At 42.6% G+C, this 273,044-nt stretch overlaps 1 protein-coding gene across 2 annotated transcripts; it reads left to right on the top strand.

Moving 5' to 3' along the window:
* Positions 1-79,346: 79,346 nt before the first annotated feature.
* On the top strand, positions 79,347-271,789 carry MEGF11 (multiple EGF like domains 11). Of its 2 annotated transcripts, XM_062501835.1 has the most exons (24): positions 79,359-79,462; positions 81,487-81,588; positions 83,114-83,214; positions 103,907-103,999; positions 177,850-178,096; positions 179,982-180,102; positions 185,203-185,339; positions 190,527-190,739; positions 197,486-197,660; positions 217,420-217,540; positions 218,992-219,155; positions 219,623-219,725; positions 233,305-233,451; positions 236,004-236,138; positions 239,847-239,975; positions 242,838-242,966; positions 243,660-243,788; positions 246,234-246,362; positions 246,516-246,749; positions 252,321-252,439; positions 260,493-260,559; positions 265,191-265,247; positions 271,180-271,386; positions 271,629-271,789. In XM_062501835.1, exons 1-24 carry the CDS (start codon positions 79,359-79,361, stop codon positions 271,787-271,789), a joined length of 3,324 nt encoding a protein of 1,107 aa, XP_062357819.1. The 2 variants fall into 2 exon arrangements, with proteins under 2 accessions (XP_062357820.1, XP_062357819.1); XM_062501836.1 differs by lacking the exons at positions 252,321-252,439; positions 260,493-260,559 and having other exon boundaries at positions 79,347-79,462.
* Positions 271,790-273,044: the final 1,255 nt, after the last annotated feature.

Below are 273,044 nucleotides of genomic sequence, written 5' to 3'. Positions count from 1 at the left end.
AAATGTACCTCAAAATTAAAGAGTTTAATTGCTTTTGGTATTTCAAAGATTACCCAAAAGTTTTCAGATGGGAGGGGATCTCCACTGTATTTTCTCATAATACCTATTTATTCTTTATTATAACCAGTGAAGTGCTGAACTCACCACAGTGGAGGGAAATTATGCAGAATTAAGTACATAGATATTGACAAGTCAGGTTATTTTAATGTATTTCTTAGAAGCTGACACAGGACAATCTTTGAGCTGCGACCACAAGAAGTGTGAATTCATCCAGCACAATTATGCACACAGTAACTCAGCCTCATCTCACACTGAAGGCTTATAATGGATGATGGCAGCAGGCACACAGGAAAGCTAATATTTATTAATAATTCCGAAGAGCATTAGAAGTGAAATGTCACTGGAAGATTTATAAGCTCTGCTCCATACGAAGCTATCCTTGCCTAACCCATACATCTAGAGCAGAATGACTCCCAGGCAGGCACAGCTCACCCTTACTAGCACCTGCTGATGCGATTTTTGCAGGCAGAGGGCATGAAATAGATTTGCTCAGCACACTGTATAGAGTCAGGAAGGAAAACAAATATTTCCCTCACATCTGGGTTACCTTCAGTAATCACATAGGGACATATTCTGACAGTCACCTGTAGCACAATTTACATTTAAGTACAAAAGAGGGGGAGTTAGGCACAGCAGGAGAGGTTAGACTTTTTTCCTGATACGTGCCTTTAATTCATCCTTGAGGAATTCATAACCAAATGCAGTATTTTAAGGAGCAGTAACTACCACTAGTCCTGATCTCCTAGGTAGCAGTAATACACTATAACAATCTAAGGAATGCACCTTCTTCCCTCGATTGCAACCTAAATCAAAAGAAGTGATAACATCTGTGTCAATCACAGCTCCAAAGGAAAAAAAAAAAGTCACAATTCTCAAGTTTTTCTTTCAGGCAAGTAATTTGCTCGATTTAAACAGACTGGATTTATATTTGTTATTTGCCAGTCAGTTTCCTGCATCAAATAAATTGTGCTATTGAACAAGAACAACAACAAACCCAACTGAAATATCAACCACAGCTCGGGTGATGATCTATGATGCACATAGCAGCACCACAGTACATAAAAACAACAACAAATGCAGACATCAGAGCCTGGCAGCCTTCCCGTGTCTGAAATGCCCTGATATAACACAGGCAATTACATTTAATTACTGAACAGAAATAGCTGCTGATGCAGAATTACAATGGCTTAAAGATAATGGCTTGGCCCCATTGTAATACTTAACAGGTAAGTATAGAATTTAACTCATGCTATAAACCACCACCCTGCAGAAATTAATGCATGTTAAAGAATCTTTTAAAACAAGGGAAGTGTAACAATCCTTTAGCCTTTTATCACTGCCAGTGAACTGATCACAGTTAAAACCTCTAGCAATCGACTCCTTGATTCCTTCCGCTCTTAACGCCTCATTGATTTCTAAAGGATCTTGCTTTAAAGGAAAACTATTGCTACAGTCCTGATTTGTTCAGCACGGTCCGGACACCCCAGGACGGGGATCATCCCTTCCCCTTCAGGGATAACCCAAGACCAGGGATCATCCTCTGTGCTCAAGGATCCCCCCCTGCCCAGGGATCACCCCCAGCTCAGGGGTCAGCTCTGCCCAGGAATCCCTCCAGCTTAGACATCACCCCTTGCTCAGGGATCCCCCCAGCCCAGGGATCCCCCTCTGTCCTCAGAGATCCCCCCAGCTCAGAGATCACCCCTTGCTCAGGGATCCCCCTCTGTCCTCAAGGATCCCCCCAGCCCTGGGAATCACGATCTGTCCTCAGGGATCCCCCCAGCCCTGGGAATCACGATCTGTCCTCAGGGATCCCCCCAGCCCTGGGAATCACGATCTGTCCTCAGGGATCCCCCCAGCACAGGGAATCACGATCTGTCCTCAGGGATCCCCCCAGCCCTGGGAATCACGATCTGTCCTCAGGGATCCCCCCAGCACAGGGAATCACGATCTGTCCTCAGGGATCCCCCCAGCACAGGGATCACTTTGCTCCCAGCTCTGCCCCCGCCACCCGCGGCCCCGGGGGACGCCGCCAGCCGCCCCAGCCCGGCCCGCGGGCGATCCCGGCTGTGCCAGTGCTCACCCCCGGCTCCCCCCAGAGCCCTCAGGGCGGAGCTCACCGCGGGCGCAGGCGGCGCGGCACTGGGCGCTGCGGCACAGGGCGCTGCGGCACGGCACGTCGGGGCGCAGGTAGTGCTCCCGCACCACCCGCACGGCGCGGCCCTGCTGCCCCCGCAGCTGCAGCACCTTCTCCGTGCGGAGCATTGGGGCGGCGAGGACCGGCGGGGAACTGCGGGGAATGGCGAGGACCGGCGGGCACCGGCGGCCCCGAGGCCGCGACTGCCGGGGCGCCTGCGCGGGGCGGGGCGCGGGGTCACAGTGCGGGGAACGGCCCCAACCGAGGGGCGGGAAGAGAGCGGGCGGGGCGGGCTGAGGGAACCGGGACGGGCTGAGGGAACCGGGACGGGCTGAGGGAACCGGGACGGGCTGAGGGAACGCCAGCTGGGGGAATCGGGGCAGGCTGAGGGGACGGGAGCTGGGGCATGGGTGGGAGCGAGCTGAGGGAATTGGAGCTGGAGCTGAGGGACAGAGGGGATGAGCTGAGGGAACTGGAGCTGAGGGACAGAGGGGATGAGCTGAGGGAACTGGAGCTGAGGGACAGAGGGGATGAGCTGAGGGAATTGGAGCTGGAGCTGAGGGACAGAGGGGATGAGCTGAGGGAGCTGGAGCTGGAGCTGAGGGACAGAGGGGATGAGCTGAGGAACAGAGGGGATGAGCTGAGGGAACTGGAGCTGGAGCTGAGGGACAGAGGGGATGAGCTGAGGGAGCTGGAGCTGAGGGACAGAGGGGATGAGCTGAGGGAACCCGGCCGGCTGAGGGAACCAGGGCGGCCCTGAGGAGCGGGCTGAGGGGAGCACGGCCACTGCAAGCCCTGAGGGAGCCCAGGCTTGTGTGGCTGGGTGAGCACAGAGGGCTCATTCCCTTAAAGTGATGGATGCAGGTGTGTGAACCTCCATGGTCTTTCACGGCATATTCCAGGAGAAATTCCAGGTCCGTTCCTCACCCCTGATTTTGTGTGATCACGTGCCAGGGCTCTCCGGGAGGTGGAGATCAGGGCAAGAGTGCGTGAAGAGAGTAGGCAAGCCCTAATGACAACTAATTTCGCAGTAATCACCAATATTGTCCTTCACATTTACAGAGGGGAAGATAAAGGCACTCACAGATGAAGTCTAGTCCAAGATGAAACAGAAAAGCAGCGGAAGGTCAGGAATCCAAAGTAGTGTCTGTCACTGCTCTGTGTCTGTAAAACTCCCAAGTATGGCATTTTGGGGATGATTGTTTTGACTCTTAGACAAGCATTCATAGTTTCTCAAATAATAATTGCCTACACTATAACTTCACTTGAACATAAATACATGGTGAGAGCTGTGTAGTGTTTGTCCTTAGGAGGGAAAAAAACACTGGGAAAGAGCCAAGGCAGTATGTCACTGTATGTTCCTGTTTATTCTACTTCTTATTTTTCACATGTTTTATAAAATGTGTATCTCCAATGACTAATACTTCTAAGTAACCAATTTGTGCCAGTAAATGGAAGCACCATCTGTAAGAAGCTGATTTGCAGAAGCCAAGTTCTCAAACATCTGAGGAGGAGGAGGTGTTATAATTTAGTGAGAGACGACCAAAGTGTAGACTTGGGTTTGGGAGTCAGGATGATTTCAGATGTCTTATGTAAGCAGGATGTGAGAGAAAAAAGGGAAATGGAGAACAAAATGATGGAGCTCTTGATCAGGAGGAATGAAGATGAAGTAACCCATGCTGATAGGGTAAGAAAAACACAGCATTTGTAAAGAAAAAAAAGACATTTAATTGAGTTTGAAATGTAGCAGATGCTGATTGCTGACACAGTGAGGAACACAGACCAGTGTGCTTACTCAGTGACATTCAATGGCTGTAATAAAATGAAGGTTAATTAAATAAAAGTAGCTGAGATCACTGCTCTCATCAGTGCACTGTTTCACAGAGGAAAGTGGAAGGCCTTTGGGCCAAGTTCATGCTCTGCTGATACTGTGGAGTAGCTGCACATGTATTTCTAACTTCCTAGTCTGAACAGTTTTATCATTCTTGAGCTTCCCCGCTTCCTTCCTCTCCTGGAAGAAACCTCAACTGATTGCAAAAGGCCAAGCTGGAATCCCTAGAGCCAAAGAGGACTCTTGACACTTTATCTGACAGCTGAGTTTGTCCCTGTGAGATCAGAGATCAACTTTCATGCTGATCTGGTAATTGTTGTTACACAAAACAGGAAGTATGCACAGGGACAGCCAAAACTAATGGGATTACTTGATGTTTGTTTTAAAATAAAAGTTGCAAAACTGTTGGCTTATTAATATTAGATCTTACCTAATGTTGAAGAATAAAGATGGAGTACAGTCTGCTTGCAGAACTACGGGATATGCATTGCTTCATAAAGTAATTTGTAAAGAAAAAAAAATCATCATAGAATACAAAGGCATCAATACAAGTATTATTTTTATGGAGTATTCCCCACTTTGTGCAATGCTTCTGTGAATAACACCAGTGAATGCTAGAGAAATTTTTATTTTACATAGGCAATAGAAGTCTTTTAAAGTTCAATCCTATGTTCATGCCTGCCTGAGATGGGAAGTTAGAGCCTCTCAGGATCTCTCCCTGCCTGGAGAAGGCTGTCAAGAGATGAAGGACAGAATTTCAGTGTGTTACCTTTTGACAGAAGTGTTTGGGCAAAGAAATTTGAGATCACTGGAGAATACCAGCAACGGGCTCAAATTTCCCAAGCCTGAAGCCTGACTCATCTGACAAATGCCACAAACAAGAGGCAGAAGATAAATCTAGGATCCACACAGTCACGGAATTAATAGAAATTGTATTTTTCCATTTGAAAAAGGCCTTTATATATATATATATATATATATATATATATATATATATATATATATATATAAATTTTTTTTTTTTATTCCAAGTACTTTGTCAATGAGGTAGAGGATGCAAGATTTGATTATCTTCTAGCATATTTTTGAACTTGGTTCTCCTATTCTTAAAGCAATTGTGGAGCAGTTGGCAATTCAGCATCTCCTTTGAACTCATCCTAAACTGGATAAATGCTCTCTTCTCTTGGAGATTCCTTTCCTGGATTGTTGGCTCAGTAGAAGCCAAGTATTGTAAAAATTGCACCCATATCTAGAAAGGTCTCAGGATTAATATGCCATTCCTTGCACTCATAAGAAAAGAAAGATATCAGATGATTTTTAATAATGTCTGTTTTATGTAATTCACTGTGTTCACTGGCATTAATTATGTCACCCTACTTTAATTATTTTTGTCAGATCTCATGTTAATTGGACTGTTATTTTGCTTAGTATTGCACTTTGATGGTTATCTCATTTATCCTTTAAAATCATTTATACAGCGTTACAAAGAGAATGCTAATGTTCTTCTTATTTTAGCGAAAAGAAAACGATTTTAGTATTCGTGCATTTTTGGGCTTCCGAATATTCTCCGTGGATTTCAGTTCGTCAGACCCACCTTAGTCCTTTGGGTTTGCAGCGCCGAACAACCCCGCTGGGGGACGCTCTGTAATCGATTTTGGGTTGAAATTGGAACTTTCCCTTCCCTGTCCGTGTCTAATGGCTAAAATTCCACCTTTCAGCTTCCGTGAACAAACTGCTTGGAGTTGTTTATGGCATAAAGAGACAATTTTCTCCACAAAATAAACTAGAAAGCGGCGCTGCTCTATAATAAAATAATAATAATAAAAAGGCTTGCAGATCTCTTCAAGCATGTCAGGAATACGAAACTACACCATGTTTACAATTATTTTGAGCATAAAAGCAATTTATTACAATACCTGATATTTACTCCAGCATGCATTTGTTCTTCTTACCCCTACCCTTTTCTTCCATGGATGCAGTTCAAGGGTTTACAGCACAGGAATGCAAAGTTGTGTGCTATTTTGTTTCACTTATTTTCTGTGCCTTTGCTTAGTTTATCCCAGGGTTTCCCACTGTATTTACTGATGAGAGATCCTAAATATTATTTTAAGGGGAAAAAAGCCTTTATACTGAGATAATTAGAATGTTACTCTATTTGATCAGGGAGCTTTAGGTTGTTTGCAGCTGATAGTAACTTGGTGTAGTCCAGAATTTCTGCTTTCATAAAATACACTTACATTTGTTGTGCTAGAAATTAAGAAAACAATTTGGATCAAAGGAAAAGGGCACCGTATCAATCTTTTTGCCATCCAAATGCATTTGATTTGGTGGGAAATGATGCTCAGGGCAGGCTCAGCCTCCAGAGCAGCTCCTGCAGGGTTCAGAGGATAATGGTGGTCAGAGGTGGAAAGACCCAACGGGTCAGATTTTCCACCCACTTCCAAATTGGGAGTGCTCCCTGTGGTGCATCTCACTCCAGTCTGGGGTCAGTGCTGCACAATATCATGCTCTAAGGTTTATTTATTTATTTATATACCCTAGTAAATAGAAAACAGAATAGCAAGGGTGACTTTTTACCCCCTGCTTTCAAAATAACAAGAAGTTTCTAGGTGAAGCTGATTAATTCCCTCTTAGGCTCCTGTCATCAGAAATTAAATGGGGTTGACTCATGGGGAACTCTGCAGTTGTGATTTGCTCTACAAATGAGATATAAGAGGTTTTCCTTGAGAACTCAATGATGTATAAAAGGTAACTAAAGGAAAATGTATCACACTGCATTTCTGGGCTGCAGCTGTGTGTCTTAGGTGCCTTAAATTCTTCTTACTAAAAGCCCTTGAGCAAAGATTTTATGTCCATAACTGCTTTATCTTCTGGCAAATCATATTGCCTGGCAGGGCTGGGTAAATAACAGGTTACTCTTAAAAAAATTCCAGAGGAAAGAATACAATATTTCAAGATCCATTCTTCTATTTTTCATAATTATTGTCAAGAGCTAAATCTCAGCCAGCAAGTAATTCAGGAATACCTAATTGTACATAATAACACTTTAACCTGTGCTGCCCAGTTCTGTGAGTAGTGATACTATTTGGGTTTCTTTGATGTCCCTGCATGATAACTGACCAACAGTGAATATTTTTAATTGAATGTAAAAGTCATAAAATGACATATGTACTGCTAGCCACTTGTTGTGCAATTGGAGGTTTTCATTTGGCAAATGTTCAAGCTTAAAATGTGTTTTTTGTGATTATTCCCCTTATTAAAGCTCATTTGCTATTCATGGAAAGTGAGCACAAAAGAGATGTGAACAGTCAAGGAAACACATTTAAAAATTCAAATGAATATCCAAGGGAAATGGATTTCAGTGTTTGCCCAACTCTACTGGGACACTCAGCTGCTGAATGTCTCTTTAATGGGTGCCTTTGTCATTGTCCTCAAGGCTTCCATCGCAAATGCTGGATGCTTCCTTAGGACTTCATATCACAGTCATTATGCAAAATTCCTTCTTGATATGGTTAAAGTGGTTCATTAGAGAGAGGCAAGGTGAGAGTGTGTTCACCATGTGCCTGCTGCTTTTACAAATGAGCTAAAAACTAATTTGTTGTGATACTGACTGCTGAGTTTAGTGTGGAGTCGAAGAAACTCAGGTCTTTGGCCCTTGCTAAGAGCTGAGACACCCTTGCCCATCCTGGTCTCAGGGACTCCAGTTATCCCTCCGTGTCCCAGTGATGGGAAGGGTCTGACCATCAACTGCGGGAACAAAAAACAGTAACTGATGTTTATTTTCTACTTAGGCCGAGCTTCTGCAAGCTAAATTACACCTTTATTCTTCACTTGCTTTCCTGGCAGCAGGATCTGCATGCAAGGCTCCTTCCTCTCCACTGCTTTTCACCCACAAGGTCTAGCTGAAGTAAGTCAGGTGGTCAAGAACTGTACTCTAGGTCCCAAATACTTGGTAGAACCACCAAAGTCCTGCTTGTTTCTACCTCACTAAATTATATAGTTCCTTATTATGTTGAAAATACAAATTGATGTGAACAACCACATAGTTTCTAGGGATAGATGACTGAAAAAAAAAAGTTTCATCATTCAGCCTGAGACTTTGGAGGTGCATTTACTCATGCAAGCTGAGATCAAAGGCTGATGCTTTTCAAAAAGGTCTTGCTTCTTAGCCAAATTTTTAACTGCTTCAATTAAAGAAGATCAGATTCTTTGCCTGGGGTCACATGGCAACTCAGTGGCTCAGCCAGGGTTTGAGCCACAGATCCATTCTCTTGGATCATGACTCTTCAATGTAAATAGGAGATTTAGTTCTGCTTTATGAAGATATTAGACAGGTTTTATATGTTTTATAACTTTCTGGAAGGGACAGAACTGCCATTATAATGAGGAAATAGTCTAATGGATAATAAAATTTAAGAAAAACAAGACACAAAAAATACTTCCAGAGGAAGAAATTAAACCTCGAACTAGTATTTTGTGGCAGCTGATAAGATGTGGAACTTTCTGGGGATGTGAAGGACATTAGAATGCCAATCAAATACCAAATCACAAATTTAACCTAGTGAGAGGCTGCCTGGTTTTTTAACACTGATGTTTATTTTAGGTATTTTTCTACTCTTTCCCCAGCTGCACGTTGCACAATGCCCTGTGTGGAGGGAGTGCACAGCACCTGGTGTCCCCCACGTTGGATGAGCTGGTGCAGCTGCAGGTAAGGGAAAGGTTTTCTGCTGGTGTCACAGGAAAGCCAAAGAGCAGCCCCAGCTGTGGGACAGAACTCTTCTGGATTTACAGTCAGGTGCCAGGAATGCTCTTACAAATATGGCAGCCCATACCTTCAGAAGCATGGAAGAAGAGGAGGAGGGGCAGTTTCAGATTATTTCTGTCTAATATTTTTGCTTAAAATTGAGTTCATCGTGTTATTTTCCAGCTTATCTCACCACTCTTCCTTTTCTTTTTTCTTTTTCTTTTTTTTTTTTCCTTCTAGAATATCCCATCCCTTCAAGTTTCATTTTTGGAATTTAATATCTCCCATTGATGATTTCTGTTCCTTATCTTCTCTTGATCCATTTCTGCTTCTCTTTTAGATTCTGTCTCCAACTAATGTCTCCCCATATGTCAGATTAAAAAAAAAAATTTCCAAGATGCTGGGCTGTGAAAGGAACTAGGGAATGTTTATGTGGTTGCAGCAGCCTGACCATTAAAGTGACTTTATTTCTACAGCATTTCAGATGCTGGGCTTGACAGTTTCATTTCCGAAACTATTTATACTCACAAAAATCCATAACAGCATTTCCATTATTTCCTTATATGATTTTTTTGCCTATATTTTATCAAGTCATCTTCTTCTATTCAGGCCTGATTTCAGACAATAGGAATACAAAGTGGAAAAATCCTTTCTAAAAGAGACTGTAGCTTTTTATCTATTAAAGCATCTTTCTGTGTCCCAACACATTTTTATCTCAGCCTACTTTTCAGCTTCTCCTGTTGATTTGATCCAATGGAATGACATGCAGGGGAGTCTTAGATGAAGGTTACACCTGAAGAGGGTATGTGCTCAGAGCTGAGGAACCTTACCAAATCTGCCCTCATCATTATCCACCAAAGTCCTCTTGCAGCTCTGGATCCTGATTCCATATTAAAGCAAAGGCTGTTGCCTCCCACTGGAAACACAGAAGGAGTAGATATTTTACTAAGCTATCACCACTGGACATCACAACAGGCTAGGATGGATAAAAATGATAGATTTTGTATTCTTGCTTCTCTAAATATAATGCTGTCTAAGCCTTTATATATGTGATGCTCTATTTTTATGTCATTGCAAGAAAAAAAACAACCAAAGCATAACCTACAGTTTTGAAAAGGAAACTACAGCTAGCATTAAATATTCTTGAACAACACCAGTGCATTAAATTCTGGCACAGTTTGCATAAAGAGACTGTGTGGCAATTTGTAAGAGCATGTGGAATAAACATGTTAAGAGCAGTTAGGTGTAACTTGTTCCTTGCCACAGTAGTAAAATCAGTGATTCCCAGGCTTTCTGCTCTGGCAAACCTTTGTCAGCCTTCAGGACTCCTGCACAGACCCCCAGACCCCCTCAGTATCACTGGCTGCTGCAAACAGAATAAAGACCACACTCATTACGATTTCACAAATAAAGTTTGGAAACCACCGGACACAATGACGGCTCTGGTTCCCTCCAGCTCTACTCTCCCGTGGCTCTGGACTGTTTCTGAGATTCCAGGGAATGGCAGGGTACGTTTGTGATGGAATATGATGATAACAATAGTCTGGGCTGCTGAGCACAGCCCCTTCTGCTTGCCTTGGAGAGACGCTGGCCCAGGAAGGTCAGCAGGTTGTTTGCTTCCTGCTGAGCTAATTGGCAGGGTGACAGCCACTGCCTGCCAAACACATGCATTTGTTTAATCTCTGCTGGCTGGGGATAAAAACCACCAATAGTCAAAAGAGGCCTTCTTTAAAAGAGCTGATTTAGAGCTGGGTGAAGATGGCTTCTCCCCTTAAATCCCAGAGTGTCAGTGCTAGCTGCTCTGGATGTGCACAGATAACACACACCCAAGCTCACCTTGGATCCCCTTTTGCCCTGACAGTGCAGAAGGAGGAGAGGGGAACTCTCGATCTTGGTGTAACATGAAGAGTTACCAGAATCAGGTAGATTTGGCATGTATAGCTGTGTATTTAAAAGCTGATGCCAATTGTAACTGCATGACTGAATGGATTGCAGGAGAGATGAGAAGCTTCCTGAACTGATTTAAGATGCACGAAGCTGCTGTGTAAAGGACAAGTGCAAGACCCAAGGGAGTCAGTGTGAAGAATCTTGTTAATGTTTATGGGCTTTTGATCAAGTCCTAAAGACAGACTCAAGAGCTGAGATACTTTGACTTTGAAACAAAGGCCCTGGTGCAATTATATAATTTCTATTATTCTCTTTAAACTGGTATATGTTATTCATCATTCTGATCAGAACACACTTTGCATCTCTGTCCTATTTCTGGTTTGATGATTGTGATAAACTTGGTAACCTTTTGCAGGCTGTGATGTTGTACACGTCCTTCAGATCCTCTGTTTGGCTTGTGAAAGTGCTTTTTAAATTTTAAAGGACAAAATTTATGTTTGTTTTTGCCAATTAGGGATTACCAGGGGCTAATAATATTCTAAAACTATCGGAATGATTGTGATAAACTTAGTGACCCTTTTCAGCCTGAAAGGTGTACACTCAATTTAGATTGTAAAAGTGCTTTTTAAGTTTTAAAAGGCAACATTTATGAGTTTTTTTTATTTCACCAGTTTGAGATTATTAGGGCCTAGTGGTATTCTAAAAATATAACTTCTAGTACAGCTTCATCTTTGCCTCTTTCAGAGATTTGCATCCTCTCTGTTTGAATGGAATGTACCTGTTGCTGCCATTTCCCTATAACAGAGGGCTATCTCTTTGGTATCCTCAGGATTTGCAGGTTTTAATTAGAATGGATTTATGTTGATTAGAGTTGATGGGATTGAAATGCCATGTAGTTATTAATTTCCTAGTTTTAATTTTGCTACTTAGTCATACGTTACCAAAAATATCTTGGAAATGTGTTTTTTTTTCCCTTGTAAAGTGGCAAACCAGAGAAATAAATGCATCACGGCAGGCTGTCATTTTGAGTACAACTCCTGCTAGATCCTGACTTAGAATTCTGAGAATGACTATGGAGCTGGATGAAAATGAAAAGAAATACATGCAGCCAAGTTTTCTTAGATTTTCTTTGGAAACAGAAGAGAACTGTTGGGAATTTCTGCTAGGATTTACTTGGGTTTTTTTACACATAAACATCAATGAACATAACTTCTCGGAATTCCAAAATTTCAAAATGTCGATTTTAATTTTCATCTCTGTAGCATATGCAAGACAAAGAGTTTCTGAGCAGAAGTCAATATTATCCAGCACATGGAATGCTGTTTCCACTTTTGCAGGGAACAAAGTGTGGCATAAAATAATGTCTGGTCCAGTCCAGGCCATTACAATAAGTGTAAGGTGCATCTTCAGATCTCACTGCAACAGGATAAGGTGTTGTGCAGGTGGGCTGGCTTTGCAGGCTGCTCATCTCTGCAGTGATGAATCAAAGCAGTAATAAAACTTCTAGAGCAGATGAAAATTCAAATGATTCTCTTTTGAAAAGTCTCATTCTGAGCCCATTGTAGCTGAAGGGGGAAGACCACAGGAGTGGGATACACAAATGGCAGAGTTTTGGACTGGGAATGAGGACTCTGGCTTTTGCAGAGAAAGGGTTCAGTGCAGAGAATGTTTATATTCAGTGCTGGCATTCCACTGGTTCCTGAAACTTCAGGGTAAAAATTCCTGCAGAAATTGATCCTAAAGATAAATTCGCAGCTTCTTTCAGCTTCTCTCTTCTTTCTGTAATCAAACCCATTCCTCACTGAGTACAAGAGCAGTGAACTCAAAATTTCTTTTGATAAGAGCATAGCTGAGCAGCATTGTTCCACAATGTGTCCAAATAATGCCAGTTGCTGTAACCCTACATTTCCTGCAGATTTACGTTCTCTCCTTAATATTCTATCTGGAGACAGCTGTTTGAAGAAAACAGCTAAGCTTGATCATAAATTTGCCCCAGCATATTTAGAAGTATTTGTAAATAAGATCTGAGTGAATGTATTCCATGGAGTTCTTTCAGAATGCCAACCATCAATGCTGGTCTGCTTCAGTCTGTATTTTAACTCTATTTCTGGCTTGCTATCACTTGGAAGTTTGGTTGGCTTTCTCCAAATGGGAATTTCCTGGGGTTTGGGTTCCTTTATGAAGGAGCAGAACTTTGGGAAATCTCACTGCATTGATGTAGGCAGATGGAGAGAATCAGGATTCTTCTGATAGCTCCTGGGTCACTTCCCCTTTTTTTTTGGTCTGTCCTTGCTCATGGCTGTTCCAGTATTTGGATTTAGGTGGAGGTGAAAGAGAAATTTAAAGAGATACAATCTCAGGAGATGGGGAATATTCAAATAATTGACTCAATTGCAAATAGAGCTGATAATGTTCAACCTGTAAATGTCTGTTTGGTGATGGAAAGTTGGGAATTGGTTGGGTTTCTCCCACAGCCTTAATTTCACCTCAGGCAGTACTGGAGAGATGTCCTGTAGACACACGGGAACATGACAGGTAAATTGTCCTTTTGCTCTCAGAACCAGAAGGTGAAGATGTTCTTGGAAGCAATTGGTTTCTTGCTTCAGTTGCAGTGTGAATTTTCTGGATAAAAGAAAAACATCTCATCTTACAGTTATCCACATAGGAATTTGCACTAAAAAGCCAACACTTGCAGCTTGACCTATATGACATTGCTGTTAATTATGCATTATAAATGCTGATTTTCCTATTTTTTTATTGTGAGGGGCCTCTTGGCTTCTCAGTTCATAAGTATCACTCTCATTAACATTAATAAGAATTTAGGTGTTGCAGAGTGATTGTCAATCCATTTTGATATCATTCCCCAATACTTAACTACAGTCATGTGCTCCAAATGAAGGCAGAATGTCATTCTGGATACCAGGGTATGCTTGGGATCCTTTTCCCTACAGAATTCCACCCTGAAGCTCCCACAGCCAACCGTGGATACCACTGAGCTCTCTTACATGCCCAGGCCATTCTGATCCATCCAGAGATCTGATGTATTCATGCAACAAAACTGCAACAGCCATCCTGCAGCACAGTTCCACTCATCCCTTTTGTGGGAGGCTGGTCTCTTATCCAGCTTCCTTTACAATAAAAGGAGCAATAGCTGTGTACAACTGAATTTCCCTGTTGTTTTTGTTAGTGGATCAAATTCCTCCCGGAAATAACCAGCCACAGTTCAGCTGAATGAAGGCTCTGACTTAATTTGCATCATTGCATAATAATTTGCTTCAGCCTTACCAAATCCTTTGTTTATTTTTAAATTTACATCGTAGTAAGCAGAAAATAATGTCATGCCCTGGAGCAGTGCAGAAACCATAATTAAGAGAAATAGCAGACACTAAGAATGATAGTCATACCCACAGGATTCACAGCAGAATTTGAGCTCTTAGGGTCAAGATTTTCACAAACTACTTGGTCACTGGCCAGTTCTTAACTCATTCCAAGTGTTCTTTTTATTATCACTGGGGAGCAGACTTAAAAGCTGTGTTAATGAAAAAAAAAAACAATTGACATGATTGAACCAGGCCCTAAATTCTTAGTGTCTCTTTGAATTAAACGAACAATTCCTGTATATTTTGCTACTGTAATGCAGAATTAATATTTTCTGATTACATTTTCATTACTTGTCTTTAAAAGCACTGGGACAATTTGAGTGAATCTTTGTATTTGTAATGGGTCCATCATGTGGGAAAAGATAAATTAATGTGATTCTTGCTATCCTTATTTGGAGAGATCAGGGATGGATTGGGAAAGTCAAACAAAACCTGTGCAGAACTCACTCTAGTTCAGACTATATTTTCTACACTGCCTACAACTAATATGTTTGTATTTGATTTGGACACTTTGTATTGGTAGAAGGGAATCAGGCTTAAATGAGGCCAACACTATTATTCAGTGTTATTAATGATGTTGTCTGCTCCTAGTTCCTCAAAAACTAGAAAACTAATAAATTTTACATATTGGAAAAAAATCACAGATAAATCAAACAAATACATAAATTCTTTAAAGTATTTAATATGTGTTAAGAGGACAGGATGATGAATTCAATATTGAAAACCAATATCAAGTTTACAATTATGTACCATTTATCATCACTGATTGCACAGACAGAGCATTATTATGGGGAACAGAAAAATGCATAAAGTAAAACCCTGATTGGTTTTCTTAAAAAAAAAACAAAAAACAAGTTAAAATTCATGTTATGTCTGAAAACTTTGTTTTTTCTTTTTCAAGCATTGTTTTCAATAGTAATTGTTCATTCAGACACAAATGATGCATATTTAATTTCTTGGGCTTTAATATTAACAGTATAATAATTTTCCAGTGTTGATAAGTTGTGCTTTTACAAACACTAGCAGGATTCAGTTTGCTGTTGTTTTCTAAGGCCCAATTTCCCCTTTAAGCAAAAAGAACATATGGAAAATGAGAAAGTAGAGAGGAACTAGTTTTGAATTGGACATGCAGAAGCAAACAAATGAAAGCAGCAAAATGCTCTTGAAAGGTGAATGGACTTTGAAGAGAAAACGTGTACAAGTAGCTGTTTTTATTCCGCAGATCCTTTCAAAGGGTGAAATTCTGCCTCCCCAAAAGTCTACAGCAAAGCTCACAGTGAAAACATCGTTTTCAAACTCCTGTTGTCTGGGTGAAGGACATACCTGCTCACCTTTATGAAAGAGCTGCTCTTCTTTAAACTCCTGTCACCCCAGCTGAGCTCTGGGAGAGGGAAATGAATTCTCCTCTGGCTCACACTTTATCAGCAGAATTATTAAGCAGTTTTCTGTGCAGAGTCACTCTTGTAATACGCTACTGCTTTTTTTTTTCTTTTTTTTTCTTTTTTTTCCCCCAATTCTTTTCTCATTTTCATGTTGGTGCTCAGGTTTCCTGGGGATAACCAGATATCATTTTACCAAACTGGAGCTGTGCACTCATAACGGAGAGTTATTTTGTCCTTCAGAATTTCAACAACTCATTCTGATTTATAGAAGAATCTGGCTAAGCTTGAAGATTCAGCTGGAGTTTACAGAGTTATAACTCTAGCCTAGACTCATTGAGTCAACAATAATAAGAAAGAAGCCAAACTGTCTTTTTATATCTCTTTTTTGTAAACTACGTATTTTAAAACCAGAAGCAGTGAACTAGAACCAGTGTGCTGCAATCTAGTTTGTGCTAGTCTGTTTGTGCTGAACGTCTTTTAGAAGGGGGTTGCATTTAAATAGACACCAAGAAGAAATGAGTATTCCAGTAGTCACCCTCAAATGGAGAAACATCCATAACCACATTCATTGGCATTTACTGACATCTACACCCCTGCAAACAGACTACCACAGTGCAGAGAATGCCAGAACTTTCCATGGGAAATTACTGAGCTGGATGGGATTTTATATGAGCAAGAAGAGTGGGGCTGAATGCTTTGCCTCAAATATCTGTCAAAAGCCAAACAGCAGAATGTAATATCTTGGGTTTCATTGGTGTCCAGAGCCCTCATAGTCTGACAGGCCACTTCTTTGGAAAGTTTTACAGAGAACACTGAAAGACAAAGAAAAAGAATTGTCGCAGCAGGCTCGCCTAATTCATTTTAAGCAGTCTGGTTTAGTCCTTGTGCATCTCTTACCATTTAAAAAGGAAAATCAGGGATGCTAAATAGTCCCCCAAATGGAAACTGGTGACAAAACTGAGTTCTAAACAATGCCATCAGTATAGAGCAACTGGTGGTTTTTAATATTCTTAGACAAACAACAAAACCTAATTATCTTTATTTATTCAAGAAATCAAATTCAAATTTGATCTATTGAATTATATTAAATATTGAAAATAATTTAATAAATAAACACGATTGCTAATTTATTATTGATATTCATCATTAGGATTTTGGTAAAAAATAATTTAAAACAGGTGGAGAAAAATAGTGAGGAATTCACCTCAGGCACCAGTACTGCTGCAGAACCTGCTTAGGTTGCCTTAGCCATGGGTAATGAAGAAAAATAGCTTGAGGAGCCAGAGAGAGAGCAGAACTGGGCCTGGAAAAGAGGTGGGGAAGGAGAAATCTCTCCAACAGCTGCTTCAGCACCCAGGGATTCTCCACTGCCCCGTGCTGCTGGCTCAGGGGCTGGTGCAAAGTCTCTGGAATGCTGCAGCATTCCAGCACAGCAAGGCAAGGCTGGGAACCTGGGGGCACGAAGGCAGTGCTGGAGTGAGTGAGTTTTTTGGGAGGCTGGGAGGTTGCAGGGAGTCCCTTACAGAGCCAGAGTACCAATCCTGGCCCAAACGATGTCTTTTTTGAAACACTGCCATCACGTGCAGTCATGCACTGGCTTGTGACCAAGAAACACACAGTGCAGGACAAAGAATTTTGGCAGCCTCATGTGGACATAAAATACTGTACAATGTGGGGATTCATCGTGTGGCTACAGTGACAAAAAATGTTCTATTAATCATTTGGGTCTGTTATCAAAAAGTGACTTGGTCTTGTGTTTCTTACATACTGAGATGTTTAAAAAGCAGGATCACAGCCAACGTTGTTATTCTAATTAGAATATAATCAGTAATAGTACATAACACAAGTAGAGCATTTCATCTTGTGCAAGCGTAAGATTGCTGGCTAAGAGCTAAGTTGGTGCAGCTGTTCAAATCACCTGTCATAAGCCTTTTGGTCTAATGATTTTAATCATTATGCATTTGTAACTTCTGGTACATCTTTCAGGAAGAAAATGACAACCGTGGGGTGCGATTCGTTCCCTGGCTGATGCCTCTCTGAGCATGCAGCGGCACTGAGCCACCCGAAGGCAGCAGCGATGCAGTCGATGTGACAGTGCAAGGGCAGATGCTCTGGACGGTAGAGGATGCTAGAGAAGAGGTAAATTTTGCACGGCGCTTTTCCCATTAGCATCCCCTGAACCTCGCGTGGTATCAGCTCGAGCCAGCGTCTCCCCGTGCAGGGGCTGCTTTAGGCACTGCGAGCTGCGTGTGCCTGCCCGTGTGTGCCCGCTCTTCCAGCTGCGTGCGTGCCTCTACTTGCAAACCCGGCACCTTGAAATGGCTCCACAAGTTTGCATGATCTCCCTCTAAGCACATCGGCGGAGTCTGAGAGGTCTGTGCTCGGGAGATCGCGGTGTTTCGGCCGCAGGAGGCAGGGAGCCGTGCTTTCCCCCCATCTCCTGCCTTTTCTGAGCCACCAAGTGTTTCTATCTCGGCTATAGTTTGCTTCCTCATTCCCACATGCTCGGGCGGCAACCTTGGGATGCCGGGGTGGTAGTCTGATTCCTCGTCCTTCTAGGCTATTGAATGTATTTTAGTTGAATCGGGCAGAGAAAAAAAAACCCAAAACACATACACAAAGCCCAAGGCATCAGGACTAGATCCCCCTTCCCCGAAACAACAAACGGTTAAATAAATAACGACATGCCAAAACAGCCATCACCAAACGAATAAGCCAAAAATCAGCGTCAGCGCCGCAGGAAACGGGAAAGTTTCTGCGCTCTGAAGCTGGTACCACACGTCAAAGCGAGAATCCAGGGGGAGGGGAGCGCAGCGCGGCCCCAGCCCAGCGCTGTGAGAGCGGGGATGCGCTGGTGCGCCCAGCCCTGCATCCCGGAGCGACTGCCCGAGAGATGCTGCTGTGACTTGGTTCTGCGCCGCGAAAAGAACGGCTCCGAGCCCCCACCCCCGTCTTCTCCCGCCCTCCTCTTCCTTCCCCCTCCCCCGGGTCCTGCGGGGAGGCGGGTTTAAGGTGGGTCGTGTGGCCGCGGTAACTTTCCGAACAGAGCCAAAGAGGCGCCCGGAGTCCCCCGCAGCAGCATCTCCCGCCCGTCCTGGGCAGCGGCACCGGCTCGGCCGAGGCTGCCCGGGCTCCGCTCGCCGCTTCCCGCCGCCGCCTCTCGCCGCAGCCCCGCGGAGCCGGCCCCGGGTCCCGCCGAGGTAAGTGCGAGTCGGGACAAGCGCTGGGCGCTGCCGGGGACGCGGCACCGGAGCCCCGTGCCCGCAGCTGCGGCTCCCCACGCCCCGTTTGTTCCTGGCGCTGCTGCGGGGCAAGGAGCATCCTCTACACCCCCGGCTGCGAGGGACGAAACCCATGCCCTGCTCCTCCTGGAACTGCCCAGGCAGCCAGGACGAGCCAGGGGGAGGCAGTCTCTCTCCAGTCCCTTTCCTCAATCTTTGCGTTCTCGTTGGTGCTTTTGGAAGTGCTGAGCTAGGAGATGTGCGCGTGGGTGAGATCTTACGGCTTTATTAGGACTCTCCCCTATCAGGGCTTCTCTCAGAAGCCGCTTCCTCCCCCCCGCGTGGTTTACTGGGGTGTTGTATCGGCACGAACTTTCTTCTGGCTGTAGGAGACGGATTTGGTCCCCTCGTGTCCCCGCATGTCCCCGTCCTCGGGCTGTGCGCGGCGCGGGAGAGTGGACTCGGGCTGGCGCCTCGCTGCTCGGTCTGTAGTGGCTTCCCTTGTCTGTACCTGCCGGGGCTCCTGGTGGGAGAAGGTGTTTGGGGTAGGGAGAAGTTGTAGGATGCAGTGTGTAAGCGACACCTGCGTTTCTGGAGCCTGGGAAGGGGGTGGAATCTCACTCTTACTGGTGCTACGCGCTGCTGCCAAACATTGCCTTCTTTTGCCTTGGCAGGACTCTGGCCACGCTGCCAGATGGTTCCTAACAAAGAGAAGTTTGGGAGTGTCAGGACATCAGCTCCCAAATCCAGCGCTCAGCTGAGGTTCGCAGGGACAGCGCACGGTGCTGGTGGCTGTGTTTATGTGGTGCCGGTTCCTCAGTGCAAGCACGGGGCTCCTGATTGATCCAGAGAGGTGGCCAGAGCATCAGTAGTTGGGAAACCAAGGCAGCCGTCGCTCCTTGTTATTTAAATCTCCATCCCCTGTGATCATTGCACGCTGGGCTTAGCCCGTGCTCCCACCCAGCAGGAAGAAAGTCTGGAGTTAACGAAAAGGAAGGTTTAAGTTCATGCCTTTATTACCCCCTGACTTAGAACAGAAATGTGCAACACATAAATTAGATAGAATGGAGCAGCCTGCTGCCTTCCAGACCTGTCAGATGGGGGAGATCCCTCCTCCTGTCATGCTCAGTCCTGTATTTTGGTAATAGAGATCTCAAATTAGGTGACTGGACGTTATGTCTCATTTTCACATAATTGGGCAGAGGAATACTGAGAAGATTTATCCTGGGAAATCCAAGTCTCAGTCAGAATCCTTTCCATGCTTAGACATCTCCTAGAGTCCATTCAGAGCTTTGCTGTCCCCTCTTGCAGTTTGGACCTTCCTGCCATGTCTACTTTGTTATTAAATCCCACAGATTTTCCTTCTCATAGTAGTGCCTGCTACATGGATCCTTTCAGGTATATTGCCTGTAGTGCTGCTAAATAAAAGTGGCCAAACCGACTGAACAGCCTCATCCCAGGGTTGGATTTTAGCCAATCTTTTACAGAGCACAGATCTCTTCTTGTTTATGAACAAGTTGATGTTCATGGGCCCTACTCTGGGCTCTCTTAAAGTTGGTGTGGGACACCTGAAATTGTCTTTGATGAAGTTAATAAGTACTAATAAGCATGTGGGAAATATGTTTGCAAAATCAGGTTCAAAGCAAGAGCACGAGTTCTTATTTATCAGTGACAAAGTCTGGAGGCTTCCATGTTTAAACTCTTGAGTTCAGTTTTCTTGTTGCTTCTTGTTCATACCTGAGTAAACTTGTTACAGAATTGCAAAGGTTTTGTGGTGAAAGTCTTTCTACATATGAAACCTTGAAAATGGTCATGTGGCCATGATGTGTTTTTCAAAACAGGGTCTCAGACTTGTCTTTGTTTCCACTCACTCCCAGTCACCTACTTAATAAAATTTTGTAATTTTTAGTTAAAAAACCCAAATTGGCTGTTTGAAATTACATTGCTCCAGCTTTTTACTTATGAGGAAGGCCTAATTTGATCTCTTGTTTTTTAAAATTAAATATAAATTAATTGCCCAAAGAATGAAATAGAAGCCAACAGTCCCTGTAAAGAGGTCCCATATTTAAAGTCCCTGTAAAGAGGTCCCATATTTAACTTTGAATGGGGCACTCAGCCATTTTCCCTTTGAACAATCCATCGTGCTTTAAACACCAGGCAGCAGAATTAATATTTAAGCAAATGCATACAGCAAAACTATAAATCACTGAAAACAGTTAATTATATTGGAACTGTGAAAATACCTTTGAGTACAGCCTGCATAAACTATTTCTCTCTAGCGTGATCACAATTCTTACAAAGCTTTTATCCTTGTATGTGAAATAATTTCTAATTCTGTGCTCCTGCAAAGCATGTGCTTGGTTATTGTTTTCAAAACCATGTGGTTTGGGTTACTATTTAAATATAATATTTATGATACTACTTTGGTTGTTCAGCTTAAAAAGGGAAGCGCTGCATACCATTGCATATTAAAAAGCTTCTATGTAATTACTACTTTTTGCAGTACTGCTGTGCAAATCTCTGGGTCGGGAATTTAAATGGAGACTTTTCAGAGTTCACAGTTACTTTATATAAAAGCCATAAGTCTTCTTCTCGAAACATGGGGGCTGCAGGCACTGGGGAGTGTGGAGTGTGGTGCCTGCACTGGTTTTTACCTTTTTCTTACTGCAGCATGTATGCTTGCAATAAGAAAATTTGCCTTTGTGCACTCCCAGGTGCATAGAGTGTGGTGGGCTCTCCCAGACCATCATCTGTTGGTCCCTTTTGGGTCTGACTTACCTATTTACTCATTTATTGTTGTATTGTCACCTTATTCAAATACATATTTTCTGGTTGCATCTTGCAGAGGAGTGCTGGGAGACACGGGAGGAGCTTTCACTGCCCCTCTCTGCCTTGCCTATCCATGCAGGGGAACCTGTGAGGCTGCAAGAGGCAGAGTCTGTTGCCATTTCAAAGCCAAAGTCCCTGGGAGTTTCTTCAGGGATGGTGCAGACTTAAGACCACGCTGTAGATGCCTGTACGATTCAGGTCTCACAATTTCCTTACATTTCCCAGGCAATCCTGCCTGGTCTCCAGTTGCTGCTCCACCAGAATTCTGCTGTCCTGGGAGACACACATTGGATCTGGTGCCCAGTGCAGATATCTTGGTTTTCTTCATGTGTCTCAAACAGCACTTGTGATCCCTGTTGAGCTATGGTGCTCTCCCCTGACTATGTCACATATTACAAAAAAGGCTAATATGTAAAAGCCTGTATCAAAGAAATAGTTACAATTACCATTGTGAATAAATTAGTTACCCCCCGAAAGGCTTGTTAGATGTTAATGGAAAAGATAGAAAAAATTCCCCCTCATTGTTCTGTGCCCTGCAGACTGACCATGCTGCCAGAGCCTTTGCACAAAACTGATTGAAACCTCAGTGGAGAAGTTCTCTATGTTAAGGGGTGAGAGATGAAAAAGCTTGTAGGAAATTAAAAAAGCCAGTCTCAGAGGAGACAAATCCCAGACAGAATCAGTTTGAGATTGCCAGAAGAATTCAGCCATATGTGGATCCTGTGAGTGATGTACAATCGATGTGTGCAGGTAGAGAGGAGGAATTTTGTTTAAGAGTTTGTAGAACATGACCCTTACTTTATGAATTACAGATAGAGTACCAAATTAATGAAGACACAACATCCCACACTGCTCTGAACATCTGACTCAGTAGCTGTGAGTGGGCTGCAGCCCAGAGAATCTGAGGCATTCAGTCAAGATGACCAAAAACAAGTGCAGAATTCTCCAGGATGAGTGTGTTTACAAACACTTGTGTCTGACCAGTAGAGCTCTGCTCTCCAGGCAGTTTCTCTAGTCTGGCTGCTGCTCTAAAGAGAAACTACTGAAATTTGTATGAAAGCTTCTTTCTGAGCTTGGCAGAGAGGAACAAGATGAAGGTCACCACTTAGCCCGCTCACAGAAATGCAGCAGGAATGATGAGCTCACCCAACTCACACCAGATTGCAAACAAGAGCAGAACTTTAGGACTCACTTTTCCATATGCAGTAAGAACTAGCACTGAGAATTTCTCCTGGTACCAGCCTGAGAACAAAGGCTAATGAATGAATCAATAGGCACGAGGCTGAAATGAGATTCACTGTTAAACATGTGCTCTGCCTGGGGGAGGAGTAAGAGAGAGTAGCTGAGTGAGAATAGTTCTGTGCACTAACTTCACATAGTTAGTTTTCTATTTTTTTTTCAACAAAATCATTTTATAAGGGTAATAGTCACTCTGAAAAATATTTTAAAGGGTCAAAAGACACCATGAAACTTGCCAGAATATGGCAGCTGAAAGGTGGCCCAAGTGAGGAATTTGTGAACAGTTTTTTTTTTTTCTTGATTTATTTTGGTTTTTGTTCTTTTGATATTTAACTGGTAGATATGAGTGGAAATAGGTCCAGGTTCTCCTAAGTTCAGATATGCAGCTGAAGTTTTATTTAGCCTTTTATGTTGTACTCCTTGTTAAGATCTAGACTTTTGCTAGCCTCCTGCTTTATCACAAGTCTTACAGAACACAATTTTTTGCAAGGTTTATGGAGTGTTGTGAACACATGAAAATCTGATTTCTCAGGAACACAGATAGTAGGAAAAAAGCTAAAAAGAAATGATCAGGTGTAGTGTTGGAATTCACAGTGGCCTCCTAAAGGGGCCAAACCAGGAAGGCAAATTAACAGCTTTAAAGCTCTTTAGTTAAAGGCTATAACCTATATCTATAGACTGTAGGGATGGATAAAGTGTTTTGGGAGCATATCCTACTTTTTAGTATGCTCGAGTCTTTAACACTCACATCTGGTCTTGAGACAGTTACTTGAATAGTAAAAACTATTGTTTGGACATTGCTGTTTTAAGAGCCTTTAAAGCTTTGTAGAGGTTTTGATACAAACATTATTTTTTACCAGTATAACACATGGAGGTGCACTGATATAAATCCAGTGTAAGCATGAGGAGAATCAAGTTCTTTATCATGCTTTTAAAATCTACGAAGTGAGGGAAGCATGGATGATTTGTAAGTAGTCAACTGGCATATGGTACCATTATGATAACATCGTGTTCACAGCACTTTCCAGATTGATATATAACCTTTCTAAAATAAGCTTTGCAGAAAAAATAAAGAAGAATGTAAAGTCATTTAGCAGCCAACACGCTGTTGGCACAGCACAGGACACTGGGAGGTGACTTCTGTGACACTCATCATGTCACATGAGCTGTGCATCACAGTCTGGTACCTACTGACAGGCAGTGACTCCAGAAAAGTACCCCTGCCCCCTGTGTGCTGGGGCTGATTCCTGCTCTCTGAATGCACCAGGAAATGCTGCTTTCCTTTTCATTCCTCAGCCCTGGCCAAGTCCTGGGGTTAGCACAAGGCAGGGAATTTGTTTCTCAGGAGGAAGTCCAGTATTAAGCCCTTTGTTAGCAGTAGAAAGAGGGAGGCTGAGGTAACCTGGGGATGGGACTGAATTATCCTTTCTTTCTGGGTGGAAATATCCAGACTGAGATTGAAACTGTCTCATTGACCTGCTGTGCCATTTATGGTTCTCGAGGAACAGGAAAATCATAAATATTCTTAGAAGCAGGAGCCTTGACAAGATAAACTGCAGCAATGTCTCACTATTCAAAGGGCTTTTATCTACTTGCCACAGCTAGCTTAATTCTATTAATGAATTAAAACAATGATACTTTATTATAGCATAAATTTTACTTTTGTTTGCCTTCATTTAAATGCACAAGCTGTAAATATAATATTAAAGAAGTGCTGCCTGATGAATTTGAACCTGTATTAACTTCTGGGCATTAAAATGGATATGGCAAATCAAAGCCATTAAAGCCATAACATCTACCATTGCTCAGAGTGAGGAAAAATGTCTGATGTAGCAATGTTCTTCACCCCTTCTCCTCTTCTAATTTCCTTTTCCCTGCATATTCCATGTAGACATTTTAGCAACCAAACAGGACCAGTCAGTTACTTTAGAGATACAATTGAAGCATCAGAAAATGTAATTCTTGGTGTTATTATGCAATGTTTTCTCCAAACACCATGTGACAAGTCATGCATGCCCTGAAACTCCAAGGAGAGAGGAGTTCTATGCCTGTGTTTATTTGCAGGGTTGGGATTTTGGAGGCTGGTTTTGGCAGGGGATGTCACCTTTAGGAGGAGTTGCCTTCTGGATATGACTCCTGCCCATTTCCTCCATGGAGCTCAAGGTAGTCCTTGGCAGTCTGCTGGTCCTGAGCAGGCCAGGCCAGGCATCCAACTTTTGTACTTTAGTTTGGTGAGATGGGTCCCATCCTTTCATAATAATACCTAGTTTTCATTTTACTTGTACAGAAAGGCTAAAAACTTTATGGTAAATGAATGAATGAACAAATTAGAAAATTATCATTTGTAACTCTGTATTCAGTTTAGACATGAAGAGTTTTGATAGCTGCAGTGTTACAGAATTATAGAGCTGAGCAAGTAGCGAGTAGGAAGGATGGTTTTTGCTGTTTTTCTGTAAGCTGTCCCTGATGATTTTTGGATATAACCCTAACTAGTCAAGGTGATCTTTCAGATGGGAATGTCTTTGCACTGAGTTATGTCGAACTTAGTGTTTTGTTTTGAGGAGCAAAGTACAGTAACTGCAGTCTCTGACCTGAACTACTGGTAATAACTGCCAGAACACTGCAAAATACTTGAAAAAATTAAATACTCCAACAAAACAGTTTTCTTTGGTGGTGGTGAGGGTAAATTACCTCAGGAAGTCCTTTTGGGTTGGACTTTTTAATGCCATTATAGCATCCTAAATTATGTATAGTACGTTGGACAGGGAAAACATTAATAGGATGTGTTAATAGTAATTGAGGATTGATTAGATGGAGTCTGTGCAGTGAGGGCTACTGGGAATGTCACTGAAACAACAAGAGTGGTGAATTATGTTTACAAAATATTCATTTATATTAAATACTGGTGGTCAAATATACAGAAAGATCTGTGAGCTGCACATGGAAGGAGACTCATTTGCCATGCCTGTGTTGCAGGAGAGGACCCATCCACTTGTTACCTAGCACTGGGTTATGAATTCTTCAGGGCAGAAATTGTGATTTATGGGAACTGGGGTCTGTGCAATGACAAAATACCATCTGCTGCTTGTGGTCAGAAGGTAGCAAATGAGTGAATGCAGTAGGTGTTCTTAACAGTTGAGGCAGATGCTACATCCATTCCAATGCACAGGAATCTGGAAAAGTTTTATTTCTCTTACTCTATTTTGATTTATGTTTTACCACTCTGGCTCATGAAGATGTAAGTGAAATTTATTTCTCAAAATATGTTCCGTGGGATTGTTTGTGGATGATCTGGGCCCAGCCTGGAAACTGAGTTTGTTCCTCTTGCTCTGATTTGTAAGATGAAAAAAAATGTGGGAACTCTGAATAAGGGGCAAACAATGTTAAACAGAAAGGCAATGGGAAATAGCTTGGCAGGCAGAGGTGTGTGGGAAGGAAGGACATAGAAAGTCACTTATATATAGAAAAAAGCAAGAAAAAGAACCACAATTAAGAAAATAAACAAGAAGGGACAACGAGAAAACTAAACAAAATTCAGCAACAGATTAAAGGCTCACATGGAAATCACAGAGTTGAGAATGTGAAGTGAGGAACCAGATCTGTGTATGCTGTGCAAAAGCCTTTTTCTTGACAGAGAGAGATAAATAATTAGCTGATGCTGCTGCACTGAGTAGTGTCCAGCATCTAACACTGATGGTTTCTAGACAATCCAAGCATCCTCCCAATTTTTTACAACTGGGTTTTTCCCCTTCTCTCCTATTGTCCTGCAGGTCTTTTGCCTTATCCTCCCCAGCCTTCTTGTAGGCTTTCTTAAGGAATAAGTTTCCCATTTTGAAGGACAGCCTGGTAGAGCATTAAACAGAGGATAATTTTAGGGTCTGTGTTCCCCTTGTAGTACCGAGCTAAGGTTGGGGTTTTCTTTTGCATGCAGGCATTGAAAAGCAGGAGATCTACTTAAAATAATGTGCACTGGAAGCTGAATATAAACTCGTAGTTCTGTTGACTTTTGTAAGAAACATGTTTGCACAGGTGTTCTAAATGAAATAGGCTTTGGTGTTCACACATAGCCCAGCAATGAGCAGACTGCTGAAGGGGAATATCCTGAGCTTGCAGAAGTGCTGCTGGGATGTAAATGTTGGTGACATAGCCTGGTGGATTTAGCCAAAGGGAGATGGAAATGTCGTGCTCTGACTGTTCTGTGCTGCTGAACCATGCTCAAAGCAACAGCAGAGAGTGGACTGTCTGACACTGATGGTGTGCCCATGCTGCTTTTCCTCCTGCTGATGGAACATGGACTCAGTTTGGCCATTGCTTGGTTTTGCCATTGCCAACAGGCAGCACCATGCCTGGATTAATGCTGGATTTACTTCAGTGAACCCATTTGGGAGCCATGGAATCGTAGAATATCCTGAAGTAGAAGGGACCCACAGGGATAATTGAAGTCTGACTCCTGCCCAAGAATCCCCCCATGTTCTTGAGAGCTTTGACTCTCTTTACAGAAAGAGTAACTTTAAAGTTACTTTAAAGTAACTTTACAGTTACTTTTTGAATTTAAAAGCAGCTTCTTCCCATATTCCATGGTGCTTGCATACGACTTATTTATTCCATTGGATGGCCAAAAAACCCCACAAAACACACACAAAAAAAAAAAAAAACAAACCAAAAAACAAAACTGTGATCTTCAGTCCTGCGTTAGAGCTCTGGAGAAGAAATGGTACAAGTCAGTGCACATAAAAATAGCCCTGTTAGGAGGGAAGGAGGAGCTTGACTTGTGTGTGAGGGTGAGCACATCTCTCCTGAATCATCCTGGTGAGCAACGTGAGGAATGCAGCTTTAAAAAGTTGTATCACTTCAGGCAAACGCTCCAGCCACAGGGAGAAAGATGTTTGGGCATGTGTGGTCCCTGTTCAGGCCATGTGAGCCACCCAGGTGAGAGCAGTGCTGGAGTTTTTGTGTTTCACACTGAACCCCCTAGCTGCCACTTGGACTTTCTTCCCAGCTAAAATCTTGGACATCTGGGTAGGAATTCAAAGGAGTCTGGTGTTGCATGTTGCCTGTCATACAAGGAAAAAATACTTTGATACAAGCACTTTCTTACATTAGCATAGTAGCTTGTCATTCATTATGTAGGAATTAATAAGGAACAAAAAATTCTTCTTGTCTAGATAAAGCTAATTATTCCAAGGCGTGAGAAATGGAGGTGTTTGGGAATAGGATAAAGTGGTCTTCATGCCATTCCCCTTCCTGCTGTAATATTTTCAACTGCACACAAGACTGCAATCTATACATTGTATGCCAACAATATACCCTGTGTTGCTCACTGGTGGGATTAACACATCTTATAAATTTGCTGTGTGAAAGACAGCACTTCTGATTGTTTAAAGCCTCTCTCAAACTGAGTTTCAAACCAAGTCCATGATGGTGGGAAGTGCTGGCAGCTGAGAGATTCAACTGCACTGAAGCCTTGTGTTCTTTGAAGATGGACTTTTCAGAGATGTAGGACAGTGAGTATTTAAGGACACACAGTTTCTTTGGATGTCTTTACATAAAATATAGAGACCTTCATTCTGCTTGAGACCCTTGAGCACTTTAGTAAATTTGATATTAAGTAATAAATGTTATGGTGAATATTGTTTATTTGATAAATCTACTGCCAGAAAAAGTGATGTATTATAGGATCAGGAAAGGAGTAGCCTGTTCTTGGCTTTGTCAAAGGCTGCCTCTAATACCAGTGCCTTCTATTTTCTGGACATACTAAGGCTCCTGATATTTTTAAAAATCTTAACGTATTTGTAGAGTGCTCCAAGATCCAGTGCAAAGTTCTTGGGAGCACTGTAGGCGTCCCTAGGCAAATTAGTCCTGCATTAGCTATAGATCAGTCTGCTCTGCTCATTTCTCTTAATTTTATGGAGGTGACTGCTGCCATTTGCTGCTAAATCCAAAGCCAAGTAGTTCTGTTCCAGTTTTTTTGCTGTATTTTGTGCAATTGGAAGATCATAGTTTCATTCCAGAAGATCTGATTGTTTTCTCAGCTATCTGCAGTCGGCTTGAAAATAGAAATGGATATGTAAACAAACTTTTCTTCTCTGATAAAATCATACTGGATTTCCCTATTAATTTCTAATCAAGCAGAAGCTTTCATAAAAATTTTGTAAGCAGGAGGAAACACTGTTTCAAGAAACTATTTAGTGTTAGGTCATCTGTGGCAGCATTGATTCTACTCAAAATGCCACAGAAGATGAACACAAACACAAAATAATTCTAATTATTTAAAATATTGCTTGCTGTGATAGAACTGTAAGATAAACACATCTCTTTTCTTCAGCTGGGACAGGATCTGGTTTTGAATCCATGTTTGATGTCAGCTGTCCAGGTGTCTGTTGCTTCAGCTTTTCTAACACTTGTAAGTCATTAACAGCCTCACACACTGAAAGTCAGCTGAAGTTAATGAGTGTATTTCAAAGGACGCAGAACTTGGACCTAAATAAAGAGTCACTATGCTGGGAAATGCTACTCAGTGTCATTAAAATATATTTAAATTAAATATGATTCTGTTGCCTAATTTAGAAACCAAAACAAAACCCAAACTATCCCTGCAAAATGAAACAACTTGCTTTAAAAAAGCAGCATATAATGAAACTCCTAAATGCATTTCTAAATATGTAAATTCTGTTCAAGTCGCATTTGTGTTCCCTTAGTCAAGCCACTTCCTCGTGGTGTGTGCTGTGCTAATCAATATCCAAATAGAAAGAAATTGAACTTGCAAATGATGAGGCACTCCTTGGGTTTCTCCACTTGCTCCCTAAAGCTTCACGTCAAACACAATAGACAAATCTTCACATCTAAATAATTCATCTGCAAATGGTAGGGACAAGAGGAGAGGAATAAAAAGACAACATTGTTCCATGCTAAAATACAATAATGCATTAAAATTAATCAATTTCCTCCTGCTGGGGAACAATCATTTAGAAAACATTTTAATTACCAAAACTGAATAATGGGATCAGTGTTTTTGAGAAGGTTGGATTCACCCTACTGAGCACTGGAGAATCCTCTTCACAGGAGCCCATAAAAATATTGCTGTTTTCAAGTTGCTGCTTTCAATCATGGTACTTCTGGGGAGAAATCAAATTTTTTTTCACAGCAGCTTTTAAGGAAGACGTGGAGTGGGCAGCAGGCCTGTGTTAACTGTTCTGTGCCCAGAGCTTGCCTTGCATATGCTCCTGTATTTTTCTTTCTTTTGGATGAGAATTTATTGTGCATTGCTTAACATATCTAAAGTCAAATGTTGAAGCCAAAGTGTTTGGCTGCAACAAGAGACAGTGTTGTAAAGTTGTAAAAATAACATTCTTGTGTCTATATTCAGCCTCACAAGGAATGGAAACGTGCAGGAATCAACCACCCTTGTCTTGGCTGACAGTGGTGTTCCAGGGGAATGGTCATGGTTATTCCATTAAGGATAATGACCTTGGATTTCAGAATCCGCCATGGAAGAACCTGCTTTTCCCTCTGATGCAGGAGGGTCTTTGTCTCCAGCTCTGATTTCCTGGGCATTTTTCAGAGGTCTGAATGTTCGTCAGAGATGTGAGTCACTAATTTTAGAACATATGGTGACTTCCAAGGAGTAGCCACTACCTGGCCATCTGGGAAAGTTGGAGGAGACTGTAACGAAGAAATTTGTGTGTAGCAGTAGTTTCTGCCCATAGCTGGGGTATTTTTGTCTAAAACAGTTTATGTCACCGAAAAGTTTTTGTCCTATCACCTGTGGAAGTTTTGCTTTGCCATAAACATGGCATGGCAGGCACAGAGTCACATTTACTAACAGGTGGCCCAAAGAAGCTGTGGCTGCCCCTGGATCCCTGCAAGTGTCCAAGGCCAGGCTGGACAGAGCTTGGAGCACCCTGGGATAGGGGAAGGTGTCCCTGCCCATGGCTGGGGATGGAATGGGATGGGCTTTAAGGTCCCTTCCCACCCAAACCATTCTAGGATTCTCTGATATGACTCTATGAAGTCCCACAGCTGAGGGGATGGGAAGGGTCTCCTAAGGAATCCATTTCACAGGAAGATGACTGGAAATTTTCATGGGGTGTTTGTGCTGTGAGTGAGGACTGGGATTAGAGTCAGTGCCAGTCATGGAGGGGAGTTGTGGGGCTTGACAGGGATGTCCTGGAGCTTTTGTTCCACAATTGAGAACATTGGTTCAGCAAAATGATTAAATAAATCATACCTGGGTACCTGCTGAAGGTTGAGTCACCTGAAAGATGAGTTTGCTGAAGCTGCCCTACATGAATTTCAGGACCATTTACACTGACTGGGGTCTTCAGTGTGTGCTCAGGGTAAGCTTCCATCTCAATACTTTGCTGAATCAGGATATTAAGTTTGCAAAGAAAATTAAAATAGATTCACTGAGAATGATGTAAATCTTTATGCTTACAGTAGGGCGCAGAAGCAAAGTGAATATCCTGGTAATAAAAGTACCTTGTAACTCGTGGAATGAACAAAGTTCCCAGAATGGTTATTACATGCAGTATTTTCTGTTTTGGATTATTGAAATAGAATTACTGAGAATTAAATTGTATAAAAGGCATTTCTTTTTTTATTTTCATAATTATTCTTTCATCCACATAAAAATTTTTTCTATCTTGAAATAGTCCTGGTTGGTACTGAAAATTGCTTTAGCATAAGTAAAACCAGTCTAATTGAGATTCATAAATCCACTTTTTAACAAGTACTATTAGGGATAGTTATTAGACACCAGCTGGAAAACATTAGGGATGAAAACTTACCGTAGGAGGTTTTTTATGTGTTTGAGAAATTGTTTGATACCAAAACCTAAATTAGATCACCAGAGAAATGAACCTGCTATTAGAAATCTAATTTGTACACAGAAAGTTAATTCTGAATATTCCTATTGATAAAAAAAAATTTTATTAGGTCTTGTTAAACTGCCTGTTTTTAATAGAAGTCTGACTTTCACAATGCTTTTCCTATAATTAAAATATGAGAAGTAGCAACTTGATTATATTGAGTGCATTTGTGTCCAGTGGCTGTGTAATAAACTTTGGTGCAAGTCAATTCTATTATCTATTATGATTTTTGAAAGTAGAGAAGTTTATTGGGCCTAATTCCAACCCAACTCAATTCAAAGGAATTGTTCAGATGGTGTGGCTGGGATGAACATTTTAGGAACTCAAGCACAGGTTTTAAGCATATTCACATACAGCCACTTCAGTATCTCACTCGCATTTTAAAATTCTGTTAAGTAAAAGAGCATTTGAGAAAATACATTTATTTCTTAAGAATTTAACAAATAATTAATGTTGGTTATGTATAATGTTCAATCGCAATCAGTAGAGAAAATTATGGAAAATCTGTTCTAAACTTTTGGTTGAGTTTTCTCTTTCCTCCTGTTGCATTCAAGTTTTATTTGGAAAGTGCTGTTGCCACAAAGAAAGAATGCTTTTAGCCTAATTGAACTGAGTGTCTTTAAACAAATTCTCATCAGTCAGCTTTAAGGCCTTTTTTCTTATTTGTGGTTAATTGTATTTCCCTCCTGGAAAATTGGACAAATCAATGTAAAAGCAAGAAGGTAATTATTAATTTTTTAGGATAAATAGGTAAGCCATGTTAGCTATAATAAGGAGTCTGTGAACAATCCAAATCAAGGACTAAATTCATTGCAGTCAAAAGTTTTACATCATTGATAAATTTGACACGTTTATTATTCATCTAATTAAATTGTGCATGCAGAGCAGGCAGGAACCAACAATGTATGCCCATGTCACGTGGATATTTAGTACACTGCTGATTAAGATCAGCTCGTTTACATCACACTGGGCTGATTTGTTATGATCAAACAAAACATGTTCAACAGAAAAGAAAATGATGAAGCCAAACTCCATTGGAAGTTCGAGACTCAGCGGTTTTCCCGGGATCATGTGGGTGAAATGAGCAGGAAAAGAGGGCAGGAGCAGCAGATGTTCTCTTGCAGCCAGATGTTCTCTTGTTTGGCTGGGAATGCTCTGGGAGCACACAGGAGGTGTGGCTGTACCTGTGGGACACCCCCCACTGGGTTGGGGACAGCTCCTGGACAGTGTGTGGGATTCCTGTGGCCACAGAGTCCCAGGATTTGGGAGGTGAGAGCTCAGGGAAGCTGGTGAGGAAGGCCAAACCCAAGGGAGCTGCTGAGGAAATCCAGACTGTCCGTGGATTGACACTTGGTGTTTAAATATCTTTGTAACAGCAAACCTATTGGGACAGACAGCAGAGCTCTCTCTGTTCCCATGTTATGTGCACAGATCCCAGTCCTCAGAGGCTCGTTGTTCATCTGCTCTTCCAACACCTGCAGCAACAATCAAATCAGTCCCTTAGCTGTAGGAACTGGGCTTTCCCTTTTTGTCAGCCCTCTCCTACACCCCATTCCATTGTGAGGTACAAAGTGAAGGGAAGGAGCATCTCTGCCTCATCCTTGAAAAGCACGAGGCTTCCAATGTTTGCTGGCAGCAGAGGGAGGCCAAGTGGGTGTTCTTTAGCTGGGTTTTGTCTCCCTGCCTGTAAAACTCAGCTCAAGCAATGGCCTGAGTGACATCCAGCTCTCAGGGAAGAAGGGTGCACCACAGCAAGGACTTTGTAATCAATATTTTTCTGCCCAACTTTATGAACTGGGTTATCACCTCAGAAGGTAATTTTATTTGTTGGGTAATCAAATTGGCTTGTATTCAGTCCAGAGCCATTTACACCGGGCAATTAATTACCCCTTTTTATTCGTTTCGAATTTACTTTTTAAAGAATCACATTGCCAGGGACTTTCTATTTCTGGCAAGACTAGAGTAGTGCCAGGACTGGGGTACACACATCCATATGTGTCAAATCCCTGCAGTAACCTACTTGTTTTATCATGGAATCCTGTGAAGGCAGTTAGCACAAGGATAAATACCAGGGAAAACCTGTGCCTGCCAAAAATGGAAAGCAGAGATGTAAAGACTTCGCTCATCATCTGGCTGGAACTCCATAAAGTGGAATTCTAAATGTGGAGATTTTCTGATTCTCAGCCCTTGAGTCTGTAATTTTTGGCACTGCCTGAATCAGAGAGGGTTTCAGACCTGGACTGGGACTGTTGAGGTTTTGTACACAATGTGGCATTTAGGAATTCCATGTGTAAATGGGCAGATCCAAGGTGCTTTCCAGAGCTCTCTTAGCTCAGCACCACTAGAGCTATTGTCCAGAAAATAGGATGGAAATGATCTAGATGACAAATCTATATTTAAGAAGAATAATCACAGGTTTCAGAACATTTGGAAATAAAAGCAGTTGTTTCTGGGCACTTTTCTGTTTCTTACTTTCAGAGCTGTCAAGGAATCTAGTAGGATTTCAGACCTTTTATTGCTTTGAGCTTTGACTTCTTGAGAGTGTAGGGGTCTGCTTGGTTCACTGGACTGTGTCTAAAACAAGAATCTTCATTTCTGGCCCTGCAGCCAGGAGGAGACAAGGAGATTGCTGATAAGAAGTTGATAATGCTTTAGTTTATACTAGTATGTTCTTTTAGAGCTAAAAAGCTGATGTAATTCAGCAGAGACACCATTAACTTCAGCAAATTTAAAGCACTTCTGTAAGAGAGCATGAAACTCATCCCATGATTTGATTTTGCTGCTGTATTTTCAATCTGGTTAGGAGATAACTCAATAACATTTTCCAGTCAGCTCCAAATTAAATGCAAAATCTTTGTTCTTCAACTGAATAACTTCTAACTTAGAAATAGCCAGAAATATCCTTCCCTGAACATCCTGTACCTGGAGGAAATGCTGTGCCTCATACAAGGACCATGGTTTTGGCCACTGGTAAAAGCAAGTCCTATGGTTTTGTCTCAGAAAATACACTCATTTTAATCTGAAACTCTGCCATTACCCCTCTTAATTCACTTCCTTACAGAACTTACAAAGTGCTTTAGGTGTCTCTAGTTTTTAGCTTGTATTTTAATCTCTTTTTAGTACCAATTCCCAGCCTATTATTGTAAGCTTATCAAAAGAAGTTGTGCATATTCCTATACTGTTGTGTTTCCTCCTTCTTTGTGTTCCACACACTCTGAGCTTTCCCAGGCTTTGCAACACTCTTTAAAATTTAGATTTTGTCCTGGTCTACTTTGGTGATTTTGTTGACTCACTGAATTCTTCAGTGGTGCAGAGGAAATGAGCATTTAGGACAAAAATGAGGAAGGAACCTTAAAAGGAGCATCTCAGTTTCTTTAGGTGTAAGATTTCAGGTGGAAACACATCATTGCTGAAGGTCTTCCTCTTCTCTGGAGTTACAATGTTGGTTTTTTTTTTTTCCTCTGACACTGCTTTCATTTTGTTACAAACTTTATCTCAATAGTCAAATCCAGCCCAATACAAGACATGAGGTTTCTTGCTGTGGCCAATTCCACATGCATAATTCCTTTTAATACAGCAGCACATCGAGAGGGAAAGACACCACTTGGTGCTCTCAAAAACTCAGCTTCAATATTAGAAACCAATTCCTGGAGCACTTGTACATGGATCTGCCTGGTGTCAGAACATGGAAAACCAAATCTTTCAGTCATTTAAATACATCAGTCAAACCTTATCTGAGTGTACCTGCTGGCTTCGTTGACCCTCATGTTTTTAAGAAACAACTGGTTATTTAGGTATAAATGTAAAACTGACTGACAAGATAAGCACTTCTGATTTACATCATTTACAGTTTCTTTTGAAAATGAGGACATACTTTGTAGGGATCACTTCAGTGAATTATCTTTGAACCGTCTGCTGGAACCTTGGAATACTTTGAGTGATGTTCTTCTGGTCACCATTAGGAAATATTTCAAATTGAAATCCTCCATTATGAGAGAGAAATCTTCAGGAAAATTACACTCTTGTAAGTTTTTAATGTAATTGGACTGTTCTCAGGTCTGTGAGCAGGGGAGTTTAGGGAGAAAATAGGAGATGGATACGCACCTACATTTATATGTTATATATATATATGTATATAAAAGATTCTCTATGTGTGTGTAGATATATAAAAAATATTATTCAATAGATTTTATTTTCTGGAGTTTTGATTCCATGGAACCCCCTATATTTGATTAGAGAAAGGCCATGTTTTCCATATTGCTGATGGAACTGTTCATGGTAGGTGTATATTTAGGCATAGATGGTACAATGCACATGACAGCAATGGGAATATCAGCAGCTTCCTGTAGATTTTGGGGTCAGTATTCAGTTGTAGGATTAATGTAAAATCATGTATTTTTTTATAATCATATAACAATAAAAAATACTAAATTACACAAGTACCTAAAACTTATAATTACTACATAAGACCTTACCATAAACAGTAGGAATTTTCTGGGTTTTGAAGGCTTCTAAACTTCTGTGTGAGAGGCTGATGACCTTTGCAGTGTGCTTTTCTCAAGCAGCAGAGAAAGGTAAATTTGTCCATGACAGCTTGAAGTCATTTCAGATCACAGGGAGAACATTTCTCAAATTTATATGACAAAGATGTGCTGAGATCTTGAAAATGTTTCTCTGGTTACCAAAAGCTCCTTGTTTGAAGCTGCTAATGGTGCTGTGCTAAAGTCTCAAATTCTCTCTCAGTGTCCCCTGCATACCCAGGTGGTTTTGTAGAGCCCTCAAACAGTTCCATGAAGAATGTGACAGCCAGGGCTGCACAGACACAGCTCAGGGGAACTCTCTGGAACTCTTCAGATTCAGCTGATGGGCTTGTGTTATTCTAAAGCTGCCTCCTCCTCCTCCTCCTCCTCTGATAATCTCTACAAGATGTTTGGTGCTTCCAAAGAAGGATGAGTTGCCCTGCATGGTTCAGTCAGTTCTTTGCTTCTCCTGCTCTTGATGGAATGTCATTCAATATCAGATCTCGATTCAGTTCATTGCACAGCAAAAATTGCACTGGGTTGTTTGGAAGCATCCTTTTTTTCCTGGGGCGAATGCACCACGTTGTGTAGGATTGGCAAAAGCTCCTGGCTTTTGTCTCTCTAGCTTGCAGGCGTGGCTCATCCCACCCTCTGCTGCTTTCCAGTCTGTCAGAGGCACCATTGTCCCATTTTTTTACCTGGAAGCCACCTCAAAATGCCGTTGATGAGAACAAAGGAAAAAGCAGAGCCATGGGGCTGTGTTAGGGCAGGCTGGATGCAATATAAACCTCTGAGATGACACTTCAGGTAGGATGTCCCATGAGGTCTTTTTATCATGAAATAAGGCCAGAAGAAATCTAGTGGATCTTCACTGGGGCAAAACTTGCACTGAGGCAGCAGGTCAGAGGAAGGAATGCCACTGAGAAAAAACAGAGGAAAATATGTTGGTGTCTTTTTCATCTTATCTTCTTCAGCAGTTGTTCTCAGTCTTATTCCCCATTTCAAAATGGGGAGTATTTTTAATTATTTATATCAATTATATTATTCCCCATTGCAGAATGGGGAATACTCAGTCACTCCCAGATTAGCCCGTACAGGTTTTGAGGAGAGTCCAGTCTGAGTGAATAAAACAGGAGTGTGAACCTGGGGCACTGGTACAAAGGGGCTCTCCCGGGGTGGATTCTTGACAATGTTTTGTAATTTGTAGGTCTAAGGAAAGCGCTTTAATATGTGTTTATTTTGAATAGATCCATATGTCAGTTAATGTCAAAGGGAAAAGTGTTGTGAGCTCCTGAACTGAACTCTGATCCACACAAAATCTGCCTTGAGAGATATCTTTGCAAACTGAGCCATCCAAAATAATAAAGAAATCCCAAGGCCACAAAAAAGATTTGCAAAAGATGTGACTTTAAAATCGCAATGTCTTAACTGAATGATGACAACTGTTTGTTTATCCTTTGTTTCACATTCTCTATCCAAAAAATGTGTGCTCGGGATCTGATCTACCCTTGGCTTGCCTGAGCACTATATAATAAAAAGCAGCTTCCTGCAAAATCTCTCCATCTCTGTATGTTGAAAGGACATTAATTTATGAGTTCACACTCCTCTTTGTGTGTCACATTCCCTGCTTTGTGCAGAGCTCCTCTCCATCCTTCACATGCCCATTCTGGAGCCTGTGCTGGGAAAGGGGCAGGTTGGGGCTGACACTGTTCTTGGACACTAAAGAAATAAATCCTGAACTTATGCACCAAGTGATCCTGCACCAAAGCCTTTCTGTTCCATGCCTTACAATGGTTTGAATGATCAGAATATAATGGAAACTCTGTGATATATTTATTAATATCTTCCCCATAATTAATTCTTTTTTAAATATTACTGCCTCCCTTTTTTCAGGCCTGCTGTTTGTGGGTGACCTTGCCTTTCTTCTTTTCAGCTGTGCCCATACACATCACTTGTAGCTTCCCACTGTAGGGCTCTAAATCCTCAGCAGCACTCACAGACAAGAACAGATGATTCAGTCCTATCTGGTGCATTAATGTACAATCAAGCAGAATTTAAACCACAAAGGAAGCCTTGTTGATTGTGTCATCCCGAGGCATGAGGCAGGAAGTGGAGAGACAATACTGGGCATTTACTTCACAGATGAACAACTTTTGATCTTGCAAATCTTCATGTGTTTGCTTTTATGTAATTCTTACATAAAATCTTGCATGGCTGCTGCACCATCACTGAGTTGCTCTGTATGCTGCACATCCTCTTTCTGTGTTCCCTGTTTAGAAAGCTAAGCACAGCCTTCATGGGAGATTTGGAAGAGCTTCAGTGACTCCTGTGCACCATGAATTTGCTACTTTTTCAGCTTGTATTTTAAGCTGAAATTCAGGAGAAAATATATTTTCTTCTTTTATGTGCTCTGTGGTGTCACCTTCAAACCATCTGTAACTGGCCTGTGGAAAAGGATCTACAAGTTTGCCAGACACAAAACTTTTCCTTACCCAATTTCTTTTTGCATTTATTGATGATTTATTATGCTGTAAAATGTCCTCATTTGCACCCTGAAACACTCTCCTCCCTTCTCATAAAAAAAAAATCTTCAAGAGCAGTTTTTAAAATTTATAAGTGGAGGAAAGCCTGAGACTTGTGGGGAACAGGATTTGCTCAAGTTTACACAGTAAATCAGTGTCAAGCAGGACCACTCTAATCCACTAGAATCAGTCCTGATCATTAGTTTATTACAAACACTAAAGAAACAAGCAGGGTATTTTTTCCTTCAGTTCTTTGCTCTGTGATAGCTTATATTTTATTGAGAACATCCAGCTCAATGAAACCATGTGCTTTTAGTGGACGTTGCTGGCATAGAAATATGTTGTCAATGCTCTATTGATCTACCTGCACAAGCCAGTCCAACAATGCAGTGTAACTTTAATTTCTTTTGATAGTTTGTTCTCTCTTGACTGGTTCTGCATCTTCAAAGACTCAGTCTCCATGCCTGATTAGTACTGTAATTCTTGTATTATGTTCTGATATGGTGAAAAGTTCAGATACCTGTTCGAGAAACTGTACAATCTTTATCTTTCCCCTCTTCCCCTCCATTCCTACGGATCTGACCAATGCAGAACCTTAATACCTTTTAAATCCTTTCTGAAAAACAGTTTTTACCTTCTCCATGGTCCTTCCAATACAAGAACTGTGGGGATTTCAAGCTGTGTTGAAGTGGTGGAGTTTATGCAAGAGCAGTGTACCCGCAAAGCAACTTTGAAGTCCATTCATTAAACTTTGTCTTTTTTTTTTTTCTTTTGTCTCATGTCCATATAACAAATAGTTGCCATTTCCTTTTCAAGAGAGCAGGTGGGTAAAATAAAAACCATTGAAGATCAATGGATAATTTTTGGTGTAACTTAACATCCTGACCTAAATGGTGGTTTTGTCTCCTGACACAGCACTTCTTTTATTTCATTTCCTCTGAATATCATGTCATAACAAATGTGATGCTTCTTGCTGCATGCTTTAATGTGGAAATCCCAGTGTTAAAAATCAATGAAGTTAATTAGTAGTGATGAATGAGAGAACATTAATTGCCAGACTGGCCATTAGGATTGCAGGCGGTCAGAACTGTCAGAGGGCTTTAACTGCTCAGCTTCAGCTCAGATTGTTTGTTGCACTGTAGGCAGTTTGGTTAGTTTTATTATAATGCTAATTAAATGCCCTGAATAGAAACTATTAATGAAGTATGTAAGTTACCTATCACCAGATCTTCAACAATATATCAGTGTATCTTTTCTCTTTGTTAAATTAACACGGCGATTGTCCCACTCTGTGTGATGATGGGTCAGTCTGGAGCAGCACAGTTGACTTCATTAGAATTATTTGAATTTACCACAGTGTGACTGAAATAAAAAACCTGTCAATTGTGATTTATTTGCTGACTTGCTTCGCCTCAGATTCTTCTTACTATTCACTGAGTAACTCTACAGAGTAAACAAGCAGGGTATGAAAGTGACTTTTCCCCTGCTCCAGTAGCACAGGCAATGAGGCAGAGCTGTGCAGTTATCTGTACGCGGGGATGGAACAGATCCTGGCTCTGCCAGCAATTATTACTAATTTTTTCATGACCATTTCCTGCCTATCCTTAGCATCGGTGATGTGCAGGGCTTTCACACAGCGTGACTGTGGCAAAGTTTTATAATGTCACAGAGCTTTAAAAGGCCCCCTTCCCTTTCATTATGTCATGAAAGAAGAAGAATGCCCAATCCCAAAGAAAACCCTTTTCTTCTTGCATGACATAACCTCTTTCGTATTTGAAAGTGTAGTGCCAGAAGTTGAATTGCTTGCTATTTAATCTTTACTAGAAGCAGCACAATTTAGCCTTTGGAGGGGAGGAATTGGAGAACAGAAACAAACAGAAATACGCGACTGTCTTTCTGATACAGATAGCTATTAATGGACTCTGAGGCAGGCCAAGCTCTTGCTCAGAGCACAGCAGTTTTTTATAAACCAACAGAGGGCTTTTGGTCTTTGTGGCATTACGCTTTCCTGCTTCTAAACAAAAGAGAAATAAAGCTTGTGTTCAGTTGATGAAATGTAAACTGACTTTCTCTAAAAGGAAAACTCTTGCCCTCACAGTGGGCTGTGCAGTTACTTTTCAAACCAAATCGAGGTTACCAATTTAAGAGTCAGACAAATTATCAAATATTCTGAGAATTCTGATTTATCCTTTTTTGTCTTATAGCTCCACTTCCCTGATATTTTCCAGCCAATATATTTGAGTAGAAGGGCATATTTATACTCTGTAAATGAGACCTTCCCATGTCAGCAGTTGGGCTGGGTGGGCTGTGACTCAGAGCCAGAATTAAGTGTTTGTTCTGAGAAGCTCAGCTCAGAGTGGTCAGGTCACAGCTGGAGCATGTAAATTCTAAATGCAGAAATTATAACTTACTCTTTTGGCCTAAATTAGTTGGCAAAGTATCTGAAAATTAAGAAACCAACATACTTCAATCACTTGCTGGGTTTGAAAATCTTTAGCTGCTGCCTGTGTCTGAACTCCCACCTCATGGAAGAGCTGTCCTTCCACAGCCTGGATGAACAGGGAAATCCCTAGCCAGGTTTTCTCATCAGGCTGAAAAAAAGGAGGTTATGAGCTGAGATTTCAAAGATCTCTCATCTTTCCCTTTCCTTGTTTAAAAAACATAAAAAAGGAGAAAGTTAAATATAAAAAATGTTCGCATTATACTAAGAGCAAAGAAAATTAGGATTGTGAAATTAAAAAGGTAAACCTATTTCTTGGGTTGGAGTTACATGATCTTTAAGGTTCCTTCCAAGCCAAGCCTTTCTGTGATCACTTCTATGATTCTGATTTTTAATTCCTGATTTGGATTTTAATTATTTTAATTTCCATTCTTTACACATGGGTGTGTATGCAACCTCCTGGGCACTGTAAGTAAATTACATTTAATCCTTGGTGCACTAGTGCTTGTCTGAAACCGTCCTGTAAGTATTATAATAAATTAATTAGAGTAGACATTTTAAACCAATCAATTTTGATGTAATTATCATGTTGGTGTTCATTAATCAGCAGACAGAACAATGAATCCTGAAGAGCTTTTGTTTTATTTATATCAAATGCCAATATCTTAAAATAGATTCTCCAAACAGCAGAAAGACTCTTCCTGTGGTTTCCTTTTGCATGGGGAATTATCTTGGGATGACCTTTGTTCAGTTCCTTTTGGGCTGGAAATGCACCAGACCCAGCAGTGGCTGTGACAGCAAAGAGGAGACCAAGGAGACCCTGCCAGGTGAGAGAAGTGCCATGAACTTCTTCCTTCTCCTCCTCCTGAAGGCAAAATCCAACTTCTTTGGTCCTTGGCACTCAGCTCTCCTGCTAATGCTGCCACAAGCTCATTTTGAGTACGATGACCTGGTACCAACACATGTACAGCATTAAAGGACCAAGGAAAAACGTTTTGGGGATGATAAAAACACCTCAGTGTGTTGTAAGAAAAAGGCATGGAAAGATACATTGCCGAGTTTAAGGCTTGGAGCAAATCTTTGTTTTGGATATGTTTGGCTTTAGGCTTGTGAGCTGCCACACGTCTCAGGGAACAAAGACAGCAAATTCCTGCCCCAGCCGTGGTCTGGCTGCAGGAGGGATTACCTGGAGCACATCTGTGCCGTGGCCAAAATGCAGATTTACTGCAGCCACTCTGCATCTTGTCCTGCAAAATCAATCCCTCAGTGGGGCCTCATTTCCTCTTCAGTTCTTTGATCTGTTCCTGTGCTTGGAAGAATGGTGAAATCTGTGGTTTAGCACAGACCACAGGAGAGAACAGCTTCCTGAGCTTTGTCTGGAATGTCTTGGGCACAAAGACAAGCAGGTGTGCTCTGTGCCCAAAGAGGATCAGCCCTGGTGTCCCCAGTGCCTTTTGCATTTTGCTTTCCTTTGTACACAGAGATTGCCTTAAATGTTGATCCCCCACCAGTATGAACCAAGGGGCAAATGTCATAGATTTCAGTCGGGGTGGACAGCACTCCTAACATCCAGTAATTTTCACCTCTAAGCTTTGGAAACATGGGGTGGTTTTGTGGAGCTCTTTTGTCTAATGGCAGCTGGCCAAACTTGCTCAGAAAAGTTACAGATTCTGAGTTTCTCAGCAGTGAATTGTGCTGACATAAGTAGGCAGTGTAAAAACATGTGAAAGACAAGGCTTTGCTTTTTTTTTTTTATTTTCTCCTAAGACTGGAGAAAAAACTACAAAAGGATTTCCTACTGCCCTGAGCTAAACTGGGTACTGTGGGTCCTGTGCTGGTTGAGTTGCTGCCCGGAGTTCTCCATCTGTGCCACTGGCAGTCTACCTGAAAGGAGTAAAAGGAGCTGTGAAGGACACAGGAAAGAAAAGCAACCAAGGAGAAATAAAAAGAAAAAAGGGAAATCTGACACTATGCTACGAAAGATTTTTTCAACTCCCACGTGAAAATCTATTAAATGATTTTTCATCTAATTAATCTACTTAAGCATTAATTATTATATTCTTTATTTAGAAGATTTCCATGTTGCTATACAGCAAGATTTTGAATAATTTAGGTTTGGAATATGATGCTGGTCAATAATGAATGGAAAGTAGGCAACATGATTGGAAGAATGCATTTCCTGAGCAAAGGTCCAGGTTTCCCATTCTCAGAATGTTTGAGCAGTGCACAATCAGAGACACAATTCCAATAATAAACTGCCAATGGAGCTCACAGTGTGTGGACATTCCAGTGTGCTGATGCCTTGGTAAACCCCTCTGATGAGAAAACAGATGCCAATTTCAGATTATGACATTTCAGTGGGAAACCTATTTTTTTTATTTTTCCCCCAGGAAAAACGTGATGTTGATCTTGCTTTGCATTTTCACCCCAGGTTTGCACTGAACAAAGCAAAGTTGGGTGGTTAAGGATGGCCAGGGCTTCATTCTCTTTTGCTGAGTTGAAGCTGAGAGCAGGTGCTGGGCGATACCCCTGCAGCTTCAGCTTTTCTCCTGTGGTACCCCTGCTGTCCTTTCCCCACAGCTGCTCAGGAGTCTCACCCCTCACAGGGTCATGTCCTCATGAACTCTCCCAAAACACAGCTCTGGAACACGGTGTTTGTTGAGGCTCAGTTTGGATAAATGCCTTTAGCACAAGGGTGTCAGTGCAGCCTCCCTCAGCTGACTGATGACTTCCACTGAGGTCAAGCCCTGGAGACACTTTGTAGATGTGGTTAATGTACCTGAGCATGTCACAGCTCTAAAACTCTGCCTCCCTCCAGCAGAACTGCGTGAATTAATGCTTTTTAGTGTTAACTTGCTATGAACTCTACAGAAAGTTGGACGGCTTTGCTGGTGTTTTAGTTAGTTTTAGTCTTGCAGTCAAGCACATAAACACACTCACCTGTTCCATTTGCCTGATTCCATCAATTAGACAGTGATTGGCAGGTGAGGAAGTCACAAAAACAACTTTTCAGCCTCCTCATTACTTCAGTGTGAAATTGTTCTTGTAGAATGTGTCATTCCTCCTGTGGGGACTCTGGGCAGGAGTCTTTCCACACCATGCTGTGTTGGGTGTTTGAATATTCTTACACACTTGGCTTCACAAGTGATGGATAATTTTAAAAATGGCTAAAAAGTATATTTTTCTTTAAAGCAGCTCCTAATCAAGAAACTTTTGTTTTGCCAAGTGATTTAATATTCAAATAGCATTATTACAAAAAACACACCACTTGCTTGAAGTGTCTGTGCCTTGTCATGTCGAGAGCCTCCTGGATGTTTGTTTTGATCATTTTCTTAGTAAAAAGTACTTCTGCTGCTTCAGATTCTGCTTTCCCCCATACAATACTTCAATGAAATATTCCATGAGGTAGAAAAGACATCTGTCCATGTAGATTTGAAAGGAGACGAGGTTGCACCTTAAACTTAGAGAAGCTAAACACCATAATTAAATTACAGCGTCTGTGCTGTGGAAAGATAGATTTATGATAACACAGCAGTAAAGTCTTTTCTTCTGGAAACTAATTCATTTAAAGAGCTCACTCATCTCATCTGGAACAATACTTATTCAAAGATTCGGACCTCAGTTCATACATCATCCTTAATGTATTCTTATCTAAATTCTGCCACATTCTGCGGGATAAGGACAGGGAGAATCTGAATACACGACGCTCCTTCAGGAGTTTGGGTTTACCTGGGAACCATCACCCACCTGAGCTCCTGATTACAGATGTGTTGTCTGAAGAACATTATAATAGCAGCAGAAGAGCAGAACTGAGGAACACATGAGATGTGCCAAAGAAGAAAGAAAAATAGAAAAAAATATTCTTAATATTTAAGAGTCTGAAGAATCAAATAATATTTGGAGCAGATTTTGCAACACAGGAGCTGTCCTAAAAAGTATTAAAAATGCATGATTGAAATCTGGAACGTCAAATAATGAGTCTGTTTACAGCAGGGAAGGAACAAAGCCTGAGAAGGAAAGTTCATGAGTCAGCACTTGCTGGTGTTGCACGAGGGGCTTTGGGAGCCGAGTTTCCGGGACTGAGGAGCGCTGATGTCAGTGCTGACACTCCGAGGTGGGTAACAAAGGCTCCAGAAAGGCTGATTCAGGTTCCTGCTCTGTTCTTTGAAGGACAATTTTTTTTTTTTTTTGCCCCCCAGAACTCTTTTAAAACTCAGATTTTGCAGACAGTGGTGAACAGGGTGATAAAATCCCACCAGCAGATCATCATTTATGGATCAGGGAATGATTTCTCTTGTTCCCTATTGACATTTTTCCACTTAAGGGAGGCCAAGCACTTCTATCCAATACTGATACTCCCAGTGTGGCTGCCAATGGTATTTTATAAGCAAGGGAAGGAGTGAAGGCTGCATTTACAACAACCTCCATGGAAGTTCCATGGCAGCTTTGCTGTCAGCAAAAATTACCTGAGCAGGAATGTACATTCTGAAAAGGAGCAAATTAATATCTGGATTTTACTCCTGTCAGGAATTACGTGTTACAGACAGATAGTGTTAAAGTATCCATTTTTACACAATGATTTTTTGAAGTGCCAAGTTTTCTCTTTGTTTCTTTGGGGGAAGTTTCTTGGAAAGTGTTGTGCATCATTTGAAGCTTCTATGTAACAGATCCTGGAGGCTTTGCTTATAAGGGAATTTTAATTTAATTAAAATTTAATTTTGTGATGCTATAGTTTTGATAATAATTTACAATGAAATTTTAATCTTATAAACCACTAATAAAATGCACCTTTTTATCCCAGAAAGTTCTATTTCTATATGATACAGCCAAATTATATGCTTATTTAGCTGTGAATGTATCTTGCTGTATCTTAGAATGGAGAAACAAATGTAATTAAATTTTAGCCAGTCTAACAAGATTAACTGGAGCATCTTCCAGCAACATGCTCTAGAATTTAGTTTTTCAAATAAACTCAGCGTGTGACTGATGTCCAGGGAGAATCAATAGCATGGAAACTGCAGTTTCCCTCCAAGTGCTGCCATGTTTTATTGCTCACCCATTTCCAAGCAGCCCCCTTTCCCTGCCAGATGGGTCCCATGGCCATGCCAAGCACATGGAATACAAGGAAACAGAGAGGAAATATCTACAAATGATGCACAGCTCACATTCCTTTTCCTTTCTGTGTTTCCCATCCCACTCTGGCAAGGTCCTGAGGTGCTTTGGCTCCCCAGGGAGCAGGAATTTCCCTAAGAGTGCCCAGTGCTGGCAAGGTCTGGACTTGCACTTTGAATTCTTCTTCAAGAGGATGTGATATCATCATCAGCCCTGCAGTCTGTGCCTGATGCTGCTTGCTGGGAGAAGGCAGGGATGGAATTCCAGCACGAGGGAAATGCTCTGGCACTGCTGGACCAGGGATGGGATTTGTTGACTTGTCTGCTGGACTCATCACATTTCTTTAAGCTGCAAGTTGTGGCCCAGAAGCTCAAGAGCTAACCTTGAAGTGCATCTGAATCGTTGTGTGTATTTCTCACCCAGTAATGATGCCAAGCTCACCCTCAGCCAGTTTTGGCACGAGGAAAGGGAGTTAAATCTGGAGAAGCAGCTGGCAGGAGGCTGCTTTGTGGCAGCACAGGCTGCAGAGGAGGGGGTGGACGGGCCCAGACAGCCACTTTGGGACTGCAGTCTCTTTTTGGTGTGATATTACTGGATTTCACATTAATGGAAGCAACTTGTGTGCATCAAACACAGATTAGATTTTACAAATTCGTTTGCTGTCTCTCCAGCTTTCCCTCCCCCAGGTCATATTCCATATGCTGGGAGAATTTTGTTTGATTTGTCCCCACAAAAACAGAGTGGAGCAATCTCTGCAAGGCTGGGACCAGTGAGGCTGTGCTCATTTGAGGCTTGGTTTCTGGTCTAAAGCAAGTGGATCACATTTCCAGTGCTGAGGCTCTCAGGGTATGCACAGGGTGTTAATGATTTCACATGAAGTTCAATGCAGTCTGAAGGGGGACTGGGCTCTAATTATTTGATCTCTGCCCAGATGCATATTGAGCATTGTACCAAACCCAGGGAAACCTTCCACTACTGTTAGCTACTCTATTTAGTCTAAATTAATTTGAAGTCATTGCCAAGATTTGAGTTCACTGGAGTTGTTCCCAAACAGAATGAAAATTCAAGACAAACATACAGAAATCCCTTTTTTCCCAAGGCCTGTATTTATCATGCATTTTTCCAGGTTCCCCATTGCTGTTGTTGAGATCCAAGTTCTTTCACCTGCCAGCTGCAGTGACTTATTGGCAGAGCAGATTCCTGAGCCTTTATCCAATCCTTACTTTCAATCTGACATTTACTTATTTATTTCTTGTGTGAAATTGATAGACTTTGGCTTCTCCTTCTAATGAATATTGGATAGGGGGTGGTATATATTTATAGACCCTTCTGTTTGTTCCAAATTGGGGCCATCTCTCCTGTGCTCTGGTGGAAAGAATCTTCCCCTTGCATTGTAAGGAATGAGTCCCGCTGGGAACCCTCCTTAGCTTGGATCCTCTAACTCTTATTGTGATTCTTTGTGGAATAGCAGCACAGAGGAAAATGGCAAATTCCTGTGGCACATTGGGGGTCAAATCTATTTGGAACTTTCCAGACACCAGGATACGTTTTTTGTGTTCTGCACTTCTCCTGCTCATTGTGAGATTTCTTCCTCAGCCTTTGAAAACCACTTCAGGATTTTGGGAAGGGAAGTTGGTGAGCTCTGTGTCTGTGCCCTAAAAGTCCCCCACCAGCACTCAGACCTGATCTGGGAAGCTGACGGGACATCCCTCCAGTGATGGGAAGTCACTTATCAAAAAGCATTTCAAGTGTTAGAAATAAGTGGGAGTAGAGGGGGAGAGGCTGCCAGCCAGCACTGTCCTCATTCTTTATGCTGACCAGTGTTTGCATTTTTGCATTCAGGAAGAAGGGAAATGTTTAATCAAGTACTGTGCACTTGCTTTCCCTCACTTTTTCTCAGTGTCTTTGAAAAAGTATGAAAAATGCATAAGTTGGACAGTGATGTTTGACAGATTATCTCTGGTATCTCTTGGGAATGAAGAGATTTTGCAGTTGGGCTTCCTGATGTGTTATTTAGCAGAGCAGACAGACCTTGAGTCATTTGGTTTCCCCCTTCCCAGGATCCTGGAGTACAACTGAAGTACGTGCTGGAGCAACATCGTTCTCCTCTACATGAGAAAAAGCATTATCAGATAATTAGACTGTGTCATGAAGATGTAATAAAAATCCTTAGGAAATTAATTAATGCACATGTACAGTAGCTACTTTACACCACAACACTTGAGCCATTTAAAATGAAGTTCTTTTTAAATAGCAAAAGCAATTAGTCTGCTTGGACTGATTGCTGGCTAATTTTTGTAATGCAAGACATTTTTTTGATTTATGGGAGTAAAAAAAATTGAGAAGGGGAAGGGTAAGATTCCATCGTGGCTGTTCTTAGCAAGAAAACTATCAAGCTCCAATGCTGTTTTTTTTTTTTTTCTGAGCTGCAGCTCTCTCTTGCTTCCTACAGTCCTGAGTTTGAAACTTTTAATGCATTATCTTCACAAGTATTAGCTCACTGGTGCAATAATGTTTACTAATATCTGCTATGTTCAGATACAGAGTTGGATGATATTTTTATGGTAAATCTCTTCCTCCTTAAGGAAAAATTATTCAGGCTGAAATATCCACATTCTTCTCGGTAGCATCTTGAAATAAAACCTCCTTTAAAGCTCCTGGTGCCACAACTTTTCCTTTAATAACAATAAGCCAGAATATCAGCAGTGAAATTAAAGCAGGAAATGCAGCGTGTCCCTGGAATAGCCAAAACCTCCAGGCTGAAACAGAATTTCAGATCTCAGGCTGGGTGCAGATCTGCTCCATGCCTGACTTAAAACAGGTCCACTGCTTCTGCTGAAGAGCCTGTACTGGGGCATGTATTTGAGCATCTGATTGAATCCCAGCTGATCGTGGCAGTCGGGAAGCATTGACAATGTTTTTTGGGGCTACAAATAACTATGAAAATTTCCTGCATCACCTGCTGCCTCTCCACAGGTTGGTGTTGTAGCGAGACCTCGAGGAGCTGAAGGGAGTTGTGGTCACATATGAGGCAGAATTTAGGCAAGTGAGGAGCAGTGAATGCGTCATAACTTTGATGGTGGTGTCAGGCAGCTTTAGCTGTGCCTCATTCCCCTGCAAATGCTCTCCCCCTCCCAGCCCATCATCTCCCCTGTCCCTCTCTCCCTGGGTTCTGCTTGCCTGGGTTCTTTCAGGAGAAGACACATTTACTTGGCTTCCCACCTGCCTGCCTACACGACCTGGAGTAAGATTAGGGCTTCACTTGCCTTTTCTTTGGTAGAAAGGGAAAAAATATTGGGTAAGTGACACAGAAGAGGAATTGCTGTGCATATTAAGCAGAGAGTGATTGCTGACAGCATGCATTATGTAAAAGGAGAACCTGCACAAAATGAAATACAAACCTTGCTGCAATTTAGCTGTTAATTTAATGTATATTATAGGATTTTCAGGTATTACATTGTCTAAGGACAACCCAGCTTAAATTCTCTTGCAGTTTCCATAATGTACTTGGTGTCTTTCTATTTCAGCAGTATCTAAGAGTGACTTTTAAAGAGTGTGTAGTGACAGGACAAGAGGGAATGGCTTCAGACTGGGTGAGATGAGATACTGGGGATGTGAGGTAGTGAGGGCCTGGCACAGGGTGCCCAGGGAAGCTGTGGCTGCCCCTGGATCTCCGAAGTGTCCAAGGCCAGGCTGGACAAGTCTTGGAGTAACCTGGGACAGTGGAAGGTGTCCCTGCCCATGGTAAGGGTGGCATTGGATGGGTTTAAGGCCCCTTCCCACCCCAGACCATTCTGGATTCTGTGCTGAACTTTTTCTTGTCTTATCAGTCTTATCCTATCCCTGGTATGGCCTGAGAGAGAGCTATTCCAGAAAAAAATACTAACATTTTTTCAAGGAAAACATGATGAACCTTGTGAATTCTGTGGATTTCTTTCAGTCTCATGATTTTCTCACTTGTGAAGAGCTCCTGAGCTGCTTTGTCATAGCATGTGACAGGCTGAACTGCTCAGTTCTCTGTAATTTATATCCTATTGGAGAACTGTGTTTGATGAAGTTTATTAATGCTTTCTGTGCCCACACTGAGCTCAGCAGTGAGCAAGTACAAGTCCTGCTTCAGTGCCTGGTTCCCAGTGCTCTCCTGGGGAAGGGAATGCAGAGTCCTTGGGCAGTGTAGGGCTGTGTACAGGAGCCTGTGCATGACAGAGGACTGAGTAAATCCTCTGTGCCAAGAAACAAAAAATGTGTCTGGTTTGCTGGGAGGTTAACGAGTCAAAGAGGCTGCGAGGCAGGGAGCTGAACACTGAGCCAGGGCTGGGGAGCTGAAAATGGGAAATAACAAGAAACAAGAAGAGAGGTGGAGGCAGAGCTGTTCTGTGAGGAGAGGGTGAGAAGGAACAGGTTCTCTGAGTGCCCTGATCTGTATTTTATCAGAGAAACTTGAGATTTGCATCACTGCAGAGTGTTATTACTGTGACCTGATAGATCTTGGTGTTCCCTATCTGTTATTGTGAAGTCTCCTGTGTGTCACTTTGGTAACAGAGGGGCTTATTCAGCAGGAACACTTGACCCAAAATCAATGGCTCTGACTTGAGATTGTAAATTAAACAGCTTTTGACCAGAGCTGAAGATTTTGTACTGCAGAAGTGAAAATTCAGATAATGGCTATTCTATGAATAAAATAAAAGTCAGATTTTAACAGACAAGCTGGGATGGTAGAAATGCAGGGATCATTTCACTATCTCTCCATTCACAGGTACTTGTTTGTGCTGCCTGTCAGGTGAGATATGCCCTGAACACTTTTAGTTGGACATTAACATTGTGTATTTGAATTGGTAACAGGGGTGGTACAACATGTTAAATAAAAAAATATTTTTTTTTTTTTTTTTTTTTAAGTCTGTGTGGTTGAGGTGAAGCTGAAAGAAGCTACTGACATATTTGCTGCTATGGATTTTGACAGAAAATTTGCAGGTTCACAGTCTTGGAAAGTGTTAACTGCTCAGATTGTCTCAGCTCCATGAATCTTCCCAGGAACTCAGTGTGTTGCAAGACAACTGTAAACAGCTTCAAGATATCTTCAGGCCATCAGCTGGGGCATTTTTGAAACCACAAGGTGTTTTTTAAGATATTTTTAGTGATGCCAAAATTTAAAAGGCTTTAATCAGTAATTTAGTTGTCATATTTCACCTGGTGTAGTTCTGTTAGGACTCATTGGGAAATATCCCTCAGAATGAAGGTGTGGGTTGCTGACATGAGCTCTCAAAGAACGTCCCTTTTGTATGCTGGGCTTTCCACACTTGTCCTTAGGGTTTGCTTTAAATCCATTAAGCTCGAGGAGTGACCACCATGGGATGCTGGAGATGTGCACAACTCTTTGGGAGCAGCAGAAGGCACTGTCTGCTTCCTAACCTGTGCTCCACCTGTGTCCCACCTTGGAGCATGGCACAGTTCTCCACAGTGCCTTCCAATCCATGCCTGAAACCACTGGGACTAAACTGCAGAGCTCTGTGAGAAGCAGAGGGTGAACAGCTCCAGTGCTCTGTCTACCAGGATATTCTTTCCCAAGTCTCTTCTTCCAAGAGAAATTCAAATTCTATCAAAAAGAGGGTGGATTGTCTGCTTGATGCAACTGTCCTACTGTTTCTACTGGGTAAAGGAAAATTCTTTCTTCCCACCCTAAATAAGAGCCTGGATCTTTGGCCTGTAAAAGCTGTCTTCCTCTTGATCTCAAATGATGGATAATGATGTATCTTCAAAGGGTGTCAGCTTCATCTTTTCCCTTATCCCTCTCAATAGGGTCTAGATATTATTTAAACCTTCAAAAATGTTTCCCTAAAGAAAAAAAAACCCACCTATTCTCTCTTCCTATAAAGAGAAGTAAGAGGCTTCATTTTGGTGAAAAAGGTCCCTTTTTTTAGGAGTTATTTGCCAGATTCTGAGCTTTCAGGGCAAACTGCCAACCCCACGGTTTCTGCAGGCATCTGGGAGGTCACTGAACTGGTTTATAAGGAGTTATCATATAGTGATTACTTAGATGGCTTGTGGTAATGCTATAATGGCAGTTCAATTAATACGATAAGATCTTAATTGGTTGTGTAGAATATTGTCGTTTAATCTATGCAAAGAGCCAAGGGTACAGCAGAGGTGCATATAAATCTGACTAAAGCCAGAGTGCTCTGCCTCTCACTTGCTTAACCCCAGCTTTTAGACCACTGCAGGCAGTGTAGGACACTCATTTGTCCCAGTGATAATATTGTTGGGGAAAATTCTGCCCACAGAGGGGATATAGAAAAGGTCTGTCTCCAAAAATAGAGGCCTCAGCTCCTACTCAGGGAAAGGAGATGCTTGATCAGCAAAAGAGTGTCTGACAGGCATATCAAAGGCCAAAAGAGTGACCTGTGGGCTGAAAAACATTTCAGGAGTTTCAGCTAAAAAGTTGGACATTTTAGATAGAAGCTTTAACAAATCTGCTTTATTGATCTCAGTTTGTGACTCCTGGACATATTCAAATTTAGGGATGGTTGTCTCTATAGCAAATAAAAGTCAAATGCCAGCAGCCTTGTTTTTCTCACTTACTTTTCACTGGCCCATTAGAAGTGTCTTCAGTCCCTGGGAATTCCCAGAGCAGTTTCAAACCTGGGAAGTGGGCACAGAGAAGAGTCATAGACACTTAGTCATAGACTGCTAATGGACCTTCCAGCTCTACTGCACACAAATTTCCCTGGTCTAACAAAAGGCACAAATCCTCATCGGTACCAAAGTGGGGTTATTGTAGGAACGTGGCATTAAATAAGACTTGGTTGCCTAATTTAGATTATAATTATTTCCATTTAAGTTTGTATCATCTGAATGCAATGGTACATGGGAATGTCTCAGTTAGCAGGGCTGTCAAATCTGAGTTTTTTTCAGTTCATATTCACAGAACCATTTAGGTTGGAAAAGCCCTCTAAGACCATCAAATTCAACCGTTCCCCCAACACTGTCAAGGGACACTGACCCATGTCCCCAAGTGCCACACCCACAGGGCTTTTAAATCCCTCCAGGGATGGGGCCTCCAACACTGCCAGGGCTTGAAAACCCTTTTGTTAAAGAAATTTCTCCCAATATGGAACTAAACTCGGAATTTTTCTGTGGTACTACAGATTAATGTAAAGGAGCTGTGGTAAAAAACTTCCTGCAGGATCTGGGAGGGATCAGTTGTGACAGTTTTACACAGGGGAAGGGTATGGAGGAAATACAGACAGGTGCCTGTGGTTAAGGTGAACAACTGGGCCACGGATGATGAGGAGTCGATGGGAACCCTCAGGGATGAAAAGAGCAGTAACTGCTTGATTCAGACCCTGAAGGCAAGAACAACCTTCCTGTGCTGAGAGGAGGGGATGGGTGTGAAGACTCAAAGGTTTGGATGTGGTTTAATAATTCAGAGTTTCTTGACTCAGAAAGTCAAACATTTCTTCAGTGAGAACCAGAACCATCCTGTCCTTAATGGAATGGATTCCACAGCTCCAGTGCAGGCTGGAGGGGATGTGATCTCTCCAGCACGTCCAGGGCTACCACAGTAGGATTTCTTGCCCTTCTGAGTAATTCTGCCCTACGAAAAGGTGATGCTGAGCTTAGGCAGATGTTTTGCAGCTCTTCCTCTGCAGTGGTCAGGTTTCTCATTCCCCACCTTGCACGTGGGCTATGAACAAACAGCAGCCTGCAGTTCTCAGAGGGCAAGGGAGCATTTACTCAATGGTTTCGAGCACATGTTCCCTCAGCTAGAGAAACATTCTGTCTTTATTCTGTTTTTCCACCTCTGCCTTTTTATTAGGAAAGAGGACTGCATCTTTAATGCGCTACTTTACAACCTTTTATGTAGAAAGATTAACAAAAAGAAACCACACTTAATTTAAGATGACAACTTAGGTTTGCCTCTGGATTCTTTTTGGCAGACATTCTCTTAGTAAATTATATTTGACAACTTGAAATAAATTCAAACCAAAATTTATGCCTGCATTTGCTCACAGGGCTGTGGTTCATCAGACTGTATGGTTAAAAAATCTATGAAAAGTAACAACTAATTAAAAAATTTATTTTTAGACAACCTACATGGGCTACCAATGCTAAAACTTCATTTAAGTAAAATCAGGTTTCTGAACATGTGGAGGTAATTTTTCAGTTGATAATTCAGTTGATAAGAGTTACTTATAGGTGTGCAAGATAAAAGAAAACAACATTACGAAACAAGAAGAAATGAGTCATGATGATACACTTTCAGTTGCAGTGTAACACAAAAAAGGTTTTAGAAACATAACCAAGGACACAGCATCATTGAAAATTTTCCCAAAGGAGAAGTCAATGTTAGACGAGATTGCCAGAATTTACTTTAGCTATTACTATGGATGAATAATTATGCTCAATTCAGCCAGTGATATGGGTTCACAGCAGGTTAATTGGTAATAATGGGTTTCATTCCAAACAGTGAGGAATGATTTTTCAACAAAAAAAGTTCTTTCACTGAGAGCTGGAGATGTCCTTGCTTTCTGTGCTCCACAGTCACAATAGCACATGTAGGACACCAGGGCTCTGGGTTCAGGGAGTTGCCCTTGGTTGCTCGTGGCTATTGACAGGGGATGGAACAGGCTGAAGCATCATCTCAGCTGGGCAACCTTGGCCTGCTTTTTAAATTATTCTCCTTCCCTTTGGCTAAAATTTGTGTCTGGACCAAGGAGAACAGAACAATCTTGTTAAAATCCCTGATGCAGACAGACCTTTTATCTCTGTTACATAGGTGTAAACACAGAGTGAGTGATTTGAAGGAAAGCAACTTGATATAAAGTGGTCTAAGAAGAATTTTCTGTGCTTGTGCCTATGGAATAGCATGGGAGTTCTCCATCCTTTCCTCACTGCACCATATAAATAATAATGAAGCAGGAATAAGTCTATTGATTGTGAGCTGGCTGAGCACAGGATCTGAGCTCTCAATTCAGAATCTTCTCTCCCTTCAGCACCTTCCCCTGAGACAGGGCTATTGTTTGTCATGTACACACATGCCCAGGAATGAGGAATATCAGTGTGTAGGACAGAAGATAAGAGCACAGTTCACCCTGGATAAGCCTCCTCACCTGGGTTACACCCCAAGTCATCTCCCTTGAAGGCTTTATCAAATTCTTCCATCCTTCACCTTCTGTGGATGATTTCCTGTCTCAGCATTCAAGTCCTTGTTTTCCCTTTGCTTCCTAAATTGTAGTTTCTGCATTTGAGGATCCCAGTGGCTTTATGAGAAGTTCTCCAGACAGCAGGGAGTAAATGTCGATTTAAAAAAGAAAAAAGAAAACCCTCAATATTTAGTCCTTTCATTAGTTCAAAAAGAAGAAAAAAACCCCCAAACCTCTGTATGCAGGTTCAGAAGCTGCTGTGTCTAGTCCTGTTGGATTTGCATGCAAGTCATTCCATACAAAGAGAAGTTGGAAATACATTAATAGGACACTTCCACGGTTGAAGTATTTGGGATGTTATTTTCTCCTCTGCCCTAACTGATGTTTCTTTGTAAAGCTCCCCAGAGAGAAAAAATGCTATTAAAGTGTTTGGATTCTTCCCCACTTTGATGAGTCAGTGCCCCACACTCTGCTTTGGGATGTGTTAGAGCTGTAGCACATAGAGAGTCCATGGAGACAAGCACTGAATGAATGTTTTCCTCTCAGCCCCCTGAATTTGGAATCACGGGGCCGGGTGAGTGAGCAGTCCTGTTCCAGGCTGGCTTGGCCACTCAGCAATGTCCCTCAGCCTTTCCTGCCAAAATAGCCCCAAAATTCTGCATGTTTCCTGTGAGCAGTGGCTGCAGCAAGGCATGGGAACAGAGGTATGAATGTCCAAATTCAGGATGTTTAGACATAACAAGAGAATCAGCAATGGAGCAGTGGATTGGAGATGGAACACACACCTGTGCTCTCCCTGGTGCTGTGGGCTCAGCTGGGCTTGTCAGAGTCCTTCCAAACCCCAGTTTTAGACAGTGGGGAAAGCAGGTTGTGGGTTTGGTCCTCATATGGGCCATTGACTAAGAGCTGGACTCAACGATCCTTCTGAGTCCATTCAACTCAGACCATTCAGTGATTCAGTGATTCAATGATTCTGTGATTATCCAGCTGGACCTTTTATGCACACTGTGGGCATTTTCTCTGCTGAACTTTCTGCTGTTCTGTCTTTTGACTGTGCTGCTTATATTATATTAGCTTTCCATATATTTTGTAGATTTTCTTGTTGAAAATCTTCTACCGCGTTTATTTTTTATTTTAATTTCTTCTTGATTTAGTCCTGTGTGATCCTTTTCCTCCCTTGCTGTTTGAGACCTTCAAGCAGAAGGAGGAGTTTGTTAACTATCCTGAGGAAGGCTGGAGCCTGTGCTAAAAGTGATCCCCATTTATGTCGACACAGGTAACCCTGAAATACTGACCAGCACTTGCCCCTTCCTCTCCCCAGAGGTTCTGATTGCTTTGCCTACCATTAATTACACCACCTGTACTCTCTCCTTGGACTTCTAAAACCTTATGTGGTGTTTTTACTCCAAGATTGTCTCAGATACAAATTGCAGGTAATTATCTACATCCATCATCCTTCCCTGTGTTTCATTAAACATGGAATGGGTTCTGCACTGCTGTCTTGACTTCTCTGTTCCATTTCCCCCTCTGCCCATCAGTGTCATTAAGGAAGTTTTGTTTCCAAGGTCTTCAAAGGGCAGGTCGGATGAAGTCTCAGGAATTGGAACACCGCATATTAGAACAGAACCACTGCATTCCCCCCCCCAAAATAATAAAACATCCAGCATCTGTCTTGGGTAGAACAACCTTTTGCTTCAGGCTCTCTCACTCCTGGGAGCTGTGTTTTACCCTGAGGAAATGTTTTACTGCTTTTGTTCCCTGAGTCTGCCACCAGAGTGATATATGTATATGTATTTAATATGCTCTCCATGCAAAATCCGAGGTGACCTATCCATCCTGCACTCAGATTCGGGAGCCTGGCTCTGATTTCACTAACCAGGAAGGAGCTCTCCTCCAGTCGGGGAGGTGATTCCAGCCTGAAGTTGGTGAAAGTAATGAATTAAACCATGAGATTGTTCTGTGACTACAGGAGTGGAGCTTTTCCAAGTGCTTTCCTTGCAGTATACATCACTTGGATTCAGATCCTGAGCTTAAATGAATCACTCATTCCACTGAAGCTTTGAAACAATCCAAGGAATCTGCTCACTTCCTTAGGCAAGTGAGAAGGACATCATGTGATGCTCTGATTTAGGAGCAGATCTAACACTTTTAAAAGTCCAATTAGAATCACAAAATTCTTTGCATTTGAATGCATTTTGAGCAACACAACTTATAGAAGAAATAAATCTATTTTTCAAATAAAGTTTCAAAATGTTGCTGCTCTAGCAGCTGAATGAGTCTTACAGATGTGACAGGAATGCTTTGAAATGTAGCAAAACACTTTTTAACCATGTTGAAGAGATAGAAATTGCTCACATTAGAATAGAAATGGGTAGTAAATTTATATAATAAATGATGAGCAGTCTGGAATGCATGGATCAGACATTCAGATTAGTTTCTCTCATAACTCCAATGAAATTCAAGTTACACGAAGATGAAAAGGGAAGATGTGAAGCAGCACTTGACCAAGCTGCAAGGTCCTGCACCTGGGTCAGGGAAGGGGAACCTCCAAGGCCAGGTTGGACAGGGCTTGGAGCACTCTGGGATAGTGGAAGGTGTCCCTGCCCATGGCAGGGGGTGGCACTAAATGGGCTTTAAGGTCCCTTCCCACCCAGACCATTCTGGGATTCTGTGAACATCTCAGAGGTGAGATTCAGTGGGATGCTGTGAACACTTCATTTGGCAGAATTCAAATGAAAAATCAGGCATTTGGGCAAATGAGAAAAAAAATTCACTGTTTGCTAGTCCAGATTCACTTGCATGTCTCTAGCATGTGAATAGTAAAGAATCTGAGCTACTTACACTGCTGTTTTGACTAAATGTAGTATTTTTAAAATTTCCTTTTGTTTCTATAATATTTTCAACTTCGCAGGTGCTCTGAACCAGCAGTGATAGTGACAATGTGGTGATTTTATCAGCTGAAGAAGTGCTCCAATTCTCCTGTGCTTGTCTATCAGGATGTGAATTCCTTCAATCATAAACCAGAATCCTAATTATTTATATATTGATTATGTATATATATAAATTATTTATGACCCACACTCTAGGAGATTTACTGATGTCAAATCCACTTGTTGATTTTTACTATGCTCTAGGTGGTGGGAATGGTTATGATTGATATCCCACAATGATATTAATAATATTGTTTATTTATCGTAATGATTGTAACTCAGCTAAATGAGGATATAGATCTGCAATGCCAACATATTAATTTGGTAGTAGTACAAACATCTATTCTTCGTTAATGCAACTTTTATGTTCCCTTTTCATTTCGTCAGCTGATCCTTGTGTTAGTGTGCAGGAAGCAGCTCCAGAGTCATCCATCACAATTTATAAAAACTTTTTAGCAATGTGTGGGTTGTCTCATGCTTGCAGAGAGGATATAATTCACTGGCTGCTTTCTGCTGCTGGGGAAACCAAACCTTCCTCTGAGAGAAGCAGGAACTGGGTTTCATTTACGTGTTCTTTTAGCTCCTGATAGAGTTTTAACTCCTCACAGAGTCCACGGAATGGTTTGGGTTGGGAGGGACCTTCAACACCACCTTGTTCCAACCCCAGTTTCCTCCAGACCAGGCTGCGCCAAGCTCTATCCAGCCTGGCCTTGATCCTCACATCCCTTCACTCTGAGAGTACAGTACAGCCTCATCTCACAAGGGAAGTTTAAATTATTTTCCCTCACCATTAAACAGAAGCCCTGGAAACATTTCTGAACAAAACAGGTCAGAATAGAAGAGGTTCAGTTACAGTCAGAGCCTTTCCATTACAATGATCATGTACCAGTGAGGTTCTTTGTCATCTTCCCAGTAAATAACTGGTCCAGTTGAACAATTCCACTGATGTCAATTAGAAGGAAGTGTTTTTTTCATGCTCATGTTTGTGTTTATACATTACATGTGTGTATAATGTTCATGTAATGCTTTACACACAAAGTCAGATGTCCCAGATCTAAAACTAAATTTCGGTGTCTGCCACTGCTACCAGGTAGAAATCACTGAAGCAGAACCTCAAGGAAAATAAAAAACAAACTCAGACATGGAGGTATTTTACTGGTACAAGTGTTGTTGATGGACATTCAGGTGTATCCTGTACAACTCTGGAAAAAAATCAATACCTAAGTTCCTTCAGTGCTGCTTGAAAAATTGTACAGTGGCTTACAGTGACTGGTTCACAAACAGCTTTGGAGGGCTGTGAGTCCATGTGTGCTGCTGATTTAGAGCTGTGGGCTCATTTTTTAGAAGTTACTGGACAGAAAGCAATCAGTGAAATAAATTGAGAAAAAGTAAAAGGTTTGCAGTTTGTTTGCTGCAAAAGTCTCCTTGGTCCTGATTTACCAACCTTCCTAAATTCTTGTGAGGGCTCTGTATTAGCTGTTCCTTTGGAGTAGACACTTAAGCCAGCAATAAGAGCAGACACTTTTGTGATAGGATGCTGTTAATCAGAAAACAACTTTGGCTTTTGGAAAAACCAAGTCCCCTGTGGTGTCAGCTGGGCAGTGGCTGCAGTGGGGTGTGAACCAAAAGGTGAAACATTTGGGAAGTGCTGCTGGACCTCTCAATCCTCAGACATAGCTCTAAGGAATTCACTTTTAAGAGAGTGATGGTTTAGGAGTTTTTAAACCCAGAGATTTTATACATACTGCAGTATAATAAATTATAGCTTACTTTGAAAAAGCTGATCAAATAATTGATCATTACTTGAGTTTGTCTTCTTGGTACTAGTTAAGTAAATGTACATGAATGACCTCACTGTTTCCATACTGAAGAAGCAGGAGCTGAGTACTTGTTGAAAAAGAAATCAAATTGGTGGTTTAAGAACCAGTGATCTGTAAAAAATGAAATTTAAATTATATTCTACTGCACTTTTCACATTCAAGATGTGAAAAACATATCTAGTACATTTCCAGCATCTGGCAGTTATTTGTGGCATTATAGAAACTTTCATCCCTGGAACACTAGGCCATATCCTTCACTGGAAAAAAATCAGTTTTAACCTAGTAATGACTTTGTTAAATACAGTGTACAATGCTCTTGCACAGGAATCCTCCTTTTATCCAAAGGTCTCAGAACTTGATAGCTCTGCCCATTAAAAAAGTAAACAAAACTTTAACCTTCCTTCAGAGATTCATCAGAAAGGTCAGTGCTCAGTTCCCTCCAATTTCCCAGGCTCAGCTGGGAGCTGATTAAAGCTGCCAGCTACAACTTGTCAGTTTTGTCAGAGACAACTTTATAAACCCTTTGTTATTCACTTTTCTCTGTGTTATAAATATATTTATCTTCCTCTGTCAGGCGTGGAATGGACAGGTGCTAAAGGAGCAGCTAAGCTCTAACATTAATCTCTCTAACAATGTCATTACTTAGTAACTCAAACCAAAAACATGGGCAGAATATTCAGGAATTTCCTCTAGTTCCTCTTACAGGTGACCGGAATGGTTAGGGGGAAAATGTTTGTTATTCTAGGAGGTTTCCAGTAAGTCTATGTGTGAAAAATCAGAATATGTGACTAGCTGTTGTTCTGTGTCTCTGGAGAAATTTTCCTGAGCTTTCCTGGGTGTATTTGGGGCCCAAATAATACCTGAAATCAGCTCTCTCTCTTCCTTTCTGTAGCTGCAGAGGCTTGGCAGGCATATCCTCCTGAACAGAGAGATCACATTCTACAGCTACAGGTTTAGGCATAACACTGTTAATCCTGGCTTTTTCCAAATCAAGTAGAACTTGTGAGCAAAACCAGGCTGTATAAAGTTAATTTAATCTAAGTAGAACTGTTCAGCCATTGAATGTCTTCAGTGAGGTGCTGCAAACCTGGCTGTTTTCCCTTTGAGTTTGGTCTGAAAGATTTTTACTTGCAGGGGTACAGATAAAGCAATAAAAGCTGGAAGGACATGACCTGCAGAATGCAAGAGCAGTTCCAGAAGGGACTGTGCAGTGCAGGTGTCTCTGGGAACACACACCCCTGACACCTCAGCTCTGAGCAGGGCTCCCAGCAGCCAGTGAGGGCTGCCTGAGCACAGGCACTGCAATTGGCACTGCTTCCTTCATCACAGGCAGCAAACATGAAGTTATCCTTCTGTCACAGCTTGTGCCCTGCCTTTGAGGAGGGACAATTCCTGCTCACAGGAGAAGGGCTGCTCATGTCCAGTTGCCAGCATTTGGATGAGAACTGACTCAGTGTCACAGGCCTGTTCCTGATTAAGGCCAGGGGGTTGAGCTTCTGCCCCTCTAAATGAGTTTAGGGGCTACAGTACAACACAAACCACTGTAGGCAGGTGTGTGGTAAAGCATTCACTGTTATTTCTCCTCTAAAAGGTCTGAATTAACTTCAAATCTTTGACGTCTTGGGAGCTTTCTCAAGGGCTTGAAACTACATATTGCCTTTCTCTAATACTGATGAAATGTGTAAAAATCAAAATGTGCCATCAATGTGAGTCTGGAAGGGACAAAACAGCAAAGGGCAGAGTGTGGCCTGGGTGAGCAGGTGTGGAGAAGTGGCAGAGGGTCATTTTTAGAATCTTCCATCCATTAATTTCCTGTTCCTGCTTTGCAGTCTAATGCATTTTGACTGTGTGTCACTTGTTTTCTTTCATTTCTCAAGGGTCATGAACAAACAGCAGCATTTTAGGATTTTCACAGCGTTTCTGACAAATTCTCTGACTTTTGGACTTGACTGGAGTATTATTTCAAACTGCAATAAATTGAAATCTGTGTTGATATGCAGCACTTCCTCAGAGGCTTTATTGTGTTCTGCTCTCAGAGTTGGAAGATATGTCTTTTGGTTATACTTAGAATCATGAGGAACGTAAATTTAGTGGTTTAACAAATTCCCTCCTGGACTTTTTGTCACCCAAACTGATGTTTGTAAGTTTGAACATGCTGTTCTCTCTAAGACAGTCTGTTCAAGAATCAGGATGAAGAAAGTCAAACAGAGGATTTCTTTCAGGTCATGTCTGAGTGAAAGTGTTAATGTGAACATGCTTGTAGTAGACTTTAGATTCTAGTTATAATCAATACTTGACATATTTTTCCCATGATTAAATTAAAGCTGGGAAAGTGAGATTTCCCTGAGGAGAAAACAAGTGGCAAAAGAGTTCATTGGTGATCTGCCCCTAATCGAAATAAGTGCTATAATTACCTCTAGTCTCATTCATTTCTTTGTCCCTGCTCCCTCCCCCTGGCCTGGTGCCCAACAACTTCCTGGCTTGTCACCCACATCAGAGAAAGAAAGAGTTCACACGTGGACTTGCTTTTTCAGGACTCTGCAGGATTCCTTAAGAGGAATTAGGAGTCAGGTAAAGGAAAATTGTATTAGAGTTGTGTTTATTCTGCATAATATTTTCCAACAAAATGAAGAGGCACTGAACATCCTTAAGGTTCCATGCCGGCATCCACGTGGAGTGAGCATGTTTTCCTCATCAGGAATGAGGACATGCTGGGTTCCCACCAGCACAGCCATGGGACACTTCATGGGTTCCCACCAGCACAGCCGTGGGACACTTCAGGCTCCTGGAGGATTTTTTTCCCTAGAGGTTGGATTGGTAGTTGGTGCTTTCTTTGCCTTTTGTTCTCCTGTACTTTTGCTAAGGCTGAATTTTACCCTCCTGGGATTGAGCAAGGTGTGGGATGTGGATGTTCACCAGTCACCTGGGCTGACACCTGCAGAGGGGTCAGCTCCTCACAGATCCTCTTCCTGCACATCCATCCCTACCTGGGCACTGGGCTTGGTGGTGTCAGGGACTGACTCGCTTGGCTCTTTGAGGGCAGCTCCAGGAAAATGAAAACAGGAATTAAAATAGCTTGAAGAAAGACATCAAGTAGAAAAACGCAACTGGAACCATTTAAAGAGTATTTTCTAGAAAATGATACTCAAGCCTTCTCTTCCCCACACCAGCAGTTTGATTAGATTCTGAATGAGCCTTTTCAGAGTCCTCCTGGCAGGTCAGCCAGAACTCACCTGCCTCTGGGAGCCAGCTGTAGCCTTATTTCTTTGTTTTTGGGAATGGAACTCAGCAATTGCTCCACCATTAATGATTTCTGCATCCTGAGTCTCTCCATGTGGCTTTTTGAGGGATTAACCGTTGGGAATAAATTATTCTTTTATAACTCACTTTTTTTTAAGATTTATTTTAGACCATGAAAATAATTAAACTGTTTTGAATCTGGAAAATTGATATGTTAGCTAAGTTGTCTGAGTTTTTATTTTGAAATCAAACTTTCTTTGTGCGCTGCTACTGAACTAGCAAAATCCTTTAACAATACCTGACAAATACAGATGTTTACTCAGTTTTCTTGTGGAAAGCGTAAGAATGTTATAATTTGTGTTACATTTCTGAGGTACCTACTAACGCACTGTAAGATTATGTTCCCATGCAAACTGAAAATTATGGTGGCTTTAAATTAAAATTAAGAATTCAATCTTTATGACGAGGAGTCAGAGGCAGTCTAATGCTATCCTGCCTACAGTTATTTACAACCCAGATGTTTACAGAAAATGAACCAAGCTCTTTATTTTTATTTTTTTATGGAACTACTGTGTCCTCATTAAGTCCCTCCTCGGCACTGGCCCACGTGGCTCTTTGAGGCAAACATTGTTTGTGACACATCTCCAAGCTGATTCAGAGCTGAGCAGAGAGAAAGTGGGAATAATTCCACTGCAAAAACAAGCAATAGTTCAGGTGTTCAACTACCAAGGTGGAAAATTGCTCTGACAATCTTTTCCTAAGATTTAAACATCATTTCTTTCCAAGGCGTTACTGCTGCTGCGGTTCCCAACACTCACCAACCCGCCCTGTACTGGTCATACTGGTTATACTGGTTGTGCTGAGCACGGAGCACAGGGACCTACTGCAGACTGGACCAAAAATCCTCTCTAAAAATTTCCACGGCTTATTTACCAAGCAGGAGTTCTTCCCTGTTGTTTATGCTTGTACAGCTTACACTGAAGCAAAATGCAAATAATGAAATACAGTGAGCAAGTTCATCAAGCTGAGTTTCACTTTTATATACTGAATTATGAACATTCAGCTATTTCTTCATGAAATTCTCTCTAGCCTCTAATTAGTATGAATGTAGAACCCAGAGGTTGTACTTCTATTTTCTAAATGTAAAGTTTTGATGATAAAAGGCAACTTGATGGAATTAAGAAGAATTTGGTAACTTGAATGCCTGACTCTAGAATCCTTTGTAATTTTTTTTCCTTATTTTTTATGTTTTGGGGGTTTCAGCTGGGAAAGCTATGAGATATTGTAATTCTTGTTTGTTTCTTGCTTGCTCAAATGGCACTCCATGATTAATCTGGGGGGCTAATGAGCTCCTCAGTATCAGTAGGTTTTAACAGAAGAAAAACTGGATGACCTTGTGCGCTGTAAAAACAGCAAGAAATTTAATAAAGCAGCTACAAATATTAGCTGCAATTAACTAAAATAATGTGAATCTTTGCTGTGAGGTAGAGGCTCATCATTTGGATGTGACAGAGAAGAGGGGTCTGGTTACAGTCAGGTGTTCCAGGATTGATTCATTGAGGTATTTTTGTACAGAGATGGAAAAAGATCAGAACCTTTGTACAAAGCAGAGTTGCTACAAGGTAGAGTGGGGATGGGAGAGGTCATGAGTGAACAGAAGAATAAATTTGGCAGAAAGAAATAGAAACCTCTCTCATGTGAAAACTTGTTTATTCATGAACATCATAAAGGCCATCATTTTTCTGAGCTCGCTCACGGTGCCAAAAATGGCAGCACAAGGAGCAATGTGGCCGAGAACAAGCATCAGATGTGAGGCTGTGTGATGTCACAAAATCATTCTGTCACTCAATGCCAATGATTTCCAGGGCTGATTGCAAGCAATCATTAATCACTTTGTATTGAGAGCAACCAGCTCCTTCACATCTGGGGCAAGAACAAGTGGCACCTATTTAGGCAATGTTCTGCTCTCAGCAATTTCACATGTTGTTTTTCAAAATAAACCAAACTGGGTGAGATGAAGCAAGATTATTTTTTTTCCAGGAATTCAGATAATTGAGAACCTTAGTTTGCTTCTAAATTCAGTGTTCCCCGCTCACACTGACAAGAGTGTGCCAGTGAACAACAGGTAATGTCCTGTGTGGAATTAAAGGAGCTGCTGTAAGAATATTGACAATTTCTGAGTATTATTATACTTCTCTGCATGGTTATTAGAGAGAAGAGTAAGATCAAATGACAGCTGCTCCTTTTTTACTCACCTGCACTAGAAAAGACTGCTGCAAATCAGGTGTGTACTCAAATTAAGGGATTAGAATAATCTCAGCAAACCCAGGGGTCAGTTACTATACATGGCTGATATAAAACAAGAGTATTAGGATATATATTTCCCAATTTATATATATTTATCCCCAAAGCCAAAACATCGTGGGAAATGTGACCTAAGTGACGTGACATATTAGCCATAGAATCTGCCCTATGGTGTTAACACAATAGCACCTTTCCTTTCTAGTTTAGAACCAGATTTATTAAACCTGTTACAATGTTTCTGATGGATCCCACAGTGTTTCATAATAATGAAAATTTTCCCTTTGCCTTTCTCCTGTGCCTGACAATCATGAGAAGTTACTTAGACATGTTACATCAAATTGGAATATTTTTAAATGTAAATGTTTCTCAGTAGCTGGGGTCTCGGGCAGTCAAAGTGAGAGGTGGCAAAGTGCTGCATTTCTATGAGTTAATGAAATCCTTTGCCTTTCTGTAATCGTTGTTCCCTAGGGATTGCAGTCATTCTTTTGAAATCCTGCTTAATCTCCAGTTATTTATTTTGTCAGTACCTTCAGTCATGATGGTTTGCTGTCAATCATCCATTGTCAAAAGAGAAGTGAATTTCACCAAATATTCCGTAGTTGCTGTCCCAGAGCTGTTGAAGGATTTACCTGCAGCCCTTAGTGTTGTAAATGAGGCAAAACTCATTAATGACGTGGCTCATCTGCTCTAAGTGGCTCTGTCAGGCAGGAGAAAGTGGAGCTGCAGATAACTCATCACCCCAATGTCTTCTCAGAGTGCCTAAACAATAGCCATTGATCTAAACATAAATTGCAGTTATTACAGACTTCATTTTTTCATGGTACATAATTAAATAATTCTCCAAAGAACTTTTTATCACATGCATTTTCATTAATTAATATTAAATGTCACTAGCAGTCAACTCGGCTTGATCAAAGGCGGATAAGTTGCAGCAAGATTCTGAGAAAAAACATACCATTTACTAATTATATTATTGATTTTGTGGTCTGAAGAATCCTCATTACAAGTGATCCAAAGTGGACCTTGCTGAGCCTGCTGGGGGTGCTTTGAACACGAGGAGTCACTGGCAGTTCTGAGCTCCCGCTTGCATAAATCACTCCTGGGCCTGCTTGTGCATCTCTTTTCAAAGGTGACGCTTTAATGGACTCTGAAAGCTGCAAAAGTGTGTTCTGTGCGGCTCCACATGAAAGAGGAAAGAGATTTGGGGGTTTTTACTCCTGATTTTAATCATTCAGAAAAGATTTTAGATCTGTAGGCGGATACTTTTGAACAGTGGAAATAATGTGACATAGTTGATTTTAATTAGTAGGCCAGCCTAAGACAGAATTTCCCATAGCTCCCTGTGACTTTTTGTTTTTTCAAATGAGTTTTTTGTACTTTTTTCAAAGTTAATGATACATTCAGATTTTCCAAATTTTAATTTCATGTGAAGGCAAAAACTGAAAAAAAACCCAAACCCAAAACAAGCCATGAGGTGAATATTTGATTAGAACAAATGTGGATCTGAGCAACAAGAGCAACCTCTGATGTGTCTTATGTAAGTTTAGTGCTTTCATAGGAAAATGAAAAGGAATTGAGATCAATGACATAATTATGAAACGTTACTCTTACCCTTAATTGCTTATACTTAAGAATATGAAAAGCCTAGATTTTAAAGTATGTGTCTGTGTATGTGATTAGCCTATTCAGTTGCATGAAATTTCAATTTACTCTCAATTCATGGTAATAAGGTGAGATATTACTAGTAAATATTTTGTTTAGATTGTGAAGTTTGAATGTCTTTTACAGCTAAACCACTATCCAGACTCCAGCTGTCCTTTTTGTGCTTGTTTGCGTTGAGATGTTAAAGGTTTGAGGATTTGACTAAATCCCTCAGAGAAACTTACAGACAGATAAAAATCTTGGTCAGAGTCAGTATTCTAAAAAAGAAAGTGTCTGAAAAAATGAGAAATTAACTGTAAAAATTAAAATCAACTTCTGATTTTCAGATTTTTAAGATCTTAGAATAATGTTCTAAAAACTTCTGACTGCTCTGGTTCCCACCTACTCATTCCTACTCCCACCTTCTGTTTGATTTCCTAGTTAGAAAATCAAAGAATTGAAACAGGCTGAGAAATGAATGTCTGGGCTGGTGGGTGGGCTCCAAGCTTAAACAAATAAACAGACGGGCAAAACACATCCTATCCCTGCATCTGTTTGTGCCTGAGTCTTCTTTGGCAGAGGATGAGGGGTTCCATTCCTCAGCAGATGAGGAGGACACACTGTGGTGTCTTTTCTGCTTGGTAGAAAACCCAAAGGATATTTCAAGGTGTACGAACAGCACATTTCTCAAAAATCAGCGTAAGGAGCAGTTTGGGAATTCTTTGAGCAGCCCAGGTTATAAATGAGTAAGCAATGATTTATTCAGGTGTTTTGGTGCTGTGTTTTTCTATTTACCCCTTGTGGCAGTTTTTTAATTGGACAGTGATTTCCCCGACTCATACACACTTGTTAAACATCTCCAGCTTTGTGTGGCCCAGCTATAACAGCAGTAAATCATGTAAAAAGCTGGGTTAGGAGGAGATGAGCTGGAGTTTAGCTTCTCTGCATCTGAAGAAAGGAATTCTATGATAAGAAAGCAATGCCATGGAAGAAGGAAGGAGGAGGAAGAGGTAGTAAGACACAAAAGTGGTGTACGGACTACTGAGATTCCAATGAGCGGCCAGAAGAGTTTATGATCACTAGTCCTGCTTCCACTCAAACATTTTCATGCACAGAGAAAACTTTGTTCTGTGGCAAAGGAGGGATCACTAAATTATACATATATAAATTATACAGTCTTGACCCTTTACCCTACAGCTCATGGCACTCCTGGAGTCCCAGCAGGTGCTGGAATTCATAGCTAAGAAAATAGAAACTGCACAGGTTCCCTTGGAGACTGAGTGAGTTGGGCTGAAGTTTAAATAAATAGAGATACAATTGCCTGTGGTGAGTTCTGTGAAGGAGATGTGGCAAGTGGCTGTTGATCTGGAAAGAAGTCCCTGTAGAATTCTAAGTGAAATTCTCCAGAGGGGTTTTGGACAGCAGTGTGTAAGATAACAACACCTAGAAAATGATGGTCAGAAAAAATGGCTGAAGAGGGAAACAGAACTCAGCATGTACTTAAAGAAGTGGAGCAAGTGGAAGAGGGGAATAATCTGTGGGGAGCTTAGAAACCCTTCATTACTGCTGTGCTCTGCAAGGGAGACCAACATCAGGTCAACTTACAAATACCAGTTTTCCACAAGTGTGGTGCTAACAAAACCAAAGTCTCAAGGCTTGTGCTTTTTTTCTGACTGTGCTGAAGTTGGTATCTGATGGGAGAAGAAAATGGAGAGTTCCCTTGTTTCTTGCCAGCCAGCACCTTGTGTGCCCACTTTGTTGGGTTTGGTTTTGTTTAGCAGGATAAGTGGTGCTTGCTCAGAGAACCTCAACACACAGTGTTCAACTTTACACTAAGTTCGAAGGTATATAAACAACTTTTAAGCTCTGATATTTTTGCCTGTGCAGAGAGATTGATAAAGGATTGGTAATGAATTATCCTTGGTCATCTGGGAGCAGTGGAGCTGAGAGCAAGCTACAGAGAGGGCTCAGTAAGAGGACTCAGCAGATGGTACATGCATGTTGTGAAAAGAACACGGAGAGAAAACTGTGCTTGTCTTACCTTGTAGGAAAAATTAGTACATCTGAAAATGAAGGAAATGAAGTCCTAAAATTTCCCCATAAACTCTCTCTTGTATAATTTTCATGAATCTTTTTTCTCAAAGCAGTTAAGTAAGTTTTTAGTGTCAAATTTAGGAAGAGGGGGAAGAGGAAGCCAAGGCTGTTGCATGCACCAGTTGTTCAGGTCTGGTTTTGTCCATAGTGGTTTTCCCAGCTCCTGTTTTCCTGCCAGGAAACAAACTCTGGCTCCAACCTGAGTAGCTCCAGTGCCATCTGCATTAGACTGAGCTGGCACATCCAAATTCTCCCCAGATTCAAACTGGCACAGTGAACTCAATGGACTTCAGCCATTTATGCTGAAGTAGAGACCCTGGCCCATGCATCTTCTTTGGCTTTCTCCTACCTAAATTACTCCCTTGCAATCCCACAGTTCTCTGTGGGTTTGCTCTTTCTGATGTGTTTATGAGTGCTCCTTGACTTTTGGACAGACATTTTGCACAGTGCCCTGTTACTGTAAGCCAGGTGCTTTTATCCCTAATGAAGAGTTTCCTGGAAAAAGAAAAAAAAATAAACAATAGATAAAGTAGGTCATGGAGACAGCAGAGTCAAGAGCTTTGCATAGTGATGTAAAATTAAATAAGGCTGGGGTCATGTTCTCGTTTATCTCTGGAGTTACTGCTCTAACAGCGTCTGTGATGGTTCCCAGAAAGGTGAGGACATTTTGGAGGGCTGTTTAGATCTGCTGGGAGTTTTGGGCACAGTCTCTGTTTCTCTGCTCTGCACAGAGGAGAAAGCAGACACAGAGCTGTAGGACCTGGCTGTTATCAGAGAGCATTTGCAGCTCTGTTCTTGCCCATCTCAACCCACTGAGACCCCTCTCAGTGAAGGTGACACTGCTCAGGGGCCTCTGTGGTGGTGTAGCCTGACGGCCCACCCTCAGTGCTGGGTGGTTGAGAGAACCAAGTTTAAGTCTGGATTGCAGAGATGTTTTGCTTCTTGCAAAGACTTTCCCCAGCCCAGATCCAGCCCTTGATGCCCAGGACTCCTCTTGCCTGGTTCACAGAGGAATCCAACAGGCATTGCAAAGATCTCCACACACCTTCTCCATGGCATCAGCTTTGTGTCCTAGCAAAGGGCACATCTGTTCAGCCTGTTTTCCATGTTGGATGCCCAAATCTGGCAGTCTATAGACAGGCACCTGAGTAACCAGCCTGATTCTTGGAAAGATTTGTGCATGCTCTGAAAACCAAATAAATTTTGTGGACTTCTAACTTGAGGCTTTGATCGAACCAAATATCCATCCTCCAGTATTGACAGTGTTCCAGATGTGTCTGTAAGAAACACAGGAAAGCACAAAGGATCATTGCAGCTTCTGAGGAAACCTCTTGTATTTCAAGTAAAATTGGCAGTTTTTACATGGCCACTCTAATTCTTAAGCCATTAGAAATCTAAAAATTGACTGAACGTTTATCTTATACTTACCAGACATCCACAGCAAAAGTTATATTCTGTCTGGGATATCAATGTCTTTAATAGCTATGAAATTAAAAACTCTTAGATTAAGGTTTCAAGAGGCTGAGAGGGGAATGGAATGCAGGAGGAGGAAACCTGTGTGCTGCTGTAATAGGGAATGCCAGGGAAGATAAAGCTCTGGGAAAAGTCCCAGGAGAAGAGCTGAGGATAACGTGCTGTTGAACCAGTGGGGTCAGTAAAGGTGGAGATGCAGAGGTAGCAAGCATTATTTCCTTTCTGCCTGGTGAAGATACTGAAGATAAAAAGCTTTTCCCTGTCTGCAGCATTTTTAAAAAATACATGTTTCGTTTCAGTGTTCATTTTATTCCAGTGTTTGGTTTTGTTTTAGCTGGATTAGTACCTCAAAAGTCCAAGGAATTCACCAACTTTAAAGCCAAATTGGAAAAACTGAATCTGGATTATCAGTGAAGCTCCATGCCTTGTAAATCAGCCTTCTCCCATAAATACTGCACTGTTTCTGAAAAAAAAGAGATGGGTCTTTAAATGAAATATGAGCTGTAGCACTGATGTGATGGTACTGCTGTAGATCAACAGCCATCAATCTGTGTTACTTAATTTGTTCCTGGCTCAGCTGTTCACTGTACTTAGGACTTTTTTGCTGTTTGTTTCATTTTATTTTCCTCTGAGATAAATGAAGACAAAAAGAAAGGGTCAATTGTTCTTGACAAATTGAAGTAATTTTTTAACGTACATAACCATAAAGGATATTTTACATTTTCAAATGGCTTTTTTTCTCCCCCTGACTTTCACAGCACTTTCACGGATCACAATTAATTTATTTCATGGTGTGTCTATTGAACATCCTTTTATTTTATTGCTTGTTACTCTCATTTTCAGGTCAACTTTATGTGCACCCTTTAAATGCTGTAAAGAAGTCTGTTGGAATAAATAGTTGAGGTTTTTAAACTAAATATTTTGCAACATTATTCCTCATCTGGGCATGGCTGTGACACTCAGGTTGCTTTATTTATCCTGGGTGTTCTGGGGATTAGAGGCCTTTGTTGCTCTAAGTGTCTAAGGAAGCATATGCTGGAATTGTTTGCCATCTTGCACATGGGTTGGGTGGGTGGCTGGGTGTGAGCTCATTTCAGGCTCATTTGGCTTCTCAGAGATGAGCTTTTTGATGAGTGTCAGCCACTTTCTCTCCTGATGGAATGTCTGTGGAGGCATCTCTGAAAAGACATGGGACAGGGATTATAAATACACTGTTCAATCAGGAGCCAGTGTGACTCCCCACACAGATTCCAGCAGCTTTAACACTCCACTGAATGAGAGTTCTGGGAGCACTGGAGAGGATTCTGAGCCTGCCTCCTTCCTGCCCATCCCTGCAGCAGCTCTCAGCTGAAGGGAGCAGCACAAAGTGCCTCTTCCTGATTTTTCTTGTTTTCCTTGTTTTAATGGAGAGGGTTCAGAGCAAGCTGCCCCAGGAGGGTCCCCCAGCCTGCAGGACAATGTGTGTGCTGAAATCCTTCAGGGTCCAGGGTTTTGCCTTCGTAGCTTTCCATCACCAAGCTGCTTTTGGCAGAAGGTTCTGGTGGAACATCAGCCTCTGTCCTGGCTGGCAGGGTTGGAAGGACAGCTCAGGCTTAGGCACTACCAGGAACACAGACATTTCGGCGGGCTTGAGTTTGGATTGATAACTTCAAGGGCCAAATGTTCACAGGGCTGGCTTCCAGTTTTACACTGGTAGTCGAGTATACAAGTACAAAATTATGGGCAGAAAATCACAGAAAATCTTCTTGCAAGCTGACCTTTCTGAAAAGGAGCCAGCGATTATGTGGATTTGGGCTCTGTTTCAGCAGTGTTTTTAGGTGTTGTTAATGCAATATTTTCATTATATTTCTGCTGGACTATTGATTAACTGCTCAATTATTTAAGAAAAAGAAGGTTAGCATTGTAGTGAAAAATAGATTTTTGGTGGGTAGTTGTGTTTTGCACAAGTGTTCATGGAGTTTGTTCATGGAGGACAAAATCCACTTTGCACCTCTTTGTAGGCTGAGGATAATCTCATGGAGGGGATGGGGAATGCCAAACATGTTTGCACATTGTTGCTTCAGTGTATTAACACTTTTCAGTTTGTAACAAGCTTATTTTCAAAGCACCTGGCAGGTTGGCCAGTCCTCTTCCCCTGGGGAAGATACTGAGACTGGGAGAACTTGCATGTCCTTAATTCCACCTGAATTGAAGTTCCAGAGCCTGGTGCTGTGTGTGGGCTCATATGGAAAATACTGGGGGGAATTTGAGCCACCTCACTTTGAGCCAGCCCAGCTCACTCTGCTAAGCCAGTGTCAGGCCTGAAATCTTTGCCAGTGTGATTTAAACAGAGGCCCAGACACATCCACCAGCCTTTGTCTTGATAAACATATTTCATTAACCATAACTGAAGTAATTGCCCGGATTCCTTGCCTCTGACACATCTCTGTGGTATTTTGACCCAGTTTTCCTCTGAGAACACTGAAGGAACAGTCTTGAGCTTCCAAAAATAACATTTGATAGATTAAGCAGCACTTACTTCATTATTTATTCTCACTTAGCTGTGGCCAAGCTCCTGATGACTCTAGAAGTCAGCTCAGAAGAGCATTAGCACTGAAGCAGATCTGCAGACTCCATAAGTTATCCCTGGAACTATAACAATGTTCTCTCTAACAAGTACTGGTGTATTTTAGAGCTTAGAAATCTAAAGCAACTTAAGAGGTTTGGATGTTCAGATGCCACTGAAATCAGCCCCCCAACTCAGTTTTGGAAAACTGAGCATCTGTGGTTCAGAGAGTATAAGGGATAGTCATGAGGGCACTGCAGCAATTATGACCCTGGTGTGTTTATTCAGGCTTTCAAATAGAGCTTCTAAAATGAGATTTTGAAACGGAATTGGTTCCTTTGTTGATACTGAACAGCATCCACTTCACAGGATGTTGTAGCAGAGGTGGTGGAAACTGAGCACACAGGACTCAGGATGCAGGATTTCCCCATAAACTGTGAAAATTTCAGGCTTTTTCACTTATTCTTTAATTTTCCAAGTCGTGTTAATTAATTACATGTTAATTCTTGTCTCCTGTCTCTTGCATTAATTGTGCAAGGTGCCAGTGGAGGGAACACAGCAGCCCAGGGCACAGTCTGCTGTTTCTGCTACTTCTTCCATCACTTGAATTTCTCTGTGCTCAGATGATAAGAATCACATTGTCAGTGCTTTTGTATTCAGTACCTGATCCTTCCTGGAAGTGTTTATCTGTTTAAAACAGCTTTAAATTTTCATTAAAAAACAAACAAAACCACAACCTGTCACTGGCAATATTTCTGTTGATCATGACAACAACTTTTAGAGGTGACTGGTGAGGTTGAATGGATTTGCTCTTGACTGCCCAGATTAAAGCAAGCTGCTCTGAGCAGGTATCCTAAGCTCTGCAAACTATCCAGTCCTTTCATGGTATCTCAAGTTATTAATCATAAATGGAGGCATCCAAAAAACCCTGATCAGTATTGAAACTCATGGCCTCATTTAGCTTTCATAACAGCTTGTTTCAAACAAAATCTGATGTGGAGCCAAATGAAGTGTGTGTTTAAATGATCCCTTGCCTAAACTATCATGAACATTTCAGATGGGATGAGGAGAAGGAATGCCACTGAGGGCAGCTTGTTGGAAGCTCACTACTACTTAGAGACTAAAATAGTGTAATCAGCAAACACTCCGTCACTTTAATGCTTCTCCAGTGAAATCCAACTTTTTGTTTCCTGGCTCATCCACTCTCTTGCATTTTCCTCATTCGCTCCCACACAAATACTACACTCCATTTTAATTCTGGCACACCTCATTTTCCTGTTTGGTAGAAACTAGAGTTAAGAACAGAATTATTTATCTTGATGCATATAATAGGTTTCTGAAGAATCAACACGGTTTTGTAAAGTCTTCTTGACCAGTGAAAGCTCTTCAAAGTAAACATGTGCATGAAGAAGGTGCAGTTAGATTTCCAGAAGGCTTTTGCAAGGTCTTGAATCAAACTTCCTGAAAGAAACTGGACCTTCTTTTTAGGATATTAAAGAAGCAAAATTCTATACTGGAAACAAAATTAGGTAGGAAATGATAGGAAATAAATTTCTGAAGGCTGGGAGGGTGTAAGAGGGATGTGCTCCACCCCTGTGTTCTTCCACTCTTTCCAAGTTCCCTGATCTTGCCTGAAAGTTGGATAGTGGGATTGGTGTGAAATAGCACAATTACGTTCTGTTATCTAATTATTTTCAATGTTTTGTCTCATTTCTGCCTTGATTTGTTTCCATGCTCCCAAACACATTTCCTCTGACCCAGTTTTCTGATTTTCCTGATTTTCCTCACAGGGCCAAGCAACTTCCCAAGAGCTTTCTCCCACTCTCCTGTTGATGTGCCCTGTGTCTCCATGTCCTGGGGATCTGTAAAAACAGGATCCACTGGGAATTTTTACCACTTTAAGGTAAGACATTTTAACATGGCTCTTTGCTAAAAGTGTCACTTGGAAATTGGTGGGGAAAATTCAGCCTAGGTTGACTGGCTGCATAAACATTTAGAATTTATGGTCTTCAAAAGTATATGAGGATTTAAGAATGGTGTGTGCTACTGAAAAACACGTCTGCTTACGGCTAGACACAAAATTAGGGGGTTTGCTTGGTTTAAAGCTCACTTTATCCAAAATTGAGGGAAAAACATTCAATTTAGAACTCTGTCATGGACTGGAACTTCTGTTTGAATTTCATGTCAAAGTCATGTTATGAAATATTTTATGACAGAGATGTCAAAATGAAATGTTTCACCACTTCTGACCCTGAACAGGAAAGTCTCCAATGGTCATTTTTAGTTAGATTTTCTAGCCTGTCAGCCAAGGAAGTGGAGGAGAAATGGAGAGGAGAAATTGAACCTGTAGTTTTGGGTTTCTTTTTTTTTTTCCTGAGCCATTTAAAGTACACACTGGTCTTTTTTTTTTTTTTTCCCCCCCACAAGAATGTTATCAAAACCAAGTCTTCAACATCTAGAAGAAGCTTTATAGGATATTTATTTCACTAGCAAGGATTCTTTGAGATCTTATTTTCTTTGCAGGTAGGTCCTACCCCTGGTGGTACTGCTGCAGGATAGTATCAGAGCTGCTTTTTCCACACTCTGATGTTCATGAAGTTTAAAGGATCATCTGCATCTCAAGGTCTCTTTGCAAACCCCAGCACAGTTTCCTCAAGGAAGGTTTTTTTTGTAGAGACTCCACAGACTAATAAATTAATGATTGGAATGATTGGCCACTTAGTAGTTTTTCTGTAGCTAAGATTTGGAGCTTTCCTTTCTTTTGTGATGGAATCAATGGCTTGTATCAATATTGTAGGTGAAATACTGACATTTTTCAAAAAGGTGGAATATAGGAGAAAATGATCTAAGGAGTAGCACATATCTAGTCAGTTATAATTAGGATTGAAAGACCCTTGCCAAATTTTACCTAAATGGACTTCTTTCACTCCTGAAAAGAAAAATGAGGCCTGGAGAGACAACAAGTTAAGAGTCCATGTGGGGATTGCACAGATGACCTTTGTGTAATTTGTTTTGGTGTTCAGCCCCCACAGGCTGCCTGTCCTGGGAGAGTGGCAGACACTGGAAATGTTGGAATAATTTGGCTGTAGCTTTAATGAAGTTACAGGCATTGTGCCCCTCAAGGCTGGTGCTGGCTTCTTGGAGAATCAAACACTGAATTTGAGACAGGAATTTCCTATGTGCTGTGGTGAGCAGTGAAAGCTGAAAGCCCAGTATTAGATGTCATTACTGGATTCTTTTTTGATATTGGTTTTTAATATGTGTGCTCCTATTTTTAGAGATTTATTCTGACTCCTTTAATAGCAACCATTCCATTTTAGTGTGAGGGCTTTTCTATTAACAGTGATCAAAGTGAAATATTTCATTTGAGTTACAAAAAGAGACACTTGAGATGAATGAGGTTCTGCTGGATTTGGGGAGTTGGATGGTTCTGATCTTCGATCTGACTTATAAAGTTAGGAAATTAATGACAAAAAGCACTCCCTCACAAACAGATAATAACAACATTAGCATTAAAAGTTTAGAAAACAATTTGGAGCCTCTTTCTAATACACTGTAAAAAATATTCTGGGTGCTATTAGGGCTTATAAATAATTCTCTGGCGTTTGGTTTAAAAACTAAACTGAGGCACCATTTCTTAAGAACAAATTGAGGTCTCTGAGAACTACAGAATTCAAATATGGGGCTGCTTTAGACCTCATTCTGTTTAGAGTGAGTGAGGCAGCAGGGCTCTATTCTCATTTATTTTTATTTTGTAGGGAGAACTTTAATATAAAGGATATATAAAATCCAATATAAAGAATGGGTAATTTTCAGCAAGAATGAGTGATCTTATGAGCCTCTTTCTTAGCATCTGGTGTATTCTAAGCAAATCTTTCTTGAAAGCTTGCTTTCTCCTGAACTCAAGGGCATTGGCTTCAGCTGGCACCGAAGGAGAAGAAATTGGAGTGGGGGAGAAGTTGGATTTCTACCTTGAATTAATTATTATTTACCTTTCAGTTTCTGATAACTGATGGAAAGCAAATGCAGGTGATGAATTACTGATTTAAAGTCAGGCTGCCTTTCTGCCTGTAATTAATGTAGCACAGACCCAGGCTGTTGATGCTCTCCAGAAGTTAACAAACTGAACACAGAACTATGTTTAGATTTAAGCTCTCTCTGAAGATTTGCATTTCCTGGAGCAGGTTTGCCCTGCCCCTGCTTTGCCCACACCTGCCCATGAGAGGGAACTTTTCTTTAGCCCCATTTGCTCAGCCCTGCCCTGTACCAAAGGAGCAGAGGATGAAGAAGGAGGGTAAATGGCAAGCTGGAAATCCAGTGCCAGGAATCACTTACTCCCTGTGCTTTGGCATTATTGCAATGCTGCCCAGTGCCACAGCTAAAGACATTTTGGGGAGGGATTTGTGTAAAAGGACTGCCAGTTTGTAGAGCCTCATCCTTGGCTTGTTCACATCCATTGCCCATGCTGTGCTCAGGGTATGTTCAGCTCTGCTCTCTCACAACTCTGAATGTTTGTACATTGAGACTTTTGGCAGCTGAGCCCCTCCAGACACTTTTCCTCCATAGAGAAGCAGTGCCCAGGACAAGAAAAGGCAGTGGCTTTTCCATAAATCTCCAGACTAAGCTTTGCGTTGTTGCTCTGGGACTTTGGAAAAGCCCACAGATAAAAAATGGTCACTCCTTGACTTAAATCCATTTCATGAGGAACATTAGCATTAAATCATGTTAATTAACATTAATATGACTTACATGGCTTAAGACCTATCTTTGGTTTTAGCAGCACTCTAGGAATAATTTAAAAGATGAGCTATTGCTCCCATTGGGATTTTGACTTGAATCCACTAAAGGCAATGGGTGTCCTTGAACTGGCTAAGAAGGCTTTGGGTCGGGATGTAATTTCTGAGCCTGGCTCTTCATTTTGCTTTGTGATGGCTTCTTTATGCTGGGTTGTATATCAGGGCCCTGCAGAGCAAACCTCTTAACATCCCTTTGCTGTTCTGGACCCTGAGGCAATGAGCCATGTGTTTTTTTGATGATCATATGAAGATCCAATTTATTTTTAGGGCAATCTTGTTGCCAGGAATAATTTCTAGGACTTCTGATTTGAATGGTGAATTATGTGTCCGTGTAAATGCCTGAAATGGATATTTAAAAATACTTTTCCCTGACTTGGAATGTTTTACAGATTGACACCCCTAATGCTGTTACCAAAAAAAATTAAAAAATTTCTATCTATTTTGAATTTTTGACTGGTGTCATTGAAGACTTGTAGGCCAACAACACAACATTTGTTTCAAAGCCCCAAGCAGGTGTAAGTCTGTATATTTAATAGATGAACAGGAAGGTGATGAAGTGACTACACCCAGTGAATTTTGTACAACTTCCTTCCAGCTTCAATGCAAATATTTTTATTTCATGTCCAGTGTCCTGCACAGTGTAATGTGCCCCAATGCACTGACCTCTGTAATTCTCAGTGGTCCCCCATCCAAGGCTTGAGGAGTGCATTGATTTTCCTTCCATCAGGCAATAAGCACGAGTCTCACATACAGCCCATATTGACATCTGTAAACCCCATTTAAATAAATCAAAGGGGGCATTTGGGTATTCTTCCACTTTCCTGTAGGTTGATGGAAGAATAGATTGCTTTAATACCTCAGTGATTTATTTGTCAGTACAGACAGCCTGTCATAAAAATAATCAGTATCAGAAATGTTCTTTGGAAGAATCATTGGGGCCATCAATATTTTGGGTGGCTTAATCATCAAATTCATTGCTTTTATTAGGTTTAAATGTATAAATTCTTTTTAGAATGGATTTGAAGTTTTTAAGAGTTTTACTGTTTAGTTGATTGCTTTTTCAAGTATTTCAGTTTCTGAATAGGTCCAGAGTATTTGGATTTGCACAAAAGTAAGGAGGAAAAGGCTTTGGAGGATATTTTCTTCAAAATTGTATTTAATGGCTTTACTTTCTTCTCTTTATCTAGGTACAACAATGGGGGCACACATGCTGTTCCAGTGGATTCTGAGAGGGCTTACTCTGGCTTTTCTTCTCAAAACTACTCTGTCCCTAAATCCAGATGATCCAAATGTTTGTAGCCACTGGGAAAGGTAATGTGTGACCTGCCAATTTTGATTTTTTTACCATCCATTTCCGATTTTTACATTTAGAAAGCAAGCTCAGAACCATAATTTGCTAAATACCACCATGTCTCAGAAAAGAGCACAGATTTGCTTTGCAGAAATAGTGCTTTTGAGTGCCTTGGAGAGTTTGGATCATCTCAAGGAATTGGTTCTAAGGCTACAGCTATTGAGCACATCCCCCTGAGCCTTTTGGGAAGCTCCTCCAGAGTCTGAGCGACAGGAGTCCACTGAAGTGTTTGCATTTATCATGGAGAGACCCACAGAAATGCTGGCTTTGATCTGTCCTGCTTGTTTTCTGCTTGTTGTCCAGCAAGAAAGTTTGAAACCTTTCCTGCTGCAACATCCAGGCTGTTTTTGTCTGGCCTGAACTTTGGGGCTCTTCCTGCCAGATTCGTGTCGGCATCAAAGAGTGAACGAAAGCACTGAACATGAAAGGCCCTGGAATTTCTTGTTCTCTCTTTTGTTCCAGTGTCCTGGCCCTAAAAGTGGATCTGAGCAGGCCAGTTGCTGTGAGCACAGAGAAACCCACAGCCTTTGATGGGGTTCACACTCACGCAGGAGCTGTTTGCAGAGGCTAAAGGTCCTGGACTTCTCAGTTTAACTTGCTAAATTTCCAGTTCTGCTCTCTGGTTCAATTCCGCACAGATCTGAATTGCTGTGCACTTCAGCAAAATACACCCCTTGACAAAGGTAACATAGTCATATTTAATGACTATATTTTGAAGTCTTAATTAGAAAATTAACTCTGTAGATAATGCAACTGAAAAGCAAAGACTGTACAGAAAAAGGATTTTACAGTCTGCATGCTGGAAGTGCATTCAGAGCACAGGAATAAAATATTGATTTTGTCTGAAGAAAGTCAGCAACCTAGAGACCCAATCAAGGAGAAACAAAAATTAAATACCAAAATTGATTGGTTGTACTGACCAAGATGACTTTGTTAGTTAGATGTTAATAAATCAAAGGGAAAAGATTGTTAGGGCCTATTGCTGGATAATAAACAGGATCGTAAAATAATAATTGAGATTTGCAAGTGTTACTGTCTTACATTAATAATGAGGAATGTAAATATTTTATATTTTGGCATTAGCAGAAGTAAAAACATTATTGTCAAACCCAGCAAACAGTGACAGAGGGCAAAGCAGCATCCAGGGGAACCTTGGCTTGTCTAGAAGGGACATGACAAGCAGGGCAGGAACAGCCCAATCTTCGATTTCCAACCACTCAGCCCCTCCAAGCAAATATCTTGGTATTACCTTGTGGGCACAATCTCCCAGGCTTAACCACATCTGCAGTCCTGCTGATGAGAGGGAAGTCAGCTGCAGAATTAAACCAATCGATATGAGTGACCTAGAGGATCTAATTCCTGGGTCTTGACCTGCCTTAGGGTGATTTGTGCATTGTTCTCCAAAGACACTGTAGACCTGATCAAGTGCGGCTTGTGTCCAGATCAGACCCTAAGAGAGGAGTCCCCTGAGCAGTGCACATGTCTGCTCTGGGGCAGTGCTCTGCCATGACTGACCCCAGTGTGAGATTTGGGTTCCTCTATCAGACGAGAGGCCCAAACAATAGTGAACATAGAACCTCTTGCATGGCTAAGTGGGGTTTTGGGAAGATTGCTCAGTTCTTTCTATTGCTGGAGCTCTGTGATTTCTCATCAAATTACCCAGGTTTTGTCCATATTCATTCACCTTTTCACCTTCTAAATTTCCATGAATTTTAGTAATATTTATTTTTTTTTTCCTAAAGGAGAATGGTTTATTTCTCATAGTGATTTCTCTATACCTACGTCAGTCATGAAGCCAAGCATTTCTAAACTTTTCAGGAAGGGGTCTAGCTGAAGGAAACCCTTTTCTGCTCTTTGCTAACACCCAAAGTTTCTAAGATTCTTGATGTAAATATGTTTCATACTGGAGTTCCATGAGCAGCAGACACAGGGAACTGCAGCTTTTAATTTTCAGCCTCTCACCTCCTTCCTTGTCCACCGGCAGCTACGCCGTGACCGTGCAGGAATCTTACGCTCATCCCTTTGACCAGATCTATTACACACGATGCACAGACATCCTCAACTGGTTCAAGTGCACCAGGCACAGGTAAGAGCTAATCCTCACAAACCTGAGCTTCCTTCTGCTTTTCATCTCCTCACACACCTCTTGTTTATCCAAATGTTTGTGGTGCTCCAATATAGCTGCATACACAAAGATGTGTTTTAGGACAGGGTGTTTGGAATTCCAGGGCATCAAATAGAAATACGGAGATGTTTGCCCAAAGTTTGAGCCAGATAAATGATAGTCAGTCCCTCATGGGGCCATCCAGGAGAATGTATCATTCCATTGGCTCTGCCGTGGGGTTGGAATTGTTTATTCCCTGACCAGACATGACCAACTCTCTTTTCCAAGTGACTGGTGCTTGTCCAGGTTTGTAAAAGGAAGTCCATGAACCTCCTAAATTGTGAATAATCAGGCATTTGAGGGTTAGTGATAATTGGACATAGATCTGTGTTAGAACTAGTGCGCCCAAATTTGCACTGAAAATCAGGTACAATGAAGATGGCTCTGTTTCTAGGACTGAATGAAAACTTGCACCAGAGAGTTAATTTTTCCCAGGCTGCAGGATATTGCTGTTATGTTCATTCTGCTTCCAAACTATCCTAATAAATATCCACTAATAGTCACAATATTTCAAGGGAGTTTTAGAAGTCGATATGTATCTCAGATCTCATGCATTCAGTTTCAAGTTGGTTGTTCAGCACCATTCCAGTGGGACTGTGGCACTTGGCTTTTAGCTCCTGTGTTACAGCGTTTGGAAGTGAACAGAGCTGCAGAGCTTTCTGGAATATCGTATAGATTGGAATGCAGCAGAGTAAATTCGATCAGTTTGTCTAACATGAGGGACAATAGATTTTGTTCAATTGAGGTAATTTCCATAAACTAGCAAAGCTGTTTTGAACTGTTTGCTGTTAAATATGCAGTTAAATATTACCTTTTTAATGTGGTATCCTTGCTAATGCTGTGAATAAATGTAGGAATGCTTCAGAATGCTAAACACCTTTTAATTTCTGTGGACTACAGTATTGTGGTGGGGAAAACAGGCTTTAAATACAGAACTGGGACTATGATGACACTTTGCAAGGTATGAGTGCCTTGGAGGGGTCAGCAAGCAGGAACGAGTCACTTGGGCTTAGCTTCTCAAGTTGTGTATTGAGAGCAGGTGCCACTGTGGTAACGTTTTGTGTAGCAGCTGACACAGTGGTCTCTGCGGAAGACTCTGTTCCTTCCACCGATGAGAGCTGACCTTGCTGATGTGCAAAAATAAATAATTTATTCTTGAAGAAACTCCTTGCCCTTGCAGCAGGGCTGGGAAAATGTTTTAAGGCAGCAGCTGCCCCAGGAAGAGCTCCAGTGACTGTCACGAGCACCGTGTTTATAACACGTCGTATTTCAAACTTCAAAACAAGTATTGATTCCTTCCTTATTGCGGCTTTTATTATCAAAAAGCTTTCATGCATTTAAAAATAATTATTGAATGCTACCCTTACTATAATTTAACACAAATATTATTGCAGCAGGAGGCATTGATTTTCAATAGCGTGCAATGGTTTTGTGTCTCGTGGTGCAGGATCAGCTACAAGACCGCGTACCGCAGGGGGCTGCGCACGATGTACCGGCGGCGCTCCCAGTGCTGCCCCGGCTACTACGAGAGCGGGGACTACTGCATACGTATGTACTCGTGCCACGTGGCACAACCAAAAGGGGTTTTTGGAGCAGCTGCAGATCAATTAAAGATCAATTAAAGATGTGTTGCATGAGGGTTGATTTTCAGAGCTTTCTGCTGGCACCGATCGCAGGCAGAGTTGCGGGTACAGAATATTTCGGGCCGTTTCAGGTTCGTGCATCTTGACTAAGTAGGGAAAATTTGGCTGAAGTCATTGGGAAGGGAGTTAATGAAGTTCCTTAGTGACTTCTTGAATCAGAGCTTACTTTGGGGAATAATTAGTGCAAGTATTCACCAATGTTAAGGAATTAGGGAAACTGAGAACACTCAGGAATAAACTGCCACATAATTTAAGCAGCAGTGTAAAGTTTCTGCCTCTTACCTTTGAAAGTTCTTATTTCAAGAGTTAAATGAGTTAAAATCTCATTATTTTTCACAATGGTTCCTGTCAACAATTTAACTTTTTAAAGCTTCTCAAATGTCAGAGGAACTTTCTCCCAACTGCGCTCTATAAATAAGTACAGAGTTCTGGAGTGTTTTAGGTCAATGTGAAGGGGGACAAAAATCAAAATATGTCTTTCAGCAGTGCTTAAGAGCTTTGTTAGTTAAAAATACCCTGTACATTAGTGTCATATGTTTTCAGTATTGCAGCTTTCTGAGTGTTCAGCATGTGCTCAAAAGGAGAATGGAGATGGGATCCTTTTCTAGGTCTTGTGTCATGAGATTATGACACAGGAAAAACACAAAGGTTTTGATCAGCATCAGATCCAAATTTTATTAACAGCTTTATAATGCCATGGAATAAATGTGAAAATGATACAAATACCCAGCTAACTTCAAATACCTTGGCACTGTGCTTTACAGCTATTTCTTTTTAGCTCTGTTGATGTTTTTATCTGAGTTCCTTTGTTGGACTCATTGTAATACATGAGCAGTTGAAAACCATGCACGGACCCTGATCTCATTTTCAATAACCTTTACGCCAAACAGTTACATTAAAGGGGTTTGGACTGTGAAAAATCACCAGCCCTTTGAGATAAGGCATTAGAATTATTTTACAGAAAGTGTAATAATTTGATCTTTTGAAGTGCAAAACGCTGTTAGTCAAGTCCTGAAAAACATTTATTGCAATGTATTGTCTTTGCTGGAATCCTTCCTATGGTAAGTATGTAGCTACCTTCAACTATCTCAGGTGTCAATAGCATGTCAGCATTTGTTCCACATACTTTCATTACAGTCCTGAATTTTATGACTCAGAATCCTGTCTGGCACAGAGCATATTTATTATCACTTTTCTCCCTGCAATCTATTGATTTTTTTCTTTTTAGTCTTTTTTTAATTGCCACACTGTTGCAACAATAAATCTCTCCAGACTTTCTGATTCTTTGAGAATATTAACATTTGTTTTGAAATTGTTTTGTTGTTAGTATTAATACTTAGTGTTCTGCTGCTGCCAGGTAAATTTTATCTTTCTGTGGTGGAGAAAAAGCAGCATACACTGAAATTTTGCTAATGCAGAGCAGGCAGCAGGTATCTGGTCAGACCAAGAGCCCCGTGTTTGACACAGAGCAGATAATAGTTCCACTCTCTTGCTGTTTACATGTGCAGGAGTCAGGTTCTTGTATTTCATTATCAGGCTGGTGTGTGCTCAGGGACATCTGTTCTCCATCCTTCCCGGAGATCAGAGCAGCAACAGCAGCCGAGAGGGAAATGATGTCAGGGAAGAAGTTCTCCATCATGATGGATTCCAGATGCTTGGACTTATTATTTTGCTACTACAAGTAGCCACACAGAAAAACAAAAAAAAAAAAAAAAATCCCCCAAACCAAACAGAAAACCTCCTTGAAATTCTGGGAGCCCTCAAGGAACAGTTTGGAGGCACAATATTTTGCTAATGGGATCCTTTTCGTGTCACTCCTTTTGTTTGTAACACATGAAGCCCTGATCCCATTTGTTTTGTTTTGTTTTGTTCTGTTCTGTTTTTCCACAATATATTCCTGTGCCAAGAAGCAAATTCTCTCATTCATCATTCTTTGCAGTCAGCAGTGAATTCCATTTTCATTCCTGGAGGCACTTCTCTGCTTTTGCCTTTTTCCATCCCATTTCTTACTTCTCTTTAAACTGGTGGGGGTTTTTTTTTGTTTTTGTTTTTGGGTTTGTTTTTTTTTTTGCTGCTTCCTAACAAGGTTGTCCAGTACTCCTGTCCCATATTCCTTTAGACACACTCAGTGCTACTGCTCCAAAGACAGCAGCTCCAAGAATGGTCAGGACACAAAATTCCACTTTCCTGAGCTGCTCCTGGCAGGAAGGGAGGGAAGCTCCAGCCCTTCAGAGAGGGCTCTCCCTGCTCTGCCAGCCCTTTAAAATCCATTCCATTAGCAATCATGGAAGCCACTACAACATGGGGAGGAGGGATACATCCTGCAGTGAGTCTGATGATCAAAAGAAAGTTTGATTAAAAAACAGTGTGTAGATTAAAGGCTAATTGGTTCTTCTTTCATTAATAGCAGTCTTTGTTTCTTGCAAAAGTTAAATAGCTTTGTAATTAACAGTGACATGTTTAGACTAGAGAGGGCTGAGTTTAAATCTCTGTTAATGACTGTTTCTTGGATTTTAAAGCAGAAGTGAAGGCTTTCAGCTACTGTTTTTGATCTTTTCCTTCTCATTTACTAACTTTTAGAAGGATGTCAGATATGTGGTTTTATCTTTGTCCTCCTGTTGGGGCATTCTAAACAGATTAAGTCTAATAAAATCTACCCTCAGTTCTAACTAATTCAGACCTTCTTGCTCTGCCACTTCTATGGTGTCTTCTTTGCCTTTTTGGCATCTGTACATTCTGCTGCCCCATAAAAATGTGGAATTCAGGCAGAAGGTCCAATCATTTAACTGGTTGCTTGGTAAATGATACAACTAGCCAGCCCATTAATAGTTAGGCTAAACAGTTTTGGGGTATGAAATTGTCCTTTTGCCTCCAAAGGTCTTGAAATATTTTGGGACTGTAGTTGTATTCAAAAAATCCCCCCTGAAAAATGCTGCAATTGCACATCTGCATTTTTTCCCCTTCACTGATATCGTAGAAATGTTGTTACCATTGTGAGAGCTTTGCAAAACGATTCCCCTTCTCTGAATGTTCTTATACCTGACAGAGCTTTTCCCTGAGCTGTCCCTGAAAACAAACAGCACAGTCTGGGCAGTAAATCAGAGCAGCTATGATTTACTGTACTTTGTATGCTAAGGTAAGCTTTTGGCAGAGCAAATGCATAAACTGCAGAAAATCTTTTTTTAAACAACCACAGGGTTCAACTGCCCTTCAAGGTTTTTGTAAGGATGTTTTAAAATTATATTGCTTAGATTAGTATCTGTGGTAGATAAAGCAGCTCTGAATACTTTGCTGCTCAAAAAAAAAAAAAAAAGAATATTACATGGCTCTTTTGTGCTCTTTAGCCTGTGAGGAGATGGTAATTGAATAGTTCTCTTTAAGAATATGTCAGGTGGAAAGATGCCCTGTGTGCTAAATGGATGCATTTTTGTCTGAGAGACCAATGCTTTGTTCAGTCTGTCCATTTTAATCTTATTCTTGCACAACAGATTTGTACGAAGGAGACACTTCTTGTGGGGAACAAAGGGTCAGAGACCTGACATCAGAGGGAAGGCAGATGGGACTCTGAGCAGCAGCTACTGCCAGCTGACTTTTGGGCAGAAATGCACCAACCATGAAACAAAAATTTGGGAATTCACCTTTTCTTCACAGATTGAGTTGAGCTCCTAAGTGTTTTCTTCACTCTCCTACCTTACACTCTTTTTCTAATGTCTAAATCTATGCAATGTGACAGGATGCAATAATGACAGGATTAGTGATTTAACAATCTGATTTGCTGCCATTTATCTGTCTTTCAAATCTGCCAAAATTCAGTAGAGTTGTGGATGGACCATTTCATGGTGCTTTCCTTTCTTGGCCAAGATATTATTGATCTCAGATTGTTTCTCAGCATTCAGTTTTCCACATTACAATTGTCACAAGCATCAGCAGGGCTCCCTGGCTTTGACAAATTTTTTCTAGTGAAACTGTTGGTCTCACTGGTTGAATCTCAGTTTTTACCTACAGTGGTATTTCCCTCAGGCCAGAGTTTGGGGACATTATTGTATTTACATGTATTTATTTACCCAGTTTTTCAACTCACCTTTGTTTGATGCCTTTAATGAATTCCAAAAACAAATGAATAATGTTCTTTTAATAGCTGACTTGGGGAAATTATGCAAATACGAGGCCTGATTGTTTACAGGAGTTTAAATAATGTTTCATAAATTCTCTAATTGCAGTAGCCACACCAACTTCCTAGTGTGATGTGTGCATTTATAGTGCAGCCATATGAACATTCCCACCCCAGGACTGCATTCCCATTACAGGGCTCTGTGTCTAGTGCAGTTTTTGTATTCTTTGACAAGGCTGCCTTATTGGAGCCATATGGTTGGATTGTTAAACATCTGTAGCATAGGAGTAACAATTCCAGAGCTTCCTGCCATCTGGATGAATTACAATCTCTGCAATTCCATGCATATGTTCCAGCAGCACACCGACACCACAGTCAAGTGTGCTCATGTTGAGAAGAAAAAGAATGGCTTTTGTGATCAGTGCAAAAGTTCTGCACTCCCAGAAAACGTTGAATCAGCAGCTTAAACTTCCTGAATATTCATATTGTTTGTTCGTACGTCAGATTTGTTGATTTTTTTTTTCATTTTTTAAGGCAGTAACTCATTAGCATTTTAGAAGAAATGTTGCCCCCCCCTTCTCACCTCAATTTTAAATTCATTGTGGTGAGCATTCCTGTAACTTGAAAATATATTGTTTGAAAGCTGCTGGACTTTTAAAATACATTTTTCTTATCTTTATAGACACACATTAAAGCCAGTGCTGGTGCTTTCTGTGAGAGCCTTACTGTTACATTATTCAAGTACAGAGTTCTGTACATCAATAATGCAACCTAAATTAGGGGAAATACTATAGCAGGACATAGATACTTCCTATCAGGGGACATTCTTTTTCTCTGTCTGATTTGGGATGTGTGACAGCGAGAAAATGGTGTGGAAGGCCTTTCTGCATATAGTTATTAATTATAGAATTGAAATGACAGTAGGAGACACTTTGAAATTTCTCCCTTTATATGCATTGGAGATGACTCCATACATCTTTTCCCAGTGAAGAATATAGGGAAAATTGTTTGAATCCTTTGTTCCCATCTGAAGGGAAACTGAGAGGAAACGGGCCTTTCCTTGTTCATTCAGAACCTCTTGGGACAGAGGAGTGTGAAGGCAGAGGGACACCAGCCCTAAAAGCAGGTCAGTTCAGCTGGTGACACAGATGAAGCCAGTGGGTGGCTGTTTAGCCTAAAGATACTGGAGGGACCCCCTGGATGGTTCTCATCCCCCATCCATAATTTTATGTTTGCACTCAGCCTCTGGATGCTGAGTGATTTGCAAAGATGCTGGTGGGGAGCAGTAATGAAATAGGGGAAGGACTTCTGGAAGCAGTGCAGGAGAAGGAGGAGAAACAAAATGCTCATACAAAGGAATGAAAATAGCATAAAGTTAAAAAGGAGGGAATGCTGAAGCTATATAATGTCTCAAGGGGCTTAATAAATATCAGAGGAAAAATTATGCAGGCATTATGGTTGGAAAAAAATTTAGACTGTTGCTAGTGTAGCACAAAAAGCTTTTCTGTCTGTTTTAGGCAGTCTCTGTTGGATCAGTGTAAAAGCACTCTGGGATTGCAGACACAGAAGGAGGCACTGGATCCAGAGCTCCTCACGGTGGCTGGGATGGCTGGGATGGCTGGGAGCTTCAGCAGGATCAGAAAAATCACAAGCACCATAGATGTGATTCATTGTTGAGTTCAAAGAAAGAGCCATGCAAAGTTTAGTCCATTAATTTGCCCTCTTTTAGCAAAGTCAGGCTGATCCCCAGCTGTTCTCTCAGCACAGATCCACCAGGGTGTGTCTGGAAGCCCTCTCAAATCCTGCTCCTGCTGGGATGCACCTCAGAGAGATTCATGGCAGCCTGCGCTGATCCTGCATGGCCTGAAGGCACCAGGGCTATTCCATAATGGCTTTGTGTCCCAACCTTCCCTGTGTGCTGGGATCCATTCCCTTGCACAGAATAAAAACAGGGTCCTGTGCATCCCAGGGATGAATGAGGGTGTGGGCATACAGAGCATTTGCTATTTATGGAATTATGAAGACACAAAATTCCAGAAGATTTTCCCCTCCAAAACAGTTTGCAGTTCATGAGTAGTCCAGGCATGTGGTGAGCTGGGTTAACTCATGGAAATCAGTAGGGTCAGAAGGAAGACAGATGTGTGAAATGAAACAGGCTTAAAATTGAAATTGGAATCATAGAATGGTTTGGGTTGGAAAGGAGCTTAAAGGTCAGCTTGTTCTAACCCACAAGTTGCTTTCTTGATCTCTCCTTTGCATCTTTCTCCCATTATTTGATTTTTGTTGTGCTCTGGAGAAGTTTTAAAGCTTTGGTGAAAAGGAAGGAAAGGTAGAGAGAGGAAGTTACCTAAATCGAGATGGCCTTTGAAAGAGCTCCTGATGTACATACAAAATCTGAGATACCATCTCTTTCTGCTTCCTTCCTGTATTCCTCGGGCTGCAACCTTCCCTGAGCAGCTCCCACACAAACTCTGGATATCTGGGAAGCCACCAGCCAGATGCGGGGGATCATTACCAGGCAGATTCCTTCTTGCCTTCAAGAAACAGCTACTGCAACCTCCTGCCAGGTGTCAGTGCCAGGGGCCCCTTCCTCCTTTCTAGGCATCTTATAGACTGAAAATGTAAATAAAACTGAATAGTGAAACTGCAAGAATGCCTGAAGTGCTACAATGGAATGATAACACGTGATAGCATGAATAACACATGGTAACACATAATAACATGTGATAACATTAATAACATCATGACACATATAACACACGATAGCACATGATAACACAGAAGGCATGATAAAATAGCAGGGGTGTGGCCTCCTTCCTCACTGATCCCTGCAGCTGCTCCCATTCCCTTCATCCGATGGGATGGCAGAAGAGGAAAGGAGAGTCAAAAAAAAACAAAACTTGTGGATTGAGATAAAACAAATGTGAATGATGTGAGGAGCAGAGAAAGCCCGGGTGCTGTGCCAGCACAGTTCAGCAGTAGCTGAAATGTCAGCGTTGGTTTGGTCACCAACCTAAAGCACAGCATGATCCAAGCTGAGAGGAGTTAACCCCATCCCAGCCAGCCCAGTACAGCCAGCCATGCTGCAGATAGTAAAACACTCATCAATATGATCCTCAGGAAGTCTACTTGTGGTTTTTCTGTGTCTTTCCACCTCTTGGTTTCAGTAGTGGCAGGGGAGCACTCTGGAAGCTGGAGTGAACAGCTCTTTTCAAGTGTTTTGGTCTCTGTTCAGAATGTTGGGAAGGACGAGCTGGTGCTGGCAGTGGTCTGGGCTGGCTGAGGCTTTGTGGGCCTTGTTCGTGCCACCCTCTGCTCTCACAGCCTTTTATAGCAACAGCCATGGATGCCCTAAATACGGCAACCTGGGCAAGCAGGAGGAGGCATTTGGCTACCTGGGTGCACTTACTTACAGCTCAGTTACTCCCCATCTCCTCTAGCACAGGAATGAGAGTGGCTGGAAGCATTTGGCAGATGGAATTTGGCCCAGAGCATACAGTGCTTTCAGCATCTTCCTGTGCATAATGTGCATTTCTTTTATGTGAACTTTTGGAATGCCTGTCTGTAATTATTCCATCCTTTTAGCAGTGCCTCTGAACAATACCAATGGCATCCTCACAGGGAATACCACGTGAGCCTGACACAAGAAAGACCATTCCAGGCACATGGTGTGATCCTGTGCAGGGCCAGGAGCTGGAATTCAATGATCCTTGTGGGTCCTTTCCAGCTCTATGCTTCTGTGATTCTATGATTCTATTAAACTACTTGTGTTTACGGAAGTTGATTTCTCAAATGCTGGGTAATTCCTGGGTTTGCTGGGTGGGAATTTAAAGAAGTTGTCATTCCATTTGTTCCCAAATAATTCTGGGGTTTGTGGCACACCTTCCACATTTCATAGTAGGATAAAGTGAAATATATGATTCCATGGACTTTTTGCTATTGCATCCATTTCTGATGGAGACTATATAAAAAAAAAAAAGACTCTTACTCTGGAGCTTAATGCAAACTGACAGTGCTGTTACGGAAGAAGTCTTGAAAATTTGTAGAAAGCAATCACTTATGTTAAAATATAAAATACTTACAACTCTAAAGCATAAATCATTTAGACCAAAGAGTAAAAATATTAAGATGCCAAATTGTGCAGAAAATCACTCCGAGACTTTGGAAAAGAAGTCATTTCTTCCTATTGAACCTACAACATTGCAGCAGCAGCCTGGATATCAAACAGGGTGAGTGCTCCGATTTCCTTCACCTTGGGTGAGAACTCTGGCTGTGCACCATTTCTGAGTGGTGTTAGTATTCCACAGTAATAAATGATCTGCAGAGTGAGTTCATGGAATCCTGGAATGCCTTGGGACCTTAAATCCCATTCCAGCCTTGCCATGGCAGGGACACCTTCCACTGCCCCAGGGTGCTCCAAGCCCCAGTGTCCAACCTGGCCTTGGACATTCCAGGGATCCAGGGGCAGTCCCAGCTTCTCTGGGCACCTGTACCAGGGCTTCCCACCCTCACAGGGAACAATTCCTTCCCAAAATCCCACCTATCCCTGCCCTCTAACAGCTGAAGTTCTGATAGTGAAGGGAAATTCTTCATGGGAAGAGAGGAACAAAAGAGTGTGGGAGGGCACAATGGGTAATAGGAGTGAACTAAAGGTGCCCAGAGGGCACACTATGGAAATTTTATGTTTGCAATAGAGTCAATTGGCAAATCAGTTTTCATTTCTGGTTCCCTAATTGTTCTGAGGGAAAGAAGATGATGTTGGCTGGAAAAGCATCTGTTAACACTTGATACTTAGTACAGGGAAGGGGATTAATCAGATGTCAAAAAGCTAATCAGGGACAGAGCTCTTCTAAGCAGCCATGGAGCCATCCTTTAGAGCCTGGTGTGCTTGGAACTGTGTCTACAGACATTCCCAGCTCCTCTCTGTGTCAGGATTACAGCATTCCCCTTCACATTGTGTGGTGTTGCACTTACTTTCCATTTTAATAGAGCAGTTTTAAGGCTCCCAAGGGAGATTTTTCATGCAACTTCAGTCCATTGCAGATTTGATCACAAAACGTTTTTGAATAGTTTATCTTAAGCTCAGTATTTCTAACATAGGTATTCACTTTTGGAATCCTCACTTTCTCTGATGCAGTAAGTCAAGAGGAACTATTTAACGAATCTACCTAACCCCAAACCTTTCCTTCTTTTTATCAAGATTTTTCCCTTCTGAATGCTATGATTTACTTTTATTACTGTGGTGTCCAAAAATCCATGAGCAAAACTAGAAGATGGCTTTGCTTCACAAAGCTTACACTGTAAATATGTAAATTGAGTCAAATAAAGAAATACCTTTCTGATTAAAAATAAAAAAAAAGATGTATGAAACATATTGTAAGGAGACTGGTGAAGAAATGGAACCTTTTCGGAACCTTTGACCAGGTTGGAACCTTTTCCTTCAGCTCTGCTGAAGGAGCTCTCTGGTACAGATCTCAGATCTGATGTCACCAAACCTGCATTCACAGGTGCCGTGTTTTGACAAATGTCCAGCTTAAATAGAACTCCTTTTAAAAGCATTACTAAAAACATCTAAAATTATCTTTTCATCAACTACTGTCAATGATATGCCATATTTACTTTATTATAAATGGTAGCCCTCTTCAGCAGTTTCTGAATGTAGGGAAGAGTTTTTGTTTCCAGCTCCCACCTTCTATCTCCAGGCCACACTGTGAATCCCAGGAACTGCAAAGTGCATTTTACTGTGTTTACTGTGACATTAATAGAAAGTTTCTCTAGACATTTGACATCCCAAAATTGGTCTTGATCCTAAATCAGCTGAACTTCTGCAATCTGGAGTTGGTGACCGGAAGTTTAAACAAGTGGCTTGAGATGAGAATCAGCCCCCATCATTGCATGAAAAGTTTCCTGTGTTGTCTTTTTTACAGTTTTTTTCAGAAAGCTGCTGTGAAACACGTTGCGGTGATTCCTTTTGAAATGTGAGAAAAGTGAAAGGAGTCTGCATTTAAATATTCCATCCCCAGGAACGTTAGTGCAGCTTATACACGAGCATGATCTTCAAACAGAGCACAGTCTGTCCCTGATTTCAGCAGGGTCACCTTGACTTGCATTGTGGGCCTTGGTTTGAAATGAAATTTGAAATATGTTGGCCCTCTGGGGCCTGGGCCTGGCCTCAAGGATGGGTTTGCCTTTAGAAACTTGTCCATATTCATCCTGTTTTGGTGAGAAACAAAGAAAGGATTGTTGTTAGACTGACTTGATAAATTTTGGAATGAGAATGAAGAAAGATTTTGTTTGAAACATTGATAGTTCTATTCAATTTGCTGCAGGACCAAAAGTTTTCTGGGAACATCTGTGTAATTTGGTTTTATTAAGTGTTGCATTGCCTAGCAAAGACAGCCAGAAGTGTCATGCAGTCCAGATGCCTTCATCCATCTACTTTTGATCTTCTAAAAACAACATTTTGATGCCTCCATCCTCACTGTAACACAGAGCACACACTCTGTACCTATGGAAATCAATCAGCAGTGGAGCTGTGTCATTTGCTGTCAGAAAATAGAATTTTCTTGGCATGAGACCCACAATTCAGGGCAAGTCAGTAATCAGAGAACTACGGACATGTAGCAAGGCTACCAGATTTCAAAATAAATATATCACAGGCTGATGGAATTTGTACACAAAGAAATTCACTCAATGCCCTGAGTGGGTAACCTGTAGCAAAATATTCAAGTGCTGTGATTTTGAGGTGATTTCCAGATATAAATGTTTCCAATTATAAATGTGTGAGGTTTTTTTTTCTGGTAATGGCTCATTTTCTTTGATATTTTCCCATGTGCTTCCTGTCTCACTGTTTAAATCAAACAGCTCCTCAGCCAGTATTGGAACCTGTAAATCCCTGGTCTCTCAGATTGCTACAATCACAGGAGGAAAGCAGAGTGGCTGTGGCATGAAGGAAAGCAGTGATACTGTACTGATGGAGTTTCTATGGTGAGGCTGGAAATATCCCCCAGCAGCTGAGTTTCACCTGGTTCTGCCACACCTCTCACCTGTCCATCTGTCATTTACTTCTCACCTTCCTCACCTGCAGGGTGCCGCGTGTTCCTCCAGTCATTCTATGATGGAAATGTTTGTGATTTACCACTTTTAGCTGATTTACAGCTCTGTTTTTCACATCAGGCAGCTTGTTGTCCATTCCAGCACAACTCCCAGGAGAGCTCAGACTGCAGGCAAGGTTACCCAGGAGTGGAGAACGGGAATTCCTGCCTCTGTGCTGGGTGTGGTTTGGTGCCCCCTGCCCCCACAGGTAGTTTGATAGGCCAGGTTATGTTTCTCTTCTTCTGGTAGGTTTGGCTGCTGCTCCACAGATTGGCAGGAAAGCTGGAAGGACCAGGGTTCTTAGGTACAAGCTCCTCCTCTATTCCCAACCTGTCAAGAATTTAATTTCATCAAGCAACAGCAAAGAAATCCCATGAAGTTAAGAACAGAATGACTGGGGAAAACTTTCACTGGTTTTGGCACTTCTGTCCTCAAAAAACCTGGAGCTTCCTTCAGGCAAAGCCTATTTGACTGCATTTGGCTTTGTTGGAGTGAGGTCTCCTAGGCTGCGTACACAGAGAATGAAGGACCATGCCAAGAGTAAATGTTAATATTTCTGCCTTGCTTAGAAAAAGATAGTGCTGCTCTTTCTGAGGGTGCCACACAGAGCACAATTTGCAGACAAATTAAGTTTGTTGGTTGGATGAATCAAGTTCCAGTGGAAAATTAACAAGTGAAAATGTATTTCCTACAAATTGCTGGGAAGAACTGGTCAATTTACCAAAACAGAAGCAGTAGACAGAGGGCACAGGAGGGGAAAAGCTTTCCAGGGTCACAGATTCTGCTCTGCTGATTCAGGATCTCCCTTAACCTCATTAACAGTTTGAACTAGTGCTAATGATTGTTTTGAACCCTGAGTGAAACAATGAGAAATCATTTACCAGAAAATGTTAAATGCTGAAATTGTCCCACAGAATAGTATTGTATTAGAACATTGATCAGCAGAATTGATCTCACTGTAACTCTTTCCTCTCAACATGGCACAACACAATGACTATTTCTATTTGAAGCAATGGCAGAAAATGATAAAATTTGTTGCAGGCCTCAAAGGATCAACAATCATCAATATTTAGCTGATCCCTGATGAGTTCTCTCTGGGCTCCAGTTCACTTTCTGTGAAGGCAATGAGAAAGACAGCTTTAAAACTGTCTTGGTTTGAAGACCGGTGTCTGCCAAGCAAGGCAGGAACCTCCTTTGGAGCAGAGAACCTGACCCCTTTCACTCTGAATTATTATAAGTTTGAAATTACAGGGCTTTCAGGCGAAGATCTGGGAAAAGGAATAACAGGGGTTTACTAGTTACTTATAACAAGGCAAACAAATGGCACCAAACAGAACAGAAGCCCAAACAAACAGCATCAAACAGAACAGAAGCCCAAACAAACGGGACCAAAGAGAACAGAAACTCAAACCAATGGCACCAAACAGAACAGGAACCCAAACAAACAGCACCAAACAGAACAGAAACCCAAACAAATGGGACCAAAGAGAACAGTAACCCAGGGCCCCCTCTGAGCCCTGCGGTGCAGTTCTGCTCACAGCCGCAGGGGGCGCTGCTGGCTCCCGGCTGGGCAGGGGTCGCTGATTCCTCCGAGCCAGCAGGGGGCGCTGTGGCGCGGGGCTCAGGCACGTTTCTCCCTCACGCGGTGATGGCGGCGGGATGGATGGCGAAAGGGGCTGCAGCAGGAACCTCAGAGCGGCGGCTGGGAGGGTGGGGATGAGCAGACGTCGGAGTAGCAAAATAAATGTAGCAGAAACTCTGCTGCAGCAGGAACTGCGGGGTGTCCGGCAGGCAGCGTAGTGAAAATCCCGGAGCAGCGGTAGAGAAATGGAGGGGCTGGGCAGCGGCAGCCGAGCTCCTGAACACGGCCAAGAGAGGTTCCTCTGGAGGCAGATAAGGTCAGATCGCAGGGTTTCCCCTGAAGCACCCGAGATGGTGAAGGTCCTTTTCTCAGTGAGTTAGGGTTAATAAGGCTCCAGTGCAACAGCTGCTCCCACAAGCAGAGCTTCACTCGCAGTAGGAGCAGACAGCAGGAGATGGAGCCTCGCCATGGTGGTGAATTCTCCCCACAGTGATCACAGCCTGTCTCCCCACCATGCCGACAGCGAGAGAGAGTGAAGAGCTACACCAAGCCCCTTCTCCCAGCTCAAAACCCCCCAGGAAAGAGAGTAGCCAGCTGCACCCTTCTCCCACCTTGGCCATTTCTTTCCTCTCTCTTAAATATTGGTCATTACTGTCTCTTAGCAACAGATGGGACAAAATTCCATGAGAGAAAGAAACAAAAGGAAAAATCCTAACCCCCAACAAACCGGTAAGGGATTTGGGAGTTTGACTCACCTTAGAGGATCAGGATTTCACCAGAAGGAGGAACTTCTTTCTGCCCCAAGACGAAGCCCAGGCTCTGGTGTTTTTATTCTTCTGGAGCCCTGGGACTGAGCAGGAGTCCCTGTGTGGATGTCTCTGACCTTGGTCTGAGGTGTGAGTTAGGTAGGACCTGTTTGGATTAGACATTGTCTTTCTTGCAGGATTTGCCTCCTTCATCACTTAACCCCCACCTGCCTTTGCACCTATTCTGTTGGCTGCAGCTGAGCTGTGATTTTATCTCCAGACTAAGGGATCAGTGCTGTTCTTACCCAGCCCTGCAACCTGTCCACTTTGCAGGGCAGATGAACTCGAGTGCTCAGAGTCCCTCAATGCCTTTCTACCATCCATTTTTGGGCCTTCAACTCCTGCACTTGTTATTAAAACAGCCAAAGGTACAACAGAGTTCAGCTTCCTGACCCCAGTCATGCTCTCTGACGTTTGCTGCTATGAGGAGGCTGCTCTGCAGCTCTTGCTCAGACAGCACTAAATGGTGAGTGCTATCTCCCATTCCCTCTCTCCACCAGAGCAGATGAAACCAATGGGGCATCAAAATGCCACAAAGACTCTGTTAAATGTGTGATTCCCCCGACCTCTACTTTTGCAGGCTCTAAACTTCTCTGTCACTGTCACTGTATTATGGTCAGTGATGCGATGCCATTCCTGTCTCAGGGATGTGCTGCTCCAGCTCAGCTGTTCCTCAGAACCAACCAGACTGGCATTCCAAACTGTGCTCCACCGGTCTCAGGGCACACAGAACAAGTGACAGTCTCTTCCCTCCCCTGCCCTTCCCCTGGCACAGTTCACTTCCCTATTCACTCCCTCGAGTAAGGTCTAAAGCAACAGATTGCAGCATGGACTGAAGGAGGTTCTCATCAGTGCCAGCTCCTCAAGTGGCAGTAAACTGTGAGCATTCCTCCTGAAGGGCCCTTGGAGGCTGAAACATTGAGATCTTGCTGGAATTATTCCAGGACCCCTAAACTAGTCCATGCCACAAGCCTGGGACACTCAAGGATGTGGAAGGCTCTGTGTTCACCTTGATAGTGATCAGAACCCCAGGTTACTATTTACTCACCAATGGAAAGGGTAAAAAACAACCATGGGGTTTATGCTTTTTAACCAGTCTTCATGTTCCAGCAAATGGATCCAGGGATTTACTGATCTGTTGTCAGTGATGACACTGACTCATGTCAGATTCTGCTCTTGGGAAAAGACAAAATCCTCAGAATGGATCTCCACTGTTCTTTTACTTCAGACATTCACAAGTCATGCCTGGCCTAATCCCTGAGCTTTGGCCGGGTGTCAGGACTGAGGATAACACAACCCAGAACAGATCAATATCTCATTGAGGCAGTGGTCAGAGAGCCCCATGTCTCAGACAACTAAAAGACCATTGATTCTGTTCTGATTGCATTGATGCACAGTGTCTAATTCCAAATCTGCAAAAGAAGTGCTGGAATTGCAGCTACAGGAAAAGGGTTATCTGCTCTGCATCAGTCTCATTGATCTCCTTGGGCTTGTGTTTTTCTCTGGTACTTTCATGGGAAGATGAAAAAGGGTTGCCATGCACTGAAACAATAAATTCCTCAGAGCCTGAGCAGGCTTTGAGATCTCTTCATCTTTGGAAGTTGCTAAACCTTGCATGAAAGTGCTTTCCATGGTGATAAATTAATGGATGTATCCTGACTGATGACCACAGAAAGAGACATTAAGCTATGCAAAGAGCTATAATCCCACTTCATTGAAGCAATTATCCAGGAAACCATCAAATCAGCTTGATTCCTGATGGAAAGTCAGTGATTTAGGGAGGAAATCATCCATTCCATAAATAAGCAATAATCCAAGAATGAGGAAAACCTACCTGGATGCATTAGCTGTAGTCATTTTTCTTGTGCTATCAAACCTCCCTTTCCTGAGCACAGGCAAAGAGAATCCAGCCAAAAGCTGACTACAGGCATCTCTAATGAAGCTGACACTGTCGACTCAGCACAAGCTGGACCCAGGCCAGTACATTAAGATGGAAGCACCAGAGAGGCCCTGAGTGAAGAGAGTCCAAACTGATAAGGAACAAGAATAATTTTCATCTTCTTTCATCTACTTTGACCTCTCTGCATTATCTGAAACCACTGGCCATGGGATAACAGCTATTTCACCTGACAAAATCATTCTTTATCCTAAAAGTGGCACAAGGGAATGGAGGAACGGGCTAAAAAGGCCCAAATAATTTCAGGGGCACATATTAAATTAGAAGGAAGCCATCACTTTTGCCATTAAATTTATGCTTTGCTTAGTCCAACAACTATCAAGCATGGGGTGAACTGGTTAAATAATCTGAAGCTAAAATACCAGCAATATAAAAGAAAAAATGCAGGTTTATCACTGGTTCACAGAAAATAAATGAAGTTGGTCAGAGTTTGGGCAAGATCAGTGTATAGTGAAGAAAACCTGGCAGAGGTAAGACAGACAAAAGAAGATATTTTGAGGCAATGACCTTGTGCCATGTGTGCAGTCCAAATGAACCAGTTCATTCTGTGCAGTTCCAGGCGAGTGCCTGAATTTCTCATTGTGTCTCAATAGCAGCATCCATATCTCCATTTAGCAATGTTTTCCATTATCATAATGTATCTAGAGTTCTTTATGCTTTCTGTCACCTCCTGGCTGCTCTATGATCCTGGGCAGGAATCCCACAGAGCCCAGGAAACTCCAGTGTGTACGGAATGCTCCAGCACAGCTCTCCAGCAGCACGTGCTGCCGCGAGCAAGCACAGCTCAAGGAGCCTGATTTCTGTTCTGCTCCGGGTCCTTCACACTTTGTAATTACCCTGCTCTTTGTTTTGGAGATATTTTGCTTGTCTGGCACGGCAAAGTGGGACAATGGCAGATGGAAGTTGCTGGGTCGGTAGCTGTGAACTCCCACAGGTTCTAAGGACCACCACAAATGTTACCACACTCCAATGCAAGCATAGATTAGGTTGTTTGTGACTGTCTTTTGTGAAATAAATGCACAGGTTATGTTTTTGGACAATGAAAATTTTTCAAGTTAATCACACCATACTTGTTCCCCTAGGCTGAAACTCTTCCCTAAATGCACCTCGACCTCTGGGAAAGAGGCTGATTGTGGAGCTCAGTGGGTGCCAGCAGTCAGTGGGTGAATGATGTGATGAGCAGGGTGTCACAGTGGGTGTAACAACAAAGTTGAACCCTGCAACATCATAATTTGGATCCATACAGGGGAATGCAGCATCAAGGAAGACTGAGCGACTCTGCATCCCTGCTTTTGTCTGGGATGAACTCCCTGTGGTTCCCTTTAGCTGAAGGAGCTCTGCAGTGGAAATATTCTGCAGTCTGCTCCACTGAGCTCTTCTCCTCATTGCAATATTCTGGCCACTTCACACCTTTGTGGAGAGAAGACACAGACAAACCATTTATCATATCTGAATTCAAATTCTGGGCAACAATTAAAGAACAAGCACTAGTGTTAGAGGAATTCATTTCTCTTAACATCCATTCCCCAGTGCAGCCGTTTCAGGTGTGAAAAGAGTTTAATCTTTAGGTCTATTTCCCTGAGGACTGACCTTATATGTTAAAAAAGCCCAGTCTGTAATTATAAAGTAAGTGATAAGCATCAAATGGATTGTTACAGAACCCTTTTGTTGCCTTTATTGCATGATAAGGAGCAGTTGCTGTGTAACCTTGAATGTGGGCAAATAACTCATGCTAAACACATTGCGACAAAGATGGCATTTTGGCAGGGCTTTGATGTAGGTCATTTTATTACCAGGCTGAATCAAACTACAAACTGATGTCAAACTCATGCCAAGAATGCTAATAATATACTGATCAATGAGGTGCTGGACTGCTCAAGTGAAGTGGTTGAGGGAAAATGCAGACATAAAAAGTCTGGAATTCCAAAGGTTGAAGTGCTTGGGCTATTACACCGGGAGGAATTATATTCCTTGCATTAGGACAAGTTTTCTTTACTCCAGGGGCCTTTAGCTGAGTGTTGAACAGGACAGTGTCAGAAAGTATATACTTATCTTTATTTTTCTTGACCTTTATGTGCAAGTAATTTTTATAGTTCCATTAACTAGTAAGATCATTTGCAAACCGCTGTACAAAGTGTATTATGAAGAATGCCTTGGGGACCATTGTGTCCTATTATGTTGAATGTTAATAGAATGAAAAATTAATTTAAACTCCAAAGACTTCAGCAAGGCAAGACTTCCCTTTTATAGGAGAAATTCAAAATTTTATTTGCTGTGGTAAAACTTTAGAGCTGTACCCTAATACGACCTTTATAAGCATGATTTGAATCAGTTAGTGCAGGAGTCTGATTTAAATGATTTACTTCTGTCAAAGTTTCTCTGTTTTAAAAAGGGGGTTTTCTGTGACCCCCACATTTGGGATTAGTCACTAGTGAGCTCTGAGCTCACAGCTACTTGTTTAGCAATTAATCAGCCAGAGATGAGAGTACCCACAGTTCCAAGAAGCATCTTCACCTTACTTGAATCTTTAATTGCTCATTAAGCATTGTCATCTTCAGCGACGTGGGACTTCAGAACACCTGAAAACAAGGATAGAGTTCTTTATAATATTTTTTAAAATTTTTTCATGTGACTGAGTGCTTTAGAATGAGGAGTTCTCTCTTGAGTCTTGCTGCTAAGTCTCATATTGCACTCTTCCCATAGGACTGCAGCTAGACAAGTGATTAAGGGAACTTTTTTGCTTAATTAGTCATTATTATTTCATATTTATGTTAACACAGTTAAGGTGTGATAAATTTGTGTGGAAATCAACTAAATTTAGAGCAGTAATGTGTGGGAGTTTTGTTATTTGGAAGAGCAAAGAACTAGTCCCCCATCAACCTTGTTGCTCACAATATTTGCCTTGAGGTGAGAACGTGGCCCAGTTAAAAGGGTAAAAAATGCTGCACATTTTACATGTTAGAGTGATTTATTATTGCAAATGTCCATACAGGCAGCAGCAAAGCCTCAGTTTTGACTTCCACATCTCTTACAAAACTAGGATGTCACATCAGTGAGAAATGTACTCTCAGCTAAAGCTGTGCAGGGCACAATTCCCAAAGTATCCCTATAACAGCATATTCTGTATCTTTCAGCACACTGTAGTTTGAATAAAACCCTATAAGTTTGTGACTATTCTATATGTGAACTTCTCCTTGTTCTGGATAACCAGCTATTTTCAAATGATTGCATGAAGGTGCGTATATTTTTATTGGAAAATCCTGTTTATCTAATATCCTGAATGTCCTGAATTTCATCCTACAGCTGTAGAGTAGGATGCTTCACTGTCTCCAGAAAGCCTAACTCAAGTAAAATAAATGCACTAAAGATTAGGACAATTAGTGGCTAGAGATTAGCTATGAATATTTCATGCCCACTGCAATACTGTCTAAACACAAGATATGGAGTAAGAATAAATTGCAATTTTGACATGCAGCAAACGTAGAAAGGAAATGATTAATTTAGAAAGATTTTGCAGTCGTTTTAACGAGGCACTGTTCTAATCACTGGTCACATGGGATCTGCTGGATAAAGAGCAGGAAAGTTTGTCCCACAGGATTATTCTAAGTTCACCTGCATTTTGAAGTTGGATTTAAATATTTTGTGAGCAGCTCAGTGGGTTTGGTCTGCAGTGACCCAACCACAGAATAGGCAGCAAAATGTTTCCATGAGCTTTGATGGCAGCCTGGGTGTGGGTCCAAGGTGTGTTCCAGTCTGGGGGTCCAAGCAGAATGTCAGGTGTAGCAGGAGTCATTCAAAGCTCCAAGGCAGTGGTGGAGAATTTTGGCACAGGAGATATCTGGCAACTGAAAGGGTTCCAGCTTACATTGCACCTTCAGATCAGGGAAACTTCCAGAAAGTTTGCTGGCTGATTTCAAAGGAATTGAGTGGTTCAGCTCCATTTTCACTAGAGCAACCCAAAGCTACTTCCCAAATTAGCTTTGCTATCCTTGGTTTAAACAGGAAGGAACTGTATTTGTGTTGGGACAAGTCTTTCGTAGTCCAGCTTCAGGCAGTTCTTGGTTAAGTAAACTCAATACCAACATTTCACCTGATGTAAAAGCACAGGCTACACAACCAAAGGTTATATATGATCTAGGTCATGTATTTTATATATATGTGTTTACGGTTTAATACACTGACCTCACTGCCACTGCATCATATTTATTAATAACTCATGTTGGTCTACGTGGAAATGATGTGTTCCAACTTAACCAACCCATTTGAATCTCTGACACGTGGAGTTTTTGGCAGTGTCCTAAGTGGTAAAATGGAATCAAAGCAGTAGCAGCAAAGTTCAGTCTTTAAAGCAGTCGTTCAGTGCTCTCCAGGTTCATTAGTATCTGATGGACACACACTGGAAACTGTCAGACACTGAAACAGCACAGGAAGAGAATCCTAAAAACTACGAGCTGTTCCTCAGCCAACCTGTTTTTCTTGGTTTGAGCTTCAGGATACTGAACTTTCAGTGTTCCACCAGAGAGACAGGGAACTGTACTTATGGAAAACTGGCTGACCTTGAAAAGACACAAATGCACTTGCAGCCACTGAATCACAGAGTAAAATTATTTATTTTACTAGAGCTGTTTTTTATTAATCTAATTTGGATCTTAATACACTTTCAAGGCTGAGCTCTGTTTTGTCTTATGAGCCATTGGAATTTGAGTGTGATGTAAGAAGCTGCTGTTCTTATAGCACATAATAATAAATAATAAATATCAGTTTGTTGAAAACTTTATTATGAAGCAAAACTGCTAACCAAAGGAATTTCTGGTGTGCAAGTTTTTCATTACAAGGCTGAAGTGACAAATGAATTTATTGCTGTCAAGAGACCTATATTTTATTTTGGTCACTTAGCAATAATTAAATCTAGTGAGTAATTACTTTTTGTGTGTTTGCTTTGTTTAATATTTTTAAACAAAATATTGCTGTCTAAGGCATTGATTAGGGTATGTTTAGCAACAACTTAATATGCTTACAATGCTTTGTGTTGTTTCCTCTTAACAGCACTGTGCACAGAGGAGTGTGTGCATGGAAGATGTGTCTCTCCTGACACGTGTCACTGTGAACCAGGCTGGGGAGGGACTGATTGCTCAAGTGGTGAGTAAAGATACCAATATATGATAAAAATATGTGTTGCTATTAGAAACCAGGCCTTATAAAGCAGTGACCTTAGATGCTTTGAATGGAAAAATGAGGATTGTCTGCTGGTTGTTTTGTAAGAATTCTTACTGGGTTTGAACAAAATTACCTTTAAGATCCCTTCCAACACTGATCATTCTGTGGTTCTATGAATATGTGAGAATACCTAGGATAATGACATTGGGTTTTTTTGGTTGTGTTTTGCAAAGAAATGTGAAATGCAGTGGGGGATGCTGTTAATGCTTTTGGTTCTGTTATTAGGATACCAGTACAGATAATAAAGCTCTATAAAGATTTTTTTCTCTCTCCAGTCTTTAATACAGCACATTCTTAATGAAATACTCCGTGCAGTGTTGGAGCTATTTGGGAAGCACTCTCTCCAGACAGAATTCTTGTCCTGTTCATGCCAGTGGGAGTTTTGCCATTGACTTTTCAGACAGCCCAGATTCTCTCCTCTGACTTACAATGCAGTCCTTAAATCCATAGTGCCAAAGTTAGGGAAATGGGAGTTCTGCACCTTTTGCTAGGAAATTAATCCACACTGGAGGATTTCACTTCTTTCAGCTGGCAAGGCTGTGTTTGTTAAACTCTCTTAATTTGGAACGGTGAGTTTAAGTGGTTGGTTCATGCTGGAACGAAACAGGCAGCACAAACATCCGAGTGTGATGTAACACAGGCCTGAGACATTATTGACATAACAGGAATAAGCTTGTTAAATGGAGTCAATTTGTGCATCAGGCTAGTGAATAAAGCTGCATGGGGAGAGATGCTGTGAAATGAAACTGAATGGACATTTCATTTTGTGTTGGCTTTCTCCCTTTCTCCCAAATTGATTTGGATCTTAAGAAAGAAGCATCCTTACCAGGCAAGAAGGTAACAGAGAAGGGATCTATAGAGGGAGGAGTTAGAAGGGAGTGGGATTTAAATGTACCTGAAGGTGAGCACAAGCAGAGGCTGAAGGCAGTGGGGCACATTCCTGAATGGGTGCCTGGGGTTTTGTCTGCAGCTCTGCTGAATATCCCCTCAATTCCAGCAGAAAAGGGAATAGGAAGGGAGCAGGGAGAAATTACTTTAATCCAGAGGGGATGTGGGTGCTCCAGCCCTGGGAGTGTTCAAGGCCAAGTTGGACAGAGCCCTGAGTAACCTGGTGTGGGGATGGCATCCCTGCCCATGGCAGGGATTGGGATGAGATGGTCAGTGAGATCCCTTCAACCCAAACCATTCTGGCATCTTATGATTCCAAGGAGGGGGACAAAGGCTGTACTATGGGGTTTGAAGTAACATTTTGGGTTTACCTGGAGTGTAGACAAGGAAAAAAATGTTTATCCTGGCATATTTAATATCTATCTTTAAAAATATACTTTAAAAGAAAAATAATACCATCAATTGTAAGATATTGTATAGATTCTCAGGAACTCATTTAATGTTTTGATTATTCTTAGTACTAGATTTAGTTTAACCTACCAGTGAGTATTTGTACAGTGTATGTGCAGTTAAAGAAGTTAAAAATAATAACAACAAAAAAGACTAAAACCATAAGGATATAACAGATATAGATTATACATTTATACACATGTGCACTCACAGAGTAAAAAGCACTTAATTCTGTGTAAAAATGGCCAGGAAAGGATAAGATGTCAAAGTACAGAATGGTCTTGTGGACTAAAACTACTCAGTGACTCTTATTAAATTGCTCTAATCTTGCAAGTGGAGATAAAAGAAAAAGAAGGTTTTTCCTATATTGAATATTTAGGTTTTTAAAGTAATTAGGAATATTAAAGCACTGACAATGATTGAGATAGAAACATTATTCATAACTTTTATTTCCGCACTGGGCAGGGATCCAGTATATTTCATTTATGAGGTTTCAGCGGTGGAAAGAGAAGTGTTAGCCAATTCCTAAATTAAATATGCCCTGTTAACTTTTATAAATGATAGCCCAGGATTAGCTTCAAAATTTAAGCTTTCATTTTATTAATATAATTAGTGTGTTTGCTGGCCTGTAGTGCCCATTGTCTTTCATTCCACTTGTTATATGCTGGGTAACACGTGTTCCTGTCCCAGAGTCTGATGCCCAGTGGAATGCTCCTAGGAGGCAAAGTCAGTTTTACTGCACCTGAGAGCTGCTCACCTTTGTGCTTGACACTAGAAATTTGGGTGACTGGACTCTTCATTATTAGGAGACTTTGTTTAAATTCAGAGGTTTAAAGGAACAGATTTCAGCTTAATATAGCACATTGTTATTCCCAGTATTTCCAAGAAAGGGGGAATCTTTAAGCTTTGCCTAACTGAGGTTAACCAGGTTTTTCTGATACATGATCCACATGTTAAATCATATTTACTGTTATCCAGTGATAATGTGGGCAACAATTTTCACCTGTACTTATTTTCTTCCTGTTTCTTCATGACTATTGGGTAACCAATGAAGGTCACGTGTTTGCAGTAACAAAGGCTGTTTGGGATGTTCCTGCAGGGTGTGCTTGGGAGAAACTGGGCCTGGTGGTGAATGGTGCCATTCCAAACCCCTGGGACTAGAGAACTTCCCAATGCATTCCTCAGGATCAGGGATTTGATGCAGACACAAGCATATTGCTTTTCATGTTGGCTGTTTGAAGTGCTTTCACTGGGAGAGGGATTGCCAGCCAAAACACTCCCTTTAAATTTAGCAAAGCTCCCAGGAGCTGGAATGGTTTCCTGAATGATCTCTCCTGAAAGCACCACTGAGAAGTGGGGCCTCCCTGACACTGGGGGTCTTGTGTTTTCATTTACTCAGGGAAGATCTAAGGATGTTCACTCTTTCTGAGATACAATTTCAACACCCTGCAGACACAGCCATTATAATTTTCTAAAAGTTTTTCTGACTTCCGCTTGATTTGATGGGTGAAATTCAACCATAAGCAAAGCTCCAGCACAAGGTCCAAGTGTCACTTCAGAACCAGAAGTCAGATCCAAATATTCTTTTTTTGGTGTGCCTGTTCCTGGAGAGGGTCTGAATTCTGACTCTCAGCCCCTTTCCCATGGAGAGGCAAGGTTCTGGTGTGAAATGCAGTGCCCCAGTGTTACCACTCTCCCTTAGCTAAAATATTCTCAATTAAATGTTTTGAATAGTTACAGCTACAGCTTGTAGACATGCAAACAATTTAATCATCTTGTTCAGACTTGGTTTCATGCTTTCCTAGAACCCATCCTATAAGACAACAGTTACAAAACTTGCTTTTCAGTGCAGCTTTCCAGTGACTGATCATGGTATATGTTAGAGTTCATCTGTTGTCAAGGTTAAAATAACTTCAGATGAATTGCTAAACAATTATAAAAAACCCCAGTGCCATATTCAGCTCTGCATGTCTCTGTACCTGTGTTTTACTGCATGCTGTTGTACATCTGTCCATGCCCACAGGCCTTGCCTTGATTTCATGCTATAAAGCTGCAATATATTAAGGCTTGATTACCATAACAATAAAAAGAGAAGTAATGAGGTATTAACTAAAGAAGCTCTTGAACAAAATGTTTTCAGCATTTTAATGATGCTAAAAATTAAAAGGAAAATCCTTTTTTAAAACCACTGCATACCTTTCCCTTCCCTTTTAACTTATTTTATTGAATCATGCCTGTTTTGTCCATGCAATCTGGACTGTCAGTTTTTTAAATACAAAGCAAGATTGCAAATGCTCTGTGTGAACTTATCTATTCACCTTTCCAATTATTTCAAAGCAATTAGCTTCAAACAGTATGGCTTGAATTTCTGGTGGGGATATAATTACCTGTTGGTGGTTACCTGGCCTCTTCTGGGTCTTGCTCACAGCCATCTGTGTTTACAGGCCCTTAGGCCCCCATCCAGCAAAGAATTTAAGCATATCCTTCCACAAGCAGGACTTTTCATCTTCTCTTCATGCTTTAAGTATTTGGGTGGTTGTTAAGTTAGTTTTGAAGAAACAGCTAACAAAACTTCAGTGAAATGTATACAAAGCTCTAATTGAAATCATCAGGCCTGTGAGGAAGAAGGTGGTCTTTCTTTCAAGATGTTAATCAGATAATTTTATTGAAGACCATTTTGACTCTCATGAGCATTATTTATCGTGAGGAGCGTCACAGAAATCTTTCTCATTAACAGGGCCTTCTCAAAAAAGGGGCAACAGGTAGGAAAAAGAAAGCTCAGGGCAAGAACCCTGAATTAAGAGCAAAAATCCTCTAAAACTGTGTGTGCCAGGTTGAGAAATTTTCAAGTAAACAAGCACAGAGGTTGCAGTGAAAAAATAAAGCGGTTTTCAAAGTGTTTGATTTGTTATTAGTTTTGAGAGAAAACACAGTACTTGCTCAAAGTGTAATTAAAGAGATGTTGGCATAATAACACCAAACCATCTTTCTTGCTGTGTCACCGGGGGAGAGATTCTAGTGCTGCTGTCTGGCATAGCCTGGTCTATAATGTGTACATATGGATAACATAGTTTTCCTTGGAAAGGATGTTTTGTACAAGCTGTCATTAGGAACAGGAACCTATTTCATCTTTATCTCTTTGTCAAAAATAGCCAAGGTCATAACAACAGGCTGTTGTAACATCACAGCAAGATCATTTTTAAGGGTATAGCCCTGGAGCAGCTGGAGTGCCTCAGTCCTGAGACTCGTGATGAATGGGAACAGCAGATCCTGTGCTAAATCTGAACGGGGTTGTTTGACAAGCCATGGAAAGCAACAGCAGAACTCTCAGGAGAAAAATGAAGTGTTTTAAAGTGAGGCTGTGGTGGTTTTCAGGCTTGATTTTGGCATTCATGTTCTAAAACTGCTTTGAACTATTTCTGAAGAGGAAATGAAGTTCAAAGGAAAGATCCCTGGTTCATGAATTCAGACTCAAACAAAATTCATGTGGGAGGCTGATCTGCCAGAATCATTAGCTGAATTTTCATCCTCAGATTTTTAGAATAGGATTGACCAGGAAATCACCAGAGTCCAGCAAAGAGGGGCAGAGGTGCAAGACCACAGCTCTTCTAAGCTGTTAGTGGGCTACTGCTCAGATCCAGAGCCTGTCCCTGAGGGACACCTGTCCATGGCTCTTGTCTGGGAATTTGTGGCTGTGGGGTTTGTACCTCAGTGATGGCTGTATCCAAGTACCAGATGAGGTGACAGAACCAGGTACAAAGTTCCTGTTTCCACCACAGCCCAAGTGCTTCCTGTGCCATTCCAGCTGGGTTTAGAGGCAGTTTCTAAAGATCTGTTGGAAGTTGTTAAACTGCAATTGTGATCTAGTCTTAATTATTGCTTTAGCTGAAACAGGATTTCATATCCAAAGCATGTGGACTTCAAAGTTTTAGCACACTTTTCATTTAAGCCAAGCTCAAATTACAGCTTAATTTTGATGTGATTTGCAGACTCAGTGACAACTGCATCATGCAAAGAGATGCAAATGTACAAAATCAAACTCCAGTGAGGCTCATATAAGGATCTTTCCATAGCAATTACAGAGTGGAATTGATTTCTGTCTCTCAGTTCTAACAATTTGCTCTTCCTTAAACTTAAAAAACACTCATCTCCCTTCAATCACTGCTGAACTGGTGTAATCAGGTAAACAGCTTGTGTTTAATTTTTGCCTCTGCTGGATGTTGGGCCCACGCACCAGGGCTCAGGCCCTGGGTTTCATGTGTTCCCAGTCTCTGTGGCAGCAGCTCTTCCCGGGCCCAGCCCACGCAGGACAGCCTGTGACAAGGAATGAGATGTAAACACAAGCTGCTGTGCAGTGCCGTTGGTGGCACAGCAGCATGTCCTGCATGTATTTTTACACAGATAATTTGGCTGCATTAAACTGGGCTAATCCATCACTTTTGATTTGGTGGGAATATTTTGTCTCTTGCTGAAGCTGTTGGTATCTGCCCAGTCATTTGTGGCAGTTTCTCCTCACTTTGTGAGGGATGTGTATCCTGTATCCTCTCAGTTTCAATGAATTAACTGCTTGAGAGGTGCTGCAAGCTTATGGAAAAGTGCTGGAATCATATGAGCCTGTTCTTTTCCCATAGTAACAGGACTGGGCAAAGGGCAAGGGTTGATTCTAGAAAAGGAAGAGCAGATCCAAGCAGATCCATTACTCTGGGAAGGAACTGCTTTGTGTACTTCTTTGTGATTCATTGGTGATGAATAGATCAGCTGCCAGTTGTTCTAAGTCTTGTACTAAAGTGAGTGGAAAATAGAAATTCAGCACCCTGTGTCCTTTTACTTTTCACCTTCATCTTCCCTGTCAGAGTCTGGAAGAGTTCCTCCTTCCCTAAATCAGCTGGTTGTTTCTAAAGCCAAGGTAGTGACAGATCATTTCCCCAGTACTCCCAGCCCTCCTCTGAGACTCCCTCTTTTGGATGATTTGAAGAGTCAATTGAGCTGACCTGACTCTGTCTGTTCCAGTCCCTGGAGTTCTGTCTTCCAGCTCGTGCCTTGCTCTCAAGGCTTGATCCAGCCTTGTACTTCATACATATGAATAGTCCTTTTAAAGTCAATAAGGAACAATCTTAACTTCTTTAAGTTAGATAAATGCTTAAGCCATTACCTGAATGGGAACTCGTGAGATGAGGTGGAAATCAGGTTGGTGAGGATCTCTTTTATAGGGGCCGATAGCTACTGAGCATCAACCAGGGTGAGCAAGGGCACATTGCTTGGGTCTCACAGCTGACAAATGGGACGTGAGAGGACAGGTAAGACCCAGTGACCACCTGGGCACAGCCCCTGGTGAGCTATCCTTGAGCAGGATGGAAATTCTGTGTTCCATGGAACTGAACTGAAATTCTTTATGCTGGGCATCTCTGCAAAATCAGTTTGTATCCAACACTGAACTCCTGCTGAAAACTGAAAAGGGAATCTGTGAGCAAATCTTATTTTGTAAAGCCTCACTGATTGCCTGTCAGTAGGGCAGTGTGTCAGGGACTGCTGCTTCCAAATAGAAGTGAGAGAAGGCATTTAGGTGTTGGAGCAGAGAGCTGGGTGTAAAGTTTTGAGGGCAGGCAGGGCTCTCCAGGGAAGTTGTGTCCCAGAGCATCCAACAGTGTTGCTTTGGTGTTTGTAACAGAGTAACAGTGAAGCCCTCCCAAAGCACAGCCCCTCTGAACCGGGAGCACCGCTGAGCCGTGTGGCCGCTCTCTGACTGGGGAATGGCTTGATGATTGACTAAAACTTTGAATTTTCAGGGTAACTTTCAGTAAATGAAACCATGGTTACAAGCACTGAATGGGCTAAAAGCATTCCCGTGCAGGTTTGTGTGGTTATGCAAGAGGGAATTTGGCTCTCATACATCTTCTCTTGGCTGCCAAACTGGTGAGAGCAGAGCAGACTTCACAGAGAGGCAGCGTATGTGTGACGAGTTGTTAGTTTTATTAATCTGACTGAGGTTTTTCTCACTTTAGACAGAGTAATAGCTATAAAAGAAAGAACCTACTAAAATATCCTCTTTAATGAACTGAATTGCTAATGCTGAATTGCATTGCTGGAGCATCTTACAATAATGTGGCTTTAAATGTGCACTACACAAATGAACAGACTTTAGATCAATTTAAAAGTACCATTGGTATAATTTTATGGCCTGGTCACTAAGACCTGTCACTTGGAGAAAAGAGCAAAATTTACTTCTGCAAAGCGTAGGCAAAAATTTCAGCTGTGGACACCCACTCAAAAGTATTCCTGGGGTTTTTGCTTGCTAAAAGATACATACACACACACAAAAAAAAAGAGTGGTCCTTGGGAAAGCTTCTAAACCACTTTTCCCTGTGTTAGACATGATGAGGCATGCTTGGAGAGGGCAGAGCTCTGCTCACTGTCCAACACTAGGGTATCAGAAAACCCCTCAGGAGATATTTCAGGCACCTGAAGCTTAAGAAGCCTCAGGCCTGTTCTGACTTTTTCTGGGTTATGAATTACTGTCCCCAAAGACAAGTGCTACAACTGGGAAAGGCCCTTCTGCTCCATTCCATGCTCTCAGAATTTTTTAAAAGCTGCTGTTCTTAGCTAAAATACTGTTTTCTGGGCAGTCTTCAAGGACTGAAACAAAAGAGAAACCAGATGTTTCATTCAAAAGTTAGGCTTGAAATTTACCTCGGGCCTCCAGCAGCTGAAATTTGCTAGAAAATGGCAGATATTCATCACACAGTGTTATACACCAGCCTGCCTGTGTGTGGATACCCAAGAGCCAAGGCACAGCCAGTAAATCATTCCAAGAGCACCAGGAAGTGTGCCCAGACATGGGAGGCAGGCACATGAACACACAGCTTTCCCTGGTACTGAGGGTTTCTTTGTTTAGGCTTAAATTTCAGGGTCTACATACCAAGATACTAAAATACTTTATTTCAGGAAACAGCAGCTGGGTGTATTTTAGCTGCTCTTTGGCTGCTGCACTGAGCAATCCCCATCGTCCATGTCCCCTCCCACTGACCTGGTGTTCAACGTGGGCAGTGTCTGCTCCAAAGGGAAAGTGTTACACGCCGAGATTTGTCCTCAGGCTTCACCCTCATTTTGTGTGAACTTAGCTCAGCCTCCACAGGGCAGGAAGTCCTCATTTATCCTTGATTTCAGTGGGAGTTGAGTATATTTGTCTAGATTGACTGGGACCATGTTGGAGCTGAAAAGGGATTGCAGTGGTGGGCTGGGAAGAACTCAGACACAGTTAATATCTGTGCTAAAGAGGAGGGAGGCTTTAACGTACAGCTGGCCTTGGTGTCTTGGGTGGGTTGCATTTAAAATACAGCCTGGAGGCAGCTTTGCTAACTTTAGAGATGTGTGATGAGGGGATCTGCAGGAGACTAGGCAGGAGTGATGCAACACTTTAAAGTGACAGCGAGAGCACCGAGCTCCTCCAGTGCCTAATGGGGACGTGGCAGCAGAACGGATTATCCTGCTATTTATTTGTTTTAAAGGTTTTTCCATGTCAGTAAAGTACCTGTGTAGGGATAAAAGGCCTCTTTAGAGATGTATGTGCCATTGTACAGGTGGAACTCTTTTTTTAGCCTTAAAATCACTTGCATTTCTGGTAGCTTCTCCATGCAGGGGGAGACCATGGTGATCTTAAATCACTCTGCATAAAATGAGAGTTTCAGGGAGTTTTCTTTGTTTCACCCACTATTTATGCTATTGTGAGTTTGATAGCAAGGTTCTGAAATGAAATATTTTCAGAAGTTTCTCTGAGAAATCCTGTTCTCCTAAATCACACTCACAAAAATCCCCCTTAAGCCCCTCAAATAATACTCTGATACTTATTTGTAGTCCTTACAAAACCCTGAAAAAATGTTTGCCATAGGAGCAGATACCTTGTGTCCCCAATGAAATAAGTGTTTGTTGACAGCTTGTCTGCCTTGGTGTTGGGGAGAGAAATAATGAGCTAGCAGAGGACTTTAACAAGTGCAAATGTGGCTGTAAATGCAGGGCTGGCAGATCAGAGCCCTCGCAGGCCACTCACAGGTGAGCGTTTTGTTCTTGTTGCTAATCGAGCTCGGCCAGGGAGAGGAGCAGGCCCGCAGCTCTCCAGCAGGAAAAGCATGGAAAATGAGGGAATGTGTCATGACCTAAAGAAATAAATGAGCAGATGGTGTGCCAGCATCATACCTGACACTCCAGAGGAGGCGGTTGTAGCATAACCACCGACTGCAAAGAGAGCTGTGAACAGAGCCCAAAGCCAAGAAAAGCAGGGGAAGGTGATATGCATTCAGGCATGGAATATAAAACAGGGTGAATTAAAGATTGAGACATGACAGAGAAAGAATTCGGGAGAAAAGCTGGAAAAATAATCAAGGTGAGACAGCAGGCAGAAGCAGGTGGGCATAGGAAAGGAGGTCAGTGTGCAGGTAACTGACTTGAGACAATACATAGCTGAATCTGGATGTTTTACAAATGAACACTGTGATGTGTGTGAGGTACCTACAATTTCAGCCTTGTGAGCAGTTACTGGCTGATTCTACCAAGGAGAAATCACAGATTTTGCTAAAATAAGGAAGTGAAGTGGAAGGACTGAGGATAGAATGGTGATGGGAGATGCCATAGGCAGGTTAATAAGGGTGAAGATTTTTCTGGTTCCAGCTGGAATAGTGTTATTTTTCTTCCTAGCTGCTGATCCAATTCTGTGGTTTGGATTTAGGATGAGAATAGTATTGATCACACACCAACTGGTGTTTAGTTGTTGCTCAGTGGTGCTCGCCCTAAGTCAAGAACTTTCCATTTTCCCCTGCTCTTCCAGGGAAGAGCTGCACAAGAAATCAGGAGGGACCATGGCCAGGACATCTGACCAGATTGGGCTAAGGGATATTCCATACCATGGAATGTTGTACTTAGTGAATAAACGGGGAGGAACTAGTTGCTGTCCTGGGATGGGCTGAGCATCCATCAGTGGGTGGTGAGCAATTGTGTTGTGCAATCTTATCTTCTTTATCTTCCTCTCTTTCTTCTTCTTCTTCTTCTTCTTCTTCTTCTTCTTCTTCTTCTTCTTCTTCTTCTTCTTCTTCTTCCTTATCCTCTTCTTCTTTTTATTATTACTATTACTATTATTATTATTATTATTATTATTATTATTATTATTATTATTATTACTGTTCTTATCTCAACCAGTTGGTTTTACCCTTTTCCAATTCTCCTCTCCATCCCACTGGTGAGCAGAGTGAGCAAAGGCTCTGTGGGACTTCATTGCCATCCGAGCTTAAACCAGGACCAGAATCTGAACCAGGTGATATTCAGACAGAAGAGGGATTTAGAGATGAAGTGCTCAGGTTTAAGTGGTGGTTGTCTTTTTATGGTGCTGGCAAAGAAACCTGTTGAAGTGTTTATGGAGGGATGTAAATGTCTTTTACAGCACCATGGCTTCAATAAACACTATGTAATGTTTAAACACAATGTATTGAAGTGGGATGCTGGAAGTTATAACATATTCAACTGCCAAAAATGCCTTTTCTTGGCCTGCAAGGATCATGCAGGCAAAGAAGGTGCAGTTTTCAATAGAAAGGGTTTATTTTGTTACTGACAAAAGCAGAGGTGAAATACCAGGAATTTTGCACATTAGGGAAAATTTATACAGTCAAAAGTTCACCTGTATTTCTGTACTCATGAAAATACTTTACACCTTTGGTCTTGACCCTTCCTTACACAATTTGATTGCCTTAAATGTGTGCTATATAACAAGCACATCTTCCAGTCATTTCCTTACAGCTCCAAAAGACCTGATTCAGTGCAGAGAAACTGCAGGATTTTATTTATTAAACATGCCTGTGTCAGCCCAGTAGAATATCTGGATATTTGGGAGTGAAAATGAGAGTTCTGAAGACCTCAATCTTGACCAAGAAAGCCCAGTGAAGGCCATTTGTCAGAAAAGCTGGGAAGAGGCCCAAGTGCCACAGATATGGGTGTCACTGTCTTTGTAATGGCAAGAACTCATGAAATATGATCAGTGACCTAAAAGATAAGTAAAGTCCGGGAATAACAATACACAATGAGTTTCTGGGTTGTGCAGGGAAACCAAAAGGGACCTACTGCTTTACAGAGACTTCTGCTTAAAGAACTACTGGGGAGAAAGGTGGAAAAGGGATAGAAAGCATGTGAGAAAGGTTCCCATCCACAACCACTTTGTACCAGTAGGTTTTATCCACTTTCATGGCTTTGGGGTGTGCTGTGCAAGAAAGATTTAGGCCCCATTAGGAATAACAGTAAATGCCATATGGAAATGATGTGTGTATTGTTACTGAGATTATTTTATATCAGGAAAAGCTTTATGGGCACCAACCAGAAAAAAAGAGAGATAAAACATTAATTCTTTGATCTTGGAGGGTGGTCATTCAACATGAAAAGTCTCTGCTGTTCATCATTTTCATTTTCAGTAGTTTCTCTGCCTGTCACACAGTGCCTGCTCATGTGAAGACCAGAGGCTGCCAGGTTTTATAACCCTGACCAGGATGCTTAAAAATATGTGCATCAAATTCAGGGTAGAGGGTGAAATTAGCCAGCAAAATTCAAATTTTAACAGAAGCAGCTAAGAAATGAAACAGCAGATACTTGGGGTGGTTTAGAGGTAAGGGTTTCTCAACCTCCCTACTGCCTGCTTAAATCTCACCTTTCTGAACCCCATGTACAGAGCTGCAGTGTTCGAATTACGCAGCTTTGTAAGTAAATCATAAAAATTGATTACAGGAGAGTTTTTAGCCAAGGTTCAAAATCTGATGCCCTCTCTGACTTATCTACATTGCAGTGATAATTTCCTAAATAAAAATCAAATCCTGGAAACAAACTGCAGAAGGAGGCAGGTTTGCAGAAAGGTATGAGGATTCATATGGAAGATCAGTTGTTCCATAGAGATTGCACACTTTGCTGCAAGGGTGGGAGATGGGGAGACACAGCTGGAAGTTTGAGGAATTCTTGGAAATCCAGAATAACCTTTGCTTCATCATCTACTTTAGCCTGTCTGTTAGTGCTTCCCAATTACATGGCATCCACTTCAGCTGGGAGAGCAGTAAGAAAATACATGCATTTCTGCAAATATCTCTATCTTCTAGGATAAATTCCAGCCACTGGAACTCTCCAGATTCCAGTTTGGGAATACTAGTAGAGTGTGGTACCTCTCCCTTGCAGATTTGGTGGGGCTGTGGGCCATAGGAGCTGCAGGACAAAGCCCAGTGAATTTATTTTCAACATTAGGTGAAAGATTATTTTTGTCACAGCTTACTCAGAAATCCTTTGGGAAGAGGGTGTTGTTATTTGTGTGTTCCCATTCATGGAATCTGATGGTGTGGGTTTCTTGGGAACCACCCCTCCATGACATTGGTAAGAGTCTCACCAGCCTTCATCCTCAGCTTCTGGCTCCAGGGCTCTTCGGAGTGCTCAGGTTCACAGCTTAGAACTCAAACAAATACCAGAAGTACCATTTACTCACTAAAAAACTCCTCTGCTGTAAGGGTCATTAAAGACTGGAATAGGCTGCTCAAAGAGATTATGGAGCCTGTCCTTGGAGATATTCAAAACTCAACTTGATACAGTCCTTGACAGCTTGGACTAGATGATCTCCAGGGGTCCTTTCTACCTCAGCTGTTCTACAATTCTATGATTCTATGAATTATTTTATTCCTGTAACTTTAGTGATCTCTGAATCAGAGAAGGAGGCTTAGTGAATTGCTGGATATGGTGGAAAACACAGAATATCTAAGCAGCAGGTCAGAGAATTCTGAAGGCCCCTGGGAATCTCCTGTGTCTGAGAGCAGAATGTCTGAGAGCAGAACTCTATTACAGTGAGCCTGTCCAAAGAATTATGTGGTTATTCTCACTCCAAAATCCTGAAAAGCCATGGAAATTCTTATGACAGGATGTATTTTCATCAGTAAATTCAACAGTACTAGAATTCCTTGCTCATATTCAGAAATTCAAGCTCTGTTCTCAAGTCTGTTTCTGGACTGCTGCATCATTCTGGACATGTCCTTTCCCTCTGTATTTCATTTTCTGGTTTATGGAATGGTGAGCCTGACCACATTTGGGTGGAGTACTAGAGTTTCTGGATGAAAACTGCTACAGGAGAAATAGATGTTTCTTCTCAAATGAGTGAGATCCTGTGTTGTGTATTGTGTGGTGGATACATGTGTTCTATCTGACAGCAAGAAATGACGTTAATTAATTACTCTGACGTGCAGTCATGCTGCTGCAGTGGGTACCAAGATGTCCAGATGTTGGGCTGTTCTTCCAGGATGCAGCATGTTGGAATGCATTAGGAGGTGCATTTCTGCTCTGTGGATGACTATGACAAATTGAGGCACAGCCAAGCCATTAAGTTGCTCCCAGGCATCTTTCACGCTTCATCCATTCAATGAGTGATAGTCGGTATTAAACCTCTCCCTTTTTTTTTTTCTTTTTTTTTTTTTTTTTTTTTTTTGTGAGAAAAAAATCACATTGTGGATAATGGAAAGAAAATCATCAGCACTAATATTTATCCCAACTTTGTTTTGGATCTGCAAGATCAATGTATTTTTAATTCACTTTTCATTCTCTTTTGCTTCATTTGCTTTGTTGTTGTAAAGGACATGGTGCATCTCAGAATCACATTTGGAGCACAGCTTTATTAATACAGAACTACACAAGTGGAATTCTGGCTTCATAGAAATGATAACAGAAACTCAGCCACTGTCAGGTGTTTAATCTCAGTATTTAGCATTTCTGAGTGTTTTCTTTAAAGCAGGTACATCTCCTCTTACCTGAAATTCCTTCTAGGCTGACTAGAGAAGGACACTTAGGTAAACTCCACGTGTGCCCTTTAGGGATTGGATATCCCAGGAAGGGTCTGAATCCTGAACAGGTGTGAAAGGGACAACATGGACAGGAGGAACATCAGATATTGAGGAATGAAATTGCAGGAAATTCTCTGAGTATTGCTATAAAAGGAGAGCAGGGAAACACAACCCAGACCTCTCTATAGGGAAACATTACGCTCCATTAAGTAAACTAAAATGTACATCTCGATTCTGGTTCTCAGGATCTTTGCAAATGCCATTTCATCTGCATTTTGGAAATCCCAGTAATGGGACTGTGGCCAGTGTGCTGCCAAACGAGGAAGCTGCTTCCAGAATGCTGCTTCCCCTCCAAGATACATGGTTCTTCTAATATTTTGTTTTCTAATGCAGATCAAAATCCAAATTCTCCTTTTACTCTAAGTCTTTGACACTTTAAAAGCCAGCAATAACAGCAGAGCATGTTAAAATAAAACAGAAATGATGGATCAGGGTCCAGTCTTGATCACTTCTGATTCTGTCAGTAGCAGTTTCTGTAACATCTCCTATGCTTCTTGCACAACACAGATTTTCCCCATTTCTTTACTGAAATAGAATAGTTTCTTTAATAAAATAAGCAATGATTACAATTGGAACATGGGTCATGTACCTTGTATAGGAAATTGAGGCTTTCATAACATCCAAGAAAGGCAAGTTAAAATTATAGTAAATTAGGTTAAAAATCCTTTCTTTCTTCATAATTGAGAATTTCTTCTTATACTTCTGTTACAGTGGGATTCAGGGAGAACCAAGTTTTGAAGTTTTCTATTTGGGATAAACCATGTTTGTGACAAAATTCCTTTGTCAGTGGAAGTCTGGCCATTGAGCAGCTACAGTGCCGCTCACGTCTCTGGAAGAAGAATGATGAGGTTCCTCTGCCACTTACATTTCAGTGAAGATCTCAGATCCAGCTCCTATCCCTCCTAGAGGGGATTTCAGAAGTTAATTGATCTGGTGTGAGCTCTCTGCACAGAAACTGAACTTCTCTTTCCCTGGACACCACATAACAAACATGTTCATCACCATCCCAAACTCCACGACTAGTTATAGTCTATATTTGCTTCTCTCAGTGTCTTCCTCTAGAGCCACATATTTCCCTGGTTTCAATACAGAAATGGAAATTAAATATCAAACTAGCCTCTGATATTTCAAAAGAGACAGACTTGAAAACCAGAAACATGACCAGAAGAAATGTTTAAAATTTTATCATGGCCCAGTCCTCAGATATCCAGCAGCAGATCCAATCTGAGCAGGGGCTGTTTGTAATTGCATCTTAAGGAAGTGAGCAGAGCAGCCTCAGTTGCAGGATTGTTTGGTTTACTGTAATTAGATAAATTAATTAGTACATTAACTTCTAATGCAGAGCACAGTTCTGAAATGAGTTGCAGATATTTGTTATTTTGTTAGGATTTAAAGAACAAACTCTTCCATGATAGGCCAATTATACAACGCTACCAGAGCTTTGTGAGTGTGTTAGAGATTTTAAACTCCATAAAAATAAAGTATAGCACAGAGAAAGTTACAACAGGGTTACTTGTTATTTTTAAGAGGAAGAAAGAGGTTTGTGTGAGTTAGTTATTGCACTTCCATTTAAGTTGGTGAGCATCAGTGCATGACTGGTTTGGCCTAACCTACAGATAGTGAAACAATACTTCAAAGCCAGGAAGCAAAGGGCTTCCTATCTGTCCTTTGCCTGTAGTGCTGCCACTGACATCACCTGTATAATCCCCGAAATTGCTTTTCCATGTAGTTAGGGTGGTTACTTGTTCTGCATAAGGTACAACTTGTGAAACACCTGGATGATGGTGCTGCCAGACTTTTCAAGGTCCAAAATCTCCCTGACCAGAACACTTTATCGACAGCCCCCTGTTAACAAAGGGACATCTGACAGGTTATGGTAAGCATAAACCAGCACATTATATGAGGCTTTCTGCTGCCTCCTCACTCATCCAACCATGCATGTCAGGATTTCAACACAGGGATTCTCTGGACACATTAAACATTAATTTTGGTTTAGTAGTTGAGTGCAGTTCTGTATCTTATTAAAAAGCTCACTCACAGTGAGCAATGTCACATTACTAAAACATGTTTGTCTCTCAAACAAATACAGACCAGAAAGCAGGTACAGGTTTTTCCTTGTTGGAGAGGGAGCTGGGATTCATATTGAGGCATCACCAGCCTAGAACACCCTGGTCTTGAGATGCTACTGTCACAGCAGCCTGAAGTGATGATCCTTTGTGCTGCACTCAGACCTGAGGCTGCTTGTCCCCATGTCCCCCCTTCTGTCTCTTACCATCTCCCTCCTGTGTCATTTTGCTCCTTCTTTCTGCTTTTATCCATTCTTTTCCTGGGCTCCCTGCCCTTGTTGCCTTTATTTCCTCCTCATTCCTGGGTGGGAAGGGCTCAGATCCCCCTGCTCTCCCCAGCACTCAGAGCCCACAGGCAGGGCTGTGCTGAGGCCTCCTGATTGCCTTCTCCAGCAGGCAGGGAGTCAAGTGGGATTCAAGGAGCTGCCTATGGCTTCACCCACAGTGAGACATTGGAATAGAGCAAGGAAATGGCTCTCAAGCAGAGCAGTGGCAGGATTTTAGTGCCTTCATTTCTCTTGAAATATTCCTTGGCTTCCCTAGTTTGCCCTGATGCTGCTTGGGTAGCCTGGCTAAGAGTCTACAACACCATTTTGTATCACAGAAAGATTCCTTTAATGTGTTTCAAAATGCCAGCCTGCCTTTCAACCGAATACCAGCTATTCTGTGGGGTTACTGCCTTAGCCAGTCACTCATTTAAGTGGAAAGTGCCAAGTATGCCACTGGTATCACATTGGGGTCTCCCTCTCACAAACAGAGAAAGGCAATCACAAACACTTATTTAATGTCATTTGTGATTCTGTGAATTCAACGTTTGCAGAAGCTGCCAGGCTGCCACCCCAGGGGACTCCAGCAATGTAGTTCTATATTTGAACTTAAAGTGGGGGGAGGAGAAGAGAGGAATGAAAAGAGACATACATAAAGGCTTATGAGACGTTTTCTAAAATTTAGGAAATAAGAGTCTATAAAACACACTGTAGTTCTAGTAATGGGGATAGAATTGTTTCTGCAAAATCAGTGATTGCTGCTGAAAAACATCAGAGTCACCATCTGAGATTGCTCTCGGATGGCTTTTCAGTTCAGGTGTCCCTGCTCCAAAAGTCTAATTAGAATGAACAGAGTCTCCATTTCTTCAGAAATTGAACCCAAACCAATCTTTGATGCTGGCAGGTTTGGAGAGCAGGTGGGCATGATTAGATTTCTGACTCTGACCAGACCCTGCACTGAGTCTCCTGGCACATGGCACCTACCTCATGTCTTTTGTTTGCTTATGATCATTAAAAAGTAATTAGTGAAATTAAGGTATTCTGACTGTAATACACTGTCTGTTTGAGAACAAGATGGATTTTGGTGAGGGATCTCAATTTAATTCCTGGCACAACAGTTCATGTTCCACGCCAGGGATCAAAACATGCCTGGCCAGGTCCCTGTGTTTGTCTCTCGTTTGTGCCTTGGGGAAGGAAGAGCCTGTGGCTTCTCAACCTACTTTGTGTAGCACTGCAAGGTGGGGGGGCTGCTCCCTCTGCCCTCTCAGACATTCACAAACATTTCATAAATCACAGCCACTCTCAGGCAGCTCTGACTATTGTGCAGCTGAGGGAGAGTTTGCAGCAGCCCAAGAGCACCAGGACATTCTTTGTGGAGCTGAGGAGTCCCAGGGAGCCTGGATGGCAGCAGCAGCATCTCTTGATAGAATTTCTTCCCTGCCAGTGTAACAGATCCTAACCAGACACTGTTCTCAGGCTGAAACCTCTGGAATTATTGAGGGCCACTGCTTAAATGGCTGTTACAAGGTCATGTGTGATGTTTTGGCTGTGCTCACCACCTTCACTTTAATCTGTGAGTCAAATGCTAATACAGTTATGCATCTGCTCTGGTAGGAATGACCATCAAACCCCTCCCAACCCATCCAGAATGAGACCTTACCTGTGGCTTGAGACAGGGTGAATATGCAAATATTCTTTCTAGTTGTAGGGAGTTGAATTATTTGTATTCCACATAACTTTTTAATGCACCCTTTTGTTCAGCAATTAATATTTAACGATCTCAAATAAAACTGTCAAACAATATGGTTTTCACAATACAGTTTTAAAATATCTACCAATCCTTCATCCTCTATTATAATAAAAGACTGGAATGGCTAATGTGAGTGGTGATTTAATTTGGTTATGGTTAGTACAAAGATGAGCTTTAATACTCCTCTTTATTTTATTCAGAAACATAAAATCATAGAATAATTTGTGTTGGAAAGTTTCACCCCCCTGCCATGGGTCAGGATGACATTCACTATCCCAGGGTGCTCCAAGCTCTGTCCAGCTTGGCCTTGAACACTTCTAGGGATGGGACAGCCACAGCTTCTCTGGGTTCCTTATTTCCTACAGGGTTTTATGTTTGTGGGTGCAGAAGAAAAGCAAGAAAATGTGAGTGCACAGGACATTGGTGATTGCCAGCTGTCCATTTGGTGACTTTTCTCTTCCACCCATTTCTTGTCTGCCCGGAAATTCATCTCAGCTTAATTCTCTGGTTATAAGCAATTTGCAACTTGAGCAATAATCCTCATAACCTTTGCTACAGTTGTGTCCTTGATATAATAGGGAAGGTAACGCATTAGTAGGCACATGCTGAGCTCGGGCTGTACCTGAGATTTAATGATATTTAACTCTGGACCTAATTTCAGTTTACAAGCGATTACACGCTGTCCTCTGGGACATTGCTGCAAAGAATTTTCAAATAAGTTGCAAAATAGTGACGAATTAACTTGTAGTTGTGTCAGAATCAATTATCCTACATGACAGCTCAACTACACTTTTCTGTTTGCTGCACTGCAGCATGCTAAACATCAGCATAAGCATAAACATAAAGTCCTTGTATGTCAGACTCTGGAGCAGATTGATCCTGTATTTCACGGGCATGCAAATCTCCCAGAGGCTCAGTAGAAATGTTTTGCTTACATTCACAAAATCAGAATATTCTTTCCTGCCATGTTTATAAACTGTTGAACCATGCAATCATATAAATCTGATATAATTTGATCAAAATATTCTTGTGGATGTTGTCCTCTTGTTGCAAGGGGCTGAGTGAGAGGGTGCCCTGCTGTGGTGGGGCTGCCTTCACACTCCTGATGGCACCAGTCCCAGGCAGGGCAGACAACTGGGGAGATGAGCACCAGATCTTTAGGAAAAATGTCAACAACAAACACCCTCAGCACACCTGGTAGGGTTTGGAGAGGAAAGAGAGCTGGAAGAATCCAGAGAATCAAATCAATTTCTCTGTATGAGGAATTGAGAGTTAAATTTTCCATGCTGGAGAACCTGGTGTAATTCAGCTGCACCCGCAGATCTGATTGGTCCCTTCTGTTTCTGAGACACTCACTCTGCACAGAGCTGGTGTTCAAGTCCTAAATATTTAGGAAGGCAAAACTTCTCAGTTTTTAGCTGTAAAGGTTTCATCACATGCTGTGTGCAAAGAGATGTTATCTGTGAAAGCATAAACTCCTCTACAAAATCCTGTAATTATATGATTATAAAAATGCACAGAGCCACTTTATCATGGTTTATGTACAAAAGACACTTAAGCTGACAGAGTAGCATTATTCTGTAGGGCTGTGATCAGCTTAAGAGAAATAAAAGATAGTATAGATCCATCAACATCTGTTTAGGTCAGAATCACTGTGAGAGAGGCTGCTAAAACTTTGGAGTGGTGTAGTGCTGGAAATCTGTTTTGCAGGTTTAGCACTTGAGCTGGCTCCGTGTAGAGGCCTGTCAAATGTTACTACAGAGAGAAATACGTCGAGGACTTGTATCGCTTCCAAGCTTTAATTCCTCTGATATATTTCAGAGAACAAGTGTTACTGAAATAGTAGATATTCCTGCCAACAGATTACTGAAGCAGGAAAATGCTATTTCAGATGTAGTATTGTAGGTAATGAAGATAGAATAAATGACCCGGCCGTAGAAAATAACATCAGTCATTTATGAATTGTACAGCTATAAAACAAACATTCCAAACTGAGGAAATCCATTTGGAATGTGTTTTGGCTTGGAACACCCAGAAAATTTTGTGTGATAAATACCCCGAAGTCCAGGTTCTAAGAAAACTGTCAGGAATCAGCAACTTAAACTTAAGAGGCATAAACTTGTAGCTGGAGACATTAGAGCCAATTTTATATGTTATCAAAAGGGAAGATAGTTGGAATAAGTAGAGAGTACAGATAAGTAGTAAGAAATAGAAAGCAGAACTGAACAGCAGACAAAACTATTTTGACTTAGAAGTCAAAATACATTAGGGATAAAGTGAGATTTGCCAAAAGTCAAGCTATGCCAATTAACAAAAAGATGTTTGAGTAGAAAGAGACGAGAAAAGGATTGGGGAGTCCTGCTTTAGGGGAAATGGTGTAGGACAGTGGTGTCAACAAAACCAGACAGATGTTTCTGCAGATTTCTCCAAGGATGATGAATGTGGGGTCAGGAAGATGATGAGTGAAGGGGAAAGAAACAGCCACAACTGAGGCCGGAGCCCAATCCAAAGGCATTAATGTGCTCCTGGAAGAGAAGGCAGGTGAGCTGCCAGCCATGCTCTGAAACAGGGCGTAGGAAACGTGACCTGATAGCAGGGAGAGGTTAATGAATCCTGCCGAGGTGAAAGGGGGTCTTGTCAGAGCCCAGAATGTGCTGAGCAGCTTCTTGCAGGTGTTGCATGTGGAAGAGGCTAATGCTTCATACAAAGTTTACTTATTTGAAGTTACTCAGGGTTGGGATTTAGCAGAGTGAGGCAGCAGTGCACATAAACTACATACAAATCACACTCAGCAGAGTTCAGTCACAGTTACACAGCTGAATCACAGTCCAAACACACATTTCACCCCATAAATGTCTTCACCATCCTGACACTCTCTGTCCCAGGTGCTGGGAAGGACCTGGTGGGTTGAAATCCACTCAAGCCCACTGCTCCCTTCAAAATACCTTCTTTATCCATGTTTTATGTTCCATGTTGGACTGAACCATGTTTACACTCCCCATGCTGGTGTAGAGATCTCAGAAAAACACATATTCAATCCTTGGTGACAGTATCGTGTAGCTGAAGAAAATAAAACATAGTTGCTACATTTAACAGAGTGGGAAAATAACCTGCGTAGCTAGAGGCCTGTTTTTCCAGTCCCAGTAATATAAACATCATGGAATACATTTTGAAGAAAGTAAGAGAATCAATTGCCTAGAAGTAAATGAAAAATGGATCTTAAAAGAACATATATTTATCTAAGGTAGATAGTGCAAAAGGCACCTAATAGCTTTCTTTGATAACATATCCAATTTTCCAGGCAAAGGAAACAGTGCAAAATTCTTTGTAAACATAAACAAGCGGAGTCCAATTGCTGTGCTGTTGGGTTCCCTGTAAATGTTGCCTTTCCAGGAATTCTGTAGCTTGTGGGAAGTCAGGAAAAAAATGCTGTATGAAAATACCGGCATGAAGCAGGTGACACTCACTGGGAATCCACACAGTGCGTGTGCTGCATCAGAGCTGCATCCTTGCCAAGTTGGGGCTCCACGGCCAGGGTGGGGTTTACATCATTCCACCCCAGGCACCGAGTGCCAGGGAGGAACCCTCATTCCTGGGCTGTGGGACTGGCCCTGGAGGGAACCTCACCCTCTCCATTGTCCCGGGGGGCTGCTCTGGAATTAATGAGCTGCACGTGCCTGGGTGGGAGCAGGGGCAGGGCAGTGGTGCTGCTGGGGGGATGCGTGTATTTAACTGTGGACAGCAGCACAGAGCCTTTAGTCTTCCTAAGAGGATGTTGCAGAAGTTTGAAATGTGCCATTGGCGAAGAATTTGTGAAAGAACTTTTGTTTCTTGATGAAAGCCCCTATTTAGGAGTTCACAGTTACTTTTTAACCGTTAACTCAGGCTCAGAGTTGACCTCTCTGGGCATTTTGAGAGCCTGCAGCTCACAGCCAGGAGGGCCCATTGTGAAACCTCTTCCCATGAATGTAAAGATTGTTGTCCTACTGGGTGCATCCAATTCCTCATCTTGTTGACAGTTCCCCAGTTGCCCTGATAGGCCTCCCTGTCAGACAACATTTCAGCTTAAAATCCTCCCCGTTGGCTCCTGAATGTTGGACAAAGCAGTTTCCAGCTGGTGCAGGTAGAGAGCACTTTTATTAAAGCAGAAATGTATCTTTTTTGCAAAAATGAATTTGGCTATTAACCTTATAAAACATTATTATTTATAGCTGGTGGCAGTGGGGGGGATGCCCCAGCAAGATAAGAACTGACTTGTGAAAACTGTTTAGATATTTGGAGTGACCCCACAGAAGTGTCTGGCTGCTCTAATCCTCATGTAAATACCTGACCAGAAAAATAAATCCCCATGAGTTTGTAAGGATCCTGGGATCCTGAAATGTGGCATGATACACCTGTAGACACCAAATTGGAGTATGGAATGGAACCAGTGGCACCTCTGCCATCAGAGTTCATGTCTGAATTCAACACTTCTCTGATTTCCAGACACTTTCCATCATTCTCCTTTGGAGAAAAAAAAACTTTGGAAAAAAATTCTCATTTTTTACCCTGGAAAGAGTCTGAGCATTTCCTCCATTGAACTCCCTTGGCTGACTCCGTTTTTCACTCTTTTTAATAAGCAGCTGGAAAGGGATTACTTAACATACTGCCTTAAAGAAAGGGTGACATTCTAGTCCTGGCAGGCAAAGGGAGTTTTGGAATTGACTTCAGTGGGGTTTGGATTTTATGCACAATATTCATTTCCTTTTTCAGGAATACTCATGTCTGCTCTAATGTAAATAAATATTACCATGGAAAGTTATCCAACTGCAATTACTTTTTGCATTACATCCTAAATATCTACTTGTACATGACATTTACTAAAGAAAAACACTTGCAAATTACATGTTTGATTAACATTACATCTTTCCCAGTTTAAAAAGGGTATGGTAATTGAAAGCTGCATTACTTAGAAACCATGAACTTTATTTGAGCTCTTCTCGACAACTGCAAATCTTCCCTTTTTTATTGAATATTTCACTGAACATTTATAATAGGTGGAAGGACAGTCCCGATAAAGCAAACATCCCAGAACATGAAGGTAATGAACAGTTCCTGCTTTGTCACTGAACAAACAAAGGTGCACATGAAAGGAGACTTGGGTACAATGAGGGCTCAGCTTTTGCACCACTGGTTCCTTCCACAACCTCCCTTGGCTCTCTCAGTCTCTGAGACCCCCCTGGCCCCACTGAGAAGAAGTTCCCAGCAGCTCCCACCACCATGCTGGGAGTGCACATTTTGGCACCTTCCTAGTGTGAAAATAAACATTGCCTTTGAGAACAGCACCCTTGAAAAGAGGTGACAATAAAATTCTCTGCTAGCAAGATTCTTCACAAGCAGAACAATGTCCTGTAGAGTTATTCTTGCCAAATGCTGTTTGGAATGTTGTTATTCCAGCCCTGGTGTCCAGATCCCACACTGGTGCTGTTCCAAGGAGTTCAGCAGTGCATTGCTGATCCTCTCCCAGAGTCAATGGTGATTTGTCTTGGTGCTGCTGGATGAACTCCTCTGTGGGAAGCTCAAAGGAGATGTCACATGTGGTGTATTTTGCATTAGAAATGAGCTCCTCAGTTTGGGGAGTGAATATTCTGGGACTGTAGCAGTGTTCCTGGGGGAATTTATTTGTGCTCTTTCCGACTTCTGTATCAGCTCTAAGCTCGAAGTTGGTCAGAAATATCCATTCAATTCCTGCTTGTCTCACTGGGAATGTCAGGTCCTTGGGCTGTTGGGAAGCAGAGCTGATTAGGGGAACAGGGTTAGTGGGAAAATGAAGAACACTGGCTCTAAACCTAAATAAATTTTACCTGTGCTCTTTTGTTGCCTTCTTATGATGCATGTATGATATAAATTCTCAAAATCTATTTTTATGCTATTGCCAGCAGCCTACAAGTTGAGTAAGTAAGAATTATGGCTGTCATAACAGCCTCGCTTATGAGGAAATAAAGGAAAAGATAAACATGTCCATACAGTACTTATAAATCTGTTATAAACTGTGGTCTGTGCTTTGCTACAGCATTGTTAATTTAATCTCCATTGTAGTGTACAGTTGATACAGTAAAGCAAATTTACTGTGTATGGAACTTGAGACCCGATTAACTCATCTAAATATCGGAGTCAATTCTTGTGTGTGTGTGTGTGTGTGTGTGTGTGTGTGTGTGTGTGTGTGTGTATACAAACCTCCAGGAGCTTTGGGATGTGTGATGATCTTGTAGGGATGAAATCTGTTGGCTGCTAATTTGAAAAAGCTGTTCATCTCTAATTGCAGCTGGTGTTTAGAGATGTTCTTCCCCAGCAGGTGAGGCAGGGCCACATTCCAGCACTGCTTACATGTCACACCTTGGGACCAATGTTGGAGACAAAGTCCCTGGTGGGCACCCCATGGCAGGATCAGCCACTTGTCCTACTCAAGGCACAGTGTGGTCCTAAAATCAGTCATGCATGGGCAGGCACAGCCCAGGTTGTGTGTTTGTGAGTTAAATGTCCTGTCATGGGGTCATTTCACCACATGGGCCGCTCGAGTGCAGCTCCCTGTGAAGAATTCATCTCATCCAGTTTGCTGCTCTGGGAATTGGAATTCACTGCCAGCCCTCTCAGGGACAGATGTGGACAGTGTTTTGATGACCCTGGAATTTGCTTTTTGGCTGTGCCTCCTCCCTGCAGCTTATTTGGGATGCTCTGGGGTTTTGCTTCCACCCTTCTTGCTGGCATATGGTGTGTCCTGGGATGCTGCTCTAGAAAAGATTTAAGTAGAAGAAAAAACGGAATGAAATGAAAACAGGAGTTTTGTGAGAAAACCTTTAAAACATGAACACACAGTCAAGTCTTGTGGAAGTTTCTGCTCTCAGCCAGGGGTTTATAACCCCTCAGGCCACCCAACTACATCTATTTTACCTTCTCATCTCATTATTCAGAGGTTGGTCACACTGCTCCCAGTGGCATTCCTAGAAATGTCATGACTTTTTTCTTTTCCTTAGGGCTTGGCCCTGTGCAGAATGCTCATTTTCAGTAAGCTGTGCTGATTAATAACTATGTTTTTCTCCATTTTATTTCTGAAATGCCCTTTGCACTCACCAGACCAGCCAGGTCACCAAGCAGGAGAATGAAAACTGGAAGGAACCACAGTCTAAGGACTCAGGTGGAAAACAAATAAATAACTATCACACCATTTTTATGGAAAACATTAAATAAGCGGAATGTGAGGAAGATACTGCACTTGCACTGCTCAGGTCTTTGAAGTCCAGGTCTATAATGTATTATTTGTTGTGCATCTGCCACTGCTGCAATATCAGCTAATGGAGGAAAGATGCTTTAGATGTCACTTTAGAGAGTAAAAGCTCCAGACTTAGTGAGTCCTGGGCTGCAGGAGGGGCTGGTTTGCTGCTCCCTCTGTGGCTGCAGGTAGCAGAACTCCCTGCTTTTCCTGACAAGTGGTGATGGAGTGCATCCTGTTCATGGAGGGGGTTTCTGTAGGTGAGGTAACAGCTGTAAGAAAGGGATCCAGGGGAACACCCACCTCCCCCATCAGCCCAGGCATCCATGGGAAAGGCCAGCTGGGTGCCCACTCACAGCTGCTTTGAGGGGTTGGACAGACGGGCAACTCTGGGGCCCCGATCCACTGGGCATAGGCAAGAGTGTAAATCCTGGGAGGTGGATTTTGGCTGCCACCCCAACCCTCTTCCCAGCCTGCCCCACAAATGCCCCTTTGCAGGGACAAGAGGCACTGGCTGTAGCACATTTGTGTCTCCTGGTGTCTTCACCCATCAGGAAGTATCTGCTAGGGATCTTCAAATAATTTTTCATTCCCATTATTCCTACAGAGCTATAATGGTGAGTAGGTCAAAGAGAAAAATCCACCTTTGAACTCTGCTCCTAACTGAGCATGGCAAGAGGGAAGCAGACGTGATGATCCCCATGCTCCTGTGACAATCCACGGCTGCTCTCTTTCATGGTTAGTGGAGAAGATGGGAGTCCTGAGGAACCTCCACACAGAGCCTTGGTTTGGGAGGGAATGTCTCTGGTAGCTGGAGCAAATAACTGACTGCCATGACTGGGACAAACCTCCCTCCACTCCAGCAGCTCCTTCTGACCATGAACCCGGTGTAGAACCAGTGACTATTAATACAATGTCTCCTCACTCAAATGATGGAGATAAAAAATGTCCGTGTAAGATTTAACCCTAAAGCATCCCAGGTTTTCCCAAAAGGAAGTCTGTGCCTGAGAGGAAAGAACAGCTGTATCTCTCCAACATGTGGCTCAGCTGAAACTGGTTTAAATACCTGGAAAAAACCCTTTATTTAGAAGCTGCATAAGCTCCCACTTACTCCTGTATATGAATTAGAGAGGATTCTGTTTCAGTGTTACTGTACTTCTCATATTTGCCCCTGACAGCCTATCTACATCATATAAATAATCTCTAGAGCACCTAATTTAGTACTATTACAGTCCAGATGAAATGTTTATGTAATTTCCCTCCTTTCGAGATAAACTTCAGATACAGAGAGAAAATTGACTGTAAAAATGACATTGTAGGACTCTATATTTATCTTCTCTTAGTGATTTCCATAGCAAATTTACTCCATTTACCATTTGAAGGCTTTTTTTCCTGTTGCCTTATTGTAAGCATGGCAAACTGAGCATGAAATTGTACCATCATGGTGTGTTTCTCCGAATCACACTTGTCACACTTGTAATCTCAGTAGAGGCAAAAGACAGATTTGGTGTCTGGGCTGCACTTGTAGCAGTGATCCCTCTGTAATTACAAAAAGGCTGTTTTATTAAATACCACACCTCTGCTATCCCTAGGCTGGAGACAGGGAGGGACACGTTGGGATTAATATTTACAGAGGTGTTTTGCAGCCCCAGCCAGGAGCAGCACTTTGGTGTGATAGGCGTTGTCAGGAGACAAAATTTAAAAGCCTTTGCCTCCAACTGATTAGTCCCATATGCATCCTTTGATGCTTAAAAAAGGGTTCTTTTCCTCAGGGCAGTAGTAAAATCATCCTTTTCTGTCTCATTGTCTAACTGCAGCCAGAGAACTGCAGTATTTTTGGATATTCTACCAGTCTGCCAAAGGCTGTTGGTGGGTTAAAACAAGTTCCTAGTGAGAAGGGGGAGACAGTCAGGCAGAAAGAGACACACAGAGACAATATAAATCTTATTTAAAGATGGAAACAAAAGGGATCTTTTACACCAGATTTTTTTTTTTTCTTTACTTTTTACTTTCCTGATAATTTTACTTTTATGTCTTGCGTTAGTAGTGCCTTCAATCCAGTATCTTTTCAGCTCAGATTTTTGTCTGAATGTCCTGGGTCTTTAGTAAAACAAGGTAAAACTTGCTAGAACTGCAGAAGGTGAATCAAACCTCTGATGTCAATCAAAGTCAAGAAAACATCAGCAAATCCACTGAAACCAGAGAGCAAACTGTCAAAACTCCCAACCCCACAGGATCTAATATTGGAGAACACCTAGGGAAGTGGGTGTTTGTGTGCAGAGGGATCATGGGACAAGGGAACTGATGGATGTGGAGTTGTGTAGTGTAGATGCTTTTAAATATCACACAGATTTCATGAGGTTCAGAGTATGTGCTCGAGATGAGATTAGGCAGCATATGGTCTTGGTATCTGTGACTGTCAACACATCCCTTCTCCCTTCATCCATAGAAAACTGTCTTCAAGAGGTAGCCTGCTGGTGGGAAAAATCACTTATTTATTGGCAGTCTACTCCAAAAGCCAAACCTAAAAAGCAAGAATGGCATATTAGAAAATATTAAAGATCCAAGACCAATTTCAGTAAATATCCTCATGAAATGTTTTGATAGATGGTTCTATTTAAAGGGAGTGGCAGAGAGTAATTTTGGAGAAAAAGCAGTGCCCTTTGGTGGTTTTGCTTTGTCCACAGAGGCATAGGGGTCATTGAGTGAGAACCCAAATCCTAACCTTTGAACAGCTCTACCCACTGCATGGTCTTGGTGCCCAAGGAAATTCAGTGTTCAGCTTTCCCTGGCATTGGATGGGGGGAGGGAGTTTGTGACTAACATCCATTTTTGATGTGCAACAAAAATGCCATATGGAGTCAAATTGGTGATCAGGGCTGCCTCAAATAGAGTGTTTTTTCTTATTTGTGACATCTTAACAAAAAAATCCCTTCAAGCTTGTCTTTTAGTGCTGAGCTCTCACATCTTATTGGCCAAGTCCTTGATGAAAACAGGGAACAATCTGGAGAAGTAGGTTTGACACAGGCATTTTTCTGTGTTTTATTTCAAAGGCTCCTATTATTAATAAATTGTAAAGAACATTCTTTTAATCTACTGCTGTACCTTCTCATTGCCATTAATTCATTTCCTGTGATGATCATGGCAACACAAAGGGTGGCTCTGTAAATTCGGGGCTGTGCAGTGAGACCTGACAGTGCAGGGTCCCTGCAGCACAAGGGGTGGAGTGTTCCCAACTCCCAGTTTCAGGTGGCAATTAGCTCCCTAATGCTCCAAAACTTCCCACTTCCCACCTCCTCTCACTGGGGATAATATTGACATTTAGAAGCTGCAGACAAATGCTGCAGTAAGGAAGGGAATGCTTTTTTAATGGAGGCTTCTGCCATAGCTGGGAGACAGCAAATGTGTGTACACAATTTGCATGCATTTCAATGTGTATCTCCTGATGAATTTCAGGGCACTGTTTGTTTCGGGGGGGGGGAGGGGTGGAAATAGCTGGTGTGGTCACCATAATTGAACTAAGTCTATTTTAAATATTCTAATGTGGGAGAAAACAATCCTCTGCAGAAGGCCAAAGTGAGCCTGTGTACCTATGAAATCACATTTCAATCCTCAAAATAGTCTAGACTAATACATAGACCATTTTTTTGCCCATGGCACAGATAAAAGTCCCTCAAAAGGCTTGATGGCAGTGATGGATCCAGGACACTGCTAAACCTGTCACTGACTGAGACATCTCCTTGGTCCCTTTTGTCCTTTGGCTTTTGCCATCGTTGACTCCTGCCTTAGCCCCAGCTCTGGCTGCCCAGTAGCCCTGGGGGACAGGTATGGTCCTGCACCTCAACACTTCTCTCTGGACCTGCAGGCTTTCAGCATAAACCCCATGAACCCACCCAGGACTCAGGCTGAATACCAGGTGCAGCAGTACTGTCGATATCTAAATGTTGGGACCTCACTTGTCCAGATTAGGGCAGGTTGTCCCCACAGCTTGGGGTCACTCCATGATCAGCCCAATGACAGGAGAACACCACCAGTGATGAGGTGTAATCCCTCTGAAAAGCTGCTCCCCACCTTACCCTCTCCTCATTAGTGACTTGAACTCTCAGCATTTCACACTTTGAGCAAAGGCTTGTCTAAGCCAAAACCCCAAGCCAAATCCTTCAGGAATTGCTTCTCTCCCATATTCTGTTACAAACCAGCTTTAACTGCGTCTTTTCCTTCAATAACTTTGTTTTTAGGGTAAAGAATATAGAAGGTGTTTAGGAAACGGAACACAGTCATGTGCCATGCCATGAATACAGCAGACACAGCTTCTGATCTGTACATGTTTTAGTGACTCTTCATAGTCTTGGGTTGAAGACTTCCTCCAAAAACCATCCATCATCTTCCAAATTTGATATTAGGGATGGTTCTGTGCAGGGCCAGGAGTTGGACTCAATGGTTCTTGTGGGTCCTTTCCAAACTCTGCATATTTTGTGATACATATACACATATATCCATAATATATAATTTTATATATTCATAATATTTTTCAAAACCGCTCTTTATCCTTTTTGGAGGGTGTGAGCTGGGAAGTTTTTTATTTAGTAGAACTTGATTTTTAAAGAGCTCAAGACACTCAGGAAAATGGCAGAAGTGGTGCAGGGTGGAACAGAGGCAGGCAGCAGGGTTTCCTAAAACACAGCAGCTGGAATAATCCAGCAGATCTGGCACTGAGCTTCCCTTTACTTGTACCATGGCACTGGTGACTCTTTGAGGTGAATTAGGGAATGATGGAAATAGGAGCCCAGATAAAACATGCGCTATTATCCATCCGTTATCCATGGCAAATTTTACAAAAGTGACAAATTCAATTTATTTTCATTAAATTTTCCAGTTGCCTGGAATACCAGGAAACAATGTGATCCACCTGGATTTTTTGCCTTGTCTCAGACCTGAAAGGAAATCTCTAGTCCACAAATGATCAAGATTAGTATTTGCTTTGCTTTCACGAAAGGTTACCTGTAGAGTGCTTCACATTCATTGGGAAATTTATTTCCTGATGAATCCAATTTACATTAATGTGGGCTCATTAGAAGATAATTATTGTGCTGAGAAGAGGACCACAGCATCCATCAATAGAACATCTGTAATTGTTTTAGTCGTATGATAAAGAGATAATTCTGAGTTCAGCTTTTCATAATGCCACTCTTATAAATGTCAAAACTGGATCCTTATTGTAGCAGCTATGGCAAAACTTAATTACTCTGATAATTATTATCAAGCAGCAGATGTCTCGCACCAGCTCACCTTCTCTCCATTAGCACAGTATAGAAACCTTTAATGTTTTAACAATCAGGACTTTGAAAGAGACTACAAGGGTCATAAATGTTAGAATATCTGGATCAGCCAAGCTTTGCTTGAAGGAAATTAGCACTTTTGAAGGCAGCATTTGGAAACTGTTAAACAGTGGTCCAGCTGCAAAACTCTTCTGTACAGTTTCCCAACACTGGAATAGATTCAGTGAAGATACTGAAGAGAAAATTCGGTTTTATCGGATGAATTTTTCACACTAGAGTTCTGGTTGTATTAGCAGGCTCACCCCCTGATTAACACTATATAATAATAAGTAGCAGATCCTTGCATCTGTAGAGCTCTATACCGTCTTGTTCCAAGTATTTCAGAAAGTAACTAATTAAGCATCAGAGCACCTGAATGCTGGGAAGATGCCCTGGATAACAGAGGTCATGGTTTTGAGCCTTGATAATTTCTTCTTGGTGTAGGCAAACATACACTTGACAACAGGGAGGAGAAATAAAGGAAATGAAGAGTCAGGAAGAAGCAGAAGTGCAGATAAAGGATCCAGTCCAGTGCTGGAAATCAGTGGAAATGATGTGTGAGGTGGTGGGGATGTCCATGTGAGCTACTGGCAGAACAGGTGATTCGCTCCCCTGTCAGGAAGAGTGTAACAGCCAGCCAGCAAAAAATTCACTACAGGGATGCCCTGGGGACTGCAATTCCATAGCTGAGTGGAACTAAAGGGCCAAACCTCAAACTGTCCTTTCCACCCAAGGGACATCTATCCTGGGATTCTGTGATGCCACACAAGTGCCTCCATGGCAGCAGCAGCTCTGCCATTCCATGTGCATCTCTCTAGTGAACACTTTTCTCTGCCTCGCTGGAGAATTTATACAGGAAAAAAAATATTTATTGATGCTTCTGACAGTCAGAAAACCCAAACAGTCAAGAGTGAATTCATAAACAAACTGACTACAGGGGCTGTACATGTCCAGTAAAAAAAGAGAACTAAAAAGTAGAGAAAAAAACTCAACACCATTTGATTCAAAGAATATGCGTTAAATTCTCATTCCTAAGGTTTCCTTTCTAGTTTATACTTGCAGAAGGCACTTGCAATTGTAAGGACATTTTTCAGCCTGAAACTTTGCTCATCTGTTTGAAGAACACCCTCTCTAGGAACCGAGTCACGCACCCAGGTTTGGAGTAGCGGCTGCAATCTACCACTTTGATTAAAAAGTCTAATTTAAAATTACAAATGCATTTTTCAACCATTCTTCCAGCTCTGTAAATGCTGAGATTCTTTGTGAAGTGTAATACAGTTACTCTTATGTAGTAATACAGTTCTCAGTGTGTCTCAGATAACATCAGGCTCTTACATATTCTGACTAGGCAATGAATTCCAGTTAATAATGATGTTTGGGACATTAGCACCTTTCATCTGGAAATACTGAAGAGATACAAAAACAATACAGAAACCTCAGAGCAGGATTTCTGATGGGCTGACCAAGGCACGAAATGTGGGCCGTGATTCATGTCTCACAGTGGGTCAGGCTCTTCTCTTTCCTCTCCAGGCTCTCAGATCGTTCCCTGTACAATGGGCTCAGAGCCAGATCTAACATTGTATTTTTATGGCACTGCAAAGCACAAACCACCTCCCACTGCTTCTTACATTTCACAAAGGTGGGAATATGACTGTGATCCGGTTCGACTCAGGAGTTCATCCATATTTAGAAAGGCATTTAGCACATCCCAGGCCAAGTTTACATATGCATATGCATGGGCTGAAGCAAAGCAAACGCTGTAAGACCAAACCCAGCTCGCATGAGGGAGCATCCAGCGCTGTGACATGGCTGCAAGACTGAACAGGGTGAGTCTGGCATGAACCCCAGGCCCCTGGCTGCCCCAGCTGAGTGCTTTCACACTTTCCTGCTGCTCTGCCCCACAGCCTTCCTGTGCCACATGCTCTGCAGAAAAATTGTTTCCCAAAGATATTCCAAAGACACGCAGCATCATTTTACTGGAATTACTACAGAGATCCAAGTTGTCATGAATCCACCAGTGCAGATCACTGAGATAGCAAGGCTGTTTCTATACACGGTTTTTTATTTTAAACCATCCCATGATTAGAAGAAAGCTCTGTATATCACAGTGGAAAGCAGGGATCCTTGAGTTCCCTCCAATATTTTTAAAGGCTATCACTACCACAAATAGGGTAGAGGAAATATACCTGTCTGTGGAAAGTTAGATGGAAATAGATACAGGCTGTACCTGCAGCTGAAATAATGACTGAAGGAGCTGTCTTCAGATGAAGAGCACACTTCTGAAACACCCTGTCGCAGAGCATTTTTTTCTGAAGTTAAACCTAGACAGAATCTCTCCTAGGAATAGGGAAAATTGATTTGCTTACTGAATTGCTCACAGGAAAAGCTGATGTTGAAAGTTAAAGTAATTACAAAGAATGGAAAACAATTGAGCCCAAATCAGAAGGTTTTTTTAAAATCACTGCTCCTGCCTTTGACTTAGGCAGTATTGCAGGGGTCTGCTCCCATCACAGCAAGGATTTGGAATGCATAAAGACACCAGCACTCATTGAGCATATGCAGTAATGTCTGAAAAACAGATCTATAATTTCTTTCTTCTCCCTCTTGCTCGGTTTACCAAGGTGTCCCTGGGGTGCTCATTGTTAAACATATTCATAAAAGTCCTCCAACTCCAAGAGAAGTAAAAAATACAGAGAAAAATACTTTTGGTTGGAGCTGAGCAGCGCCAGTAGAATTTGCCAGTAGCTCAGCTCCTCCCTCGGTGTAAATTAGCACTTACCACTCCAAATGGAGTTTTGTGGTTTCCACCAGCTTGTTCTGCTTGCAGCATTACAAGTGACAGCTGAGTTTGGCTCATCCTGCTAGAACAAATAGGAAAAGGAGAGAACAAAACATCCTTTGCCAGCACTTTCCAGATGATCTTTCTTTGTGATAGAAGTGTTTGTATTTTAATAAGTGCCTTTTTTACACAGTCCAGCTACTTTTTCTTGAGCCTACAGAGGGATGACACAAGCAGATCCTCAGTGGGGACCAACTGATGGAACCTCAGCAGTGAAATGGGCAAACTTTTACCGCTAAAAACATTTAACTCCTCACCTGTAGCCAAGAGCATTGTTACTGTGAGGTGGGGCTGGTGGAGCAGCTGTGAAAAGCACCTGAATTATGCAGTGATCTGACACATACTGGAATTTTCCCACTGAGAAAGTCCCTACTTGCTTTAGCGGTGCTTACGCAACACCAGCTCTGGTTTGTTGCTCTTCCTTTTTCCTTGTGTTAGAAAATAGCATGTGTATTCTGCAAATCTGCACTTTCCTTATGAGATGTCCATCTTGTGCTTTAAAATCTGTATTATATGGAATGTCAGTCTGTCCACTTCTGTCACTTTGAATACAGTAAGTATCAGGTTAGTAACAATGACTGGTAGAAAACCAGCTCCATGGGAATTGGGATGGGCTAGCTGAAAAACTCCTCTGATTGAAAAAGAGATAAAAGCCATGTCATCCTGTCACCTTGCAGGGTGGCAGTGCTCCCTGCTCAGCCTTCATTCCCCTTCCATCTCAGCACCAACTGCTGCTCTGACAGTTCCCACAAGGATCCAAAGGCTGGAGGGGGCTTGGCCAGACAGCTCATCCCTGTTCCCTGAACTGCAGCACATGGAGGGTTAGCACACTCCTACTTTTGCTCATCTGGAACTTCTCCTTAGGAATCTCTGCCTGTAAGAGACTCACCAGACCCCAAATAATCCAGCAGAAACATCAATGCTATTTTAAAAATGGCTCTAACCTTCTGTTGTCCTCATCATTGATTTGTGATTGGAAAAAAAGAGCAGAGTAGGATTTGATAGGTGACCTCTGACATGAAAGAATACAGCACTGCACAGCCAGAAGGGGAAAGAAAGATGGGAAAAAAGATAAAAGGGAAAGTTTTAGGTACCTATAATGCATCACATGCACGTATATGACTGAGAAAATATAGGAAACCATATGTTTCTTATTCCAATTGTCCTCTGCACCCTTCTCTCTGAAGAAGGGATAGTAATGAAGTTTTATTACACATAAAATTAGCTTCTCTAAGTGCTACCATTAACTGGATAATAAAAAGAGTTGCCTGAATCTTGCAAAAGAATTGTTTTTTAAAATGTCAGTTAATTGCTAAATGACTCCAGTGCCTTTCCAACTACTTTATCTTTTCAACAGTGAAGACTTCAGCATCTGACTGATAGGTTTAATGTCCCTCTTCTTCATTCTCTGCAAGGAAAGGCAAGAGAGAGAGGGAGCCTCTTACACATTGCAGCAAGCTTTGGTGTTGGAGCATTAGTCTGTCCCTGGCCCCTAAAATGTCCCCAGGACACACTGACCCACCAAGTAACAACTCCTTAGGGTGTTCTGGGCTCTTCCAGGCCCTGGCTCAACCCTGGTGTAACCTGGATGTTCCAAAAGGAAAAGTTACCAAAAAAATTTTTACAAGCATGCTTTCAAACATAACTGGACATCAAAAAGAATCTTCTTTGGATTGGTGGGGATGGGTCTGCAAGCCCTGAGTTGGGGCTTAAAGCTGTTGCAGCTGAGGTGTTCTCCCCTGGAGCCAGGGATGAGCCAACAGTGAACAGAGGGGGCACAGATGAGGGGAAGATTCACACCAACAGGACCAAAGCCCTTTCAGGCATGTTCATTACTTGTTGTTGGGGATATTCTGTGTGAGGCTGGGATCCCATTCCTGCAGCCCCTGGGACCTGACTCTGCTTGGTTTGTCCCAGATCCAGTTCTGCAGATTCCTTTACACCTGCTCTCCTTGCTTGTGGTATCTCCTCATTTCAACCTAGTTCAACAACAGAGATTTGAGAGCAGGTTTAGCATTAATCTCATGCTTTGTTGAATAGAAATAGTCTCAATTGAAGCCCGTGGGTAAGTGTCTGGCTGGAGTAAGTGCTCCTGTTATGAGCAGCTTTGGAAAAGCCCGTGAGCTGTGTGCCTAAGGCCTGAGCATCCCCATGCAGAGCACTCTTATTTGAGAGCAAAGGATCCCAGGGACTTTGGCAGAAGGCTTTCTGGACTTTCTGGCTTTACCCACAGCCTAAAGCATCATCAGTAATAAAGAACTGCATCACTGTCTCTTCCATGTCTTCTTATCCTTCAAGAGCTGTGTTTAGATTCTTGTACAAATCAGTATGAATCGAGTTTGACTTTTTTTTTAATCCAAGGGTGCTGTCTAAGCTCTTCTCATACTGTACAGAAAAAACACTCCGTGCCACCAAATGCTGTCATCTTTATCCAGTCTTTCTTGAATGAAATGTCTGTGGGAATCAAATGTCAAGGTTAGTTCCCATTTTCTTAACATCTTACAGGATCTCATATCAAATAAGTGGAATTTTCTCCAGCAAAAAGGCTACCTCTAGGCTGTGGCCAAACTCTGCACCAAGTTTTAATAGGGAGCTCAGAGATTAGATATGGAAAAATTGTTGGCAGTAATGAGAACTCACCTGTCTATCACCAAAGCTGGAACCTATGGCTGAAGAGACAAATTGCTTGGGAACACATCCAGCACTGATTGTTATATGTGACATCCCAGCGACTTCCATGGGAATTCCTTTATAGAAAGTCAGTGGAATATGGCACCCTGGTCATTGCTCCTTAAGAGACTTGAATGACTTCAATGATTTCTATGACTTCAGCTGCCCGACAAGACGTGATGTGGTTCTGGGGTGAACGTGTGGCTGATGCAGGAAAGCCAGGTGAGAGTTAAGCAGTTATCTGAAGTGCTTGTGAAGAAACTCCTCACCCTACACTGTCAAATCGTCTCTTCTAGATAGATTCGCAGAAAAAAGAAATATTTTACTCAAGTTTGCAGAGTTGTATCATATTCCTGAAACAATTTTCCATATCCTGGCACATGAAAATGTAAATTTCTTTAGGTGTGCTGAGTGTCCTTCTGAAGAGAGATCAGAGGAATCTTAAATGTCTTAAAGCAAATCAGCTCTCCAGATATGGTTGTGCTTTTGAATATGCAAAATATCATGACTGGAAGGTCTTTTAGCCAGGAGTCTCTGAGCTGATGTTGTTCAGGCCACTGACAATTCCAGTTTCTCTTCCCACAGTGCAGATGTTCACAGTGCTGAAATGCTATTTATGGGTAAAGAAAGATGCTATTACAATACTCTGGTAATGAAGGGAGAGTTCTGTGGGTTCATTGCTTCTTTGTTAAATACAAGACCCAATAAAGGGATTTGGAAGATGTCTGGGAGGGATAACTAGCGGAGAGTGAAAAATTAGGAGAAAAAAGAGACTGATTGAATGGTATAGATGAGAACACACACAGGCAATTCCCTCTGGTTTATATTCTGATCACATAACAGTGTTAGTCTGCAGTAACTCCTCAGCTAATAGTTTATAAAACAGAATTAGTCTGGAAAGAAGAGCAGGTATTACACGTCTGTAAAAAGGGAAGTGGAATTTGACCTCATGGAGAGACATAAGTGAGGAATAACTGGGGGGGAAATTCACAAAAGTCTTAAATAGCACTTTGAAAATGGATGTAGGATCTGTGTACCTGTGATGACAGAACATGCACAAGTACAAGGAGCTTTGTGCAGCTGCTCCTCGAGGGGCCTGGCAGCCAGGGCTGGGTTTGTCACTGCCACATGTGAGCTCCAGCAAAGCCAGAACCACCTCAGACAGCACAAAGAGACCTGATGTAGCATCAACAGTTAAACCCAGTAACACATCAGCTTTTAAACTTTCTATCACTTCTGAATGTACGATTTAGATTCCTGATATGAAGAACTTTTGAGGATTTTCTTCTGCAGCTGAAGCAAGTCAGCAATTTCTGTTTCCTGGGCCATGTGGATCTTGCCTTTGGCTGCTGGGGCCAGTTTAAAAAGCGGCAGTCACTGCTTTGGGTTTGAAGGGCCAGGTTTTGTTGTGGGGGATCGCAGGGGTGAGAAGATTCTGTCAGAAAGCTGCCAGAAGTTCCTCTGTGTCCCATGGGGCCAAAGCCAGCCAGCTCCAAGACAGACCCAGCACTGGCCAAGGCTGAACCTGTCAGGGTTTTACTGGAATCACAAAATTGAGATGGGGAAAACCCCAAACCTGTGCATTTGCAGCTGGTGGGATGACTGAGAGCATGTGAGAGGAAGAGCTCTGCAGACCCCACGGCTGTATTTTCTGTCCCCTGTTCAGGTGAGGAGTGGTTGAGAGAGTGACTTTGGAGGGCACCTGGTGCCACCAGGGACACCCCACCCAGGCCAAGGCAGCACATTTGGACTCTCTGTTTGCCAAGCTATCCTGTTTTTGTGGGCTCTAGAATGATTGGTGATTTCAGGATGTTGTTTTCTAAAGAAACTAGAAGAAGCTGGGAAATGAATTCCTGAAAGACTGTGTATCTGTGTGTAACTCCTTTGAAAAGTGTTTTGGAGTACCAGCTCTTTGAGGAGGTGAGCCCTGTGCATATTAAAATGATGCCTTTTCAAAGCTCTGAGCTGTTGCTAAAATGTTACAATAAAAAAGTCATTCCCTCCCAAACACATTACCAGTTAATGCAAACACAGGATTTTTTTTTTAAAGCCGTTCCATTCCTTGGTGCTGAGAGCAAGGAAATCCAGAGGCTGCAGCCTCGTGCCAGTGACCTCCTGTGTGACTCAGTGTTCGTCTGGCAAGAGCATCAGGCTGGACTTGTGGCTCTAATTAGGGGACTATAGGCAGGAAGAGCTCCAGAACTTTTGAATAGGGTCAAGAATACCTTTTGATCAACTAACAGAGGCATCTTAGGATGAAAGTCATGAATGTTAAAAGCCATTTCAAAACAGCATTGGAATAGGATAAGCAACACTTCAAGTACCTGAGATCAAATAAGCAATTGTTTTGTGGAAATTCTTGATCAAAGAGACAGCAGTTCCCTGCCTGCTGCATCACCAGGCTGTGAGAGGGGGAAGTAAGTACCAAAATTCAGGTGTATCTCAGCTTAAAACACTGTGCAGACATGGGCAGCTGTACCCTGCAGGAGCTGAGGGGACATCTCTACCTCCAGCACTACAGGAAACAACAGAAGTATTTTCCTACTTGAGTTCCAGATGCCGGGAGAAAAAAGGATGTTACCAAGGGGAAAATGCAATATGCTGACCATCTGGTGAGGCACTTGCAGGCAGGGTGAGATCTCAGCTACAGGAATGGAACCCCCACATCTCTCTTAGCCAGACTGCCAGGCAGCAGTTGAGATGCAGAAAAAGATTTGGCTATTAAGAGGTGCTGTGAAATACCATGGTACTTGAGAGGATTAACATAACCAAGTGCAGGCTTCAGCTGCTTGACTCTTTGTATGTTTTGCACTTATGTAACATAACGTAGTGATAAATAATGTAGCATTGCATTAGACCATATGTTGAACATTAGCAGGAGTGATGTCACACGCTAATTACCGTGAATAAATGACCTATGATTTCAACTCCATTATTTCAGAAATGTGTGGATTTAACCCTGTTTAAAGTGAGAAGGACCAAGCAGGTCCTTGCTGAGGAGGGTGGTGTGAGGTCAGGCTGGGGTCTCAGTCCATGGGATTGCGATCAGCAGGGTCCCTGGGCAGGCAGAGGCCTGCCCGGGACAGAGCTGGAGAAAACACAGCTCCAGCTGAGCTCAGGCAGTGGCTGAGGGTCCAGGGCTGAGCTGAAATGCAGCCTCTGGGTCCTTGGGCTGTGGGTAGAGGTCCCAGGTTGGGCAGGGCTGTCCTGTGCACCCAGGACCCTGAGAGAGCACACAGCCCAGCACAGAGAGCAGGGCTGGAGTGGCACTGCCAGGGGGTTCTCTCCAGTGAGGCAATTCCCCATTGTCCAGAAGCACTCTGGGAGTCACTCAGAGCTCTGCTAACCCTCTGCAGAGAGTCTGGTGTGTCAGGTTGTGCACAGAATCTGTGCTGGAAGAGACCCGCAAGATCATCCAGTCCAGCTGTGTGACATTGTTGCAGTTTGACCAGAATTGACTTCTGCTTACCAAATGGAACTTCTTTCCAAGCTAACTTTTTAACCATCCCATCTTTGAGAACCTTCCTCAGAGGGATGGGTCAAATTTGGAACACACTGTCAAGGCCAAATTCTCTCCCTTGTGCAATGCAGAGGTTACGTTGGTGTTCAGCCTTTAGTTTTTGAAAGCTGTGTAACAAACTAATGTTTACAGACTATCATTCCTTATTTCTCTCCTTGGAATCAGGCACAGCATAGATATTTTTTGATAAATTATTAAATATATCCACCAGGTAGTCAGGTTGAGCAGTGCTCATCCTAAAGACTCAAAAAATAGCACATTGCAAGTGCAATTTTTACATATTATGCAAGACTTCTGCAAGCAGAAGTGAAGAGTGGGAGAGGTGGAGATACAATTCCATGTGTTGATGGAGTGATTACTTTAGGAATTCATTTATGTTTGCTAAAAAACTTTATGCAGATTTGTCCAGGTCATTTGGAGCTCTGCCTCTCAACTGTGCACATGCTGAGGATTATGAAACCCCACTGAGTTCTCATCTTCTGAATTCCTTTTATCTTGTTTTCACTTTGGACTGCATCATCCTGAAATTTACTGGGAATATGTTACTTCCTTAACTGCAGAGTTACCATAATGCATTTAACATGGCCTGCATATCAATTACATTCCTATAATCACAGATTAAAGAGTCTGGAATGGTTCATATAAAGAAATCAAGAATTTAGTTAGGTTTTATAACTGTGGGCTTAGAGTCAGTGGGAAATAAAAATGCATGCAGACTTGGTTTTCTTTCTCTTCCCTTCCTTGGGCAGCTGCCCAAATGTTGCATCTCTGAGTTAGAAAAAGGAGTTGGGTTTGGCTTCTGTACAGATTCCACATTCACTGAGCTGCTTTCTTTATTTAGTGAGCGCTCTCTCTGAGCAACACTGGCCACATTCATCTTTATTAGGCTGTAATGGGAGTCACTGCACGGGAAGCCTTGATCCTGAGCTCTGAATATAACTGCAGCTTGCAGATGCTCTAATCCTACCAGCTATTAGCACCATAAATTTATAATTGATATATAGGTGTAAGTCTTCCACATCACCTACCTGAAAGCAAGAGTTATGAAATTTAATAAACTGCCTGTGTCCTTGGAGCTGTGATTTCCCTTCATGGAGGAGAACAGAATGTCCATCAGTGCTCCTGACAATTATTAGAACCATTGTTAATGTACTATGAGGAGTAATTCACCATCAGAGCAAGCTCTGAGACACAGCAGGCAAATTTAAAATATTTTATTGTGCTAATATTACAGTTACAAGTGATATTTTAAAGCAATTTGCCATGATAATGTCAATGCAGTGCTAAGTAGTTCCTTTTAATGCTGTTCACAGAGAAGCTGATATCCACATAGATGTAGCAAAGCTTCTGAAAGACTGGCTTGATACAAGGGAAAAAGCAAAACCAGTGTGATCCAGCACAGCTGTGAGGAGAATGATGCTGGGTGGCTTTCTGGAAGGGTGCGAGTGCCTGGGACAAAGCAGTGTTGAGAAACAGATTGCAGCCAGGACACCCCAGTGCATCCACCAAGAAACTGGTGCAGTGCAATTTACATATTTTTCTTTCTAAGAAAAACAGAAATGCTATAAACATATGCAAAAATAGTTAACTGCTACCTCCAAGGCATTATTTCACCACATTTCTAGAATATTAAGACAAACTAATCATGTCTCTAATAAAGAAATGCTGTTTTTCTTCAGCACTTCGCAAGGGAAGCAGCATCTTCCTGGAGGTATATGTTTGATGAACTGCAGCACTGATTATTTGATTGATTTAACTATCAGCCAGGTTATAATAATAATAAACCAATTCAAGACATCATTAACTAGCAGAGCATTTGAAATAATACAAATGAGACAATGATTCATGGGCATGTTCGAATTTATTTTTGCAGACTGTTGGGGTCCTTAGGTATTTAAAGCCAGTTTACACAGAATTATAGACATTTGCATAATGCTGTTTTCTGAGATAAATTCTTGATCATAACTAGTTTGGAACCAAGCAGAAAACAAAAAGAGCATCTAGAACATCCAAAGGAAAGAAACAGTATCTCCAGAAGGAGTTAGAAAAATGCAGACATTTCCAGAGAGCTCAGCACAGGGCAAGAGGGGGAACTACCTCCAGCCACCAGATTTTGGACCATTAGTTACCTCACATTTGGCTTGGAAGACTTTGGAAAACAAATGGTTCTTTGTTATGATTTTGTTTGTCTTCCTTGACCTATGGGTGTCTTTAATTATGCAAACATGTGCCTTAATACAATTGTGGAGACAAATATGGGTGACATCTGTGAGTGCTGTGGATGCCTGGGTAAAGGCTGACTTTCGAGACACATGTGAAGCTGCGGTGGGATTAAAGAAATGTAATTAATAAATGCATTCATTTGATTGGTGAAACATCTGAGTTTCCACTGCTGTCTCCTGTAGTCAGTCAAATATGAGTTTGCCTCCCCACACTGATGGTGTGTGGATCTTTAGCATAAACAAAGACTTTGCAATAATGGCTTCCCCATCTCTCCTTCCTTCTGACACCGTGCACATCCTTTACATCCAGTGGGAAAACCTGATCTCCTGCAGAGACTTTGGAAGCCACAGAAGAGGCTCCTCTTCCCCTCCTGAGCCTCACCTGAGACCAGGTGGTGTTATTGTGGCTATTGGAGGTTTCATTCACATTTTTTACAGCTCCTCTTTTCTGCTGCAACAAAGGACTTTCTTTAACTAGGCCACCCATTAATGATCAGATACTTTTATCCTTTCTTGCCAGAGCCAAACTCTTTTCTCCTATCCATAATATTCTTCACCTGTTTCTGCTTCATAATCAATGTAGGCAGTTTTATTAGTTCCAGGATCTAATTTAACATCAAAAGAATCAGACTACCTCTCTGGTGTGTGGATGACTGGCAGACCTGATTCAGGGAGGACATAAGGCACGTTTAGTATTTTATAGAACCAGGTTTTCTGTATGCCAGCGTTGCTGCCTTAAATGCCGGGAGAGCCAAGGGAAACCATGGTGGGTACAAAAGCAGCAGTAAAGAGTTTTTTGTGCCAGATCCACAAAGTGTGGCTGTAAAAATATTTCCTAAGGCAGCTCTCCATCACTGCTCATGTTAAACCTTTTAAGTCCATGTGTAATCTGGTAAATCTTATTCATCCAGATAGATGGATTTGAATGAGAACTCACCCTGCGAGGAAAGACTGGCCTGGAGAAGATAACAGTTCTTATTTGTCATCCTCTGTTATTGTAACCATATTACAGGGGATAATGAAGTGCAAGGGACAGCAATTAGTTGGTGGCAGCACAAGTGATAAGCACGGCACCAGGACTTTCATATACTGTGGTGTGCAACGCAGCCTATTGATTTAACAGCAGCTTTTCTCCCTTTCACTCTCCAGTAAAAAACAGCACTGAGATTTATGTGAGCAGCACTGCTTTGGAATACAGATCAGGCTGGAGAAACACTGGTGTGAATCTTTGGATGCTCACAGTTTAAAAAACCCCAGCCTAGGTTAATTCATAAAGTGCATTGCAAACAGGCTGGATGCCGTGTGGTCCCCAGTAGGGCTCCTTGGCTTTGTTCCTCACACCTGACTGCCGATTAATCTGCCTTTTAACTGTGCCTGTGTGGAGCCACACATGCTTGGAGCCACCAGCAATGTGTCTCTCTCCAGGCCTCTCTGAACTGGGTCACCCTTCAGCTATTGGTTACTGGGAAATTATTCCCTTTGAGATTCCCAAGCCACTCTGTGGGGCTGTCTATTGTCATGTTCTGGCACTGAGATTGTAGAACAGATTATGGGCAATCTGTCAGTTCAGGCTGTTCAAGGAGAGATGAAAAACCAGACACGTGTTGCTCTCACACACTGAGCAATTGGAACAAAGACAACAGAAAAAAATATTTTTCTCCATTTATCATTCCATTATTATTTCCTATTATAATATGGCAAATAAAGCATGAAGTGCACCTTGAATAAAGAGCTCTAATGATATATTGCCCTTGGCATTATCAAAATGTTCCTGTGGATCTCAATGGAAAATAATTTCAGGTGTCTTGAGTTGGTTTTGATGTTCAGCAGCTTCCACAGACCCTGTGGAGGTTGAACCCCACCCCAAAAATCACCTTTTGTTGCACCTAAGAACACACTTCACTAGCCAGGGCTGAGGCAAATCAACTATGGGGTGATGATGCATTTAGATTACTTTGGAAATGTTTCCTGGAACAATTTTAAACTTGAAAATGAGAATCCAGAAGAATTTATTGTTGATCTTGGAGGGGATTTTAAGATCAGTTGAGATCATGACCTTTGAATACAACCAGGCCACGAACATTGTAGGAATTCTTGTGCGAACTTCCAAAAGTGTTCAAGGCCAGGTTGGATGGGGCTTGGAGCAGCCCGGGATGGTGGAAGGTGGAATGAGATGGTCCTGAAGCTTCCCATCCAAAGTATTCTGTATTCCTCTCTTTCTAACCTTGAATTATGTAACATAATGAGTTGCAGGCTCTGCCTTGAGCAGGGTATGGCTTTTTTTGGCTTTGTCTCTGATAAACAATCATCTGCCAATGAACATGTTTAATATTTTTACCTAATATTGTAGGTTAAAAAGAGAATTGCACTGGAAATTTCATTCTGGTAAACAAGCAATGAGATGACAAATGCCACAAAAAAACCAGCTCCAATCACTGTAATGCTTAATGTTTTCTAGTCTTGGTTTTATATCAGCTTCCAATTACAAATTCAAAGGCAGAACCCCAATGCTGATGTAATGAGAAGACATATAAGCAGATCAAGAACTGAACACATATCTCAGAGCTTAGAATAAACAATCCTAATAAGCTTTTAAACCATTAAAGAACCCTATTCTTTTTTATTCCAAGTAAAGGGCATTCTGGCAATGGCTGAACAAGGATGAGAAATTTGTGGGGAATTTAAGTACATGGGATGATTTACTGTGGGGCAAGAATTCCCTGCCAGCCCTGGCCCTGGTTTAGATGGTTTCTCGTGCTGTCTGTTGGCCAGGGCAGTCAGTGGCTGAATCCTCAGCTCTAGAGTTAAACCAGAAAACAGCCCCATGGATGCTGCACCCCCTGTGCCCTCAAGCAAGTTGTAGGAGTAATGATCCAAAAGGGTTTAGGAGTTTTATTGCAGCAGGGAGGCAGCAGGGGTCAAATCTGCACCAGAAAACCTATAACTGAGTCTGTAATTCTTTTATGGGCAAAGCTGCAGGGATTTCTGCTTGATTAAGGATTGCATGATTGAGGCCAGTGACATTAACAGTGACGATGTCCCCTCTGCATCTAAAATAGTGATCAAACATGACAGGAAAGCCATGTAATAGCAAAATCCCAACATTTTCTTGCTGGTAAGAGTGGCTGCATGCTTCCCCTGCTTCCCAGCTCTATAAATGGGATTTATTTATCTTTTTTCCTGCCATTAAAAGCAATTTTAGGAACTTCCCTGTTGGATTTAATACATACCTTTTGCCTGTCCAGGCTCTGCACTTCCCCAGCTTTGTTTTGAGGCTACATGATCAATAAATGTCACTGCTGAAGTGCTTTGCCAGTTCAGGTATCATAAATGAAAACAGAAGCTCCAACTCTCTTTTACTGATTGTGACAAATTGATTCCTTTTGGTCTACCTTGCATTTCTCTCACTTGATGTGTCTGAAGAGAGGGGGATTTCTCACATCACCTGCTGCTGGGCCAGCCTGAATTCCAAGATCTTTTAAAGATTTGTTATTAAATTTGTCTTGTGCTCGTGTAAAATGGGAACTGATGGAATTCTTATAATTTGAAACCATTTGTGTTTTGTCAGTTAAAAATACTAAAACAGAGACTGTCCATGTAAAATGAACCTGCATTTGTAATTACAATTTGTCCATGAATACTCAGGGCTGTGCAATTAGGTGAGGAATTATATGCTTAAAGGACCACTTTATGGCCAAATAAAAACATAATTATTCATAAGTACAGGTGTATATATGTTTGTTTAAAAAGAAACAACAAACAATTATTGGATCCCCAGCGGAACCATTTATTCCCTTCCCCAGGAAATAAGAGGACTGACTTGTGCTGAAGGAAGGATTTTTATCCTTGCTGCACGAAACCTTATCAGGATTGTTTTCCAATTACTGTTTTGAGAAACAGCACAAGTTCAGGAGTGGATTAATCCGAAACTTTACTTGTAGCTCCCTAAAATGCATCCACAGTTTACTCTATTTTGCAGCCGGTTTTGCTGAGACACAGAAGTGCAGAGAGCTTTGCCACTTGCTTTAGCTTTTTTTCCCCCTAGAAGTCCATTGACAAACACTCACTGCTCTTAAGAGTTTGTGACACGTATGAAATGTAGAACTTACATTTCTTCAGAGTCAGTTAATGAACTGAGTGGACATTTTTGTCTGCTGGAATCTGTCCCTGAGATTTCCAATTCCTTTTGCTTAATTTCTGTGTTCAGGAAGTTTTTAAACTGTCAGCAAATATGTTTTACCAATCTTCACATTATGGCAGGAACTGAACCCTACTTTCATTAAGGGGTGGAAAAGGATGCCAGTTGGATTATTTTTTCCTCAGATCCCATAGGAGGAGGTACAGGTGAGCAAAAGCTACCACTGCAAGAAAAGAGAGCAGGTGAAATATGTACACACTGAAAAAAAATCAGAAGAGCTTTAGTCATCTATGCAGAACACATACAACACCTAATTAAATCAGGTTTCACTGAAATTAAAATAAACGGCCTGAATTAATGAATGCAGCTTGTGAGGAACACTCAGCTCCCATTGTGCAGGCAGACTTTACATGAGGCATTTTTGATAAGACATTTTGGGGGGCAGAAGCTGTCACTGAGTGTTTGTACCAGGGAGAAGGGCAGAGGACAGGACAGAGATCTCTGCTCTGGCACCTGGATGTGTCCCAGCTTCTCTGCTCCCTTCTGGGTGACCTTTGGCAAGTCACATCTCATTTCTGACAGTCTCTGGAAGCATTTTGTAGTCTCCTCAGGAGCAGCAATATTTAGGAACAAAGCATCGTTGTCCCAGTAATGTGTGATTTGCGTTCTGCCTTATTCCACAGGATGGGGCTTAAACAAAATTTATGGGAAATGCTGGCTCGTGCTGGATCTCTGCACAGGAGTGAATCTTACCCAAGATCAATAGAGTCATTCTCCTGTCCTGTGGGTTTTATGAGTGCCACAGCAGAAAGGAATCAGGTCCTTCCCCAGCAAAAGCACTATGCCTCTGCTGGAATTGCTAAGCTTGGGAATTGGATAAATACTAAATTCTGTTTTTCCAGTGTTTTCCATTTCTTTGTGACCATTAATGAAATTACAGCCCTGTTAATAACAAAGTGACATCCTGGCCATGGGAAAGGTATGTGGGAATTGTCAGCAAATGCAAGTTTGAGTGAAAAAGGTGCAAGTCCTCAGCTGTTGTTATCCTGCTGACTTCATCAAGGTTATATGGTGTTTTCAGAAATGCATTGGAAGTGACGTCTCCAAGTTATTATTTTGATTTTCTGTAAGATCTGGCCACCTCTGATGGGCTGGGGGAGTCCAGCACCTCTTCGGCAGAGACTGGTGAGAACAGCAGCTCCAACAGTGAGTGGTTTCCAACAAATCCAGTGGCTCATGTAGGGTGGTGGGATCTGAGGGAGCTGCTTCCAGCCTGTCCCTGGGCATGGTTTCTCTCTTGAATGACACATAATCCTCTGGACCTGAAATCTGAGGGATACTGAGGCAGAAACTCAAGGGAATTGAGTAGTTTCATGCAGTGTTTCAGTTAATTGGGTTGGATTTTTTAAATTCATCCCAAACCTGTGCTTTAGGCAGCTGGATGGATGCAATTTATAGTTCCATGTCCTTAAATGGTGCACGCTGTTCCACAGGCCTGCCTGGTGCTCACCTGGGCTATTGAATACCTCCAAGACACCCCCTGGAGACTCGAGACTACTTCTGCTTCTCCCTTAATATGCCATTCTGAGATTAAAGAGATGTTAAAACTTCTTCTGATCACTAAAGACCTTGTGGAGTTTCACATTAAACCAGCTCTAGGTCAGTATGTCCTGGCCATATTTCAACTTGGGTAAATTACAGGGCACAGGATTGGATGTTCTGGCTCATTTTATGCTTCATCCCCTTCATTCTGTTGTGTATCAGTAACACTCTGAGGAGCAAATCTTCTGGCATCAGCTGCCTGTGGTAGAACTGCATCCACTTCTACCCAGAACCACTTTGATCTCATTTCCTTATGCAAAACATCCACTGAGAGCACTCAGAGCAGGCAGGGAAAAGAGAACCTCAACTGTGTCGGTATTTGCTCCTTTAATATATTTTGGGATGTGTGTGGGTTTATTTACAAAGCACGTGTAGTTAAATGTCATTGAAAAATATAATTAAAAATCAATTAAGAGACCATTTTAAAAACAAGAGGTTGTAAAAATGGAATTTACAATAATAACCAGACTAAGCATTTGGCATTTACATGTCTGCACCAAATAGCAATTCCCTTGTTAATTGTGCTTGAGTGACAAGGTACTTGCTTATCTCCTGGATATAAATTCCAATATTCTTGTTATTGCTGGGACAAATAAATACCTGCATAAAGACTTCTTGCACTGCCAAGTAACACCAACTGATTAAATTCAGACAATTGGGTTTTTGTTCTTGTCTGGGCCCAGTGCCAAAATGATCCTATTGTATGAAGGGCCAGATTTTGCACTCAGCTTATGCTCAGTTAATGCAAGGTAAATACTCAGCTACCAATACAAATCTAAGCACAGAGAGACATTCTGAAATGTTTTTATTTCCTACACAAAACCAGAACATGCAGAATACATAGAAGCAAAGATGGAGGAGTATTTGGCCTATAACACAACATGGTGGTGAAGGCAATTGCTGTGACCAGACCTCTCCAAGAGGGAGGTCATGAGCTGTGCTTGGAGCCTGAGAGGTACAGAAGTCCCTGTGACACATTTTGGCTTCCAGAGAAATAACTGGGTATGTCTCCATAAATCCACTGGAATGCCTATAGGTGCATATGGAACTCATGCCTGCACACTCTGGATCTGGCTTTAAATGGTGAGAGCTCAAGGACTGTCTTGCTGTGAGATCAAATATCCCAGATTTATAACCAAGCCTGAAGTCTTTTTCTTCATTAATACTCATCCCCTTCCTCTGCCATCTTCATCATGAACAGTTGAGGGTATTCCTGAGGTTCTTGTAAAAGAGGTGGAGATTAACCACCTAAAAAGCATTTTAAACATCATGAGACTATAGCAAACGCTGGAATCAGTGATAATGTCCATCTGTGATGGTTGCATGTTGAAGGGGATGGGGCAGGATTACCCTTGGAATGTTCTCTGCCTGTGTCTGTGTCCACATCCCTTCTCTTCCTGGCAATACTGAGGTGGGTGGTTGGCCCTTCCCAAGTTTTGGAGTCAGCCTAGAGAGCAAAATACCTCTTCCTGGGGCAGTGGAAGGTTGGTGGTAGCTGATGCATTGGGCCATTTCTCTCAGGTGATGGATTAAAGTGAAACATCGCACACCCTCCTGTTTGATTCTGTGTTGATTGGGCTCTCTCCTGTGCCTGGCTTTGGCTTCTACAATTTAGTTCTCATTCCTCATTACATGCACAGACCAAAATGAATCAAAACCTTCTTGAAAATCTGACATTGCAGCCCTTTAGAATCTGGATGATATGGAGAGTCTGTTTCCCCTATTTATGACTAATCAGAGGTTTCGTGTGTGCCACCCCATGCTCTCATCAGTTCAAGATGCAGAAATCAGCCCCTTTCTTTTGCCATTGCATCCTTCTTTGTCTCTGAAGATCTCCATTAAAATCTTACTGTAATACTCAATCTGCATTTTTCCCAGTTTTCAGATCCATGGATACACTGCAGTAACACACACTTGTTTTATGAGGAGGGCTTACTGCAAGTATTTTATTCCATTTTAAGGATTTCTTCTCTCAATTTTTGGTCCCAAAATTCACAGTGACCCATTCACAGGGCTCATTGTCTGTGCCATCCCTGCACCCCTCCCAGCAGGCAGCACCCTGATGTATCCCTCCCCAGACATCTTCCCTCTGATCCAGGCAATTTGTGCTCAGACTTGGATGGAACATGGATTTTCTGTGTTCGCATATGAACATCTGCTTCAAATTCCCAAGCCAAGAAAGACAAGAAGCAAATTAAACTATTTGTTCTTCTTTCTCTCTCTTTAATATCAAAGTCGCTCCTTACATGCTCCTTAAGCTTCCACTTTTGATCAGGAGATATTAAAAATGGATCTAAACAACTCACATCTTAATCATATTCCTTTGTGAGCAGGGTAAGAGTGAGGGGAGCAGGGGAGAGAAGTCAAAGCTGCTTTGCTGCTCATGCTCAGTATCCAACCAGTGTCCAACATCTAATTCCGTGCCCTGCCCTGCCCTGCCCTGGGAGCAGAGGGGAGTCCCTGTCCCAACTGAGGTGCCCTGTGCAGAGCACGAGGCCTCTGGAACATCCTGCAGCTTCAAATCAGGCTCTTCCTGCGCTGGAGCAGCCTGGGAACAACTCTGTGCTGCTCTCTGATTTGAGCTGGAGACCTGCAAAAAGGAGTTTTGAGGATGACTCAGACATTCCTTCTTCCCCCTGGGCTCTCCTGCTGTGCCAGCCCAGCAGCCAAGTCGCTTTTCTGGGTGCCTCAGATGCAAGTTCTCAAAAATCCCTTTAAGAAAATTCTATAAAATGTCTTTTAAGAAAACCCAAAGAGAAAGGCGAATGTTTTCGCAGTCCTGTGCAGATTTTGGAAAAGATGTCATTCACTTCAGGAGGAAAACCAATAAGCTATGGTGCTATTTGGATTCAGTCAATGAAAAAATCAAAATAATAAAATAAGGTTTAGCATTTCATAAGAAATTGTTTGTGCTACACAAACCTGATTTCATTCTGTGATGAGATCACAGATCTAGTTGCAAGTTCTTATAGAGTAGCTGTGGAAATAAAATAAATTTTTGTGACATGTTTGAATCAGTACTGAAGGATATTCTGATTAAAAAATCAGCACTATACAATTATCAACAACATGCATTAATAATTGAATACAAACTAAATGACAGATCTCAAAAAGCAGCTGTCAATGTGTAATAAATATCAAATGTATTTCTGGTGGATTTCTGCTATTCCACGTACTCCTATCAATATTTACATTACTGATCTAGGAGTAAATATGGAATCACTGCAGCAAAAATTTGTGAATGACAGAAGAACTGGCAGAGTGTTGAGTGCTGATGGGCACAGTGTTCACATGTGACCATCCAAACCAGCTGACAAATTATTTTAGCATTTCTAGAGGAAGACTGAAATTTATGTCTATATTATTGACATCCCTGCCCATGGCAGGGCTTGGAATGAGACAGTGTTTAAGGTCCCTGTGAACCCAAACCATTCTGTCCTTTCCAGCCTAAGCCTTTCTATAATTTCTGGGATTCTCTTATCTCCTGCAAGAAGTTGTGCTTGTTTTTGTAGGCAGTGAAGGCTCTGGGAACTGAAAGTTCTGCATGTCAGGCAGGAGATGACAGAGTTTGCCAAGCAAAGGATCCAAGGAAATGGGACCTTTGTCCTTGGGCCAGGTGATTTTGTGTCCCCGAGGTTAACTGGAAATTCCATATCCCTGGAATGCAGTGCTCCCACATTCCAGGCTGTGCCCAGCCTCCTGCTGGGATGAACCCTGGGTGACAGCAGAGGCGTGTGACACCAGTCCCAGGCTGAGCCTGGCCCCGTTCCCCGGGAGTTTTCCCCGCTGTAGCTGGAGCTAATGAGGCTGAGGAGGCAGGAGGAGGGATGATGAGAGCAGCACTCTGCACACCTGCTGCCTCCCCGCTGCCAAGAGCCTCTGCTGCTGCTGCAGAGCTCATCTCTGAGCACAGAAGTGAGGAAGAGCAAATGCCATCCCTTTTCTGCTGATGAGGTATCTCAGAGGTGAGAGGGCAGCATGAGAGGAGCCTCAAGTGCTTGAAGACCCCAGAAGTGCAGAAGGGAGCCCTGGCTTATTTCCAGAAAGAAAAAGAACTGGCACCTCATTTCCATGTATCTGAATTCAGTTCAGTGGTTCAGTTTTAGCAGACAGTCATCTTAGGTCAGTGGGAAGATTTTGATTTATTTGGTGAGGTTTATCCTCTGCTTTGCAGCCCTGCTTGTCGCAAACCCTTCCCTTTCCCTGTGGCTTAAGGACATTGAGGAATGGAGACCTTCATCCTTCAGGGAGACATGTAACTATGAGGATTTTTTATACATCTCTTTGTGCCAGCTCAAACTTCATGGAAAAGTTAAGAGCTGCTCTTCCTTGTGCTCTCAGTTGGCTGTGTGTCACTGACACTAAACCCTTAGAACTGAAATATTACAAAGCTTTGGGAAAGATCTCAGCAAGCCCTTAAAGGGGTGTGAGGTTTAGTGGGCAGCTGTAGAAATGTCTTTGCTTTATGGACTTCACATGCTATAAAAAAGCAACTCACTAGCCACAGTCTTAATTAGAGTGCTCTGGACTATTAAGAGGGATGTGGGAGCTTTGTCCAAGCCAGACAGAAATCAGCCAGTGTGAATCTTACATAAAATGCAATTTTGGGAATAAAATCTCTCTATTTGGACATTGTATTCCAAAACCATCTACTTGCACTAAAGTATCAAAACAAGACATTTAGAGTCTTACACACAGCTCATACTTTTTTAGAATAGTGCAGGTCTGGGAGTCTTTGAGCTCCCACAGGAGTTAAATAATGATATTTATAATCATTTGTAAAGCCATTTCCTTGAAGGTGTGACAGGAATGAGGCTCACATCTCTTACAGCACAAACTTCCTAAGTGGGGAATGAAGGAAGTTCACATCTTCTCATGATTTATACCCTGATTTCTGATTCCAGAATCACATTGCTGTAGCTTACAAGCCAGGGGATCGTGACAGCAGCTCAGGCCTCCTCTTTCTGAGGACTCTGTGGGCACCTAATAAATTCACTGTGAATTTCCCACTGTCTGTTTAAGGTTTGACTCTAAATGGCAAGATCAGTCTCCTTCTACTGAGGGAGCTTAAAGCAAAATTCCCTGAACAGTGAGGATTAAAATAGCTGAACGCAGCAGAGAAACCTTTCTCAGGGAGCTGTCTGACATCCATCCCCTCTTCACAGGTACTCTGCAGGTCAATAACACATCCATGAACCCAGAAACCAGCCTGCCAGACAGCTTCATCCTTACAACCCCTCCATCCCACATTGCCTTTTGGCTTTGGATTGCTGTGATTCCAGTCAGGCTCTCCTTCCTAATAGGCAGACATGAAGTTGTCATCTAGAAAAACAAGAGTTACAGGGGAAATATGCATCTTTGAGTCACACAAACCCATTCAAATCTTTCCAAGCTCATCCACTTCCAGTGTTAATGAGCTGCTGTATGACACCTCATGGGTACAGCATCCTATAACATGGGAAGAAAAACTTCCTGCAGCCCAGGAAAGGCCCCTGGGAGCAGGCAGACAGAAGGAGCTGCTCAGCCTGTGGGCCACAGCAAGGCTGCAGAGGCTGCAGTTCCACCTTGCCTTGTAATATTGTAAGATTTATTTTCAGATCTTATCAGCAATTCACTGTGGGCTGTTCTCTGCTGAGCAAAATTCATCCATCAATCTTCTGGTGTGGCCACATTCCAGCCTACACGGAGGTGACAGTTCAGTTGTGCTAATGATCAGCCTCACATCCACATCCGCATTCCCCCTTGGTCTGATTCTTCTTCTCTTATGATAATTTAATTGATTGAGCATGCTGGCTTCTAGTCAAGAAGCTCTTCTCAGCTTAACTCTCAGTTTAAAAAAATCACTGCTCAACATCTCTATAATTAGAGTTAGTTGCTAAACCCTGTATCCAGGTGATTACTGGTATATGAGAGGGACATATCTTGAACTGATCAAATCAGGGATTTAAGCGAAATGCCCTTGATCCATGTTTCACAATTGGTTAATGTCTTCTACTCTGGGTATTTCCCCCCTTTTTTGGGTGTTAAATATAGCTGGGTTAGGAAGGTTCATGTAGAATCAGGACAGTTAGGGGTAATTTTTTATTCATATCCCTATTATTGTTTGGGGAAGCTCAGTAGGGTTCATTAATATTACATTTCCAATGAAAAGGCACTCAAAAGCCAAACAGTTCAATTATATTCTGAAGCTGCAATGCGATACAAAAATGAGCAGTGCAGTGAAGCTGTCCTGGTTTAAACCAACTGCTCCTGTCTGTAGTCAGCAGCACGACTCTCCCCTTCATCCACAGGGCAGCTGCTCCAATAAACAAACCAAACCAAATGCCATGATCTGAGGGGTTCATCTGGGGTTTTGTACTTGAGTCAGATTCACTGGGAGGCTCAGGAAACAAAAGAAATCTTTGGCGTGACAGAGCCTGACTGATCCTATGTGCTGACCCTACTTCCACGAAGGTGTTTATTTGCAGGAAAGCTCCCAGTGCAGGGATGGAACTGCAGCTGCTGGAGTGGGGGAGGATGTGCCAAGCTCCTTGTTCTGCTTCGCATTTGCTTGGTCCAGTAGAAGCATCCAGAAAGTGATAATCTGCATGCAGAACTACACAGAATTATGAAATATCCCTTCCAAACCTGACTGCTGCCCTTCAGCCTGGAGAGAAAAAGATTCTGGGGAGATCCCACTGAAGCCTTAAAGAGGGTTATAAAAAAGAGAGAAAGACACTTTTTGCACTGATAGATGGTGATAGGACAAGGGAGACTAGTTATAAACTAAAAATGAGAGAGATTTTGATTGGGTGTTAGGAAGGAATTGTTCCCTGGGAGGGTGGGCAGGCCCTGGCACAGGGTGCCCAGAGAAGCTGTGGCTGCCCTGGATCCCTGGCAGTGCCCAAGGCCAGACTGGACAGGGCTTGGAGCAGCCTGGGACAGTGGAAGGTGTCCCTGCCCATGGCAGGGGGTGGAATGGGATGATCTTCAAGCTCCCTTCCAACCCAAACCATCTATGATTCTGTGATTATCCCCTACTTCTCTGAGAGTGAGAACTTGTGATTGATTCCAGTGAAAGTGAGATCATGCTTCATATACAGAGGCTTCTGATTTTCCTGATGCAATGGGATCCGGTTGCTCAAAATGATGATATATAAAAATTTAATGTTTTGGAAGTTATATTATTTTTCTTTATAGGAAACACCAAAGTAAAATTTGATTTTGCTGGATTTATGGCTTGATCACTCACCCTATTAAGAGCAATGATTCCACTCTCTGACCTTGTAGGGCACCAGCTATGAAATTTGAGATGATGACCCAAACATTTTTGCAATACAACTCTTGGCTAGTGCATGACAGGCTATTGACTGAAATACTGTCAATGCACAAATGAGATTATAACCAGAGTAGGTCTTGATTGCTTTGGTCTGTTATTCAATACCCTCCTCTCCTATAAGCAGCTTCTTGGCATTTTTTTCAGGCTAACGTAGACCTTCCTTCCTTGACAAATGACACATGAGCTGATTGTATAGACAGGCTCTTTGCTGCAGTTTTTTTATCTGCAGAAGATTTATCTCTAACAGGACTCTTGCACTTGGTGTCTGCACTGCTGGAGTCCTGTGCTCTGTAAGAGCCTCTTTGAGCCTTGTTGGCTGTTCAGGATCCCAGAAAGTCTGATCTGGCTGTGATGGAGAGAGCAGGAGCAGCCTCACATCCTGCTGGGGCAGTGTTCCATGGCTGGAGAGGGAAAGGATGGCTGGAGCGCTCAGCTTTCATTTCATTTAAATGAGCAGAATTGCTTTACTTCCCCCTAGGTATAACAATTATTAAGAATTTATATTGCTATTCATGCTGTATAATAATGAACAGAAACTGGGTTTGCACTCTTAACCTTTGCTGCTAGGTAGAAGTGGAGAAGCAGCAACAGTGACTCTTATGAGACCAGATATATCTGCACCATCACACTCACTGCCTCCTTTTACGCTTTGGGAGACAGACAGTTTGTGCTGTATCATCTTTGGATGTCCCCACTGTGAAAAATAACTAGCTAGTGCATTTTTTACTTTCTTCTGTATGTTTCCAAAATAAATCTATTCATCGCTTAAACAAACCCACCCAGCATTTCTCATGTATTCTGATTTTTCAGTTAAATATTGTTTGTATTTAAAGATAAATATCGTTCAAAATGTAGCATTAATATTTTGCCTACTGACAAGCAGTTCTGTATCTTATTAAAATTTAAACAGCCATTATGTACATGAAAGTTTTTTTGTTGTAGTTTGCAAGGTGCTATAACAATAATTACCCGAGTGCATCAATCATTTTTCATTGCCTCATTTGTATCATGGGGATAAGTAGCTCCAATTAAAATCCCATTTTACATAAATAGATATGGTTTGAATCAAACCACAGTCTGTTTCCATTTCTGAAACGCTGGCCATAGGATATCTTTTTCATTATTCAAAGTGTATTATGTGTACTGCTTATCTTTTTGTGTTTAAAAAAGCATAAGTCTGCAGGCAGACATGCTTTGGTGCAGGTTTGGCAGGGAACAAATAATTGTTACTGTAATTATCTATCAATTTTACTGTTCCAAATATTTTAGCCAAAAAGCTAACTAGTATAATCACATGTTTATTCCTGACACATTATAGTTTGAGTAAGCAGAACTGAAAATGTTTAATATGAATTAACAGCTTCAGGAAAAATTATAATTTTTCTATTACTCGTGATTTCCCCATCACCATGTCAGCTTTTCTGCTAAGTGTGCTCGTATTGTCAGCTATTGTGGAAAACCAAGTGAGGGGAAACTTGGGGAATTATCTTCTGCTGCACTGTGATTAATTCTGCAAGGAAACAAATCAGACTTTCCCTTTCACACCTCTGCCAGAGGCTGGTTCCATTCCCAGGCTACACCTCAGGTAAAGGAATGCTCTGCTCTCTGTTCCCTCTGGGAATGCTGAGATGTCTCTGCCTTCCCAGACTGAGGCAGTACATCCACCTTGGTTTTTCTTCTCCCCCCGCACTGGTTTGGCCCAGCCTTCAGATCTCATCATTTTTCCTTCCAAACCTGGGAACTTCTTGGTTCCAGAGGGTCAGTTCAAACCCACCTTTTCCTGCAAAGCCCTTGTACACTTTCAAAGTCGGAGTGTTCAAATTGCAAATAGATCAAAATCCTCTGTGCTTCTCCAAGGGGCTTTTATTATAATCTCTGCAGAATCTGGAACTCGATGAGCAGAAAATTGCAGAAATCTCCATGACTCCAGCAAAAGGGCTAAAAAGTAGTTTAGGTTACACTGTTCCTTCTCTGTAAATTCCCTTTCTTATCTCAGCTCAGTGCTCTGCTTCTGGAGAAGCTGGGGACAGCACTGACATTTGAGAGAGCCCCAGGCTGTACTAGGTGTTGATGGCCTGGACACACAACAGCCTCTGGGAGCACCATCAAAGGGGAGCTATGGAGAAAAAAAATGGGGGAAAAAACTGAAACAAGACTGGAAATTCATAATCAGAGGAGGTTTGGATTAGATATTGGGAGGAAATTGTTCCCTGGGAGGGTGGGCAGGCCCTGGCACAGGGTGCCCAGAGAAGCTGTGGCTGCCCCTGGATCCCTGGCAGTGCCCAAGGCCAGACTGGACAGGGCTTGGAGCAGCCTGGGACAGTGGAAGGTGTCCCTGCCCATGGCAGGGCTGGGTGGCACTGGATGATCTTTAAGGTCCCTCCCAACCTAAGCCATTCTCCGATTCTGTGATTCTACAAAAAATGTGAAACTCAGGCTCAAAAGTATCCTGAAATCTTTATCCCAGATATTTAAGCATGTGCTTAAAGAGATATTTTGGGGCTGTCCAAAAAGAGGACAAATTAGGAAATTATCACCAAATGATTTAGATCAGTTTTACAAGGACTTCGCTGCCTTTTTGCCTCAAATTAGTGTCTCTCACCTTCATGTTCCTGCCTCTACTGCTATGACTAAACCCCTTATTTGTGCCATACCTTAATCACCAGATTCCTCCTCTGGAGTGCTGAAGCAGTAGATAATGTCTGTGTTTTTATTTGTTGGGTCAGGAGGACCAATTCATAGCTCAGGGATCATCAGCACCGTGAGCTGACACCAGAGTCTGTCCAGCTGCTGTTTTCTTACAGTCACACAACAGAAAATCAATGGTGTCAGGAACACTGGGATAATTCTACTGTTACAATCAATACACGCTGATTAAACCAGTTGTGTCTGTTGGGTAAATTTGCTGCATCATAATTAGAATTATTAATTAAAAATAGGAAATCAATTGACACAAATTAAGCAAAAAAAGAAATTTGCTTTATTTCTTTGACAGTTTCTCCAGAGGCCTCAATAACTGTGACAACAGGGACGTGACCAAGTGGCATTTGTCAGTTTTTTTAATGCTGTCCTGAGTTTTAAAAATTGACTTATAAACCCTGCTAATGCAGCTCCCAGGAAATCAGACAGGAGATGTCGTGTGTGCAAGAAGCAGCTATTTATTTTATTACAGTTAGTCATTATTCCCTGCCTATCCAGGAGTAAAAGGCAGGAGTCATGTGTGTGGCACTGGGGAGGGGAAGCAGCTGGGGAACGAAAGCCTTGGGGAGCAAGATGAACTCATCCCCTTCCCACATTGTTTTCTGTTTTCAGATAACAAGGATAAACAAATTGATCATTTCTGCGCCGGTTCTAATGGGCTTCTCATTGCTGGCTACTTCCTCTAATATGCTGGTGACCTTCATTATTTTCAGGGACACATTATGTGGGACACTAAGGCAGGGACAGCAGGAATTCATGCAGTCTTTCATTCAGCTCTTTATTTTCCTCTCTGTTTTTTCAGGATTTTATGTGGGTTGGGTTATTTTTCCTTCTTTTAACCTATCTCAGTGTTCTTTTCCTACATACTCTTTCTTCTTGTTTCCTCCTACTCTTAGCAATTTCCCTTTTTTCTGTCTAAGACTTTCCATGCCTTGTTTTCTTCCCCCCTCTTGCTCCTTCTTCAACTTGCACACATGAAAGCAGGAAAGTGCAGGATTACTTTGGGTATTCATACTCCTGTGTTTTCTCACCTACAGCCAAATATTTTCTCTGAGCTTTCACACTTATGAAAGATGTGAGGGTAGAATGGGCAACTGGTTTGGGTAAATGTGTGACTGGCCACTGCTGGTGCAGGTTAATGTAATGTTCTTTTCGTAATCATTGGTGGTAAACTGGGACTGTGTTGTTCAGCCTGGAGAGGAAAAGACTCCAGGGAGAGCTCAGAGCCCCTTCCAGGGCCTAAAGGGATTCCAGGAGAGCTGGAGAGGGACTGGGGACAAGGGATGGAGGGACAGGACACAGGGAATGGCTTCCACTGCCAGAGGGCAGGGCTGGATGGGATCTTGGGCAGGAATTGTTTCCTGGGAGGGTGGGCAGGCCCAGGAAGCTGGGACTGCCCCTGGATCCCTGGAAGTGTCATGGCCATGTTGGATGGGGCTTGGAACACCCTGGGACAGTGGAGGTGTCCCTGCCCACTGCCTGGGGATGGATGATCTTCAAGCTCTCTTCCAACCCAAACCATTCCAGGAGTTTATGGTCTCATTCATACAGCTTTTCTAGTCCTAAACCTGTTTTTTGAGGTGTTTTACAATAACAGTATTTCATTGATGTGTATTTCCAAGACCAGTCAAAAGTAAGAGCAAATAAAAATGTCTTTAGCTTAAAAGCCAGGACAGATTGAGTGGTTTGAACAAGAATCAGGAAAAGCAGAGTTGTTAGAAGTCCCAATTCCAAAGACTTATGGCCGTGTCTCAGGTGGGCTCAGCAAGCTGCCAGTTTGGACCTCCCTGACAATGGAGAACATGTGGAAGCAGGAGGATCCATCCACTATATCTGAGCACAACTGTTGAGTACCTTAAAGTGAAGCTGTAAAACCTGGGCATCAATAAAGAACTTTACAGCACTCGTGCAAATAGTGTAAAATAAGGTGGATGTACTCGAGCAGTCAGAACCTGAGAGGGAAATTCTGGCAGCTACGCTCAGGGTGAGTTGTGCTCCCAATGGGAAGTAATAAAGAGCTCCCACAAGGAAAATGGTCCCATAATTGAGGCTTGAGAAAACAAGGACTTGGATCAACACCTTCAAATCTTTTTTACGAAGATTCCACCTGGCAGTATTTTGTGGGCAGCAGCTCAATGCTCTGTTGCCAGGACAAATCTGAGGATAAATCAGGTTATAAGGCTATACTGGGAAAACGAGTGGTGACTTTGGCTTTCCTTTCGGTGGGCTGTGGATCGGGGCTGTAATTAGAGTCTCTGCTTTCTAAATCTTTGTCTTTGCAGCATTTGTCACATGTCATGGCTGTGGCCCTGCTCCACCACAGGTCCTGTTGCCATAACTGAGATGTAAACAGTCATCAGTGGTTCCTCTGTAAGCGCAGTGCAGGCAGGAGCAAGTGCAAGGTTATGTCTCAAGGTGTAGCCATGATGAGCTACAATTACTGTTTTATCAGAAGCTTTGAAGATGAAATTAGTCAGCTTATGCATAAAAGTGCTCGTTGTTTCTTGGCAGTCAAGTGGTGTTTTGATTTTTAATGAAATTCACAGTATTTGCATTATGAGATTATAATTACTTTTAAGTCCACAGGTCTAAGAATAAGCCTGAAGTCTTTTGGCTCACGCACGGAAAAGTAACACCTAGAAATCTGTGTTCACCTCTGACATGCTTAAAAACTTGAAAAAAATACTGTTATCACCTGTAAATTGTTGATTGTAGACCTTTGATTTAAAAAATGTACAGAAACTGATACCAAAGTTGGCAAAATTGAATCCTTTCCCAGATTGCTGTTAGAAAGTTGGCTTTAGCTCTTCACACAGCTCCTCTTGCATTCCTAGGAAGGAGCAGGGACAGGACATTGGTTTCAAAAACAGCCTTTGGTGGCCAGAGCCAGTTGGGAATTAAGAGATTTTTTATGCAGTTGCTAAAAAAGTGTTGCTGTGTTGCTTCCAGCTCCATTCAGCTGCTAGCAAGGAGTGGTTCCATGATCCACTGACCTGCTGGGTTCAGGAATCACCAAGTTCTGAGACAGACTCTGGAAGGAGCTGATTGAATTGCCATGTTTACTGCAGTTTCTCAACAACTTCCCTGCTTTGCTAGCAAATGTAAAAGGTTAGAAATGCAGATTTTTAAAATTATGTGCACCTGTGTTCTCAAGTCTCAGTGGGAAGTCACCTTCTTTAGCTTTTAAGTGCACAGACCCAATAATTTCCACTGCCTTGATCCTGATCCCCCAGTTTATTTTTTGTGTGCCTTTCAAGAGTCAAGGATAATTCTTGGGCTTATAATGTTGCTTTCAATCTTCCTTCTCTCAGATCTGCCTAGGAATGAGTGAAATGAGTCAACAGTAGAGGTTTTTTTAAGCTTTCTTCAAGTTTTACACCAGCTCCCTGACAGAAAATGTTAGAATTCTTTAAGTTTGACAGGAATTAAGGATGTGCCAAACAGAGCAGTCTGCATAGATGGGAGTTGCAGAACAATAAAGAATTTACATTTGCTGGCTGTGAGGTCTTTATAAGGGCAAGTCCTTCTGGTGCAATATGAACTTAATTCATTTACTTGTAACAATCTTAATTAACAAATACTTGAAGAAGCTCCAGCAATCTCTGTCTGTGGAGTTTTACTGCCTTTTGGATCCCTTGCCTTGCAAAAATTCCAATTTTGCAACCCTGGCAATCAGCAGGGAAACAAAACCTAGCAGGTCCCAGCACCGCCCATGGAAAATTTTGCAGCAAGTACTGTGTAACTTGTGTTTGGTTTGGTAGAGAGCAAGTGAGGGAGAAGATCAGCACAGGTCTGTCAGGAACACTGTCAGGGTTAATGGGGATGGAAGCAAATGGAGAGAAACAAACCTGGAGAGTCACAGATTTCCTTAAAGAGAGTGGTGGAGCTGGGACCTGGAAGACCAGGAGGGAGAAGTGTCACTCAGTGTCCCAGCACTGGCTGAGCAGGGTGCAGGGGCTGGGCCCCTTCCCCAGGATGTTCAAGTCCTGCACCAGCCACATCCCACTGCAGTTTGCATCCCAGGGATGCTCTTTGTACCAACTTCCCACTTTTTAAATAGTGCTGTTGATGAGAAACAGAAAAATACTTCAGGAATTAATCTCTGTATACATTAAAGAGTCATTTTTCATCTGTTTAATTCAGCACAGGATTATAAATGCAGTGAAAAAATATACTATAAGGTACTTACGGCATGAATTTACACTGTAGATCTTGGAGCTGTCCTATCTCAGTGCTATCACTTCTTTTCTGGGGAGTTTTGCAGTTTAATGTAATTTGACTGTCTCAGTTTCCATTCTATGAAGTGGTGATTAAATATATTTACCAGCTCATAGATGGACCCTGAGAATTAATCAGTGTTTGCATGGGACTCTGGTGATGGAGACAATTCTGTTAAATGTGCAAAACCACATTTACATACCTACAGACCCTACATGTTCTGATCTTACTGCACAGTTTAGAACCCAGATAGTTGCATATTGTCACTTTTATTACACCAGCATACTTTGAATTTTGTTTAGTAATGTACTCTGAATAATTAATCACTCAACTAATAATTATCCATTCCAAATAAAACAACTTGATTACTAAGCCTGATGAGGAAAATCCAGTCAGGAAAGAATCCTTTCAAAAACAACAACATTCTGCAGATATCCTTAATATTTAAAGAGTGAGCTATATTTAGTAAATTCTTCTGAAGCAGGGGGAGAGGAACGGATGCTAATTTCCTGTGTCATCAGATTTGTGCATGTGTGTCAGCAGCATTCCTAAATCACCACCTACCACACAGTCCCCATCCTCACAGGCATCAGGAATATCCAGAATTTCCCTGGGTGGTTCCTGTTGTGGGCTCCTGCCTCCTTCTGCTCATTAATTATTTAATATTTGGGGGCTTCGGTGTCTGCTCAGATGTTCTGCAGGGAGCAGGGCACCTTTCTTAGCCAAGGAAACAGCAAAGTTGTGAAATCAGTGTCATTTTCCAGATGGCACTCCCTTAACCCACAGAGGCCAGCCCTTATCAGACACGATTAGAGATGATGGAAAGAAATTCCCTGGCTGCAAAGGGCACTGGGGTGAGCCCAAGGTGCTGCTGATGGCACTGTGCAGCATGGCCAGTGACAATTTAGGTGATGGTCTCATCAGACAGCCTCTTTTCCCGGTGATTTTTTAAGGTATATCTCTGCTGCCACTAGGAGAACGTAGAGATCTGAACCTTAAAGGGAGTCTGGCATTTAAAACCTTTAATTCCCAGGTGCTGTGCTCTCTTCCAACAAAATCCCGCTGGCCTCCCTGCTGCCATCCAGCCTGGAACTCGCATGTCTACTTTGCTTTTTCCTTGTCACTGGCAGTTGTCATGAAAAGAGAGAGAAATTAAATTAATGCAGGGGTGAAGCTGTTCCACAGCTCCTCAGACTGCAGCTGAACCTCCAGGAGCTGGCACCCCGAGCCTGGGAAGTGGAGCTGCTGTGTGGATTTTCCTGGTTTCTCTGAGGCTGACCCACGGATAATGCTGCAGGCACAAACAGGTTGTTTGTAAACAATGAGGAGAAAAACATGTGGAGTGATGATTTAGTGTTTCTCCCTGCCTGACACTTGATGACTTAATGCAGGAATCCACAATGGGGAAACTGTTCCGAAAGCACCGGCTTCCATATGGCTGGGATTTTGTCAAAACATTTCAGCTCAGTACACCCGTAACTGATTGTGAGCATGAACAGTTTTGATCAGCCTGTTCTTCAGAATGTAAAACAGTTTAAGAATTGTCTGTTTTTAACATCATAACAAAAAAGTTTCACTTCCCAGTTTGGAGCAACTTCTGCTTTAGAAATTGGCATTAATTTACGCTTCTGTGAACAACACTGGAACATGTTGGGAAGTCAAAATAAAATATCAAGGTTTAGACATCCAATCTCAATAATTTATGAGACAAGACTTTCTCCTCCTGCCTGGCTCTCCAGAAGGAAACCCAAGCCCCACTGCTGGGCAGAGGAAGCTGAAGGGACACAGGCAGAGGTGCCTGAATGTTCTGCTCAGCACTCAGGGCTGGTGCTTTGCTTGCGGATCCTGCTCTGCTCTCAGCATTTGCATCCTAAAGCAGTGCTGCAGGAGAGCTGCAGCAGTGGTGCAGTCTAAGGAGCTGCTCTAGGGACACTGGAATTTTTCTGGCATAAACCTTTCCTGATGCTGGGCTCTGTGTCCTCTGCCTTTCCCAACACACCCAGGGACACTCAGGCTTTGGCTCCTGGTATTTTAGCTACGCAGTATTTGTCTGCCTCATGATTATCTCTTTATTAAAAGCACCTCCCACATCTCTGTGCCTGAGTGATGTGAAAAGAGAGTGTAATAATTTAGTATTTCAGTATTTCTGCTTTTTTTTCCCCCCACCAGTAGTTTCAGACTTGCTATTTTCTGTTGGTAAATATCAGAAAGGTTTTGCAGAGGCTATGCTGAGTCTTGCAATGTGTTTAGATGAGTGAATGTTCCAGTTTTTACTGGGTCACACAGGGCAAGACTTCTTTACAAAACTGTTTCTTTTTCTATGCCTGAAAGGGACATTACTATTAATGGTTTATAAGAGAAAGACAGCAGTGTATTTAAAATACCTTGAAGACATTAGGTAACATTAAAGAGCCATGTGAAGGTTCAAGTATGCCTAGAAGAAAAGAGAACAGCAAGTAGCTGGTATGGATACCTGCACACAGCTTTTTCAAGCCTTTGAACTGTTTTAGATATAAAAGACACCCCTTTCTCAAAGGCCATTGGGCTTTCTGCTGCTCTAATTCTCTCGGAATGTAAGTAACAGAATTCACACCAGAAAAAGTAAGATTTTTCCTAGATTCAGTTGCTGGGGCAGAACATCCTTTAAGCTGATATTGTTTGGCTGAAGAGCAGTGCACTGGTGAGCCAGTGATAGGACAAGGGGGAGAGGTTTTAAACCAAAGGAGGAGAGATTTTTCTTAGATAGTAGGAAGGAATTCTGCGCTGGGAGGGTGGGCAGGCCCTGGCACAGGGTGCCCAGAGAAGCTGTGGCTGCCCCTGGAGCCCTGGCACTGCCCCAGGCAAGGTTGGACAGGGCTTGGAGCAGCCTGGGATGGTGGAAGGTGTCCCTGCCCATGGCAGGGGGTGGGACCAGTCCTTTAAGGTCCCTTCCTACCCGAGCCATTTCAGGATTCAGTGAATAGTCATTAGGAGGGTATTGTAGCAAAGAGAATAAGTGGTTCTTTTAGCTCTCCAGCTTCACTGTTGGAAATAAAAGCAAATACCACAATCCACAGTGTTTGGTTCACGTTTCAATATCAACACAATAAAATAAATTGCTTATTGACCATCTTAAAAATGACTGATGAGTCAGGGCTGTGAGTTATGTTATGCATGAAGGATGTGCTTATCCATCCCCTTGAAGGGGAAACTTTATGGTACAATTTGAAGCTGCTGAGGTACATACAGCATTTTTTCCATATCCACATCTTGATTTTCCCCACTGCTCAGCCAATGCTGATCAGCAAATCCAGATCTCAATTCTGGTCCCTTTGCTCAGCAGCTGCAAGAGCAGGGTCACATCCGTGCGTGGGAAGGACAAGGAGAAGGAACATCCTCTACCCCTTGTTGTAGTGACAAGAAGCTTTTCTCCTTTAAGCACTGCTTTAACTGCAAATAAAGAGATATTGCCTATCTGGCAAAACATCAGCAGGGTGACCTTCGACAAGGCCGGGTTTGTGCCTGTCAAAAACAAGGAGCTGAGCACGTCCCCAGAGCTTGGCCAGGCAGGGCCGGTCCTGCTCGATTCTCTGCAGTCACACAGAGTGGAAAGGTGACTCCAGGCCTTGGATCAGGTTGCTTTCCACATGCTGGATTCCCCAGGTGAAGGATGCCCAGCTGCAGGAGCTGGGGAGGATGTGACTGAAGGGCAGCCAGCCTGGGCAGCCTCCTGCAGCTCCCGGTGGCCCTGGGGGTCTGCTCCAAACCACATCAAAGTCAGCTGCAATTTCTGAACCGAGGGAGGGTTTGCTTCTGCTCCCATAACTGTCTTGGTTGTTTATTTAGATTTTTTAGAGTGGGAAGAAGCCCACGTGGATATTGCATGTGGCTTTTTCACACCAGGCACTGTTGTTGTGTCAACAGCTCCAAATCTCTGGGGACAGAGCCCTCTCTGAGCAGCTCTGCTGCCACCACCCCTGAGCCCCTCCAACACTAATTTCTTGAGGGTTGCATCTCCTCCCTATCCCTGTACTGCAGTGTTTCAGGCATATCCAGTGTATTTCCACCCCTTCTTGCAGGCAAAACTGGCTTTCCTTCTGTGCAGAGGCATTATCAGAAAATTTCATTACCTAGTCAATGAAAACATCTAAAGTCTATTACAGATGTTGAGAGAATGTTTTACCCAGTTGGAAGACCGAATCTGGAAGTAAGTTACTTGCAGATATTATTATTACAAGCCTGTCCTAGACAATAATAATGAAGTATTGATAGAAGTTTTGCCAGAGCAAAGACTGCTGGGTTTCATGCAGAGGAAAGATAGTATCTTCATTTAGTTTTATTAGACTCTTGATACTCTGCCCATGTATTTTTTAATTCACCACAGTAAAATTCTAATTAAAGAACAGGCTTTGCCTCCCATTAATATGACGCTAAAAAAAAACACATTTTAAAGAATGCAGCATCTTCTCCACAAAAATTATAATGAGAAGACAAGCTGCCAGTGTTGTATAGAATGTTGTCGCTCCCTTATGAAGCGTTTCATGATTTTAAACTCCTTGTGAGATCCAGAGTGTCAGTAGAGTTAAAGGCTCATTAAACAGAGCAGTAATTTCTACAAAAAGAAATAGGAAATATTCTCAGGTTTTTTAATGTTCTAATTTTCACTTCTTTTGAAGCGTCTGTCAAAATAGCTCATAGTAGAAATTCTGTAAGCACCACACTTTGATATCTGTCAGGAGTAGAAGTTGCTTCTTCCTTTTTGCTGCTTCCAAAATATATTGAGTTCATTACAGGATTTGATGAGGCTGACATCCAAATACTTAACTTTTCTTTGACTTGGAGTGGTTTTGTTTTCATTTATCCAGAAGACAAACCTCCATCTAGGTAACTGTTTTAAGCATTCTACAGAATACCATAGGAATATTCCTTAAACAAGAACTACTTTGGAAAGCAAATGTTTCCTCAGAGGATACTAAATAAACTGCAGGGTCTCTAAAGTGCTGAGCCTGAGTTAGGTACCACATGCTGGAGAGTCAGTGACTAATGAGATCATCATCCAAGATTAAATCAGGGCCCAAATCAGCCTCATGCTCCATATCTGATTCAGAGCAGGAACTTCAGGGAGAATCAGCAAAATCTTTCTTGAAGGATGAAAATCTGTTCTCCTGTCCTTAAGAAGGGGAGAAAAGATTGATTTCCTCCTGTGAGTAATAATTTATTCATTTTGGGAAAAATCAGCTGATGTTCCCTTCCCAGCTTTCCATTTCTACCTGATGAAAACTGATCCATAAACTGGGAGGAAGAGATTGATTGCAAGTCCTGCCAGCCTCAGATTTACCCCAGGGGTTTTCCTTTTGGGTGGATACACAAATGCATATTTACATATGCAAAACACATTCTCTGGGCAGTCTTAGAGTTGTAAACACTGGGACTGGCATTTTCTTCATTATAATTCTTTGAGCTGTGACTGAAAGTCTGGCTTTGGAGATAAAAGGAATCCAGGTTTGGGAACCTTAAGGCTGCAAAGCTAAAAGCTCAGAAGTCAGCAAGTGCCAGGGTACCCTGTGCTCACATAATTAAAGAAAATATCATAATTCATAGGCTCAAGAACTGAATTACTGCTGTCCTTCCAACCTTTAATATGACATTTTATTTCTGTGACACCAACTCCATAAGTCAAATGTCCTATTTACATGGGATGCTCCCTGTTTGCTTTGGGGAACCAAATGAAAGCAAATGAAGAATAAGAAAAATTTCTTCAAGAGTGTCATCAGGCTGATGTTCAGGTGGTTCATCAGCAGGGACAGAGCAAAGCCCTGACATGTGGGTGATGGACTGAGAGCACAGGGCTGTCACCCTTCCCATGGGCCACTTACTGCACAGAGATTAAACAGCCAGTGGCCCTTGGCTGCTCCCAGGAAAAATTGTAAGAGGAGTCCTGCTAAGGCCCTGAAGTCTTTAATTTCAGATTGCTTTTAATATGGTTGGAATCTTTGAGGAAGGTAGGTAATGAGTTATCCAGGGGTGGCACTGAGTGTCTGCAAATTGGATTTCTTATAGCTTGATTGAGTACAGGTGAATTTTCACTGGGGACAGCTGAGTACACCCCTGGGTGTGGGACAGTGGAAGGTGTCACAGCTGGTGAAGTCATGGAATTGGAATGTTGCTCTCTAAGCATTCGGAAGAACATTTTTGAAGGGCATTTCCGAAAATCTGGGTTATTTTGAGTGTTATTAACACATGTTAGATATTCCAAGGGTGATCAGTCTCATGAGACAGAGGTTTTTTGGGTTAGATTCAAGCAGATCAGCAGGTGATTTGTCAGTGACCTGGCTCATGTGTGTTGGTGTCACTTGAGGGGCTCAGCACTGCTCAGAGCCAACACAAAGTGCTGGCAAGTGTCATTGTAGGGGAATTCCCTCTTCATGGACCTTGTTCCAAACCTAATGCTTGGCTTCTGTTTGCAAAGGTGCTGAACTGTCCCTAAAGGAGTTGTGTTTGTGCAGGGAGCAGACACAGCTCAACACAGGGCTGTAATTGTCCTGCTGAATAAAGTGCAGGGAATAAAAACCTAATGGATATTTTTAAATTTTCCTTCATTACATTCAGGTATATGTTTTACCTTTTGCTGTTTATTTGCCTGCTTTGGATAAGCTGGGTCAACCATCTGATTCCAAAACAGAATAAACAAAATAAAACCCACCCTAAGCGCTAAGTCCACATTTCACCTCAATTTGTATGCATAGAATCATTTTACAACAGAACAGTTACAGTAAGAGGAGGATCTAGTCCTAATTTCAAAGTAAATTCTAGAATAATCTTTCTTAAACCATGTCCTCCTAGATTTAATAAGTTAATTTTATTTCCTGTTTGCATTTTTAAGGGCTAGTATCACATTTAAACATTACAAACTGAATTTGGAAATATTCCAGAATATTGATTATTGAATATGAGCACGTTCTGTGCTTTAGCAAATTTGTAGAAAGCTTCTTTAAAGTGTGGATTAATTGAAATTCCCCGTCAGGCCAATATGATTGTGAATCTTTGGGCCAAGGAAATCAGACCCTGGGGTTTTCTCAGCTGTGCCTTGTGCAGGATATTTGTGAACATCCCGCTGACTCTGCAGACCTGCAATACAGAACTGGTCCCCGGCTATAAAAGCGCCACAGGGAGGCTGATGCTGATGAGAATAGAATAAACTCAGACCTTGAGACCACAGGTTGTGGTGCTGCTGTGATAAAAGAAGCTGTTTCCATATTAATAGTGTGTGTGCAGTGATGGAAAAGCTCTGCGATAGCGCTTTTGACTCTCTCTTGTTGGGATAAGTCACTCCATAAATGTCACTCTTTCCTTGGGAGTCCTTTTATTCATCTGTTACCTTTTCAAACTCCTGTGTTTGCTTCATTGTGTCTGACTTGTGCTGCTGCACCAGGTACTGGGTGTCTCTATTGACCCAGAACACAGCAATTCCCTAATCATTCCTACAGGGATAATCAGCCCTTGGGGAGCGAAGCAGAACTTCCTGTGTGTCCTCAATGTGTATTTACCAGCACACGACTGATAACAGGATGCCATGCAGAAACACTTCTTCACTGAAGGAGTGGTTAAGCACTGGAACAGGCTCCCCAGGGAAGTGGTGGAGTCACCATCCCTTGAAGGGTTCAAAAACAAGCAGATGTGGCACTTCATGATATGGTTTAGTAGGCACAGGGTTGTTCAGTTGAAAGCTGGACCTGGTGATCTCAGATGTCTTTTCCAATCTTAAGGATTCTAGGATCAGATATTTGCAGAGCCCGCAGGAATTAGCCCTCACTTCAGGAAGGAATTGAGGTCTCTGTGGATGACAGCAGGAGGAAGACCCTTGGTGCTGCTCAGAGCAGTCTCCTCTGAGGGGAGAATCCCTCCCCTGTCACAGCACCCTGTGCACACCAGTGTGATTGTGCTTAGGCACAGCCTCATCTCTTACAGAGCCACATTCTTTCTCACTGGTGACAGTTCATCTCCAGCCATATTTCCAAAGGTGAAAAAGTGAGGAAGTTAGCACATTTGCCAGGGAATGTGGGCACGTTCCTGAAATATGGCAGCTCCCTTCAATGTAGCATCTCCCCGGAGAACAGGGGCTGCTTCAGATTCATCCCTCACGGTATTGACATCCCCACATGCAGTTAAGGGAAGCATTTGTTCCTCCCTGACATCACCTCTCTCAGGTTGCTTTCCTTATTGATGGTCTGGTTAAAGTCTCTATATCATTTTGACATTTTTAATGGCATCTGCATTTACAGCGGAGTGCTTGTGTGAGCTTTAATCAGCTCTCTGTTCACACGTTGTTGCTGTTATTATTTATCTCTATTACAGTAACACACTGAGGCAATCAAGAAAAGCAGGATCAGACTGTGCTAGGCTGGGGCTGGGGTTTAAAATGATCTCTTCTTGCCCATGGAGAACTTGCTGATAATCCCAAAGTGCAGCAGGATCCCGTAGCTCTGAGCCTGCTCTGCTCTCTGTGTCTGTCCCAGAACCTGGAGTCACTGTCACACAAGCCAGCATTTGCCACACTGATGTATAGAGAAAATATACCTTTTGGTTCCTGAAGTCTTTTGTTTCTTCTCTTTTATAATTTTCTACCAGGAGCTACTGGATCCCAGTCCTGTAGCCAGTTATACTCAAGTAGTCTCACACCTGAGTGAGCCTGATGAGCTCAGTGGAGTTAATTGTATGAATAAGTACTTGGGTTTTAGCTTATCATCCCTGTATCAACCTCAGTAAAGGTACAGAAGTGCCCACAGTGCAGATCTCGGAGTTATCATTATATCATTATATAAATATCACATCATGTTCCAGTGAAATGACTCCGCAGTCATTGGAGTCACTGCAAAATGGGACTTAGAGGAAAGAGGAAAAGAAATCCAACAGGAACTGATAAACTTCGAGCAGCAAAGATCTTATTTTCATGTGAGGTTGCTGCAGTGTAAAATGAGGTGAAGATGAACTTTTCATTATCCAGACTTTACACTGACACATTGCTAACAAATTTCACTCAAATCCCTTAGGTGAGATTGTGGGGTGAAATTTGCTACAAGGAGGAAGCAAGCATGTGACCAAATACTGATTGTAAATAAGTGCTCAAACAGGATGGATTTACAGAAAAGGAGCTGTTCAGGGCTGGGATTGTACAGTTGAAGCAAGGTGCTTGAACTAATGATGGGAAATGGTTTTCCTTTCCTACAAATGGTTTTCTTTTTCTTTCACTTTTTTCCAAAGTGAAAAACACAAACCCAGCAGACAAATCAGATGCTTGGAGCGCCCACCTGAGACATGAAAGAGCAAGGATAGAATCATATCTTCTAATGAGTGTTATTTATTCATATTAGAGAAATTAATTGCAACTGGAGCTGTATGAGCTCAGAACAAGCCACAGTCTGCAGCTGGGGCTCTGATGTGAGGTGTGGGAAGGCAGGAATCGATCTCCAGAGCACGCAGGGTGCAGTTTGACTCCTGAGCTCCACTTTCCTATGCTGAGGGACATCAGCTGGGCTTGTGTGGTTCAGATTTGTGTCCTTTATGGAGGCGCAGAACTGCATCCCTTGATGTTCAAGTTGTGCAGAAAACAAATTAGTGTTTCTGGAATGGAAATTGCCTGGGAACTCCAGCAACTCCAGCTTTGCACCCTGCCCCAGAAGGCTCACACAGCCTTAGCAAGTGTCTATGTGAAATAAAGATAGATCATCTCTTCCCACAGATTCTCAGTAATAATTTAAGTCTTATAAAGAGTAAGATTTTGTTTGCTTGGCTCCCAGTGGTGTTAGAGAGGAACTATCATTCCTGTTTTCAGCTGTGGGGGAAGTGAGGAAAAGCAAGAAATGATCTGGGGTGAGGCATGAGTGGGATCATGCACAGGGGTACACAGCGTCCTCTGCTCCCTGCAGGACATGAAACCTCTGTACCTGCAGCCTCTAATGCCCTGCAGATCTTTCAGAGACTTTGGAATTGTCTTCTAGGTGTTTATTTCAGCTTCTAACACTTGCCCAAGAAACACAAATTTGTAAACTGATAGTCAGCAGTGCAAATTAACTAAGAGCTGTCTTCTTTTTCTGCTGGATTCTCACGCTGACCAATGAGTATCCTCCTTCTCAAAATGAAGGATAATAAACAAAAATATTGCCAAAATTAATGGGTAGAGGCAGTTTTCCAATGTGGATTTATAGCCAAGTACTGTAGAAGGAGAGGGCTATGAAATTTCTAGGACAAAACCACCGGGCTTAAGTGAGCTTTACATTTACCTCAGTAATCCTGGAAATAGATCCAGGGCTGAGAAGCAGCGTGTGTCACCTGGGATTAGTTTCCATGTTTGCAAATAAAAGAGTTTGTGAAGATATCCCTGTTGCTGGGATTCCACCCTCCTCCCCTGCCTGGCAGTGGGATTTCACCAGGAGCAGGAGGGTTGGTGGTGAAATTGAAACCAGCTCTGAGCACAGCCAGCAGTACCTGGAAAGCAATCAGTAACTGTGTCCTTCATAGCAGCCTGTTCTGGATAGGATGAGGATTTTCTTCATCCTTGCCACAGCTATGGGGAAAGGCTGTGAAGAGGAGGGTAGGGCTGCTGAAGAAATCCTTGTTTTCCTGCTGACTTTTTTGCTGAGGAAACCTTGACCTCAGGTGTTTGCTTGAGCTCTGTTCAGTGCATGCAGCTCAAAGAGATGTTGTGCAGGTACTGTTTGGATAGCAAATCAGGATAAACTGTTCCTGCAAGGCTGACTTCCTTCTCCCATCCTCCACATGATATCAAAAGAGAAAGGATCAGGCAGGACTGTCGCATGAAGGGTTCTCCCTGTGCCTTAATGCATTCCATAGGGAACCTTCTCTCCATATCAGTAGCCAGAGGGCTTGGGATCCTTCTGTGTTGTTGTTATTAGTACAGGAATTAACTGATATATTCACTCCATACCTTCATCCCTGAGTCTGGGCAGCCTCAGGATGTCCTGTGTCCAGTGTTATTTTCTTTCCTCCTATCTATTTAATCCAGACTACAAAAGTAAATGGATAAATAAATAAATCAGGGGGAAAAAAGAACCAACCCCAAGGAGAAAGCTTTCTTTCAATTATCTTGTATGTTATCTTATGGGAACATAACAAAGAAAAAACATTTGACGACATTATTAAATCGACAGCATTTGCTTGGCAACACCACCTGCCATTAAGTGCTCTGCAGGCAGGATGTGACCCTCTGCATCTAATTCCACTATAAATTCATTCCTTCCAGCAATCTAAAAGCACTAAGAAACAGGATATTAAAAGATTTCGGGCCTGATCCAATAAGGTGTTAAACAAGTCCTCAACTTTAGGTGTAACAGTGAAGCCATTGTGTCCTTGCACCCTAAAGCTGGGTTGGGGGGGCAGGTGCTGAATCTGGGTCTGGAGGTGGGAAGATACTAAACTTGGATCTGGGGGAGGGAAGATGCTGAAGCCGGATTGGGACAGCAGATGCTGAAGCTGGGTTTAGGGGGGGATGCTGAACCCGGGTCTGGAATGCTGAAGCTGGGGCAGGGTGTGAGCAGATGTTAAAGCCGGGTCAGGGGGGCAGTTTGGGAACTGGGGTTCCTTCGAAGTCTCTGGCCGAGGTGCATGCGGGGCCGTGGGGTGAGACAGCCCCGTGTCCCCCCGTGGGTAACTCCGTGTGTGTTCGCAGGCTGCGACAGCGAGCACTGGGGGCCCCACTGTAGCAACCGCTGCCAGTGCCAGAACGAAGCGCTCTGCAACCCCATCACGGGCGCCTGCGTGTGCGCCGACGGCTTCCGAGGCTGGCGCTGCGAGGAGCTCTGCGAGCCGGGCACCTACGGCAAGGGCTGCCACTTCCAGTGCCAGTGCCACCACGGGGCCACCTGCGACCACCAGACCGGCGAGTGCCACTGCGCGCCCGGGTACACCGGAGTGTTGTAAGTGCGGCAGGAGCGCGCTGGGACTCCCCTGAACTGATTCGGTTCGGCCGCGTTTAACGCGAGGAATTGGCTGAATTTACACCGTGTTATACGCTGGCCTTCGTAGAAATCAGGGGACGGGATTTCAGAGAGAATAAATAGAGGGAACCTCTGTTCTTGCTGCTCCTTATACCTGTGTCCCTGAAGGGAGCCTTCAAGAGATCTGCAGAGGGACTTAGGACAAGGGATATTGGGAAGGAATTGTTCCCTGGGAAGGTGGGGAGCCCTGGCACAGGGTGCCCAGAGAATCCGTGGCTGCCCCTGGATCCCTGGAAGCGTCCAGGGCCAGGGGTTGAAACACCCTGGGATAGTGGAATGTGTCCTGCCCACGGCAGGGAGTTGGATCTGGCTTTAATGTCTATTCCAAACCAAACCGTCCTGGAGTTCTATGATTCCATGTTGTTAAAATAAAATATAGTGCTAAAATAAGCTTAAAAAACATTTACATTTTCCAACTTGTGCAGCAAGTTTGCCTGTCCCTAATTTCAGAATGTGAATACAATCCAAATCACAGTAGAGTTTTGATAAGCAGTTGGACTCTCTCCTCATTAGCAGCCCAGTGCAGCATCAAATGGGACTTTTCCATCCCCAATTTATTTGACTTTCAATCTAACTGAGAAAGCATTGCTGTTAACTATATCAGCTTAGTATCTAGGGGGTAAGTTTTAAGCACAGAGAGCAGGGATTTAGCAGTGTGACTCCTATTAACTTTAACGAGAATCATGTAGCTAAATCCCCATCCACCACACAGAAAGTTTACCAGTAGGATTCACAAAATCTGCATATTAATTTTAGGACAGCAAGCAATAGTTTCTTGTTTAAAATTGCCCACAGTGTATCATCAGTTCTCATTAGAGATCTTTCAGTAGTTTCAGAAGTAATTAAGTTTTTCAGAATTATTTAAGGGGAAAAGAGAATTTAGTCCCTGAATCTGGTTGGAGATCTATTGCAGGTGAGTTAATACTTCTGTAGTGTGTTATTATTTGTTGACCTGCATGAAGGGGAAGGTAAAAAATAAGGACAGAGTTAACCCTCATAAATAAGTGATAGGCCTTTTGAATATTTTATTTAGTACCTGATTTCCTCCTAGACTTGTGACCTCAGTCATGGAAGCACTCACTGCTAAGGACACTGTTTACTCTTGGGAGTGCTCCCCTTGACATCAGTGTGTCAGCTCCCAGCAGGGCCAGCCCCTGATGTTGCATGAATATCCTCATCAGAGGTCAATCAGTTAAGGGGACAACATCCTGTAGTTTCAGAAGCTCTATGCTGAAAGCTCTGATGTGCAGATGTAGGGGACACTGGGTTTTGCAGGGATTACTCTCACATTGCCCCCCACAAGTACTGAGAGAGACTCAATGAGCTTAAATAGCCTTTAAATGATGTTGAGTCCTTGCCAGTCCATTATACACTGCAAATGTTAACATTCAGTAGTGACTGGAAAAATTTCAAGCATTTTAATCCCATCCTTTTATTCTGTTTGTGGCTTCTTTTATTGTCAGGTCATATAATTCACATTGAAGGCTTCATCCTGCAACTCATATTTTCCTGGGCTATTTTAATGGCTATGGGCTGTCCTGTTGAGATGGGTGGGACTTGGTACATGCATAAAGGTTACACACATGCATCAGCCTTACAGGGCTGGATCCATGGCACATAAACAGCCCCAGCAGAAATAAAAGGAATCTCAGCTAACTGGCAGTGCCAGCTGAGCCTTACTGAGGTTTCATCATTTGCATGAGGACTCCCATGATGACCTGTGTTGTGGCCTTTCCTCATTTTCTGTTTCCTGTAAGATTTTTAAAATAATCTCTTTGTTTTCTGTTGTTCTCTCTCCCCAAAGCTGTGAGGAGCTGTGTCCCCCCGGCAGCCACGGAGCCCAGTGTGAGCTACGCTGCCCCTGCCAGAACGGGGGAGTTTGTCACCACATCACTGGGGAGTGCTCCTGTCCTGCTGGATGGATGGTGGGTACTGCTCATCCTCGCTCGGGCCTTGGAATTGGATCTTCCTTCTTCACTGTCTCAGCTGATGTGTGTCAGCCAGGCTCTAACAATGCCCAAACTGGCACCACATTTGCTGGATGTGCACAGTACCTGCACAGACAGGCCACCAGTTTGGGGACCTGCCACCTTCCCTGGAAGTGTTCCAAAAACATGTGGGTGTAGCACATGGGGACAGGGGTTAGTGATGGGCTTGGCAGTGCAGGTTGGACTCGATCATCTTGGAGGGCTTTTCTACCCTTAGTGGTTCTGTGATTCTCTGACTGCTAGGTGCCATCACAGAGTTTAAAAACAGCAGGGTGCCACGAGAAAAGAGAGTTGTCTGTGAGTTCCAGTTACTTGGAATGTTCCCTGCAGCCTTAGACAGTGCCCTCACGCAGGACAGAAAGCTCAAAGCCCAGCTCAGCATTGTCAGAGGCACAAAGTGTCCTGTTAGCCTTCAGGGGAGAGGGAGAAGCCAGAGGGAATGCGTGGCTCAGGCAGGCAGCAGAGCTGAGCCCAGGGCACAGAGGCCAGTTCAGTGTCCTTGCTCAGGAACCGCTGCCATTGATTGCCAGAGATTTGCTTGTGTCAGGGCTTGCACTGCAGAGACAACTGCCCTAACCTTTAATGCTTTGTGTCAGGAAAGCAAGGCCATGCATTTTCAAACTCCTCAACTTTATCAATAATGTAATAATGAACTCTCTTGGGGCGTGCCAAGTCTCACAGGCCTTCATCCCATTTAGCTGTACAAAACTTCCTGGCATTTTTCCTGTATCTGACAATTAGTCTCTTGGCAAAGTTGCTGGATTTTAAAGCATGCAAGTACTCTGAATTTTTATTTTTACGTGGAGGGCCCTGCAGATCATCACACAACTGTGACTTCTGATGGGGACCTATATCTGCTCAAACACACAAAAGCTGTGGGAGAGGTTTATGTTCTTTTCCATTTGTACATCAACTGCTTTGAGTTCGAAAGTACCAGCTATGAGATGTTGCTGTACATCAGCAATGAGAACATTGCTGTCCATAAGTTTTGAAAAATAACTCTAACTGGAGAGCTGAAATCTCTATAACACCACCATTCATGGCAAGGGTGGTGATGAGGTTATTCCATTTCAAATTACAAAGGCAAAAATTGTCAGAAGTATGAATATGGCCCCTTGCCCTCACCTGGCAATCAGTGGTGGCAAAGAAAAGGTTCTTTCCTTGAGTGCTAGAGCATTAGGAAAGCAATTCACATATTTTTGAGGGCCTATCAGTCCATTCTGACACTGCCCCCTAAAAAGTGATCAATAAAGTGATCCACATAAAAATATTACTTTTTTCATCTGTCCTCCTGCATGCCAAGATTTCTCAGGATCTGGGTTGTTTTGCTGTATTCTTCCTTACTTGTATTTTATCAGAAGTTTTCTTTTTCAAAGTTAAAACATCACTAAACAAATAAAAATATCAGAATAGAACAGGAATTTTTGGATGTCCTTTAGGATGCAGCACAGACTCTAAGAAGAAGAAGAGCACTGCACAGATGCTGTGGTTATATTCTGGCCCAGTCCTACCCAATTCCTTACAGCCTGCAGTTCCTTTTAAGCATTTTTAGGAGCCCAGAGAGACTTTTCTGAAAACTGTGTTGTTGGCTGCTCTGTCCCTGGAGGAACCCTAGAGTTAACAATTGATGTTTGAAACAAGCATAACTGAAAATTGAATAGAGAGATCAAGTATTCTGCAGAAAGAAACTGAAATTATAAGTAAAAGCACTCAGCTTGTAAATGTTGAGATTTTAAGTATAAAGGGTCTCTCCAGGGTTTTAATGAAAAGCTGGTAATTCAGTGTACAGAGAGGGATAAAAAGTATGTTTTCATGTTATATTTTTAACTCTTGGTGGTTGGAATGGTTTGGGAAGTGAGACATGAGGGGGCTGTAAACGAGCAGGCGAGATGGGATTGCTAGACAGCATTCATTTTATTTCACACCACGGATTTCTATGACACCGGGAATTTTACTTGCTGATTTTGAGGCTTGAGACTGCACATATATATTGAATGTACCATCATTTTGGAAGGAAAGAATTCTCCCTAGATTTATACAAGTGCAAATCCACTTGGACTTTATTGCTGCTGGATGAGCTGCAACTTTTATCCTTTCCTAGGTTGGCTTATTAACAGGAGCTCAGGTCCCTTAGGGTTTGGTGGGATGGGGAAAGCGAGGCAGTGACTTTAAAATAAGGAAGTCCCGGGGTTCTGAGGTTCTTCCTTGGATCTGCCATCTTCAAAGCCTGGTTCTTTTATGACTTGTAATTTTTTTTCCTCGCACCAGTGCTGAATCTCCCAGCATCATGAGTTCCATGGACGGTGTCCTGTGGGATTTTACTGCCCCATGGGTTCTTCACCAGGAGGATGGTGGCCAACAGCCTCTGTTGTTGAACAGTCAACAGAACGTGGCTTCCAGCATCTCACAATGCTGGACTTTTTTCCACTTCTGTGCCTTTGTGGCTGTGGAGTTTAGTGGGTGGCTGCTTTAGGGCCTCATTAACAATTTACAGGTTTAATTCTATACATCTTTCTCATTTGCAATATTGAATTCTCCAAGTGCTCTCAGAAATCGGGGAGAGAAGTTATTTTAGCATTTACAATGCTCTTCAGAAGCCCTTTTGAAGGACTAGATCTCTGTGCTCAGGAAAGCAGCAATATTTCCTGATGTGACAGAACATTCGTCACTGGCAACGCCCCTGTTCGGTCCCAGACCCCCTTCCCAAGACATCATGGTGCTGTGGTAATACAGCACATTCTGCTCATCACTTCTCTCTTATTGATTCTGGCCACTGTGAAGCATCATTTATATTTTTGTCTATTTTTCTTTCTGTTGTGTATTTTAAACGTGGGGGTGTCTGAGTAAATGGAGCAGAACAGAAATCTTTTCTGTCCTACAAAATACAGCAAACCATGTCAAAGGCAGAAGCTGATGAGACCGGGGCCTTAAAAAAGGTGCTGATGGGGTGAACTTTGCTGATTAGGTGTATAAGCAGCAGGAAATGTTGATCTGACATTTGATCCTCTAGAGAGGGACGTTCTGAATTCCCTTAGTACATATTAATGCAAAAAGTATAGCTAAAGCTTCTCTTGGCTCCAGGGGGATGCATCCCAGAGTATTGCTTCCTCATCATTTGTTGATAGAAATCCTGTTCCTTTTGAGACATGAAGGGAGAAAGTATTTATTATCAAGATAAATGGACACTTAGGTTTTCAGATATATAGTGTTGTGTATTACTCAAGTCCAGAGACACCAGTTTTTAACACTGTAATCTGAAAGTTCTTGAACTGAGGCCAACCTGTCTGTTTTACAGCCAAAGAGCCATATAGCCCTGCTTGGGAAAGGCTCAAAGTATCTGTTTTATGGTGACATTGAAGAGCAGCCTCTTCACTTTGGGGCTGTTGATACAGCTAAACTTCCCAAGCCCAGAGGAGTGAAAGCAGCCATTATATTCCTGCTTCATATTTTGAGTAAGTTGTGTCTGATACATGTTTTGTTCAGAATCCAGAGCCCCTGGGGTTTGGTTAGGGAAACAGAGAAATTAAACCCAAATAATCCTGTGGCCAGACACTGTTTCTGTCTCACACTGGGCACTGTGGTGGCACTGGCAGCAGAACCACCAGCTGCAGATGCCAAACATTTTCCATTATAGGACCACAACTTCAGATCCCAGCACTGCCAGACTTGTTTTGGCTGAAGTTCCTCAGCTGGATGCCAGCCTCAGGCTTTATATTTGCTCACAGGGAGAAAAACATTCATACAACTTCTAAGAAAGTCTGCGAAAATCCTTGTAAGGCCTTAATACTTGGCAGGGACATTATGGGATACCTGGGGGAAAACCACCTGAGTCTGGCAGGTAAATTCTCCAAAGACATGACCCCACACAAAGGTGAGCATTCCCTTCCTTGGGGCTGAACAGCTGGAGCAGGGATTACCTGGGAGCTGCTTTACTCATGAGCAGTGCCAGGGGGCACAGCAGGGACTGCTTCACTCCCAGGGCTGGTTAAACAGGGAGGGGAAGGAGGGAACATCTCAGAGATGAGCAGCTGGGTCTGGATGGAGGAGAGGATTAAAAGGGAGGCTGCAACAGGGATTTGGAATAGACTGGAATAAAGAGGTAGGAAAGCAGAGGGCTGGGAGCATAACATGGGATGTGGAGTTGAGGCAGGTCAGGGACTGAAATGTGGCTCCAAGGTTGGGGATAAGAAGCTGGGAGGATGCTGGATGCTGCATCCTGTCACTGTTTAGGGATTAGGCGGATATTCCACTGCAAAATTCCTTCTTCTGGCCAGAAGGCTGCTGCAGTGCTCATGTGGGGATTCACATTGCTTCTGTGCCTTCACTGGGGGCTTTCTGCAGCTGTCCTAATCCTCTTTCCCATCCTGCCCCTCCATGGCTTTCCCAAAGCTCTGGCACATCCATTCTCTGCTGCTTTGAGAGGTGGATGTGGGCCTGGAGAGGGCAGAGGGAGCAGAGTGAAGGGTGTGAAGGGCAGTAGAGGAGTTTCCAGCTGCTGTGTTGGGTTGGGTGATGAGGCTGGCTAAATAAGAGAGATCATCACAGACCTTCAAAACCAGCACAGCTACACCCTCCCAGTGTAACCTTTGCAACAATCCCTTCCTTCCCAAAGCTTCTCTGTGCAGCTTGTAACCAACAGCTTTTCAAACTCTCCATCTCACAAAAACCCCAGGGGCAGCTGTCCACCAGCTGCCTTGTAGACTTCTCTGGTTGCCTTTAACTTCTCCCACACGTTTCATGTGGCTGTTCAAGGGGCAGTGCAAGCCCAACTGCAGTTTGTGGGGGAGATCCAAGGAAGAGAATTATCCCTGAGTGTGCAGTGGTGCGAAAAATCCCTTCTGGAGTCAGGCCAGGCAAGCATTTACTGTGGTAGTGGAGTTTTCAGACTGTCTTTAGCACATCTTATGCAGATAAAATATTGCTGCTACACTTACATCTAGTTTTAGCAAGAAGGACAATAAAATTCCAAGCTGCATAGAGAAATTTATTGCATTATGAATGTTGACTGAAATATTGTTCTTTCTGCAACCTTACCAGGGTCTGGTGTGTGCACAGCCGTGTCCTCCTGGAACCTTTGGAATTAACTGCAGCCAGGACTGCCCATGCCACAACGGAGGACACTGTGACCCTGTGACAGGAGTATGCCTGTGTACAGCTGGCTATATAGGAGACAGGTAAAAATCAACCCCCAGAGCCTCTCATTTTCACCATGGACTGTCAATATTTATATCCCTTCTAGGACAATCTTCCTCCCTGAAAAATGGTGTTATGTTTCTATTGCTCCAATTAGGTTCATCCTTCTGAAGCACTTCAAGCAATATAAATGTGGCAATGTTATTACTTTTTATTGGCAATGCTCTCCATTTACAGAGGTTTTTAATATAACTTTTAAAATTTAATGGATTAAATTTAATTTAGATATTTACAGTGATAAATTTAATAGAGAGCATTACATGTTTACAAGATATGTAAATGAACTATCTTTATACAAATTAATATCCTCAAGAGTAAGTAATGCAGCAGTTTAATGTCTCCTTCATTCCTCTGTGTTGCTGTAGCACTGATCCATCTCAGCCACCAGCAAAAGGTGATAAATCCTCAAAATTTATAAACGAGAGCCTTCACCCATGAATCGATCAGAGCAGATGATAATATTGTTTTACCAAGGTGTCATGGATTCAGCAAAATGACTACACAGCAAAGTCAGTGAGGGATTGCAGCACGTGCTGGCTTAGCCTCCAGCTAATCCTGGCTGACAAAGGTTGGGAAGTGCAGTTAAAGCAGCTCTCAGGAGCACTTTGCATGGGGCCTGTGGCACCAGGGTTTGCACAGCTCACCAGTGGATGTTGTGCTAGAGCACTTTCTCCTCTCTGTTCTCTTATTTCTTAGCTCTATACTGACATATACTACAATTATATTTTTATGCAGCAAAGCTCACTGGGATTTCTCATGTCTGCCTTCGCTGAATAAACAGCAGGTCATGGAAGCACAAACATCCAACCCTCAGCTCTGTGGGAGGGTCAGGAGGCTGCTCCTTCCTGTTACACATGGAGCTCCCCTGTTTCCATTTTATGGGCAGTTATAATTGGAGGGGTCTCTGGAGTTTACGTCAGGGTTTGCATGGGGTTGAATGTTGAGGAAATATGAAATATTTCCAAGTAATTTAGAGGAGAAGACATCAGTGTGACTCTCTCCCTTATTCTCCATCTGGAGACTGATTCAAGACATGTGGTACTGTATAATTCCTGTTTCTCTTTCTCTCTTTGTGGAGATTTTCCCACCAAAGGAGGCAACTGTGCAGCCTGGGTCTTTATAGTGGTGACCACACTTAAATCCCAAGCTGTTCCCAGTACTGGCCATGCTGGGGAACGCTGACAGAGCCTCTCTTGCTCTCCTCATTTGGCTGTTGCACACTCTGATGGATTTCTGGCTGTAGATGAATCAACCCAATCAAATGTTGGAGCTGTTGGGAGCTCCTAGCCAGCAGCCTGCATCCCTGTTGGGGATGAGGAAAGGAGATGGGAAGAGGATTTACTGCTGATTGCCCTTGGAGAGGGGCCAGAGAAGGTAACTCAGGGAAAGACTGGGCAGAGAAGGCATCTCAGGGAAGACATGGCAGGGGCTCACAGGGACTGTCCTTGAACAAAGGGAATGTGGACTAATGAGATCTGTACTTGGAGAAAAGTGAGAGAGATTTGGACTCCAGAGAGAGATGTAACTTGGGAAAGGGGACAGTAAAAAAATAAGGCAGAATCAGTTGGGAGAAGTAAAAGAGAAGCAAGAGAAGGTCACATTCTGGAGCTGCATCCAAGCAAAATCCTTGAGAATATCTCACCTTCCCCATCCCAGAGCAGGGAAGTAAAAGACACTGAGGGGAGAGGCAGGAGAGTAGAAATTCAGGTATGTGAAAGGATGAATGAGAACAGAATTGAAAGGTAAACAGGCAGTTAGGAAAGCTCTGCTGCAGCAGGGAGAAACTGGATTAGCCTAGAAATTCCCTCATTTTCAAGGGGCTCCTGGGAGGTTAAAACATGTTCATCTCTCAGCCTTTAATCCCCCTTCCGTAAGGGAAGGGAAACCTTAGGCCTGTCATATCCAGCTGCAGTTCTGGGCAGCCCTGGTCTGTACTGGCTGTACCAGTTTGTTCTGAGCACACCCCTGCCCTCACCTGCCTGGGGACCTACTGATTTCAGTGAGGCACAGGTCTTAAAAAGTTTGAATGGCCTTCCTTGGTTTTGTGTTCACACCGCAGGGACAATGGGACAGACCAGGCAGCTCCAGTTTAACTCAGAGTTGTTTTATCCTCTGCATCTCCTGCAGCTCTTACAGTGTCACAGCAAAAAGGAGATCAGGAGAATCTTCTGCACAGCAAAACACTGCTTGCTTTAACATTTTACAAGGCATTGAAAAAAGTCTTCTTAATAATGACAGATACAGTGAATAACAGCAATAAAGGCATAAATACATTTTACCTACTATCATCTTAAAATTGTCAATAAGTACTATATAATGCTACTGTTCATCATCATGTGCAGAAGATAATAACACAGAGTTAGATAAATATCTGTGGAGATGAAATGGTCATAAAGGTCTGTGTGAGTGTAATTGCCACACTTGTTCCCTACCTGTTTTCCAAGAGTGGCACTGCACTAAATCTCTAGGAAATTGGCAGCACTGTTAATAACTGCAGGATGCTTTGTGCTCATTGAAATGACTGGATCTGTCATGGAAATGTGTGTTTTACAAACTGGAAAGGAATAATAGCAGAGGCACAGTTAGAAGCTGAGAATGGAGTGTTTCAGAATTCAGTGGCTCACGGGAAAGGCGAACATACTGGTTTAGCTTTGTTTTCCATATTGCCTTTAAATAGAAAGAAAGATTGGATCTTAACAGAATAAATCTCACATTTATTAGAGCTATATGGGCAGATTTACTCTCCTGTTGTTGTGTTCATACCTGTATCTCTTATCGCCAGGTTAGTGCATTTTGGATGGCTTTTCATATTTGTCTGTGCTACATAAACGTGTGCTACATAAACATGTCTGTGCTACATAAACTGTTTCAAAACAAAGAGGACAGCCTAAAAAACTTTGCAGCATTATTCCTTAAAAAAAAAAGAAAATTGTGGGGAAAATGTAAAAGTGTGTACTAAGTTCATCTGTTAAGCAGGCTGTCTTCTGTTTAATATTTTGTGAAATTGCTTCCATTAATTCTACAGGTGACAGCCATATTATCCTATCCCAACCCAAATAATTATGGTACATATTAAAGTTCAGTGGATATTATAATACGAATCTCCCCAGATAGGCAGAAAGCAATGTAAATTAAACAAGAAACATAACTAGGGCTTAGCAGCTCATTTTGTAATTTAATTGAACAATGTATCTGGTTGTTAATGGTGCTATGGACACATTAGATTGATATGTTGCAAAGGAAAGATGTTTAAGTAGAAAGCTAATTCCTGCTGTGATTATTCTCATGTTCCAGAGGAGTCATTATTAGTATTCTTTGTATAAAATTCATTAGCAGTAGCTGCTTGATCTCCAAATAAATAAGTTGGTTAAATTGTTAGTAGAAAAAGGCTAATTATGTAAATGGATTAGGTCGTCAATATTTCATTTCCAGATGCTTTTCTCCCTGATAGGTAATGCTTCATCTTCTATAAATATAGAATAATACAGTGCACTATTGACTAAGAATTCACCCCGTGGAGCTCAGAGCTCTCCTGCTCACTCAGGGTCTCTGCAGCAGTGGGGACATGAGGAGCTTCATTGTTCCTCCTTGCATTTCATTTGCTTGGAGTGCTCCAGCCCCACTGTTCCCATTCTTTGCTGCCTCTTTCCTTTGCAGCTGAATCCCCTGGGAGCAGCAGGGCTCTCTCACTCGCTGGGGACTTTCCAGACTCTTTCCCTCTTTGTCCCCAACTCCTGTCACTTTGGGTCTTGCATGAACTCCTCAACTCAGATTTGCAACCAGCAACTGCGTTGGTGCCTGCTGGAATTAAATCGCCAGCCAGGCCCTTTGCTGTGTTCATTTATTTTTAGTAAAACGTGATAATCTGAAGCTGCAGAAGTAATGCCCTTCTTATATACTGCCTGTGTTCATTGCAGTTTTGCCTGGCTTGCATCACACATTAATCTTTTATTACTGATCATTATATTAACTCTCACCTGCCAGCTGTGAAATGACCTGCAGAAAGACATTTAACAATTGCCTCCATCCACTGAGTTTACAGTATACACTTTAATCAATGCTCAGGCTTAAATTAATGCTGATAGGCAATTTCCAATGTCTGGCATCCATGTGATAAGGGAATTGGGCTTTTCTGGGCTTCTTTTTCTGTTTTTATTAACTGAAAAGGCCTATCTGTATTTCACGGTGGATCATGTAAACTGTGGTACTGACTCATTGCAGAATTTTGAAACCACTGAATTATGTCAAGCGCAAAATCAGCTGCTTTCTTCAGGACCTTTGCTGAGCTTTTGCAAGTAGGAAATAATCTGAACTCTTAAATTGGTTGTGTAGGACAAGGAAACAGACTTCTTGGCAGATCTCAGAACATATCCAAGTAGGGAGATATTTTTAACAGTGCATGGAAGGTGCAATTTAAAACAATCTGTGTGAAGTGTTTGCAGGTTCCAATTTTATATGCATCAAATATTAAAAATGTTGGCAATTTTTAAGAAGATTCTCCACTAAGGAGCATGGAAGTGATTTTTATTGAGATTTTATACTACTAAGCTACCCTGGAGTAGGAGAAGAAAAGCAAATTTAAGCTTTCAGTTACTCGGAACACACGCAACACACAAAGAGGTTTTTTCTCCTTGTTGGTATAAAGCTAGTGCAATGACAGCAAAGAAGACAAGTAAAACTAAAACATTGCTGGAGAATATTTTGCTCAATATTGCTAAATACACTATCCCTTTTAACCTTCCTCATCACTGAGAGGGCCATATGCTTTCAAGGGAAGTGCACAGTCCTCCTGTGATAAAGATAAGTCAAACAGGTGAGGGGTTTTATAATAAAATAATTTATTGCCTATCAGTTTCTTACAACTGATGCTCACAATTGTCACGGTCCAGGAAGGAAGAATGCATTTTGTGAATGAAGGTAATGTGAATTGATGCAAATTTAGCAGGATATAATTGGGCGTGGATGAATGCAGTTTCTCTGAGCAGCAATTTGCATGCTCAAGATATCCCATCACTCCAGTAATACCATCAGTTCAGCATGTTACTTAAGCAAATGAGCAATGATTGCTCTGTTTTGCATTTAATTCATTAACAAGAAGGTTCCTGTGTAAAAGCCGTGTCCTGCTGAGGTGTGGCTGTGACTGGGTCCCCTGTCCCCATCCCTGGCAGGTGTCAGGAGGAGTGTCCCATTGGCACCTACGGCTTCCAGTGCACTCAGACCTGTGACTGCCAGAACGGGGCCAAGTGCTACCACGTCAACGGAGCCTGCATCTGTGACCCTGGGTTCAAAGGCATCCACTGCCAGGAACGGATGTGTCCTGAAGGGTTTTATGGCCTCAAATGCAACAAGAGATGCCCTTGCAATATTACCAACACCCTCAGGTATGTACCTCATGTAATATTCTAGTGCAGGGACTGGCCCAATTAAAGCATCGGGAAAAAATTCAGTTAGCTACAACTCCTGTCCTTTTCTCTGTAGTTTGAAGTATAAACACAGAGAGTTTCTCTGGTTTGTAAAATTTGGATTTAAATGTCCTGAGGTTTGGAGCAATAAGCCTCAGTCCAGCCAGATACTAAACATGTATCTGTTAACAGTTCTGGTTCCACCTGAAACAGCCTGACATACAGCTTTATCCTGTAAATCTTCTAGGCATAAGAACCACCAGATGATGCTCATATGTATGAATGATAACCCACTGAAGTTTAAAAAACAGATACATATTTACTTAAATCCATCACTTTCCCTCTCTTTTATGACATGGGTTTGCTTGTTAGATCTATAGACAGCAAGGGATCCTTCAACATGAAACCTAATTTGCTTCAGCTGATGTCTCATGGCAAATTACCTTGTTGGAAACACTTGAGGCAGATGTATAAATAGACTGAAATCAATATTCCTGAGTCAGTCTGTGGAACTGTAACGGAGTTGACATTGTCAAAATAGACTCCTTGTGTGAGCCTGTTTTTGCTCTTTACTCTCTTTGTGTACAAGGAAAATATTCAGGAAAATAAATATCAGGGAATTATGCCTACAATGGAATGAACCTCGCTTAAAAGGTTAGGGTTTGATGTTTTATTCCCTTTTTTGCTTTTTTAAAGATCTGATTCTTGAGGTTCTTTTTACTATGAGACAGAGACACAAACAGACTTGAGCACTTTGAATTTGTTTTCCAATTGCAGGCTTGAATAAGTTTCCCAAACCTTGAAAAGAAGGAAGAATTTAAGACTCTTCCCTATTATCCTCTTTATTACCTTAAGTAACTCCTTGCTTTGTTTACTGACTGCTGGAATTGCTGTTTGGTGAATCTTCACTCCCTGTCTTGCAGTAAAGGGAGCCTGGACAGACAAACCCCCCTGGCCTGAACGGTCTGATATTCTGCAGCCACCTGCACAATGCTGAGACCCTCAACTCCCTCTGGATTCCCTCCTTTTTCTGCCCAGGCAGAGCCAATTTAGGGCAGTGTAAGCTCCAGGGGGAGGTGAAGATAATTGATGCCCAGGCAAAAATGCCCTTGATACAGACATTCTTCAATTTGGAACCAGACAGGTGGGGACCTGACTGTCCTGCTGATGCTGACAAACACACCTTGCCATCTTGCTGCTGCTAAAATATAAACACACTCAATTATGTATGCAAGAAATGGCACCTCATTTGTGTGCACACACACATACACACACACACAAACACTTCAGGCAAATGTCTGTGCACTTGAGATAGACCCTATTTGTCTCAGTCTTGGAAAGAAACAGGTGATTTTCCTTGTGTATTCAGCTGTGAGTGGTGAGGCTTTTCTTAACTGAAAGGCAGAGCTCACAATGGATTATTAAAAAACTTGTAATTGTGATGATACAACTCCTGTGCAGCAAGAGAGCTCCGGCTCAGTTTGACAGCAAGGATCCAAAGGGTTTGAGGCTCCCAGGGAGCTCTGTACAAGAGTCTCCCATCGCTTCTGATTATGTTGTGTATCATGAAATCACTGCAAAAATATCATCCCTGAGGCATGAGAAGCACATTTTGCACAAAAGGTTAGTGCTGTGTTGTACTGAGGATGGGGGATGCCTCAGGAATTACTGCACAGTGAGCTGAGGGAGAAATTCCTCCATGTCACATCACTGTGGTAAATCCAAGCTGAATTGCTTCTCAGTGTAAACTGCTTTCAGGTGTACAGGAGGGTGAGATTATGCTCGTGGTCAGCAGCTGACACTTGTGTCTTCACCCCTCCTGAGCCTGCAGAAACCTGTTTGTTTCCATAAACGTAGAAATAGAGTGGAAGGACTGCAGGTCACAGGCAAGGCTGAACTTGGCTGCAGTTTCTCAGCTGTGTGCTCAATTCATTAAGAATCTTTTAGGTGGGGTAGGACTGTGGGTTGGAGAGTGAAAGAATTCACCCTGTTTTATACAGAACTACCTGGGAGGTGCTGAGAGTTTGCCAGAGGATCTTTCCTGAAAGAAAAGACTTTCACCTTCCAGCTGTGAGAAAAGTTCTCAGAGAAGTTAGAGAGAGCTCAGAAATGGGGAGGATTGAATCCTCTCCCAGCTCTTTTCTGGGCATGTAGTCATTCCTACACACCCTGTCTGTGCCTGGGTGCTGTCTGATGGGAACATTTTATTCCTTCCCTCCCAACACTGCTCCGTCAGCATCCCTTGCAGCATCCTCTGCTGAGATGGTATCTCAGGTTCCTTAATAAATGAGTCTGGTCTCTCTGTTGATAAAATCTCCCTTTTGCCTACATCTTATCGCTGCTGTTATGGAACAAAGAGATACCAGCAAGCTGTAGATCAGTAAATGTTCTTTCATTCTTCCATGGAATTTCAGCTCTCCACTTTTCCACCAGCTCTGCAGTGTGCTGTCAATTGCTGAGCCAAGGAACATCGGAGCTGATGGAAAATGACCTTTTCCAAAGGCACTCCGTATTCTGAACAAATCTTTGTGCTGATTTTTAACCAGTCCCATACAGTGCACTTCTCTTCCCACCCACCTCTTCCCATTCCTCCCTGAGTGTCCCTACTCAAACTGGATTCTTCCAAAGTGACTCATTTACCCACAGCCATCTATTTTCCCCAAGAGCTTTTTAAGCTGTTAGCTTCTTGTTGTGATCCCTAAGTGTGGAGGATAATTATTAAACACTTGTGGAAGGTGAAGGAAACTCCTGTCCCTGAATTTGTCTCATTTGATCTGGTTATTGGAGAGTTGACTGGAATGGAAAGTTCTGAGGGCTTTGAGGAGTAGCTGAGGAAGAACTGTAGGAAATACACAATCAGCTTTTCCATTTTCATAGATCTGTCTATTTTAATGTCTGAAGAGATCAGAGTGATCATCTAGTCTAACCTCCAGCATGGTAATGACTGAAGGACACCATCCAATAATTTCTGCATCAAAGCACACTGAAAGGCACTTTATACAGGACTTTGAACAACCCCACAATTAGGTGATTTAGAATGTGGTGGTGACTTGGACTGTCCTTCCACAGGAAAGGGTACACCTGTAAAAAACTTCCCTCTGCAAAAAGTCCACGTTGAGACAGTGGCTGGAAGGGAATAATCCTGGCTTGTTCTGTCAGGCAGGGAGGGAAATGAACAGCTGGAATAGTCCTGGCCACCCACCCTTCCTGAGCACTGGTGTGGAGCCAGGTACCCTTGGTAGTGTCTTTCCCAGGTCAGAGATGTGAGAAGGAAGGAAGCCACCAGGACAAAGTCAAATGGAATGGGCAGATCTCCAGAGGCTCCAGTTACTGCCTCAACATCACCAAACCCCACAGAGCTTCTGTGAAATTCTGCCTTGATCCGAGTCAATAATGTGCTGGACAAGGCTGGCTTTGAAGATATGCTGGACTGAAGGAGCCCTGCAGTCTCAGTGTGGCCACTGCTTTGAAGCAAGAGGCATTTCAGTAAGGGAGAATGGATGTGATGTGGACACCATTAAAAAGAAAGCACTTTAAAATAAGTATTAGGCTGCTGATAGTGAAAATGAGATGACTGTTAGTGCTGTATAAACAGAAAATCAGGAAATTCACTGGAAGGTGTTTCTTTGGCTGAAAAATATGTGGAAAACAGATTCAGAATTTGGAACAGACGTTCCTGTCAAAAACACTTCTAATTTGCCTTGAGAAATTTACCTGGTTTTCTCAGATTTCCTCAAAATCAGATGCTTAAAAAATTTAAAGGTCAAAAATGCCTTTACACTTTTTAGTTCAGCTAATAAAATTTTAAAAAATAACTCTTCTATTGCTGTAAATGTGGCTCCAAAGCCAGGAATTGTACAGTAGCCTTCAAAATGCAGCAGAAGCCCTGGAACCCTTTCATTGTCAGCCCTGATATGTGTGAGGACAGCTCTGTTTCACCTCTGCTTGGCTAGAGCCACAGGAACACTTGGCTGCCTGTGTTCACTCCTGGTTTCTATTCTGCTTCTTCCTGAGATGCAGGAAAGTTGAAGAAATAAAAGTAGTTAAGATTCAATGCAAACTAGGAGGGATAACACTGCCAAACTCTGAAGAGTGTGAGGTTCCCTTGCTGCTCCAGCAAGAGTTGGAAAACAGATGTTGATGGGTTTGCCTTGGGGATCTTTTTGGAACCCTCCCATTCTTCACCCATCCTTCAGTGATCCTTCTGCAGAGGAATTGTTTGTATTCATTAATTTCAGTTTACTGGGGGCTGGAGAAATGCCTCACATGCACTGTGACTCCTGCTGGCAAAGAGTTACATCATGGACACATGGCCTGGGAAGGTGCACTCAGAACAGGGGAGGAGGAATTACACAGATATTTATAAAAAATTCTAGCTGTACTTCCTATTCAAGCTTTAGTCTGTCTCAAACATTTCAGCTTCAGTCCAAATAGCATTTAATTCACTGAGCAGTCTGGATGTATGGATGTTTGGATGGGTGATAGATTAATTTCCGGGCTATGTTCTCTATCTAGATACATCATTTGACCAGAATGTGGTTGTACAAAATGCTAGCAGAAGAGAAACCTTGACACACACACTCACACACATCCACACATCCACTATTCCTACCTTATGAGCTGCAATATATTTAGTATGCAACTCTGCTCACTTTAATTAATGGAATAGTTCATACAAACCAGAGAGAAAAAAAAAATTAATATAAAAACTTTATACTATTTAGTGATATCAGCTGTAGATCTTGAAAGGGTTTCCAAAGGAAAAAAAAGGCATCATTTTGGAAATGGGAAAAATGAAGAAGAGTCAGTAAGGTGGCCAAGATTCCCTGGCAGGATTAGGAAGAGAACAGCTGCCTTGTGCAGTTTGGGAAAACATCTAAATTTCAGCCCTCATCAAGTTAACACTGCATCAGGCACCTGGATTGTCAAACAAGTGCTTTGGAGTTAGGAGAAAAACAAAACCCTGATCTGCTCAGGCTGATAACAAAATTATCCTTTCTTCAATGGGAAGATTACATGGATGGAGAGACCCAAAGATTTGCAGGGGATTTTCCTGGCTCACAGTCCCATGAAATGTGGACAAGGCTTTGATGGGTCAGAATATCAAATTTCTACTGGCCTTTGTTTTGGAGTCCAAGTTCCCAGTCTCCAGTAGATTCTTCTGGAAAGTCTGTTTGGTTTTGATTCTTGTTTGAGTGCAATTCAGGATGAGGAAAGTCTGTTTGGTTTTGATTCTTGTTTTATTGCAATTCAGGATGAGTTTTAGACCTTAATACATAGCTTGTATCCCATGCAAAAATAAGCTGTCCATGCTGATGAAGAAGCCAACCTCGGAGTAAAAATTCTGAGTGTAGTATTTTCTGCTGAATTGTCATAGAATGATTCAAAATGCCCTTGTCATATATTACCTTTGAAATATTTAATTTATCCACCAGATGCAGTTCTCATGGAAGGACATGACACATGTAGTATTAGTGGTAAGAAAGAAACACAAAATTAGTTTCAAAATCTTTAATGTTGAGCTTTCTGCTCCTATTAGGTAATGATTAATAGACACGGGGGGGAAACCTGAGCTTTTATTGTTTTCATCTGGAAGTTAAGAGGTGCTTTGTGAAAACCATAATTTCAGGGACTGCTTTGTCATGGATGGCAGTTTGTTATGCTGATGAATTGTTTTAATTAGTCAGTAAAACACTATTTATGATGAAACGTTTGACACTGAGAAAATTTGATCCTTTTTAGTTGCAGCACTATATGACCAGTCTCTTCTACCAGAAATTGCCTGAAACATGGTTGGAAATTACATTTTATGAGGTTACCTTGAAAATTAACATATACAATATTAATTTTATAGGCGTAAAGAAACCCATTCAGTCACGTCTGCATTCTTAAACTGTTGCAATAAATAATCATAAAGGAAAAGAAATTGTTTCTGGGATGCAAAACACCAGGAGACAGGTCCAGACAGAGATCCCACCTTTTAGAAGTCTATTTTTCCTGTTCTGAGAGTAAAGAAAACAGGAATTCTGGCAGTATTATTTCTCATCTCTCTCACTGAGGACTGAGCAGTGCCATTACTGTACAGTGCTGTGGTGCAGAGGCCACCAAGTATGCTGAGCTCTCAGGTGCAGCCTCACACTCCCAGCTGGCCTCAGACAACATCCCCCAGAGACCTCCATCCCTTCAAACCAGGGCTTAACACATCTCAGCCTTCCTTCCCCTCCTGTCCCAGCCACAGCCTCCAGCTGTGGGAAGGTGATGCCCTGAGGAAACCTCGAGGAGGAAAAATGCCCAGTAAAGATAAATTCTTTCATGCAGGAGGAACAGAGGGGTGAGTGTTCCACCTACGGGTGCAGAAGGACCTATCCCTGAACATCTTTAGCTGTCTGCATTACAGCCAAATAGTGCAGCACACACCTGTCCTACAGCTTGTAAGGATTAATGGTGTGGTTGATGTCAGTAATCCAAGTCACATTGATTTGAGAATGGAAGAGCATAAACTTCAAGGTGCAAACTACCCAGTGCTGTGGCAGCTCCCAGATGTTTGGAAATGCTGGTCTATTTAGCACCAGATTCTCTATTCACTTCCCAAATTTTACAGCTTCTCATATCCACCATCCTGAAGCATTTCCAGGCTTGTCCTGTTCTTAGCGTGACACGTGAAATGTTCTGGGCTGTGGTTTTCCTTCCTGCCCACATCTCACTAACATCTGTCTCCTCATTAGTTGTCATCCTCTGTCTGGGGAGTGCAGCTGCAAGGCTGGCTGGGCTGGGCTCTACTGCAACGAGACGTGTCCTGTGGGCTACTACGGCGAGGGCTGTCGGGTGCCCTGTCCCTGCCACAACGGGGCCGACTGTGACAGCATCACTGGCAGCTGTATCTGTGCCCCAGGCTTCATGGTGAGTGGGGCTGGGCATGGGGAGGGCCTTCATAAGTGGCTGCAAAAATAAAAAAGGGTTTTAATCTGATTTGAAATAATATTTGCATAAAAGCAGCCAAACATGGGTCATTTTCACTCAGTCTGTGCTAATTCCACATCGCTGTCCTTTGAGCAGTGTCAGTCTATGGCTGCTGGTTGTTTAGTTAACATCACTGTTCTAAGTTTATTACTGTTATAAAGATAAAGATATGGTTTCCCATAGTATATTCTAAGTCAAGACATAACAAAAAAGGTGTCAGATTATTGTCTGCCTGGAAGAGAAGAGAAAGAATTCTCATGGCCGTTCAGCATGTTCCTTGTCAGTCACACTGTGATTTTAATAGATGAAGGTATTTTAAAATGTTACAAATGATAGAGTAATTTATGTCTTTTTTGAGCCTGTGTGGCAGGTGTCTTTTACCTGAGCATCAGAAAGAGCTTCAGACATTCTGAGGTAAACAAGCATTGCATTTTATAGGTGAGATATAAAATGGCTGAAGAAACCAGCCAAGATGAAAACATCAAAAATTCGGAGTTAACAATTGCCAGGCTTCAGCAGAAAGTATTGGGCCCTGCATCCAGGTGTCCAATCCTGCTAAGGCTGGGCAGAATGAAATTCTTGCCAGTAAGTTCCCTGCTTATCTGTATATGAAGCTGCTCCCCTTCAGGAGCACACATGGAGAAGAAGTGCAGGCTGTGTTTAAGGAACAATACTTCTTAAAGGAAAAAGAATACTTTAAAGGGAGAATTCCACCAAACTTCACCAAAAGTTGACTTTCTCTGTCCTTCATTCTACGTTTTCTATCCCCACTAGTCTATCTATGTTTTCTATACCATTGTAACTATTATGAGCTGTAATTACTAAGTTTACTAGAAATCAAGGGACAGGCTGAACAGCTGGGACAGATCCATAGTGGGGAGGTCCTGTATGAGATTAGTGGGATGCCAAAGACTTTTTTGCCTCCCTTCCTTCTAATTCCACACCTGAGCTTGTGATTCCCCAGCTGGCATCTGCAGAGCTGTGCAATTGGAGTTATGGTTTAATGTCCCTTTTTTTTTTTTTTTTTTTTTTTCTCTGCCTCATGTCAGCAGCTGAAGCTGAAACTTGGAGCTTCCACTGATTTCCTGGGGTTGTCTCAATGACAGGTATTATAAGATTTATTTAGGTGTGAGGGGCTGGACCCAAAAGCATCTGTGCAAGATAGTGGTACTTAGAGATGGAGAGAGAAAAAGAAAAGAAAATATCTTTGAGGTCAGAATCCCAACTCCACAAACAGAAAACAAGAATTTATCTTCTCTATACAGTAGTTGATACACAAGTGGAGGAAGGATGAAGGCAGCAGCATGTTAGTAACAACTACAAAATAAAAAGATGCCTAGATCCTCCTTCTTCTTAGGAATGCTGTCCAAATTTGCAGCACAAAAACATTTAGGGACCTTTTACTGTACACAATTTTAAAAAGCATACCTTGTCCAATATACATTGCCCCAAGGCAGTATTAGTGCAGGCAGAAAGCCTGAGAAGTTCCTATTGCATTGCTTCAAAATAATATTTAATCTCATAATAAAGAGCTTTCTTGCATTGACATTTAAACAGCTTGGTTATTGAGGATAGCTCTATAATCACTGAAGCATATTTAGGCATTAGTATCATTGCTCTCACATAATATACTATAATCTCTGGCAATTAGTCCATGAGGGGAAGTAAAGCCTTGAAATTGCTAATTTATTGCCTCTGAAGCATATTTGTCATTCGTGTGCATGCCAGATGAGCTGCAATGGTTCTTTCAAGTGCTGCAGAACACAGGCTGTGCAGAAAAGTTGCTGGGGACGTTTTCCTCCCAGCCCGGGGCGTTGTCCTGCTGGGATGCTCCAGGCAGGGAGGAGGGGAGCTGGAAAAGGCTGTGGGGCCAGAACCAGGCTGGAAGTGCCTTATCCCAGTGGCACACTCCAAACCAAGCTTTTCTTTCCGATGCTGCTGCTTGGCTCTTGCTGAGGCAGCAGGGGAGCTTTGCCTGGGGGTAAAGCTTTGCCCTTGAATTGGGCGAGTCCACCAGCGCTGGTTCTGAGCTCAGGATGTGTCCTCTGGCAGAGCTGGCAGTGGAGTGGTGCTAACACAGAGATGGGCAGAGCTAATTATTCACAAAAGCCATAAATTAATCCCTCCTGCTTTTTTGAGTATCAGGTTTGGCTCAGGCAGCCACACGGGCAGGAATTTTGCCACATGATTGGAAAGAATAAAACCAGAAGCAACATCTTGTATTTTACAGCAATGTTTGATCTACACATGATCCTAGGGCAGAGCAGTCTGAGGACTACTCAGGAAGGGGGAAAGGAAGAGAAAATGGTGGGAGATGGGAGATAACTGCAGAATTTGTCTGCAAAGGCAGAGAGGTTGGACCCACAGGACTTTGGGATTACTGGCTGCCTGGAATATGCAGTGCCCAAGGAAGGACGGTGTTTTCCTGACAAAGCACTCCTCCTGCCCACTCCTCCAGCACAGATGGTGGGTTTTTAACTCACCCTGCCTGTGTCAGGGCGCCTGGGCTGGGTTTCAGGATGAATCATCTGCTCTCGCAGCCAAAACAGGGACATTTTGTTGGGATGCAGAACAAGCCATTAAAAACACAAAGCATCTGGTCACCTTTATTAAATGTATTAAGTGAAAAAGCAGCCATCTCATAGGCTGCCATGTACGTGAGCAGAGCACTGAATGTTTGGAAATTTAAGAAGATTCAAGTTGTAAAATAAAAATGTATATGGTAGCTTAAGGAAAATACATTATTTATTAGCAATGACATTTCCAAAAATTAAAATGCCCAAGCTAAATTGTGACGAGCTTGCAGTTTAGGATAGAGTTTCAAAACATCTTCCGTCTTATTTTTTCTGTGAATGTTTTGGGTCAGACTCAAGAGCCAGATTTACATAAGTCTGGCTCTGAACCCAAAGGACAGTGTTGTAAAGCTGTTATTGGGTATTAGGGTATTTGTGTGAGGCGCTGCTGTGACTGTGATCCCAAGAAGGGATGACTCTGTTTTACCTGTGCAGGTTCTGAACCACCCTGCAAAACTGGGTGTGGATTTAACTGAGGGATCCACAACCCAAACCAGGCAGTTCTTGGAGGCAGCATGCAGGGCAATGAAAACAGAATAATGGTAGAGGAGACAAAATAAAATCCTCCCCAGAATCACAAACCTACTCCTTATTGCTCCACCGGCATGTTGGGAATGCTTTGCTTCCTGCATCCCACCTGTAAAGGAGGATAAAGGCTGTATCAGTTTAACTCAGATGATTGCAGGGAATCATCATTACAAGCACACCAAGAGGGCACTTCCCTCCAACTGGGACTTTTAACATATTTGAGGGTTTCCTCTTAGCACTGAAGTGATGAATTGCCAGCATGCTCTTCTGAAGAATGGTTTTGTAAAGCTGTTCTGCTGCCATCTCGTTTGTGACCACAAGAAACCTGGCAAACACACACAGGGAGTGCACAGATCAGCCCTAAAAAGCACCAGGGGAGACTCTTGGCTGGTAGAAATTGGATCCTCACTCCCACGTGGAAATGGCCACTGCTTGCTATAAATTATCTGAATGCAGTTATGGGGATGGTGAGAGGGGTTATAGTAACTCGTACCTCTCCCTCCTTCTAAATTCTGCTCCAACATGTTCTCCTATGAGTCCATGGAACTCAGGTGTGCAGGAGGGAAATAAAAGAAAGCGGGACTTGCCATGTCCTCTCTCTCTTCTTTTGTTTTTGGTTCATTGGATTTTATTCCTGTAATTCAATAAACATGGTGGAGAAGGCCAGAGGATATGAATTAAATATGACAGGAGACCACAGGAATCCTGACCTTGGGTCTCACAAGGAGATCTTGAAACCAACCCCCTGCACGTACCTATCAGCATTTTAGCTGCTGAAATCATTATAAATGCTACTGAGCTACAACTAAGTTCACCTTCTCCATTGCACAGCTAATTGCAGCTTCCCTGAAAGCAGTGGCTATCTAGAGACCTCATCCTGTGCTATGCCTTTGTTTTTTATAGATGCTTTGTTTTCTTCTTTTGAAAAATGGGTTTAACTTCAAATGCTTCCATTCTGTGTGTTGTGGCAAGGAGAGATGTAGTTAAAACATTTCTCAGCCCAAGACACTCTGAGAAAACTTTTAACACTTCTCTGTGGAATGTGTGGTCAGCTTTTACTTCAGCAGGCATTTAGGTCTATATTTCACATTCAGATGACAGAACTTCTATTACTTTAAAGAGTTCATCTATTTATGCTGCTGTTTTTTGAAGACCTGTCTGCTTTTATTGAACCCTGCATGCTGGCAAGCAGAGCAAGCACTTCATCACCAAAATGAAAGAATCCATTTTGACATTTCTCTATTTCTTCTCTATATTGGTAGATCCCACACAAGCCAATCACATGCTGCAAAGTATGGAAACTACAGCAGTGGTGATCTCTTACTAGAAGATTTTTCAGCTTTTGGAATGGTTCTTGGATTCCCTAAAGCTTTCCAAGATTTATCCCAGTGCTGTGCATCCATAGCTATTTACATCTTCTGTTGGCATTGTATCAAAATTGCATTTTAAAAGCACAATTAATGCCTTTCAAATATATCCCTATAAAGGTGCTTATGTGTATGGATCTCTGGCTGGGCTCAGTGGGAATCCAGGCACTTAAACACTGAAACACAGACTTCATTTGGGTCTGTAAGTCCATAATTTTGTCTGGCATGCCTGAATTTCTCAACAAAATGCTTTCTGTACCACAGGGGTGCAAATTGCTCCCAGGGTTTATGTCAGAGTAAAACTTTACAACCTACCTGCACATTGAGTAAAAGTCAGCCCTTGTATCACACAATGAACAATAACTCGAGCACTTAGTAAAAATAAGTATAAATTATAGTGCTCTAAAGCTATTCAAATGCACAGCAAATGCTCACCAAATTTTGCAATGGATAATCTCTTGGTCAGTACAAACACCCACACACAGACTCAGACCAGTCTTAGCCTGCTCTTTGCCTACTCACTGAGTAAAATGACCAATTTACTGTTCCATAGAATGAGGAGGACCATGATTATGGTCTACTAGAGGCCACAAACTCTTAAAGGTCTAGTCTGTTGAGTATTCCAGCCATAGCAGGCTTCCTTCTGGCACATACCATATCTCTTGTTCCTTGAAAAAAACATACAGGAGGGAAAAAACAATCTTTATCTTTATATTAAAAAAACTGTTCTCCTGTCCTACACCTTTAAAATTCTCTCTATTGTCTAAAAGGAAAAAAAAAATAGTAAACAGAGAGAAGCACCTTATCTTATCTTCAATTGAATTTTCCCTGAAGGACCCAAGTCCCAGGTAGGTCTGGAGAAATTTGAAGCATCATTGCCTGTAGGTGTTTTTTAAACACACAAGGTACAAATTTATCAGAGTATTCCCCCTCTTCTACATATTAACTTTCATCTTTATTCTAAATGTATCATTCTTCACTATTTCACAAGGAAGCAGGGGAAAAAATGGATGAGACTTCTTTGTGTAATAAGCCTGTGGTTCAGTAGTAAAATTATTTTATAAATTTCACAAAATTCTTAATATAAAAAATGAACATAAGGCTGGAAATAGTGGATCTGGTTTGGGGGCTTTAACTCATTTAAATGATCCATTTCTCTTTGAGATAATTCCAAAAGTACTTCAGTGGAAGCTCATCGCAGAGCAACAGGGCACCTCATCAAAAGGTTTAAAAAGAAAAGACGAGGGGAAAAAATCTTCAATAGAGCTTGTGTCCTTTTATCCTTGATTTACCGAGCATATCAGTTACCCCCCTTTGTTAAGAGCTCTTTTCATTTCTAGGTATAAAATAAATTCAACCATTTTATCAAGATGTTCTTGTTACCAGCCACCAGTATAAATTTTACTTGCTGTAGGTGGGGGAGAGGTTTTCTGGCACAGCAGTTGTCCAATTAACTGGAGTATCGGAGGCAACAGGAATGGTTTGCAGGGTCTGGTTTCATGAATTATCTGGGTGCAGGGGAAGATGCATTTTCTTCTCACTGGTTTCCCATTTGTGTCCATGACCCAATGTCTCAAACCCATGGAGAAGGGCAAGGAGCTGAAGCAGAGGGGATGAGGAGAGGCCCCCTCACCGTGCAGGTGGGTCTGAGCGTGGCCTGCAGCTGCCAGGGCATGAATTATTAATTGATAATAAAAGTAAAACAAATTATCTTAGAAGCTGTGGAGCTACAAGAGCCTTGTTTGCCACTGATTTCTATCCTCAGTCCTCCAGCCTCTCCTGCCCCACTGCAGCAATGCTGTCAGGTCTCCTTTGATGCTTTATCTGGCAAAAGACACTCGGGTGGTCTCAGGGACCTCGGACTCACTCAATCTTCTGACTGCAAACCAGGTTCAAAGTACCATGGATCACATTCCCTAAAAAAGAAAAGGGTTTTGCCTGAGCAAAGGTTGAGTATTAAGTCAAGACAGAAGAAATTGATTCTTACTCTTTGAATTCTTCCTGGTTATTGTTTTTTCCTTTGTTTCACCTCAGTTATCCAAAAGTTCTTAGCAGAGTTAATTGTATGAAGTTTGGGAATATCCTGCTGTAGCCATGACTAATTCCTCAGCTACCCCTGAAGTAAAGAAACACAGACAGGGGAAAGGCCAAGGAGGACTGTCCTGGTGATCCCAGAAGCAGCTCCAGAGGGAAAGTCCCTGCTTGGATACAGGGAGCAGTGAGATGCAGCTGAAGAGTCACCAAAGACCTGGCAGATTCAAAGTGTTCTGAGCAGGTTTGAGAGGCTCATTTTGTCAAAGCCAGCAAGAAGGAAATGCAGTCTCTTTGATAACAGATATCAATGTCAGTTTTATGTCTGGAGGTGATGTGAAAGGCAGAGATATGGGAAATTCAACTAAAATAACCTTAAAAATGGAAGATGTAGCTGTGCCCTGGGAAACCATGGTGGAAGTAAAAAATTATATTCACCTGGTATTTAAGAAGTGAATAAAGATAAAAATCAATCAGAACGGCACAACCAGGCCCCCTACACTAACTATAGCTGCATCCCAGATCCCTCTTTCCTGGTTTTGGTCTCTGAGAAATGCACTCTCCTTTGAATTTGCATTTTTTTGGTGTCTTCTAGATAGAGATAAAAGCTTAGCTGGTTTTTTTTGAAGCTTACAAATTACTTCACAAGTGGATGTGGAACAAGAAGTGGATCTCAAGCAGGCAACAAAACCTTTGTGTTCCATACAGTCCAAGAGTGAGCTGAAAAATGATTCTCAAATGAAGGAACTGACACTACCACTGGGCAGAAGTTTTCCTGTCATCTGTGCTGCCAGTTGGAAGGTCTGAGTTTACAAACTGAAATCAAAACATCTCACACACAATGTTTTGGTACATTTTCCATATAAATAGAGCTGATCACAGATCACTTGCACTTATCAAGATTTCTGCATAGTCACAGACCAGATGAAAACTGCCTCTGAATCACATCATGATGCCCCTTTTCATTGATGACATCTGAATTTTCTTACCTGCTTCTCAGTGCATACAAAAGAACATATTTGTGTGTATGCAATGGCTGTGCTTTGATTTTTTTTGTAGTCCACTGGGGCTAATAACAGACTATAAAATTTTTTTCATCCTAAAGCTACTCAGTATGATGAGTACAGACTGAGAATGATCTTCCCTTGCCTGTGCAGTGCCCTGCATGGAATGATTTGGTCTCAGTCCAGCTCCCTGTGGATCAGTGTGTACATCACAATCCCCATTTCCATCAGCAGCCACCAGCAAATTTGCTGGCACATTGAGCCTTTTTACCATTTTCCCTTCACAAACCATTGCTTCAGGTCAAGCCTGGTGATGGGGCTGTGTGATCCATCTCAAGGTCCCTGTAGGGCTTTTTCTGGGCACAAAGAGCGCAGGTACTGAGAGCTTTTGGAGCAGCACCCCTTGTGAGCACTGAGAGCCACCCAGCTTGTGCTGCCCCTTTCCCAGATGGCAGGTGAAGTTGGAAAATCAGTCCAGCTGTGGGGTGGCACTGCCACACATCGTTCAGGGGCAATGAACATCACCTCAGCGCAAGGGAGCTGGGTGTGGGCTAAGCCAGGATTTCAGTAACAACTCACAAATGGATTCTTCTGGCTCTGCTGAATTACAGGAGGAGATAATCTCCATTCCATACCAACAGGGAAGATCATTAAGGGGAGGCCACCTGTGTATTCCAGGCTTTCAGACCAAGCTGCTCCCCTATTGATTTTGATATCAGTGTTTTATATCAGTTTTATGGAGGTTCTTTATATCAGTGCTGTCAGTCAGGCCCGGTGCTGTTCTCTCCCGGAGCTCCTCTGGACCAATTAGGGATTTCTGCGGGAGCCTGTGTTTTCCCAAAGCCTGCAGTGCCCCTGTCAGCACCCGGCTGCAGGAGTGGGAACAAAGGCTCTGTTCCCACCTCGGGGCGTTTGGTGGATGCTTTAGAGCAGGTGAACTATTGTACTGCAGTGTTTAACAAGGTCACTGAATGCACGGGGCACGGTGGCTCCCGCTCAGCTGTGCAAACTGCAGCCCTTTCTTTGAATTCAGTGGAACTTTTCAGAGCCTTTTATGACCTATTCCATTTCATTTTTCTCTGCTCAGTCTCTTGTCAATGCACAAACTCCAGAAATGCACAGCTGTCTGTGACAGCTCAAATTCTACTTTGTCAGCCCAAGTTTACCTGAGCTGCTGCCATCAGTGGGGTTGTCCCAGGTACACAAAAGTGGGGTTTGCCTCAGTGTCTGCCTCTACTAATGAGAACTTATTCTCTCCAACACAGAGCTTATAATTTGATAAGAACTCTGAGCAAGTCCCAGGTCTTCTCTTTCTTCTCATATTTACTTTTACTGGGCTCTGCTGTGGTTTTATTTACCCGAATAACTCAGAAGTTTTCCTAAGTGGGTCCAAAGGAGCCAACTTGGTACAGAAAGCCTGAAAGCCTCTGCCTTTGTTGCTAGTTGACATATTTCATGTGTTTTATCCTTAATTGGCAATATGGCTATGTCAAATTGCATTTCCCTTCCTGTAGCCTCATTCAGAACCAGTGGAGCTCAATATCCTGCTCAGACTAAGTTATTTGATCTGAATTTTGCAGAGGGATGAACTGCTTGCCAATAGCAGTGCCTCCTTTCATCTATTAGGCTTCCAGATGCATATAACTTTATTCACACTATCTATGGCTCTGTGCATGAAAGTGTTGGTAGCTGACTCTCCTGGTAGTTCAAATTGCAAACTGACTTCATTAAAACCTCCTAAGGACAGGATTTAAGTCACAGGTTAGTTTTGTATTTTATTTTCTGTGCAACTGTACTGTCAAGGACTTTGTCTTTCACAATCAGACATGTCTAAATGAAAAATCCTGATGTTGTTTTCTTATGCCAAAGAGCACCTGAAATGTTATCAGATCTCAAACTCTTTTGCCATAGGGTTTTGATTTAGGAATATCTGTGAGAGTTTGAAGGAGCTATCTCTTATCAGCCTGTGGGTGGCCACCTGGTTATTTACCAGCTTTTCAGAATTACATCACAAAACCCATTAGCTTAGAGCTGACATCTTTTCTTTTTTAGATGCTGGATTTTTTTGCTTTGATCTTCTCACCTGTGGACCCTGCAGCTCAGCACCAAGGTCCACCACAGCTGTTGGCAGCATCAGCCTTGTTACTTTGTGTTTTCCCTCCACGTTGCTACTTCCATGGCTCCAGTGCTCATAGCAAGGGACCAGTTCAGAATTCCTGCTGTTTCCAGCACTTTTAGCTCCTCCTCGACTCAGTCCTTCAGGGTGTGGACACAAGTTCAGGTGTGCACTGATGGACTGGTTCCAGGCTGTGCTTGGACATTGTCCTTAATTGCACAATACAGCTGTGGAAGAAGTCTAAAAGAAAGTTTGCAAATAATGCAAAACTATTGGGATTGTCAAGGTAGTAGCAAATCTGGGGAAAGATTCCCGTTCCTGAATGACTGGGTATGTTGAAATTCAGTGTTTAACAATGCACAGTAATAGATGATAGGAAAATAATGTTAAGTAAATACACAAAAGATGAGTTCTAATTTAATTCCTGCTATTCAGGGAAAGAGATCAGGCAATCACTGTGGGTAGTATTCTGAAAAACTCAACCCCTCAATGAGTCTGAAAAACTCAAATGAATCCAGAGTGCTTGACAAAATAGTTAGAATGATCAGGATGAGAATAAAACAGAATGGAAAAGCCATTTTTTTGGTATTGTGTAAATCCATAATATATCCAATTCTCAAATTACTGCACACAGCTTGGCTGATTCCTGCTTACAAAGGATAGAATAGAAATGGTGACAAAGATCATCATTTATATGGAATGATTTCTATAGAGAGTCACTCGATAAGCGAGAACTCGGCTCCAAAAACAGATGGCTGAGGGGGGACATGATAGAGATCTGTGGAACTGGGGATGGTGCACAGAACATGAACAAGGAATGGTTATTTACTATTTCTAATAACACAGGAACAAGGGCCAACCAATTAAATGATTGCACAGCAGGTTAAAAACAAAGAGAGTGCTTTTCACAGAATGCGTAATTAAGTTGTGAAATGGTTCCCATAAAATGGGAATAACAGTGGGATGATTTTGCTTAGAAAAGGGGTCACTGAGGGTAGGGATGTGAGAGGTCTCTCACTCCATGGGGGAAGGGGAAGAAGGAATGCATTCTTGCTACTTATCACAGTATAAGAAGTTTCCCAATTAAAAATCAAGCAGTGGGTTTGAAGCAAGCAGATAAAGATGTTTCTTCTCCTTTGTATTTATAATTAAACTGTGGATCTTTGTGCCAGGAAACATCATAGACGCTGAAGGTATAAATGATGCCTTTTATTTCCTGTTTTAGCTGATGTCCTTTTTGCAGAACTGTTCAGACTTTACAGCCAGAACCCACATTTATTATTGCAAAAAAGTCAGGAGGCCACAGCTGCTTTACAAGGTGGATCTTGGACTGTGGTACTCAGGCTGTGTGGATAGAGCAGAAACCATCTCAAATTTCCAGGCAAAGGTATTTCCATTAAATAGCTGGGAGAGAATTGACAGGCAGCTCTGGGTTCCCACTCTGAAGGTCACTGCCTGGCACTGAAATGCTAATCTGTATTTCCAAATGGCTCCTGTTAGCCACTGCTCTGCTCTGCCCAAATCTGGGGATAGAAATGATGGAACTGCACACAGTGTGTCAAAATTTTTCCTTTGCCAAAGTGGTAACCCCGATTTTGATGCCTTCATTTAAAAAGGGAAAACAAAACAAAACAAAACAAACAAACAAAACCCAGCTTTTTTTAAATCTTTATCAATATATTCAAGGACTGTGGTTTGGTATTTTGACTTTTAGCCACCTTCCATCCCCAGTTTGGACACAAGTAGCTTGCTGGACACATCATGGAGAGCACGTGTGCCAGATATGTACTTCTCAGGGATGTAAATTATTCACTCTAACTTGAAATAATGCACAGGGTGACTAGGTCATTTTACCTTTGAAGATATTTAATTGTGATCTGGCCATGTGTTTTGGAGCATTTTAAAACAGCAGCTGATCAAAGCTGGTTATGGTGACAGCAATGATCCCCACAGATGTTTGACTCTTTACAGCTTCCCCAGAGTTAGGTTTAAAATATTCGCAGAGTTTGTTCCCTGCCTCACCTGTATAAATCTGCAGTAGCCTTATTCCAGATTTAAATTCCAGGTTTAAATTGCTTTAACTAGAGAGGACTTGGTTTCCCAGCTGGCCCCACACTGGACATGAGAAATCCCAATGGTACAGATGTGATTTACCTGCCTTGATAATCTAAATCTGCCCAGTGTAAATCCAATCCCCTGTTTTTGGAGAGGTCCCTCCTGGATAAATGTGTTTTGTGATATTCTATTAGGTGAAAAGTGCTGACTGCATAAAAAAATATTCTTGTTCTGAGGTTGATGATCATCTTTTGTACTCTCCACACTACTTTCCTCCTGAATACATTTAATTATATGATGCTGTATTCATTGCCTTGCTGACACTAAAGGGCTCTGCAGTTAAGCCTAAATACTAAACCAGGCAGATATTCAAGTGTTGTAAAGTCAGTCGTTTTTTTGGTTTTTTTTTTTTGCCAGCAAGTGCTGCCCTGATTTATGGGAAGTGGGAGGGAGGGTGCAATCTCTTACCTGCTTTCTTTATTGAATTTTCTTTCCTTTTTTTAATAACCATGTTTAGGTAACTGGTAGTGTAGGAATGGATTTTTTTTTAAATTGCAGATAACTGACTGGTATTGGGTGTACTTTTAGTGCAAACTAGAAAACTGTTCCCTGGTGGTGAGGAGGATTATAATGCTTGCTGACAGAAATCCAGCTCAGGTTTGCTGACTTTAAGTATGCAAAATCCAATTTTTTTAATGAAGGTTTTATTTGTGTTTGTTTTCACTGGATTTCATGGAGGGGAAAAAACCCTCCCAAAGCTAGGATTTGCTGCTTTTATGCATCAGTTTTATTGTGCCAGGGCATTGTTCCTTTTGGCTGTATGGAGCATGTTGGAGCCAAGCTGCTGAGGGCAGAAGAGTGGTGAGATTCTGTGCACCCTCCTCTGGAAAAGATGAATTTCCAGTGGAGTCCCTGAGCCAGCAGGCAGTGCCTGACTCCTGAGATGCACAGATCCTTGCATCCTCCATTAAAATCCATCACAGCTGGGATTTGCTGGGTTGGAAATGATGAGCCCTGTCCAGTAAATTACAGTTTTCTACATGCACAGTGTCTAGACAGGGGGGCTGCACAAGTTCTCCCATCTTGATAGGTTCAAATTATTCCCCAGGCAGCCAAATCCTATCCAAAGGCTCTCCTTAGCTGTGACAAAGGATTCCCAAGGTGCCTGGGCAATGGGTTGGGAAAGGTCCCTTCTGGGAGGATGGATGAATAATTGTTGCTCTGAAACCCCTGTAGCCCTGGGACCATCAGCTGAGTACCCTTTTTGGTTTTTTGTTTTTGTTTTTGGTTTTGGTTTTTTTTGTTGTTTGTTTTTTTGTGTGTGTGTATGGTTTGGTTTTTTGTTTGTTTTTGTTTGTTTGGTTGGTTGGTTGGGGTTTTTTTTGTTAACAAAAGTAAACCAAATATGCAGTTAATGTATATCAGATCAATCTTGAGGCTGTGCAGTGGGAAACAGAACAACCCAGACAGGGAGTGAGAGGTTCTGGGAACCAAGAGCAAGAGGCCAGAAATGAGAACATGGTCCTGGTTCTTCTGTGGCCTTAATGAGAGAGTAATGTGAGTTATGCCAGGAACAAGCCACAGCAAATATATCTGGGTTTATAAAATAGGAATCTGTGAAATTTTACCGGATTTTACATAGTTTGTAAAATAACAACCACAGTTACTTTGTGGTAACTTTTGTCCCCTCTCACTCTGAGCTCAGAGCTTTGCTAGCAAAGACTATGATCAGTAAAATAAAATTAAATTGTATCTAATAAAGTACTGTATGTACTTAAAATTGACATTATTTATAATATTGTGCTTACTCTTGCTTTATAACAAATGAAGTTTCCATTTTTTTTGTGTGCATGTTCTGCTGAATACTTCTGATCCATCATCAAATTTAAGAATTAGTATCAGGCTGAGTGATTCTGAACTTGGCATTTACTGTGAAATTTACAGTATGAATTAGCATATTAGCATAAATTCAGAGGTGAAATAAAATGCTGGCATCCATTTGTAAAGGTTTGTAAATCCTTGTAAGGTTATAGGAAGCAAAGGGAAAGTTCTGCTCATTCACTCCCAAAGGGATCCGTGCTTGGCATGTCCGCGTTTCGCTCGGAGAACTGCAGTGTCACCGTGGTGCAGATCGGGGAAAGCTTTGCAGATGGCTCTTGGAGGGCTTGGTGATTTCGTGAAAGACTCTGGCATTCAGGCTGCCAGTGGCTCTGTCTTTGGATGAGTCATGAGCTGTAAAGTCACTCTTTCAAGTGCAAGAAAACCCTTTCCCATCCTTTCCGCCTTCCCCTCTTTCCCACGGAAAGGGCACAGGGAAAAGGAGACTGAGTAAGGTCATTGGTGGTTTCATTTTGTCCTTTTAGATGTGTATCAAACCCCAGCACAGCTACATCGCATGGTGTTACAAGGTGGGTAAAAGAACTTTTGTCAGTGCTCAGTCACAGCGATCACCTGCGCACGGAACACTTGGCACAGGAGCCTTCTCCGAGCGTTTTACTGCATTTTATCATTAGCACCAATAATAGCCTCTGCAGGGAGTAATTAGTAACACCCAGAGGGGAAAGGAATTCTGCCAGAGGACATCATTATGTCTGGAAAACTAAAGATGCTGTGTAGTAAGGTCATGAATAAATTGTTTGAGTCCAGGGTGGAGGACAAGCCCAGCATAAGTACAAAGTTTCCCCCTGCTGCTGATCTGCTGATGAAGAGCGCAGTAATTTCCACTGAACACCATTAAGAAAATGAGTTTGTTCTGACAGTTTGTGTTGCTGGATACCATATGTTTACCTTGAGGGAATGTTTGTGGAGAATCACTTTGGGTTAATTGTAAATGTCACAATTAAATAAGTAAATATACGGAAGTGTATCTGTGATCTGCATCGGTGCACAGACACCGTGTCCCAGCACACCGGTGTCCCGTGTGCTGTTTGTACACAGAAATACACATTTGTAGGTGCTAAATCCATACTGATCAGCTTATCTGGACGCACAGGCCTCAGGTTCAGACAGCAGCAGCATTTTGTCTCCCTGATCTGCGGATCAGCTCACACAGGACTCCCTGCACCGTGCCCTCCTTTCCACTCGCTGCTCTGGGCACCGAGCGTGCAGCATCCCTGGGCTGGTGCCAGGGGCTGCACCTCTCATTCACCTGCACAGCCTGGAGAGGAGAGGGTGAGGAGGGAGTCAGAAGTGGTGTTAGAAATCTCTGATTAGTTGGAGTCCCACTGCAGATTACCAAAGGCTCCAATATTTTGCTTTTCAGTGCTGTCAGTCACCCTTGTATCCTGTGGGAGTTGAGGAATTTCAGCACCTCGGCAGATTAAAGCTCGGGAGCAAAGCTGTCACCCAGGTCTTTGTCATGCAAACTTGAGGGCAGGTTCAATAGCATCCTGTTCCTCTTCTGCATTGCAGAAGCCTTGAAAAATTGATTTTCTGTTTTGCCACTGAGTTCAGTGGAACCAGACTTTAGCCCTCCAAGGGAATTTATTCCTGTAAATTGTAGCTACTTCTGAAATCCTTAATGGCACATCCTTAAATAGCAGACTTCATGATATACCAGGTGTGGATGCAGATTTTGCTGGGTATTGTTGACCATTGCTGGGTTATTAACTCTCTTGATGGTCTGGTATACCTTTTTCTTTTCCCCTTTCAAACGCATTTCACAGACTTTAAGGCCTGATCCAAAATGCACAGGAATAAATACAAATTTGTGTATTGATCACCAGAAAAATATTTTTAAGGCAGTTGATCACTGCTTATAGCAGGAATGCATTTTTAAAAGAAACAAGAAATGTAACCTTAATCCAGGGAAAACACTTTCTGAAGCAGCCAGAGCTTGTTAACACAGCCAACACCTAAGGCAGCATTGTGTTTTTAAGCTCTACTAATATTGAACAATAATAATTTTGGTGGAAGAAAATCTTCCCCTCTCCCTGAACAGAAACAAGACTGCCATCCAGAAAGATGGATGCTGTGGCCCTCAGAGCCTATTAATATTTGATGCTGAGGGATGTGAGTTGGCAGCCTGGGTTATTAATGGAGTTTTGTTTCTTGGACTTCACCCTCAGTCCATGGGGGAGAATTAACCATAACAGGAACTGGATGCCCAAAACTCTCAGGGTGCTGGCAAGGGCTGTCAGTTATAGCAAAAATGGGTGTTTCTGAAGTGTTTACAGCATGGAAAGTCATAGGTGGGGTTGCTTAGGTCACTGCCACCATTCATTCTGATTTAAAGGGGACTTTTAGGGATCCCAGGAATTGTAGATTCCCTCCTCTATCTTTGCCATGTTGGGGTGCTCCCATCAGGTCTGGATTTCAAACAAGAAGAAGCTCAGTGGTATTAATTTCTGAGCAGGGGTGAGGTGTGGGACACCCTGTCCTTGGTGGCAGTGGCCTCTCCCAGGTTGGGGGGTCTGTGATGCAGAGCAGAGAGCAGGAATGTGCTGCTCCACACAGAGCAGGGCATTTCCCACAGCTGGCCCTGACCCCACATTCTATATAGAGAGTTTTTCCATTGTTTATGTCAAATTCAAATTTGTTCCCTGAAATCTGGAATAATCCAGTGGATAGATTTGGGGGTATATTTTGATAAGTTGGCCCTTCTAAGTCAAAATACTGAAAATTAAGCGCCTTTGAAAGTTTGTGATGTCCATATAGGTCATTCTGATTTGGAACATGGAGATGGAAAATACCAAGTTATTTATAGCCCAATTTCTTAATATAGCTTTAACATTTCCAGGGGTATATGTTTGATTGAATTAGCTACTCCTTCCTAGCATGGATACCACATCCAGGCATTGCACTATCCTCATTAACCTCCCGATCTTAATAGAGAAAAAAAAAGAATAATCAACATAAGGAGCACAGCTGTTGATTAATTTTACTAAATAGGATAGAAATATAAAGTGCCATATTGCAAGAGTGAAGATTCAATACACACAATTTGAAATCAGTTTATTAGAATATATAACTCATTAACAGCTGGATGCATACACTGCAGCATTATCCACTCGGGCAGGTGGTGAGAGGGAGGTGGAATTTACTTATCTTTAACAGTACCTGAATGCATTTCATTTCGGAGGTCATTCTCCCAAATCAAGTTCAAAATGTTAATAACAAGGTGTGCATTTATAATTAATAAAATCTTAGAGCCAGTGCTAAAGTTCAAGTGCATTTTCCTCTTATGTAATTAAGAAGTTAAGTGTATTTGGCAGTTGTCACTCAGAGGCCTCTGAAGGTCTCACGTGCCAAACCTGGGGATAGAAATCTCATTAAACCAGGTATTTTTTTTTCAGTTAAGGTTTGTTTGCAAAGTACATGAGTGGATGGTGGGCAGCCAGATTGTCCAGCTCTGTCAGTCCATAAAGCCAAGTACATTAAAGTAAATGCCAAAACTCAAAGGCTTGGAATAAACAACCTGATATTCAGCTTGTGAGAATTGCAGAATCACAGAATCTTTAAGGTTGGAAAAGGCCTCAAAGACCACCAAGTCCAACCACCACTGTGTTCACCACTAAACCATGTCCTCAAGTGATACATCCACATGTTTTTTAAGGATTTCAAGAATGGTGATTCCACCACTCCCCTGGGCATCCTGTTCCAATGCTGACAGCCCTTCCTGGGAAGAAATTTTTCCTAATATCCAATCCAAACCTCCCCTGGTGCAACTTGAGGCCATTTCCTCACCTTATTGTCCTGTCACTTGTTACCTGGGAGAAGGGACTGATGCCCACCTCACTACAACCATTTTTCAGGGAGCTGTATCCCTTTCCTTTGGGATAATCCCAAGTGATTACAGAAAACCAGTGAATTCACTCCAGTTGTGCCTGGCCAGGGAGCACTGCTCCTAACATGAGCTGCTTTGTGGCCACAGAAACTCAGCTGAGACATTGGAAATCCTCCTGCTGCCTCCAGCTCTGGCACAGATGGTGTTTTAGAGGTGTCAGGATGTGGGAATGTGGTTTTGGGGTGATTGATAGTTGGGCTGGATGATCTTGAAGGTCTCTCCTAACCCTGATGATTCTGTGGTTCTGTGGTTGGTTAACGTGATTCTCAAAGGGGTATTTTAACTCCACATCACTCTGCTCCCCTTTCCTTTTCAAAGGAATTTTCTTTTCCTTCTGGATCACTAGTTCAAATCCACATAAGGTCAGTTGTCATAGAAATTATTAGCAGTACCAGCAGTTCTGTGTAGTACATGAAATGAGTTGGGAGTTTCATTCACACAGGATAAGGGTTCCTAAGTGGCACTAATTGGCTGTCTAATTGTCACACACAGGAGAAAGGCAGAGGATTGATTAGGCGTGGAGACTGAATGCCCCTCTGCCAGCCCGGGTTCCTGGAGCTCATTCCATAGGCATGCTGGCAGGGTAATGAGGGGCAGCCTGCTTTGGATTTTCTGGCTGTCAAGGCAGCATCTTTTCCTGCCAGGCCTTTTCAGGGGCATTTGTTTTACTCCACCAAGGTCAAAGATAGCATCTTTTACAAATAGTGCCTTCACTCAAAAATCAGAGACTTGCAGGATTTACTTGTGAGTAGTATATTTTAACCATTTCCTTTCCCTCCCCCTGAAACAAAGCTTTTGGTCTAAAATAGGATGAGTCACACTCCCAGAGAAGCAGATGGGAGTTTATGGTGCTCAGAAATCTGTTCATATTTCCATGTGCTGTCTGGGTGTCTGCCGTGTGATATACAGGCTCCTGGAGGTACTTGTCACAGCATAGGGAAGCTGACATGGTGCGCATTTCATACCTGATAAATGGATCCTCCTATCAAACAGTGAAGCCTCTTACCTGTAAAAATACATTTTGACCAATATCTTTTCCCCTGAGCTACAGCACAGGTCATACCGTGCAATGGAGTTACTTTTTAACTTGTAGTAGGTTCACTTTCCCTGGCAAACAACTAAATTATTTAAGTTTGACTCACTGAAGTAGTAAATTTAGGAGCTAATTTGCAATGTGAAAGTCAGGATTACACACAGAGGAAAAGGAAGCAAAAATACCTTGTATATGTTAATGTGTAGACCCAGCTATGGGACTCAGTAAGTTTACTAAGGCTTAAACCTCAATTAGTGAGGTTAAACCACAATTGCTTTAAACCTTATTGTTCTCACATTGTAATTCCCTTGTTGTATCAGATGAACAGTATTAGTAAGAACTGTGTCTATCTTTCAATCACACAATCAGTGCAACACAGCACACCAGAAAGTAGTGTTAGAGCATTCTATATTTCTGTAAAACAAATTCTGTAAATACAAATTAAATATTTATATACATATATATAAATAATATTGTATATATAATATATACAATATTAAATACATAAATAAATTTATAGAAATATATTTCTTTTATATATATATATTTCTGTATAATATTTATTCTCTTTCCCCCCACTTTACCCACACCTAGAGCAGAAATAGGACAGAGACCATGTTTCTGTGTTCTGCTGTGTGCCTCCTGTCTCTGACATACACATCACTCCTGTTCTGCCTTCTTCCTAAAGTCACAATCTCATGCAAATTACTTGAAAACACATGCAGGTACCAGCTACACATCAAAAAGGTCTGATGCACCTGCCATGTCGTTTTCCTCTCTACCAACCCGTGGAAGACGAGCATGTATGAGATCTGTTAGGTTTTTAACAACCCTATTCTTAGAATATATTTTCCAGGAACTGCAGAGCAATCTCTGCACGGTTTCAGACTGTATATTTTGTGATTAGTGTTTCATAAGTGATGTTTTGCTTAATGATCTAACATCTGCTCTAGGAGGTTTGTTTCTGTAACTTCCCCACCTCCTGCTGAATGAATGCCAGAAACTTGTCCCTTTCCTCCAAGTCAATCAAAGCACTAATTGCATCATAATCATGGGAAGCAGCGGTGACTGCTCAAGTGCTCAAGACTCAGCAATCAACTCACAACACTCTGCTCACTGTTCGGAGAGAGAAAGCTTCCCTGTGCCGAGCTGGGAATTTCCTGCATGCCACATTTCTTTAGCTGACTCGGACTTTTCTGGGTTGCAGGGAGATGACTGCACCACTCCCTGCATGGCAGGAACCTACGGAACCAATTGCTCCTCGGTTTGTAACTGCAAGAACGACGGCACTTGTTCCCCTGCGGATGGGCTGTGCTACTGCAAAGAAGGTAAACAAAATTCACATTGAACAAATCCCTGCCATCAGTGCCTGTCCGCTTTGAAAGTGGCACAGCTGGGCAGTCAGCAACTCCGCTATTTTCTTGTCTTCCCAAGTATCCCAGCTCAACAGGGGCTGGACTGTAAGTTCAGTCTCTGCCCTGGTCAGGGGCCAGACTTCTCTGCTGTGCTGCAGAAACGTGTCACAGAACAGCGTGGGGACAGAAGCACTGCTCCTCTTCGGGGGAAATGCAGAACAATCCCCTGGCTGTTGGGTTTTTATTCCTTTGCTGTCCTGTTTCTCCCATATTCCAAAGCCACTGGGCACAGGAGTGTAGGCAGCTTCCTTCCCTGGCACTGGGCTGTGCCTGGCCTTGGTCATCCCCACCAGCCCTGACCTGACTTCTGCCTGCCCATCTCCATCTTGTGCTGGTTTCATTCCTGCTGCCCAGGGCTCCTGGTTCATCCCAGCTGCCAGTCCTGCCCTTGGGCACTGTGGGGTGAGCCCTGGCTCTCTGCCCTTGCTGCCATCCCTCCTCAGCTGTTCATCCTCCTGTACCCTGACATGGTGACACCCCAGCCTTGTGCAGCTGTCCTCTGTCTCCTGAGCCAGCGCAGAGTTCAAGAGGTGGCTCTTATTTATTTGGGAAAATAAGAAGTCTTGCCTGCTCCAGGGTGACTGACATCTTTTCTTCCCACATATGTGTCCATAATTCCCTCCTGGACGTGGTGGTGAGCACATCCCATGGATCCAGTAACCACCTGAGAATTCCTCCACTGCTCCATGGCACAGTGTCTCTTCTGTTCCCCCAAAATCCCAACGTGAGCTATGCCTGTATGACATACATAAGCCCTAAAACAGAAGTGAGGCAAATAACAATAAAATCTGGCATTTCAAACATGAATTAATGGATCACTGTAGAACCCCATTTAATGAGGGTGTATAAACCATGAGTTACTGCTCAACTCCATGACATAGAGCTGCAGCGTAATGAAAGTCATTGTACTCGTGGTAGTTAAGGTTTGAGCCTTAATGGCTAGAAATGATAGCCTTGGTCCTTTTTTAGGTGTAATAGCTGCTTTATATTAAACAGCATTCTCAAAAAAAAAAAAAAAGAAAGAAAAAATAGGAGGTAAGACACAGGCAGCATAACATGAAAAGTTCTTGCAGTCCTGTAAGTCAGAAGGTCTCCAGCCTGACAGACAGGGACTGTCCCAGCAGCTCCCAGAAAGGCATCAGACACCTAAATCTGGTTACAGCCAAGACCTTGATACCTCCACCTGTGTGTAGAGATGCTGGGAGATGGAGCTGGGATAAAAGGGTCAGTCTTTGACCCCAAGTTAGTCTTAATTTCCACCAAGAAACTGGTCCTAGAAACAAAGAGCTGCAGTTTGCCAGCTACCTGCCTTACTGTTTTCATTAAAACATCCCCAATGCTGTTTGTCTCCCCTGTTTCCTTAGGGTGGCAAGGAGTGGATTGCTCTATTCCATGTTCAAGTGGGAGCTGGGGTCTGAACTGTAACCAGACGTGTTCCTGCAGCAATGGAGCATCCTGCACGCCAGCTGATGGCTCCTGCCTCTGCTCCCCAGGATGGCAGGGGGAGTTCTGTGACCAGCCTTGTCCTGTGAGTGCAAATAACAGTTTGGGTTTTAATAATAATTAAATAACAATTCGTTATTTAATTAATAACAATGAAATAACAATTGTTGCAAATAACAATTTGGGTTAAATCACAGTCCTCATAGCTCTGCTGAACAGAGAGCAGGGCAGGATCTCAATTTGTCTGTGATGTCTGAAAGAAGTCAAATGTAAATAACAGATTTGGGTTCTAGCAGTCAACTGGATGTATTATACTTTGCATTGTATTTTATCAGAGCTATTGCTGTGTTATCTGCATTTTCTTGAATGCCATTTTTTAAAGTGATTCTTCATTTGGTTCTGTATAGAAACATTAGGCACTGAGTTTCTATCTTCTCTGTATGTTAATTTAAAAAATGCAACTCAGCATGAAGAGCGACGTGATAGATGATTTTGCACATTTCAGAACAAAAAGCTGATCACTGAGAGGCTTTTTTTATTTATATTTTCAAGGATGGAACATATGGCCTTAATTGCAGTGAGCGTTGTGACTGCAACCACGCGGATGGGTGTGATCCTGTCACTGGGTACTGCTGCTGCCTTGCAGGCTGGACAGGTAAAATCTGCAACTACCTTTGTAAACCATGGGGCTTGGCTTGATTTTGGAGTCTGGAGGGTTTTGTTGCTTTGTTTTGCTTTGTTATTGCATCAGTTATAGCCCTGGACTTGTGACTGCAAACTTCTAAATAATAGATTGAGACAAGATCAGCTGAACTTGCCCATATTTAAATCACTCGTGATGGTGACAATAATTGGCATTCATTAAATTTGTATTCAGATGAGTTTGAAGATGGCTCCAAAGCTGCAGCCAGATGTTAGCCTTCTGTAAAAGCATCCTCAGGAGGGATGCAGATCATCCATAATCTTGCAGAGTTTTTCTCCTTGAAGTGCCCTTTCCACAGGGGTGTAGCTGTGGGATGGTGAATCCAGGACCATCAGACCTGGAATGCAGACAGGGCATTTCTGATAAGCCATTACAATTGCTCCATCATACAAAATTCTGATTTTCCCTATTTTCCAATGGTTCTTGTCACAGGGTATCTGCAGAGAGCCGATTAATGCTGGTTTGACAGAGCTCTTGTGATTACACAGCAACAGAGAGGAATATTCAGTGAAGCTGGAGTCCAGGGTGGAGTTCTCAGTACAATTAGACCTGCACTTGACTCCACACTGATGTTCTCTTTGCCAGCTTTTGACAGCAGTAGGGGGCAAATTATTGACCCAACAATTTCATATTTTGCTGCCTAAAATGCTGGTTAATCTGTCTCTGCTCTCCGTTGAGGCCCTTGGAAATAAAGTTACGTTCCATATACTGCAGAACCATCAGTGGCACTGACAGTCAAAATGCATTTATATTAACAGCAAGCCATTTGGAAAATGTAATTGTTTTTCGAACAAGTACAAGTTGGAAGGATGCACAGAGCAAGGCAGGCTGATCAGGCAGCCAGCATTTGGGATACCTTTCCCATTGATTTATGCCTTACCCCAACACATGCCTTCTGTTCCTGATGGAGAGGACATCCCACATCCAGCCCAGCTCCCAGGAGCATGAAGCAAAAGCAGTGAAATTATGCCTAAAGCATACAATGGAAATTCTCTTTAAAGAATTAAATAAAATGTAAAAATACTACGTTCTACATATTGTGTACAACAAAGCTACTTTTGGAAGATACTGCGCAGGTATCCCAGGAAAGGACATTTTTCCCCAAGGAAATCCATTTTATAAGCTCACTTGGATCCCCTCCTTCATTCTTTTGCTTTCATCAGTGGCTGGGCTGCATTTACTTTCTCTGAGCCTCCTTGCCATCAATATATCCTTCTATCAGGCTTTAAAACTCTACTGTTCATTATTGGTGATCAGCAGAGAAACAGCTGGTGGGTTTTCCTGTAGTCACTGTGAGCTTCTTCAAGAGAAAAAATGGCTTTTAAAAGTACAGTAATTTGAAGAGAGATATTTATATACACCTGCTCTAAAGGTTTATTACACATCTACTGGATGTAGCATTCCAGAGGAAACTGCAGGGACTGACCTTTGCAGGCAATGCAGACTGAAGGTGTGGCTTTTTCTCAATGGCATTTGCAGCAAATGCTTTGTGCTTACTCCCATGCACATTTGTAAATGAACATCAAATGCAGATACTAATTAACTAAAAGTAAGAATAATCTCTTATGTCCTTCTTTTAATTTCCATATTGGGCAAGGTAATTGTATATTAACTTGGAGGGGATTTGCTGCAGCCTAAGAACTTTATCCATCAGTGTGCTCCTGCAGTTCTGGAATTCTTCTCTTCAGGATCACATTTCAGAGATGAAAATATTATATTATATTATATTATATTATATTATATTATATTATATTATATTAATTATATATTATATTTGAGACCAGGTTGGAGTTGAATGTTGACAGGGCCCTTAAGCTGGAAATGTTGATAGACAGAACCAACATGTATTTTGTCAATTCTGTTCCAGTGTTTTTTCCATTTGGCTTGGCATCAGACACAAGGATAAATTCTGCTCATACTTGTTGAAAGTATGTAATTTAAGAAACTCTTTAGCTAGATAATTATATTTTCATATTAAGGAGTATGGCATCAGTGAAATATTAATCTTATCTGCAGTTGTTGTGAACTGGGCCATGATATGTATTGCGGTGCATTTTATTAATATGAGGTGATAAATAATTCAGGCTGAAATTTTTGCTTTCTGATTTTGGTACTAATTAGGCATGGCCTGAAAAAGATCAGAAAAGTTCAGGATCATGGAACTTCTGAAGGTTCTCCTGCCCACTCACACCAAACAGAGAATTCACATGGCTTTCTGATCCTAATAGCCACAAAACTTCATCTGAAACAGCATATTCTGTATGTTCATCCCAGACGTGGGACTCCCTCTTGATGTCTGTGTTTTATGTAAAGATCAAGGGGGAGATTGAACCCATTTTCTTTAAAGTGGTTTCAAGATGTTACTGATACAAACCTTCAGGGACTGATAGATGGCAAGAGCATGGAGGAGAACTGGCACAAGAAGGAAAACGTCATGTCCAGAGCAGCATACAATGTAAGGTAATAGCACTCTGCCATCCTTTTATTATGTCATGACTGCCACCCAGGACTATTATTCAGGATGATGACCTTCTGTGGACACCAGCTGGGGGAAGGTAATTTTCAGGAGCTGAGTGTCCCTGGCAGATGGGAAGATGATGAAGAGATCCCCACATCTCAAGCAGGAGATCACAAAGCTGTGTAAACCAGCTGCACGCATTAATAAGCACAGAGGCAGCAAGCTGCCCTGAGACGTGCACATCCCCTTCCCTCAGGTTCCAGGGGGAATTGCACTCCTGCAGCCAAAGGCAGGGGCAGGATGGGCCCTGGAGGTGATAGTGCCTGGTGTTAGTGCTGCAAATCACCCAGCCAAGTACTCAAGTACAGGGCCTGTGGTGTCACCAATGGCCTTGGAGATAGCACAGCAAGCCAGAAGCTCAAAGCTGCATTGGCAAAATGGTCTCACTTGGTACAAAGTGAAACTTGGCCAAAATCAGGCCTGTGACCTGCTGACCACAGGAAGGAAATGTGGGATGCAGCGGCACTGAGGGCTCAGCCTTGCACTTGATGGAGTTCTCCAGGTTGGACATGTGTAACCTCATGTGTACAAACAGTACCCTGGGAACCCAAACAATAGGTGCTCACATCTAGTACTGGCTTAAAACAGAAAGTCTTGCTCTCAGAGGACCAAGGCTTGATTGCTTAGGCTGCTTTTTATGGATTAATAAGGATCTCTTTCTCCACCTTTGCTGAGCATTTTAGGTACAGACACATCTGTGTTTGCAGCTCTGTGTGTGTGTACAGGTCCTTTAGAGCTCCCAACACACCGGACAGTTGTGGAAGAGGTGTTGCTTTATGTACACTCAGGTTGAAAATGCTCAGTGCTAATTACATTTGGTTAATTAGGGGTCCTGCACACACTGAATCCACAGAGGGAATGGAAACACAGAAATGCTGCATGATAGAGCAGCTCTTCAAAGTCCTTTGCAAGCATGAGTCTCATCTGTCCCAGGTGCAACCTCCTCTCCTGGATGCTCCAGTGACAATGACAAGGTTCTAAATTTCAGTTAGGCTCCTCTTAATTACTACATAATCTGAAAGTGGACAGGGAAGGACCAGCTGCCCTGGTGGCCTTTCTGGGTGAGCAGCATGACAGTGCTCCTGTGCCAGGTGTAATTCTGTGCCTCTGGAGATGACAGCTCCAGCTCCTGTGGGGATGCAGGATGAACTTCAAACCCCCTCAGCTCAGTCCCACCTCAGGCAGCTGCTGGCAGTGGGTTTTGTACCAGAAATGGCTTCTTCACAAATTCTAACTGGTTAAAACTGTGAAGCCTTTAGCTGCTTCCTTCACTAATCCCTCAATAATTACATTAGAGCTGCTGGCCTGTCTTCTAATTTCTGGAGATGATTGACCAGAGCCAGGTATTGCCCATCCTGCCCCCATGACCTGAGTCCATCCCAGACTGATCACAGATGGAGAGCCACAGGCCTGGCTGCTCCTTGTGCTGAGCTCTGCTCCTCCCTGGGATGAGCCAGTTTGCTCCAGGTTAATCGTGGCAGTGTGTGTTTTGTTACCTTTCAGCTCTTACACTGGGATTAAATGGGAAGTGATCTGCAGGGGAATATATTCCACTCCTCTAAATGCTAAGGTCAGTTAAAATCCTGTTTATCTGAATTCCTTTAATCTGAAATGCTGTCTTATCTGCATCTTGTTCTGCCTTTTTTTCTGGTGTGGTGCTCTGGTTTTGCAGAACAGCTGTGGCGATGGTATCTCAGCTCCCCACTGAGCTGAGGTACCCAGAGGCTTCTCTCAGTATCCAAAGCCAAAGTTTATTCACTATATTTTAACATCCCAAAGATGTGTGGGGAAAATTAGCCTGGTGCTGTAGATATGAGATAGAAAACATAAAAGTGTGCATCCCGTGGTTAATCATAAAAGAAGCCCATATAGATTTTCCTTAATTAATCAGGATGGCAAACACAGGTAAGCAAATGATGCATGCTGCTGAGGAACAAACATCTTGTTATTACCTTGGTGCTTTACACCTTCAGGCTTCATTCCTGGCTGGTAAGAGCAGCCTTTGTCTTTGCTGTTACACGGGAAATCAAAATACACATTCCACTGTCCTTTACAACCTCAATAACTTTCACACGCTGCCAGCAACACAAACCCTGCTTGTCTCTGGCCGTGTCCAGAGCTCCAGCACCGTGGCTGTAGGAGGCTGGAGCTGCAGGATTTCACCTGGGGGGTCTGAGGGAGGGATGGATGGGGTCAGGAGGTGCTGCTGGGCAAGGACCAGGGGAGCTCCAAGGGACAAGGCTGCAGGGCTGGGAGCATTTGCAGGCTGGCAGTGACATCTGCACTGTCACTCAAACACAGAAACATGTTTCTTGCCTCCTGTGGACACATTAATTCAGGAAAACTGATAAGCCTGTTACTCGAGGGAAAGCCTTTTTGAATTTTAAAGGAACAGTAGCCACTTTGACGGGGAGCTCTAAGGTATTTTTAACTTCACTTTCTCTGAGTTCTTTGCAAGGAGGTGAAATATCCTTGAAGGAGAAAACGAACCCTTTCCATAAAATGTGCTTTGTTTGTTCTAATATGGCTTTTCTGCCACTGCAGCTGGATCCAATTGATAATCTTGGGGGCCAGATCCTGTCCTCAGCTGTACTGGTTAGAAGCCTAAATAATTCTCTTGTCATTAGTAGATCACCCTCACCTATGTGATGATAAAACTGGGAGCTGGTTTTCCACACCTATTTAAAACCAGAAAAAAAATCAAGGACTTGTTTTATGCACCTGCAGCTTTTTAGCTAAAGATCCAGAGTGTTTTAGAATTCAGAATGTCATGGGTTGACTTTTTTTTTTTCCAATCAGGTTGTTTCATACCATTGGTTTGTAAGACAGAGCCTAAAATATCAGAATGAAGCAACAGTGAGTTCCTATTAAACATGCATTTTCTAGATGTCTAATCCCATTATCTACACCATATTTTGCGTTTATCACTTCTGGCAGCCTTATCCCAGATTTTTAAATTAATAATTTATTTCTGTGATTATTCTGTATCCTTACATTAGCTTTAAATGGACAGGAAAACTAGAAATTTCTAGAGTCAGTCTAAAATGTGCATTTTAGCCTCTCCCCTGGCCTCTGCCTTTCCAGTGTGAAAATCTTTTCCATATGAAAGGTGTGCTTACTTTCTGGATTCGACAAGTGCCCTTTAGTCTATGAATGTAAGATAAGCTTATTAGAAATTAGCTTTAATTTTTCATTGACTTAATTTCAAGTGAGTTGATAAGATTTTAATGTCAGGCTGTGCTTAAAAATTCTCTCTTTGACAGGAACCTTTAAGGATGGTTCCTGCTGATATAGGGCTAATTTTCAAAAATATGAATTATGAAGTTATATCAAAGACTTCATTGATGTCCTGACATTAATTATGTCTGTGTCTTCCTTGGCAGATGTCTGGGGGGCTTCTGATTTTCATCTGAGTGAGGTTTAGTTGTGTTTGTCCTCTGCCAGATTTTGTATATATTTCACCTTTTGTGAAACCAGTTGGATTTTTGCCACTCTTTCAGTAGGAGCTGGATCAGACCCTCAGACTATAATTAGCAGCTGCAGTAAGGCTACTGATAAACTTCAGCATCTATGCAAATCATTGCAGTAATAATCTTACAAACACAGAAGATACACAGGTTTGTTTATTTTTGTATTTATTTTTGGGTTTAATTTTGCTTAATAAAGGACAGCTTTTAAATTTCTGAGAGAAGATAGAGCTTGGATGGCATCCTGGGTGATGCTAATTTAATGGGCTCTAAAAACATGAGACTTGATGCTAGAGGTACCCAACCCTTTTCCATTTTAATATGGAGACATTCTATATTTAAGCCTGGCTGTGTGTACAATAGTCACCTATAAATAAATGTGGGCGAGAAGCTGGGAAAAATTATTTGTGCAGACTAAATCCTGGCTGCTGGCATGCTGGGTGTGAAAGGAGGAGAGGGAAAAGTGCTCAGCAAACAACCTGCAAGCTCAAATGAGGTGTGTACCTACACTTTTATATTTATATAGTGGAGAGAGACTATTTACAAGAGCAGGTAGTGACAGGTCAGGGGGGAATGGTTTCACACCACCAGAGAATAGGGTTAGATTGGATATTAGAAAAAGGAGAAATATTCTTTATGCTGCCTTCTCTCTGAGGGTCAGGCCTTGGCACAGGGTGCCCAGAGAAGCTGTGGCTGCCCCTGGATCCTTGGAAGTGCCCAAGGCCAGGTTGGACAGGGCTTGGAGCACAATGGGTTGGTGGGAGGTGTCCCTGCCCATGGCAGGGATGGAATGAATGATCTTCAATGTCACTTCCAGCCCAAACCATTCCACGATTCTATGATATATTATCCATGTAAGAGTTTGCAGTGAAAAATGTTGTAAACATCTTCCTTCCCCTCTCACACCAAGGAGCAAGGGTGGAATTTCAACATCACTGACTACAAAAGGCTTTGGTTGTGCCCCAGCTCTTGCTCAGCTGCTCTTCACTCATGGTTTCGTTCAGGAGCTTGAACATTTCCAGCAGGAAAACAATCCAGGTTTTCCCATTTCCAGTTCCTTCTGTTTGCCTGCTGATGGTCTGCTTTGACCTTTCCCAGCTTTCTCTTCCCTCCTGGACTGAAACTGTTCCCAGCATTTGAGAAATAGGAAAGCTCTAAAGATGAAGCAGGGCTGTGTAGGGCTTGACTCCTTTTAGCCCCATTTTCTGCAGGTCTGCCCTGCCTGCTCAGGGCGACTCTTCCCCTGTAAGAATGCACCCTGGAGAATACTCTGGAGCAAAGGGAACCACATCATCCTTCACTTTAGCAAACATTTTGACTTACCTAATTTCTTGTGAGGTAGGTCTCTTGCCTCAAAAGCTTTTATTGCATAAATTCCCCAGGTTGGGTGATTAATACCTGGAGATTTCTCTAGATAATTAAAAATAGGGGTAGGATTAGAGCTCCACAGAGGTGCATTAGGCTTTAAATGTATTACTTGCAGAAAAACACTTACATTAATGGGTGCATAAATTGCCCCTGCACAGATGAGAGAAGGGACAATTTAGAATTTTTCACTGGCTGCAGGGAAGGGCTTATTCTTCATTATTTAGGACCAGATCATGGAGCTTTCATTTAGACTGATGGGCTGTCACACTCAGGAGTTGCCCCTCTGAATCCACTAGTGAACAGTGCTCAGCAAGAGAAGGAAGGGTTCCATGGCACCAATTTGGGGGAAAAAATCAGTGAAAAGAAGCTTTTGAGGACACCACAGAAGTTCATAGATAATGGGAGTGTGGCTGCTGTTCTCTGCTGAGTAGTTTCACTATATAAAAACAAAAATAGCTTATTTGCAGACTAGATGAGCAGCCATCAATTCTTAATGTTTCCATTTAATTTTATGAGAGATCCCTTTATGTTTTCTTCTATCTGCTGCCCTCCCCACACTGATTTTCTCATTCTTCAGCATTCTTAAATGCTGAGCTGTCAGGAATTGTGCTGTGGTGCTTCTGACTGGCTCTGAATCAAATACTTCAGGGTTAGCCTCAGGTAGGAATAAATACAAAGATGCATAAAGTGATAGAAAACCATCAAGAATTCTTTGTGAACTCTTGTTCACGCTCTGTGATAGACCCTGAGCAGCTGATTCACAGCTTGGACAGTTCCTTCTTGTGTTCCTAGTGAATTGTCTGTTGCCTTTTAGAGATTGAAGCAGCAGCAGTCTCTGCTTAAGAAAGCACATAGACCTAATCTCAAATATAACTTAAATAGAATTTATAGGGACAACAGAAGTGTAACAGCAATAAGAGTATCAGGGAAAGACAAGAGAATAAGGTTAAAGAAAACATGAATGTGTGAGTATAGGAATCATTATCAGAAAGAGATGTACAAATCAGGAGGCCAAGGCGGGATTCAGGGTGACCTGGGTGGACTCTGGCTCTGGGCTGGGTGGGAACTGGGTGGGGGATGCTGCCAGTGGGATCACTGCAGGTGGGACAGAGACCAGAGGGAGGGAGCCCACCAGGGAACAGCCCATTCCAGAGGTCACATCCTCTGAGACATTCCCAGACTTTTCCCAGTTCCTTCAACTCCCTGCTGGGCCCTGCCCACACCCAGCCACCCCCACCAGCCTTGCAGCATCAGCTGGAGGGAGCTTGCTCTCTTGTGGTACCCTGCCAGCAGGTCCAAACCACCACTGAGGATCCATCCTGCCAGAGACACAAGCCACCAGCATTCCACATCAAAGCCAAGCGTGACTCACCAAACCTCAGGCCTCCACAGCATTGCCTGCATAAATCCAGTGCCTATTTTTGCATAAAAAGCAGTTCTTTCCAAAGCTATTCAAATGCCAGAAATAAGAGATTATTATGACTTCATGTCATGTTGAAAGACAGGTGGAGGAGAGCACAATGTTTGTGTTCGATTCAAATGTCTGATGAAATCATTCCTGTCATTCCTAATTGATGTTGCATCTGTCTTTAGATTGGAACTATTGAGAGAGAAAAAAAAAAAAAGCTGAAGATCTTATTCAGAGAAATAATTACAGTTAGACACTGGTAGATGTAAAATTAAAGTACATGGGGGGAAGGGATCTACATCCTATAATTTATCAAATTCCTACGTCCCTGAAAAATAATTAGATGCTGGGCAGTGTGCAGGCACTGCTGCAGAGGCTACTGTCAGGGGGATAGCAGTGGTCAAAACCAGGCCACTGGTTCTCATTTATTCCATCTATTTTTGCTCTTCTGTTGTGTTTGGAGTATTAGTTTCCAACTATCCAGAGACCCAGCAGAGAAACAATGGCAGCTTTATTAAGAACCAGAGACATAATCCCCAAGCACGAGTGCAATTGCTGAAGCTGGAGAGGGAAAAAAGGGAGTTCTGCTTATGTCTGGCTTTCAGGAATTTTACCCTCCAAAGTCCTTCAGTGTGATGTAGTTACAGGCAGCACTAAATCTGCATTACTTTGACAAACTTTCTTGAAGCCACTGAAGATTATTAATGGAAGCAGCCTGTGAAGGAGTTCTTCAATAGATGCTTCACATCCCTGTTGTCTGGCCTGGGGGTCTTTTCACTCTTCTTTTTCTTGCTCCTTTTCCTGATGCTTCTGTGGATATTGTATTAATCCATCACAGCTTAATTTGTAAATTTGAATACAAGGACTGACTTCATCTGGTCAAACTTGAAGCTGCTCCATGTAACACTCACACAGGTTCCCATCAACAGCTTTCCACTGCCAGAGAGCAGGGCTAGATGGGATATTGGGAAGAAATTCTTCCCTGTGAGGGTGGTCAGGCCCTGGCACAGGGTGCCCAGAGAAGCTGTGGCTGGCTGACCCTGGGTCCCTGGAAGTGTCCAAGGCCAGGTTGGACACTGGGGCTTGGAGCACCCTGGGGTAGTGGAAAGTGTCCCTGCCCATGGCTGGGGGTGGGACAAGATGAGTTTTAAGGTCCCTTCCCACCCAAACCATCCTGGGATTCTGGGATTCTCTTCCTCCTCTATGTCTCTCCCTGCTGCTTTCTTTCATCAGGATTATCTGCAGCTCCATGTTGGAAGATCCCTGCCCAACCAAACGGCTCCAGTCCTTGGAAAGTCTGGGCTGGGTTACCCCAGATATCCCCCATGTCCAGACAGCAGCTGCTTGGCTGCTAAGTAGGACATTGTCCTGGAGGGGCAGTTTTCCAGTTTTCCACAGTAATTTAGGCCCTTAGGGCTGCTTTTCCTCCCCACCATGTGTGCAAAGGAGATTGGTGTGGGGAAAAGGGAGTGAAGCCACTCCTGGGACTGTCAGCTAAATGCCATGTACAGAGCAGTCCAAAAGGAATCCCACTGGAGAGCAGCCAGTGTTTGCAGAAATACAATACCCCAAATACCTGCTGGGCCATGGAGAGTTTGTGGCTGCTGTTTCACAGACTGAATTAAAGCCACAGTGGGCTCTGCTCTTACCTGGGCTCTGCCTTATGCAAAAGTGCAGATCTTTTGCCCATATCCAGGGGATGACTACAATTTTATGTAAGTTATGTGGATTTCATTTACAATTCACCCCGAGAACATTGTTTAAAAAGGTCTTGGAAGTGTAATTTTATACCAGTGTCTGCAATTGTGAACCACAGCCTCAGGCTGGCAGATAATTCTTTGGTATCCAGGCAATAGAGTTTATGTATAGAACTGCTTCCTGCAACTTCAAGGACTTCTGATAGTTGTCTTTCTAATTTCTACACCATGCATGTAAAACCAGGACTTTGTTCATAAATTAGGAATCTGTGGTTGTAACACCAGGTAGTGCAGAGGTGTGCCAACTTCAGGAGTTTTTGTCGTTCTGAAAACTGAAAACTAATTTCTTATCAGAAATGTTCATCAGCAAGTTCCTAAATAAATATTAAAGTTTTACATTACAGAATCTTGCTGCTTCACTGACTCTGCCTGTAAAGTAGCTGGAAGGGATGGACTCCCCCTTTACAGGCTGTCAGGTTAGAGAATTGTAAAATTAAGGTGCTTTTTCCTGCACTATTCCATAAGACTTGCGTGTCCAGATGCAATTTTAACTTCTCATTTATATTTGCAATTCAATGTGTGTAGGAGCCTTCAAAAATGAAGTCCTCCATGAGAATTAACTTAGAGTAATAAAAAGTAATAAAACCTGATTGCAGCACCATCTCGGTTGTCTTCTGGAAATGTATAAATAAATAAGGGCTGTAATGGGTGGCAGTGGCTTCTGGAAAGTTACCTTTTCCCCCTTTTTTGCTACAACAATCAGTTCCACAATGACTCATTGCCTTCGTTAGGAGAGGGAAGACATCCCTCATTACTCATTTCCAAAGGAAGGACTTTGCTGCTGCAAGGAACAGCCCTGGCATTCTAATTCAGGTACCTTCCACAAGAAAAGTCAGTGTCATTCTTCCCCAAACTTTGTCAAAAGAGACAAGAAATAATGCTGTTTAATTGACCCCGTTTATAATATCCCATCCACAATGACAGAATTGTAATTTTAATGCTGCAATCAGGAGAAAAATGCACATCTTTCTGTGTTTGTGTTTGAATTTCAGTTCAGGGAGCTCACACTGAGACTCAAGGCTATAAATGATCATATATACGTATTTATAAATACAAAACAAATTTATTTGTTTACAATTTATTGTCTGACTTTTTAATTACAGAGCACTGTGGATACAATACATAAATGGACACACACAGAGCACTTGTTCAATTCAAGGATATATTTAATTTTGAAGGGAGCAGGGAAGACTGTTTAAGATAACTGTTTTTCTTGATTTTACTAATACAAATGTTCCCTGTCTCTTTTCACAGAGCATTTTTTCAGATTGACTTACTGGGATATGAAGGAATTTAGCTTGTATTAAGTTTTTACTGTATTTTAATGTGGCTTTTATTAAGCTGTACAGAATGGTCCATACCTCTTTATAAATAAAGCTAAGATCGTGTATTACAAGAAATCACATTTCAAACCGTACTTTTGCCAGACTTGGTTAAGATTTTCTAGGAAGGGACATTATAATTGTGTGATTAATCTTTAGAAAAGGGAAAATTTGGCTCTGCAGTATTTCTTACTGTGTTAACTTCAGAGATTCATAAAACCAACTTGAAGCTGCACTCTAAGTGTGTTTATAATGACTTTTAGCTGATTCAATAATCCTCAAAGTTTGGTGACTGTACAGATCACAGCTCCCCAAATGCAGTGCATTACCTCTAGCACCCTGATGAAGTTATCAGAGGTGGAGGAAATTATTGGGATTGTGTTCCTGTGGAGCGCTGCACTAATCCAATCCCTGGGCTGCTTTGATCCCATTGTGCAGTGGGACATGTGCAGGGGTGATAAAGAACATCCCAGGTTGGGGATGGTAAAGAACATCCCAGGTTGGGGATGGTAAAGAACATCTCAGGTTGGGGATGGTAAAGAACATCTCAGGTTGGAAGCCCAGCTGGGACGTGTGGGTACCCCCAGATCTCAGGCCATGTCAGGCCATGTTCTTAGGAAAACTTCCAAGCCAGTTTCTGATCCATTTTTGCTGTTGTTATCAGTGCTCCTGCTAGTGCCACTCCCTGCAGCTGGCACTGCTCAATGTCCCTCTTAGTTCATGCAAACCCATCCAAGGAGCCCTTGATCATGCAAATAGCCCTGCTAATTGCAGGTACTGGTAGTGCCTTATCCCAGTGGAGTGAGAGCCTCTCAGACACAGTGTGCAGGATCAGCTCCTTCAATCACTTTTATATGTTGCAAGCTATGGCACAAGGCTGGTTTTAGAAGTCACCAGTTTAAACAAAACCAGTTGAAACCATGCCAGAGGCCTCATGTTAAGTTTCCTGTGTGCTCCTTTGCTCTTCATAATAATAAATAATTACCAATTTAATAATAATAATAATAATAATAATAATAATAATAATAATAATAATAGTAATGAATATCAAACAAGCACCTTGGGAAGCACTAGGAGCTGGATTGGCAGGCCTCAGTCTCCATTTAACATGCTCAGTCTGTGCTCACGTATGGCCACTTGCTAGATCAGAACTCAGTTCATTCACACAGAACCAGGGAGCTTTTGCTGGATGTGGGGTGTGTGCACGAAACACCAGAGCACAGGGGTTTAAGCCAGGAAGGGAACAGAACACAAAACAGAGCTGAATTTACTTGTGTTCAAGAATCCAAATACTGAACATGTCTTTGCAAAATCCTGATTTTTCTTTTATGGTCTTCCAATTCTCAACAGGTAAGTAATCAGGCTTCAATCAACTGCCTATTTCCAGACCAGTTATTTGAGATATTTTTTGACTTTAAAGCAATTCCTGACCTTCATCTCTTGGATGACATGCAGAGTTTCTTTCATGATGCTGAGGACTGAACAGGCACCCACTAATACCTACAGAATTCACCTCTCTGGCATTTTCCTAATTTTCACTTTATTAAGCAGATAAAAGAGGAGCTGTTTCCCTCCCAGACTCCCTCTCTGGCTCTGAGGGACTGTGAGGCATCAGTCCAGCCAAGCATTTCTTTGATCAATAAACAGAGTAAAAGTTGTGAGAAGCCTAACGTGTGGCTTTATGTCCTTAGGCATCCACTGTGACAACATCTGCACCCAGGGCCGCTGGGGACCCAACTGCTCCATCTCCTGCAGCTGTGAGAACGGGGGATCCTGCTCCCCTGAGGATGGAACCTGTGACTGTGCACCAGGATACAGGGGACCCTTGTGCCAGAGAAGTAAGGTTTTCCATAGCTGGCAGCAGCAAGGCAGGCAGAAGTACTCCTTTATGACACCAGACAGACAAACCCTGTTTCTGAGCTGCTTTAGCTCATGACTTCCTAAGGGCAAAAGAGCCTGGCAAATGCTCCTTCATCAAGAAGTCAAGGCACTCCTGCACTGAGCTGTGCCTTGTGTTTCTTCTGATCTGCACCTGACGGTCACAGGTGACCTGAAAGGAGGAGCAGCACCTTTACAAACCACAGCTGGCAGGACACAGATTTGCAGTGAAGTCAGACCTGTTAAACAGTCAGCCACCACCCATCACATAATGACAAGTGGATGAGCATTGCCATCAAAATAACAAGGCAATGTTTTCTTGTATGCCAGAAAAAGAAACACAGCAGCCTGAAATAGCTCCTGCTTGATGCTGTGCTGCTGCATATTAAAATGTACCAAGCAGATAAAAACCCTCTCATTTGCTTTATCTAGGAAGCTGCATTTGCCCCATAGGGACCCTAATTGATCCAAACTCAACTACACCAACTATCTTCCCATGTAAACACAAAGTGGATTTGTCTTTCTTTTCTGCTCAACATTTCTTCTTCTCCTTCTCCTTCTTCTCCTTCTTCTCCTTCTCCTTCCCGTAAGACATTCTGCATGCCCAGTTCATATATCCCCTTTGATTTCACCAGTTACACTTGACACTAGAACACACTCATCTCTAAAAATATTTTGTAGCTGACAGTTTTTATTTAAAGCCATTATAATGATGACCTCTAGCACTGCTGTAGTTAATGGCCTATAAGCATTTCCATTATAAACCCCAATTTCCAGGTGCTTCAGCATATCTGTGTAGCTGTAAAACCTCTCTCCAAGGCTAAAATGTGGTGCTCAGAGCTTCAGGGAGATGAGGAAGAAAATGTTTTACAAATTTGAAACCTTAAGAGTGCAAAACTTCCAGAAGTTAATAGTTTCTGACCTTTCTGAGATTAAAAAACTCCAGCTTAGTTCTATCAGCTGTTGGCACGCAGGCTACAAGAACAAACCTTGTGCCCAGTTTGCAAGCCCAGGAATCAGGCTTCTCCCTGAGGATGTTTGCTAAGGATTTAATGGGGAGCCCCAGGATTTAATGTCAGCCCCACTGGGCTGACAGCAGAGGGATCCCGTGGATGCTTCTGCTATTGCCTCTGTGAGCATATGGACTAGGAATCCAGCTTGCTTCCACCTTGTTTCTGGGATTCAGGCTCAAGAATACCTGGTGTACAGGAGACCTTGCGAAGCTTGTTCTCAAAATCATCCACATTTTTCTCTTAGAAATTCATTTAGAAACAGAATTTAGGCTTTACAAGAAGAGCTGAGGATGATACTGAAGATGATACTCAGCCAACTTGTTCTGTCTGTGTAATCAGGATTACATGAGACACTGGGATGGTTTAGTGCTCTTAAGCCTGCAGAAATGTCTCCAGGAATGATCCAGGTTGTTTTATAGCTACTGCATCATCAACCAACCTGTCAGCTAAGCTCCAGCTGGAAATGTGCAGTGGGGTAAGAGCCTGACACCCTCTGAGAACATACAGTCCAAGAGAAAATTCTCATTTGCTGGAAAAATAGAACAGACATGATTTAGTAACCACTGAGCCAGAACTATAGAACAGAGAATCACAGGAGTAAAAATAAAAACATATAAAGTTATTTTTACTGTCACTTACTGCAATTTAACATTTCTTTGTGTTATCTATTGCAATGAATGTTTGGACAGTGGATGCTTTTTCATTCTACATGCTCTTAGAAGCAAAAATCTGCTTTTAGAAGAGATACTGAGCCATAATCCTGACTCTATACCTGATGTACAAATTCAATTACAATTTCAATCCAAGTTTTAGGTAAAATACGCACACAATTCATTACATGTTTACTCAGCTATCTAGTGTGATTATTGATGCAAATCAGGTGTTTTGTAAGGTGTTATATATTTACCATTATTGGATTCTGTTCATAACTTGGTGGCTCCTGCTCCTGCCATTAAATGTATAAATGACTGCTTCAGTTTAGCACAGGCATTGCACCAGACAGCTTTTGACATAGTTGTTTTGACATAAAATATTGTTTCCTAATACACCTCCTCTGATTTCTTGACTCAGTTTTCATTTCCTTCTGAGTTTCTGTTGTCTGTACCCATGCGCCAGTGTTTCGTTTCCTATCTATCCTCAAACCTTTGCAAGGCTGTGAGGTCTCAAACATCTTAAACTCCTGTTTTATCAAGGAGTTCAGGTTACAGAGACTCAAATGAGTGTCCTGAGAGAGAGAGGCTGCTGAGAACTCTGCTGGGGCATTAAATAGCAAGGGATTTCCATGAGGAAGGAAGATGGGAATGTTTGAACACAGGAGCAGTTTTACCCAGAGCCTGCATTTTATTAGACATGGCTTCATCATTTCAGCTGTCCATAAAATTATGGTAGATAAATTAAAAATATTGGTTTGGGATTAAGACAGAGAATTCTCAAGCTCTCAGTGATGAGAAAACATTGGAAAACCTGTGACAAAAAAGCTTGTTTTGTTCTGTTTTCAGTTTGTCCCCCTGGGTTTTACGGCCACCACTGCAGCCAGCCCTGTCCCCAGTGCGTGCACAGCAATGGTCCCTGTCACCACGTGTCCGGACACTGCGACTGCCTGCCCGGCTTCTCGGGCCCTCTCTGCAACCAAGGTACCACCCTGTGCCACCTCCCTTCCTGTCTATGACTGCAGCGAGTCCCATCCCATGGTTCCTGCCTTTCCCCTTTGTTTCAGCAGTTCAGATCCCAAGCAAATCTTTATTTCAGAGGGAAAATGCAAACAGGTACTCAGTCTTGTAAATACCACGTGCTCCTGGTTTCATAAATAAACCAGGTCTGCCACACTGGATTGAAATGACTGTGGAATGAGACACCTGCTGTAAATAAATCAGCATCCAATGGCTTCATTTTTCTTGCTGCTCAGCCTGTCCTCACCTGAATGTTGATAGCACCTTCATGTGATCTCTGCAGCAGGACAGGGAGGTACTGGTTAAGGTAAAGGCCAGCTCAGGTGAACAATCCCAAACAACCAGTTGTGCACAAAACCTCGTTGACACTGTGCAGGACTGGCTGGGAATAGCTAAAACCCTGGAGACAAGTGCAGGTGACAGGAAAGTTTGTAGTGAGGCAGAGAACTGAGTTCATTTTCACAGGTGAAGAACAACTTCAGCTCCCCCAAGCATCCATCACCCTTCTGTACCTTTGAAAGTTCCACATTTAACTCCAAGTTTCATTTTCATCCTAAAAACACCCACAAAATCACTCAGCCTTCTGCACTTTCAGTTGCTGCATATTGCAGTGGATATTTTCTACACAAATATTTAAAAGAAGTCATGCCCCTGTGAAGTCACCACCCCTGCCAAAATTGAATGATACTTCCAATGGCCTGCTTTTCAGTAAGTTGGGATTGCAGGCAGCAGTTACCCAAAATTGTTAAATGTAGATTAAGTATTGATGCCTAGAGGAGCTGGAACAGAGGCTACACAGAGTTAAGGGAAATAAAATGGATATTTATTGAGAGGTTTTCAAAGGCCACACCCTGGCAGTACCAGTCCTGGCCCCTGCCCGGATGGCTCCGAGATGGAAGCAGAAGAGGGCTTGGTCACAAGATCTCACATTTTTATAGAATTTAGTCCATTTGCATGCAGGAGTCAACTGTCCAATTAATAACCTCAGATCATGAAGTTTCATCCTCCTTGCTTGCCCACCCTCCTCTTTTCATCTTGTTTATGCTTAGGGCCTGAAGTTTGAAGAAATTGTCCCCGAGTCCTCAGCTGGAATGGGATTGTTTTGTCTTCACCACCCATGCACAACAGAAAAGCACACACACCCAAACAGAACAGAAACTTTAAACTTAAGGCATCAGTATAACCATGGTTTTTTGTTGTTTTTTTTTTCCTGTGCTGTATAGTCAACTAAACATTACACCAATTAATTTATTAAAATGAACGTATTTCAGTGAATTTGTCCATTTTATGTGAAACATTAGCTAGATTTCAAAGCGTAAGCAGGTCTAATTATCCTCTTAAGAAAACTATTTTATTTTTGCTCAGATGTTCAGCACTTCTGGTTTTACTTTGAAATGTTGATCTATCCAGCAAATTAATCTTAAAATATTCATGTCCTAATTAAAATCAATTTGTGTTGCAGTTTGTCATAATGAGTTAACATGTAACTTTATTTTGTAGAAAGAAAAATGCTAATTAATTTTCCATTAGAAAAACGTGAAATGAAGATTTCACTTTGGAATTTCCATCTCCTTATGCTTTGGCAGCAGGAATATTCTTCCACCAGCAGTATGTGCATGTGAGGAGCTGTGTAACCCCCAAAACTGCACAGGTTGTACCAAGGATTTGGAGCTGCAAACAACTAAACAGCTGTTTTATGAATATCTTTCTCAATCACGGAGCAAAATGGGTTGATAATAACTTGTTATCACTGCTAGAACACACCTGACATCCCACAGGGACTTTGGGAGTCCCTGTTCAGAGCTTTTTCAGCTAATTAACATCCCAATCTGTGCTGTACAGTCAGGTTGCTGCTGAAGAAAGCAGCATTAGGCCTTGTTTTACAGCTCTCTAAAAATGATTGAGACATTTAAAAAGTGCTTGGATTTGGATCTCACATCTTCACAAGAGTCTCTCTGTCAGTCCACAACCAGGTAGTTTAAATTAGGGAGAACCAACCATTTTGTCATCCCTATGTACTCACATTCTATAGGGCATCATCCCATTTCCCAGAGACAAGAGGAGCCCCTGTGGAGGGGACCCCTCTGCCAGCTCTGCCTCTGTGCACCAAAGCACCAAAGGCTGACCTGGTGCCTTCACCAGCAGCTCTGTTTGGATCACAGATCCTGCCCTGCTCCATCAGCACTCCATGGTGCAGAACAAATCAGCTCCTCTTCTAAGGAAGTCCTTTGAGAATTACATTGTTTGTACATACAAACCCCAGCCTTCATCGAGGTGGTGCTGCCTTGTCTCCATCTAAAGATGCCATAGAACAGTGCTGGAGCTCATTCATGCAGAGCACTGGAAGGGAATAATGGTGTGGCCTGTCCAAGAGCCTGGGCTGACAGACCATTCAGTTTTTGCTGTCTGTGATAGGAGGGCTCTGCTTTCCTTCTCTCTTTGTATGTTCTCTCCATCCTGGCTGTGTATTGTGTTTAGTTTTATCTCCTTTCACTTAGGAACTGTTCTGTTTAGCACAGTGTGAAAGCCAAACCCAACTTTATCCACTCCTACGGATAAGTCCATAGTCTATGGAAACACAAGCAGAAAACAATACTCTGCTATAGTAAGAGCAGAGGATGGCATATTATATAAAAGCCAATGAATCACAGCTCAGGATTTCAATCTGTGGCTGATTCACAGTCAGGATAGATTGAGGTCACCTGCAGAGACTACTTTTGAGAAAGTGAGAGAGGCTGAAGTGGTAAAACAACTGCATAATTCAGGGAAGTACCTTAATCACTTTTTTGACATGGCTATTACTTACCAGGATACAAGTCCAGTTCCATTTGTTACACTCTTTGCAAAGATGGACTGTATGTTTTATCTTGTTTTGAAAATACATCTGTTTTTGTCAGGGAACACAGCCAATAAGAGCCCAGAAATGAAACATTTCATTCGTTACTGAGCAGAGCTTTCCATCAGCTTTAGCGTTAAAGATTTCCAATAATTTGGTGGGAGGTTGAAGATCTACATGTCTATTAGTTTCCTGTCACTGTGCTTAGGATGGGAGAAGATGACTCTGGAAAAAAATTCAGAGTTTCTTTCCTTCTAGCTTCACTTAGGTGGGTACACAGGGAAAGGTGCTGATTTTGTTGGGATGCAGCACGTCTGTTAAATAGCTCTCAGTCAAACAGATATATAACACACATACATGCATACATACATACATACATATATATATATATATATATATATATATATGTATACACACACATATAAATTCCTTGGAAACCAGATCAGTCCCAGCCACTCACTTGTGGCTGCTACTCATTGAATTCTCCTAAATTTTTCTTGTTCTTTTCTTCCCCTAATGACCCCTCTTCTCTGTTTTGTCTCTCCTCTTGTCATCCTTCCATTCTGTCCTTCAATAGTTTCAATCTTCTGACTATATTAACTTCATTTTCCAGCAGAAAAATGGATTTTGATACTACTTTTTCCTATTGTTTTTACTCCTGGGATGCAAGCAAAATGGGCTTGAATACTTTCTGCTTTTCCTGCTTTCCAGAGGAATTTTGCTTCATCAAAGAAAAAACATTGTAATTAATTTTATCTCTAATTGCTAAATATTGAGTCCTGTGATTTCCTCATATTCCTTTTGAAGATCCTGCAGTAAACTGCCTTGTGTTTCAGTGTGTCCTAGTGGGAAATTTGGGAAGGACTGTGCTGAGGTCTGTCAGTGCACCGAGAACGGGACCTGCAATCCCATCGATGGATCGTGCCAGTGCTTCCCAGGCTGGATAGGGATGGACTGCTCCCAGAGTAAGCACAGGCTCATTTCTCCCCCTCTCCCTTCAAATATCCTATTTTTGGGTTTGTTTAGTGCTTTCTGAAAGTTAAAGACAGATTCTGGGGAAATCCCTGTTGTATTACAGCTCTCTTTAAAGCTGATTTCTTTTAATTAATCTAAGTTAGCTTTAGATTGAATTAGTTTCTGCATTTAGAGTTTGCAGAAGCCTTGACTTGCTTTTATTCCAGGAAAGCGAGGTCACAAGCTCTTATCAGAAAAGAAAGCTCCATTCTCCCTTTTAATTTCTAGCTGGATTCCTTTATATTTATTTTTTGAAATCATTTCCTTTCAGCTATTACATTTAGACATTATTAACCAGTAAATGTTTTCATGTACCAAATCCCTAGAATTGAGAAATTAGGCAGCTGAAATATTTCTATTAAATGTAATTTAATTGTAAAAGTCAATGTGGCCTTGTAGGGATGAAGGATTTCTTTCTGAAAATTGCCCAGGTAGAAGATTGGCATTTGCTGATCCCAAAGTGTCATTTCCTGAGAGCATCCCTTAATTGAAGCTAGATCACAGAGGGAGGCAATATCCGATCATTCAGAAATGTTACTTCATATTCAGGATACAACTAGCACATTAGACAGCATTCCAGAGTAAAATATATTAAACTCCAAGTGATAAAGCAGGAATCGGATAAAAACAGACGGCTGTAATTTTGCTTTTATTGTGCATCTTCCACAGGCAGAATATTGCTGTCACTCAAAAACAGCAGGAAAAAAAAAATAAAAGACAGAAAGCTGCACATATCCCTCATTATATTTAGCCATCTAATTGGGAAATGTCTATTAGTGTCTGTTAACCTTGAAAAAAAGATGGCTTTCCTTACAGAGCGAGGCAGGCCAGGTCAGCAGGACCAGTTTAGGAGGCAGGAGCTGGCTGTGGTGCTCTGTGCTCTGGGTGAGCAGAGGGGGACGTGGCTCTTTGCTCAGTTACTCCTTGCACACAAAGGGAACCTCTCCCAAGGTGACCCTGTCCCACTCCAGGCTCCCGTGGGCACCTGGCCTCCCCTCCCGGGCTATTTCCAGCCCTTAGCCTGGAATGACCTGGACTTGGAGCTGCAAAGGAGATAATTTTAGCTTCAACTCCAGAGCCAGTTGTGGATTCACTAACAGCCCCTGCAGCTCTGCCTTAGAAAGGCATTGGAAAAGTATTTCTGATTGCTTATGGCACAAACACTTCAGGCCAAATCCTGCTCAGCTTTACATTGTGTGAGTCCAGTGACCTTTTGTTGGTTTTACGTCATGACAGGGGTTTGTTGGCCCTTCATTCTGGCTTTAGAGGTGTCTGTCAAATGCCAGAAACTTCCATTTATCATCCATAGAGCCATTGGCATCCATGAAAATAGGACTGGAGTCTGTACTTTCAGGTTTCCTGGGAACCGTGCCTTATTAATTCATGTCTTTAGCAGGAAGCAATGGAAAGTGCTTTTTAAAGCAAAAATATAGTTGTTATATTAAAGGGCTATCATAATTTCGGATCTTTTAGTCTGGCACTAATAACTGTAACTTACTGCATTCATTTTTGTAGGGAGGCTTAAAATAACTTTTTTTTAATGTATTAATATTGTAGTTATTGAAATATAAAATAGACCCAGAGATTTTAATTTATTATTAGCCCCCAACAACAAAAGCAATCTGAATTTGTGGATGGGAATTCATATTGGAAAAAGTTTTCTTTACATTTTTACATGATTGGAGTAGCACTCTGTGCTTCAAATGAATGTGGTAATTTTAGTGGTTGATTGCATAGCAAAGTGAACCTGAATAGCTGGGCTTTATTATGCAAGAATTCCAGCATGTCAAAAAGAGAATTAAATTACCTCCATATCTTGCAACCCTGCCTAAATTGTCATCACAGATAATGCCAGTGAGACAGGGACAGTGGCCACAGCACAGACCGGGGTCGTGTCGAGGGTCACTGGTTCACTGCAGCAAAGACCTGATCCTGCCTTCTGCCCTGCACAGAGGATCATGGAATCACAGAATCCTGGAATGCTTTGGGTTGGAAGGGACCTTGAAACCCATCCCATTCCCTGCCATGGGAAGGGACACCTTCCACCATCCCAAGTTGCTCCAAGCCCCAATGTCCAGCTTGGCCATGGACACTTGCAGGGATCCAGGGGCAGCCACAGCTGCTCTGGGCACCCTGTGCCAGGGGCTGCCCACCCTCACAGGCAGGAATTCCTGCCCAAGATCCCATCCAGCCCTGCCCTCTGGCGCTGGAAGCCATTCCCTGTGTCCTGTCCCTCCATCCCTTGTCCCCAGTCCCTCTCCAGCTCTCCTGAAGCCCCTTTGGGCCCTGTAAGAGGCTCTGAGCTCTTCCTGGAGCCTCCCCTTCTCCAGGTGAACATTCCCATCTCTCTCAGCCTGGCTCCAGAGCAGAGGGGATCCAGCCCTCAGAGCATCTCCATGGCCTCCTCTGGACTTGCTCCAGCAGCTCAAACTCCTTCTGCTGTTGCTGCCCAGGGCTGGAAGGCAGCTCTGGAAGTTGAGTTTCACCTGAACAGGGCAGAGGGGCAGGATCTCCTCCATCAACCTACTGGGAGAAATCCCTGTGCCAGGGAGAGGTTACAGGATGGCACCAGGGCTTGGAGAGCCATTGGTGGTTTGGAAGGACTGGTCACTGTCCAGGAAGGACTGGTCACTGTCCAGGAGTCAACGCCAAGCTCAGCAGTGTGGGGTTCTGCCTTTGGTGGTGTCTCACAGGTTCTCCCTTTATTGTTGCTCCTCCACAGCGCTAACACAGTATCATTGATCTTTTTCCCTTTTTTTTTTTTTTTTTTTTTTTTTTTTTGGCCAGCTGACAAATGTTTTTTATTTTCATAGCTTGTCCCACTGGGTTTTGGGGCCCTGATTGCTTTCATTCATGCAACTGCCACAACGGAGCACTGTGCAGCCCCTACGATGGAGAATGTAGATGTACCCATGGCTGGACGGGGCTCTACTGCACTCAGCGTAAGCCTTTCAGAGACAGGGAATCTGTCAAAGTGTGTGCTGCTACCTCGTGTCCCTTCCAAGTATTGCAGTTTTCCCTGGAAAACCACATGCTCCTTACTCCTGATAACCTCACATCACCCCTAAGAAAATAGTCCTGAAGCTTTCCAAGGGTTTTTATGCCTCTGGCGTTCAGTAAAGGAGAGGAAAATCATTTAGACTATTGATTCGTTGTTAGAATTTGCATAGTCAGTGTCCCTGCTTGTTAATGCCCCAGTATTTTGTGGTCTGATTTAGGAAAATGTTAGAGTTTTCTCACCCTAGTGCCAAATTACCGGTATGAAAGAGGAGATCCAATTCTGGTGAGCCTTTTAAGAAGGTTCTTTCACTTGCAAATAATTGATTGATCCCTGTTCTTCCGGAGAGTTTCTGTTTAGCATCTTCTTTCACTTCTTGAAAATGTAGTTTGTATAGATGGGTCAAGTTTTCATTCTTCTGAAACACTTAAGAGGCAATTCTGTAAAGATGAGAAACATTACTTCAAGAAAATTGGCTGTCACAGTATCTCTGCATTTAGACCATCAAATAAATGTCATTAAATATACAGAGGCTGAAAATCCATTGATTTATACACCCACATACTTTGTGCTGATAATGCATCTGAGTTTGCTTTCAGCTTATTTCTTACTCTTCCCTTGTTCTGATTGCTGAAAGGTTGCCCAGCTGCTTTTTATGGAAAGAACTGTGCCAATGTGTGCCAGTGCCAGAACGGAGCTGACTGTGACCACATCACCGGGCAGTGCACGTGCAGGACAGGATTTACAGGCAAACAGTGTGAGCAGAGTAAGTACCAGTGCCCTCAGCCCTCTCCTTCTCCAGAGAGGGACCTGTGTTTCAGAATTCTTGCACTAACAGGTCTTAAATGAGGTGTTGATGTCAGCAGGACAATGACCCCAGTCACCTTATATAATCCATAGGATGGAGAGGGCATCTCTGGAAAACTGGGCAGTCTAAGCATAAAGAAATTCAGTGAATCCCTGAAAATTGGGCCTTTCATTCCCAGGCTAAATTTAGGTGAGAGAAAGCAAATCACTGCACTCAGTGCTGACTGGATGGGGCCTTCCCAACCATCTCGAACCTGATAAATACACACCCAGCCCTAAAGCTGCCTCAGGCTTTGGTAATGCTGCTTGAGAACAGCAGCCCCAGGTTTCCCAGTGCATGAAGTGCATGAAGACAGAAGTGTTCAAAGGAATAATTTCTGCTCTCTGCCTTCCAAGGAATATTTGGGATATGGGGCTTTCCCACAGAAATTATGATGTAGACATGGACCAAAAGAAGATTCCTCTTTACAATGAAAGCAGACCAAAGGAAACAAGGTTGCTTGCCAATTTGGGAGGGGTCTGAGTCTAGCTTGAGCAGTGGGTAAGTGTTTCCCAATGAACCTCGATTCCCTTGCAAGGGATCTGGAATGTCTTACTGGGATCGTTGTCCATGTCCCACTGGCATATTTAGCAGGCTGTGCCAAATGGCTTCTTTAAAGAAAATTGAATGAGGGTCCTACAAACTGGATGTGCTGTAACTGGATAATTACTTGTTTGTTCAGCGCAGTAATTCACAAGGAAACTCTTACACACTTAACTGGGATCCCATACACAGGTGAAATCCACCTCATCTTCCCAAGGCATTAATTCCATGGGGTTCCCTCATGTTTTTTGGCAGTAAGGTAATTCAGTACCATTCCTGCCAGATCTGCAAGGGAAGGCTTCTTAACTGTAGCTTGCTACATGGATCTTTATGGAAGTATTTGTGCATGTAACTTAATTCATAAATGTTTTTGCACACACTTGCATTCAGCAAAGTGAATATCCCAGGGCCAAATTTGTGTGCTCATGGGGGATTGTACATGGCACCACTGTAACTCTGTAAGTGGCCAACTTTCTGGAATTTGGGGACACTCTTTCCTGCAGCCACAATCAAAATAAGAAACTAAAGAATCCCACAAAGGACTGCACAATAGCAGATTTTATACAAGGAGCTGTTTTATGATTTGACCCCTGGATAAATCCTGAGGCTTTCTTTTCTATCCAAACTACAAATGTATTTATTTACTCTTTTTTTCTACTGTTTAATCTAAAAGAATCTCTTCATTAAGGTTCCTCCCTTCTTCAAATCCTGCTGAATGGGCAGTCACACTGCATTGCAGATGAAATGCTTAATTGCAGGCATCATTTCTGTGGTGCAGTCCCAAAATTTAGGCCTTATTCATTTCAAGTAGGCTGCAGGCTAATAAAAGAATGAGCATTAATTGTAATAATTTTAATTTTTTCATTGTATGAGTACCAACAGATTAAGGATACAATTTTAATACACATTGCAAATCAATAAACAGATACTGGCTATGGTTCTCTAGTTAATATTAAATTTTGGCTGCCAGAAGCTACTTTGAGACTGATGTTGGGGAGGTGTTGTCATTGCAATGAAAAACATTTGCAGTGACACACAAGGAATCTCATCTTGAACAATATATTCCATAAGATCATTGCAGGGGTGCATGTTTTCAGTAATGCAGCTTCTCCATGGAAATAAGTGGGATGTGACAGACATTGTTTCTTTCAATTTATTCTTGAATAGTGCCTCTAGAAGTACAGTAAGCTGCCTACAGATTTATTGTAATAGCCCATCATGGTAATTGTATGAATAAATTTCTCAGCTGGACATTCAATCATTTTGTCTTTGATAGAAACACAAAGACAGGATAGAAATTCCTTCTGTATTAGGAATCCTGACGTTGAAGCAGAGCAAATCAAACCATTCAGATGCTCAGTTTGAAATTTCACCGGCAGTGTTCTATTCACATCCTGGCACTGGTAGGGATGAGTAGGAAAGCATGTGGGGTTTGTTTGGTAAAGGCTGTTGGGTTCATATAAAGGTTCATTAAAACTTGTCTTTGCAACTCCACCCATAAGAAAAAAAAAACAGGTAAGTTGATGAAGAATGCTGAGCTCTGTTGTCTACAGCTTCTGAGATCAAGCTCTGTTCAACTCTGAAGATTTGTAATGCACATCAAGTCTTCTAAAGCCCTTGTACCTGTCATTGATTTCATTCTATGAATTTTCCAGAAAGTTGCAACTTAATAAGTAGAATATATTTATCTTCTGCTTTAGACTAATAATCATTTCTAATAACATTATCCTAGGGATCCTAAAACCGGGGAGACTTGGCAAGTGTTGTGCCCATTCCCAAAAACAGTAGAATTCTTTCCAATGTTTTTCTTTGGCTCTCCAGAGTGCTCTCCAGGAACATTTGGTTATGGTTGCAAACAATTGTGTGAGTGCATGAACAATGCAACGTGTGACCACGTCACAGGCACTTGCTACTGCAGTCCGGGCTTCAAAGGAATCCGATGTGATCAAGGTACAGTGGAATTCTCTCTATAAAATCCCTCTCTCCCTCTCTCCCTCCCACTTTCCAATGATGTACTTGCTTTAAAAAAAAAAAAAAACAACATAGTTTCAAAACTGAAATGCACAATTCAATTTACAGTGTGTTATGAATTACTTTTAACAGCGGCTCTTATGATGGAAGAATTAAACCCCTATACTAAAATTAGCCCTGCTCTTGGATCAGAGAGGCACTCAGTGGGAGCAATCATTGGAATTATTGTTCTCCTTCTAATTATTATGGTCTTGCTGGCACTCTTTGTGTGGTATCGACGGAAACAGAAGGAGAAGGGCCATGACATGCCAAGTGTATCTTACACTCCAGCCATGAGGATGACTAATACAGATTACTCACTTTCTGGTAAGGGTCTTTTTATGTTAATCAAATCCAGACTCATATTCCTGTCTGTTGGGGAAATAACAAGTTTCTGTGATGTGTAACGTGTTTTATTGAGCCTCAAAAATAAGGACACTTCCGTTCTTCCTCGGAATACCCTGATCTTTAAACACTTAAATGGCACAGGAAAGTAAATATACAACTGATTTAAGCTGCTTTCTGTGTGGAAGTTTATATGGGATATACCTAGGCAGGAAATATGCCACATGGAATTTTGAGTCATGCGCATTCCTGATGCACTGTTTCCCTCTGTGAAACCTTGGGAAGTAATTTTTTTTTTTTTTTTTTTTTTTTTTTTTTTTTTTTTTTTTTGAGGAATGGGATTGGCTGGGTCAGTCATAAGGTTTTGGTTATGTCTGTGCTGCAGTTTGATTTGAGGTGTCTATTGTCACTCTCTGCTGTGTGCAGAGCAGCCCTTGTCACGTAGACAGCTGGTGGGAAACATCTTTCCAGGAGCTGAGGAAAGCAGGAGAGAAGAAGAGGAAGGCTCCTCAGGATCTTCTTTCTTCTTTCTTCATTCTTCTTTCTTCCTATCCTCCGCTACTGCTGTGGAGGATGCCTTTTCTTGACAGATTGTCTAAATTTTGAACATTCTTATTCATTCTTATTCATTCTTCTCTGGCCAATATCAGGGACGATGCCAGGCAGGAGATAGTTTTACTTCCTTCTGGTTTCTCCACTGTCTCAGTGGGGATATTCTCAGGGTTCACTGCCCTCAGGCTTCTTCTCTTCCTTTTAAATGGCTGAAACTCCAAGTCCAAGTGAATAGATTCCCCTGGGGAAGGCAGAGGTTGGCCCAGCAGCTCTGCTTTCCCAGGCCTGCAGTGCCTTTTCCTTTCTACTTTCTACTCAAATGCACGAGGCCTCTTGGTTACTCTGCTGTCTCAGGGTGGCACAGCTGGAAGCTTTTTATGGACTCCCCTGCCAAGGATGTGCCTGGAAAGAGCCTCTCCCATTAAGCCAATGGCAGCAATGCCTGGCTACACCTGGAACATAAATCAGGGAGCTTCTCATGGCATGGTGACTTCAGTCCTTGTGCCAGGGACATTCTCCTGCCGCAGTGTATCCCACATCATGGGCTCTCTGCTGAACACCATTTACTAGATTCACACTAGATCACTCATTAGAGCATTCCTTCTTCTGATAGCTACAAATGGGGGGAGAAATTATCATGGATCTCCTTTCATTCCTTCTTATTTTTGAATTTTAGCTTTTCTGACTCTTGCTTAAGCTGCCCATTTGGGTAAGAAGCACATGTTCTTCACATTCCTCTCAGGTACAGTCACCTTTCCCAGAGCTCCTGATGCCATATGATTCTTAAGTACACGAGGAACAAAAGTATTTTGGAGGTGGCTGAATTCCTGGGTACATCCTAAATAGCTGAGGGATCCCATCTGCACTGAACCTGGGGTCTCTTTTGGTCCTTGGGCTGGGAGTTTAGTTCTGGGCCTTGTGGCACTGCTGCTATGTGTCAGGTGAGTCAGGTGAGTTTGTAAAAACCCTGAATACCAGGTCCACACAAACTCAAACAGCACCAGGTCAGGGGGGTTTCATGGGCATCTCTAGCAAAAAACTGGATAATGTTTTTTTCCTATAATGGTTCTTTCCTGTTCATCTCAGTCAGTGATGGGGATGCAGACTGGGCCTTTTCTTTCCTCTTACTTTCTTTGTGCAGTCCTTCAAGCAATAGGAATTGTGTCACTCAGGAAGCTGCAGCAGAGTGGGGTCAAGCATCTCTTTCTGGAGGTCACAAGGACAGTTTTCTTCCTCCTTCCCCTTGGAAAACTCTGCCATCTGAATTTGCAGAGGAAGATTAAGAAAATAGAAACACACTGCTCCATCTTCAGCTCATTATAAATTGCCTGCAGGTACCAGCATTGTTTCAAGTTTTGGGTTTTGTCCTTTTTAGAAGGGCATTTACAAATTCTAGACAAGAGCTTCTGAAAACTCCCTGCCAAATCCTGACTGTCCTCTAGTACATTCCTCTACTGAGACTTGCAGTAACTGCCCCAACTTTGGCCTCACCAATGCTGCTTCTCTCCCATAGAACAGAGAAGCAGGAAAAGGTGCTGATGTGCACCTTCCTCAGCAGAAAGTGGAGAGGTGGATACTGAGACAAGCTCACAGAAAAGGAGCATGTGGCTGACACTTGTGTGTCTGAGGGCAGGTGTGCACGCGTGTTACAGAGGATGCTGAAGGAGAGCAGCAATATTGCACAGAGAGAACACGGAGTCCAACCTTCACCTGTAGGTTTGCTTGTGGATTAAGGGCAGAATACCATGTAGAAATACTTGTCCAATGGATATAATCCCATGTAAACCCATGTACTTTGGCAGGAATTCCACCTGGATGGCTGCAGCATCCAGCCCTCTGTGGGTTGTAACATTATGGCTCTCCTGAATCACCGGCTGCTATTTTGCCTGTTTACTCTTATTTGGGTAATGGTGGTGGTGTTTCTGAACAGAGTCACATACACAGATCCTTAGCTCTTGGAGGCAGCAATTTCTTCCAGCACATTTATTTCTGGAGGATGTTTTTGATCTTTACGTCCTCAGCTCTTGTGAGGCTGATAATCCATGCATATGTGTGAGAGAGATTATGAAGAAGTGGAACCCCCTGGGCAGCCCTTGGACTCTTTTACATTTGTGGATGAAGCATGTGGCAACAAAACACACACTTTACCCAGCCAGAGGAGAAGAAAATCACCCTTGCTGGGAGGGTTTGTCCACAGCACACGGGTCTAAGAGCAAACTTTCCCAAATAAGCCTGAAATCAAAATGGTGCTCCCCAGCATGAGAGCAGTGTACTACATCCAAAACAGATTTTAAAGTGCAGGTTGTGTAGTTCAAGGAGATGGGACTGGAAGGGGAAACTGTGGTAGTGCTGGAGAGCAGCAGAGGTTTCTTAGTGGGACTTCAACAAAGACTTGGCTATGGGCTGAAGTGATGTTTGAGGTCTTATCAAGATCTTAGCAAACTTTCTGGTATGAGTGAATACTCTGCTGAGAGCCAAAAGCTAAGCAAAACTTGACACAAATAAAGCATCGTGGATCCTGAAGCCTAGACATTTCCAGAAATGATCTGAAGATGATGGGTGGTGGGAGGTGGCAGAGTGAACCCTCCTGTTTGGAGCCTCCAGCCGTCTCACTGACACTGTGTGGGAAGAGAAGACCCACACAAAGAGAAGGAAGCAGCTCCATTTAGCAGTTGAGAAGTCTGGGTTTGTATTTATGCAGAGTGCTCACTTATTCCCTTTTTTGTGGCTGGGCTGGTGCCCAGTTTCCACAATAGTGTCCTGCAGGATGGGGACTGATGCTCTCTGTGGAACACCACAGCCCAGGCTCAGAGCAGGAGCTCAGTCTAATTCCCTTTCCTTTAGGCATTTAAGTCTTTCCTTACTGCTCAGACCAGAATAAAATTCTCACCTTTGGGAAGAGAGAGATTTTTTTGTGGGTTGGGTTTTTTAAACAGGAATAGCGTTACATTTGAATTTGATGTATTTCCAGCTAGCAGTTACAAGAGCTTCATGAATAAATGTGTAGAAAATGGACTGTGCTATCAAGGTAAATCAGCCTGGGTGGCTACTTAAGTATTGAGCAAAGGAAATTGTGTAGAAGGAGTAATTCTGAGTTCAGGGTGCTGTGTGCAAGGGGGGGAAGAAAAGGATTTAGGGGGATGTGTACAAGCTCAGGGTCATTAATTCAACACTGCTAAGTAGTAGATCATTCTGGTAGAGTTTTATTTCAGCTCATTTTGGGGGCAGAAAACAAGCTCCAGCTGAGCTGGGTGAGAACTCACATTGTCTCAGGCGGTTCCCGGTGCCATCGGTGTGCTCGAATCCCAAAGCAGAGCCACAGGGTCCTGGCTCTTCCTTCCAGCTGCTCCTTGCCCACAGCCAGGGGATAGGAGAAGGGGGAAGGCAGAGCTGACTCCACCAACACTTCCAGAGCAGAAAGACACAGATCCAAATGCCCGTGTTTAACTGGGGCTGTGGGGAGGGAGGACAGACCCTTGAGCCAAGCCCCCTAAGCAGGCTCAAGGCTGTGTGAGAGCAGCTGTATTGTGGGGGGCACACAGTGACATGAGGGGTGTGTTCCAGCCCCAGTTCCCACTGGCAGACCCCAAGAGAGATGTGTTTCCTGTTGGTTTGGTTGTAAATGGCACGGAGTTGTAGCTGGGGGAGATGGCAGAGCCCCGGCAGCCTGGCTGGCAGATGTTCAATGCAAAGACCAGCTCTGGAATCACATCCTGATCTGAGATAATTTGTTAGCAGCAACTCGGGAAAACAGCTGAGACTCAAAGGCTCTGCACTTACCACAAAATAGAGCTGACCTCGAAAATCCCCCTGGGTGTTTCAGCAGAAAAGAAGTGTTCGGTCAGAGCTCACATGCAGGAGCAGCTTTCCCCAAGCCCCGAGCCACAACCCTTATGTAAGAGGCACCCTGCAGATAAACCCATTTCTTGGAAACAGGATATTCTGTAGTAAATTAAGCTCAACCTAGATCTCCACAAGATGTCAGCAAAGCAAAGTGCATGTTCAGAGTGAGGCGAGTGCAGAGGGCAAGGCGAGGAGGGTGATGGTGGCTGGGACCCCAGTGCCAGCCAGGTCCCTGTCCTTCCTCACCCATCGCTGCCAGCCTTCAGTAAAGGTGGTGATGGGCTCAAGTAGCCACCCCAGCACTTCATTACCCTTTGACCTGAATGTTTTCCCCAGAACCAACCTGGCTGCCTGCAGTCTGAGCCCATGCTTTAGTAAAACCCCTTCATTTGCTCCTTACAGGGCTTCGTTGTTTAAATGATGCTGTTCCAATTGAAATTTTCCATCCCTTCTCCTGATGGTACTTTGAAATATGTATCCATTTGTTATGCAGCTGGAACCAGATTGGGATTGATGTTTTCATTAGAACTGCCAGTACAAATACGATGCCTTTCTTGGTAAATTATTCTGTTTGGTAAATGTGTTTATAACTTAAATTGAGGACATAGATAAAATGTCTCTGAGCATACAATGTAAATGCCCAGGTTTGCCTTTCAGGGCTCCAGCTTTGATTTTTCAAAAGCTGTTGTACACAATGTAAAAAAAAAAAAAAGTTTTAGATTCCTTGGTACAGTTACAGCATCTTGATTTCTAACATTACTCCTGGTTTTGCAGCAAAAAGGTTTCATTTGTTTCAGCTGCAAGACTGCTCAGGGGGCTCTTCCATAGGTTAAACTAAGGAGGCAGCAGTGCTGCAGCCTGAGTTTTTCCTCCCTCCCCTCACCTGCAAAGCAGCTGGACTCTCAAGAATGACTTTATTAACATCTTCAAGAAGATAACACTGTATTATTTAAATATTTTGCTTTTTTTCTCTTCTGTTTAATGCTAATAGTCAAGAGCTTTACACCATACTGCAGGATAGATTGCCTCTGCAGATGTTTTAGAACACCCAGTACTCCAACACAGATTTCTAAACTAGATTGTCTCTACCATGTTTTCAGTTTCTTAAGAACTGTTGTGGCTTCCAAAGTATCTTGTGATGACTTGTTTTCTTCCCAGATATATCCCAAGGTAGCAGCAGTGTTCATTGTTTTTCCAATCCAAGCTACCACACTCTCTCATGTGGGGTGACTTCACGCTTCTTTCCCAGTAATTTGGATGGAAACATCTCCTGTAAGGTAGATATTACCCCACCCCACTGTAGCAATGTTCTTATCAGTTCAAGGAAATCAACTAAAGCAATGTCTCTGGGCCCTGTTGTCTGCCAGCGTTCTTTCAAACTCCAGGGCAGCATTCCTGACATCCCAGACACTGAAAGGTTGCCTTTCCCCTCCCTGTATCTTCCCAGTCTCTGGGAATGGGAACTGGAGTCTCATGCCTGTCTGGATCAGCAAGGCTTGGTGTCTTAGCAGCTCTGAGGTATGTTTGCTTCTCAGAAGAGATAAATAACTCAATAAATATAATTAACCATTAACACAATGCCAGTAAATCAATGAAGCATTCATCAGTAATCTCACTCTGCTGTTTCATTGTATCCCACATCAGACACACAAATTCCCTGCTGACACAGACAAGCAGAAAGGTGCAAGAAGGTACCTGGGGTGCTTTTGAGGACGGTCCTGATTCATCCAGGGACATTCTGGGAGCTCTGCTGTCACTCCTGGCTCTCATACAATGTTTTTGAAATTAAATATGGAAACTAAATTTGAGCCTTAAAAATTGATCTTATAGAGAAATATTGTTCTTTCCAGTATATATATAAAGGAAATTTTGGCTTGAATTACATTTTATAGTTTAAATGATCAAGTAGTCCTGATTTGTGTTCATGAAGCATTTCATTGATAATTTGAGAAATGTAAACTAGAAATTTAGTACAATTAGGTTTGAAGGGAAAGTAAAAATTCTGGTAATAAATTTTTGAGGTGTAAATTTGCAAGTTTCTTCTTTAAAGAAATTCAAAACCTATTAATTCATAATTAAGGCACTACAAAGACTTAGAAGCTGTTTTGTTCTTTTTTTAAATAATTAACTATAGGAAAATTACAACTTAATGTTGATAATTGAATAAGTGTCCACTAATTGCTAAATATATATATATATATATATAAAATATATAAAATATAAATATTATATATTGCTATATGCTATACATATTCTATATTCTATATTCTATATTCTATATTCTATATTATATATTATATATTATATATTATATATTATATATTATGTATTATATATTATATATTATATATTATATATTATATTATATATCTGTATTCAGCAGAGCTATTCCAACCCTATCACTGGAACATCCATGTAGGAGCACCATCATTATCATTTGTTGCAATTGATTCCCTCAGACCATTCATGAACACTGTGACTCAGTTCAGCACTTTAGCAGTAAATTTAGATATGGCAAATGGTAAAACAGCTCTTCCTTTGCAGCTTTAATAAGCCCAGGTGGGGCAAAGCAGAGGGAGCAGGGGAAAAAGGAAATGCAGTTGATTTCATCAAGGCTGTCAGCTTTAAAAGTGATGATATTTCAGGCTGTAATCCAAATGTAACTTTTCACTGGAATGCCATACAAACAAGATTAATGCAAAAAAAGACAGTATTGTACAGGACAGGCAAAAATATCTCTGCATGTGCTCCTGTAAGGAATTTCTTGGTTGTTAAAAGAAAATCTCATTAAAATGTAATAAAAAGGCTGGCCCCAGAGATCTCTCAGGGAAATGTTTATACAGATGTGCAAATATGTTTTTTGATGTAGATGGTCCCCTTGCATCATGAATTTTTGCCCCCCAAATTGAAAGTGCAAATGCTCATAATGTCAAATTTAGGATGAGTGTCCATCTGGACCACTAATCCTTTTGCAGAAATTTAAATGAATTCAGAGAAGGTCAAAGCCAGCACCTATCCTGGATTCCCAGCCTGCAGTGCCATCTTCTCACAGAACTACTTCAGAAATTAAGCTGCTGGGAAGGTTTAATCTCCAAGTGGTGCTTTGGGACTGGCCTGGAAGCTGCTCCCCCTACTGCAGCTTTGGCCATTGTAGTCAGTCAGGCTGTCCTGGTAATCACTGAAAGACCAATAGAACTGGTATTTTCAGGGTATTTATCAAAATATATAGCCTGAAATTTCCTTTAGATCTCCCACCATCTCACTTATTAATGAGATGCTTTGCAGTGCTGAATAGCTGAGGGTGGCCAAAAATACACTTTGTCTGTCTGCAGCTCTGCAGCCAAGTAAGACAAAGGAGCATATAAAGCCCTAATAGCTGCCTTAACGAGTTCATTTCCAAATCACTTTGCCTGGTGCCATTCTCACTTTCTGCAGAGAAATGTGCACAAGTTGTACTTGGAGGATTCATTTCTTTATAGTGCCAGCTGGGGTCACAAAGGAACCAGCACAGATGCAAAATGAAAAAAAAAAAAAAAAAGAATGGCAGAGGACTCTGAAGTGCTGAGCCAGAGCCTGGGGTGTGTTCCTGTCCCTGTGCTCCAAGGAGATCAGGCCTGGAGGCGCTGGGCTGGAGCCATTCCTCTCTCTGAGCCTGGGCAAAGCACAAAGGCAGGACAGGACAGCTGGGAGCCCTGCTCCAGTTTGAGGAGGGCTGAGGAAAGCTTTTTCTCCTGTGCTTCCCTGCCCTTCTCTCCTCCCTTTCTGTGTCTTTTGCCTTTTCTCCCCTCTTTTCTTGGTGATCTCTCCACTCCATTATCTTTTATATTTCCATGTCCCTTTTCCTATTCTCTTTTCTGCCCCAACTCTACACTCTATATAATTCCTATTTCCTTCCTGCTCTCTTGTCCCATCCCTCTCCCATCTCCAGGATCCCTGGCTGGGGGCTCCCAGCACTGTGTTCTGACCCTGCTGCAGTTCCCAGGGTGGCACCTCTGGAGGGAATGAGGTGGGTGAGGCTTTGGCAGGAGCTGAAGGGCCCAGCACTGCACTGGGGACAGTTTGTGACATGGATCTGTCTGCATGGGATGGGAGCAGGGCCAAGCTTCAGCAGGGGAAGGATCTCATCTCCTCATTCCCCCTCTGCCAGACAGAGATTTGGTCCCTGCTCAAGTCCTGAAGGTGAACCACAGAAGCTGCTGAAAGACAAGCACCAGTGGAGGCATTAAACCCTGCCCAATGTGTTTGGGGCTGGGTGATTGTGCCAGTGGAGCACAGACTGTAACACAGGCAGGAGGAAAACAAGTGGGAGGATAAGGGGGAGCCTATGAGAAGAGACTGGAAAAAGGTTTGGCTGCTTTTATCTGGCAAAATGAACACTGAGGGGGAGCATGATTGCCATGTATAAATACAGCAAGGTAAACACAAGGAGGGAGGAGAGCTGTTAAAGTGAGATGACAGAGCTGGCTCGAGAACAAATGAGGGTGAACTGGCCATGAATGCATCGAAGCTGGAAATTAGATTTCTACCATCAGATCAGTGAGATTTTGGAATAGCTTCCCAGGAAGACTAATGGGACAAAGAAATCTGATTACTGTTAAAATGAAGCTTGATCAGCTCTCTGAGGGATTATGTGCCTGGGTGTTTGCAGTAAAAGACAGCTGGATACAGGGACTGGGGGACCCAAGCCTTTCCAATTGTGTTCCCAAGCCTGTGCCAAGGCCCAGCAGGAGCTTGTAGGACTGAGTTCCTCTCTGTTCAAGGTCCCTGAGAATGGGTCTGCAGCTCTGAGATTCGGGAGGAGGCTCCAGCATCTCAGTGCAGGTTTTAACTCCTGGCACCTTGCCACAGGCAACTCCTCTTCCCACAGGAGAGAGCTTGGCAAGTCAGCTCAGGAAAAATGCTGGAATCATTGGAGTCAAGAGATATTTTACTGTGAGTTTAGGTGAAGTCAAACCTTAACCTTTGCTTATGAGCTCCTACAAATAGGTTTGGTCTTTTTTCTCATGACATTCGCAGCACCAACTAGTAACGATGATGCAAGTTACTGAGGAGTATCAGACATGAAATCAGGTGAACTTTTCTGACAATTACTGCACCAAAAATTTCCAAAGCAGATAAATAAAGATTACATAACTCCATACCTGTGTCTTCACATCAGAGCTTTCCTTGCTGAGCCACAGACCAGATTTCAGATGCTGGGGACCTGTTTTGCTCAGAGGGTCTTTGGCAGGACCACTCAGAGAACCCTTCTCAGGGCTTCAAGGCCAGCTTTGTGTCTGAGTTTTTGAATTGTGCGTGAAGTAAAAACAAATCTCACTTTTACCAAGTGCTGCAAAGTGTGTGAAGAATCCTCAGTGTAAATGATAAGGTTGCTGCACTGGTCACAAGCAAATGGATGCTTCTCACCTTGAGCTTTTGCAAAGCTAATAATTCCACCCTCATTCCCTTCACAGCAAAAGTCCAGGTGTTGGTTTCCACAGACATCATAAAAATCAATTGCTATTAGATGTCCTGATTTTTTAAAGGCAGCAGTTTCACATCTATTAAAGGAAGTTCTAAATTCTACAAAAGACTTCACATAAAGTTAGAAAATGCAAAACAGAGGTCACTGGAAATGGTCTGACTGGATGTCACCCAGCTAATAAAAGGGAATTCAGTACAGAAAGCAGCAGTTAAGTACCTTTGACTTGCCCAAGAGAAAGGAAGACTGCAAGTACAGAATGGCTGCAGAACATTCAGGATGGGCATCTAAAACTCAGCAGCATAAGCTTGGACCAGGGAGATCTGAAGTCAATAGTAAGGGAAGTAAATGTCAAATTATTGATTGCTCTGCTGGAGGATAAAGGTATGATGGAATTCCTGCCAGCACTTCTTTGCCTAATCACCATGGACTTAAAAACCCTGGGCATTGACAAATGGCTGGTGGTGATCCAGTGGCCACTGTCATCTATCCAGCTGTTTCAGACAGGCAGATAATGACTTTGCTTTACTCAGGCTGGTATCTCGTTCATCTTAAAGGAAAAATTGCCAGATATGAGGTAGTTTTAACCAAATTGCTAAAATTATCAGCCTGGAATTTTAATAGATAAATTTACTATGAAGGATTTCTTCCTCCAGAAAAGCAATTTTGTTTCACAGTAAAAGTATTTTCTATCTTAAAAAAAAAGTTAACAAATTATAGTGTGTTAAGAAATGATAGTAGCGCAAAAAGACAGCTATAATCACATTCAGAAAAACTGCATTCAGAAAAACTTATAAATGTCCCCAAATCATTTCATTTTAAAAAAATCAATTCTAGCCCGTAGCTCTTCATGCCAAATTTTAGTTTTGTGAGCTGATTTATAAACCTGCAACCCCACAGCTTTTAATAGAAACCTCAAGATTTTAATAAATGTGTTCTTAGTGGTGCAGTTGGGTTGAAAATCAGCACTTGTGTTCTGGCTGCAAGTTTTGAAGAGAAGAATGAAGCTGTGGGGTCTGCGGAGGAGAACTGATGGTGCCAAGGGTCAAATTCCTCCCAGTGACCACTTCCAAATAGATCTGTTCTTCATCCCCCTGCCACTGCTGGGCTGTCCAACTGCTCCATCCACCCATCCATCCATCATCCATCCATCCATCATCCATCATCCATCCATCCATCATCCATCTATCATCCATCCATCCATCATCCATCCATCCATCATCCATCATCCATCCATCCATCCATCATCCATCCATCATCCATCCATCATCCATCATCCATCCATCCATCCATCCATCCATCATCCATCCATCATCCATCATCCATCATCCATCCATCCATCATCCATCTATCATCCATCCATCCATCATCCATCCATCCATCATCCATCCATCCATCATCCATCCATCCATCCATCCATCCATCCATCATCCATCCATCATCCATCCATCATCCATCATCCATCCATCCATCCATCATCCATCCATCATCCATCCATCCATCATCCATCCATCCATCCATCCATCCATCATCCATCCATCATCCATCATCCATCCATCCATCATCCATCTATCATCCATCCATCCATCATCCATCCATCCATCATCCATCATCCATCCATCCATCATCCATCTATCATCCATCCATCCATCATCCATCCATCCATCATCCATCATCCATCCATCCATCCATCATCCATCCATCATCCATCCATCCATCCATCATCCATCCATCCATCCATCCATCCATCCATCATCCATCCATCCATCCATCATCCATCATCCATCCATCCATCATCCATCTATCATCCATCCATCCATCATCCATCCATCCATCATCCATCCATCCATCATCCATCCATCCATCCATCCATCCATCATCCATCCATCATCCATCCATCATCCATCATCCATCCATCCATCCATCATCCATCCATCATCCATCCATCCATCATCCATCCATCCATCCATCCATCCATCCATCCATCATCCATCCATCATCCATCATCCATCCATCCATCATCCATCCATCATCCATCTATCCATCCATCATCCATCATCCATCCATCATCCATCCATCCATCCATCCATCCATCCATCCATCATCCATCCATCATCCATCCATCATCCATCATCCATCCATCCATCCATCATCCATCCATCATCCATCCATCATCCATCCATCCATCATCCATCATCCATCCATCCATCATCCATCCATCATCCATCTATCCATCCATCATCCATCCATCCATCCATCATCCATCCATCATCCATCCATCATCCATCCATCCATCCATCATCCATCATCCATCCATCCATCCATCATCCATCCATCCATCCATCATCCATCCATCCACCCATCCATCCATCCATCCATCATCCATCCATCATCCATCCATCATCCATCCATCCATCCATCCATCCATCCATCCATCCATCCATCATCCATCATCCATCCATCATCCATCCATCCATCCATCCATCATCCATCTATCATCCATCCATCATCCATCCATCCATCCATCCATCCATCCATCCATCATCCATCCATCATCCATCCATCCACCCATCCATCCATCCATCTATCATCCATCCATCCATCCCTGCCTCTGTTGTCTCTTTCCATTCCCAGTTTGGGGAAGCACAGGGAGCTGCTGGATGATCAAGAAATTACTCCTGGGCTCTCCAGGCTTCCTGCAGAGCTTCCTCAGTGCCCAGGGACACCAGTAACACTGAGAGCTGTTGGAAAGGACTGTGGAGGGGTGAAAATGCCTTAGGAATGTGGCTGTAGGTGCTGGGCCCCAGCTGGGATTTAATATCCCAATGGGTTTCAATACATCAGTGGAGGGTTTTGTTGCAGGTCTAAAAACCTATTAAGACAGCTAAGCAAAAAGGAATGATGGATCAGGAAAAACGAAATGTTGTGGTAATTTTGAATATTCTCTTTCAATTTTAACCTCCTTTTTGTTAAGCATTTTCTTGTAAATACGGTAAAATAGCAGAGCTAAATGGTTCCAAACACAGCAGGAGGCTTCCCAGTCTGAAAGCAGACACAGGAGGGCAGTGATGGCTTCATAACTTTCCAGAAACAAGGTTGGGATTTGCTCTTGAATTGACAGCTCCTCAACACCAGCTGTATTCCAGCAGGTGTGGCTTTCAAGGGAATAACATGAGAAGGAAAAACTCAGCAGTTTTAGCACCTACAGAGATTCCCAGACCCCCCCCCCTGCAGGGCTCACCTGGTGACCACTCATCTGTGGAGCCCCTTCAGCTCTGTCCCAGCCCAGTGGGGCCGTGCACCCCAAAGCAGAGGCCCCTCTCCTGTCACTGCTCACTCTGGGAGGTGCAGTCCCAGCAGCAGCACCTGCAGGACAGCCCTGGACTCTCCTCTTCGCTGGCAGATCCACAGGGGCCTTTGTGCTTCATCATTGCCAAAGTTATTTTCCTTGAATTGAGAGAACTCATGTCCCCCTGCATCCCCTGTCAGTGCACCCACAGCTGTCTCAGCAGATGCTGTAACTCCAGGCAGCCCCTCTGTGCATGCTGGTGGAGGGGGTTTGATCCATCCATCTCCATGGGTTATTTTGGAGTGTCATGCCACGTCCGCAGGCACCCGAGTCGTGGTTCTGAAGGAAATCCTGTGTTTTCCAGCATGTTTGTGTTCATGGCTTGGTGAAGTGACTTTCCTTTGTGATTTTCCCTAATGCTAATGAGCAGCTGTCCAACTCAGACAGATAAAGGGCTGAGATGGTGAGGCCAAGGCAGGAGTCACCTCCCATTTTTATTCCCGACATCCTTGGGCTGTAGTCTGGGGTGGGAACTGTCTGTCTCTTCCAGCATTAACCCATTATCATACTTTTTGAACAGCTCAGTAACAAAATCCTTGACAGAGAAACTGCTGACTGGAGACCCTACAGCTATCTGAATGAACTAGGTCAGTAATTTTTAAACACTTCGATCACTTTAGTAGACTTTAGAGAAATTCCAAATCCAAATCAGCCTTTCATAAAGGCATTAACAATAATGAGGAATATTTGTGTTGTCTTTATTTCACAATCAGAATTGCCAGCAGTGAAAGATAGAGAATTAAAAATTATTTCCTTTACCAAAAACCACAGACTGGGAAAGCAAAGTCAATATTCATTTTAGTCTCCCTTCCAAGGTTGCTCTGTTGAATCACAATCATCTACTCTATAAATGTTTTTTTAAGGACTAACTCAGGACATTAAAAATTCAAATTTGGCTTTTTTTTCCTTCTTCTTCTTTCATGCTTAATAAAGCTTAGCACTAAATACTGGCATCTTGATGAAGGTGTGGAGCCTCTGTGGGAGCTGGGGTGTGCAATGCTCCATTATCTCCCAGTAAATCATTCCGTGGCAATTCTGAACCACCAGCCAGTGCAGCCAAGCCAAGAGTGAAGTTTAATTGCCTGTTCTGAGTTTATTCTTCCTGGCTTCCTGGCTTGAGTTTTAACAGGGTTTTTAGCAGCTCTTAGCTCAAATCCTGCCCTGATTTAGTGCTTTGGATGCTATTTGTTTTCCTATCTGAGCACTCAGAATTTGGCTTGTCAGTGGCCGAAAAAGCATTTGCCCTTTCCTTTCCTGGGATTAGTAACATCTCACTGAAAACATGCAGGAGGAGGGAAAGTGCAACATTAAGGGGTATTATGGGATTTTTAAGGTCAACTGTCTCACAGCTCACATGGCAAAGGAATGACCATAGGGCAGCACCAGGCATCACATCCTGCCACTGCCCCTGGGCCCACACCTTGCCTTGCTCCAAAGGTAACTCTTCCCTGCATCAGGAAAATCACAAACATGTCAAGCTTCAGTGCAAAAATCTTCATCCCTAACACCATCAATGTTTTCTGTGTAATAAGCTGCAGAACCACTGTTGTGCTTATTTGTGTGTGACATGGAGGGGGCTGTGTGTGAAGGTTTTCAGATGCTTCTCAAACCACATTAATTTTCCTTCTACCATTTTGCTGCTTTTTTCACACTACTTGCTTTATTTGTGTTTAACTTGTGCTATCCTGAGCTCCCCATATACCACCTCTGTTCTGTATTCATGCATTTTATTTTACCAGCAGAAATGATGGTAAATGCCTCTGCAGCAAGAATGCTCTAGAAGTGATAAATACTTTAGCTAAGGGGCCTCCAGCAATTTTTTCCCATAGCATTTTGCATCCAAAATAACTTTTTCTTTCTTTTTTCAAACTAATTGATGAAAATTAGATTTTTTTTTCTTTCTTTTCAGTACCAGAATTAATGCCTGCTCATGCTAACTTTCATAATGTTGAATCCTTGCTCAGATCAAGGCCATTTTTACATGAAAATAAAAAGTTTTCACTTCTTGGTATTATTGTTGTGCAGTAAAAGCTGCAGGTTCCTCTCATGAAAATTTCAGAAGAGAGTTAAAATCTTCAACTTCGAATTATAAACATAAAATAAAAGTCTAATACAGTCTCACAGGGAATCTTGACTTTCAAACTTCATCAAGCATGGAAGTACCACAGTTAAAAACGTGTTCCATCTTCTCCCATGATCAGCCTTAGTTTCATAACATAGATGCTCCAGCTCATGTGTTGGAAGAGCAACTAAGCCTTGGGCAGGGCTGGATTCAGTTAAAAAATTAAAATAGCAATGGACAACTGCCCAACTCCTCTGCTGTGACCCCATGAATTGTCACAGACTGCAGATGAGAGAAGAGAGAGGGAAATGGAAGAGAAATGGAAGAGAAATTTGGAATGGATGGAAACTCTCCACTGGTTCCTCAGCCGACTCCTCCAGTGATCCCAAAGGATGGGACCCAGCAGATGAGGAGCACCAGGCTCCCAGATGTGCCTATAGCCCTGTTAGAAACTGCACGTGCCCTAAACATGAATTATAGCTGGGGAAAGGAAATTGTAAGGATATCCACACCAAAATTCATTTGAACACTCATCTCCTAAAACCTGCAGTGATAAGGATTTTCTTAATTGCAGTGGATCTTACCAGACTGCAGGTGTTTTACCTGCTTTGCAGGACTTTGTTTGCCAGGTTCATGTTCTTTCCAAGTGGGAAGTGCGAGGACAAAGCCTGTACTTTTACTGCTGCACATTTGTTTGTGAGCTTCACATTCCAGGTTTTCAGAGAGCTGATTGTGTTCAGTGGAGTCTGGGGAGGAGCACAAGGAATTCTCATGGACATTGGCTCGAGTCTTCAGAGTTTGGGAACTCTGTGGTGCCAAGAAGAGGCAGCTTTGTCACCCTCCTGTGTGCCACTGTGTCACCAAGGCAGCCTGGTGCTTGTTGCATGGAATGGCTTGTCCTTGTATTTTCTCTGTCCTGTGTTGCAGAACTGGAATTGTTTGCTCTCTGAGTAATCCCTCTTGCTCTAGTCCAGTCTGCACTGGGCAGTGGCAAAGCCCAGCTTCCAGCTCCCATCCTAAGCAGGTCAAAACTCCCAAACCACTGACTGGAGCTCAGGGAAGGTTCTTGTCTCATTATCTGGAGCATTGGGCACAGTGGCTGTAGGCAGGGCTGGGTTTATCTGTGATGTTTTTTTAATAGCAGCCCTGGATGCAGACATAAAGTGGGATTTGCAGCACATCACAAGTGACTCAAAGCTGCATTTATTACAGAGAAACAAAGGCTATAAGTTTGATTCATAACTGACTTCATTTTTTTTCTCAAAGCCAAAAGGTGTGGAAAACTATTTGCAGCTGAAACTCTGATTTCACCCCAGCAGATAATTTAGCTTCAAACTTAAACCTGGACTTTAGTGAAGTCCAGATCCCTGGCCTGTTCAGGACTTTTCCACATTAACTACTTTTGCAGTTTAAAAAAATAATGTATCCATTATTCATTTCACCTCCCAAGGAACTCAGTGAGTACAAAAAATGGGTCATAAACCCACAGTATTATAACAAATAAAAAACTAAAGGCAGAATTACAGGGAATTTTGGGATGGGAAGGGCTTTGTGGGGTTGTGTGGCCCTCCCAAGGGCAATGCACCTCCCCATGGGTCAGCCTGGATCCTCTTGGGTCCCTGCCACTGCTTCTCAGTGGGTACAACCTCTTCCCCTGGGGATCCCAGCTGGGAGCTTTCCAGCTGCTCCTCTCAGCATTGCTCCATGGGGTGAGCCCCAAACACTGCTTGGACACTGCTGCCTTTGGAGATCTGCTCAGCCCTGGCAGGAGGAGGACCCCCAGAAATGGCCTTGGGGTGCCCCAGCCCTGTGGCCATGGGCCAAGAGATGAATTGGCTCCGTCCTCGCTCTGACTCTGTCTGAGCAGAACACAGCAGGGAAAGAGCACAGAGCTCATCCTGCCCTGCGACAGCCCCAAACCTCCCAGTCTGCCTTGCCTTCTGCAGCAGGGAACTGGCTCATGGGGCAAAACAAAGCAGAAGGTGCTCAATGGACTGGGGGTCACTCATGGCCAGAAGAGCCCCATCACAGAGAGCCAGTTGGGTGCCACCAGCCCCTTTCCTATGCTCAGGGAAGGGCACTGAGAACCAGAGCAAAGGGTTGGTTGGTTGGTTACTTTGATGTGCCAGTAACACATTTATTGTCTAATTTAGTAATTTTCCTGATTTAGCAAAAAAAATTATGAAGCTGTCATAAAAAAGGGACTGGTACAGCATTGCCCATGGCCATGACAACTTTCCTGCAGAGACCAGAGGACACACAAGGACAAATAGCTGGGAGACCTCTGGGACACGCTGTTTGTAGGGCTCTTTTCCCAGTGTTAACTGAGTTACTTGACTGGGAATCCCATAAGCCACAAGGACATTTCTCAGTAACCAAATTTGTATTGATTGTCCCAGTCAATAGGAAATACCAGACTCTATAGCTAAAAAGATTTAAAGGCTTACATTAGGTTTGATTGATATCCAGGGTAATTTGCAGGAGTTAAAATGAAAAAGGTCCCCATGCCTTCTGTCTCAGCTTCTGTCAGGAACAGCAAGCTCCTCTGGAGCTGCACAAGGCAGAATTGCAGACAGAATTTACTGTCAGCTCTGCTCCTGGTGCTGTGCTGTCACAGCACAGTGGTCACTTAGGGACTGTTGTCACATCAGTCACTGAACTGTGCAAATTCATGAGCAAAGTGAAAGTAGCTGATTTAAGAAGATCGCACACAGCTTAGAGTGTAAAGCTGTGAGCTAAATAACACTCTCCACAAACAAAACAAAGCCTAAAATTAGTCACGGAGTGGTGCAACGCAACCTGCAGACTCAGATTTGAAAGGGCGTGTTTTAGGCTTCCTTCACACCATTCCAGTAATGGATATCTCAGCAGAAGGTTTTTATTCTGATCTCCTGATGGATGGCAGTTCTTGGTTACCCTGCTGCAGAGAGCTCTCCCTTCCAGGGAGACTCTTAAGCACATGCATAATTCCAGCCGTGCACAGGCTCCCTGCTGGAGCTGAGTGTGTGCTTACAGCTGAGGATGTGCTTAAGAGCCTCCCTAAATGAGGGCCTCGATGTACAATTTAGAGGGAAGAATATATGCTGCTCAGCAGTCAAAGCAATCCAATTTACATAAATATTTATTTGTTTTCCATTATATATCATTTTTATGCAGGTGCTTGTGGGATGGATAGACGTCAGAACACATACATAATGGAAAAAAGCTTCAAAGGTATGGTATCCAGAGCTGCAGAACCCTGCCCAGGTGTGAGGAGGGTGTCCTAGAAGAGGTGAGATAGGAGCCTGGCAGAGGCAGCGCAGGCAGGGAGGGACAGAGCCACCACCCCCACGAGCTGCCTGCCTGGCTCCCAGCACTCCTGGGCCATGAATTTTGGATGAAAAGCTTCACAGGGCCATGGGCTCTGCAGCACAGGGCAAAAGGGAGGGCTCAGCTCAGGGCAGGAGGGGCAGCTGGAGCTGGCCAGGGCACACACAGGTAGGACCCACTGGCCACCACCAAGGGCTCTGGGGGAGCTGCTGGTGGCAGAGTGCTCTATTTCCCTGCCCTTGGCTCCTGGCCATGCTGAGCTCACAGAAAGACCCTAGGAAAGAAACTTCCCCTGCTCACACCCTTTGCTGAGGGATTTAGAGCAGAGCTGCAGAAAAGCCTTCCCCCTTGAGGTCCCCTCCCGCTGGCACCGGAGATGTGGGCACTGACTCCAGGGCAGGTCTAAAACAGCATCTCAGATGAGTCATGAGCACAGGGCCCAGTGGTTTTTCATTTCACTTTTCCTCCACGTTTACATTCTAAATACTCCAGTTAGGTCTGGACCATGGGAACACTTGGCACAGTGTTCCCACAGATGGCAGATTGGGCACACTGAGCTTGTGCTCCAGAAGATGGAGCAAGGGATCCGTTTCCTGGGGAATAGGCAGCTTTCAGGCTGAGGTCCTTGATCTGAATCCAAAGCTGGGAATGTCCCTCAGTGAGCCCAGGAGGGAATCACCACACAGCCTCTTGCGGCAATGCCCTCAGGCTGGTGCTGGCTGAGTCTGGGGACAGCTGCCAGACCCCCCTGCTCTGCCATGGCTGAGGCATTCCACAGCCACACCTTTGTCTCAGCTAACGAGGAATATCGAAAGCTATTCCACATAAAAAGCATTAACCAGCTTATAGCCAGGCCTAGAGATCAATATTCACTTTGTAGCTGTTTTCAAAAGACAGGGATTCAATACGTGCTAGAACATCACCTTACCACACAGAATAACCAAAAGAAACCAAGAATCCATGACCAACTCTTTGTTGATAAAGCTAAAGTAAAAAAATCGAATGGGTTATGTATGTATATGATATATATGAGTTTTGATATAGAAAATACTCAATCCACTGGTTTCAGCTACTTCAGTGATTCCCTTTTTCAAAAGAGAAATCTTATTATAATAGAGCTAGTTGTTCTCTTTACATGGAGCTATTAACTTCATTAGTTTAAACTAAATTACTGTGTTTACAAAGTTTAAAGGTGCCTTAAGCACATACAGGAGGAACTCCCATCCAGAGGCACAGTCACACAGAGAGGGACCAGTGGGGGCAGAGAAAAAGAATCGCAGTGACAGCAAACTGTGAAATGCATTTTCAGCTGCTACATATTTTCTTAATTTTTAGCATCTGAACCATTTCCTTTACATATTTATCCCTTTATAAATTGAAAAATCAGGCTCAGAAGCCACAGCTGGAATTCTTTGTGGCTGCTCAGTTGTCTCAGACTGGCGGGGCAGGGTGCTGGGACACGGTGACACACCTGGCTTCCCAGGCATGTTTGGGAGCTCACCTGCAGGCACTTAGGAGTTGAGGGCTCTCAGAAGCAGCTGCCTTTGGCTGAATGAAGGTTCCCAAGGCCCCTCTGAAGGTCAGTTCCTGGGCTCAGGCGGCCCCAGGGCCCTGTGGCAGCGTGGGCATCCCCAGTCCCAGGGGAGTCTCCTCCCAGGAGCAGCTGGGAATGTGCCCAATGCTCAGAGTGAGCTCTCCTTGCCCTGCCAGGCCCTGACTCACCACATTTCTCAGAAAATGGAGAGGAAGAAATTCCCAGTCCCAAACAATTGGATTCTGTCAGCAGAAAGACTTGGCAGGCGGGTGCCCAGTTTTTATCTACTTTCATTCACTTTAAAACCATGTCTTTTCCCACCAGTGTGGTCTAACTGGGGACAGCCTGTCCTGCAGTTGGAAGTGGACTCTGGTGCCCCTGGGCCAGACAGAGCCTTGCAGGGAGGGTGCACAGGGGGTTTGAGGCTGAGGCCAGGCTGTGGTGAACCTGGGCTACCTCCTGCTTCCCCAGTTCTCTGAGGAGACCAGAGCTGGGGGCTGTGCCCAGGGCAGGGCACCAGCAGAGGGGTGTCCCCTGTGCAGCCTGGCACCAGGGGTGTGGTGGCTGAGCTGCTGTGAAGTTCCAGGGGTTAGGCACAGGGATCTGGGATTGCCAGGTGTCAAGGCCAGTGTCTGACAGCAGCAGAGAGGGGCTGGCTGTCACAGTGCCAGCCCTGAGCCCTGTGGCACCTGGTGACAGGGACTCAACAGGCACCAGGGTTTTCAGAGCAGGCTTCTGAGCAGTTCCTTTCGTGTGTATGGTGCTCAATTATACCATTCCCAAGCTTTTCCTTTCAGCTGAGTCCTCTGGTTTTTTTTTAGAGGTTTGGTTGTTTAATACTGTTACACCTATGGAATGATGTGACTTCAGGCACAACAATTTTAAGGAAAAACACCCACGCTTTGCAGAAGAGTCAGGAAAATCCCAACAGAAAGAAGCACTGATCCCAGGAATGTAGGGCTGGGCTCAGAGTGGTTCTCCTGGTTGCTGTACAGGATGTGTCCCCACTCCTGTGCCCCTCTCAGAAGCAGCAATGGGCCCGTGCTGTGTCACTGTCCCTGCAGCAGCCAAGGCTGGCCAGCTTAGGGACAGCAGGCAGCACAGGCACTTGATCCCAACAAGGGTTAAATAGCAGGAGAGCGCCTTTACCAATGTACAGCACCTCTCCTCAGCACTTCCACCTTGGCTGTGGGATCCAAGGCTTGTCAGCAGGATGCCAGGGGAAATTCAGGGCAGAAGAGAGGAACCCAGTTTGTGGGAGGGACATTTCCAGTCCCTGCTAACAAAAATAAACCCTCCAAAGGTCTGGTGATTGGTATCCAGGCAACACAGAAGGCAGGGACTTCAAAATTAGAGCATATTCCCAATATTTCTCTGGAAGTCCAGCTGATTGAGTCCTTCCAGTGAGTCCCAGCATTGTGTGGCAGAGCTTTCACCTCCATGGGAGCTGGACCCTGTGGCAGGGAGAGGTGAGGAGGCAGCACAGCCAGGGCTCACACATGGCCTGCAGCACCATGGGCTGAGAATCTCTAAATACATTTGTTCTGCTTAAATTAATTCATGAAACAAAATTTGACAATTGATGCCAGACTTCTTAATTATCCCCAAATTACCTCAATAACAAAGCAACTCAGCTGCTGCTACAGCCTTTAGAGTTAAATCCTCCCTGGTCTTGCACGTGTTTCTTGAGGGCTAACGACTCCCTGGTGTACCCAGAATCCCAAACATCCACTGGTGCTCCACAAAATATATTGTGTCCAAAGCAAAGGTCTGCTCCCAGGCAGACACAGAGCTCCTGTTTACGTCAGTGGGAATGGGCTCTCAGGCACTTCTCAACATCTCCTGGGAAAAGGCAATTCATGGGAGAGGCCAAACAAATTTGGGCAGCCCGAGTGGTATTCGCTGGTCTCTTCCAACTGGTCCTGGGAAGGGAAGGGCTGAGGGACATCTTCCTGGGAGGTAATGTCAACCCTAACTGCAGTACAGGTGAATTTTAGCTTAGGGAGATAAAAGTAGCTGAGCTGGATGAAATAAAACAGCTGATGTGCTGGGATTTTTGCCTTTGCCAGCTCCAATACGCCCAATTCCATAAACAAACCACACAGCTATTTACCTGCAGCTGCAGCTCTTCAGGAGGAGGAATTCTCACTCTGCCCTTCTTTGCTGTAGCAGCCAGCAGTCCTTTAAAATCAACATTTCCTGAATCTACACCCAGCTCTGGTTTGATTTGTTCCCTCCCAGCCATGGTGCTGACAGGGAACGCTTTGCAGGGGCCTCTTGGGGCACAGAGGGAATCCTGCCTTTCGCCCTGTGAGCATCTGCTCAGCAGCACTGCTTGAAATGGAGAAGCAAGTTTATGATAATCTTCATGTCCCTCACCCCAAAATGCAGAGCTGGCTCATTAAAATCTGCCCAGGCTCTCCTAACGAGCTCTATGTTCTGTAATAGCCACCAGGAGCTGTAACTTGCTGGCAGGTGGAGCTGAGCCTTTCATTTGACTGTCTGTGGCTTCCTCATCTTTAGCACCAACAGATCCCAGACTGTGGCGTCTGGATTTAAGTCATACACAGCAAAAGCCAACACTGAGCTCACTCGTGCAGGAGCCTTTGGTCTCACAGGGTTGCTCCATCTCTCACAGAAGGATGGGATGGGGCAGTTTTCCACTGGCTTGTACTGGGCTGGGGTTGGTGGCACTGGAGAGACAAACCCTGCAGCCAACAGCCAGGGAATGTTGGTATTGCTTTGGTTCCCATCTCCTGTCATGTATCAAAACAGGTGTGTTTCACTTGGAACCAAAGACACTGCTCATCTCACCCAGGCTGATATCACACAAGGAGTTTCTAAGTTTTGTAATTAAATAAACATTGCACTGGTGCCAGGCCTCTGCCAGCATCCCCATCCCTGATGGTCCCAGCAATTTGTGTACAGTGGAGTTTCCCAGTGAGCTGCTCTCTCTGACCCTGAGAGCTCTCCAGACTTGTTGGTACCACTGAAATCAGAGCCCAGAAAGGCAACACCTGACTGCAGGTGGCAGAGCATGACTAGCACCTCCCTCAGGGCTGAACCAGGACCCGGGGCACCAGGCCAGGGGTGATGGACACACAGCCCCAGCCCCAGCCCCAGAGCTGAAGGAGGGACAATCACTCACAAGCCTGGCACATGAGGGAGCAGGACGGGGCTGGCAGGCTCAGAGCTGAGGTTTGGAGTGGAGAAGCGATGTCGTGTTGTCTGTCTATTTCTTAACCTGAATTTCTCTTTTTGTCTCCCATAGTAGACAGCGGGGGCAGCTGGGATTGCAGCTATTTTGCAAGTCCCCCTATTTCACCGGGAGTATTTCATATATACCAGGATCTGCCTTTGTACTGTAACCCAGCACAAGAAAATGCCTCATCTTTCATTGCATCGCTCTAATTCTAAATTACTGGCACTGCCCAGCAGGATGCACACAGCAGCAATGGCACGTTCTTGAATGTCAATGTTAAGACCTATTTATTATCTGTTGTTTATTATTTTTAAAGCAAGACTGGCACTGTACCTTGCAGCAGGCTGGCCTATCCCAGCCAGGGGCGCTGACCAGGCAGCTCTCATGCCAACCTTGTTCTCCCCATGTAGTGCCTCCATCACCTCCTCTCCAGCCCAGGAGAGAGGAGCAGATAGCTACAGCAAAGGAGGGGAAAAAGCAGAGCAAAAGTGAGGCACAGATGGAGGTTTGTCCCCCTCTGTGGAAATGCAAGCATTCCCCAATTGTAGGATGCTGGATAACCCCAAAACTGGCAGGGGCTGCACATGCAGAGGCTGCACTGGTGCAGTTCTGAGCCTGTGGCAACGTCGTGCACTCCAACACAGGGCACTGGATGTGACCAAGGCCCCGGGACTCACCCTGCAGCTGGCTGAGCACCCTGGCAAATCCCAGCAGCAGGTCCTGGCTGCAGAGCCGACTGCTCACAGCCACACCTGGGTCTGCGGGGCAGGCGGGGCAGGGTAAACACGGCTCCATAGGAACTAGGGGGAGGGAGGGAAAGGATTGCCACCTCAACTTGAATATTGCAGTAAACAACACCTAGAACCTTCCGGAGGAAAACCTTCAGTACTGAGTAGGTTTCCATTTCTTTCCTAGTGAGTGTGGATGCAATGGTCTGGAACACCCAGAGCACAAGCACCGGGTGTCTGTGCTGGAGGCTTCAAGGATCTTCCTTATCCCCTGCCCCCATGTCCCCCCCCAGCCTTCCTGCAGAGGCTCAGCTGTAATTAACCTAATTAAGCTAATGACCCTAACGCACCCACTCCGCTCTTGTTTTGCAGATTATATGAAAGAATCTGTGTGCAGCTCCAGCACTTGTTCCCTGAACAGCAGTGAAAACCCATACGCCACCATTAAAGACCCCCCCATTTTAACCTGCAAACACTCCGAGAGCAGCTACGTGGAAATGAAATCACCTGGTCACAGGGAGTCCCCGTATTCTGAAATGCCAACTTCATCAACAGCCAATAAAAACATCTACGAAGTTGGTAAGCAGTGGGTGGCACAGGGGGGTCGGTGGAGATGCTGCTTTTCCCCTGTCCTGGCACAAGGATCCTGGGCTCGGTGTGGCACAGGGCCAACCTGGCAGGGGGAAGGCCTGAGCGTTGGCGTGTTGGTTTGGGGAGCTGAGCCACAGTGGTGGATGTGCTGAGCTGGAAGGCACCCACAAGGATCCGGAGTTTTGGGACTGCTGCTGGTCACCACAACCCAGTTCTCCTTGCTTCCCCAGAGCCCACTGTCAGCATAGTCCAAGACGCCCGCAGTCGGAGTGCCAGTTACCTTCAGAACCCGTATGACCTGCCCAGGAACAGTCACATTCCTGGTCACTACGACCTGCTCCCCGTCCGGCACAGCCCGACACACGGCCCTTCTTGGGACAAGCAGTCTTAGAGGGATGGACTTCACTGGGCACTGCTGCCAGCACTGACTGTGAGGAAGCAGAGGAGAAGCCATTCCTTCCTTTCCTGTGGACTGGCAAGGATCTGACACGACATCAGCTTGGGCCAACTGCTGCTGCATGATGTTATTTATAAAGACATTTTTGTATGGGTACCTGGAGCTGAGAGCCTCCTCCATGTGGGACTGGAGCACATCACCCCAGGAAGGTGTCTTCATGCTCCAGGCAAAAACTCTCCCTGGTGTGTTCTAACCCTGGCTTTGCTGTAAAATAAACCACAAACACATGCTAAGTAGAAGGACTTCAGGATGTACATTTCTACTGACTGCATCAAAAAGCCTTGTACTGTTAGGAACAAGGTGACAAGGAATACGCTGGAATTTATTTTCATCTTTGTCATGAGAATGGACATTTTTCTGAATGAGAGCAGGGAAACTTGTCATTTCACTGTCTGGAAAGTTCATTTACTGCCATCACCATATGCAACCTGTGCAGATCATGCTTGGTAATTAACATTGAGATTGCCATCTCTATATTTAGTACCAGAGAATTTGAGTTCAGGAATATTAACACAGACACTTTCTGTGCAGTTTTTAATATCCTTCCAAACGTCCCCTGATCTTTGCTAATGAATGGAGTTTCCACAATGAGTCTCACACCCATCTTACCACACTTTAAACATTGATTGGCACAGGTAGGCTTTGATTTTCCTTATGCAGCTTCTCTTTTGGTAGCTAAATCCAGCAGATCTGTCAGGCAGTTTGGGCTGCTGCCCCTCCAATTCCTGCCCCGGGACGCTGCAGGTTTGCACAGACCAGCCCTGGTTTCATTTCCTTTCTCAAAGCTGAGCCACATCGGTGTCTCTCTCCCATCTTCCCAAACCATCTCCTCATGATTCGCTGTCAGCATGCCACTGATGACACCTCTTAATCTGATGTGCATTACCATGTAGTGCAACTTTATCCGTTGATGATTCTACCTGAAATGTCATTAAATGGAGCTGGAACTGGGTTCTCTTTTTCAGCAGCTGTTTGTGAAGTAATTATCAAGGGTCTGACCTATGGTAAAATTTTGGACTGAGCCACCATGATATTTTTTTTAATTTATAATCTCTATTGATCTAGAAAGTAGAGTACTTGCCGTTAGTTCCTTGTAGATTTTGAGCATGAAGTAGTATTGACTCTAAGTATGTAATTTTATTAGGCAAACGTGGAAGTAGCAAGTTGATTGCCTTTTAAATATAAAAAC

The sequence above is a fragment of the Cinclus cinclus genome, chromosome 13, assembly GCF_963662255.1.
Source record: "Cinclus cinclus chromosome 13, bCinCin1.1, whole genome shotgun sequence".
Classification (NCBI taxonomy): domain Eukaryota; kingdom Metazoa; phylum Chordata; class Aves; order Passeriformes; family Cinclidae; genus Cinclus; species Cinclus cinclus.
The sequence above is the reverse complement of the archived record's forward strand: the minus strand, read 5'-3'. Positions and strand labels throughout refer to the sequence as shown.

Coding starts and splice junctions, on each gene's coding strand:
- MEGF11 (XM_062501835.1), top strand. CDS start 79,359: ATGCTGTTCCAGTGGATTCTGAGAGGGCTTACTCTGGCTTTTCTTCTC. Junction 243,789..246,233: donor AGGCAAACAGTGTGAGCAGA/GTAAGTACCAGT, acceptor TTGGCTCTCCAG/AGTGCTCTCCAGGAACATTT. Junction 265,248..271,179: donor AATGGAAAAAAGCTTCAAAG/GTATGGTATCCA, acceptor CTTGTTTTGCAG/ATTATATGAAAGAATCTGTG.